The sequence below is a fragment of the Leptosomus discolor genome, chromosome 5, assembly GCF_034619465.1.
Source record: "Leptosomus discolor isolate bLepDis1 chromosome 5, bLepDis1.hap2, whole genome shotgun sequence".
Taxonomy (NCBI): Eukaryota; Metazoa; Chordata; class Aves; order Leptosomiformes; family Leptosomidae; genus Leptosomus; species Leptosomus discolor.
The window spans coordinates 71,683,290-71,971,647 of record NC_141395.1 but is presented as its reverse complement, the minus strand read 5'-3'; the positions used below and the strand labels follow the sequence as shown (position 1 = coordinate 71,971,647).

The 288,358-nt window shown below is 45.4% G+C and overlaps 1 protein-coding gene across 3 annotated transcripts; it reads left to right on the top strand.

The window, feature by feature from the left end:
• Positions 1 to 57,629: 57,629 nt before the first annotated feature.
• On the top strand, positions 57,630 to 257,163 carry ADGRB1 (adhesion G protein-coupled receptor B1). Of its 3 annotated transcripts, none has more exons than XM_086466227.1 (32): positions 57,630 to 58,377; positions 99,042 to 99,200; positions 107,329 to 107,436; positions 113,297 to 113,461; positions 114,996 to 115,160; positions 118,571 to 118,735; positions 121,057 to 121,221; positions 124,989 to 125,090; positions 126,613 to 126,719; positions 127,516 to 127,710; positions 128,751 to 128,819; positions 132,553 to 132,661; positions 133,557 to 133,700; positions 136,996 to 137,071; positions 141,020 to 141,122; positions 142,294 to 142,337; positions 171,442 to 171,583; positions 192,125 to 192,228; positions 193,393 to 193,488; positions 199,893 to 199,995; positions 203,995 to 204,145; positions 208,342 to 208,411; positions 215,665 to 215,731; positions 220,394 to 220,479; positions 225,881 to 225,979; positions 233,888 to 234,059; positions 235,222 to 235,317; positions 238,016 to 238,070; positions 242,162 to 242,841; positions 243,802 to 243,837; positions 245,260 to 245,364; positions 256,966 to 257,163. In XM_086466227.1, exons 1-32 carry the CDS (start codon positions 57,630 to 57,632, stop codon positions 257,161 to 257,163), a joined length of 4,884 nt encoding a protein of 1,627 aa, XP_086322353.1. The 3 variants fall into 3 exon arrangements, with proteins under 3 accessions (XP_086322353.1, XP_086322352.1, XP_086322354.1); XM_086466226.1 differs by having other exon boundaries at positions 114,996 to 115,168; positions 118,543 to 118,735; XM_086466228.1 differs by lacking the exon at positions 225,881 to 225,979 and having other exon boundaries at positions 114,996 to 115,168; positions 118,543 to 118,735.
• Positions 257,164 to 288,358: the final 31,195 nt, after the last annotated feature.

Sequence of the window (288,358 nt, the reverse complement as noted above, 5' to 3'; positions counted from 1 at the left end):
GTTTCTGGGTTAAGCACAGGAATCCTTGGGTGAGATTCAATGGCCTTGTTCTGCCTGAGGACAATATACACATGTGTGTTTGAATGAACATAAATGTCTTTTCTGGCATTATATCTACATATATATATGTATGTGTATATATAAATATATATATATATAAATACATATCAAACAAACCAAAATGCAAGATGTGCTATGAAGAATGACCTAGACTCAGCAGCATCCCAGTGCTTCCCTCAAGTCGAAGAAATGATCCTGAAAACCTCCTTGAGAATGGTGCTTTGTACAAGTTGATTTTTGCATCTGTTGCTATGTACCCAACACTGATTTGCTGGGCTGAGCTGCTGCCTCTGTGTGATGCTCCACTGCTTGCGAAAGGGTTTGGCTTTTTCCAGTTATACTCAACACTGATTTTGAAAGGGAGTTCCTATTAATATATCTTCTTACATATTCCTACCTATGATCTTTATAGCTAACTATATATATGAAACAGGGAACACCTCCAACAGGGAGTGGTATGTAAGGAGTCTTTTACTGCTAGGCAACGACTTCAAATCCAAGGCTGCAAATCATTACTCAGTCTATGACAGCTCTCTTAACCCCTGAGCTCTTCTGCTGAAACTAGGAAAAAAGAGGTATTTTGAAATGAAGGTGAATCTAACTTGTTCCAGAGACAAAGTTCAAATCTTTTCAGTGTGGATGCTCTCCAAACTGATAGGGGAAAAATAACAGACAAGTTAGTAGTCAGAATTACATCACAATAATAATAATAATAATAATAACAGCAACAACAGTGAACAACAGTTAGGTTAGTCACTTTTCTTCCTTTCTCTAAGTCCATTGGGAAAAGAATTTCAACTTCTGTGAACAAATTTGTTCGGTCATAACAGCTCATCTCACAACTGATTTTTAACCAGTCATTTTTGCCAGACTTGCTTTGACTGATATATATTAATGATCCATTCAGTTGAATTCTGTATTAAATGATATTTGATAAAATATGGATCATAAATCATGGTCATTTCACCCATAAAGTGATTTAAAGTGAATCTATATATAACATGTACAGGCAGTTTTCCAAGGTTTTTTTTAAAAAATGAGATAAGTTGGTTATATACTAACATTCCAGATACAGGTGTTGGGATTTTTGAAGTCTTATTTCAACCTTGGGTGCATGTGTGTGTTTGTCTTTCTCCAACTACTTGCTATATGCATATACAGACATTTACTTCTGTTCCTTTTGTGAGCAGCTGATCAGAACAGAAAGATAACAAGTATTGATAGCAAATAAGGTCATTTTTCACAATGTCCCAGACCCAATGGTCCTGGAGAAGCTCTCTCTGGAGAACTAAATCTTTAACTGCTGTCTTTGAGGGTCTTGCTCTTCCATCATGACCTCCTGAGCTGTTGAGAGGCTGAGATCCATCAGCCTCTATCCAAGTCCTTGTCACCAGACAGAGGCAAATGGACCTTTGTGAAATGAAATATTTGACATACAGCTCTTTTGATGACGAACATTTTTTCCAAATGTTCCACCAATCATCAAAGTATTCATGAGTAATCAACAATATAAGCTACCAGCAGCAAAGAAGGAAAACAAGAGACCGTATATTACTCTTACAGCTACAAATTTCTTGCCTGCTCCTCCTCCTAGCCCCAACCCAGGCTCACCATATTTATGAAATCTGGAGATTCTCCATCTGTAGGAAGAGACTGATAATAAAAACTATCAGATGGTGGTCAGAGGCGAATGGCTGGGATAATAAGGAATTTGGAAGATTTACAGAACCTGATGTTGAAGGCTGCATGAGAATCAATTTCTGAAAAAGGGATATGAAGAAAACTTCTTGGATTTAAAAAAAAAAAAAAAAAAAAAAAAAAAAGGTGTAGCAATGCACAAGATGCAGAGCTTGTGGAATGGCATCAACATTTGCCATGCAAATCGCTGCACTTTTGATTTTTCCTTACCTGAAAAGGGAGATTCTCTTTGACTACAGTGGCTTTTCCATTATGCTCAAAGATTAAGAATTAGACGCTTTTATCCTAAACAGCCTTATTGCTGTCCTAAACAGTCTTACTGCTAAAGTTGAATGTGTGAAGATTAAAAGCACTGCTTAAAGGTTACTTACGTTACTAATTACTGTTTGGCATTAATGGCCAATCATAGTGTGAAGAATGACTTTGTATCTTTTCCTCCCATGACCTGCACTAGACAGTCCCACTGGCTTCTTGCTTTTATAAAGGATGGTCCTACTATCCATCTTAAATAACTACTGTTCTAATTTCCCAGAGTTTCAACTAGAGAGGTTGAAGTTCTGTGTGATCCTTTTCTTCTCGGTGTGTATTTCTGATGCTTAACATTAGTCTGCTGGTTTGTGAAAACCAGACAAATACAAAAAAATCTTGTTAGATTTTGATCTTGTTCACTTGAATGATAAGGCACTGTCTCTTCCCTGCTCCCCTAAATAGAGATTTCCACACCCCACATATGCAAAATCACAAGAGTTCCATATAAAGCATCCGTGGTCAGGAAAAAATCCAAATGGAGAAGATTAATTACCTCATCTTTCATCAGATGATAATGTGCTCTTGCTCCAAGGCTTCCAACTCCCACACTTGTGAAAGGTGTCTTATAGCTAGCATCAAAGCTGAGCCAGGAAATTAAAGAACCAAATTTTCATCCATAAACGCTTTCCTTTTGCACAAGCCGAGACGCTCCATGGACTCAAGTTGTCTGGAAGGATAACTAAAGATTGTCACTAGCCAACTCCAGTTGTGTTTGTTTCTCTTTATGGACAGCTTTGACCTCTGTCTGAACGGCTGATGTGACTTGAGAATTTATAACAACTTACTGTCGTTCAATTTGCACAGCCCTTAGCACTTTTGCTTTCACCTAATCATTTCCATACAGGTGGCCAAAAGCAGCTAAAAGCCACAGCTGGAGTTCCAATATCCCCAATCGGCTGCTAATGTTGGTGGCCTCAGTTGGTTTAAGTGCTCAAGAAATCCTAGGAGAAGTATAGGCCGTATTTTGTCCTCCTGTTGTGTGAAGGTGGACTAATACAGTCTCTCCATGGAGTTACAGACTAATTGCCTCTTATCTATTCTTGCCTTGAATCTAGCTCCCCAGACACTCAATGGACATCCAAATTAAGCACTGGTAAGCACTTAGTCATAGGTCCTCCCCAAAAGTCTCATAAGCATGTGGATGCCTTGGTAATCCTGCAGCCTAGGTACCAAAGCCACCAAGGACTTCCTCAATATAGATACCATCAAGATTGTGTCACCAATTTGCCTACCAATAGGGACTCCTTGATCCACCTCTTTTCTTTAGGATGTACCAGGTCTCCTCTCTGCAGAGAGGGGATCCTTTTTAAGCTGATCTCTGAAAGCAGCTCCAAATATCTTGTGTCTGCTGCCACAGTAATTTCTGTGCTTTAAGGCCTCCAAGGGTGCTGAGGATCCTTCAAAAAGGAGATTGAAAGCAATTTCTTCAGTGTAGACCATTTGCAAGAAACAGGTGTCCTGGATGAAGAATGGAAAAAGGTGCCAGACTGGACGGAAAACAAGGGGTGACACAGACAAGAGATTTGATACTTCCCTCTTTGCCTACGACTCTCCCAAGGCTTCAGTCCCTCATGTAAATTGTGAGCAGAGAATGAGGAAAGAGATTTTTTAGGTCCCAGTGGTGACAAAGGGGAACAGACGCTCTTGAAGGTTGCCAGAATGCTGACATTTGATAAGCAGCAGTAACGGAAAATTACAGAACTTGACCTCCTCTGGCACAGCAGAGGACGTACCAGCACATAACCATCCCGGGGGAGAGGAGCTCTGACTGCACCTGCCTCCAAAGGGCAAGGAGAGGACAAATGCCATGGAGGGCTGAAATTCCTAATGTTGCCAGACAAGACAGAGTCCCGTTGTCCTCTCTTGGGGGTCGCCGGGATGCTCTGAACTGAAGTCTGAATAGTTTGTCCCTTCCAAGATAAATCCCCTTTTGTGATGACTGTCTGTTGTGGACCTTCCTGCCCAACACGTGCTTGCTAAGTGTCACTTATCTCCTTTTTTATTTATTTATTTTTTAATCCTCCTCAGTCATTTTAGAAAAAGTTGGGTGTTTAACCTAGCTCTACTTCATGCTCAGAGAAGAGGAGAATCAAAACTGACTGTCTCTCCTGTCCTAATGCGGGTGGTAGGGTTGTTCCAATGCTTTAAACAGTTGACGTGAAGAGAAAGACTACCTTGCTGCATTTAGGAGATTGTCTCATTCCTGAATAGCCATTCAGAAAGACCTTTCATTGCATAGCACCTCTATCCACTTTTATCACTGGTAATGTTTATTTTTTGCCTCTAAAACCACAGAACACATCCTCATGTTAGGATAATTTTAGATTTATGCAACGACTGTATGTGGTCATCGATTTAAATGAACCTCTGACCCACTCCTTTGCACTCTGACTGTGGACTCTTCTCTGATCTGGGCTTTTCATGGTGATTATGCTCATCAGTGGCCTTTCGTGACTCTGAAGACAAAAGATCTGTGATAACAAGCCCAGGAATACAGAAGAAAGCTGCTCTATTCCTCCTAAGCCCCAGGATCATTGTTGAGCTGAAGAAACAGTGCATTGCCTTCAGCTTGAGGAGGCTGAAATAGAGTATCAGTGGGATTAGAAGGGTTTAGGGGTATTAGAATAATTGGTGGTGCTAATTTCCCATGCTGGAGACTTCCAGCTGAGTCAAGATACTGCAAGATGCTGATTTCTGCAGAGAGATACACTTTAGAAAAAAGGAGAGGTAGCTGGATGATGCTCAGGAGGAGTAAAGAGATGCAGGAGTTAGAGTGGCAATGTGAAAAGACCCGGGTGCAGCAAGATCAGTAGCTTTGGTATTAGATGAAAAAAAATACCCTATAAAATACATGCATAAACTTTGGTGGAAAGTGGCAACCCAGGTTGGAGGAGGAGGGGAGAGATGAGCAAGGGACCGAAGTCTTCATTTGGAACTTGAATTGGAGAGGGAAAGAGGAGGTACCATGGCATTTTCTTGATAGCTGGGGAAATATAAATAAACTCCTTCCCTGTCTGGTCTGTGAGGAAGCTATGTAACCTGTTTAGACTATCTGATATCCCGTGTACCCTTTGATCTCAGCCATAGCCTGAGAACAGGATACACAAGTACCTGCCCATCTCTGTACTGGGGCCACTAGACACCAGAACCTGAAGAAAGCTGGGACTCTGAAGAGAAAACATGCCAGGACTGGGCAGCAAGAGTAAGGATGAAATGGTTGAGGAAGAGGGTTTCTGATGTCCAAGGATCTCTCCTTCATTAGGACGTTAAAGGAGCTATGCTGCTGACACTGAAAATTAAGGGAGGATTCAACGGCTTTTTAAGGATGGCTCGTTACCTGAATTGTTTAGATGGGATGAAATAAATCTTTGCCTGGGCTGGAAGCACGTATTAAATGGGACCTGCCATTCCTTTTCCACTGTTCCCAGCTCTTGGACTAATGCCTTCCCCTCCTGTTATGTGCAAAGATGACCCTGCACAAAAGGAAACTCCACTGGGTTCGCATCCATTCAGTCTCTGTGTGTCTAAGTTGTTTTCAGCCCACCCAGCTGGCAACAAAGCACCACACAGCTGCGAGCTCACCCCTACCCAGTCACCTGAGGGATGGAGAGGATAAAATGCAACCAAAGGCTTGAGGGTCAAGACAAAGGACAGGGAGGGCTCACTCACCATTTATGGTCACAGGCAGAAGGCAGACTCAACTTGGGGATAACAACATCACTTTAATGAACACCCACCACCATCAAAGATAATGAGAAATGCAGCCAGGTCTTATAAAGAACACACCTTCCCCCCTCCAACTCCTCCAGTCTTCCTGGGTTCAGCTCTGCTCCCTCTTCTACCCCAGCAGCGCAGGGGCAGAGAATGGGGGTCACAGTCCATCTGGCACAAGGGGTCTCCTCTGCTCCTTCCTCCTCAGGGAGAGGGGCCCTCGCAGCCCTCCCCTGCCCCACCGCGGGGTCCCTCTCACGGCAGACATTCCTCCACCCACCGCCCCAACGCGAGTCCTTCCCGCGGGGCCGCAGCTCCCCAGAACCCCCCAGCGCGGGTCCCTCCCGGGGCTGCCGCCCTCCCACCGACGGGCGGCTCCAGCGCGGGCTGCCTCGGAGCCACGGCTGCTTCGGGCCCGGGCCCTGCTCCTCCGGCCTGGGGCCCTCCGCGGGCTGCAGGGCGACCTCTGGGCCACCGCTGGGCTCCAGGGGCTGCAGGGGCTCAGCCGCCACCCCACCGTGGGCCGCATGGGAACCTCTGCTCCGGCACAGCTCCCCTTCTCCTTCCTCACTGACCGGGGTGTCCGCAGGGCTGTTTCTCTCACATCCCTCTCCTCTCCTTCTCTCACCAACAAAGAACTCCCTCAACAGGTTGTTTCACTCTTTAAATAAAGTAATTCACAGAGGTGTCATTGGCCTGGCCTTGGCCAGAGGCAGGTCCGAAATTGGAGTTGGGGGAGCTTCTCGAAGCCTCTTGCAGGAGCCACTTCTGTAGCCCCCTCTCTGCTACCAAAACCACATTAGACACCAAACCACCACAAAGTGATTGTTCAAAAACCCCCATTGTAGTTAAAAATGAATGAACTGGAGCTTTGGGTTGGGCTGCCAATTCTCAAAGTGATATCAGAAGGTTTCTCAGGTGCTTGCTTGGTCAGTCTTGCCCTTGTATGGAAGATCTCTATCCACCAAGTCAGGTTTTCCTGAATAGCGTTAAAAGGGGTCTGGTTTATGCAATCAAGACATTTTCAGACTAAAAAATTCATTGCTGTGGCCCATCCTTCAGATATTTAAACATCCTATTATTCGTTTTGCTCTCTTAATGTGGTGTGTTGTGATTTTGTAATTTGTAGGGGTTTTCTTCAAAGAAAACCTGGGGTTTTGAGGGCTTTCTGTAGTGGATAGAGCAAGCTTTTTGTGGACCCTCCTTAGCTGCATAATGGTAGTTATACGTGAGGCCATGAATTTTAACCTTCCAGTCCTTTCAGTGTGTTTTTGCTTTTAGCACTAAGGGCAGTAGAAGCTTCCTTGCTAGCCTTTGTCACTTGGTCCCCAGGAATGTTCCTTTGAGCTCCTCACATTTACTGCTTGAAGAGTTCAGCAAGTAGCTGGTTAAATCCTGCGGAGGTGTGGAAGATTGTCTTCAAGGAGAGCTGTGAACGCTGAAACTTTGTGAGCAAGACTCCTCTGCTTCCATCTTCAGGGAAGTGAGAAGTGATAGCATATGATTAACTTATGAAGTGCTTGCTGAGGCAACGTCATTAGTTCGAACAGGACCTTGTGAAAATGGGAACTGCCAGAACATGAATTTTTAACATCTGGGCTGCACTAAGATCTAAACGTGACGGAGACTAAACTTAGACCCTGAGCTCAGAGAGTGGTGCTGCTAATTGTGGCAGAAGCCAGAGATAGAGTTAGGGGGTAAGTAGTGGAGTATGCTTAAAAGGGCTCTTGTGTCAGGGGAAGCTCCACCAGTTTTGGGCAAGTGTCAGTACAAATCAGACTAGTTTTTAGGTGATGAGCACACCTTTGTCTCTGCCTGAGGTCTCCACCAAGCTAATCCTGTTTCTGCTTTTAAATGCTTCCTTTCCATCCATCACTGCATTCACCTTCACTCCTGATGGTCTGTCCTCACCCACTCTCAGGAGATTCTTTCTTCTCCCAGGACACTTCTTCCCATTCTGTGCTGACTACTGGTCCCTCCTCTTCACTGCTTTGCACATACACTCCCTCCCTGCCCTCGCCAGTAGGAAAACTCCTCTTCTCTGAAATCAGGAGCTGACACTGGAGGGAAACAGCACTGTGCAACTCAAGTGATGAGGGAGATGGCCAGCTAGAGGCTGCCATGGCAACAGCTGGATTTCCTTCATCCCCCCCCCCTGCTTCCCTCGAGGTTATACTAAAATGACAGAAAAAAGTAACAGCTAGGGGGGAATGAAAAGCCCTCTTCCCCAACAAAATTACCTGGCCTGTTTACACATTTCCCAATGCAAATCCCGGCCATCTCTGTTGCTGGTACAACAATCTTGTGACTGTTGCTTGTACACGGTAAGGGAAAAAAGGGTTGGTTTTCTTCCTCTTGGTGGGGAACACCTTTGAATTTCTTGCACTTTGTACTTCTTTTTCTGTGGTCTTTGAGCTGAGTGACAGAGCTGTGATCAAAGAATGCATTTGGAGATCACTATGCATTTTGGGGACTGTCACAGTTGTTCCATGCACAGAGGAGCACTTGGGAAGATCTGGGTTTTCAGGTGTGCATGTGTGAAGGGATGCCTCCAGGAGACATTTCAGCGGTGCTGCTTTTCCTGCAACAACTCAGAGGATGGGCAAGCCCAGTAGTTTGTCACAAGGACCGTTACACCAGTTGTTGGTGTCCTACACACATGCAAGTCTACTTGGAGTCAAGCAACACAGGTGAGATGTTGACTGACTGTATTTTTCAAACACAGGAAGAATCTGACTGATGTGCATCTTCCAATGGTCTGGTCCTTCATCTCTCCTCACCTTTTTTGAAAAAGATAAGGCTGATGTTCTTTTTTTCCTCTCTCCTCCCTTTGTGGCTCTTTGCATTGGGAAACACCAAAATCGCGTGGAACGTCAAGTAGAGAAGGAATTCCCCTAAATACACAGGAAATTCACTTCAACTGCAAATTGATATTTAATGTTGCATCAGAGAAAAGTGACTGTCTAGGGATGTTTGTGCAGTATGATCTTTCAATCTGTGCTGCCATATCACAGACCCTTTTATTCCCAGCATCCCCTGCCTGGCACAGCCCCTGTCAGTGTTGCACAGTGCTCCCAGGGTCTGTTCACCACCAAAGACGGTGAGCTGAATGCACTGTGGTCCTCCAAAGACCAGGCTGGACTCCTGCAAAACTCCAGGTGGGTTGGCATCCCGCCTCTGACAGTGGCCACAATTGGTGCCTTCACAGGCTGACAACGGGTTCCACCTCGATCTCTAAAAGTTATGCACTGAACTTAAGCATTGAAGTGTAAGGATGGATATGCCTTCTCTGTCTCTGTCAGCAGTGACAGTAAACTTGAAGTTTTTGATTCCTTCAGATGTCTCCAAGCCCTCTCCACACTGCTTTTAACATATATCCTCAGGGACTTTCCTTCAGACTGGAGACCTTGAAATTTCAGAGTAGCTCAGGTTTTAGAAGACTTCAAGCTTGATTTCTGAACGAAGCAGCTTCTAAGAGCTATCTTCGTAGCTGTAGCAGCAGAATAGCTCTGTCCTAGTCAATGAACCTACATCAATGAACATCAACTGGGAATATAACCAACAAACAGTCAGGCATATGATGCAGCCAAATAATTTCCTGCTAGTACCAAGATGCCCTCGTTCTTCTTGGGTGCCAGCCTGAGCAAGTTTTCAGGTGGATGATGCTGAGATATTTTCAATTTGCTACTTTAGCTGCTATATAGGACTGAGTCCTTTTCTTGGGAGAGAGAGGTTTGGCAGTCGTTGGTATCCAGTCAGGCAAGTGAGGAGTGGTAGACATATACAGGCACAGTATGCAGTTAATATGAGGCACAGAAGCTGAATTTCAGCTTATCTTAAGGATGTCAGATTGCTGAGCTCTGATGTCCTCACTTAGTTGCACGCTGTTTGTTTTTCTCTCCTCCCCTTCTTCTCAACAATTAACTTTGCAATTAGACCTAATTATATTCAGTAGCTATTGAATGTGTCCTCTATCCCAGTTGCTGCTGATGGAGAAATGAGGCAGTTGGGGTGAAAGATGCACAGTCAGCTCAGCAGACCGTTCAGCAGTGATTCACACATCCTCTGCATGGGTGAGAACAGGGATCTCTCCTAAATACATGGGTTTGTGATTTACTCCTCCTCTTGCTCCCCCAGGCATTCACCTTTCTGTCTCATTTTAAGAGTTAAGCAACTGCTGTTAAATGTCAGGAAAGCCTGGAAGGATATCTTGAGGGATGTGGTTTTTTTCCACCAAAGGTGGCAAGTCTCAGGACAGTATTATGCAACCAGAAAGTTGGGTTTTGAATGAATCCTAAACCCAAGGTATAGTCTTTGTTAGTAGAACATGATGTCCATCCTTTTCCAGTCTCTAGGGCACACAGAGATCACTTACAAAGCTGGCCGACCTCAAAGCCAAGTTTGTAAAAGGACTTTTGGTACCAAATGTCTTTTGTTGTTATTTGAGTCTGAAACGTCCAGAACTCCAGTAACCCTTAACGCTCTTGGAGTATCAGTGTTAGCATCACCGCCTTTCCTCTGTTCTAGGTAAATGGCAATGTGTAAAGAGTGTGTGTTTGTGTGTGCGTGTAGATATGTGTGCGTGTTGGCTGTTGTACAACATACAGTTTTATGCCATGGATCAGTAGCTGAGATATCAGGTGCTTCAACAGTCTCTTAGCAACTTATCTATTAACACAGTATATGAATGTTGGATTACTTTCATTCTCTTTTGGAAGATATGTGACAGTCTCCCTTCAGGGAGGGTGGGGTGAGAAGTAATATTTCCAATCTATTATGCAAAGTGGGAATTGCTTCACCTCTTGGAAAGCAAGCACTTCGGTTCAGCACAGCTCTGTGTGAAAGCTACTCTCAAGGGCAAGTGGTTTGTAAAATTTGGGTACAGAAAACCTTAGAAATAGAGGCTCAAGATCTTGCATGAAAATGACCTTTTGTTGATAGGAAGTTTTTTAATCCTGGAGGGCTATCTGGAGAAATAAATTTGGGACATTAACTTCTCCAAAATAATAATTTGGGACATCTTAGCTTCTCCAAAATAATAATGATCATTGGATAGCAGGAAGGAGGTTTTGCTACGAACTTCAGTCAGCTTCAGATCAGGTGTGCAAGATGCTTTGGTTTGATTATAACCGTAACCCACTGATTTTGAAGGAGAATGAAGCTATTTCTCTGATTTGCTGGATCAGAGTCTTTGCACCTGGAGGACTGTTACTCTTATAGCAAAAAGGCAAGTAATACTCCTTGCAGTGAGGCAGAGACCACATCTTCTCCCGGTAAATAATCTCCTAAAGTCAAGGCTGGAAAGTGAAGCAACAGTAAACTGAAGCAGCAACCCTGTAAGTGCCTGGCTGTACTTGTTCTGTGAATAGAAGGCATAATTATCTTGGGCTGCCAATTTAAATTAATTTTTAATCCATAATACTTCCCCCATCACTTTTTCTAGCTGGAACTTAACTAAACAATACATCGCTTGAGATAAAAGGGCAAAAGTACAAGCCTTTCGGTCAATTTTCTGGGAGTAGAGACATCAGTCAGATGCAGAACGTTGGCCAAGCGCTTCCTCGGGTACTTCATTCAGGGAACCTTGAGGGAAAGCTGAAACCCTCCATCTGCTTGGTGAGAAATCGTGCTCAGAAAGCTGAGGAGCCGGTTCTTTCCCAAAGAAGAAATCCCTTCTTGCTTCCAATTAGGCGGTCCATATACTGCATTGTCAGGAAGACATGTAATTGATGGACAACATAGAAATTCACATCCTGTTGCTCCCTCCTCATGCCCCACTGTGAGTGAAAACTTTATTCTTAACGAACACTTGCTTTTTTTTTACCCCTTTTCCTGAAGCTTATTTATTTATTTATTTATTCGTGTGCTTAGTAATTAAAATATTGTGACTGGACAAATAATTAAAAAAAAAAAAAATACCCCAAACTTAAACGTGATCAAAGGAAAAGAAAGGCTGGAATTGCCATAAATAACATAGTATTTCATGAATAATTCAAACCAGAATATACTTGTTATTGTAAGGAGTTATTGCAGCTAATTATAGTCTATTGCTATCGTTGTCTCCAAAGCTCTGGCATTGATCACTGCAGGACATGCCAAATATTTCACTAAAACAAAATATTGTGCTCAATACTTCTCTGTTGATAAGCAGGTCTTTCCCCAAGAGGGATCCCTGTTCTTCAGTGGCTTTTGTTCCTTGGTTGGTAAGAAATGGAAAAGACCTTTCACTTAACCGACTCGTTCATCTCTATTAATCCAATTCGTCCCTGCAGACTGTTCTCCCCTGGCCAACCTTGGTCTAACTGCCTTGGCAGAAAGGGCTCAGGCTTCCACCATTTCAAGAAAACAGGGAATAAGAGTTCCTTTTTTTTTAATATCCTGATTTTTTTTTTTTTTTTTTTAATCTGTCTGTCTCCTCTTTAGAAAAGACTTGCATCCTGGGATGGGAGGAAGATTTATACACATTGTAGGGTACTATCTATCAGGACGTGTGGCTTCCCTGTTGGGTTTCCTTTCAGATTTCCCCATGAGCTGCAAGATTGCTGGGTGTGTATGACTTTATGAGTTGTAGACTATTGGCAAGCGGCAGATGTTGACTAGACATGAGCTTGGAACTGGAGACGTTTAAGGAATGAGCTCCAGAAAATCAGAATATGCCAAAGAACCGCCTGTAAAAGAACTTTTAATGAGAATATTAATCATGAAATGCAGCAAAGAAAGTAAAATCATGTAATAGAAATATTTCATGAGAGAAATGCACAGGCAGTATTATTTCTATAAAAATGACAGACAGAGAGGAAAATTACTGATAACTTTAGCAGTTTGAAGAGGCTGAGGAAGGCTAACAGATGGCCAGCCTGGTAGGGGTAAATCTTTCCCAAGCTTCAGATATTAAGTTGCAAGGAAGTGAGGGTGTTATTTTACCTGCATGTGGGAACCTCAGCATGAACATGAGCTCGGTGCCAGCAAAACACTGCTCCAGGGAAGAAATTGCCTATTGTCCACTCGCTGACATAAGATTTACAGTATGTTGTATCACTGCAAATAGTTGTTGTCCTTGGTCAGACTAAATCTAACTTTCAGACTATTTTGAAGTATGAATCAATCTGATATTGCTGTGTGGTGCGGCTGACAGCTTTTTCCTTCGACGCTCGCCTGTGTCTCTGATTCCTTTTGCACTGATATCTCTTTTTTGGCTTAGCTTTGGCTAAAGGCCTGAATCTATAAGGCATAAAATTTATATTCCTAAAATCTACTGAGAAGCCGGCAAAAAAATCTATTATTATTATTATTATCATTATCATTACTGCCTCCAATATAACATCATTCTGTGTATGCATTTCCTATAAGATCTTTAGATAGACTTTTTACATGACTGTACAGTGGATGATATGGGCTTTCCCCGTCACTTAAACTCTTAGATAACCCTAAGAGGTCTAGTAAGGCGCAGAGAGTTTGTGGGTCTGCTCCAAACTCCTCTAAGTAGATGAAAAAGCCTTGGTGTATCTGCATTGCTCTGAAAGGGTGGTACTGGATCAGCATTAATATGATGTATTCCACATCTCACCTGCTTCCACCCTCCTGGGCACTTGTTTGAGTGCTGGCAGGAGACCCCCAAGCGATTCACTGATGTTTCTGCTGCATGTGAGTACACAGGTACCTGACGTTACCCAAAAGGTATATTTGGCTGAGTTTACGAGTTTCCAAGATGGCAGGCAGGCACATCTAGTCTTCAGGGCAAGTGGGAGCCATTCTTATTTGAGGGAACAGAAATGGCCTCTTTGCCTTCACTGACTTCACTCATCAGGCCCTTACTTGCATTAGTTGGGATGGGGGACATAGATAAGGGCAGCACATTATCTTCCTTCCAGATTTTAAGTCAAATTATTTCAGACTAAGAACTCTGTTTATTTCATATTGAATGCCTAGTTTAGTTGCTGGGAATAAAAAGGAAATAACCTCCAAAATGTTTTCCAGACGGTTACAGAGAAGATAGTCTGAACAGTGACTGGCTTTTTTGGGCAGAGAGAAGTCGCTGTATTGCAAGGAGAAGAAGAAAACTGCACATGCATTTTACATGAACAGGTTATTTGAGAAGACGACAGCTATAATGACAGAGAGATCATCTTGCTTGTGGCTGTTCAGAGTGGAGGTCAGACAGCTCTGAATTAGCAGAGTCATTAATATTCTACTACAACATAAGGCTGGAAGGGACCTTGTAGGTCACCAAGCCAACCATGTCATATAATCCTATTTGAGAAGATCAGGTGACATTGGAGGCTAAGTAGTGGAGAAAATGTTTGTGGAGACATAAAGTATGGCTCACTGAGCGAGTGGTTAACAGAGAGTAGGGGCGTGGGTTTTGTTAAGGAACTTGAAGGATTTACATACCTGACTGAGATAACTTGGAAATTTCCAGTATTTCTAAAGTGACTTCTGTATTCCTTGTTGTGTTTGGGGTGGAGAGGTCTGACTGTTCATTAAACACCTTGTGTTATCAAACTTCACAACATAGGGGGAAATACGTTCTTACGTGGATCAGTGCAAGCTGACAGGTGCAGAGCAAAGAAGGACTGATCCTGCCTGTTCTTCAGTGCCCTCAGTTCTTTCTGGAGAAGGCGACCATTTAGGGTTGTCTCTGGGTTGTGAAAGACACATAAACTTGACTGTTTCTGAAGCATGGATGCAGAAGCCAGCGTTATGGAGCAGGGAACTGAGGTGCCAGGTTTTCTTCCTGGGAATCCCACTTGATTCACGTCTTAGCTTTGCCTGAGTAGAATTTTAATTCATCTCTCCCTTTGTTCTCATCCATGTAACGTACTAAGATAATTACATTTTTATGTCTCACAGGGATGTTGTGAGGTTTCTCTAACATTTATCAAGTGTTTGAAGAAGATCTTATGAAGGTAGAGTGTAAGTAACAGCAATTGCTAACAGTCTTGACGAAGATCCTTCCTTCGAGCAATGTAGACAAATTCAAGCTGGAACTATGGCAAACATTTTTTTTTAACAGCAAAATTAATTAACTGCTACGGCAGCTTCCCAAGGGAAGTGGTAGATTTTCCATTGCTCAAAATCTGTAAGTCAAAGCTGCCTGTCTTTTTGAAAGGCAGGCTGTAGCTTAAATAAAAGTTATTTGATTCAGTGCAGAAATTACTGGATGATGAACGCGATAGATATGATAAACTTGTGGAGTTACAAAAGTATCGTCCCCATCTCTGAATGTTTTTGTCTAGGAAGGAGGGAATCCCCAGCAGATTTTTCTGCTAGTGACATATTCACCAGGTCCCCTCCCCAGCGCATGGCCCTTGTTTCTTCAACTAAGTTTCCAGTCACCTTGTGACACCAGCTCCTAAGTACTGTCATCTCATTTGGGAGCATAATGGCTACTCTGGGTGCCAGTCACTTCTGTCACATTCTTAGATCACAGATAGCTTTCAATGTTAGGGTTTTTTTGTTTTTTCTTTTACCTTTGGCTTAGTAGGGACTGTGTGTGTAAAAAGTTCTGTCTCATGCTAAAGACCAGCTAAGTGACCCTGCAGTCTAACATCGTCAGTGCTAGAAATACAAGGAAAGCTCACCTGTGAAGGTGTTTTATCTTTGTATTTACCTTCACTCTTTTTTCTCTTATTCCACATGTTGTTATGCCAACAGTGCACAATTCTGTTTTCTATTCATACACAGACCCCGGACACTAGATAAAGGATTGTTCTGGGAAATGAGGGTCTCCATTTCTCTCTGATCTCTGCCTTGGTGCATTGTCCTTCGTGTATTTATGAAGTTGGGAAGTGCACAGTTAAACCTGCTTTCACCTTCCGCATACCCTCAGCCTCCCTGTGATATCTGAGTGGGATTTTAGACAGACTTCTATCTCAGGGTTGCCACTTTGTGGCCAGTGGGCTAGATCTAGATTTGGGAAGAATGGTTTTGGCAACGGATAGTATCCAGCCATCAACTGTGCCTGAACATGGCCAGGTGCTTTGGACATGTCCAGCTGTAATACTAATGTTGAGGAAGGCAACGGGCCTGGTGACAAGGGTGCCTTGCTCCCATAAGTAACATCTGCCACATCTACTGCTTACACAACACTGTCTTCTCTGTTGAAGCTTAGACTGCCTTGTTGTGCCCCAAAACCAAATAAAGCTTTTTTTTCTAGAACACCTCAAATGGTCCTCAAAGATCAAATATGATTTCCTGCTTAAGTCAAATTTGCAAAAATAAATTGCTCTTACAAAGCTCTCTATTCAAGAGAAGCATTCAAATAACAGTCTGGTGGTTAATGTCTTCAAACGTGATGGATGAAGTTAAGTCTTAGGAGAGGAAACAAGGCATTGTGTAAAAAACAGGTTATCCTTACTACTGTTTTGAAGGGGTTAATAACATGAACTATGATGAAACAGTATTGAGAGGTGACCTTTGTGCTAGAAGGTGAGGAAAGAAAAGCATTTCATCAAAAAGATCACATCTGAAAAATTCATTTGACAATGATGATACAGTAACTGCTACTGTAAATACAATTTTGTCTATTTTTAAAGAATCATTTGGTTTCCAGACACACAATTCAACACTGCGCTAACTGGCAGCTTTGGTGTTTAAAAACGGATTGTGTCGAGACAAGGTAATACCCGGAGGCAAATGTGCTGTTAGGAAAGAGCTGTACAAGTTTATATTAAAGTCACAGAAGGCTTTTGTGACTGTCAGGAGGCAGACAAAGGGCAATCTTAGATCTCGCCAACTCATTTATTTGGTGTTTGCAGAAGTCATCTTCTGTCTTATGGCTACATGGACTAACTTTCAAAAACACAGGACCTTGGAGGAGGCCTTTATTTCCATTATGTTCAGGCAAGTCTTGGGGGTGTTTAGCATTCAAGAAATTGGACTAGTTTTAGGCTGGCATAGTTTTTGGCTGAAGAGATTTCCTAACATGTACCAAATAAAGGCGTTTTAAAGATGTTTTGTGCTCTGTTGTCTTCTCCTAGGACTTCCAACAACAAAAGATAGTTCCTTATTTTAAAATCCCATTTTTTTTGTTATGTGATGCCAGGTCTACACATGACTCTAGGGGTTCAGGTGCCTCTTGGACACTGCATAAGAGATGCCTACTTTTATGCATATAGCCCCCATGTTTTGGAAAACTGAAATCATATTTCATTCTTTCATGTACTGGTTGATTTTCCAAACACATCCAAATGAAGGGAGATCCTTGCTGCTGGACAGTACAGAAAATGGAGGACCCCCTAGGCTTCACTACACAAAACCATTTTAAAGCCAGAAGGGAACATGGTGATCTGCCATCTGTGTGGAGCAGAGCAGAGAGCTTCACTCAGCAGTTTCTGAAACAGTCCCCTAACTCAGACGGAGCAGAAGAATTAGATCTAGTCTCAGTTTAATATTTCCCAGTGACAGAGAAGCTGCTGCCCCTTCTGTGATTAGTTACCACAGTTTAGAAGACACACACACACACACACACACACAGAGGCACGCACAAAGACACTGAATTTCCATTCTAAATTCCTATTTGTGCCCCATATTTTGAGCTAACGCCAGGTTTTATCAATGTAGCACTGATGGAAAGGGTAGGTGAAAATTGAAGATCTTAGCTGGTAGACGTGCCAGCCAGGTTGGTAATGGGGCGGGCTACAACCTGGTTCCCGGTATCATTTGGACAAATCCCACATAAACCTTTCTGCTCTACCTGCAGGGATGCTGGAAATATCCATGTTCTCTCTTTTCTTTGCTATAGGCTTTTCTAATAGAGACAAAGCCACCTTCATTCCTTCTCTCCTTGGGTTCCTTCCAGCCATCTCCAGTTCCTCCTTCCACCATAGATCCACTATTCCTTGTCTTGGGCAGCAAAAAAGTGAGTTTCATTCAATTTTTGTGCCATTTTTTATGTCCACAAACAAAAGGGAAGAAAAAGGGGAGGTAATACCTGCCTCACTTGTGTGGTAGCCAGGACATATGTGTTGGTCAGCCTGTTTCATGGCCTCTAAGGCTATGAAGAAAAGACTTCAGGGAGATTTCTGAATGTATTGCAGTCATCTACAATCTCTGAAGAAGAGATTCAATGGTTTAGATGATCTTTACTGGACTTCTATGCCCTCAGTATTCCCTTTTTAGCTTAGCTTGTCCGCTCACTTATTTCTAGGGTGGTATATTTTGATAAACTCCTCAAGATTTCTGTGACCATTCTTTGCAACTGGTGTGGACTGGCTGTCAGCAGCCTGCCTTCTGCTAACTGCTTCCTCTGGGTTTTTTATCCCCTAAAAAGGGAAAATCCATCATCTGCTAGATGTGCCTCCTCCTGCTCATTTTGTTTAGACACCAGTCCCCAGTGCAATACACAATAGGACATATCATCTCCACATGGCGTTGCTGTCATGAAGAGGTAAGAACATCTGATCTCCATCCATTACAGCAAGGAGAAGTTTGTGCAGAATGCAGACTTGATTCTGGGAGATGGAAACCTTGTTAATTAAAATGCCTGTGACTCAAATCCCCTTAAGGTGAGAGAGCTGCGTTGTTTATTACCATTGCTGATAATGATACAATCAGCTGGTACCTTGTAGAGGCATAATGCATTTAATTTATCTTGACAAAGCCCTCACACTTTGCGTGCTTCCTCTGTGTCATATATATGACTCTAAGAGAATCATGAAATAAGGCTAGAGAATGGAGAGGAAAGGAAAAAAAAAAGACAGTGTTTCTATTTTTTCCCATCCTGTTAGACTAAAGCCATTCTTTATCATTCTCCAAATCTTGAACATGGTACTGGAAACTAATATGGAGCTCATAGGAGCAGAGGGACAGCCTAGAGGTAAATGGAGGTGGAGCCAAGCAGGAATAGTGGTGAGGCTGGGAAAATGTTAAGGTAAATGCTCCAGGATGGGTTTAAAAAGGGTGACTTGTGTCTTTACTTGTGACTTAAATGATCTGCTGAAAACCCTCTCTCCTTAATCACCTCTTGCATCATTGTAAGTATCTACTCTGCCCTACTTCCACCCTATTAACTGCAATGACTGCTGTAAAGCTGCTGTTCTCTTTATAGGGGATGGAGGAAAGGGCTGTAAAAGGAAGTACTTTAAAAAATATCATGGAAAGGCTTAAAAGCCGTGGCTAAAGCTGTGCCCTATTTAATTTGGTATTTTTACAAATACGTAGGGCCATCTTCATGTCTCATTTAGCACACCAAGCTCTCACTGAAATCGCAGTGCTAATGAGACACGAACCCTATTTTGCCTCTGCTTTGCCAAATGTGGCCACAGCTTTTGAAGGGCAGAAAACGCTCAGAGCTTTCTCATTCCAGTTTGGTAGGATAACCAGGAGGCGACACTTCTTTCAGACCTACTTAAGCACCTGCAAGATCTCACTAGAGCAGTAAGCATGTGCTTCAAAAGCTGCAGCGAATGCAAACTCAGCTTCAAGGTAATGGGCCTTTTCAGGCTGTGAGATACAAAATACTTCTGTTAGGACGGCATCTGTGAGTCAGGCTCCAGCGATGCTGATTCCACCTGGGAGTAGTTCCCACAAAGGCCAGCCAAGTCATTAACAGTCTATGACTAATTGCCTGTTGTAAGACAGGCATAAAGCAACTTCCCTTTGAGACGGAGCTCAGCTTGAGCCCTGTCACTGGTTTCTCATGGCGGTGCATTTAACCAGGATGTATTTGCTGGTTTGGCATTATCATTCATGGCAGTTCTGGTTACAGGATGGACCAGGAGAAGCTCTGCTTAAAAACCTTATCTTGCCAGGACCTCTGCCCCCGGTGAGCAAAGGTATTACATGAGATCCAGAAGTGAAACCTGCAATGGCAGCCTTTGCACATGCTTGCTGTTGCAGCTCTGCATGTGCAAGAATCTCATCAGCATCATCTCACCGTTGCTAGGAGATAGCATTGTCTTCGGCTGCGCCAAACCGTGACTCAGCAGGTTGTAGTAGCATGTTTTGTTGTTGCGAGAGAGGAGGCATCAACTCCGAGCTGTAGAGATGAATCTGAGGAGCAGAGTGAATGCCATATGAGGAAGAAAAGTCAAGCAGGAGAAACGCTCCGAGATTACGCTGAAGAGAAAGAGGGGATTTTTAGGAGTTAAGACTCACAATCTCAGGAGGATCTAAGAGTGTTTCTGCATTGCCACAGCACAGAATCGTAAGGGTAGCCCATTAAGTCCTGTACAGATTACCTTACACTTTGGGAGCATCTTGGACATATCAGCGTGGCTTAGCCAAGCAAATACAGACTGATGACAAGGCTAAACTATTTCTGGGCTTAGCCGGTTCCCTGCTATGAGTTGTGTGCATGGACATATTTGATGAACCTTCCACTGAAATTTAGTGGGGTTATTATTAACTTTGGTAATTAGGAGGGAAAACATGTATCTTATATTTAGTGTATTTTGTAGTGAAGAGCACCACAAGGCTGTGAATTTGTACGACAAAGGAGAAGAAGTAATCTCATCAAAATCCTAAAAAGCTAAGGTCTTAAATGAATATCTACTCATATTAAAAAAATAAAACAAAACAAAACAAAACAAAACACCATCAGATATCTGATTATCCTGGAGTTTTAGGCTCTGTTATTAACCTCTGGAATGCTAGACATGCAGTGCATGGGAGATTCACAAACTCTGAGTGACTCAGGCTTCAGGAAAATACTGCAGTACAAATAAATAGTAATAAACACAGTGATTATTTCACTGGCAGGAAGAGCAGATTCTAGAAGGGAAGAGAATTAATGTGTACTGACTTTTACCCTCACATGACAGTGTTTCTGACAGCAGGGCTTTCGTACACTGCCCAATAAGGAGCAGAAGCAGCAATCTGTGACTGCTCTGACCAATATCACTAACCAGCATGGTATCCCAAGCAGATTTTCTTCCTATTTGTAATGAACGTGACATTGAAAAAAAAAACCAAAACATTCACTAAGGAACAAATAATTGAGCGAAAATAACTAGTAAACATGCTGAAATCCTAATCTCTCAGTAGGGAAAAATACAAATTCTATTGGATCATTACCTGAAGTGGACTACTCACTAACTTCTACCTTGGGTCTCACATTTCAGTGTGGACAGGCAAAACACTGGAAAATGAACACTTGGGCCGTCTTTCCTGTCCTGGAAGGAGTAGAGAAAATAAGCTGTTGCTACAAATCTTGTCCTATCAGTCTCCTCTGGTTCATATGAATGCCTTGGTCTTATATGTAGAGCATCAACAGGAAACTCTTCACTAAAGCTTTGTCCAAAAATGTCTTGAGATCTTATTCCTGATAGGAGAGGGAGGCATGTTGTAGTGGATGTAATGTTACCATGATACCACTCTTTGTGACAGAGAAACAGAGCCCCTGAATCATGCTTGCTCTAGAGAGACGCATATCCCCTGCAGCAGCAAAGAAACCTCTGTAGAAGCCACTGCTGGTTTTGGACTGCTGCCTTATCTCCCTGCTGGTGATTTTCTCTCCTGGCCTTTTAAATTTTTGTCTTCTCTGTTCCTTTAGCTATGGGTTAGTTTCTGGATAACACTGACGCATACATGAATGTGGTCTTCCTGATGAATTTATGGGCAACAGTTTTTAGGATTTGGGTTATACTCGAAGTACTTTGCTGAGGAGGCTGTCAGAGTAGTATTAAGTATCAAGCAAATGACAGAGGTCTTTCTGTAACGATCCTGGTAGATTTCTCTGGGTTCACCATCTAGATGACTCAGAAGATACAAAGCAATCAAATCCTTTATCTACAGGATATATGTAAATATGCTCAGCTGTAACCCCTGTACCAGAAGAAGTGAATTAGACCTTTGAACTGTGAATGGAATAGAGAAGTGAAGAAGAACTAGGTCCAAGATCGACCACCTCGAAAGAGGAACAAGAAGCCAGAGCATCACAATAGCTCTGACTTCTACAAATTGCTGCTTTATACCTGATACTTTCCTCTTCTGCTGAAGACCTCCTTAAGGGGTGAAATGTCTAATGTGTCTACTGCAGGGCTTTGTTTAGGAAGAATCCTCCTCCCTCCCCAGCCTGCTGAATGACTCAATAATTACTTTAACTGATTCAACGTTCCCCCTCAACCTCCAACCGCCCCCCTCTCCACCATTCAACTTTAACACAAGACCACACTGTTTCTCGGTTTCCAATGCACCCGAAGCTATTCAGGCCACTTGTTCTTCGCTGAATGGAGCTGACAGAGCTGCTTTTGTACAGAGGCAATTTTGGATTTAATTGGAGGCCTACTGGGGGCATGGCTGGGGGGGTGGGGGAGGGAATGGGGTCACTGGGTCAATGTTTTGGAAAGATCAACCCAAAGGAGAGTCCAAGGAGAAAATGAATGTGGGTTAGATGTTTGGAAAGAGGTTTTGTGTGTGCCTGTGTATGTAAGGGCAGTGCTCCCCATCTTCCAGAAATGATCTTGATACCTTTCTGGCATCAGAAAGCAAACCAGGTCAGGCCCAGGGCAGATGGCTTTAATAGCCATTTTGAATCTGTAATGACAGATCCCAGGGTCCTTTCTGCAAGGATCACAGAATAATTCAAGCTGTGGTGAAGGAGGTCTGATGTTGGAAAGGTCACTTGCTGCAGTCCGTCCCCTCAGGTCAGGCATTCATCATGCACATTAAAGGAGCTTTACTAAATTCCCTTCTCCAGTTCTGCATCCCTCCCTGGAGATAAGTTCAGCTTCAGCCCTGTCTATACCACTTATGGGGCATGGTTCATGCCAACGCTGTGAATGCACCACGAGAAGGGAAGACCTTTTTTTAGTGAGGCTCATGGTAAGTCATGCCATGCTTTGAACAAACACGGTCTTGCTGTGTAATGGGACCACGGATCATAATCCGCATGAAAAATTGACATCAGTAAGCTAGCATAAAAGCAGTGTGACTCTTCTACTTCACTGCTCAGCTTCTTTTTGCACCTCCCCACTTTCTCACCTGACTGAAAAATATAAATTAAACTGGAAAGAATTGTATTGATTGTGCTGCAGAAAAGCCAATATAATCCTGGCAGAGCTAGACCACAGCCCAACAGAGACTCAGCGAAGATATTTGTGCAAGAAAGAAACCATTTTTTGTCTCAAAATCGAGATGGACATGGCCTGAGATACAATAGGTAAGACTGCTTTGAGTGGTTTAAAAAATTCCCCCTCCCCACTCCTACTGATCCTCCCGCTGTCCACATCACCCTGAGGTCACCTCCCCTCAACTGAGGGGTTACCAGTCCTGGTCCCTACGTCTCCTTTGCCTGGAAGCCAACAGAGCGATGGCTCTCAATTTGCCGACCTAGCTGACTTCATTTTTAAAATGACTGGAAGCACCAAGAGAGGTGGGACTATCTTCTCTTAAACAGCTCCAGATCAATGACAAGCGTGGAGCTGACAGTGCCCTTGTACAGCTCCGAGACAGACACCTGCTGAGAGCATGTGCTGGGGGGGTGGGTGATACATAATTTAGAAGTAATACAGCAATCGTGCTATTATCCTGAGGATGCACTTTAGAACCTGACATCTCCTGCTGGGGAGGGGCAGACTGACGCTACTGAAACAGCTTGACCAGGAGGAGCTCCTGGTTTTTGCGGAGGTGCAGAGGGGTGACCTCAGTTCAGTGAACAGAGACAGGGTGAAAAGCTGTTTAATCAAGGTTGCTACACTGCTGAGAATTACGTTTCCACCCGGCATCACAACTTCTCTCTGCTTCTTTCACTTACAGGCCTCCAGTTGCCTGTCCCTCTGGGATGCCTCTGCTGCCATTTCACATCATCTCTATGGGCTCCAGATCCCAGTTTCCTCTAGGGAAACAGGGAGAAGTGTTTAAAGATGCCAGAGACCTGTTGAGTTGCATTTTTATCATCAGTCCACCGGATCCAGCTCTGGCAGCACTAGTTAGATTGAAGTAACACAGAGTGCAAGTAGCCTTTGCTCTATTCCCCTCATCTACTTGAAAGCAGACAAGGCTGACATTTATAAGGTATTAGCAAGCTTGAGACTAGGATTAGATCCACTCTCAGGCTCATGTAAGTTATCATATTCCTCTCCTTGACAGCTACTTGGTCTCCGACTGTGTGTTTCTGGGATGGCAGCATGTGGGGATTGGTGGCCTTCCCGTGCAAGAAGTGATGGTGATTCGGAAAAGGCAGAGAACGTCTGGTCCCTTTCAGCTTGAGGGAAAACACATGGGGCTGTGTCTTAGTACATTCCTGTCCCCAGGGAATTTAAGGTTGCTGTCCAAACCCAAGGTGCTTCAGCCCAGGGTGCTTCAGTCTTTTAAGAACCACTCTGTGATGCTAGCTGAAAGAAAATGGGGTTGACCTGTGTCAGGCAGTTTTATCTCAGTACCTTTACTGGAGTGCCCTTTGGAACACCCTTTGGGCCTCTGCACACAGAGCTGGCAATAGGAAGAACTTGCTAGAGCAGGGATGTGAGTATGGCTGGAAACTCCTGCTAATTCACCATGAGTCAATCACAGCAAGACTATCTCGTGCTACTTCAGGCTGATGGTGCTGACTGTTAATAGCCAGGTACCAGCCACACTGCAAGTAAAAAGGGAAGAACTGAACATGCCTGGTCACGGCTAGATGCAGCAGAGGAGAACACAGAAGTCTGCTTACCTCTGTCCCCAGACCCAGCTGGCAGAGCAAACCTAAGCATAATGGTCCTGCAAGGCAGATCACAGCACACATCAGTGCAGCACCTCAGAGGAAGGCCAGCAGCATAACTCGTGCTAGGCAGCATCTCACAATGCAGAAGGCTCTTGCTGGCCTTCAGCTTTGGTGTAACGGGAGAGATATGCTGCTTGCCATCAACCTATGGGTCACACAGCACTGGATTCTGTTCCTGGGATGGGAGGCCATGGGTAGACACAGCAAGCAGTCTGCCCATACTCAAGTTAGTGCCAGATGGGCTTTTTGTGCTTCACAAAAATCAGTGGTTAACCAGTGCTGCCCATACTCGAAAAGCTCCTGTCCCCGGTGGCTTTGGATGGCGAGTAAGGGAAGAAAGACAGCTTGGCATTTTTTTCTCTAAAACCTTTCACCTGGGACTGTCTCTATAAACAAACAAGAGTTTGCTAGGTGTCTGCAGAGGAATGAAGAGTAGCAGTGCTGACCCAAAGCCCTCATTATATATTGAACCTCCTAAAATGGTTATGTTTAAGGAGAAAGCATTATGACATTAATAAATCAAATGAACAGCTGGATTTTCAAGGCTAGGATGTATCACCAGTGTGTATGTATTCACCAAGACTATAGACTGTCGCAGAAAGTATGATTAATGTACCTTTAGCACTGCAAAAGTGTTTACTGCTGTATATATACCTTCTAAGTACAAGTCCTGGTATACTGAGGCATGACCCCAGCGTCAACTAATATTGTCTCACTCAGATGCCAAGATCTAATGTCCAGGCGCAAGTGTGAACAATCACCACTGCTACAATTGCTATTTCCCAGCACTGCTCCATCAGTATTTAATCTGCTGCTTTAGAGAGCACCGTAGGGGATCCCCAGAAAGGAAAGCAGCTGCAGCCAAGTTCTGCTCCAAAAAGTATTTTCAACCGAGATGCCTATTAATCCAGGCAATAGACATTAAATGACGTAATAGTGAAGCTGGAGGGCTGATATGCCCTTATACTTAGGGCAGGAAAAATTTCTTTTTTTATGCCTAGGATAGTTGCTGTAAAAGAAAGCCCTACAGGAGTCTAAAATTTGTTCCAGGATTATTATTTTTTTCCCTCTTGAAGTGGCAGCTGTTGGCTTTTTTTTTTTTTTTTTTCCTAAACCAAGATAATGTATTTAATTTCTTTGGTTGTTGCTGTAATCTGTTAGGTATCCACAGATGACGGTCAAGTGAGTATTTTCAGTGCAAAAAGAGCGTGGAGCTGTGTGCCTGCATTCCCAGCCATTTCCATTCAGACTGTTTCACTCCTTGAACTTGCAAAGACAGACACATCCTTCAAAGAGGGGTTGGAGGGGTCTGCTAGGAAAATGGTTGTCTTAGACAGGAGGAAACTAAGCTTATTTTCAGGATCTCTGTGTGACCTTGAAAAACTTATCTCATGTCTCTGTGCCTGACGCCCTAGTCTAGAACATGAGTAAAATAGCACTGCCTTCTTTCATGAAGAGGTGGTGAATACTCATTTTTGACTTGCAAGAGCTTTCAGAGCTGAGGTTGACAGGTAAGAGGTAGTCACTCTTCTGAAGAAGAACAGCCAATGGGTCTTATAGGCCAGAGAAAGGCACGTCCTGCTTGATCATCTTGACTCCATCTCATAGGGCTTACCCTGTTATGAGAATAGTGTAGTGCAATGAAGATTAGACAAGATCAGTGTGACTACAGCAAGAAGTGTGAAAATGAGAACTAGCTCTCCTCTGAGCAATTCCCCATAGTTTTCTAAGCTACATCATCAATATGTCTTTATATATTGGGGTTTTCTTTTTGCAGCTCCTACTTTCCAGCAAGGGAAACTTGAGGTGAGATATTTGCTGTCTCCCACAATGATACTATTTAGAAACCCATTGGGTATGTGACACTGTTTTTTTCTGCCATTTTATTCTTCTCCTGTGTTTGAAGACTAAGTGAAGAGGCTAAGTGGGTGACCTGGGATGGTACCAGTATTTGAGGGTAATATCAGAAAGCTGTTCCCACCTTCATGTGTTGGCAGGGTGTACACTATGATGACATAACCTGTTCACCCATCTTAGAATTATAGAACCATAGAACAATTTGGGTTGGAAGGGATATTTAAAGGGCATCTGGTCCACCGCCCCTGCAATAAGCAGGGACATGTTTAGCTAGATCAGGTTGCTCAGAGCCCCATCCAGCCTGACCTTTTATGTTCCCAAGGATGAGCCATCTACCACCTCTCTGGGCAACCTGTTCCAGTTTTTCTGGAAAAAATATTTTCCTTATATCTAATCTAGATCTACCTTCTTTTAGTTTAAAACCTTACACCTCATCTTATTGCTACAGGCCCTACTAAAAATTCTGTCCCCATCTTTCTTATAAGCCCCCTTCAAATACTGAAAGGCTGCAATAAGTTCTTCTCGGAGCCTTCTTTTCTCCAGGCTGAACAACCCCAAATTTTTCAGCCTTTTTCCATAGCAGAGGTGCTCCAGCCCCATGATCATTTTTGTGGCCTCCTCTGGACCCACTCCAATAGGTCCATGTCTTTCTTGTACTGGGGATCCCAGAGCTGGGCACAGTGCTCCAGGGGGGGTTTCACCAGAGTAGAGGGGCAGAATCACCTCCCTTTATGTGCTCGCCACACTGCTTTTGATGTAGCCCAGGGTATGGTTGGCCTTCTGGACTGCAGCACACTCTGCCAGCTCATGTCCAGCTTTTCATCCACCAGTAACCCCAAGTCTTTCTCCGCAGGGCTGCTCTCAATCCCTTCATTCCCCACCCTGTATTGATACTGGGAGTTGCCCCAACCCAGGTTCAGGACCTTGCACTTGGCCTTATTAGAGGCATAATATTAGGCCTCAGTTTTTGCAAAGGCTGGGTTTCTGACCCCATTTTCTTCTAGGATCCCAGTCACTGGATGCTCTAACGCTGTTAAGATTAACACATTAATGTAATTGGCTTTTGGAAACAGAAGCAGCAGATGAGAAATATTTCCCTGTTTGACTCATTGCTCCTGCTGCAATCCAGATCATATTTGGCTTGGAAGGTTATTTTTGACTCTCTATAATGGACACTTCACACAGGAGATGGATTCAGTACTTTTTTAAAATAAGAAGAAAAATAGACAGCAATAAATTACCAGAAAGCTGAAGTAGTAAAATGTCTCATTGGACTGCCCGGTCTGCAACTTGTTTTTATCTCCTCAGAATGGAAGTACATAGTGTTGTCTCCTCTCCTTTGTCTCTACACTCCCTTCACTTTCCCTTTAGACATGTTGATTCTTCTGCCTTCAGAAAGAAATTGCTGATCCTTGAATTTGGTTTTGTTTGCCTTTTGTGACTGCATCATCTGACATTTTCTTTTCATCATGTGCCAATTTCTTTTATAAACTTGTTCTTTAATCACTGCTCAGACTTCTGATCACCTTTTACCTAGTCACTGTTTGTCTCCCTGTCCATCCAAAACCCACGGGCTTTAATAACAACACTGAATGACATGAATATTATTTGTAACGGTGTTTCTAAACCTGTGTTATGAATGAACGTAATGCAAAGAGACATGTTCATTCCCCACCTCGTTGAAGGAATTAAAATTGCAATTGTTCTGGACTAACACTGTTCATGACCATATCACCCAGCACAGTGGGTCTGGCCTATAAAGTAGTGGACCTCACTGCCATGAAGGATTTCAGTCTTAGGGATTTCTTCCACCTACCAGGCACCTATCCATGGGTGGCTGTTCCTTTTAATTTTTACTGTGTTTGAAGACCCTTTCTGTAATTTCTCTAAGTCAGCTCCTCCACCTCCTCACTAGTTTGGTCCTTTGAGGTTTTGGTCACTGCAGAGCAAACTCTGATGAATGTCTCTGTCTAACATGCCAGCCAGTCACATTCTGTATTGGTCAAATACCCAGTGACTATACACTGGTTATTTTCCAGTAAAATGCCAGTTGAAATTGCAGTATTATTTCTTTATGGAGTTGTTGTACATCTCAAATATCCAGAAGTCATATAGGGTAGTCATCGCTGTAACCCATCTGGAGAGGCAATGGAGAGGTATCTACCTTTCATCTGATGAATCATTGACTCTGTTTTCTAGATTACTACTGACTATTTGGGGAGCCTACAGACTTGCTTTTATGGAGCTACCTACCTTGAAAACAGATAAAGTTAGGAAATAGGGTGCCTCCTGCCTGTATCCATTAGTTTCAGATCCTGATACCGGGAAGCGAGGGCTGAGAAAGCACTGTAGCTCTATACATGCCCAGCTTTTGGTATAAGAAGACTCTAAATCATCAGTTTTCCAAGATATTAGCATTCATACCATTGTGCAGTATCACTAGCTGTGAGGTGAAAAGCAGAGATAAAGTTTCTGGCCCTTAGCCAAATTTTAGTCTAAGCTTTACTATGTACACCATACTTGGAAGGACGTAAGCAACTGAATATCTGCTGGTGAAGCTTGGAGCATCCTGATTCAACATACCTAAACAACCAAGAAAGGCCTGAAAGTCCTTTCCCAAATATGTCAGGAATCTTCTCAGAGTAGGCTAGTGGGATCACTGTGGATGAAGAAGTTGAAACCATGGCTCCATGCACACTTAATGTGTTGACTTACCATGTACCAACACGGGATGCTAATGCTGCTCCATGCCTCTGGTGTTCTTACACCAGAATGCTTTGGTGTTTTGGGGCTCACATGGCTCATGCAACACCATGAAATCAATAGATTTATGAGAAAGTGCTTTAGCATTTAATAATCCACTTTTCCCACAGCCAGTCCTGCTGCAGTTTAGCGCCATGAATGCTAATTAGGCCCCTGGCACATTTTCCAACTCTTTCCTCCTATAGACAGTATTCTCCCTTCCAAGGCCATGCAGAATGCTGCAGATCACAGCTCCTGTGTTGGATGAAATCTTAATGGCAGTAACCTTTGGCCTGCGAGATGAGGCAAGATAACTGCATTTCAAGTGCCTCATTGCTTTCCTGGAATTTCTTTGAGCATGTTTTTTTCCCAGGCTCTCCTCTCAGGGCACAGCTTTCAGCTGCCAGTTGTGTAAAAGAGTTTCGGTCCAAACTTCTGTGTTCTGGACCAAAGCTGAACACTCAACTTTTTATATTTTCCTTGGCTCAGCATTTGAGTCACCTTTCTGAGCTTGGTCCTTCATTGTGCTTGGATTAAGACAAGTGCTTATGACTAGTTAGTTAGTTGAAGTCAAGATGGAGTTGTGATTACTGCATATTTTATTAGCAAGAGATGTTATTGCAGATTTAACATTCATCTCTAGCATTTGTCAGCTCTTTTGTAAGGATCCTCTGATTTTATAAGTGTAGTTAATTGTCCATCTTGATGCACGGGGTGCAAGAAAGAACCCCAGAAGTTATCAAATGCACTCCCATCACTGAGGAAAGCTACGCAACAGTATAAATAAACCATAATACATGGGTTTGGGGGATGGGGTGTGGTCTAATGACTGAATGATAAAACTGGCCATCAGGGCCCCATGATTTTCCTTCTACCTCTGCTACCAACTAAACAATACAGACAAAAGCAAGTTACGTTGTTCCCTACATATAGTTTAATGTAAAATAAGGTTAATATTACTATCTCTTGCATGTGTTATACAGGTGTGTTGTGATAGAAGAGGCCTCCCTGTATATAATGACTCTTAAACTAGGCAGATGCAACCAGGAAACATCGTGACAATTTTTAAACAAATAATAACTGTTCACAGGGACAATTTCACAAGATAAGCAGTGTGTTCTATGCAGGCTTTCATATTGCTGTGATACTTCTCTCTTACACAATTAGTTTCATCTTTGGATAAAAAACCCCATACCAACAGAGAAATCCCCAATTTATGGGTGAGGAAGCTGAGGTAAAGTTGAAAAAAAGCTTTGAAATTAGACTCCACGCAAAAAACTGTCAGAATTATGAGGATAACTCAGGTGCCCTGGGGCTTAGTGTCCTAACAAGCTTTGCACCTCTTGATTTAATTTGTATTAGTTCTAAAAGACACACTATAACAGCTGAAAGCTTAGGAACAGTAAAATGTCTAAGGCCATCACCATTCAGGAGGTAAGAAAGAGAAGGGTTCAACTAGCCTTAAAATCCAGGACTGTGAATGGCTGATTCTTGTGAGTTTCTTGAGAGTAATGGGTCCTGTAGGAATAGCTCAGAGAGATAGGGACACAGCAGCAAACCATAGAGCACCTTATGGATGATAAAGTAAAATAATTCAAGGTTCATTATGAAAGGAACCTGTGTGGAAATAAGATCAGTTAAAAGCAGAATAAAAGAACAAAGGAATCAGCAAGTACCCAGAAGGGTCATGTAGGGCACAATCCCTTGATATGATTAAATAGATGAATAAGTGAATAAGTAATAATCTAATCATAGAGGGGGCCAGGCAAACTCAGCATTAAACTACTAGAGTAGGCAAGTTTTTCATTTGTGACCAAATGACCTCATATTTTTTCCATCTGCTTCTATTAAGCAAAGTCGTTTCTTCCATCAGTGCAGTGGTGAAAAATTTCTCCAACTGTTCCAGAGAGAGAGAAGTAAATGGTTCCTTCTGGAAAGAGAGAGCAAGAAATTAATGCCCTGACATGATCTTTCCTAAAATCAGGGAGAATTTTGCTATTAGTTTCAGAGGTCTGTTGGGGGAGGACTGAGTCCTGGACAGAACAGGACTGATCTATCACTGAAAGCAAGAGTCACTCTGCTGGTGAGTCACAGGGAAGAGTATCCAAAACTGATATTGGGGAGTATCTCCCGTCTCTGCAGAATAGACAGAGCCTCAACCACCTGTGCAAGAGGATGACCCATGTCTTACCGAACAGGGTCAGGCATTGGCTCATCTCGAGCCCATGTCAACGTTGTACCCACCTCAACTCTGTATCTATGTTCTCATCAGTAAAGTTGCCCTACTCCCTGCCTGAGTTGAGTGTTATGAGTCTGATTGTGTTAGCATTGGGGACCCTCTGGCAAGTGACTTATGTGACAGAGCAGGAGGGCACCATAGCATTGATATTGAGAGGGCAGATGACTGAGAAAGGTGGGACTTAGCAGACCCACTCAGCACTCACATCTGCTTAAAGCTGGTATGATTCTGCTAGTAACACTGCTCCCTCTCGCAGAGCTTTTCATGTGATACTTTAAAGCATTGCTTGAGACACTTTAAGGAAGACTTGGTACCCCATGGTGCATTTTTTAAGACAGAGCAGCCAAGGTGCAGAACTAAGTGACTTACCCGAGAGCACCCAGGAAGTCACAAACCTGGGAATCAAGAACAGGCTCTGATTTTCTTCCTCTCAACACAATTTCCCGTCTGTTAGCTTGTTTTGAAGAGAAATATCCATCCCATTCACATTTATTTGGCCACCCTGTTTCTTCTGGTAGAGATGAGACTAGACTCTGGCCCACTGGGTCTGCATGTGTCCAAAACAGAAAAGCTGATGGATACCTGTCCCCAGTTTGGTCGCACAGCATGGATCACAGCACTTACGCAGGTGTACACCAAAAGCTGTGGAAGTGGGGAACTCTGTTATGATTTCTTGAATCTCTTGAAGCTGAGAAGACTAATGGCAATCCTAGTACTGCTCATTGGTACTCGGAGCATTCAAAACGGGTCATTCTTGGGCAACAGCAAAAAGTTCATCCCAGGGTACAATTTTGTTCTATCAAAATATGTGTTGCAAAGACTGTGAATTGGTGAATTTGGTACCATGCTTGGCAGGAGGAAAGCACTACACAGAGGCAGCTCAGCCATTTGTTTATTCACAGAATAATTGGCTGTTAATAACCAGTTAATTAATAAAGATTAGATAGAGTGGGGCTGGGGGGGGGGAGAACTTGACATTAAAAAAAGTTTGGCAGCAGCAGCAGCTGCTGTGTTATAAATTCTGCAAATCAGTGGAAGAAGAGGAAATGGAGTCAGATTGGTGGGACAAAGGGGTAAGACAAATAGGGACAGCCTTAGCAGGACAGCTCAGTGTTTAAAAAAGGAAACAAGACAATACCCTCTTAGCAGCTCCAGCTGCTAAATAACATCACTTCCTCACCTTGCAGTTTGCAAGTGGAATGTGAATTGGACTTCCCATGCCCAGGGCTAATTCTGGGCAAGCTGATGCTCAGCTGAGTTGAGAGATGAAGTCAGCATGAACCAGTCGACAGTATGTGGAGGAGAGACTTTTCAGACTATTCATAATTACTTGAATTTTCTCTCCTAGAGTCGTCTCCACTATAGGATCACAAAGCATTACATAAACCACAGTTGGCTAAGTTTTTTGATGAATATTTTCTTTTCTTATTTTAAAGAGTGGGTAAGGGCTATTAGCTTTGTTCCACTGATGAGAAAACCAAGGCATAGAGAAGTCAATATACCTCTACCCACAAATCCCATTGAAAGCATCCCCTGACTGCTGAGAGCCATGCAACAACTTCTGGGAGACCTGCCAAGACAGCCAAGTGCCAGGATCAGTGACTCACATTGTCGTGGGGGGATGAGAGATGATTTACACCAGTGCAGTTCAAGCCGTCAGAGCTAGGTTGGGCTGGTGCCATCAATGCAGACTGCAGCAATGCACTGTATCCACTGCTGCCCCCAAAGACGGAGGCTGGTGGCAGAACCGGGCGTGAAATCAAAATCTTGAAACCACCAGCATGATCTACTCATAATGCCAAGGTGATGCAGCTTTCTGGTGAGCTAAATCACTTTTAGGAGATTGCTGTCATTCTCTTTTGACTGTTTGAAGGCTTACATTCTTGTACCACTCTTCCTGTCTCTGTGCCTCCAATAAGGTTACTGTTAAAACCAATAGTAAGTCTTGTGTAAGTCTTGGAGTTAAAGCCCTTCATACTTTTAGCAGACGGCTCACCTATAATCCTCAGCAAAATGCAGGTGTCTCGTCCCAGGACAAGAGGACATCAGCTGCAGTTGTTTTCATAGAGCCATAGAATCCTACAGAAGAAGACTTTGTTTTACCTCACTCCTACTCCACACACATGCACACACATGTTTTAACAGCCTTTTGACTCTGCCTCTGACCCCTAAACTATCACCTGATCATACGACCTCTTTCTCCCACCCAATTCCCTTTGTCCATGTTCCTATCTCCATTTTTTCCATACTGGGAAGGGGTTAGTATCCACTGTAGTATTTACCTCAGGAAAAAAGAAGCAGTAGGAAAAATATACTGTGACTAAGTGGCTGAATAGGTAAAGGGGATAGAGGAGCTCTGCTTCTTGGCTCCAGTAGTTCCCAGAGCTCAGGAATGGTATTTTGACAGTCTCTTTTGTCAGTGCAGACTGCAGCAGACTGGCAGAGTCTCCTCTAATGCCTCTGAATCAGCAGTTCTAGATTCTGAATAGGAGAGATGGGCCAAAAGCATGTGCTCTCCCTAAATAGTGTCTCCTATTGGCACAGCTGGAAACAGAGTGTTAGGCTTTTCTGGTAGGGCATTTTTCTTATGAGCTCTCTTACGAGCTGGTGAGTTCAAAGTTTAGATTAAGACACTACCGATGTTGAAGAATAAATTAAAAAAATATAGATATGTAGGATTTTTTTCAGGCTAGAGAAAAGTACAATAAAGGGAGACATGAGATCAGTTTGCCTGGTGTGGGTGTGCAGGAGGAATTGTGACAAGGGAAAGGAATAAGGTAGGTCTCTGAATCTACAGGACAAAAAAAAATCATTTGCTCAGACTGCGAGATGTCCAAATTAGACACGGCAGAGCTTTTCCTAGAGAGATGGGTAAAGATACACTGGGCTGTTAAGGCTGGGAGGCTTCCAAAAGCAAATTGGAAGGTCATTGCTCAGGGATGCTTTCTGCAAGGTGAAACACTTCTAGAGGTAGGAAGATGGAGTAGGTCCCTCCCTAACTTGCCTCAAATTCAGTGTTGTTCTTCGAGCCCTGGGTTGTTTAAGGACCTGGGAAATTTGTTGTAAATGCTCTAAAATAACATGTGACATTATTATGTTCCTAAAATAATATCCCTACTTTATACATGCTTCTTTCAGACAAGGCTTTTCGCTGTCACAGCAAAGAAACTCATTTTGGTCATTCAGTCAGCAGCACACCACACCTCAGTAAATGGGTTTCCACTTACACGTGCTTTTCCCCAGCACTGTACATTTTTTGGCAAGGGTTTTAAACAAGGATAAAGAAGAGTCCCCTTGAATAAGCTTCTGAAAAGCTGAGTCTAAGGCAAATCACATTACATGTTGGGTTCATTTATTTTCTAGGTAAAATGTTTCTTAGAGGGTTTGTTTTCTGGCATATGCATTTTTTTTTTAGAATAAACTCCAGGTGTTGATTGGTTATTGATTTCCAGGCAGCAAACAATTTCCTGAAATAGCTTCATGCTTGTCCTGGACCCTACAGAGGGAAGAAAAGACTCATAAAAGTGATTCTTTGGTGGGGGTTGTTGATACAGATCCTAATTGGTCTTCATCACCAGTTTTTCGACTGGTTTGTTAGATCATTAATTGCCCTTGGCTTTGATCTGGGCCATTAACTAACAAACTTGTCATTAGCTGTTGGAAAATGACCAGCTCTTTTTTAGGATTATTGCACTGAGCAATCGCTGCTATTAAATCCCAGAGGGTGTGAGGCAGGGCTCTCCAGAGCACTGTTTGCTTGGTTCATTGGTGTTGTATGAGCATCAAGCCAGGCTGTTTCTTTTGCAGGGATCAAGAGCTATCTAGGATGCTGGGGCATGATTTTTGTTCCTTCCTTGAATTGTCAAAGAGAGGTATTGTCTTACTGTATAAAAGGAAACTTTCTCTCTTTGATATCTTGTTAAAAATAATGAGTTAGTTTGAAATGATGTTGCTTCCTTGATATGTTAAGAGTTTTCCTGGTTTATACTAGCAGAAGATCTTTGCTTGGAAGCTTGTTTTTATGCCTGCAAAAGGTGTGGGACTGAAAGTTGTAGAGAACAAAATACACAGTACAAGCAAAAAGAAGCTGGATGCCATCCATCCTTCCTCAGCAGTGTCTCCCAGACCAGATCTCAGATGGCAGAGAAGTCTCTCAGTTTCGTTGAAGAGTATCATCAATGGAGTTGTTAGTACTTGTCTGCCTTAGAGTTTCTGAGGTATGAGCACCAACTGGGTCAGAAATTGAGGAAGGGCCACAAATCAAGGTGCCTTGAAAAGGAGATTTCCTTTTCTCATGACTGATCCAAACAGAAACATCCGTTTTTATCTCATTAGTCCAAAGAGGAATCAAGCCAGTCCTCTAGAAATGAAACTCCCCGTTTTTCATTCCAAATTCCCCCGAGCCAACTTCCCACCATGGCACTTCTCCAGGACACAGAGAAGTTGAGTTGTTTTAGCTCAACTTTCGCAGGAAAGAATATCTTGCCGTAAAAAGGTTCTCCCAGAAGAAAAACCTGCATCCTTCCAGCGCTGCAAAAGCAACTCCCTTCATTTTTTCTAAAACTGGGTTCTCAGTAAGAAGCTAGCCAACAAGCAAAAATAAACAGAATTCATGCAAGCTCCAGTATTAAACAAAAGTGCCAGCACTCTTTCATTTTACAAACACTATTGATGGCAAATTCAGTTCCAGCTCAAGATCTGGGAATTCAGTTCCACTATAATACTGGACCCACTGCTGCCCACCCCCTCTTTACCCCACACCCCGCCTTCTTTCCTCCACAGGAATTCAATCATGTCAACATCCTACTGCTGGCAAGGGAAACATGGAAAGGAAGAATACATCATTTTTAGAGTTTGTGTCTTCCATACAAATTGTGACCCTCCAAATCATGTTATTATGAAATCTGTAATAATAATAGTAAGAACAACTAGGAAGGGAGGGAGGACTCATGACTACATGCAGCAGACGCTGCAATACAATTCCTTTCTGCAGAGCGTCAGTTTTGCTAATGCATCCCAAAAAAAGCTTCATATCCAATTACAGGCTGTGCAAAGAAATGCAAGGAAACTCCCTGCAAGATAACTGCTTGGGGCTGCAATCTTTTCAGCGTTCATCAGCTAGGCAATGAGTCGAGGCTGATGGGTATTTCAGCTGGGAGTCCACTGAGGAAGGAAGAAAAGTGGGGCTGATGTTTGGGCAGGTGATGTTCTTTTTCTTCAAGTTAATATTCAGTGAGTTGTTCGTAGGTACACTGCCTTTTCCTCATTTCCTAGCATGCCTTGCTAGAGTATTTGCAGGTGTAACAGTAAAATACATGATCCTGACAGCTTAGTTCACTAAAGATGTGCTGGATATTTCAAAAGGCGAAGGATAGGTTGAGTGATGGGTAAGCACAATGATGGATGTTGTAGCCATTTGCAGTACCCTTGAGGTCTTAGAGGAAGTTTTTAACTGATTTATTGCCCCAGTTCTGAGATGAAAGTTGGATCCCTTTAAATAAGGAAGAACTTATCTCACAGTTCCCCACCAGACCACTTGAAAAAAACTCATTCCCTGTAGAGGGACTCCTCAGGGCCTTCAGGAAGGCTCATGGCATTGAGTTCTTAGTGATAACCTTGTGCTGACCGATAGGAAGTTCCACTGATATTTCCCAGTGGACCTATTGTCCATCCATTCTTCCAGTCCCTCTTCAAGTAGATTCAACTAAATGACTTCCCTCCTAGAGATGAAAGTTGCCTCCTGAATATTTCTCCAGTTTCTATCTGCAGTCCTGCCAAATCTCCTTCCTCCCACCAGCCAGTCATTGATTTCCTTTTCTGAAGATTGCTTTCAACATATACCATGACCTGACAGCACAAAGGAGTCTAAAGATTCCACAGCAAAGATCATCCTTCGTAGACCTTCTTTTACATAAACATAGTTTTGGGGCTGTTGACATGTAGGGTTCCCCCATCTTTAGCTACCGTGTCCCTCAAATGTGCTTTTTTTCTTGTCTGGAGATGGATCATTCAGTACCAATTTTAACCTAGAGTATTAAATGTGCTATTCCTTGTTACTGAGAGAATCCTCTGACAACAGCACGCAGTATATCTGTTTAACTGCATTTATCTGTATACACACATAGCTTTGTGCAGTCATGAAACCCAGAGTATTAAAGGATCCAGACTCTTCTTAGCTGATAATTTATTGAAGCAGCATCTTAGCATAATGCCTTGTACAGTTATTGGTTCTGGCAGGGTTTTCTTTGTAATAGCTTGATCTGCTTTCTATTGAGCAAGAACGGAATTGACTGTAGGACAGCGGTGTGTTTTCTAAAAGCACAGTCTCACACACCCAGTATCCCAGAGCACTCAATAAAGTAATGAGTTAGACTGGCAGCACAGTGGTTGTGGAAGGAAACAGAATTACCAGCTCAGCTAGTCTTATGCTTTACACATTTGGGAGTTTTGTTTTATTTTATTTTTTACACATGCCAGAGCTAGGCTTCTCTCTGTGCCTCTTTGTGATGAGGGGCCGTGTAAGCGTAGCCCTCTTTGACAAGGATTCCCATCTGAGATGGACAGGAGAATCCTGCCTGTGCTGCTTTCCCCACAGGGTGCTCATCAGCTTTCCTCCCTCCCCACTTTCCCTAGTGCTGCAATGCAGTGTCAGCGTTGGTTGCAAGCCCAAGCCCTAGCACAGAGTCTGACTCTGCCACAGTCTCCTGGCTCTGGGGAGAAGCATGAAAACACTTGGCCCCTCTCTTGTAGCTGCTGCAGTCTGTCTGCACAGTCTGGAAGAGAAGACAGAGATGGAACTGCAAGGCAGGTTAAGGACTCTTTTGCCTCTTGTGTCCATAGTGCTTCTGCTGGGCAAGTTGAGGAAGAGGAAAAGTCAAAGCAGCAGAAGTCAGGCTCCCTGTCAGTGTCTTCTATGGGGTTTGTTGGGAAAAAGAAAAAAAAAAGACCTAAAAAACAAAAACAAAACCAAAAAAACCCCACAAAACAACCCCAAAAAAACTCCAGTCCTTTTGCCCGACTTACTCCTTGTAGTCAAGAGGAACCGTATTTTCCTGGAGGATCTGGGCAAATCTGTGGTGCCTGCCACACCACCCTGAACTCTTGCTTTGATCTATGGCCTGAAATTATCTCATTTTTCAAAAAGACATCCAAGCAAGACACCAGGCTTGAATACCTCTGCAGTGGCAGGCATTGGACCGTGACTCTGAGCTCACCACCTATGCTACTGTGCTCGCTTCAGTTTTCTCTGTCGTGAAAATTCACAAACTATTCCCAACTCTGGAGACACAACTCAGTGGCTCCAGACTGGGAGAGACTGTCAGATGAGCAGTCCGTGATCTGCAGAGCGGTGTGGTTTACTACACAATTTGGCCAGAGCCTACTCTGCATTTATCAGACAGGGGAATCTCACCAGAGATCCTTCCTGAACTGGGGGACAAGTCTGGAGTCTTTGTCAAATGCTGATCCAGGCTCCCCAGCTCAGCCCCTCTCTGGATATCACCCTTCACCATGCAACACCGCTGTTCACTGGGACAGATGGGAAGTTTGAAGGATGAGTGTGACTTTGAGCACAAACGCTCCTTAACACCCGTGCTGGGTGAGACCAATGGTCTATGGAGATAGTGCCAACAGCAAGTGCCTATGAGAAGAATAAAGCAAAAAAAAAAAGTAAGTGTAAAGTAATCCCATCTTTGATGAGTACTTCCCTTTCAGCAATCACTAAATTAAGGATTATTATTTTTTTTCTGAGCTGGAAGCTGTGTCTGAACAAACATCTTGTGTAACCATGGATGGGTTGTGCCTCGTGAATCTGGATAATCCCTCCTGAAGCCCACCAGAACATTTGGCCTCCAGGGCATGCCATGGCAGTGAGTCCCAGTGTTTAACTGTTATGTGCTCCTCGGTCAGTACACGATGTGTCTCCAACCTACCTTCCAACCTCTTTTCTGGTGTTTTTTTGGGGGGTTGTCATAAAGGTCCGTGAAAACTTCATGGTCAACCTGATTTCAGCTGGGACTGGGTCATGCCCTCATGCAAGTAATGACCAGTTCATGAGAAATTGTACAAAATGTTTTCACCAGTAATCACTGGCCTACGCAGGAGATTGACTGGGAACAAAAATTCCATTATTTCATGTAAACTTTAAGACAAAAATGGAAAAATCAAAGGTAAAGGAGTTCTTTTGAACTGCTTGTTTCCATGGCTACTGTATCATCCAGAGTATCCAGAAGGCACACAGGATTTAATTCCTTTCCCAACTTTTTCATTGAGTTTGATTTTTTATTTTTTATTTTTTTTTAATTAATAGGAAATAAGAGGGTAAATGGAGGAAGAAGGATACTAATTGTTCATCCTAATGCTTTAAATTTAAAATTGTTCATCCCAATGCTTTAAACTCAAAAATGCTTTGAGGCTGATGATGAGATAGTTGTTGTCATCTGTGAGGTCTCTCAACACTTCTTTGTTTCTGAGACAAATAACACGACACTTCAGAGTTTCTGTGGAGCAACGTCTTCCATTATCACTGACTTCAGAGGGACCCAGGGCTGCATTGCATCTTGAATAAGGTGGGATCAGTATGAATTATCTCTCTCATGCTCTGTGTAGGCAGCAGTCCTGAACCAAGTGGGATTTTGGGGAAGCAATGAAGAATTATATACAAGAATATTGCTTTTCCACTCTAAACACTATAGCATCTTCAGAGAGGAAAGAGGTATCCTTAAAAGTTGACAGAAGATGCTAAACTGAGGGTAAGGACCTGTCTTTTGGCACCACATCCTTCCATTCAGGACTTTTTTCAGGTATTTTGAGTGCTAGTGATTTGGAGATATCAGAGACATGAAGAGTTCAGGAGGGCTACTCAGCAATGTTGCTCTTTGTAGTTAATTTTCCAAGACCAGGTTTAGGTTGAAATAATTGATCAATGATGAATCCTCTTCTCTTGGGAGGCTGTGGTATATTTCACAATAATACAATCTTTTAAAATTATGAGAACAATGTCTTACTAATCTGATTGTTATTGGCCAAGCCAAATGATAGAAAAAGTGTAATTACAGTAGAATTATATTGCAATTAAAATGTAATTACATTGTGGGGGTTTTTTTGCTCAATCAATAATTATTTCTGTTGATATAATAAGAACATTAACTGCATGAGTGAATGGTTTGTGTTAGCTCTCTGGTGCCCCTATGCTACCTGAATTGAATATACAGCATTGCAGTGACATTTACAGTATTTATTCTCAGCCACACCATGAACCATTCAGTCACTTATTTTGCAAGACACAAGGGGGTGTGTGCATGTATGTGTGCACATATGTGAAATACTAATACATGCAATACATCCTATAATTACCAATTATATTATTACATTATTGTAAAATTATCTTGTGATACTAATATATATTGTAATGGAGTATAATTATATTACATTTGTATTTGTGATATTAAAGTGTGTCAGAGAACATACTTATCATAATTACACTGCAATTGCTCTTTAACAAGAGTGGAATTACAGTCACCATATTATGAAATATGACAGTGTTATCTTTATACATTATTTGTATTAAAGTACAACTTAGAGGGCCTTTTAATTGGTATTTGCTTAAGAAGATAGTGATCTTCCACTGGTACTAGGGAACACAACTAGAGTGAGCTCTGGTAAAGGACTCTGGCTCAACAACAGGATTTTTGGCACATGGTCCCGGTGTGGGGTCTAGATCACTATTTTGGGGTCCCATTTCTGTCTTCCCATGAATTGTCCTTCCCTGAGAAGTGCTGCTGATGAATTTGTCCATGGAAACTTATGTCTCCTCCTAAAGACATGGGGACAGTAGTGCTTCACATATGTGCCCATGAAAGCTTGTCTGCTGGTGCAGGACTAACCAAGGCACTAAGATCTTTGGACCACAGTAGCTTGTCCAAAACTATACCCTGCTGCAGATGCCTGTTTCCTTCCATGGACAGCTCAAGGAAACTCGAGTGGCCAGCTCAGACTTGCATCTAAGGATGGTTCAAGGTAACCCTTTCTGAGTATCTTCCAGGTGGTCCTGCCTACATCTTAGACATCAAAACCCAGTGGTTAAAGCATTACACCACCAGACTGAAAATCCCTGATTTTCTCAAGTCTTGGGCAACTTGTGCACTTTTCCTTAAAAAAGCTTCAGATAAAATGCACAGTAGCTTTCTATACTGTAGTTCAACATACAAGTCATAGTGGCACAATCTATCTTCTCTTTCTGGCTCTGGGATCTTCCTGCACCCTCACCTGGCTCATTCCCTAGCCTAGAGTAGCTGGTTTGCAGCTGAGGTGAGGATGCTGAGCAGAGAGGTAGGGATGCAAGCCCACGTCTACTTCACCACACCTGCTGCTGCCGTGGTGATCCCTGGCAGGGAGAAGGTCATGACAGGCTGCAGATTCACCTCCCAGAGTGCATGCCAAAGCATTCCACTTTATATCAGATGTATCCATTAGTCCTTCATCTCAGGCAGGGGAGACTGAGCCGGAGATCCTAGTGTCCCAAACAAGGTTTGCTCTCCAAGATCTGGTCACTGCCCAATGGAGTCAAGACTCTTCGATCGATGCAACTCTTAAGCTCCCTTACGGAACCAATTCCAAAGAGGCTGAGATTGAAGCAGTCGTTCCTGGTCACCTTAGCAGGCAGGTTTGTGGATATGTGGTCTTCTCTCAGGTCAAAATGTAGGGGTCTCCTAATGAATATCCATTGCGATTATAATTTATTTATTTACTGAGTTAAAACCTCCGTTTCTTGAGGAATGTATGTACACTTACAGCTTCGTCTGCCAAAGGCAGAAACAAATAACCTGAACCAACATTTACTTTCTGCAGTATTTATGATTCACCAAAACAATTGCTCTTGGCAATTTTGCAAAGCAAGAACTTTATTTCAGTAAAAATTAGTTGGACAAATATACTGCGATGTAGGTTTGGGCAAGAAAGTGTCTGAGTGTGTGGGCTTCTTACAGGATATTCAAGGAGCTCCAAGCAGAGGAGGATGAATCAGAATGAATGAGCAAGAGAAAAATTAAGAAGATGCATAAAAGAGGTCTTTACAGCTGCATGAAAACAATATGTAGGCATTGAACTAAGGAATAAAGAGATGGATTCCTGGCCCCACTGACGTCAGTGAGGCTTCTTGGATTCAGTGAATAAGTTTGGGTCTATAATCAAAGATGCACGGTACTTATTTCCAAAGAAAATGGCTACAAACTGTACAAGTAGGTTACCACACCGCTTAAGTTCAATCTCTAACTCCACTGATTACCAGAGGCCTCCTGAGACATGATGGCCTCTAGATATTAACTCTGGAGTGGCCGAGCATCTTCATGTCATCCCCTTTCCTCTTTTTGCATCCTGCATCTATAGTTTTGCCAGTTACAGATCTTTAAAATTCAAGTATTATTTTTTTTCTTCTTCGTCTTCCCTGGTTTTTAATCAGCTTTTTGGGATTTTTTTATTCATACAGAAAATCCTCGTTATTTGTGTCACTTGCAAAGCACGTAGAATGCTGCAAAGTATGCTCCAGGGGGTCAGCTGTTCCCATGGGCATGGAGAGAGGGAAAAGATAAGTAAGGGACAGGGGTAGGCTGAGCTGGTGAGGTGAGTTCTCTATCCTGTCCTAAATATTCTAAGCGGTTCAGAGGTGTAGGGTATGTTCAGGGTTATGTACCTGAATAGCTAAACTCAAACTGCAAATACAGTGTAGAGAAACAATATGATGGGCAGGGGAGAGTTGATGTCTGTAGTTGTGTTTCAAGCACAGCTGATCTTCTCCTTGTAAAATCCCAATTCCCATTCATCCATCTCCCCTATAGTGATGCTAAATGCCTTTAGCCAGAGGGCTGGGGCAATTTTCCCATTTGTTTTTCTGGACTTTCATTTCATCCAGCTCCTTCCTAAGCCTGTAAGGTGAGGCAGCATTTCTGCCCGGTTGCTTTTTAATTGATATCCATTTCCAGTCAATCAGAAGTCCTAAATCACAATCTTAAGGGGTGCTGATGCTGTTTTACATGAGTTTGTGTGTCCTTACCCTTAGTGGTAACTCAAGAAGGAGGATAAGATGTACCTTACAGAGGAGAGCTGATCAATCATTCCAGTTTCCGCTAGGCAGAGATTGGCTTTGTATCATTTTGGTGGGAATGAAACCTACACTGCTATCACTGAAAATAAAAAAAAAAAAAAAGAAAAATATGGATCCTGCAATGACACAGTGACCCTCACGTTCCTGCCATTCATTTTTGGTCAATGGTAGAAATTGCTGTTGTTGAACTTTTTTACAAGGTTGCCGCGGTCTGTGGTTGTCCCTCCAAGCACAGGTGTCTTTCTCTTAAGCTGGATGTGCTGGGAAAGCTTCTTGAAGAGCTGGATTCAATCAAAGTTTGCAAGATCAGAGATGTTTCCAATAAAGTAGACAGGGTTCACATAACTCTATTTTCTTGCTGAGACTTTGTTCTGCTGTAAAATTTGCTGCTGACTTGTACTTTCATTACCTGAGTTATACAATATGCTTCAAGATACCCAGAGTGGCAAGGACCGTAGAAGAACAATGTAGCAGTATTAGCTGCTTGCCACAATCCATGTCTAGGATTCCTATGCTTTCCCTGCAGCAGGTGAAACGGCAAAGAAACAAATAAGAATTTCACCCAGTGCTGTTAGGAGTGAGGGGGCAGACAGCACCATTTTCACCACTGCCCCTCTGACTAGTGTGGACCTGAAACGGCACCATTTCTGCTCAAAATAGCATGCCACAGGCAGAGACATTTTGTTTTTGCTAAAAGCAAACAGAGTTGCTAAGAAACGAATATTGCAGAGATGGAAATCCACAAATGGTTTGACAGTTGCCAAACGGTGCACGCTGGATGGACTGGCTTGGCAAACGTGGCCATACGGATAGCAGAGAGGAGCCAGCCGATTCACTAGCTAAGCATCATCCTTCCAACAGGAAACCCATAAGTTGCTCCTTACATCTTGCCTCCATCACACATATTGCTGATGGGAGACTGACAAGCCAGGGGTATAAGAGGGCCAGGACACACAAAGACCAGAGGATTTGCAAAGCTGGGAGACTTAGTGGATAGCAGGCTCTGAAGGACATACACTCCAACATTCCTGTCTTTCAAAGTTGAGAGCAGCAAAGGAGGTTAGTGAGTGGTTACAGCCCTTGTTATCTTTGCTCCAGAAGGTCCAGTCATGGCAGGACTTTGTTTCTTGGATCTCCAAGGACAAATCATGAAGTTGCATGTGTGCCTCCATCAGTGAAGGCTGTCCTTTAGACTCTGGTCATGGTGCCCCATCATGATGAGGGTCAGCAACCCTGTTGGTACGAACTTTCCCAGGGTGTGGGAACATTTCCCTGTGGTTAAGTGGAGCCTCTGGAGACAGCGGTCACATGTGGCTATGCAGGAGTCAGGTTTTTACATCTACTCTACCCCACACGAGGCAGTCAAATTTTAGCTCCCTCAATTTCCTATGTTAGGAAAAGAGATCTTACATAACTTACCAGATGATAAATGACAGATGCACCATACCTATACCCTAAAGGTGGCTGCATTTCATCATGTTCGTGACTGTGTGTGTGGGGTTTCTCCTCGAACGGTGCTTAGAGAGCAGTACGGATGGAAAAGATTGCTGAAATACGAGACATGGAAGGGATTGCTGTCCCCTACTGGGGCATGGTGCATGTTTTAAAGCTTGAGAAACCAGAGATGATCACTACCTGCAACAGCTCAAGAGCCATCCCACTCTCCAGTGCATTGATGTTATTGTTAGGTATGCTATTCAGGAAGGTGGGCTTGGGGGAAAAAAATGAAATATTAAAATAGAAGATAGAAGCAAAGCAAACTAACACTGAGCCAATCCGATTAATAAAGGATGCCAGGAGTTAGTGTTAATTTGTGTCTGATTTAAAGTGCCTGGTGGGTGGAGAGAGAACAACCCACAAGAAGCAGCTGGGCTCCTTTTCCATCCCCCAACCCTGCTGTTGGTGCGGCGTGGTGGGGGAAAGAGGAACACACAATCAGGCGATTCATCCCCACGCTGTCGCACTTTGTAAAGGCAAAGGAGAAGAAGGGAAGGAGGGAGAGGGAGAGAGAAAAAGCAGCAATCCAGTTCTCGTGAAGAGCATCCACAGAAAACATCACGCTTCTGCTCACCTAACCAGGATCAACCCATCCCATCCATGTTTACCAGCCCTTTGTGAGATGCCAACGGGCAGCCCTGATGAAAAAAAGAAGGTACATTGATACCTTTCCTCATCTGGTGGTTAGTGTCAGGTGTACTGAGTGATGGGTGATCTGATCAGCCGTGGTGGGGCTGGCAGGGTTTACAGTCTTCTCTCCAGGCCAAAGTTCCCGATTTATGCGCAGAGCTGAGTAAAACAGAGACAAGCTCCCCCACTGATGTGGCTCCAACACAAAGGTCCACCTGAACCAAAAAAGGTGGAACTTGGGTTTGCCTCCCGTGGGGAGATCTCTACCACCCCTCCATTCTTCCATTGAAACCCAGGAGGATAAACCCCTCGCTGTTCATGTCCATTCACTCCCCTTGAGACTGTGTCTATCCTCGTAAACGAAAGAGGAATTAAATGCAGGCAGGAGCATTCTCCCGTCATCATCCACACCATTTAATTACTTCCATGCTCCTCAGTGTGGTTTTGGCCCAAGACTGTGCCAGGACACAGTCTGGTAGATGTCTGAGCCAAGGGACTCTCTCCCACAGGTCTGTAGGATGAGGCTAGCCCATTTCCCAGGGGAGGAGAGCTGAGGTGTGTGGTGACAAGCTCTGCCATGCTTGGCCCCAGAGCCAAAGAACACCTCCTGCTCTGTTTCCTTCAGTAGTATAGACATAGCCTGTGGAGACAGACAGCAAAAGGCCAAATTAGCATTTAGTTGGCATGTGAATTTCTGTTCTTTAAGAACAAAAGGAAGGCCATCTGCTCATTGTGTCTCGCAGGAGGTGGGGGCTTTAGTTTGCAACCAACATGTGCTGGATTTCAGCCTGCCACTCAATGTGGAGGTGCCACAAGCCCTTCAGGTATTGCCCTAGGAGACAGGGGACATCCACTATGCCCTACTCTGCTGGGTCAGCCTTCCCTCTGGGCAAAAAAAGGCAATGATCCTCCTCTCCTGGCACTTTCCTAGAAGGACTGCTCATCTCTCCTGCATTTCCTGACGTACTGATGCTGATTCCTGGGATGCACACGTGGGTTTGACATTGCAGGGCTGCTCTGGAATGCCTGGATCTGTGCATGCTGCTACTTTGTGATGAGGTTTCTCTGAACAGTGCTGGGCCAGAAGCAGGAGGAACAGTCTCAGAGTCTTTCTCTGGAACAAATGGGAAGCAGAAGAATTACCTGCATGTGGCTTTGTAGCTGAGGTCCCCTCCTAGGTCTCGGATAGAGACCTAAATCTAAGCCCTGCCTGTTGTCTGCAGACCTCCAGCTCCCCTCTAGTTCTTCACTCCAGTCCTGTCTACCTGTCCTGTGAGCCAGAAATGAAAACCCATACAAATGAAGGAGCATGTGAAAATCACAGATTCTGCTGTCATCCCTGTGATGAAGCATCACTCGAGTCCCTCTTAGAATAAATATAAACCATCCTCCTTTGATCCTTCATCTTCATCAAGGCTGCACACAGACATCTAACTAACCCCAGCCTCAAACCAGCGCATTCTCAGTGCTGCACAAATCACTTCATAACGTCCTCCATCATCTCCTGTGTTTAAACAAAGCCCAAGAAAATGAGAAGAGAGGAGTCCTTTGCTTCCCAATAACCCCCATGCTTGCCCCTCACCAGTAAGCCATCTTCCCTCCCATGCCACATTGCTCAAGGGTTCCTGGAGAGAAGACTGAAAAGGGGAGAAATGTACATCTGTCTCGTTTATGCAAATCCTGAACTGCTTGTCATGAAGCTGATAGATGAGATGCAAGGAATAATCCGGCTTGTTAGCGCCTATGCTATGATTGAATCCCTCTGCCAGCCTGTCTACATTTGACTGTCTTTGGATTTGTTCTAGGGGAGCCTAGAAGGGAGTCTATGCCCTGAGGATTCTTCAAGGAAAAGACAGATCTCCAGGAAGCAGAGCAGACAGGCACCCTTTGCTGTCCAGCATGGTTAGCTCAGGCATGGCACTGCATGGGTGTGGGCATGACACTCCAGAAAGATTTAGGTCAGGACAGATAAGCGTCCCAACAACTGCTCTCCTGAGCAGCGCAGTGGCACCATGCAGGACTCAACAGGAGGACATGGATCAGCCCAATCCATTCTGGCAGAGGAGTTCAGCAACATGGATGTGACTTGTGCCACTGTTTAGTTTCAGGCTCTGGCCATAGTTTGTTTAGCAGTACGGACATCTGTCTTTTGGCTTAGGGGTGGTTACTAATGTCGCTGCACCTCTCTATAATAAACATAAGAATGGTTATTTAGGGAAAGAACAAAGGTCATAGTATCACAGAATCATAGGGCAGTTTAGTTGAGAAGAGACCTTTAAAGATCATCTATTCCACTCCCCTGCTGCCATGGGAAGGGACGTCTCTCACGAGATCACGTTTCTCAAAGCCCCATCCAGCCTGACCTTGAACATTGTCATGGAGGGGGTATCCACAACTTCTCTGGGCAACCTGGTCCAGTGTCTCACCACCCTTATCACAAAAAATTTCTTCCTCACATCCAATCAAAACCTACCCCTCCTTCAGTTTAAAACTGTTACCCCTTGTCCAGTCACCACAGGCCTTGGTAAAAAGCATCTCTCCACCTTTCTTGTAAGGCCACCTTATGTATTTAAAGGCTGTAATAAAGTCTCCCTGAAGTCTTCTCTTCTCCAGGTTGAACAACCCCAACTCTGTCAGCCTTTCTTCATAGGAGAGGTGTTCCAGTCCGCTGATCATCCTTGTGGCCCTCTGGACCTGCTCCAACAGGTCCATATCTTTCTTGTGCTGGGGACTCCAGAGCTGAATACAGTGCTCCAGGGGGTCTCACCAGAGTGGAGCACAGGGGGAGAATCACCTCCCTCGACCTGTTGGCCAGTCTTCTTTTTATGCAGTCCGTGAAGTGCTTGGCTTTCTGGGATGTGAGGGCACATTGCCAGCTCGTGTCCAGCTTTTATCCACCAGTATCCTCAAGTCCTTCTCCACAGAGCTGCTCTCAATCCGTTCACCGGCCAGTCTGTACTGATATTGGGGGCTGCCCCAACCCAGGGCCATTTGAGTCCATCTGGATGAACAATGAAAGACTGAAAGAAAGGCACAGAAGGGTAGACACTTCTGAGACTGACAGTTGCATCTGGACCATCGTGTTTAATAAGAACTGATGGACTCATCCTCCACACATTCTCTAATCCGTTTTGGCACTCTTTTATACCTTTAGCCTCCACAGCATCCTGTGGCAATGAGTTCCCCAATTGAATTATGAGCTGTGTGAAAAAGTACTTCCTTTTGTTTGTGTTCAGCCTTTGGGGCCAGTAAAGATGGCTTTCTGCGTCATGAGGCTTAATTCACTGCTGCTCCCCTTGTCTCTTGAGGACCTTGGAGAGAAGGTGCTGTAGAAGGTGCTGTAGAAATGCACATATTTATCATTCTTTTGTTTTGTAAGCTCAGGTTACAGACTTGTGCTTTTTCAAGGTCATGTCTGGACCCAAAATCACTGAAACTTGGGGCTTTAAAGGATATTGGATATGTTCCTGATTCTCTCCACCTTCAGGGTCTATGCTCAACTCGGTAGAAAGGTCCCCCACCCTGCTCAAGCTCAGATATTTCTACCCTCTCCATGCCACTGGGAAGTTCCTGTTTTCCCACATTACTGTGGTATCAGAAGCCTTCAAAGTCTCTCATTTCAGATGGTGTAGAAGGATCTGGAGTCACTCCCATAGCTACCACAGTCCTGTAGTTCAAGTTCTCTTGTGCTATTCACTCTATGGAGAGTGAAAATAATACAAGGGATGGTCAGTTCTGGTTTTAATGAAAGGATCTCTTATTTCAGGGGTCTTTTGTAGCCACAGCCTGAATCTCCACTTTCCTCCTGCTGAGAGGTAGAGGAAAATCGCAAATCTGAGCAATATCATCTTACAGTCCTTCTGTGTGCAACTTAAAGACATCCTCTCTGGACATTGGAAACTGAAGTACTAGAATTATGAGCTGAATTCCTGTTGTCAGATGGAACGATCCAGTTTTAACTGTGCTGAGACTGCAGCATTCAAAAGCTGAGCACAGTGTAAAATTGGACCTTGATATAGTCTTTCCTTCTTTTTCCAGCTGCTGCCTAGGAAGTTTATACCCATCATTGGGTATTTGTCAGATGGGGAAACTGAGGCAGAGTCATTGAGAGAGAGCACAAAGCCATGGAAGGAGTCAGAAGAAGAAGAGCACAGGTTAAAAATTCCATACATCCAGGGCTGATCAAAGACCTCTGATTGCAGTCATCCCCCCCTGCTGATCACACCCAGCTGTGTAAGGAGCTAGAGGACAGTGAAGTAGAAAACTACTTTTCTGGTGCTGGGAGAAGCACTAGGACTTGAACTGGTGCACATCCTAATCTGGATCTGACTGCAAATACAGCTACTTGGTTGTTCACCTGCTTTCTCTCCTTTCCTTTGGCCAGCCCAGCTCCAGGCTGCCATGGGGCAGCCAAAGGACCAAATCCAGTTGGTATTCAGTCCCAGGGGGTCTGGACAGACCGGGCAGGAGCAGAGCTCTGGGTGCCTCGGTCAAGGCATCAGTTTTTCCTTTATCCTCTGTAGCCATCTCTGCACCAGTAACTCCAAAGGGCCAGGATATGGCCTGAAACACTGTCCCATCACTACCTACACGTCAGGACATTTCCCAGCAAGGTTTTGGCCCCGGCGAATAAGCAGCACCCCGGACCGTGCCTGGGAACAGTTCAGGAGAGAGCATTAGGCACTCTGGCAAGGCTGTTCTGCTTTGGGTGTAGGCAATTTAGCCACATGGACACAAATTATGTCAAGGCTCTTGGCCTCAGGGGCCAGAAAATGAGCCCTGGTACATATGATTTATGCGGCATGCGTAAGTGAGCAGCATCAGGACGTGTACTGAGCTCTGGCGTGTGCACGTACAAGCCCATGAATTGCAAAGCCCAGTTTTGGGTTTGCCAACCATTGCTCTGCCCATGCACTCGTACAAGTCTGAGCCTCACCATGCATACACAGCTCCCTCCCTAAACACCTCCTCTCCCCGGGGGCTCCCACTTAGCTCCTCAGCTAACACCAGTGCTTTTAACCTCCAGCCGAATTTCCAATCAATCACATCATGGTCCCCAGCATGAATGAGTGGTGATGGAAGCGGTCTGGCCCCTGCCTGCTTTCTGCCACTCATTGAGATGACCTTGCCCTCAGAGGCCCTCTTGTGTAACCCTCACACCCAGGAGCAGGGTGGGAAGAGACCCCAAAGAGTTTGCCATGGAGCACTAATAGGCAGAAATAAGGCAAGAGAGGAAGTGGGATTTTTCTAGGACTTGCTGGTGTAGAATCCAGGGTATTTCTGACAAAATAAATTACTCCTTGTGTGGTACCACTGGTGGGGATGAATGGGAGTTAGGGCAGTCAGTGGGTACAGGTGATGCTGGCATGGAGGAAAGGCTGATCTTACTGGGATCAAAAGAGTTGTGTATTCCCCTGTGGGTGAGGAAATGCCTGGCAACAGTGTGGAACAATGACCAGCCTAAACTAACAGCAGTCTGTACCTTACCACTATTAACTGGGGTTTAAGTCTGCTTTGCTAACGGCAAAATGGCAAAACTCAGGCAGAGAAAGATGTAACGTTATGATGACCTCCATCAGCTGCCTTCTGCCAAGAATCCCGTAAGCTACCTGATTTTGCTATGTAATGTTATCTAACCTATCACTATGTCATGCAGTCCTTGAGAAACTCGAAGTCCTGGTCAGGCCATACAAATAACATTGTACCTGCGTAGAGGAAAGCTGAGGACAAACACAGCTGCAACTCAAGCTGAGGTGATGTTTAAAAGACACCGAGTACACACACAGCATCTGTCTGAGGCTGTGTTGGACCCAAGAGAAGGTGCTGCAGAGCCCTGGGCTGACTTCCCTTGGGCAGCCATATCTGAGACCAGACGAAGCACATCCTTGTCTGCCCGTCTTTTCTCTACAGAAGTTTCGCTGGGTCCTGGATTTTAGTGTCCAGCCTTTCTGCTCAGCTGTCTCCTGACCCCATTCACTGAAAAAAAAGCATGCAGAGCCAGGAACTGAGCCTGACCTGCCTACACCCTTGCCTGAGTGTTTTAGCTCTGGGCCCATCTTCAGTTAGCGTGATCTGGAGCATAGACCCTAGTCTTTGAGGTTGTTAATCTCATCTCAGGATAAAAACCTAGTAGGTTGGACAGGAATCGCTATCTTCAACGTTTTGCTGGAGCTTTTCAGATCACAGAGCACTAGAGAAAAGCAGAGGATGCTTCTCACATCCCTCTTTTTGAGTGGGAAAACTGAAGCATGAATTGGCGGAGATCCTTAATAATTGACAGTGTGCACAAATTGTGGAGCCAGGATTAAAATCTGGCCCCTGACTCCCCCTGATAGTGTCTCCCCAACTGGCTGATGTTGAAGATGATCAGAGATGGGATGGTTCAACCGAGGCTCAGGGGCTTTGGAGTTTCTTCATTGTGGTTTAAAGCCTCTTAGGGCATCCCAGTATGATTCATTTCTGTATATCACCTCTCGGCCCTCTCTGTCCCCAAATACCATCTTCCAGCCTTTGAAAATCGAAATGGAACCAGGATTCTGTCCCCAGAAGACAATCCCCACCACAGGATCAAATATTTCCCACCCTATTCATGCTGTTTCTGCAGAATGTCACGTGTCTGCTGGAGTCTACCCATAAAGCAGGTGCCTTTCCAGGTTGAAGCTGAGAGAAATTTGGAATGAAGGGTGCTAGTGTATATAAATATGATTTATTAACACAGCAGGCAGGTGAGAGTCAAGCTTCCTCTGCACTGAGGAGACTGAGACGGACAGAGGCGGTGGGCAGTACATCAATGTCTATGGTAGTGGAGCAGATTCCAGGCCGTGAGGGGTCCATGCAGAAGTACATTTTTGGCAAGTGAAAGAGCAGGAGGAGAGCAGGGCTGGACTCTTGTCTAGCTGACCCTCATCTGCTTTCCTTTGCTTCCCAAAGGGGCTTTGTCTGAGTTCAGCTCTCAGCATTTCATCCAAAGGTGGATCTGGCCATGCCAGATCCTGACCTGGGGACCTCCAGCTGGAGCTGGTTTAACAGCCTTGCCAGGATATAGTCCATGTCTGAAATGCCTCTTCACAGAGTGGATGCGCACTGAAGTCAGGGTGAGACTTAAAAGATTTCCCAGTCCTGCAATACCCACCAAGTTATCCTTTTGCTCTTTCAGGTCCTAGTTTTCAACAGATTCTGTTTTGCCAGAAAATAAGCATGAACCTCTGTAGATAAACTCTTGCTGGAAAGGCCCAGAGTCAGGTAAATACTCATAGAAAACAGAAGAGAAGGAAAAGAGATCATTAAAAAACAATACTAAGGAAAAACCTCATTTTGAGCACTGATTTTATGGAAAAGGCACTGCTCCAGGACCTGTCCAAGCACCATTCCTCTCTAGGTGCTGAAGCTCCATTCCTCTCTAGGTGCTGACCAGGGCTAACACCTCTCCTTGCAGCCCAGCAGAGCCGCTGCAGCCAAATGACAGCCAGGTCCGAGCCCTTCTTGACTCCTCTGTGTGCTGTCAGTTCACAGATGTCACTGTGTTTTTTGAGGCATTTCCACTGTGCTTTGCTCACTCACCTCAGTAACAAAAAGAAAATTTCCAAGCAGTGGCAGCTTTTTTTTTTCCCTGCCAGCAGTTCCTTGTGAATAAGGACAGACCATACTCATTTTCCATGTTTTCTCAAAGTGGCAAGGGACTGAGCTTCTCAGGACCAGACGGTTTTCTGCCTCCAGCAAAAGGGATATTGTGTTTGATATCTGGAGAATTCTTACAGGGAAATGGGAAGCCCCAGGAAAGGAGGATTAGCTTGACGAGAGTGGTTTTCACCCTGCTGGGATGTCAGCCGTGTACCAAGGTCAGGAGAAGGAAAAGCAGAAGGAAGTAAATCTTGGATGATAGCACAGCTGAGGTGGTGGGCAGAGAGAGGGGAGTTGGGGCAGAGCTGATCTAGAAGGGGCAGATCAGGGTGTGGGTCTTGGGAGAGGTCCTACAGGCAGCAGTGGGGAAGGATGCCCTTTCTGCAGTCATTGCTTTGATTCCCGCCCCCCCCCCCCCCCCCCCCCCCCTTTATTTTTTTTTCCCGTGGAGCGTTTGTGTGTGTGTGCGTGTGTTTGTGTATATGTCTAAGAGTGCCCTCCATTGGCCAGACCCAGGCTGCTGCACCAAGAGTTCTGTGTCACCCGAACAGTCGAGGAAGGTGGTGGATGCACAACCGGGGAGGTTGTTTTTCCTGCGTGGGAGGACTCTGTGCGATGCACAGACTCTGCAAAGCAGGGCACGTTGCAGCGCTGCCTTGTGTTTCGTGGTCTTCTCCTGCTTGTGTGGGGCTGAACTTCCTATGCTGGGGCATGGCCACAAAGTCAGACACAGAAATACAGAGATATCCATCTGGAAGGTCTTGGTGGGACAGGGGGAATTGTCATGAGGGGCTATTCATGCAGAGGCTGAAGGCAGTTGTAGTCAGAGTCAGGAGACGCCCTGCTCCCTCCCTGCTCATACACATCCCATGCTGCCTGCATCCTTGGGATGGGTGGGAGGTGTGCTTGAGGCACACGGATGTGCGCAGAAAGCAAGCAGGGACATGAGGGTTGTAGAAAACCCAGATTGTCTTGGTTTATCAGTATTGCAGAAAGATAAGGTGCACCACCAAATGGCTGGCCATAGCTTGCAGGCTTCAAAATCCACTGGGACCAGTGCGAAATGGGTGTTTAAACCCTTTGGGCAGCCCAGGTGCCAGGTGTAACATGTGATTCAGTCCCTCCCCGGGTTTGTTTAGGCTGTGAAGGTCTGTCTTGGGTTGTGTTTCTGAACCGTGCCTGCTCCAGTGGGTGCCAGGGTGGGTGGCAAATACTCAGCAAGGAGGTAGAAAAATTTACCAAAGCTCTGGGTAGTAGTGTGAGGATGCAGGAGCCAGGCATGGAGATCTCCCATCACACAACATTACAGAAATAGCCAGGCTACCTAGACAGTAGCTGTGGCAACTACCATGAGAATATTGGCAGATTAGCCTGTGTGCTATAGGAACATGGTTTCCAACACTGGAATAATCTGTCTTTTCATGCATTTAATATCACCTCCTCAGCTGCAGGCTGCAACCTATCTTATACATCCCTCCCTGGGATTTTGCTGGATTGAAGTGTAGAGAATGGATCTCGTTGGTGAAACAGAGCAGCCAGTCAACTGCCCGTTGTATCTTACCTCCTCACCAGGTCCAAGACTTACTGAGCCAAAGATCCAGGTGTGGAGGTGGTTTTGTCTACTCACTTCTGCTCTAAGTAAAGTTTCCCACTTCAGCAAGGATTAGTTGAAGAACAAAAAATATGTTTATGTTCCTTATGGTGAAACCTTCCAGATGGGACTGCGTTCAGGGGAAATCAATTCTGAGACCTAACAACCGTAACACAGCGTCCCATTAACTGGTCTGTTTAGTTAAAGTTTGTTGGCTTTTACGGTGCTTTTTCCCAGAGAGGGGCGGTGAGGAGGGATGTGTTTTGTTCTCGCTGCATCCTCATTCAGTAACAGGTCTGTGGCCAGTGTGAGAAAAATTTAGTTTGTGGAGTGCAGGAGGCTCGGGCTGGATCCCACACCCTGAAATCACCGTTAGGGACCGGATCTCAGTGCAAGCCCTGTCTCCTAATCACCTCGTTGCTATGGAGGCACTGCTGGCTCCTGCTTCCAACTGGGAGAGGCAGGTTTCTTCACGATCTGGACCAGAGGTTAAGATGGTCCCTGGCTGGCTCCTCGGTGTGAAGGTCAGATAAACTTTGGTTTTCCAAAGGCTGCTTGGGCACTGCCCTACAGCGAGGGAGAGGTGAACCAGCAGCCTTTTTTCAGAGTCTCAGCTAAGCAAGCACCTTTCACTTACTAAAGCTGATATTTAAGGCATTCACAGTCATTTGCAGGCAACCCCTCCTGCTAATCAGAATGACCTCTCTGGAAATTCATAGGATGCTTGGTTGATGCCTGTGGTTTTCGGTGCAAGCAAGAGCTGCTTTGCATCCACTAAGCAGGCTTCAGTTCCTGAAATCCGGCCCCTGAGGCAGGCAGGAGTCTGGCACAGGGATATTTGCACTGCAGAGCTTTGCAGGCTGCAAACCGCTGTCAGGAGCGGGGACCTGACTTCTAAAAAATTTAAGTGCAAATGCATTTGGACTCCATGCTGATTAGTGTCAGGTCTAACAGACACTCAGGAATCTGCTGGCAGAGGCTGCAGTGATGTGAAGCTGGGATGAAACACAGTTTGCAAACAGCCGATCTGACTTTCGAGTTACCTAACCCTTTCCTCCCAAGAAAAAGAGGCTTTTGCAGAAGAGGGGTGATGCGAAGATAAAAATTTTATATAGAGCGAAGAGAGAAACCAAGAGATGAATGTGGAGTTACGTTTGGCTTCTTATCTCCTCCAAGATGCACAGAATGGTCTATGGGCTTCATTTCTTATTTTTCATTCTCTCCTGGGAAGCAGGACTAGGTTTAGCTGTGTGAACTGGAGATTTGCTGGGAATTTGTTTGGCTGCTGTGACCGCTTCCTCTGTTTGCGGTCTGGGAAGTCAGAGACTGGCAGTGGAGCGGGAGAGGGTACAAGCCTCACCCAAGGGGAACCTCCTGATTATCTCTACCTAAGGGGAACCAAGAGGGCAAAAGAGGGGGAAAAGAGGAGGGGAAAAGAAATGGCTGGAAAAGTGAGAAGGAAAAGGTGCCATGGCTGTATGCCTAGCAGTAGGAGAAGCCGTGCCCCACAAACTGAGCATCTGCCCCTCCTGCCTGTCAACTCTTGCATCTGTTAATAGGCCCCCTCCCCAAACACGGGGTTGCACGCTACATGGGGAGGGGGTACAAGATGAAGAAAGTCCTGCAACTGATGGCGTTTCTCCCTCTTTCTCCTCCCCTGGAAAGAGGGGAGATGGAGGGAAGGGAGCACAGGGGGGTCTTGATGGTGTAAGAAAGAGGGAGACTGACAAGAGTGTAGAGGGCGTAGGAGTCACTTTGACATGGAGGGATGTATAGGGGTCTGGTTAGTTGGGCTGAAGAGGGGATCTGGGCTATGAAGGATTGCAGGGGACAGCTCCCATAGGGCAATGCAGGATGGATGTTACTTTTGCTGAAGGGGCTTTGGGGGCTGAAGGAGGTCCTGGGGTTGGCAGGGAGGACTCTTATTCCCTGGAGATGCTTTATGCCCAGCTACAGTACCGCAGGCTTTGGGTTGTCCTGCACAGAGGGGTGAAAGATGAGGGGGCTGCCTGATGTGGGAAGACCTAAAATCTGCCTCTGTCATCCTTTTTTTCTCCTGTATTGAGTGCATGGCTCCTTCCAGCCCTGGACTCTTGTGTGGGCTCAGGGTTAGACCAGGGTTGGGGTATCAAACAACAACTCCCTTTCCCTGCACTGATTTGGTGGAAGAGGAGGGAGGAGCGAGAAAAGGAGAGACAGAAAGAAGCAAAAAAACAAGTGCTGGCAGGACAAAGAGAGGAGGCAGAGGCCAGCTGCCCATGCTGACCTCCAGCCCACCCTCCTCAGATACAGCCTGAAGTCTGTGTTGAAGCAGCCTCCTGCCTCCATTGGTTTGGAGAGGGGTGGAAACTCCCTAACACAGAGATCAGTGATGTTCGCTTTGGGGAGGTGGTTAGAAATCACTGCAAAGGCTCTGCTCAGCTCAGCAGAAGGGCACTGCATGGGCAGAGGGCTCTGGGGAAGAAGGGTCACAGCTATATTGTTCCCCACTGTGAGTCAGAGGCAGGCCTCTCCTGGGGGTTAGGACATTCTGGGGATGGGGACACCCCCAAACCTAGCATGGGGATGCTGATGTGGGGCTGCATCTTCCCCAAATGAGGTGTGCTGGGACTAGGGATGCTGTGTGGATTCTCAGCCTTGCAAAGGGTTAATAAAAAAAAACCAACAACCAAACAACAAACCACCATCAAAAAAAACCCAAATCCCAAATCTCTTCTCTTTCTCTCCCCTCCTCCTTCCCTTTCCTTTTTTTCCAGGTGTTGTTTATGGCCACAGGAGGGAGCTCAAATCCAGATATGGGAGGATTGGCTTGATTTCGGATCCAGAGCCTCTTAAACTCTCACTTTTCCTCTAAGCTGGTCCCTGTTATGTCCAGGATCTGGCGCCTGCTTGACATTTACTTTGAGTTCCAGAGGACCAGAGACCTAGGATGAGGAGCATTGGATCTGCCCTGAACCTGCTTTTGGTATCGCCACTCTACTTTGTGTGGACCGTGGTCGCTCTGGACCTGGCACAAACTCCCTGCACCACTTTGGTCCAGGGGAAATTCTTTGGGTATTTCTCCTCCTTTGCTGTCTTCCCGTTGAACTCCTCTCTCTGTTCTTGGATTATCCAGAACCCTGACCCTCGGAGGTACACTTTGTACATGAAGATCCTAAAACCTACTGGCGTATGTGACTACCAGCACATCCGCACCTACCAGTTCGACTCCTTCCTGGAGTCCACCCGCACCTACCTGGGCATGGAGAGCTTCGACGATGTGTTGAAGCTCTGCGATGGGTCCACCCGCTATGCCTTCCTCCAGTCCAACAAACAGTTCCTCCAGATGAAGCAGACCGCACCACCGGGGGTGGAGAGCTGGCCAGTGCGGTGGAAGCCCACAAAGGCTCAGGAGAGGGACTTCTCGGTGGAGTACCTCGTGGTGGGCAACAGGAACCCTAGCAAAGCTGCTTGTCAGATGCTCTGCAAGTGGCTGGATGCATGCTTGGCCATCAGCAGCAGCTCCCACCCATGCGGCATTATGCAGACCCCGTGCTCTTGCTCAGGAGGGGAGGTCCTAGATCAGGCCAGCGAGATCCTGGGGCTCACACGGAAGAAGGAAGATTGCTATAAGGATGGAATTTACTTGGAGAACTGCATGAGCAGCCCCAAGGACAGCAGCGGAGTGGAGTTCTTGGGTGAGTGGAGGGCGGCTGGGGACGTTTGGGAGGAAGGGCTGGCTGGGCTCTCCTCTCCTGGGTCTCACACTGTCCCCATCACCTCTGTGTCTGAGTCTGCGGATGCCTGGTACGAAAACCTTATTTCCTAATTGATAGGCAGGTCTGGTAACCCTCAGTGGCTCTTTATGAGCTTGTGACTGGAATTGCAAAGCAGCTTCCTCTAAATATACCCCCAATTGTTTCGTTCATTCCCGGGGCTTGAGCTTTGCTTGTTTTATACTTCTGCAGCCTCAGGACTGCGAAGGGGAGAGTCTTACCTGAGGGTGAGTAGTTTTCCAACATAATTACAGATGTCCTAGAAAAGGCAGGATCCAAGCTACCTCCTGAGGCAGGCTGCACTCAGCAGCCCTATCAACCATTTTAATTCATGGGAAAAACCTAATTCTTGGGTCTGGTTTGAGGGAACGGCAACAGAAGGCATGCTCATTTTGTTCTCAGTCTCATTTTCCTTCTGGAGGCTTTCAGAAAGAAAACTCACCATGCTGCTTCTGTGGGATTACTTGCTGCCTTTGCTGGGGCTCGTTCCTCAGATATTTTGTCAGTGTTTTGGTGATGATCTTGAGTATGGTATGGGCTGGAAAGGGACTAGGGAGGTGGAAGAGGCATGACAAAAAGGGCGATGCATAAGGGTGAGATGCTCCTGAGGTTTGATCTGGGCACTGGTCTGGGGAGGGAAATGCTCCTTCCAGAGATCCAACACGGTCTCTGCCAGCGCTATGGTGCCATGAAAAGCAGAAGGGAATCGAGGTGTCCGAAAGCGAATCCCTTATTTCAGCGCCTGTGTCAGATTCGCTCAGATGTGTTTATTCTCAGCTCCCATCCCACCTGCCAGCAGGCAGGTTATGTAAAGCAGAGGTGTGATGCTAAATGGGGCAGGAAGGAGGGGAGCCTCCCATTTGGCAAGGTTCAGACCCCCACCTCAGGGTCTCATCTTCTTCAGGTGCTGAACTGAAAGGTCCTCTGCCAGCAGGAGAAAGTTGGCATCCGTCTGGGTCTGGGTTTTGGGGCTCCTGCCTGGCTTTTACAGCCACCCTTGATCAGGGGGGAGTTTCTCAAGGCAGGGGGAAGGAGGCTAAATTTGCTTGCCGTAGGAAGGAGGTTACCAGGCACAGGTCCAAGCTGTGCAGTGTGATTTTATTTCAGGCTGCGGTTCGCCGTTAGCTGAGAGATTAGTATATGATCAGGTACTAGTGCTTTTGTCAGTGTATTTTGGGGGAGATTTTGTTTCTCACTGATCTGTGAATCAATACATGAAGGCACACGGACGAGCCATAAATCCTGCAAATTAGTTCTTCAGCCGTGCCTCCCTTTCCGGCTATGAGTACATAGCAATATTCGCTCCCCAGATTTCGGATTTCTTTGCAATGCCCTTTTCTCCTGTGTGAACAGCTTGCAAGGAGTACCGCGTTGGCTGCCTCCTCGGAGTGATGCGAGCTTCGTTAAGTCATGTGTCATGCCTTGCATTTGCTGATTGGATGATTTATGCATTCAACCCAAGCAGCGTGACCTTTTTCATTGCAACCAAAGGTGAAATTTGAAATAAGATTTTCAGCAAATCCTGAAGCATTCAAGCTTAATATTGGCTTTTGTAAAGATCTCTCATGGTCCAGCTTGAGTGCTTAAATGTTCCCAGAAAATAAATATGAAAGAGGCTCAAAGGTGGCTGAATCAAAATCCTTTTTGGGTGTCAAATATTTGTAAAGAGTGTAGATAATTTTTTGCTGGCTGCTCACATCTGCTCCATATTGAAGATACAGAATTATCATCTTCGCTGGTGGGATGCCATCTACATAGAAATGATGCTTGCAGTGTGCCCGGCCTCTCCATGTGCTGCTCTGTCTGTCACTGTGTCTGTTTTGATTTTTGCAAAGGCTTGATCAGGAAGATGGAGGCGAGATCCAATTTGGACAGAAAGCCAGCGATCCCTTAACAGCATTTTGTAGGTGGAATATTTTGATAGGGTTCCCAGTTTTCAAGTGCTGATGCTGGTTATTGCTGTCATTGTTGTCCTGATTGTATTTGTAGCATTTTTTTCCTGTACAAGCTTTTTTTTCCCCCCTTTTTTTTTTTTCCCCTGCTGCTTCCTGAGTCATTTGTTGTTTCTGGGCCTGTTTTGACATGTTCATCTTAGAACAAAGGTATATGCATATGTTGTACTGAACTAGTCTGATGACTTTCAAGGCACATAAGGAATGTCCAGATACCCAGATACCATCCTGAAATGTGGAGCCTGATGTGCTCCATGTTTCCTGATGTGCCTTTTCTGTACCTTGGGTATTTCCAAAACAAATGGATGGGTGCAAATCTACATGAAACACTGGAACTAGCTGTGCTTTGGCTCACAGAGTCTGTGGGTGAGCTCGTCTGTGGGTGAGCTCGTCTGTGGGTGAGATCGCTTTGAAAAGGTTCAGTTCCCACCCCTGGGCACTAGTATAAGGATGGAGAATACATGTATGTGGCTGTGCTGGACTAGATAGTGTCTGAAGACACTCAAGAGCAGGCTGAGAATAAAATCTGCTGAGCTGGACATTGGCTTTGGTGGCCGAAGAGGAGAGCTGGGAAATTAACTTCTGCTACTGTCCCAGACCACAGACCTCCTGGCCACGACTGAGAAGTGGGCACACTGACCCTGATGCTCCAGAGCTGCTAGGACACTCAAGAAACCTGACTGACAGCCTGATTTCACCTATGGCCAATGAGTTTGCACTTGATTCAGGTACATAGGGATGTTTGTGGTCATTTACAAGGGATTTCACAAAGTAACTCTGCCAAAACGACCCTGCCTTGTCTGCAGCATCTATTTTTCAGTGTCTAGAGGTAGGAGAGACCGCTCCAAATTTGCTTCCTGGGTTTAGTGAGACATCCTCTTTGCACTCGCTGTCCCATGCAGATGTTGCAGAGGTTGCAGTGCGTGGTGGTGGCAGGGGTGGGAAGAACTTATCAGGGTGCAGACATGGCAGGAGATATTTCAGTGTCTTGCTGCACATGGAGCTTGTCCTGGTGATCAGCAAGACACGCTTGGAAATTTATTGGCAGCACCAGCCCACCCCCAACATCTCCCGTCCTTGCTGCAGCTACCTCCAACTGCTACTCCAGGGAGGCTTGATCAGGGGATTTTTTTATAGGAGGCAACAATTCAACAGGGGAACATTTTTTGGCCAGCATCAGATCTCCCTTGGCTGACTCAGGCAACATGGGAAGAAGGCAGAGACTGGTTGTAGGTCCTGATGTTTAGAGGTGAACTGTTTTTTACGAATGCAAGTTGGAATGTCTGGAATAGGGTCCCACATGGTTTGGGGTAGAAGCCCAGGGGGCTGAAGATGGGGAAGCTTCCTGAAACACTAGGCATTGGGACTTCAGCATCTGAAAATCCTGGTCACCCTCCCAAATGTGAGCTGGCTTCACTGTAATGAGAGCTGGAGCTTTAAAAGGGACGCTGATGTGACACTGTAATGAGAGAAGGTTAAATGTGTGCTTAAGTGCTGTGCTGAGTTAGGCACTTAATGAATGTCTAATTAGTCTTGTCTCTGTGTAATATGTTCCTGGAAGGCCATTGCAGTGCTGTCACATTTTGGTGGCCCAAAGATATAACCAGCGTGCTCTGGTCCTTCTGCTCTTCATATCCCTATCTTGGAGGGATCCAAGATGCTGACTGGAAAACAGGGTTAAATGTGTGCCCCTGAAATACATTAATTGCTCCTTGGTAAAGTAGATGGCTTCGGGGCTGGAGGGAATTTTATGATGAATGAGTCTGACTGGTTTCATGTCTCGACCAAAGAATTTCACAAATTCATTCCAGTAAAGAACTTGAAACAGATTTAAATGGAGCTTCTTGGTTCTCAAAAAACTGGATCAAGATATTGCTGGTCTGAAGTGTTGGGAATTTTCCTGCCTTTTCTGTAAAACTTCTCCATTCTTTTCCTGTCCCCATTGCTCTGAACAAATGCAGACCCTCCTTCCTCATACACGCTCATCACTTCATTTCTGTTTTGTTAGTGGTGTTTCACCTTCTGGCCCTTGGCTGGTTTTCTACCTCTATCTGCTAGATTAAGAAGTCATCTAGTGTCCATTCTCTAGTGTTTGGAGAAGCATTTACAGACCCATGAACAAGTTACTTCTTAACCTCTGCTGCATTAAGTAGGCTGAACTCCATAAATCTCTTACAGGCCACATCCTCCAAACCTCGGTTGTTGACGGGAAGCTTCGCTTCATTCTCGGCCAGTTCTGCTGGCCAAAACACGGTGTCTCCTCAACAGGGCTGAGCTTCTGCCTGGACTTGTGTCTGAGTGACTGCTGAAGGGGTTCCGTGGTGTGGAAGAGGGGCAGATGCATAGGGGCAAATGAACCAGCTGCCATTCTCCCTGCTGCAGGAATCATATTGTGTGGCACAGCTCTCCTCCCATTGAACCTCACCCAGGGCAGAAATGACTTGATACGTTATTTCCGATGTTGGTGGGGAGTTTTAGTGACCATGAAAAGACAGAGACTGATAAAGAGCTGTGAGTAATTGCTTAGGGGCAGGCTCTCAAACCTCTCCTTCTTCAGCTCTTTACGATACAAGTTCTATTCCTTCAGCAAGAGTCCCCCAGGCCCAAACAACAGCTGAGCTTGCAGAGAAATGTGTTTGGCTTTGGATTTGCTTTGGTTTTGGGTTTGCCAACCAAATGGCAAAGGGAGTGGGATGGGTTCATTTTCGTTGCCTCTCCTTCCTCCTGGCATGGACCAGCTGAGTATGCTTGGGGAAGGTGTGCTGCTTTCCAGCTCCGTGCTTCTCCATCTGTGTTTGCCCCTGCTGTCTAGTCTGTTCATCCTTGAGAGCAGAGCTAGGATACAGTGAGAGATCACCAGCAAAACAGGGGGCAAGGAAGGGCTGGTTTCTGCTCTTCTTCCTGGGTTACCCTGCTAAAAGCATTGGGTATTTTACCTGACATCTCACCAGCTTAAGTCCAAACCTCAGCAGCTGTGAGCAAGAGCTGATTCTGCTTCACAGCTCCGGGAGGAGGAGGTTGAAAAAAGCCTGGCACCTGGCAAACAGGTCACCTTGTCTCCTGCAGTGAATCCCCACTGGACACATGTGGGCAGCTCCTGATGAGGCTGTCCCTCTTGCATGCAGTCAGTGGGGTGGTTTATGGATGAGGCAGGTGTGGGTAACTCCTTTCTGGGTCCTGAGAAGGGGGTTTCTGACTCAGTTTAAACACTTAGATCTCTGTGATCTCTACAAACCCTGCCTGCCTCACTACTTTCCTCTGGTGTCATTAAAGACTTTACAAATAGAACAGAGTAGAACAGAATATTTTCAGTTGGAAGGGACCTTCAGTGATCATCTCGTCCAACTGCCTGACCAATGCAGGGCTGACCAAAAGTTAAAGCATCTTATTAAGAGCATTGTCCAAATGCTTCTTAAACACTGACAGCCTGGGGGCATCAACCACCTCTATAGGAAGCCTGTTCAGGTGTTTGACCACCCTCTTGATATAGAAATGTTTTCTAATGTCCAGGCTAAACCCCCCCTGCTACAGCTTTGAACCATTCCCACTCATTGTATCACTGGATACCAGGGAGAATTAGGCCTAAGCGTAAGAGTACTGGGGTCCTCCCTGTAGCAGAGTGGAGATTTCCTGTGTCCATGATGCCGTTTCAGCACTAAGGTCACTCATGTATGCATCTGTATGGAGGTGTCCTATGTGGGAGATGGGGCAGGGAGAAAAACAGAGCGATCGGTTCCATTGTGAACCCAACAGCTTGTGGATATGAACACAATGCAGAAACATCAGCAATTACTGTCTGAATGCGCTATTGTTGTAGCAGCAAGACTAAAGGTGGAATTTACATCCGGTTACCCAGGGAGTTTCACAGGCAACTACTCCCATTATTGCTATGAGGGGACTTTTACGGGTAATTTAATGAGTGGCAGCCTGGTTAAAAGCTATGGTGTTTTTTGGTTTTTTTTTGTTTGTTTGTTTTTTGTTTTTTTTTTCTAATATGTTTTTAATTTGCCATTGTTTAACACCCTCATGTATTCAGGACCCATAGCAGCTGCCCCAAAATGTTTTATATGGGAATACAGGGTGAAATTTAGATGCAGGGAAACACAGACACCAGATTCAAAATCATCACATCTGCAGTGTAGTTTTACAACTGTAGCTGCTGAATATAAGCATAAGCATGCTGATGTCTCAGAAGGGAGGGTGCACAGAGATGGTCCTGGCCCTTTTCACCACCCACCCTGAACATCTGGTGTATTTAGGTGATGGGAGCAAGCTGAAAAATGAAAAACATTGTCTTTCCAAGGGGAACTGGATCCATGGTGATTTCAGGTGTCTGATGCCCCTTTGAGGTGCCTGACCTGTATGGGTTTCCTTGGCCCTGAGCTCTCTGATCTGGTGGATCCTGTCTCTTATGGTGGATCTAGCTCTGGGGTTTCTCCCAGGTTTCTTTGAAAGGGAGTTTTCTCTTCTTCAGTGCTGGTTTCCTCTATCCAGATGCAGCTCCCAAAGACTTTGGGTGAAGCCAGGACTTAGCTGAGATGAGGCTTAGCCCAGCTGCCTTGAAGATCTGATCAGACAACTGATCCAGGAGGAGAAAAGGGCTCCGATTTTTGCCTAACAGGCTGGGAACAGAGGCTTATCCGTGAGTACTCAGAGAGTGGACTTGAGTGCTCTAAGCCACAACAGTCTCTTTCCACCTTGGGTAGAGCAGTAGATTTCGCGCCTCTTCCAGAGCATCATTGTCACCTCCGCAACTCATCTCTTCTCCCATAGTTTCCTTTTCTCATTCTGATACTCAGTGAAATCTTGCAGAATCTATGGGTGCTGATTCTTTCTCCTGTGAGTCTGTCATCCCCCAAGGCAGTACTGAAGCAAGCTTGGGCTAAATAGGTTAGAAAACTGGTTTTGGGTTCTCAGCAGGTATTGTTTAGTGTGGTTCTGTGACACTTTAACCTGGGGATGATTCAGCAACTGTGTGTCCCTGGGGTGGCTCTGCCAATGTCACCTCCAGTTGTTGACTCTCCATGTAGTACACTTCTTGCACTCACTGCAGACAGCAATCTGATACTGATATCCTATATTTCAGCCTTCCAGCAGGGTAAGACAACCAGGCTAGGAAAGGACGTCCTTTAGCACATCATCAGAATCGCCAGTCTGTTGAGTTTAAATATATTTCTTTTTGTTTCCTGGCTCTAGTTTTGATAGAGCAATAATTGCCACACACCTCATTAAGCTGAATGCTCTCAATAGATCTTTAGTGGTCCATGCCATTAAACAAACAGTTACTGCCTTGGGATATTCCCAGAGTTTAGAAGCAGAAAGGAAGGGAAGGGACCTGGAGAGGTGGAAGCTGCAACTCCAGCCTCGTGAAGAAAGTGGGCTGCCCTGTCAGGGTGGCTGCTTTTTCCCATCATTTCTGGGGCAGTTTGAGCTGTGTTCTCTCTGCAATACATGGGCTTTGATCTGCACAAACACCAGCGGCAATGCAGAACAGGCATAAAGAGAGGCTGTAAGAGTTTGTGTGCATGGAGATGATATGGCAGCGGATATGTGTGTGCAAGAAGTCTGGTATGGTCCTAAAGTACAGGGACGAAATTACATTCAAATAGAAGGGAGTCTGATCCCCCACTGTATCCTACAGCAGAAGGAAAACTACTGGTGCAGGTCCCTGTCTTTGTCACTGTCCTGGTTTGGCTAGGATAGAACCATAGGTCAGCCATGCTGGGCAGGCTGTTAGCAGTTTTGAGTCAGCCAGAGCAGCTGCCCTGAGGTAGCTACAGGTGTAGCCCATCCCATAATGTCATGGTCAGTATAAAGTGGGAAAGTTTGCTGGGTAAGGGGAGCTCCTGTGGGGTTTTGGCTGGGGTGCTTTCTGCTTCTCCTCTGGCTTCTCCCTGCTTCTGAGGGCTGCTCTCCTGTTGGTTGTGATGGCTGCATGTTCATTTGGCTGAGTCTAACTTTGTGTACCTTTGTTGCTATTAGTGCTAGTTCATTAAATCTGTTTTCACTTTGACCTGTGGGTCTTCTCTCCTTTTCCTGACTCCCCTTGCTGGCTGGTGAGGGGTCTTCTGGTGAAAGAGCAACTGTTACAGTTTAGACCCAGATATGGGCTAAATGTATTTACCTTGTTGGAATAAAGAAGGGGATGCCCTGGTCTCTACCAGTCTGGATTTTGGTTCTTTGTTTGTTTTTTTTTTTGCTTGTTTGTTTTGTGTTCTTTTTTTTGTTTGTTTGTTTTCTTTGTAAGGAAGTTGATACTTCCCTGCTGTTTAGTTTGGAGGGCAGGGATTTAGGTATTTTTGTGTTGAAGGTGCCCAAACCAAAGGAAGACAGTGAAGTTCAGCATAAGGTACAGAAAGCAGGAGAAACAGCTAAGATCATGGGTGCTTTCTCTACTTGGTTTCACTGGTCCTGCTCCTGAATCTGAAGACTGAACGACTGAGATGCAGGTTATTGTCCCCTTGACTCTTGTTGAGAACCTGGAACTGATGGAGAAGAGGACCTACACAGAGTTTCTGCTTCAGGATTTACTGGAAGCTGGGATAGGACATGGGGTATGATGGCTTTACCTTGTCTCTCTGTGCATCGTACTCCCCAAGATTAAATCCAGCTGCATGAAGAGCATTATTCAATGATCTCTGAGCACTTCATATGCAGAACTATATGTGCTGTCCTATGTGCCTGCTGGATGAAATAGAGGTCTAGTTTTAGGGTGCCCCTACCCATAACTTGACTCTGTTAGCCATTTTCAAATAAACCTTCTGGTGTGAGCAAGACCATGAACAGAATCCCATTTCTACTAGTTCTATGGTCAGAAGCAGAGGGGTGGAAGAAAGGCATTGCAGGGCGTGTGCCATGGGGAAGATAGCAGTGCAGGTTCAGGTTGTCCATCAGAGACCGCCATAAGAGCTCAGCCTAGAGCCCATACGGGGAAGGAAGCTGCTTTGTTGTTGTATACAGAGTTTCTCGGCTTTAAAATTAGTGCCCTGTGGAGCAACCAGGAGATGCTGTGCATGTGTAGCTGCCCACAGGCGAAATAGACCTGGTGTAGAGAGCTGTCAAAGGAGAGACTGTCCAGTCCCCATGAAGAGCTCCAGTACCATGAGGACGGTACCAGTTTTGCTCTTGGTGCCTGTTAACCATGGATTGGGACTGAGCTCCTTAAAGTCAGTGGGTTAGTAATATCTACAGAGCTGGACTAAGCAGGCTTCTGCACCAGAAGTGGACATGTGCTTGAAGAGATGTTACTGGCCATGCCCGGCAGCAAAGCACCCAGCCAAGTGGGCCAGGGCTGCTATTCACAGCTGGGCTTGTTGAGAATTTTTCTGTTCTCTTTGCATGGGGTCAGTCAAAGGAACATCAATAAGAACTCAATTCTGACTACAAAACCCTCTTTTCCTCATCCCCTTCCTCCTTTTTTGTTGGTTTGGTGTTTGGGTTTTTTTTTTTTTTTATTATTTTAACGTTCTGAATTATAAAGTTTCCTGTTGTGCTGTAGACTTTTTGCTAAGCATCGGACAACACATATTTCAGGGAGCTCTGATGGGTTTGGAGTGACTAACTTGGGAGCAGCCTCATGAGGCTGCGCTTGACAGGTAAATATGTACTCTATCTGTGACCAAATTGTGAAGTCAGGTCGAGTGCCAGCATTGCCCTGCCCGGGGTGTTTCAGCCTGAAAGTGTTCGTGAAGTTTTCATTGTGAACTGAAAATGCAGCATCTAAACCTGGCTGACCACCTTCCCCACAGAAATGAGATGCTCAGCCTTGTTTGCCTCCCCAAACTCTCCTCTCCCATGTCTAGATTTTAAATTCTGTGGGTGCCTTCTTTAGTTGGCCTGCAATTTAGCTAGCTACTGTGCATTAAGGTCAGTCAAGATCAACGGGTGGTGATGTGACTTGAGATCAGTAACGTTTATAACAGGAAGGCAGATAGCAAGCGGCAGAGGAGCAGCTCAGGAAGATGGCTGGCTTGCCGGGGACTACTTGCTGAAGAAGAGAAGATGCAGGGACCAGAACAGTCCCCAGGTAACTGTAGAGAGGTATTTAAAGAGATTGCTTTTCATGCTTCTGTGCTTTTGGGCCACAGAGGAGCTCAGGAGGCCCCTTCAGGGAGCTCAGCCACCTGCCCCTGCCGATGCACTGCAGCTGAGGAACCGTCAAGGAGAATAACAGACCTTGGGGGAGAGCCGTGATGGATCCCACCAGCTGTCAGGGCAGGGATGGCTTTTTACACTCAGCAGCTCTTGCATGCAGTGTACCACTCTGCACAGTCCTTTCTCTGCTACCAGCCCTGGTGTCCTTGCCCCATGGGCAGCTCAGCAGTGTCATGTTTTGAGCCTATTGTTATTGGAGCTGGTGACATGTTCGATGGGAGTTTTGCCTTGGCAAAACTTGCTGCCTTTTGCTTGCTGCAAGGCAGAGGAAGAGTGGTTCAAAGCTTTACCGAGCCTTCAAGCGCAACTCACCTTCTCCGCTTCTGAGCCTGATGTATTGGCCCAAACTTACTGTAGGGAGGGTAAAGTGGCATGCTGTTCCTTCTACTCTTAAAAATAGGGCTTTGTGAATAGTGGAAAGGATGAAGCCTCACTCCCTACCATGTAAATTCCTGTATTCCCCTACTGTGACAATCCCACCTCCTCTTGTTGCTGCTCATATACAATCCTTCATGACCCTTAACTTCCACCAATGCCTCTGAACTTGTTCTTCTGCCAGCAGCCTCCTGGGTCCTCTACTCATTTTCTAGACAGGAGGTAACACATCTAGACCACTGCTGGCCTGGATGGTGTGCCAAACAAACCAGGTAACCTCTGTACTAGCTATTTTTTTTGGTGAGTAGGATCACTTAGGCTGACCTCATGCTCACCAGAAACCCTCATGGGCTGACCATCTTTGGGTTGAGACCAGCCTCAAACATCAGTGGCTGAAGGACTATAAATGCTGCAGACAAAAGTGGTCATCTCCTTGCTGTGCAATGCCAGAAGCAGCTGGTGTGTAGGTCAGCCCTGGGAAAACACCTGGGTCACACAGCAGGAGTAGTAGGTCTTGCTCTCTGGAGCAGGGGTGAGCAAGAGGCCTTGGGAGAAACGCCATACATAATGCTGGAGGCTTCAAAGGTTTGTGGAGGAGTATTTGTCTTGCACCTTTTCTCTGTGGTTCAGAAGAGAGCTCCTCTCAGTGAGCAATGGCTGGGGAAGGGCAGGCACTGTGTGCTCGGAGAAATGTTTTTCATACTTCAGCAGGAAAATAAAAGAAATTAAAAGGTGATAGGGGACAGCCAGAAGCAGCAGTTATAAAATATGAACCATGGAGCTGGGTTTCCTTTGCTTGATGGAGAGAGTGCATTAACAGTAGGAGAGGAGAGGGTGGAGGAGGCAGCAGTCAGCAAGCCTCTATCCCTCTTCAGGGGTGCAACCATGAGCCTGCAGCGTGCCCAGACCTGATAGTCTGTCCATGCGCTCGCTCAGCTGTGTCCCACTGACCTGGTGTGAGAGTTGCAGCCACACTCTCTGTCACCAGAAATGCAAAATCTCCCTCCACCTCCTGCTCTACCCGGTCTCGCAGCCAGCTGAAATGCACACAGCTCTCCGTGCGCAGGCAGTCCCGTCCAGAGATGCTTGGATAGACACACAGCTGTATTGGCATGCATCTCCACTCATGCACGTCCAGAGAGGCACGCACACGTCTACACGAGCTTGATTCGGTGCATGGATGTACCCACACAGGGATACATATGCACAGGATCATGAGGATATGCCCAGGTGCCCAAATGTGCATGTAGATGGACATAAGCCTGCACACAACAGTGTAAATCCACGCAGGGCAGTGGGATATACAAATGGTCATGATATATCTGCATGCATATGCAAACCTGACAATAAGCAGCAGTACACACATGTAAAGCTGAGCAGACAGATGTACATGCTCTGAGGTGGGTACACACTCATGCAAATGAGTTTGCACATGTACAGCTGCTGCACATCACCATCCCCACGCACCCCCACAGCCATGTGAATGCCAAGACACACGTATGAACATATCCAGGAGCTGAGACCCCCATGGGGAGCTCCATAGCCAGCCACACAGAGGGACGCAGAGCATGCCGCTTCCCATTCCAGAGAGGCTGCACGTCCACAGAGACCTGCAGCGTGTAAACTCACCTCAGGAACAGAAGGATGACTGGTGATTCATCTTTTCCATGTTTATTCCAAAACGCACCATGAGGCCTATCTGGAAAGTGAGTGCCTCATGGTGCCTTTCAGATGAAGCTGGTTTTGTTTATACTTGGGGGATCCTTCCCACGAAAAGTACAACTTCTGTTAATCCCCCAAGAGCCAAAGCAAGCTGATGGATTCCCCAGGGTGGCTCGATAGCTTGGTGGGAAAGGACAGCCTGCATGGCTTGGCCCACAGAAGGGACAAAGCAAGGACTTGTTTTGAGACTGCAGTCATCCAAAGCTGTCCCCAAGCCCATTCCTGGTGGTACACGCTTCCGTCTGCCCTGCTCTCCTATAGCAAAGCACTGCAGTGTGCAGCGGTCTTCTGCTCCTTAAAAGGCTCCTGATCTGCTTAAAGTCCAGCTTGAGTGCTGGGTTGAACTAGGGCACTCCTAGGGACCACCAGCTCTTCCTCAAAGCTCTTTCTCCACTGCCTGATGTGTGGCTTATCAACGGGAGAACTTGCAGCATCTATCCCTGCAGCATGCACACCGGTTTTGGGGGGAATTTTACTGGAGAGTTGTGGCTTTGGAGCCTGTTGCTGCTCCTCAACATCTCCACTCCTGCCTTCCCCACATCCAAGCTTGGATGTGGATAACTATGCACAAGCCCCGTGCAGCACATGTAGATTCATTCAGGTGTCTTCAGTTGCATGCTGGTTTGTACATGCAGACAAGTACCTCTGACTCCCATATGCCCCATTGCCCTCTCTGTCCTTCCATCTTGGGGGCTGTTTCTCATTACACCAAGACCCTTTGATATGTTTTTGAGGAGCAAAGTCGCTCTAAGGCAGGTGTTGGGATGCTGAGCTTCATCTTGCTGTCTGAGCCTTTCGCGGTGTCAGAGCAGCTCAGAGTAGCAGACGATTGTGGCTGTTTTTCTGTCACAGGACGGTCGCATTGAGGAAACCCCTTTTTCAAAAGGCAACACTGGCAAAAATGACAGATTGCAATCCTCACATTTAAATTAAAAGTCTACCTATTTGCCTTCACCGCTGCTCCTTCCCTCCATACCTTTCTCCACCCTGACCCTCTCCCTGCAAATGAACATCTAATGTGAGCTGGGGAAAATGCATTCATTCTGCAATTAAATAATTGAGTGCTCCTCTGGCAAAATGAGCTATCTCCTGCCTTTCTTGTGTTTTACCACTTTTTTTCCCCCCTTCTTTTCCACTCTTCTTTCTTCTTCCCTCTGGTGGGATAAGGCTGCCATTCTTGAAAGCCATTTTAAATATTCATGTTTTAATTAACGGACTTTATTGCATGAACTGTATATAAGATAATAGAAAGACTGCCTGAGGCACAACACATATTTTTTTGTTGGTTCTTGAAAGAGGACTAAGAAGTAAAAAGTCTAATATGTTTCCTCAACCAACATTTGAAAGATACACAGAAATTACAGCCATGGGTCATTTAGCCAGTGGGCACTCCATAACCCAAGTGCTCCTGAGTATCGCTTTGCAATGTGTTTCTCTAAGTGCAGAGCATGGTGTAAATCCATGGGCCTTTTGCAGGAACTGGTTCCTCTGGACGAGCACCAGGCTCTGCAATGGGCAGCGGAGGGCAGTGGTTTTCATCCAGAGGATGGGAGGCTGGAGATGGAAGCAGAGCTGCAGCGATCAAGGACACATCAGGGCTGTGAGTGTTTGGGGCTGAATGCAATCCTTTGCTGAACCTGGAAACTGAGTGTGTTGTTTTTAGCTTGAATGATGTTTTCGACAAAATAAAAAATAGAGGGGAGGTTTGGACCGGTCCCCTTCTCCAACATTTCCAGGTTGAAAAACCCAAATATTGACTGTACGTTTCTGCAATGGATTTTGCTTTTATTGAAGACAAACAAGGTGATAGAATGCATGAATTTATGAAACATCTGGTATTGTCAGTTCCGTACTTTTGCCAAAAAAAAAAAACAAAACAATGTTAGAAGAAACTTCATTCTATGTGGGTGTTTTCTTACGGTGTAATACACTGAAATTAATTTTATATTCTGAGTGTGTCATCTCTGCTGCATGATATGGGCCTCTGCACCCAGTTTAGCTGTGATCTGGTGCTGGAGGGGTCTGAAGGATGTTGGATCAGAACCTCATAGGGAGGCCTATGTTTTGCTCCTGCATTAGCTCATGACCTTGAAGAATCAAGGCATTTGTGCACATGATGCACTTAATCTTGTTTTTATCCTCCTATTCTTTTCTTTCTTTATTCTGACTCAGACCTTGAGAGCTGTTGGCACTTTCTTAGAAAACAGATGTACAGTGCCTAGCACCAGCTCTCCCTCAGTCACGATGATAGCTCTTAGTACGACTGAATATACATAATCATAATAGTTAATAAATACCCTAATGGTTGCTGTGGTTAAAGTTTGGTTGTAGAGTCACCACACTTTTAGCAAAAGTATAGTCTCCTACAGGGTGACATCTTTGCTTTGAGGCTGCTTGGCAGCTAGAAAGAGAGGGATTGTCCAGCACTAAAGGAGGCAGGTGAGTGATGCAGAGAAAATATCTTTAGTCGTCCAATGTAGGTTCTCAGTGCTTCAGTGACAAACTATATTGCGCCCTGAGGATGTCTCTATCTATCATACTGATTACTCCATTTGCTATCTGCCTAGTACTGAATTTTTTAATCCTAAATCAAGAAAGAGCCAGAGGTCACCATTAGCTGCCAGGGGGCAAAGATGGGGTCACTCTGATGAGTTGAGCTGAAGGGCTTTGAATCTACACCAGGATGAACAAGCACATAGGTAGGCTGGTCTTAATAATAGCTTGTCTGGTGGAGAAGTTGCCATTCTATCTTCTGAAGGTGCCATCACCTCTGGGATACTCCCTTTGTGTGGGTGAAAATGCCAGACTGTTCTTGCTCGTGTGCTGCCTGGTAATGGGTGGGGCATCTGCTGCTTCTGTTGGTGTGAGATACGGGTGAGCAAGTCAAGGTTGTTATCTGATAAAGGATCCAGACTCCTCTCTTGTGCTCCTCTCTTTAATAAAGTCTAAAGGCAGCAAAACAGATGGGGAGCCCAGTAAGAGGAGTAAGTCCAAAGTGAAAATTCTTGCTCAGTACTTGCAAAACTTTACTGACAGCACTGTGAGAGGACAGAAAGCCCAGATCTCTGCAGATCATGGAATGACAGGAATTCATTTACCAGCACATATGTCTTAGGATGTGCCATTGCATCACGGATCTTTAAGCTCAATTTGATCACACCCCCTCATTATTATATCCATGACATCCACTTCAGTAAATGGTTTTCTGATCTCTTTAAGCCATGAGCTCTGGCTTTCAGATCTGTTTTAAGCTGTCTGTTTGACTGTGAGAAGCGGAGGATCTCAGCTCTTTGTCTCCCATGTGCTGTGGTGACTAACTTCAGCTGTCCCCGGTGAAGACATTAACATCTCAGCAAATTACCCTGAGCTCTCTTCTTAGTCAACAAAAGGCTGCTTGGGGTGGAGGGTGGGTATGAGGGCAGGCTTCATCTTAGCCCAAAGTAGACACCAGAGGGAAGGAGTCAGGATCTTTAGCAAAGGGACTTGACAGTTGATTTGGAGGATGAGTGACGGTTATGGGTGTCATCTCAGCTCGAGTGCAGCCTCATCACTGGCTATAAATGAAGTGATTGTCTTTGGATTGAAATGTGGTACCAAGGTTCCTGGTAAAAGCCACCTGACTTTGCTGGCTCCTCTCTATCCCCTTTCCAGGAGAGGTTTTTTTTTTTCAGGATCTGTCTCTAAGGGTTGTGAAACAAGGGCACTGCAGGGAGAGTGTTTGTAAAGCCTATGCACCCCAGACTGTTCTTCCTGCTGAAGCTATCTCTTTCCCCAGCATTAAAACAAACAAAGAAATCTATCACAGGAATTAAAAAGGGGCTCCTAGTAAGCCTAAACCTTTGGGAGGTTTCCCATTTCATGATTGCTGAGATCTGACATTACACCATCCTCAGCAAATTTTCAGACCATCATTCTGCCTGCCCCATCTTCACCATCATCCCTAGTCCTTGCCTGGAGGTCGTCTTGCCCACCCTTTGATTGCTCCTTTCCTTTCAAGCATGACCCCTTATTAAAAGGATGCCATCAGAAGCAGTCCTTGCCCACCCCCTCACACGCCTATCTTAGTTTGAAGCTGAGCTTGGTGATGAGATCTGGCTCATGGGAGAACAGATGATATGTCCCTTAAGCTGAGGTTAATGAGATCCAGCCCTGAGAGAAGGTGAAGCTCGTGCTGACACACCTGGGTCTGTTCATGCTTGGTTTGGACCAGCGTTGGAAGTCCATTCAGCCTCACTGCACAGGATTTGCACACTGCAGGAATGGCTGGGACCAGCTCACACAACCCAGTCCACCAGCCCATATTATAAGCCTGCCTCTCTCATCCAGCCTTGTAGGTGGAAAGTCTAGATTATGAGATGTCGTGGTCTTCTACCCCTTCATTGGCTTTGGGCTGGGAGGAGTAGACATAACCCTGCAGTGCTTGTGTTTTGCAGAAGCCTGGAGCTGAGTGTGGTGTGGGCACATGCTCCTAACACCGTATGGTCTGCACCCCTCGCAGAGAGATTGCCTGGAGACCAAGGCTGAAGGTGGCCTGGTGGCAGCCTGAGTGTTTTGAGCCCCTTAGGTAGCGACTCCCGCTGCTGCTTGGCTTTTTGAGCCTCCCCTCCTCTATGCTCAAGCTTCTCCTTCCTTCCTCAGCAGCGATGGCACAGCTGCACGTGCGACCACCCGCAAAATTAGATGGGGACCTGTCCCAGCTCAAAAAGAAATTAAAAATTAAACCCACTTATTTTAACACATAAGCTGATTCGCTGTGTCGACCCACAGGTCATGCTGTCACGAGAGGGGTGATGTGGTGATGTGGGATGAACGGCCAGGGGTGTAAGTTAAATCCCCCGCAACAGCTATACACATGGAGCAGTATCCTTCGGTGCATTTCTGAGATCCAAGTGAGCCAAACTGGCCCTGAACTGGCCCTGAGAGGGGTGTTTTGACCTCCCCTCCTCTCCCTGAGCATGAGGAGTCTTGCTGTCTCCTCCATGTCAGCACGAGTGAGCAATAATTGCAATGGCTGGCGAGCGACTCTGCTAGCCAGTCCAGTTGAAAGCCAACTCCAGGAAAAAAAACAGGGCTGAGTTTTAATTTGGATCCACGAGGTGGCCAGAATCATGGCATAACCACCCAAATGTCAGAAAGGAGATACCTGCAAAGCCCCACCTCTTGGCTCTTCCCCTGCATCTGAGTCACCAGCGATCCCTTTTGTTTACATTTAGTGTAGATCGTGTTAATTGGCTCTTTAATTCCTTTCATTCTAATTAAATCTAAATGAAGAGTGGATCATTAAACAGGGAACCCTCTCTGAGCAAAGCAAGTTTCAGCTGGAGGAGGAAGCATAGGAAACAGGTTTTCCTCTGCCTTTTTTACTCCAGGTCTCTCCTGTCTCTTGTAGAGATGGTTTCAGTCCTAAAGGAGCTTCATTGTTCTTTTGCTGCTGAAGTCCTCCTCCTGTGGGTGTGCAAAGGATTTCCTGGTGACAGCAGGATGGGCCAAGGCCAGAAGCACTGGCTGTCTTCTGTTTGTTTTGCAAGCTACTGTATTTTCTAGCCCTTCTGCCTGAATCTTGCAAGATTGCCCTGCTTGGATGCAAAATCACCAGGAGGTTGTGAGCAACTTCATTGGGCGCCTTCTTGGACCTGGCAGCCCTACGTTATGCCAAGTCAGGTACGATGGTTCTTCAGGGTGCCCTTGCTGTCTGGTTTTGCCCTGGCAGCACCAGCCTGTCCAGGATGGAGGAGGGTTAAGCGTTGCCTTGCTGGAGCTTGTCGCTAATGTCTTGTGCTTGCGTGGCCGGATCTGTGGGCGACAGGAACAGATGGCATATGCTCCACTGAAAGCAAAGCTTTCCCTTCGCTCAGGGTGTAAAATGATGTTTTCTTTCCCACAGGCCTCAAATCTGTCCCTGGCGTGCTGCTCTTGGCCACCTTAGGACATTAAGGAGAGGTTTTGCTCCTGTGTGCTGATCAGTGCTGTGAAGGAGTGGCTGTGGGGGGGTGGATGGCATGAAGGTTTATTTAGGATGCTCTTCTGGAGTTCAGCAGGTATTCTGCATGAGCTTGAGTGGCTCCAAATCTGCTTGGACTTTAAGGAGATGAACTTGGCAGCTGACCTGCGACCAGCTGGAAGGTCTCCATCTCTTGGTGACCTGGGAGTAGCTGGGATTTGGAGGCCATTTAGAGATGGATCCCTGACTTTCTATCACTGTGAGGGCTCCAGAGGATGAGTGCAGGTCCCCAAAGCATGGAAACACGGGGAAAGGGCAGATGATGCATATGACAATGCTGCAGAGGCAGCCCGTGGTGGGCAGGGTGGGGTGGTCTGCAGTGGTTGCATTGATCCAGGGAGATAAAAAGGGTCTGGGGTGCTGGGCCAGAGGGTGAAAGCCAAGTCTGGGGCTGTGTGTTCATCTTTGGAGTCACCCCATAAAGCTTGAGAACAACAGAAAAGGACTAAAAGTCTACTTTGACCAGATTAGGTCAATGTGGTTGTGGGGTATCACCGCGAGAGACACTTCTGGCCTCCCAAATGCCACATCTCAGCCTAGGCCAGAGGTTGCCATGTGGGTAAATGTAGTCAGGTTGCACAAGGAATGAGTATGTCACATGGAATCAACACAGCAGAAAAAAATCCCGGACCCCTGAAATGACATCGAACCTATGCAGTGTCCCCTCCAGTTCTCAGCATCCTGAGAAACTACAACCCTTCTCCTGCAAACCCAGTCCTATGTCAAAGCACATAATGTTTCCTGGACCAGAGGGTGAGCTCAGGTCATGGGGAAGGGAGCGGCTGGTTGGATTTCTTTTCCTGCAGGAGACAGGGTGAATGGGAGCATGCGGCTTGTCCTCCCCTTTGCTTTCTTTTGCTGCATGCTGGCCCGAAGGGGTCTTTGCCTTTGTGTCCTCGTGCGGCCTGGTGGAATAATTATCAGGCGGGATGATGAGCCCAGGGACGATCTGAGGTGCTGTGCGGTGCTAGGGAGACATCTCCCTGCTTCCAACCTGGAGGGCAACTGGGGGGAAGCAGTTGACCTTTTTATCTGCTTGACTGTGCCATGCTCCTCCAAGCAGATGCTACTCTTGCTCAGGGAGACACAGGCGACTGGGAGGCAAGGGCTCGAGCCAGGGCTCTGCAAAGGCAGCGGCTCCAAGGCCACCACTGATGGTACCTGACACCCACCCCCTTGCAAAGGACTGCCTGAATTTCGTCCCCCCGCAGTGCCTCTCCCTGGCCCCCTGCATTCACAACGGGAGGAGAAGGGTACTTCAGATCTCTGCTCATGGATGCCCTGTGTCTCTTTGGGCAAGAACTGTAACCTCCCTGTGCCTCAGTTTCCCCACTTGAACAAAGGATTTCAACATCCTCAAGAATTTCTGGTGGAGGTTAGTAGGAAAAAGTGATTTTTTTCTTTCTCTTTCTCTCTCTCTTTCTTTTTTGATGCCTTTTTCTCTTTCCTCTCTTCCTTTTTTTTCTTTTTTTCCTTTGCAATTCCTTTCTATCCAGCCATGCCCACTCCCCTGCCCCCCTCAGGACTGGTGGAATTATCCTCTGAAGCTGCAGAGGACAAAAGGACCGGAGAAGAGGTCTGCTGCCCCACTGTCTCGGTGGGTGGCATGAGCCAGGCTTTTTACTGAGCCACTCTCAGGGCACAAGGAATCCAAGTGCAAGGATATAGATGCTCCTTTTCTTTCCAGAGTCTCAGATGGTTGACACAGGGATCTTTCATTCCCTTTTGAACCTTCCACTGGTTCCTAATTAGACATGGGACAATATTTTCACACAGTCAAAAATTTTCACTTAAAATTTCCTGCATTTTTATTTTTCTAAACCCACTAAAAATCTCCTCTGAACTCCCCCAGTAGTGACACACTCGCAGTTCTTGTCTTCCTCCTCCCCCCCAAAATGTGACTAGTGGGAATGTCCCACACAGAACATTGAGTTCTAACATTTCTCGCTTTCACTCATACAGCAAAACCCAGCTGCTTTCATGGAAAATTTGTCTTTGGGTCAGAAAGCAATTTACTCATTTTAATAAAAAGTTTTTTAAGCAACACTTACCATGCAATGCCCTGATGAAACCTCTTAGCTCTTGTCTGTACTGAAGCCTTGGCTCTGTTGGTCATCAGATGGCACTGGATTTTTCAGGGGTTTTCTTGTGATTTTTTTTTTGTTCTCGTTTTACTTTTCCTACTCTTGAGGACACTCCTAGCACAAAGGTGCTGGAAAAGCATCTTCAGACTGGAGATCTTGATTGCCTGGTGTATCAAAGTTAGGGGGCAAGGATTGCCAGAGCATGGCTTTCCCCACACCGCCGTGCAGTTGGCAGCTGGTGTGTTCCAAGACAGAATCAGCTGCATTTTGGTGCTGGGTAGAATAAGCTTTACAGTCCTTTTTTCAGCACAGCTGTGTTGTGTGGCTGTTCGGTGAGCCACGGATAGATGCAGTTTAGAAAAAAAAAAAAACAATTTTATTCATAACTTATGAAACTCCTCTTCATCTTGTAAGATCTTGGTAGCTCTCCCATGTGCAGATCTTTAATTCTCACCTACAGTATTGTTTCAGGATAGCTGGGGGTTTGGGAAAAAGTTTACTACTTCCACCTGAAAAGCACAGTCCAGATGGGGCCTGGGCTACCCTGGGTAGGGACTGTGGGTGTTTCAGGCTGTGTGAGTTGGAGGGCTTGCTAGACAGAGAGTGATTTATTCTTCCCACTTGTTCCCAAAATGTGTGATGTTCCTGTAAACTGATGCACACACAAATAGCTCTAATAACTGCTGAAAATGTGCACCACTGCTACAAACTCCTGTCATGACAACAGCATGCCTGATTTCCATGTTCTCTCCTCCTCCTCCAAAATCAGCTCCTGTGGTCCCCCAGACAGGGTGGAGATGCAAACATCTGACTGAACAAGTCTATCTCTAGTCTGAAATGTGCTGTAGCACTGGGACCAGCCTTTTTTATTTGATATATCAAGACTCAAGAATTGGAGCCACCTTGGGGCTGGTGAGTCCATCCCTAGGGCAGGAGCTACTCAACTCATCACTAATCCCTACCCTGTCCATCCCTAATCATCTGTTCTTCAAAAGTAGTGCCATTCCCATGTCTTGTGGGTGTTAGGGACTATCAAAAAAGGGTACAAAATACACTCACCTAACATCTGTTACTGTGCTGGCTCAGTCCTATACTACCAGCACTCTGAAGACTCACTTCTTTTGAAATTTGTTAAAAAAAAGGATTCAGGTTTAAAGGGATGTTGGTTTCTCCTAACTAGTTAACAACTATGTGCTCCCACAACAGCCCCATCGCTGCCCTGTTTTCTGCTTACGCCTGTCTCTAGAGGAACCAGAAGAAGGAACAGCCATGGCTCGGGCAAACCGGGGTACCTGCTGTGGAGTCACCACATCTCAAGTACACCTTTTTTCACAGCCTGCTTCACACTGAGAGCTTCTGAGAGGTGACACAGGAGGAGCCTACCTTCTTTTCCATTAAATCATTGCTGGAGACTGTCACTGCTCTGGCGTATTAGCTGCCGAACTTAACAAAGGAGTTATTTGCAAAACACATGTTGGGAAGAGATTAAACCTGACATCTCAGCTACAGAGCCTTCCCCAGGCGAGGAGAATATACAGAACTGAAATATGTTTTCCCTCTTCCCTGGCTACTGGAGGAAGGACCTTCCCCTGAGTTACCGTTTTTTAACCCACTTCTGCAGACACTCGCTAAACAATCTCTCTCGCTAGTTAGTAAGGTCCCTTGGTGTTCATCTTTCACGGTCAGGATTTGATCATCAGGTGGAGATTGGGAAGAAATATCCTGCCTGCTGGCAGCTCTGCCTGTTGGAAGAAGTCTTTCTGAGACTTGGTGTTACATCATCAAAGGAGGGAGAAGAATTGTGCTGGCTCAGTGCTTTCCCCGTGCTTCGTGCTTCGCAGGAAGGGGTTGCTAAAGATGATTCCTGATGAAGCACACACGTCTGGGGAGAGGAAAAGCCTTTTCTCCAACTGCTTTGTGCCTTTCCTGCTCCTACACAAAACTTCATTATGGGGAGCAGTGGACATAGCCCCAGATTAAGCCCAGGGTATGTGTTTGCTGCTAGCCCTATGGCTGTGGGTGAAGGTGCTTATGTGGAGATGTTGGTTGGATATTCAGGTTTTCTCCCTCTCTCCTTGTTTTGGCCTAACTTTGGTCTTTCAGCATCACTGGGCTATTTACCTTTGCGAGCACGTCTGGAAGGTCTGCCTAATTTTGGCTTCGAATCAGAGTCAGTATTTCAACACAGGAAAATATTAGAAAACACTAAGCAGTGGGTTTACCCAGACAAAATTAATCATCCTGCCCCAGCCATCTTGTCCCTTTCCTACCTACCCCAGGTCTCTTTTCCTTCTCACCCACCTCCTGAGTATGAATCTTTTTCCCTTCCCTCTCCTGCCAGCTGACTCCTTTCCCTTTCAAGTGAGCCCCAGCCCAACATCACCTGACTGTCCCTGTCACCCAGACATTTAGTATCCGGAACATCTGTCCCAAGACAGCAGAGAAAAAAGCCCCAAACATCTTGAACTGGAGTGAGTGTGCAGTGGCCCCATCTCCTCCATCTTTGGATAGGCTGGGCAGAGGAAGGGGGAATCTGAACAAAAGACTGCTTTGCTTTTAGTTTAGCCTATATATATATATATTAATTTTTTTCCTTGCAAAGATAAGCATGACTTCAAGGGGTAGAAGCTAGCATTATCAGAGGCAGTTAGGAGTGCAAGGCACCCAAGTTCCAACTCCTTCTGGTGCAGTTCCTTCAAAAACAGCACCAGTTGTACTTTTAGAAGGACATCATTAGACAAGTATTTCCCCTTCAGTCCCTGGCAAAAAGTCAACATTTACATTTAAATAGTACTCTTGCTACCAAACAGAAACATTTTACAGAATAGCTGCACAGAGACAAAGATTCCTTTAAGGGTGGGGTGGGGGGGGAACCTAGCCTCATTGAAAGCCCAGCCCATCTCCCATGTGCTGTCAGTAGAAGCGAGGTTATTTATGCATTCAAGAGTGTGCCCGCTGAGAGATAATCTAGTGCTCTCAGGAGCCCCTGCTTGCTGGAGGTGGAATTATAAGAATTAAAAACTACAAGCGTAAAACAAGGCCAGTCTAAAATGAAATATTACCCAGTGGGTGTAAATAATTCATGGGCAAAATAACCCTCTTGGGTCCCCATCGATCCATCTTACTACACAGATGCGAAGAGGAACAATCTGTTGAAGGGGTGTTTGAAAACCCCCAGGATGCTTTCAAGGGTCTGGGGTGGTTTCTGAGCGGCTGTGGTTCGTGTGGGCCATGAATGGCTGTGTGGGAAAGGATGAGTGATGATACAAAACAGAGTTTCCCCTGATAATGGAACCTTTCTCATAGCTGACTAAGGGAGAAGAAAACATCACTTGGTGTAAAAAAAAAAATAAAATCATGTTTTACTCCCATATTCCCAAGCAGAGTGCACCAGTAATTTAACCTGTATGTGCAGATATCCCTGAAGAACCCAGTGAGACATTCTTTAGGAAATATTTCCCTCTCAGCACAATCAAGTCCATTCCCAAAGGCAAAAGCTGGCTTTTTGGAGAGATTTTTGCCAAGTCTGCTGTGTGCAGGCTGGTGGTGTCTGAGGCTAGAGGTACTCATGTGGCTTCCTCCCGCGTGGACAAGGGGTGGGAAGGACCTGAAAACTCCGCATGAGCAACGTTTGGGAACATGATGGAAAAGGCAGGACGAAAGCTGGCCATACTGCAGCCAGTTTGCTTGTTGAGAGGAAATCTGCCTAACACTCACCTCTCTTCTGATACAAGTCCATACCTCAAAGAAGACCATACTGAGAGATTGGTCTAAAGTAGTTTTATCTGGGAGGGTTTGGCCATGTAGGAGGCAAAAAATGGAGGAGGAAAAATGTCTTCACAGTCAGTTGTGTTTTCCTGATGCATGCCTATATACAGATATTTAGGTGCAAAAGCATCTTTGGAGGCTGTGGAGTTAGTTAAGGTTGTAGGAAGCTAAGGGAGTCGGTATTGATCCTGTACATCTCTCTGTGATAAAGCTTGTTAGACAGTGGTTACCTCTGCCCACCCAGAGACGTACAGAGCCCCTGGAGCCACAGCCTTTCTGCCCCAGCAGACCCAGCACATGCTGATACAGTCTCCATGGTGGCTGAAGGAATGGATACATTTAAAAGAGCATTTGTGAAAGCTTTGCCTCGGCAGTTTGTCTCCAGGCCAGCCAGAATTCATATATACAGCTTAGTGTCCCAATGAGCTAATATATCCTGGCTTTCAGAAGGGCTCTTTGACTAGTAGGTGAGCCCAGCGTGCCAAGGTGGTACATCATGAATCTGTGGCACTAATTGTTGCAGAATACTGCCAGCACTGAAAAGTCCATGGATCCAGAAGTTAATTCAGCAGATTCATGGAGAAAAAAAATCCTTTTATGGTAAACAAAAAATAAAGCCACCACCTCTGAGCAGAAGATACAGCTAACAGCACAGCACATGTTCGGCTTGTCCATCAATGTGTCTATCATGGGTTGAAATGAGGCTGATTTGCCTACAGTGTTTTGTAGCAGAAGACTTAATCCTCTCTTGTATATGTATTGTATATATATTTATATATATTTGATTACTCCTCACGTCTTCCAGTGTGTGTCCCTGGTAGAGTTTTTAGTTATGCTGGAGTTTACATGCTATATCAGACTCTTTTGTTCTGGGGAGGATTTCGTTTTGGGTGATGTTTTTAATAGTATGTGCAGTTGTGCATAGATGCATGAGAAATGGTGACAAAAGAGGCCTGGTTGGGACACGGACATGAATTTTGGGATGCTTTATGGAAAAAATCCTGTGTTCCACAGACTCACCTATGGCAGGAAAATCTATCGTGTCTGTGTGTTTGTAAATATTGCCCTGTTTGGCTCCTATCCCATGCACATCTCCCAAAAAGTGGAGTCATCTTAGGGACATCTAACCACAGCAGGGATCTCCCATGCAAAAGGACCTGATCACTGGTCCTGCCTGGGCTTACCAGCTACTGGGCTTTCCCTGGTACACACTTGGTGTCCTCCAATAATTATTATTTTGGAGCTGATTGAGGGTATTTTCCCACTTTGCTTTGCAGGCAGTATAGATAGAGAAAGGCTGTCTTTACCTGCAGGTATAATTTCTCAGGTAATGCTGTGATACTGCTGCAATATGTCTCCCCTCTTCTTTGCCACGTTCAGCAATCCAGAAGTCACTGACCATCATGGACAAAAAGCAGCAGACGCTCTCCTGATTTCTCTGGCTCTGCAAAGCTGGTAAACTGGCATGAAAATAGTTTCCTGGAAGTCAGGGCTCAATTCTTGAGACAAGAAAATGTTAACAACTGTAGGAGGAAGAGAAAAGCCATGGGAAATAGTGTTTTGACACCTAAGGATGCTTAGAGAACATTGAAAAAGGCAATAGGAAGAAAAGTTCAGAGGGAAGCAAGAAAGAAAATAAGGCGGTGTTTGAAAGGAAGGGACACAACTCTGGCTACTGGGATTATTCATTCTCATAGGAAACATAAAAGAGCTAAACAAGGAAAATGCCATGCAGAGATCACACATTGTTTTTAAGGACAGGCCCCTAGACATGATCCCCGCTGGCTGAGCTGTAACCCAGCTCCCAATCAATCTCTTCTTCCTGAAATGTCACTAACCTGCACTTAAGTGCAATAAGACTTTGTAGACTAATTGAAATTCTGAGCCAGAGTCAGGAGACATTTGCTTCAAGTAGTGTTTTAATTGTCTGCTCCCTAGGCTGGTAACAGAATATTTTGCTCCTTGCATTATTCAAGGAGACACAAGAGCTCAACCTTTCCCTTTATGTTAGTGCCCCTCCTGCCTTGCGTTTATGTTCTGTTCTTTATTTGGCCTCCACTCACGCGTTACCTGCGTGCATCCTCATGTGCATCCTCGACCTCAGCCATCCCATCTGCTTCGATGCAGCATTTTGATTCAACCTATTATCTAGAAATAGGGGCTGGCTGAGAAGCATGGGGCTGAAACCAGACCCAGTGCTTCTGTAGCTGAGAGTAATTTTTTTTGTTAGATGTAAGGGGGACTCCTTTGTTCCATGCACAAGGAAACACCTTCACTTAAAGCCTTCCATGTGCAATATGCCATAACCAGGAGATTACAGTTTGGCAGAGGAAGAAGGAAGACTCAAACTGTCTGTGGTCTTTCCCTGTTTTCCCAAGAGCGCTGCACTGAAGCCATGTCTATGAACTTGACTGTGAAACAAGGTAGAAGTTGCTGCAGCACCCACAAGGCATTGGATAAGGCCAGACATTGTCAGGAAGAGGTAAAATGAGCCTTAGTGAGCATCCTGATCTTCCTGGGCCTGTTCCATTCTCACTGGCCTTGGGTACTCATGATCATTTCTCTGTGCTGGTCCTGGAGGCAGTTTGGAGGAGCTGGGTGATCCATTTCCCTGTGAGAACATGCCTGTCCTCCCCATGAGGTGTGAGGAACCTAAAAGGGCCTGACAAGGGCTCAGCTGCGCCATCATCTGTGTACCAGAAGCAAGCAGAAGATGAACCTGCCTCTCTGTCTTACCTGCTTATGTTGGCATGTACCATGCTTGTACAAGGAGGTGGGTTTTGTTATGGTCCCTTTCTGGCTGAGGACTGGAACTGAGGAGTCTGATGAGGTTTGGCTTGCACCAGGCTCAACAAAATACGCACAGGACTGCTTCCAGCTGGGATCTGTGTCTGTAGGTCATGGTCAAAAAGAGCAAAATTTTACATTCCTCCGCATTTTCAGCACCCTCTATGTCATATTCCCCATCATGATCAGACACCCTTGCTAGCTTAGAAAACAGAATCAGAGGGAAGATGACTCTTCTGAGATTATTCACCGGACTTCTAGCAAGCCTGACCAGAAGTCCTGAGTCCTGTGATGCTGCTGGTCCCTACGCCTTCAAAGGGCACAGCTCCCTGCAGACCTCAAATGTCCTGGTTTCAACCTTTTCTACAAGGACCACCTGGACAACTTGTCCTGAAAGAAGACTGCCAAATAGACAGTTGGATGGGGCTGTGAGTCAGCAGGCAAGACACCTATATAGAGCAAGTTCACCACCTGCCTGCAGCAGTCAAGCTTGTTCTTTCTCATTTTACTCAGTTTTGGGTTGTGGTTCCTGCTCATTTTAACCACTTATGGTTCTCTGCCATCTCTCAGTTCCACATACTATGAGAGAAAGGTTCCTCTGACTAAATGTCATCCTTGACATCTAAGGAGGTCATCTGGTCTCCTTCTACAGCCAACAGAGAGAAATGGACATTTCTGGGGTGAGATTCATCTCACTCTGAAGCAAGACAGTGAAATATATAGGCTACACTCTAAAAGCGCTTATTCTTCTCCTTTAATTACAAAGGGCTCAGAGGGACACATTTGTACCATAGACCTTTCAAACACGCTGAGATGTTGCCCACTCCGGCAATGCTTTGGAGGATTGTATGGGATCTTGCAGTGTACTCAGAATATAGATCAAGCTGCTTTGCTCTTCCTTCCCTTTAAATCTTGCTCTGCAGGGAGAAGTGGCCCTCTGGAGGACAGGAAATTGTCTTTTATATTTAATTGATTTGGAGTTCCTTAGAGCTCTGTTCACCCATCAATGCCCAAAAGGCCCTGTCCTCCAGGCCGCTGAGATGGAAGCATGAGTTGTGCCTGTTATTAAGAAGTTTTAGACTCAGTCTTCCTAATGAGATGAATTCACAGTCTTTTTTACTTCAATTTTTTGGGTGTACCTTCACCGAATTCTCTGTCTCATTTCCACACTCCCTTTTGAGAAGGATTGTGAAGGGAAAGGCTGAGGGTGAGGGAGAACAAGGGCTTGTAACAACACTGAATTCAACACACCTGGATAGACTCTTTTGAAAAGTGAAGCCCCTTCCTCCCGTCTTTCTTCACAATCCAGCTTTACTGGCATCATTTGCTATGCTGAGCCCTCACCTTGAAATGCACATGTGTGCTGTTAAATATCGCCCCCCCCACCAGTGGATACACATACAGGCCTAGCCTCCAAACTAGGACCCTTTATTTTCAAAGTCTAAAGTTAGACCACTTGAATACACCCCACTGTAAGTTTCTTGCAGCTTTGGTGGCCAGAGATAGACTGCTACTCACCTTCAGACTGCTTCAGCCCAGGAACACTTTATGGGAAGTGCAAGGAGCACTATGCCATGAAGAACTGGGTATACACAGATACTTACTGTCTACCAAGATGTACTATCCAGGATAGAGTGGGACTGAACAGCAGATTTCAGATTAGGCATGGATATGGGCTAGGTCCAGGTGTGCAGGGCTGAGATATTTGCTTTGAGGACAACTTCCACAGCTGGGAAGCTGCTGCTAACCCTTGTGTTTGGGTACTAACTAAAAATATCTCATAGATGTGTTGTGGTCTGCAACATCCATGGGTTGTGCTAGATCTACACTTGGTCTTACTAAACATCTCGGCCAGTAGATGTTGCTCTTGGCTCATACTGATGTGCTCAAAAAAGATGTATCCAACCTGAGACACTTGGGAAACCTCTCAATCCACGCAGCACAGATCTGTCCCTCACCCAGAATTCTGCTTTTGGCCATCACAGACTATCTTAGAGGAACACAGAGAACAATAAAATATAACACAACTCCTCAAGACAGCAGTCACTTGTAATTAGTAGACATAATTATTAGCTGTTGTTTGCTTTGTGCTAAGTGAGAACTGCTGGACAAGCAGTCAATATTTCTAGGGGAGGTGTTGGATTGCATTTATCAGAAAGATGGTGTGGACAGCTGCTGAGAGAGAAATTATGAGACCAAAACATGCTGAGAGAGGTTAGAGTCAAACGGGTATTGGTCTGGGTGCTGCAGGGACTGCAGCTTTCACCTGGAACTGAACGCCATGATCATTTTGTGCCGTGCAGAACAGGTACCACGTGCCATGTGCGTCTGATGGCTTCAGACAAAGTCATGGAGAGAGGAGTGGAGAGCACGACTGAACTCCTGGGCTTGCATTCATGTGGTTACCCAGATGGGATTTAGCCATGTTTCTAGTTTCACGGAGTGCTAGAGGAAAATGAATCATCTGGTGTATTGGCTCTCCATCCTGGATAGTCCTGGCAATCAACGATAACCCAAGCACTCCTGACTCCTCTGAGCATCAATGGTGACAAAAGGAAAAAAGGAGGCAGAGAAATCTTCTACCATCAGTCTCCATCCTCTGTTCTCATATGGATTGATTTCCACTCCATTTTGGGGAATGTGCTGGGGGAAAAACAATATCATTGGTCTGTTCAGAATCCCCCATTTGTGCAGGCAATTTTATAGGTGTTCGCCTGTGTTTTCTCATAGAAAAAATAGCTAATGCCCACCATGATTGACATTTAAGTACAGTCAATAGTCTGTAAAGTAGTCTGAATCTCTGTGTATCTGTTAATATAACTACTTCTCTTCCCTCTCCATGCACATTCACCTCTCTCGCTCTGTAGTACCCATCACAGCAGTATTTAGGCACTGTCTAATGCAAGCTCTTAGGATTAAGGACTGTCTGTGACTATTTTGCCTGTGGAGTGCCAATCCCAGGATGGCTCTCATCTTACTTGAGGCCTCTTAACACTGCTGGAATATAAATGACAAAGACGAATAACAGAAAAAGTCATTTACAAATGCCTGGGTAAATGCTGAGCCTTTGTGGCACCTCCTCATCATCTGTGCTGATAGAATCTCTCAACACTGCCTTTTTTTTCTCAAGCAGAACAACAGACCGAGCTAATTTCATGTCAGATTTTTCTGTAGAAAATAATGGTTTTAAGCAGGACAGACCTTGATCTTTGTTGGCTGAAGATGATGATGGCTCAGCAGACTGAGGGTTAGAAAATGCTCATGAAGAGGCTTCAGGTGTTCATTAGGGAGAAGACTTTCTTTTAGCAGTTGTAACAGGAGAAATCAGGGAAATCTCACCTGTAGCAAGGTAATGTGGCCACACGTGCCATTCTGCATCAATCCATTATGAAGAACAAGAGCTCCACTCTATTTAGTCTTCAGGGTAAAAAACACGGTATAAGACCACAAGTCTGCTGCCTGCAGGACCAGATGGAGTTGCATTTTCTTGTGCCACCCTGGGACTTAGAAGGGGCATGACAGGCAAGTGTGAGTAATCCCCTCTCACCATTGATAGAAAAGGTGATGACTTTGGGAACAGTTGTTTATGAATCAGGCTGAGAATTGCTTTAGTCATTATAATCTAGTGTCTCTAAGGGATCCGTGAGTGAATTGCTGGGCCTGCAGTCTGTTTTGTAGTGCCCCAACTTCAGATTGCCAGCAAGGATGCTAATGACTCAGTGCACTTACTGCACCTCAGCATCAATGTCAACAGATCAATATTAACCTCTTAATTATAACGTTGATCAAGGTTGATGATACTGATTTCTTGCCCTTGTTGCTAAGGTGTACTGGATACCATGTGGTCATTCTCCCAGATGCAGAACTGCTGCTGCTGGCTCCTTAAACTGTCATGAAGCAATCTAGTGGCAGCTTTTAGTTTCGGTGCCTCCAATGGTTTGAACATCAGATATTCTATGATTCTAAGATTCTATATCTCTGCCTTCTCCTTGGACTGAACGTGGTGGTCCCAGTTGCCCACAGGAGACACTGATGAAACCATTTTCACTGACTGCAGGTGTCTGCTATACAATAAAACCCTTCCACTTATCTCCAGCCGGGACTGCTAAGATGAATCTGCTCATACCTCAGATTTCTGTGTCCTACCTTAAACACTGGCACATTCAAAAAGATCCTCCATTTCCAAAATGTTCTAATTAATTTGAGCAACTAAAATCTCTCAATTAATGGTCTGAAGAGCATGGACTGAGAGCAAACAGAATGGTAATACTGACTGTTCAGCATCAAATAAATCAAACAGACCCTGCAAACACCAGTGAATGAAAGACATCATGTCTAACAACATTTGCGATGCCAAGGACCTGATCTCCTACCAGATGGCCCACTGTAACTGGTATCCCAGAGAAGAAAGAGATGTGTTTTGTGGAAAATGACTAGCAATGGTATATGTGGTGTTTCAGAGGCTCATAGCATGACTCAAATGGCCTTCAGAGATCTGTGTGGAGGTGAAAGCTTGCATTTCTCTGCAGCTCGCGATTGCATACAGAGAAAGATGTGGTCCTATTTGCTACACAGTGCCTTTAAATTGTGTGCACATCCTTTATTATTGCTAATATTTGCCAGTCATGTACAAATTCAGGGCAAACTCTGCCTAGGCCAAGTCTGCATTCAGTAGAAATTTCAGGGTTTCGATTTAATCTGAACTTTTCCATCCTACAGGTAATCAATGCCTTTAAAGATTTCCTCTTTTTTTAATGCCTTTGGGAACAGCATATCCAGGAGGGGAATCCCTTCCCAACACAGTGGGGTTTGGAGTGGAGAGCTTCTTCCCCTTCCCACCCTGGTCCAATCCAAAACCTCAAATCCCTGAAAAAGAGTAAGATGCTGCATCTCACTGCCTATTTTGTTGTTCTGTTTTGCTCCCTTGGGAGCAGAGGAGGGTAAGAGGCAGGTAGAAGTCTCCCTCATCTTCATGACCTGTCCTGGTGCAGTAACAGCATCACTTACTCTGGACACCTCAAGTGCAAACGTAGCTCTACATTATTTCCTCCCATTTCTGTCAAGGCTGGGACTGGGTTCTACCATGTTCAGACTGGTCCCGGGCATTAATCCATAATAATGGTTCATTCCTGATCCCAGTGGAATTGGGCAACCTAATAAAGGATCTCAGACGCTCGTCAGTACAGAGCAATTTCTGGTCCCAGGCAATCCAGTTCAAACAGCATCTCTCCCAAGGGCTGTTTTAACTGTCTTTGGACACTGCTGGGTGTCTTTTCTCAGCAAAATGACCTCCTGAGCTCCCTGGGTGTGCAGTCCTTATTGACCCCAGACTTTGGCTTGCAGATAAGCTCCTCTCTGATCTATGTCTTAACCCTTTAAACACACATCATCATTTAACTCCCCCAGATTTTTTCACTCGCCTTGCCCGAGTGGCATGGGACCAGACCATTCTGTCTGTCCCTCTCTTTACAAGGGGACTTAATAAGACAGAGACAGAAACTACTCACAGAGACAAGCCTAAAGCCTGCTCCCTTCTGCAATGAAAAACACTAAAAACATGTCAAAGGATGAGCTGGTAAAGGCAGCCTCTGCCCAGCAAGGCAGCCAGAATTAGCATCTTCCCACTGCAGGATGAGTGTAACCGACAGCTCTGCGAAGGAGAGGACACCGAAGGGAGAAATGCCTGCTGACAATTTGCTTGTTCGCCAGCCTTCCTCAGAGGTGCACACACACCAAGTGCTTTCATGTGGGTTTCAACCGCCTCTGTTCCCCTTCCAGGCAAAAATCCTTATTACTGACATCTTTGTGTGAAGAGGGTTTGGCTGTGCGTATCAAAACGTCATTAAATATTTGGTTTAATAACTGCCAAGGCGGCTGCCTCAGTATTGTGCTGGAGTTCACATTTCTGGCGCTGTCTTGGGAACAGTTAGGGGAGCCAGGAGTGCTGTGAGCCACAAATAGTGTCTGCAGAGCAGCGTCTCCTTGGCAAAATTGCTGTGAGCAGGGGACGCAGGAATCCTGGGTTGTCCTCCTGGGTAATTTACTCTATGTCCTCCTGTAAGATGCTTACCTTAAGAAAATTTAACTTCTGTCTGTGCTGTACAGCAGGTGCCCTGTGATACTGCGGGCAAGTCTCTTAGCTTTTCAGCCCCTCCCTGCTTCATCTTGCAGAGGCAATAATAGCACAGCCCTGCCTTGCAGGGCTCTTGCAAAAAGAAATACGTCGTAGCTCGTGGAGGGTTGAGAAACTGCGGTCTTGGGGACCATAGAAATCCTTCAGCTGGAAATACTGTTCAGGAAACAAGCTGAAATTGCACAGGGCTGGTGAAGCGCTGGGTGTTACAACATGTCACTACATTTATGGGTTTATGCAGTGTTCTGCAAGGACTTTATACCTTTTCAAAGGTGAAAACACCTTTGGCGAAACCGAGGCCCTTCAAGCCAGGGCAGATGGAACATGAAAGGAAATTTCACAAGTGCTCTTCCTTGATTTCCTTTTTGAACAAGCTTTTATGTAACAGATAGTGACACTCATATCAGGAAAGGTTTCAATCAACTTGGGCCACACAGTTAGATTTCAATGTCTTCATATATTTATCATCGCACAGAGGCACGCAAGTGTCTATGTTAATATGTCCCCTCTGTGCCTCACTCCGAGGTCTGCAACAACTTGAAGAAGCAAATAGTGTGTGAACTCAACTCTGATGTGATTTATATAGTATCAGAGAGGTTCAAGGCGGGAAAGCATTTCATTCCTCCCTGGTGGTGCATGCTGGATTTTTCTTCACAAGTCTGTTCTCTGATATTTTGCTTGCTCTGCTTTGAAATAAGTTAAGTGATTAGGCCTCTAAGGCTTTCTTAGGGGAAGACTTTTCCACAGTCTTATTTGATCTCCTGCTCCAGACTAAACATTCCCTTTCTCGTTTCCCTGCCCACCTCCCCCACTATTTCCACATAAATAATCTCTTTTTATCCCTAGTGTTTCATTTGCAGGGATTCATGTAATAAGCACAGCTTTATGCTGGGTTTCCTTGAAAGCTGAGCACTGTGGCCTCATTTCCATCCTCCTTAAGTGATTTGCAGAGCAGGAGGAGATGACTGAATCTGGTCCTAAGTGTTTGTCCAAATTGGGCCTCGTTGCCTTCATTTGAGGGGTCTTCTTAATGTTATGGAACTCAATGACAGCTTTGGCCACACGTCAGCTTTGAAAAATCACGTGGTTTATTTGGGTACCCAGAAGGGAGTGATCTGAGCCACTTTTTGAATGGTGTTGGGGAACGCTGGCTTGACCTTGAGTTGTCTGTGCTCTGAGCCCATCTCTGTGAGTCATAGTAATAAAGTTAAGGTAGGAAGAGGCCACACAGCTGGGAAAGCATCAGAAACCATCTTGTTGACAACATCAGGAGTCTTTCAGCCCAATATCCTCTCATTAGCAGTGGCTACCAAGGGAAAATGGCAGACCAAGGCAAGCATACAGCATCCTTCCAGCCTCCAGCAACTTGCAGACCAGCGACCTTCTGAGCAAGAGCTACTGGTTTTGTAGCCAACAACATTTGGTGGGTTTCATGCATTTCCCCAGCTACATTTTGTATTCATAGAAACTTTGGTACGTTTCCATGCTGTGACAAGCATTGCACAGTTTGACAGTACTTTGTGCCTGTGAATTATGTCCTTCATTGGTTTTGCACCTGCCTCCTGCTAGTTTTGCTGGACACCCCTCAGTTCCAATGTTGAAAAAGACAATGAACACCCATTCCCTGGTTACCGTTCCCTGGTCACTCACAAACTTTTATTGCATTTTCCCACCCCTACTCATCTCCTTTCCACAGAGGAGAGTCCTAACATACGGTTATGGCTGTTTGTTGTTAATATAGAATTTGTCAGAGGTAAACACATACAGCACAGAAAGGATGATCCTGGCTGGGCAGATCGATGCCCCTGTTTTGGGTCTCCATTATCCTACTTGCTGGCTAGTCTAGCTTGAAGTTTGTACATGAATCAGCCTTCCCTTCCCCCCACCCCTGAGAATCCCATAAAAAGTTTTGTGCAATCCCTAAACTCTCATCCCCAAATTCTCTTTTCTCTGTATGACAATAAGTCCTACAGCCCTTTAGGCAAGGGACCCTCTTGGTTGGCATGGCATTCCCAAGAGTGTCTTTCATGATGACTCACAATTGTGGGTTTCACACCAGGGACTGATCTGTCTCCTTAGAGAGTATCAAGGTCAGGTTGGACGGGGTTCTGAGCAACCTGATCAAGCTAAAGACGTCCTTGCTTACTGCAGGGTGGGGGTTGGACTAGATGACCTTTAAAGATCCCTTCCAACCCAAACTGTTCTATGAGTCTATGATCCTTGTGCATGATCCAGTTTCACTCATTAGGTTACCAAGATGCCTCTGTCTGTCATTTTCTTTGATCATCTCTGGGTCTTTGTGTTTAATTAAATTTGTCATTGGCCAGATAACCTAACAGAGCGCATGACACACAGTATGGACAGTGGGCAGAAGAAAGTACTTACCCCCAGCCTTTTCATTATGTTTCTCACCAGATCAATAATGGGGATGTCATGTTCATACATCGTTCATCGAAAGCTTTGGCATCTGAAAGAGGAAGGTTGTAGAGAAGAGCTGGAATGAATGATTTTGCTTTTTCGGGAACTTGAGGGGTTAATTTTGATATTAGTGTGCACAATCTGCAAAACAGCAAAGTGTTACAGGGGATTTACTTTTGAAAGGGCAGAGAATGAACCACTGGAGCAACTCACTTGTGCTGCCATAGGCTTTCATAGCATGGGGCACATGAGGAGGGGACAACTTCCTGAAAGATTTTTTTTTTCCTTTCTTCCACAGAAGTAGCAAACTGAATACATGGTTCTCCAGGGAAAGATCACTGTTTTGTGTAATAGAAGGCTGTCTTCAAAATAGTCCCTTCTGGACTTGCTCTTTCCCAGCACAGTAAGAAAGGAGAACGATAAAACCCTGTGGAGTGGCACTCTCGCTTTCCCCATTGTGTAACAAATTTAACTTTCAGATGGTATAAGACAATCTCACTCTTAATCTCTTTTCATCATCCTTCCCCCTATTTGCATAAGAAATAACATCTTTTTTCACTCATTTGCAAACTGCTGATGATTCTCAGGCCCTCAGATATTGTGATACAAGGTCCACTACAAATATTTCCAGAGGTAGCACACAGAGCTGTAGAGGCTTTATGTAGTCTCGGCATGTTTTTCAGACACAAGATGTCCTGGCCTGCCGTGTTCGAGAGAGCTGCCAACAAGAAGTGTCTGACGTAGTGTGCCAGCAAAGACCCTCTTGCTGTGCTCTATTGATTGTTTTGTGTTGATTCCTTAGTTTTTGCTGTTGTTGCTGTCATCTAATTTAAGGCATTGCTGTTAAATTAAAAGGCATGATTGACTGACTGGCGTCTAAGACACATCGCAGCTGTCAGCTGCAAAGATAAACTCCGGATCGGGATGCAAATCTTCCCAAAGATCAAGGGCGTTTGGACGAGGCGTCTAAGTGGAGCACTCTCAGTTAATTTGTGCCAGGAAAGACCTATTCTTTTGGCATCTCTGCTTAAGATTCAGAACAAGAAATGCCAAATATGAGCTTGCCAGTCAATTTTGACCATCTTGAAATTTTCTCCATTTAACTGTGGAGAATTAGAATGCATTGGGGCAGCCTAGCATAAGAAGTAATTTGTTTTAGTACATGATCACGATAAGAACCAACTGAGGAGGATCAAAAAGCCTTTTAGAAACTGGATTAAAGGCCTCCCAGAATGACAGTCTCCACGGCACTCAAACAGTCCCATGAGCAGCAGCCTCATGGGCAACAGTCACCTTTGCAAAACTCATGCTAGGAGCTAGGATCGTTCTCAAAAAAACCCAAAAAATGCAAACTAAACCTTGCTATGTGATTGAGGTGGTAGCTGCTGGTTGTGATGGGAATCTCTGGAGCTGGAGGTTCCAGCTACTCCAGTTAAAGGGAATAAAGAGCAACATGAGAAGGCTCTGCCATTCTGCAAGGCTGCAGCCGAGCAAAACTTTGCTTCTAAATGGGAATGGGTTGGGTATGTGACCTTCACAGGAGTCAATGCCTCTGAAAAGAAAAATCCTTCATAAAGCAGTTGCAGCAGAGTCATTATTTCTGGATTAAGGACAGATGGCAACTCAACCCTCATCGATCAGCAGGGTGCAGCAGTCAAAAGCTGATGAAACAGGACTCCAGGGGCAAAAGGGACTCTCTGCAAAGGGTCCCGTTAACTTCAGCGGGATTCTGCACTGTATTTCGCATTCCCGGCAGTATTCACTTCCCAGCACCAGAAAGGTCTCCTCCAACCCCATGCTTGTAATGTAAGAACAGGCAAAGCAGGGATTTGTGCAGCAGACAGGTGGGAACGAATGTTTCCTAGAAGGTGCGGAGTCCATGAGGGTTGTTGCAGCTCAGCAAGTCACTCCTGATGAACTGAGTGATGGAGCATGTGCGCAGCCACAGCAGTGATGAAATCCCACTCGTGTCTCTTCTGCAGCATCTGCACTGGGCTGAAAGCACCTGTGTGTTGCCACAGCTCAGCTGCTCCACAGCCATAGTAGCTCATTCACTTGTTACCCAGCCACCCTTTTCCACCAGCCAGATGCGTTCAAGTAATGGGCAGAAGAGCCAAGTGTTTTACTCATGGCATAGCACCTTTTTCCCCCCTCAAAGATGGGATGGGTATAACTTCATATAATAGGCCCTTAACTGGTTGTTTACAGCACCACTAAAAATGACAAATCACTTGAAACAGGGAATGACTAGACCCAGGAAGAGAAGGGAGATTTCAAAATGTTTATCTGACAACCGATAAACAGGATAAATAACATGCAGTATTTCATTTGTCAGGACCATGGGACAACCTAATGATAAAAAAGGACTACTCCATAAAGTGGGGAATACCTTTGTCTTGGCTATAAATGCCTGTGTTGATTTAATAAGTGCTTTGGTACTTCTCTAGCGTCTCTTTAGTACTCACAAATGGGATGGAAACTGAGGAATAAGAAGAGGAAGGAAGTTATCTGTGCTCATCCTCATAAAGAGATCTCATTTCAGTTAAGGTTTGAAATCATCATGGTTTTTATCTTATTTTGACTGGTTCTGTCATTGCTGAGGATAAGCAGAGTAAGAAGTCAAAGACTGGAACCTAGACTATCCCCCCACTGTTCCCTGTAGTAAGACCAGGCAGCATCTATTTCTATCTCTTTTAAGGGCGTTAAGGTCATCATAACAGACTATATCCTGAAACGCAGACCTGTTTGAATAACCCATCATCAAACTGGGGACACCATGACAGGCAATCAGCCTGGGTAACCAGTCTGTATTTTGCTTACAAACAGAATATAAAACAATCTTTTAAGACACTGGAGCAATTACGCATTTTGACTTCAAAAACATCCCAAGAAAATAAATCACAAGTCTAGCCAAGGCTTGTGTGGAGCTGCTTTCTTACTTCCCCAGCACCACTCTTTTAAAGAAAGACATCCTTAAAAGGGCAAGCAAAGAGTTGATTAGCTGCTAAATGTGTCTAGTTACAGATATCCTATCGATCAGCTCAGGCAAGGCATCAGGATACCTTCCATTATGCCAATAGCCTCGCTTGTGACTAAAACACAATCTGTCTCCCATCAGGAAACAGGAGAGATAAGCCTGTTTCCCCATGCTGTTTAGAAAAAGAACCAGCAGAGCAAGCGACTTTCAAGGTCAAGACAGTCTTCTTCAAGGTCAAATATTTATGGTGTTCCAATGACAACTCCATCCTCCACACAGCCACCCGGATCTCTGAGCACCTTGCTGGTACATTCACTAGCCTGCTTTTCCATCCTGCTCTATTTTCCCATGTTATTCTCATTATGAAGTATCTAAGCAGCTTCCATTGCATTCAGCAGCGTGAATGCTGCTGAGCATGTGTTTATTTTCACTCTGTCTTGGGAGCAAAAGCTAGAGCACAGCTAGGCTGGCAGTAGTAGAGTACGAACTCACAGCTTAAGGTGGATGAGTATCTGCCCATCCCTGTGCAAAGGGGTGCTAGTAATGTCCCTGTATTCTGAGCTGGCACCTAGCTGGGCTGTTTTAGGACCCTCATTTTTTTCAGACAGCGCTGGTGTCCTGCCGAGGGTGTGTAGGGAGCAGCAGAGCTCACAGCTCAGAGGACAGCTGTGATCTCTGTTGCCTCATAAATAGCAATACAGTGAGGCTGGATCAGGTGAAATGGATCATTTGCATCTCTGAAATCTCTGACTGTTCGGTGAGAAAAAGAAAAGGGTCTTTATTTCATTTTTATTTTAAAAAAGCAGCATCTGTCTTTCTCCCAGAATTTACTCTCTTCAAAAAACTACAGCTTTAGCTCATTATCTTTATCTTTGCCTGAGCATGGCACATAACTGAATTTCTTGAACCTGAAGCATCTCCAAGGGTAGCTGTGGGTAATGAGAGAATGCACAGCAGGAAAAGCAGCCATCTGGGAGTGGCCACCTCTGGAGTGAAGGACCACTTCTGTTCCTCCCCATGAGGTGGGCAAACGATGAAGCGGAAGCAGTCACCAGCTGTTAAGATGCAGAGGCCTATTACAGAGCAGATTTTAACTTGCTGCGTATGGCCGACGAAGAGTGAACTGACCACTGAGGGATATGACAGCTTATCTATCACTTGAAGGGCCTGGATGATCCCTTGCTGTCTTTTTACAACACAAACCCAGCCTTGCTGGGCCTTCTGCAGGCATCCTGCTGTAAGGCTTTGGACTATGGGAGAGAAGCCAGATTCAGACCGTCTTCATGATCCATCCTGCCATCAACGCTTATGGACATCCCACCAGGGCCAGTTGTTCTTGGCAGCAAGCTGGAAAGACGCAGGGTGGAGAAGGCTGCAGAGGTTCAGCATTTTCCTTCTGCGAGTGGCAGGATCATCCTCGTAGCAAGAGGTTTGTTGGCTCCATCAGCTTGCAGGGCTGTATCTGGTGGTACAAGGGCGAAAGCTGTGTGTTGCTGACATCAGCGCTGAGTATGGCTGGGAAAGGAAACCAAAAAAGCACCTTCTACTTGTGGTGCCCACAGATTGCTCCCTGTGGGTGCCGCAAGACTGCTGGAGGGGAAGGTCATTTCCCCACCAAAGCTGTCCTTGAGACCTGTGCCTCTCTGTCTGATGGTATCTGTAGTGTAGTGGAAAGGAGTGTCCTTTTGCAGAGGGAATGGGTTGTAGGACCCCTACCCATTCCCATGTCCCTTGTGGTGTCTGCACAGAGGCACGTGTGATTGCATGGGGGAATAGGGCGTAGAGGCAACCTCACCGATGCTGGATATGTATCTTGAAGTGGTTTTTTGCAAGTGTCTTCTGGGGTTAGGAGCCAACAGGCCACAAAATGGGCTGAAGGACTTCTCAAGGGTGGGGAACTCTCTGCTGCAGCAAGCTCAGGAGGAGCTGGACTAGTTAGAAATGTTTACAAGGTTTCCAGGAGGGCAAAGTCCCTGTTTACAGATGCAAAATAGTTGAGGATAAGTCAATGAAAAGGCAATACTTCTCCTTTCCCCTCCCATTTCTTGACTTTCATGGCTACCCTGTGGTGTCTAGTCCTGCCACATTCAAAGATATCCCAGTTTCAGGGCTTGGCAGTGGGTACATTGTAGGGTCTGCCAGGTGAGCGTTGCCTTGGCTTCCTGGGTGCTGGGCTCTCACCAAAGCTGACGGGGCTTTTCTGGATTTTGCCCAGGTGGTTGGAACCCGTGGTCAGCTTGGGGCGACTGCACCAAGGACTGCGGGGGAGGCCTGCAGACCCGCATGCGCACCTGCAAGCCCCTTCCCAACGAAGGTCTGGTCTGCGAGGGAGTCCTGGAGGAAGGACGGCTGTGCAATAGGAAGGCATGCAATAGTAAGTGGAGGCATGTTCCCTCGCACGCGCGCGAGCAGGTCGCTCTTCCCATGAGGAGCTTGGCCTCACGGCCATAAATAACAAAGGATGCCCTTAGAGGCACGGCGAAACCGTCGAATGGGTGTGTTGCTGGAGTGGCAAGCCCAGGAGAGCATGCGACTTCGGCTGTGCATGGCCCTGCCCTTCCTTGCCCGTCTCACGGTCGTGCATGACCACACGCACGTGCTGACATGCGCCTTCCAACACATACACCTGCAGGTCCAGACCTTTACCCCAAAGAATCTGGGTTGCTCTATAAGCAAGCTTACATCAGGTATTCATAAGCTGGTGATAAATCTGCCACAGATGGCAAAATATACACACTTAAAAGGCATTTCTTTGACAGCTGGAGACTTTCTCCCATATAAATAAGGCATGCAGCTAAGAGAGATGTTAATCTTGCTTCTTTTCCACTTAGTTCACCTTCCCAGTCAAGAGTGTTGCTGCCCCTTTCTTCTACAAAATGAAGCCTACGGTGCTAAGGTGTGAAGAAATATCTGGCCATTAGGCAGATGAAATGCAGGGCTCGAGCAAGGCAAAGACTTTGGCAGATGCTCCGCTCTCCTCCTGTAATGCAGCCTCTTTCCAGATCCTCTTCTTCAGAGAGCAGAGGACGGATTGTCAACACCAGTCAGCAGTCAGATATCAATGGGTTGAGCTGGTGAGCCTCTGGCACTTTCATCCCCAGTTCTTCTTTTGCATTAGCTGAGTTGAGAGGGGGATGAGGAGGAAAAAACAACAGCAGACGCAGCTCAGCCCAGCAAATGCAAGCGAATAGCTGATTATAATTGTTCACTACTTTTTGTTTCAAATTCATAGCAGAGAATGTTTGAATAACTCCTCCAACTAGCCAAATAACTAGGGAAAGTTCAGCGCTCTTCAAAGGCAGGGAAGTATCTCCTGATAAAGGGGAAGTTCAAATAGAGGGACATAAATATATTCCTCTAATAAGGGCTAAAATGATTTCATGCATTTTTTACCACTTCCATAAATTTAAATCATGTTGCAATTAGGCTTTTTTTTTGTTTGTTTTAAATGAAACGTTCTGGTACATTGAATTTCATCTCCTTGGCTCATGGTTGCTGATTTCCCTCTAAGGTTTGCCCACACTAGGGACATTTAATCTATGTGCCCCATGCTTGCTGGTGACTTTATAGTCATCATTCAGCTGTGGCTGGGGCAGTGAGGGTAAGAGTGCAAGGACCTGGAAGCTGAACCTGAGAGAAGGTCCACCTGTGGGACTTGGGTCTGAATGGAGCTGGAGAAAGGGCCACGCTGATCTTGGCGGACAATGCTGTGAAGAAGGCGGCGCAGATGGCATTGTGGGTGGGTGAGGGGCTTTGCAGGTGTGGCCATTCTTTGAACATGGGGGTACATGGGACACCAGGCAAAAAACCGTAGAGTGCCCCTTCTTTGCTGCACAAACAAGGGGGAGCCCAGCCCCCTGGATTCTGTTTGCCATGGGACTTGTTTGATTCCTTCACATCCCTCCTGAACTTGGGGACTTTCCAGGTCCAGCCTCACCAACACTAAGCAAGGGGCATAACATCTTCTCTTGATCTGCCCTAGGGGCAAAACTTTGCTCTTCTTCCTGATAGATGTCCTGAGGCTGCTGCAGCAAAGAGGGATGAAATGGGATGGTGGGCAATCGTGGAGCCTGGAAGTCTGGGTTGGGATTCCAGCTCCGCTCATTGCACAGAGCATAGCAGTGAAGGATGAATTGCTCTTTACTTATTATTTACTCACTCATCTTTTCCAGAACACAACATTCAGCAAAGCTAATCCTAAGTGCAGAAAAACCTGATTGTAACCCTAGGGGCTATGATTCAATAAATGATTTCACTTGTCTTCCTGTCCTCTTTCCATTACGTATCCAGTCAACTCCTGCTCCAAATTGCAGTGTGGTTAGTTCAGCTGAGCTTATTTGGGAAGAGAGGTTCTTGAGCTAAGTGGAAGGCCCTAGTTTGCAAAGAGAGCCTGGCCACAGAGTGGGGCAGCACAAATTGGCTTATCCCTTTGGAATAAGTAAGTTAATTCTGAATAATTTTCTCTAGGGCCTTTTTGCAGACAAAATGCAAAGCTGCTGAGCCCCATTGTGATGCTTCCACTCTGGCAAGATGGAAAGCATTTGAGGGAAGATGTGAACAATTAATCTTTCAAGAAGACTTGCCCATGCACATCTTGAGACCTGTGTCCTACCTGAAGATAAACCTGTATCTCTTCATATGTACAAAAGCTCTGTATTTGGCTCTGAACTTGCTCCTCAGCCAGTCTGTCCTGTGTTGCCTTTGCAGCCATGCCCAAGAGGGTGCACTTTTGACTCGAGAAGGGTTTTTCATTTTTTTGCACATATGCTTTCCTTCTCTTTACCGTGACCTGTACCAAAACCTGAGAGGATTTAATAAAAGAGGAACAGAAATCCTGTTTTGAATGTGTCATGGTTATTCTCATATTGACTTCTGCTCACAGATTTGTTAGGTATGAGTAGGACATTCATTCTTCCACTTGAACTGTTGTTTTCTGAAGTGTTCGTTATACATTGCAGTTAAATAGATTCTAATTCATTTTTTTAAATTTAAAAAAAAAAGTAAAGAAGAACTGGGCAGAAGAACATCTTTATTCTGAATTGTACAGCATTTCAGTAGCTTATAATAATACCTGACTAGCTCTCCAAATATTGTGGAGTAGCTGATGCCTTAATTTTCCAGTAGAAAACACATAGAAAAAAAATACTCTTTTCCTTGACCAAAGAGCCATCTATAATCCTGATAAAACAGCAAAACAAAACAGGGATGAGTGCTCTGATATTTTCCTCTTTGCTGTGAGGGTAAATTGAAACTTGTCCAAGGAAACTAATACCACCACTGAAAAGTAAAATCAGTTGCTGGCCAAGAGAGTTAGGTTAGACTAACACAGAAATCACCACCACCTTCAAAACAAGGGAAAACCCATCTGTTTTCTTTAGCTTCTTCTTCCTTCCTTCTGCCAAAATGGCTCATAAGGTGATGCGTGGTTAGCAAGAGTGTTTTAGCTGTTTATTTGGATCTCCAGAAGCAGGGAGAGGTCTTAGTCTGGTACCACATATGGGGCAGGATCTCAGTAGGAACAACTTCGGGTGCTGCCACCCAAGTACCCTGTAGCTGCTGAGATAAACATTGCAGAGGATCTGTGAGGGTTTCATTGGTTCTTTTATTTTGCCTGGCCATAGGATATAGCCTTTCTTGTCGCTCAGCTCCGCCCTCAGGTGGACTTTCTCCAGGTCCTGCCATTCTTCTTCTCCCAGAGCTGCCTCAGGTGAACTCTCAGCAGGTCTTAGTGTGCAGCACTGGGAATGGTGGTTCTCAGCCTTTCCAAGAGGTGTGACTTCTGGTAGCTTTGTCACCAACATATGGATATAGCCACGTGGTTCCCAAAGCTGAGTCTGAACATGTTGTCTACTCACTTGGGCCACCATCTCTGCTGTTTCATGTAACGGACTCTTTTGCTTGAATACTCACATCTGGCTAAATTTCCCTGGGGTTACGCACCCATGCCCAATGGCATGTGAGCCAGGTAAGTTATCTCCATGGGCAAAACTCAAGTCTGTAAAACACTGAAGAAAAACTGTAAGGAAGGCTCATCCCAGACTGGAAAGGAAACTTCACCTGGTAACAGCAGCTTGTCTTAGGCAGAGTCTTTTTTCATGGCAGCTGTTCAGCTCGAGAAACATCATCTGAAGGACAACACTCAGTGTTTGCTATAACTCTGATTTTTCTTTGCTAGAGGCAAAGGACCTGGTGATATCCTTCTCTCCGGCACAGACAGGGGAGATTTCCTCCATCTGTTGGATTTGGCCATGAGCTGCTGTTTTATAGTGGGAGGAAAAAAAGCCAACCCCAGTGTGGTGGCAAGCACTTGCAGAGGAGCTTTCCAGGTCCACCCCCTTTGGATGGAAGGGGACACCCGCTGTGCTCTGGTGGCCCCTCTTGGCTGTGCAGTGTTAAAAGCCGTGGTTGCTCACAACCTGGCATGCAGAGGGTCCTTGCAGGGAGGCTGGATGGGCAACGTGGTAGGACAACATCCAAACCAGAGGGGGGATGTCACGGGCCTGACCCTGGTGCTGGAATCTGGCAGTGCCAGAGAAATGCAAGAACAATCAGAGATGTAGGCGGCCTGCATTTATTCCTGGGGAATGAAAATCGGCAGAGGAGCCAGCTGAACTCCTGCCATCCCATCTGGCAGAGGCGATGCAAAACTATCTCTGACATTTATGAATATGCAGATTGGGCAGATACATCTCCCCCTAAGCTGGGAAAGGGGTGGCCGCAACCTGCCATCAGGTGCAGAAGCGTGACATCTGTGCAGTCCTGTCGATCCATGCTGGGTTTCCAGCATCAAGCAGGTTCATGACCTAGCCCTTCAGCTGTGTAACTGTTGGTGGTGTGAAGAAACGCATGTTCCATATGACATTCAAAAGGCTGAGCCTCCATCTGATTTTCATTAAAAATGTCCTTTCTGCTGCAACCACCAAGCTGAAATACCCTGTGCACCTGTAAGAGCATCTCCATTCCCCATAGGCCAGGCTAGAATTCACTGCAAGCTGGAAGAGCACCTTGTCCTGTACGTACCTCCTGCTGCTTGCAGAGACTTCACCCTGTCCCCCCTTTTAATGGTGGTTCAGGCATTTTGTATCTGGGAGTCACACATCTCACCCAGTGACATCTTCACAAGTCTCATGTTCAAACTGAAATGCTTTGGGCCACTTCCTTATCTGGTGTAACCACCATATATGCAGTGGCCTCCAAAATGATCCTCTTCTACATCTGCTGAGATCTTGGTTTTTTACGGGCTGTTAGTGATTATGTCCTTCTCAGTTTCACCCCTTTAGCAGCTTGCTAGATACCCAGATCTCCATAGCCAGCACCTTCTTCTCTAGTGTTACTGCACTGAGATACATTTACCCCATTTTAATGGGCGGTTTTAATCACCCCTTTCCGGGATGCTTTGCTGTGGTCCTTCCTTTCATTCCCACCACCCCAGCTTGCCTGAATGATTGCCATGATCCTGCTATTTTCCTTGCCTCTTCTGTTTGGGGGATGAGTATAGAGGGAAGAGTGTGTAGCTCTATTGAGACATGCTTGGATGTTAGAACTGTGGCCCACAAAACTGCAAAGTCTCTGCATTAATTATTTCGTTTCCCTTGGTTGTGTTCAAGGTGCTGTCTGACACATTGCATGTTCTCATTAGAAGTGCAGGTCATCTGCTTCCTGTTCCCACTACCGAAGGCGTTGCAAGATCATCCTCCCCATCCATATTTGAGCTATGTTCTTCCGAAATCTCACGTGCTTGCCCTCACTTGCAATTGAAACATCTCTGTGTTCCGTCCGTTATTCCTCTAGCCCTCATACAAGCCTCTCCAAGGTGTTGGGTATTTTAACAATGTACAGTCCTCACAGTGTTTTTACAGCTGGGATGTAAAAGAAGTCTAGGTCCTTCTTTGACCCTGGCATTACCCCTCTCCACTGACTACCTTGTGGGAAGTGGGCTGCTGAAATCCAGTCAGTTCCTCACTGCCTTTGTGGCCTCCACCCCGTAAAGTTCAGGTGCATAAAACCCACAGCAAAGCATCACTTGCACCAACTTTGCCTTGTGCATGAGGGACCTGGCTTCTCCCTGCTTTGTTCAGAACCACAGCTGATTCAAAGCAACTGTCCAGGTTAAATCTAAGCCGTGCTCTGTGTTAAATGGAGACAGACCTGCTTCTCTGCAACACCTTTTCTAAAGGGGGGACAGCCTGCCTGCTGCAGTGGAGTGACCCAAGTGTGGACGCAGTCTTTGCTGGGGAAGGCTTGGGGGAGTGCTGGAACGTTCAGGCATTCAGCCACTATATCAGAAGGCCTTTAATTAGGATGAGGAATAACAACACAGGCTTGTCATATCCCTCAGGGAACAAAGGAAATCATGCAGTTGCTTCGAGACCAGGATCAGTCATTAGGAGGTGAGAGGAGGTCCAGGGTTACATTTATCTTTCCTTCTTTCTGTCCTGCCTCTTATCTCTCTGTCCATCCATCCATCCATGCTCAATCCCAGGTTTTCCTTGTCACCTTCCTTGCTCTGGGCAGCTGACAAAGTCATCCAAGCTCCACATCTACCCAGCCCCTGTTTCTCCTCCCAGCCTAAACAAGTCTCTGGGAAGCCTATGGGACTTACTGCCAATGGAGATTTTGTGTGTTCTTGTGGTTTCTATGTTTTCATGAAGAGGACCTAGAGATGAAAATGCATAGGTATAGCCAGCAATGGGTGGTAGGAGTGGACCAGGGTTTCTGATGTGTCCCAAATATGGGATTAATTTAACTTGACTCCTAAGCAAACTCAAGACACTGAATATCAGAAAGCTAGTTAGAGGTTGGCTTTTTTTTTTTTTTTAATTGAATCTCACACAGGAAGGTCCCATGACTTTGTAGCTATTAAAAACATAGGATTTGGGGTCTTCCTATTCCAGTAAAGACCCAGACAAAAACAAAATATATGTGAATATCAGGATGTTTGTAGTCCTGGTGTCCGGCTATCAGTGTCTTTCCCTTGATGATGGCAGGTGGGTGACTGCCCCATCCCACCCCTCCAGCCAGCAGCCTGCAACCAGTTGGTGCTGGGAAGGTTTGGAAGAGTCAGCATGACCTGTTCCTAGGTTCCTTAAGTCCTGCTCTCGGGCAAGAATAGTGGGTAATTGTATAATTTCACAAACTAAATGGGCCTCTTCAATGAACCAAGCTGCTGAATCTAAAGCCTGGCTCCTGGCAGGAACTCTCTGAATCATTCCTCTCCCTCCTCTGCTTTCCCTTTTGGGATGTCAATAAAGACTCCTGCCATCACACTGAAGCTTCATTAACCTTTATTAATTTTCTCAGGGTTCCGGGATCAAATTTGTCACCATTTCAGCTCTTGGCAGTTTGTACTTCTTGAAAAGATGTCTGACTGTTTTACCTCCTTGGGGAAAAAGATCCTCTGTCTGGTACTTGCTGTTTGGAAACAAATTGGTTGCCAGATCACAGATTACTCAGGCTCAGCTCTGCTCTCTGTTATTCTGCATGACTCCAGTGGAGTCAGCTGAGCTCTCCTGATTTACAGCAGGCGGTACTGGTGGGTGGGATTTGGTTGCTATTGCTTGGTTGTTTCCCAGTTTACTAGGGAGGGCACGTGTCAGGGCTGCAACATGCCCAATAACACGGAGAATGGAAATTTTACTTTCCCCTGTAGTAAATTCAAGGCTGATCCACACAGGGTGCAAATATAAAGCTGACAGGAGTGTGGATTTGGAAGGAACAGGGGTGTTAGGTGTCAGCCAGGAATTAAATGCCTTTACTTTACAGTGGATGTGTTATTTACTTTCTGATCTCCACACCATCGCCTTCAGTGGGAGATTTTCAGTTAGGGCACTAGGGTCAGGAGCTTTACTCTTTCGCCTGAGTTTGAAAGGTGTCCAGCCATAGCTCTGTTGGTCCATAAGTCATTTTGTTGATACCAGACCTTCATCTCTCCTTGTTGCTGGTGGTAGGGTAAATTCTGCGAAGGAGGCATCTTTTTGAGCTATCCCTTTCCTTTTCACCTGCCCTCGCCTGCCTGCTCCACTCAGTATTTTCTGGTTATTCTGCAGAGCATTGCTAAGTAGATGTTGGTTGCAAGGCAGAGTTTTCCACCAAAAACCACTGCCAATCATCACCATAGATCTTGAGACACCGCTAGGGATGATGGCATTCATTGTTAGCACATCTGAAAAGGCTAAATCCTCCACAAGTACAGCAAAGAGTATAGACACCCTAGAAAATCATCGCCATTGATTAAAGAACAGACATAAGGGATCACATTCTGCATGGTCCCAAGTCTCACTGAGAAACAAGGGGTTGAACTGCCAGCCAGTCCGAATCTTGCAGGCTGGCTTGGTGCTAAAGCCTGGGGGACTGCTGGTGGCCAGGGGTGCTGGGGTTGGAAAGCAGATGGTCGTGTCAACCGAACGTTGCAGGTCGCTGTTGTTTATACATGTAACCTTTGTAGTGAAAGATCTTGCAGAGTGAACCAAGGTGTATTTACATGACCCATTACCTTGCCATAGCCAATGGACGCTATAATTCCAGAAGCCAATCGCTGAGGTCCACAGATAACAGAAAGCGAGAGGACACTGACGAACTGCAGCACTACGGGTACCCTGCACCTCAAATAGGTAAGCTCTGACCTACCACGTCAGCCCCTGGAGCTGGCATGCTGCCTGGTCACTGCACTTCCCGGCTGGGCTGGGCTGACTGCATTGACTCACTTTGCTGTTTCAATGACCCAGATAACCAACTCTTTTCCCCTCAGGTTAGTGTGGGCTTATCCAACAAGTCACACACTCAGCAAACGGTCATCACCCATTTTGTTCCCATCCCATTACCCTACAGGGGTTTGTGTTGTTGCCATTAGCCAGAGAAGGCACAAAGGGTTAGATTCAAAGCTCTAACAAGACCATGCATCTCACAGACCGCTTCTCATCACCCTGTCTACTCCTAAGTCACTGCTTTGTCTGAACTAGTTAAACAGCCATGGTTCGTTAAGCCAAAGCTGACCTTACTGTGATACAGCCTCTTTGCTGATGTCTATGTCGTGCCTGCCCATTGACCGTAGAAGGAGGTGTGCAGGGCATGATGAGGAGAGAGCAGGGCTGCTTTCCTCTGTCACTGGGTCTTTAGTGCTGTGCAAGGACTTGTATCTTGTAGGTTCTGCAGCAGGACCTTCCACTCTTCTGCAACAGAAGAGGAATAATATGTAGTAATATCAGAGAATGTGATCTGGGAAGATGCGAACGGATTGAACCTAGATCTATGCCAGGTCCAATCCAGAGAGGTTTTGTGTTTTTTCCTTCATGGCTGCCTTTCCCGGCAGGAGCTCAACATATCACGGGTCTTGAGCAAAGCAAGGTGGTGCTGAACCTGACTACAGGTTAAAATCATTGCCCCACAACCTTGCAAACGTTTTGTGCTCTTGAAAGGCTTCAGACAGGTGATTGGAAGAGACAGAGCTGTGAAATAGATTACGAGGGAAAGTGGGTCCTATTCTGGGGTAAATTAGCTGTGCTCCATCCAAGCCAGAGGGACTTTGCCAGTGTGCAGCAGTGAGCAGCATCAGGAAGGTGTGTGGTGTGAAGGCTCTGGGGGTGACTGGGCAACAGCTGGGGTGGTGGCTTTCCACACAAGGTAGGGGATGGTCTGAATTTTCTTGCTACCCTGCACTGAATGTTCTTCCTCCAGTGGGAGCAGCTCCACTGTCTGCAGGATCAGTGGCAGCTGGCAAGAATCTGCAGGAGGGGGAGGGCGTTTACACCTTTACAACCTGGTGAAGCTGAGCTCAATCTCTCAGTCACACATGTCCAAATGGGGAGGATGAGAAAGCACTCCAAGGCAGGTCCTGTGATGTCCCCTGTTGTTCCTACTTTGTCTGGTCCCAAGTGCTTCACCGGTGCTTTGCTCCAACCTGTAGCTCAGCCATCAGGTTTATAGCTTGGCATTTCTTCCTGCTGTGCAGCTGGATACTGCATCTGGGCTCGGTGACATCTCTGTTAACTCCCTGCCATTGTAGCCACTGCTGTAGCATGGCTGACTTGGGCTGTGGTATCCCTGAGTGCAGCATGGCCTGGGAGACCCTGACGGGACGCTCTGTGTTGCGCTGCCATGAGCTTGCCACGCTCCTGCTGCTGTCCCAGGAGCAGCAACTGCAGCCAGATTGTTCAAGGACATCAGGATGGAGGAGGTGTAAACACCAGGAAGAGGGCACAGCCCGGGATTTAGAGAGTCTTTAGCGATTTAGAGAGTCTTTAGCTGTGGACACCACGGCAAAGCACAAGTCTTCCCTAGCAATTAACAGAGTTTGTAGGGGTTAAGACGTTTCACATCCACTCAAGACCTAGAAAAATACAAAATACAAAAAAATAGCTGATGCCAGCTATAAGGACTAGGGATGAGGGGGTGGCCCTGCCCAGTTGAAGGCCAGTATTTTCTCCAGCCCCCTTGTCCAGGTCCTCTTGGCCTGTAGGCTCTGGCACCATGGTGCTCTCAGCTGCAGTGCCACCGGCTGCCCACACGTCTCTCCCAGCCGTAGCATAAGAGTGTAATCTAGCCCAGCAGGTCCCTGGCACGGGCCCTCCTGGCTCAGCCCACAGACTTCTTCCAGGTCTTTGCCAGCAGCAGGATGTGAGCAAAGAAGCAGCTCACATGTGGTGAGATGTCAGATTGACAAATGACGCCAAAAAAAAAAAAAAAAAAAGATATCCTGGCGGAGGGATGACAGCGATGTGCTGCTCCATTAGTGCCGAGGGAGGAAGTGTCATGGAGAAGCTGCAGGCACTGATGGGGACCCTGCAGCCAGCTGAGCTCTGTAAAGCCAGCTCAGTTACTCTCAGGGCTGTCCAGGCGCTGGAAAGGATCCTGGATTACAGTGCGACGTCCCTGTGGAGCGATGCCCAGCCTGTCTCCTTCTGTGGCGCCTGCTGGGCTCTCTGCAGCTGCAGAAGAGGTGTTGCAGCTGTCTCTGTGGGAGCAGAAAGCCCTGCAAAAGGCTGTCTTCCCACCTGAAGTGGGGTCTTCACCCCTGCAAACTCCTTTGGGACATTCCTGTTAATCCCCAAGCTAGCCTGGAACATCGCAGGACTAATCAAAGTTCAATCCTGCAGAGATATCTGTCTACAGGCACCGGTCATGACAGAGGGCAGTGCATGGCCCCTTGTCCTCTGAGGGGATGAAGAACAGTTTGGTGGAGTGCATCTCTGGCAGTTCTAATTGTAAGACAGTACTAAGCTGTACTAGGGGGCTTTCAAACCCGATGAATGTGGTAGACTTCTTGATATTACATCAAAAAAAACAATGCCAGGATCCACTTCTGGGATAAATGATCGGAAGATATTGGATCCGGTAATTTGTATGTGCTGCAGTCTGACTCACAGGGGTGCAGAAATTCTTCTTATCCACAGCTTTGGCAATGGGCGATATTCTGCTTCTCTTGGGTGGAGAATGAGAGTGCTTGTCCTGATGCCTCAGTGGCTCAGAACTGGGTCTCACATGGTTTGAAAATCAGTTGAATTTCTGCGAAGTTTGAGACTAGACTGGACATAGTGCCCCAATAGACTAGATACGTTGCTTGGTTCAAAAAGACGCCAAACCCAAATGATTAAGTAGCACTTGGAAAAATAAATGATATTATTGATTCAAATCCAAGGATTGGTGTAATGTGAGAGACGATAACTGAGGAGATTTAGCTCTAATCATAGATACAGCTACTTTGAAATGGCAAAGGCCAAAAATGATGAAGAGGAGGAAAGATGCAGAAGAGGTGGAATTTGGTACAGAGATGCCATTCATTCATCTAGTGACACAGCAAATCTTGTCTGAATACAGAAATTGCAAAAACGCAGCCAAGTCTGAGTGGGGAGGTGGTGGGGTGGTGGTTCTCCAAGCCATGACTTGCTGATGGAGGAGGCCACAATGTCTCTGCAAGCTTTGCTTGTGCCACCTCTGGTCTCTCAGAAAGACTTTTGAGCACAAACTGGCAGCGTTTAACCACCAAAAAATGCCAGCTCCCTGCCACTGAGGGACTCAATGATGCAGGGTGCAGCATTAGGGAGGCTGCTCAAGGTCGATGGAGGGTGTTCTCTGAACAATGCAAAGGTATCATCTGTTTGTGCCGCATTCAAGCAGGCTAGGTAGCAGCAATGGTTGGGATTTGTGGGCCAAAGAGGGATCTCCTGGAGTCTAGGCCACTCCAGATGACAAATGCTGAAATGATGATACCCAACAGGTAACTTGCTGGTGGTGAATTCAGAAAATCACAGTACTGTCTGTCTGACAGAGCCAGTCGAGTTCCTTATTAGAAAGGCAGCAAAATTATCACAGAAATGCAGATCTCTCTATACCAGCAGGTCTAATACTTGAGAAACAGGATAGGAGAGCAATGTTTTCTTGAAACCCCAAGGCCTCAAAACACAGACTGTCTCCTACACATCCTAGAGAAAGAACAATTGTCCATAACATTCACCTAACTGGAACCAGCTGAGTAGATTAATGAATCAAAAAGCAAAAGGAAAGGGAAACAGTATTGAGCAACTTTGGCTTAATGAACAAAAGCAGTTACATCTCATTATAATAGTTATAATGGCACAGATGGGGTAGAGAAAGACTTATTCTTACCTCCACGTCTTCCTAAGTCCAGCTAGTAAATGAAGGAAGGAAAGCCTGTCCATTTTACATCAAGAACAGGTCTTCCTCTACCCTTTCCCTCTTCAACAAGTCTGCACATATTGATTCACCAGCCTCCAATTAGCAGGTGTATTTTTAACTACCAACTGCCTGAACGACAGGAGACGTTCAAAGTAGATGTGCTGAAAAGCATGACACATAACAAGTAACATGGGTAACTACCAAAATTCCCAATAAGCAGATTGATGAGAGCCACAAATACTTGAAATCCTGCACAAAATTTCATTGCACGTAGAAAATTCCCCTTAAGACACCAGTAAATAAACATAGTACCTTGAGGAAAAAGTCAGACATGCTCAGCTTTAGGCAATATTGGGCAGTTCGGTGGTCTCCAACCCTTACAGTCCCCACCGCAGTTCCTGTACTGACACTGACTTTCATGTGGCTGGTTTATGACCCTCACTGCCCTACAAGCAGGCTGAGATCTCAAGCTGTAGCAGCCCACTACCAGAGTCTCCTTCATGCTCCATGTTGCAGCTGGTCAATCCAATACAACATCTACTGTCCAGTTTTCTTTGGGAATGGGGTGGTGGTGTGGGAAAACACATCCAAGCGCTGGGTGCAGCTCAGACTGTGCCTTGTTGTACGATCCTCGAAGTCACGTTTACCCGCTGCACCCAGTGCCATGATCCTTCTTATGTCATCCGTAGTCTGCCAGATGCATCTGGTTATGATGTGACATGGTGCAGTCTGATGCTCTGAAGAACTTGTTACTAGAAGGGTATGTCCCTCTATTATGCATCATCAAAGATGTGTTGGTGTTTATTTGTGCCATGTGCCTATGTACTATACATACCAAATGTTACGTTCTAGGTTTATCATGCGTTATTATTAGTAATCCATGAAAAATCTAAAAACCCAAACATTGCAGAGCTTAATTGAATGAAACAGAGCAAGCTTTTGTTTTCATCTGTGGGAGAAAGGCATTTTCTCAAGAAAAGAATAATGCCTGTGAAACTATATGGAAAACTGTCCTTTCCCTGCCCATGTCACAATTCTGGTAACTTATCTGGAGGCTGTGGCCTGGCTGAAACACCCCTGGCATGACCATCTGTCTGCAGAGATGTTAACGGCAGAGGGAATATATCTTACTCCTTTCCACTCCAGTCTCTTGTTCAATGGGGTGCTTTTATTTGCCTTCCCAATACTGCCCCATCAGGTAAGCAGTTGACAGGGACCGTGTGATGCCTGGGAACAGTCAGCCTTGTTCTGTGGCATGTGCTCAAAACAGATCTTCTCCACGAGCGAAGGAGATGACAAGAGAAAGCTCTGTGGGATTTCTTCAGCCAATGTCCTTCTCAGGCCCTGTCATCTTCTATTTTGTCTGCTCCTCCACTGCCAATCTGCATTGGTAGGGGCCGTGAGAAGGCAGGGAAAGGAGCTGAATCCTTACAACTGCTCAATTTATGGTCCCATTTAATATACCTGTCTAATCACTGTTACTTAAGTAGTAGATATTACACATCCCGGCTCACATGGTTCTACAGTGGCTACACCACCTCGTCGTCAGTGCTGAAGCCTGCCCTGCCCAGTGCCCTGATACTTCCACAGTGTCCTTCTCTTTTTTGTGTGTGTGCTACAGCTCTATGCGGTACCTCCCAGAAAAACTTTAGCCCATTGTCAACCCTCACGTTTTCTCCCCAGTCCCCTTGCACCCTTGCTGTCACACCACACATGTGGGACACACTGCACAGCTTCACAGGTCGCCAGCAACTGGTGAAGCGCAACCCAGAAAGCGCCGCCCAGGAGATCCAGGTACTAAGGATGCCACATCCTCACCTTCTGCTCCAACCCCAACAGGTGACCCTGCGGCGGAGGAGTGGTCCCCATGGAGCGTGTGTTCAACCACCTGCGGGGAGGGTTGGCAGACCAGGACGAGGTTCTGCGTGTCGTCTTCCTATAGCACTCAGTGCAGCGGCCCTCTCCGGGAGCAGAGACAGTGCAACAACTCTGCTGTGTGCCCAGGTGGGCTGAGTGTTCCACGTATGCACGGGCAGGAGGGGAAGGGAGATCTACAGAGGATTGACTGCCTATGATATCTCCACCATGATATCTTCTTGGAGGGAGATGCTTTTTGTTTCCTCTTCCTTCTCTTTTTATCCTAAGGCCTCATACAGAGACATTTGTTAGACCAAGTACCATTAGATGGGCACTTGTTTTGCATGGTATGGACAATTTAGTGCTATCTAAAGACAATGAACAAGCACATCCGAAAGGCATGTGCCCTTTGGGGTGTTTCCAAGCGTGAGGCAGACTGGGAAAGAGAAGCACCAGATGACACTTTCAGTTGCTCAGATGCCAACACTGGGGATAGCATTGCAAAACCAGCACTAAAAAACTCAGGCTGCTGGTATGTTTATGAATTGAGCCAGCCATCATCTCTGTTTTCATACTCCTTCTTCCACAATTTTGATGAAAAAGTACAGCCTGGGGAGCGTGAACACGATTTTGAAGAATTACGCTGTTAAACTAGGTGTAGTATTCATGACTCCCAGCTGGCAACATCATTGCTCAGAACCAATCCTACAATGGTGAAACCAACATTCTGTTTTCCTGGGCTCTTTCCTGCATCTCCTCCTCTAGTTCCCTCTTATCATGCAAGATGCCTGGTGACAATTGCAAAACGTTAGGTTTGAGCACCCTTTCCTGGTACTGGTGGATCTGTCAGTGTTAGCAACCAATGAAGGACTGCAAAAGTGCCTGTATTTTATTTTTTTTTTTTCCCAAGCATTATTGATTTTGTGTTAGCTTCTCTGGTAAAGCTGGAAGGGATGAAGTCCCTTAAGAGAGATCAATACATTCTTGTAGCATTTGGCCTCTAGAGATTGCAGTGACTAACCTTCCATAAATAAGATGGCCAGATTAGATTAGATTAGATTGGAGAAGATTAGATTAATATAGATTAGAAGGCTTTAGATGTCTAATTCCAGGAGTTACCAGTGATGGCCTGAGCACTATTGGAGCATGTTGCTCATCCCATTTTGTTCTTCCACGTCTCCCTAGCTTTGCCTCTGTGGTGTCACGGACGTATGATAGTCATTAGTAACCAGACTACAGCTCTTCTGAGAGTTAGAAAATGCTGTAGCCTTTGATGTTTCAGTGAGAAAACTTGTTGAAGGAGGGAAATAAGGGTAAGAAGTGACAAAATAATGGTGATGCTGGTGGTTTTTTTGTTCCTCTCTAGCTAATTGCATCTTTTGCCCGAAATACGCCCTTTTCTCTTCACTCAAAAGTCTGAAAAATTAGGATCAATTAGAAGTGGATTGTGATTTATTTCAAATAGGCTTGAAAGTAGCAGACACTCGGGGTCGATACCAAAGCATGGAAAAAGTACGTGATGTTCCTCTCACACATTTGTGGTTGGTTTGTTCTTGGCCTTCCCACACTCACTTCTCACATGCTGCTCGTTCTGGGTGGGAAGGTGTTGCGCTCTGTGGGCTCACTCACTTCTTCAGACCTCCCTTGGGAAGGAAACTTACTTCTTCTCCTTTGATTGCAGTGCACGGTACCTGGGACGAGTGGTCTCCATGGAGCTTGTGCTCTTCCACATGTGGGAGAGGGTACAGGGACCGGACCCGCACATGCAAGCCCCCACAATTTGGTGGGAACCCCTGCGAGGGGCCAGAGAAGCAAACCAAGTTCTGCAACATTGCACTTTGCCCAGGTAAGGCAGTTAGAGATTCAAAGCCTGCCCTCCAGCAGGTCTCCCCATCTCCGAAGAGGCCCATGCATGGCTCACCTAGTGGCTCTGTAGCTGCCTCAGGTGAATCAGCACCCAGTCTGCACTGTCCCAAAAAGCATCCTCTATAAGGAAAGGTCACATTGGAGAAGCAACCTAGAGGTGCTTTTTGGGGTTATTTAGCTAAGCATTGTCTTAGGTTCAGATTTGCTCTGCGTAGGAACCGTCAGAGGACACACTGGATCTGGACTGGTTCAGCTATCACTACTATTTCCAAGACCATCTTAAGCTTCTCACTTGTTATCTCAAGTGAATGGTTTAAAGTTATTTTGCCTCACTGGGCTTGTTATTGTGCTGGAATTAATTAACAGGTTTACATGCTAGTAATATACGTGCATTAATTCACTATATGTGCAGGTTTTCTCTGTACATGATCCTGATTTGGGTGAGATGGACTAAGAGACTCCTGAGAGCCTTCCGTGATGTATTTTAATACTTTTAAGTACCTTTTCCCTACCCCTAGATTTCACTTCCAAATGTGTCTCCCCAAATTTTGCTTTGAAACACCAGAAAGAAACCTCAAGATGAAATGCCTTTTAACACTGGAAATCCACTTGAGCTCCTGTGGCGTCCTTCCCTTGAAGGAGACAGGCTTCAGGTTTACCAGAGTCCCCATTAATTTAACTCGAGGTGTCCTGGTGAACATGATCTGTACATGAAGGAGCTCCCCAACACTCTCCCCCTCTCCCAGGGTAATGTCAACTGACATTTTTCCAGTTTAATGAGAATCATTATGAGACATTATTATGTCTCCAGAGGAGCAGAGGGATTGCGGGAGTGATGAGAACTTTGTGAAAACATTTGTGAGAAGCCTCCTGGCATTTCCCACCCAATTTTCGCACAAGTAACTATCCTTGGATTTCTGGCTACAGTCCAGAAGACTCTAATCAGAGTAAGACACCAAATTGACTCTGTCATAAAAAGACAAATTGAAGAAGTCAGACCTGGCATTGCTTGGGCAATAAAGCATATCCTGAGTTAACATTGATCCATAATTAATTTAAATACAAATAAATATGTGAATACACTGCAGCAAAAAAAAAAAAAAAAACAACAAAGTGGTGGAAAAGATAGGCAGCCCAACTGCAAGACTTCAGGTCTAATTAATGCCACAAAGGCAATCAGTGGCTTTGCGGTGCCAAATAAGTGCGGCGTTGGGGGACTCGTTGAAGCACAACAATGGGCACTGCTCAGCGCTTGACACGCCAGACAGTCGTATCGCTTATTACCGCAGCTCTCTGACGATTTATTACTATGACTGATAAAAGTGCTTTGCTGCAGGGACAACAGAGCTTTTGTTCCTCCGGAGAAGTAGATATCACAGGCTGAGCCCCAAGTCCTTCGGAGAGCAAGAGGGAAGGGGGAAGACAATGCCAGTCTCTGCGTAGACTACACCAGCCAGACTCCAATAAATGTTTTTGATAGACTCACGCTGTGGCGTGACAACGGCACTGAGCAGTCTTTGCCATGGCTGTGGTGGAAAACCCTCAGCATCTTGCCCAAGAGACATCTTTACATCAGCGCACGCAGCTGAAGGTGCAACACAGCCATCCCTGTTCCTCCATTTTTTTAAAAATCTTTGCAATTACCATCTATGAATAAATAATCTCTCATCTCAAAAGAAATTACCTGTTCCCTACCCCCCACTGAATGAGCAATTTATGAGCGTGGCGCTCTTTTATTTCCCCGCCTCCAAACTCTCGCACTTCCGCTAAGCTGCCAATCACCACGGCCACAGCAGCAGGCAGGGCTTTGGTAAATTCAACTTTTTTGGGAAAGGCAATTTTTTTGATAAATGCAACATTTATTTTGGTAAATGCGGTCTCACTTTTCCAACATATGGGAATGCTAATGAGGGACAGATACCGTCCGTTCATGGAAACAAGCAGCACTGTCTTCAGTCAGAAAAGCCACTGTGGGGTTTTGGGTCATTTCCAGAGAGGAATCACCTGTCAGCCACCACTTCTTGCATTTCCCCTCTTCGGGCTTGTTAGGCACTGCCATGATGCCTTGAATTTATGCACGATGAAACCATCAAGCTCGGATTGCTAAAAACAAGCACCTTTTGGAAGTACCTTTTCGCCTGCCTGATTTTTCACACATGAGCTTACGTGACCTCCTTTGAGTTAACAGTTGCTCATTTTGATTTTTTTTTTACTTTTTTTTTACATGCTTGCAAACAAAAAGCTGCCTAACTGCAACGGGAATAATTCAGGGCTGTTCAAGTCCTTGCAGATTACACAGGGGACCAGGTTGCATATATTTTTCGTGAACTGACAAACAAAGCCAAAGAAAATGAGATGAAATCTACAGCAATGTGATTTGAGCCAGAATTCAGACTTTTCAGGGATTCAGGTTGTTTTTCTGAGTGAGAGCTGGCAGCTAATGAGAGCTAAACAGAGCATGATGACCACAACTAATGAGAAAAAAGTGCTCCAGGAATAGCAGACTGGGTGATGGATCTGTTGATCAGGGACCAATTAGGGTGTAACTGCTACACTTGGGAATGCCTCACACTGCACCACTCTAATAAGATATATTCATGTTTCTCTTCAACCCCATCCCTATTATAACCTCTCTTGTCCCTCCCTCCTCTATTTAATTATCAAAGACACCGCTGTGTAGAGACATACCAAGCCTGTCAGTGTTAATTCAGCCGTGAGAGAGGCACATTGACCACACACGCGCACTCTGCTCGTGGTCTCCTGTTGGGGCACACCTTTGCTCCAAGCATTTTCTGGCTAGCAGCATGAATTCCTGTGAATAACGCTGTGACTCAAGCTTCTGCGTGTGCTTTAATGAAAAACAAAGCATTTGGGTGCTTGAGAAAGTTCTCTCCCTGGAGACTCATGCATTGCTTTGTTGAAAAACGGGTTCCCCCAAAAAGTGCTGATTGCCCAAAATGGGAAATGACATGGTAATTCCTTCAAAAATTTCAGTGAAAATATGATTCATGCTCTCTATTTTGATGTTATGTTGTGATCGGCAATATTATTAGTTTTGGCTTTTGTGTTGGAATGTGTATATTGATAATTTCAACTTTTATGGTGTTATGTAGAGTATGGACATAAAAATTGCAATGTTATGGCACTTGCATCCTGCTGGGCCATAACATACCAGTTGGAGGTTGCAGAGAGTCCCGACAAATTGCTATTGCCATAGTTGTCTGAACTTTTTCTTGATGATTTTTTCCCTCTCTCACACTTTGTGACTCTGGTTTGTCCTCCCCTGCCTTGGTCCCTTGAAGGCAAAGGCCAGGAGATTCTTCTACATGCCTCTTTCCAGTGGGAGCGATTTTCACATTCAGTTTTGTTATCTCTCTTTGGGCCACTCAGTGGACGGAAACTGGAATGAGTGGTCGAGCTGGAGCTCCTGCTCTGCCTCCTGCTCCAACGGCACCCAGCAGCGGACGAGGGAGTGCAATGGACCCTCCTACGGGGGAGCCGAATGCCAGGGACACTGGGTGGAGACCAGGGACTGCTTCCTACGCCAATGCCCAGGTCAGTGACTACTGACTTTTTGTTTCTCTTGGGTCATCTTTCTCTGCAGTCCCTGGCAGACTTTTATAATTTTTTTCTTTGGGGAAGAGTTGCACAGTTTTCACCACTAATGCAGGAGTAAAGAGGCTGTGGATCATACCAACAAATCATGCAAGCCAATATCCACACCTGACAAATGCTCCAGGATACCCCGGAGAGGTGAGTGATTATGCACAGGGAATGTGTCTTTCTGACCTTAGATACCAGCTTTCAGCACATGCTTAAAAAAAGCAACCCAAATATCAATGAAAGCCTTCCCTTGCCTCCACCATGCTTCAGCTTTCCTCCCTTTTTTCTTTTGTTTTGTTCCTCTTCTCCTACCAATTCACCACTCCTAGTTATAGTTGAAGCAAATAGGGAAGCAATCTCCATTGTATCACAGCTTTGACCCTTGTCTATGACAAGGTCCGGCATAACGAAGCCTTGGTTCATGACTGTCTAAGACTTGTTACTTACTTTACTTATTTAGTTGTGTCTTAAAATAATAATAACAATAATAACAAATAATAATAGTAAGAATTCATGCTGCCCCAGCTGTTTTAGTCAGTACCTTACATTTAGAATAATCACCTTGTCTTCATACCATGGACCATGGGCTCCAAGAGACCCATTTCATGCAGGAGAAGCAATGAAAATTGAAGCAGATACCAGAGCACACCTAACACCAGAAATCTACATTTCTCAGACTGGCACCAGCACTATAGAGTAGCAGTTTGCACCTTTTTTTTTTGCAGAAGTCTTGGGGGAGGCTGGTATGGAAAATATTCTGACCTGGAAAGAAGGTCTGAACAACTAGAAGCCTTCAGGATTGATCAGCAGTTAATTTTTCTTGCCATGCTTCTCCCTGCCTCTGCCTGGGTGCTCCATGTCTGTTAGACCATAGGACTGAGGAGTGGACCCCTGAGATGGAGAGAGTCTTTCTCCCCTTTCCAAGAGAACAGGGACAGCCACAAACACCTCAGCTCTTTAAGGCATTTCTCATACCTTGCTCAGGTGAGCAAGTCTTGTTCTCTCCAGTCCACAAGCATAGAAGCCAGTGGGTCTTCATCCTGGTATACCTGTTTCCTCAGGGAATCCCTGTCCTCTGTGGCAGCATCATTGCCTGCAGCAGAGCATAAGCAGTCTTTAACACAGGTATTGGACTTTCCTACCTGGTCTCTAGTAGGTTTTGGGGTTTAGGTATCTCAGTCTTTCTTTGAAACTTATGGAGATCTTCAAAGACAAAAGGAGCCTCACTCTTTTTTAGACAACCTTTTCCCACTGATTTCAGAGTTAGCTGTCAAAGCAGTGCTGGTCATGTATTCCTCTGCACACAGTGTCACCAAAGAAAGCACCAGAGGTGGGTGCTGTCCCTCTTTGATGATTTTCTTTTACTTGGAGAAGAAGAGAGATATCCTCCCTCTCCACCAAAAAGAGTTCTTCAACCCAAAATAATGTGTTAGCTCCTAATTAAAATCCAAATAGCAGTCAGCAGACTTAGGTCTTTGCTCTAGTTCTGTCACTGAGTTGTTGTTTCTCATCTGTGATGCAGCAGAGGAGAACATTTCCCTACCTCGCAGGCTTGTTGTGAGGAGTAATTAACATTTTCATAGTGCTTTGATAAATGCCATTGTTAATGTAAAAGAAGTAGCATTTTGATAAATGCTATTGTTAACGTAAAAGAAGTAACATTTCCACTGAATCTGTAAAGATGTTGGGAGAAGATGATGAAATGAGACAATATCCCACGCCTCTTTCCAAAGCACATGAGAAAACAGTGCAATGGAAAAGGCTGGAGGGAGGTTTATTTGGTGTTTTTTCATGGTTTCTCACCCAAGGGCTCTGCTGGGCTCTCTAAATCCCTGGGACAGACCTTCTCTGGGAAGGTCTATTTTCACACGTACATTGTACATCCCCACCAAACTGAAGCTATGGACTTGGCCTAGCAGATGTGTCTGCCAAGCAGGTTGAATCTCTGCCCATATGAAGAGTGTTCATGAGTGCAGCCCCAAATCCGAGCCCAAGGAAAGAGATAGGGCTGGTTTTACAGGGAGTGAGGATGCTGAGGAGGAACACAACACCACCTTTCAACTATTAAAGGTCTGCTGCAATGGGAAAGAGCACACAGTGATTTCATGTCTGTTTAAGATCAAAGAAAGATCCAAGGCTGGAGATCTTCCTTCCCACCGAGCCATGCTCTACTCACCCTAAGTTCCAGTGCTCACCTAGGGACCTTGCTTCCTTTTGTTGCAGATTATGTTTGGGATGTGACAGGCTGTTTCTCTCCCCTTTTTTGTCTCCAGTGAATGGGAAGTGGCAGGCCTGGGGAGTGTGGGGCAGCTGTACCACCACGTGCGGAGGTGGGACTCAGAGACGTGACCGTGTGTGCTATGGGCCCTTCTTCGGTGGAGAGACTTGCCAGGGCCCTAAGGAAGAGTATAAGCAGTGCAATGACAGAAAGTGTCCTGGTATGTACCCCAGACCCCTCACACTTTTCTTTGCATTGGGGGGACAGAGATTTTGGAGAGTTGAATGCAACAAGGAGCTGTAATCTAGTTGGATCCTGCCAACAACTGAAGTGCAAGATATGTCAAGGGCTTGATTTAATTCTTGCCCAAACCAGTGTAACCATGCTGATTTCAGCGAAAGTTTGGTAATTCCTGCTAGTCTAACCTTAACGTTTTTCATCTTTTCATTGCCATAGAGTCATAAGAGGAAATGACAGGCTGATAGCAAACTGGTATCAGACTTTTGAGTCCATGAAGTAGTTGAGTATTGAGGAGGCTGCAGTGGGTTTCCCACCCTTTACCTAGCCTTCAGGAGACCCACACAGTACTTAATTTTCAAAAAAAGACAGACATGTCTAGATCTGTCAGAGCCTTACCCTATCTCACCCTCCTCCAGGTACTGGCACGGGAGCAACATCCATTTAAGAAAAAGTGTGCAAAAACCTGAAGGACAAGTGAGCTGTAGGACAGGAGAAAACCTGTGGTATAATGTGAAAAATATGCAGGAGCAAGTACTTGCAAGTGGGAATGTTCCTGTCTGTCTCTCACACAGTATAAAGAGGCCAGCAAAAAGGCCTAAGCACCATTTTTATCTTCTTTCTCAGTCTCAGATGAAGTGCCTGCTGAAACTGCTGATGAGGAATCAATGGCCTATGTGATGTCAGCAGTCAGATTGCATCGATCGTAACAGGCCCTCATTTTTGACCGAAAGGGTAATTAATTGTCAGAGCAGCTCGGTGAGAGACAGGAGAGATTCTCATGACAGTATCCTGGCATTCCTAGTGAAAAGTCTCCCTAAAATATAGGCTGGAGCTTGGCACATAGGGAGCAGTTTGGGTTTGTGGGGGTGGATCTGCCACGTTGAGGACAACTGACCCTCAGATTCCCTTGCAAACTTCTGAAGATGAAGATAACAACCAAAGCACTTCAGTGCAGAAAGTTTCAGCCCATTTAGCTCAAAGATAACAGAGAAAGAGGCTGTGTGCCCAAGACAGTATATTCACTCTCTCCAGCAACGCTTTAATAAAAGACATCACCTCTCCTTACAAGCTGTGCCTCTCAATTAGCAGTGGTGTGTGAGAGTCTCTTCTAACTCAGCCACAAAGCTCTCCCTCACCATAGAAAATCTTAGCACCGGGTTGTCTGGTGGTGTCTACGGAGCGACGCAGATTTAGTTCAGCTTCAGTGTGTGCCAGCTGGGGCCCTGGCAGAACAAGCCAAATCTTTTCTTCTCTTTCTGCAGGGGCTGATGCCTGCACAGTGCTCAAAAGGAAAAGGCATGTCTCAGGGACCGAGCCCTGCTAGGGTTCAAAACCAGAAGGGTCTCACTGCAGTTGTTAATTTGCAAGGGAAGGAAAAGGTGGGGAACCATCAGAAGCTAAAAATAAACCCGCTCAATTTGTTCTTGTGAAAGTATCAAATGCCAGCATGATTTGATTTGAACAGAAGAATTGAGCTTAATTGGGTTAGTTATTAAAATCTCCCAGTGCAAATAGGTTACTCTGGTAAAAAGGATTTTGTTAGAAAGCAACATCAAAAAGAAAAAAAAAAAAAAAAAAGAAGAAAAAGAAGAGGATGAAATGATTCTCTCCTGGCCTGGGAATTGCTTCTGCACTCACTGGCAAGACAACGCCAGAGAATCAGCGTATTTCTAAAGAGCATCTCTGATCCACAGCATCCCTCAGTGGTCCCCAGGGAGACTGCAGGGATGATGAGACCGGGAAGGTTTGACAGGTCAGAGGAGGAGAAAGAGGAAGTCAGATGTGAACACACTCCCTCTCTGCTTTCTGATGTGCGCTGATGTTTTGTAGCCAAGGATGCCAGAAGATTCCCACCCCATGCCCCAAACCCTCCTTTGAACCCACATTTTGATGTAGACATCTGTGACCATGGCCACAGCACTGGTCCAGGAGGCCGGAGTTTTGCATTCAGCTCCCTGCTCTGCCACAGGCTCTCTGGGTGACTTAATCTTGCTGTCCTACAGCTCCATGTCAACAGGCTGGAAATAAAACTGCTTCTTTTCTGCCCATGTTCTGCCTTAGCTACAGAAGTCATAAGCTGTTGGCAGAGGGACTATTTCTGCATATGTGCAGAGCACAGCAGGGGTCCTGCTTGCCCTCCGGGATTTCACTACAATAGCGGTTACTCAACAGGGAATTTTAAAACAGAGGAAGAAGCATCTGTTTCCAAGCAGAGAGCGTAACTTGTTTATTACCAGTGTCTACTGGGAAGGAATCTGTCTTTGAACTGCAGCTGGGACTGGAGTCACACAGTCTTAGAGCTTGACTCCAGGAGCAGTGATGTGTAGGCAGCTTGTTGAGTCTCGTACAAGTCCTTCAAAGATACAGAACTTGCCATGCCCATAATCTTGGGCTTGAGCCTTCCCCACAGCCATGTTGGTGCTCTGGGTAGCTCCATAGCAGCAGTAGGGTATGTCCATTGCCAGGCATTTCCACCATGATGAAGGCCCTGGAACAGTCTATGTAAGCATGTCCATGGCATGGTCCCTTGTAGAAGGAAGCTTTCAGGGTCATTGCTGCCCCACAGCTCCCTTGGGAGCCACATGAAAACTTAAGGCCTTCCTCTTTTTTTATGGCAGATGAACATTTTCCCTACAACCTTGGCACCACTGGATCCTGGTATGGGCAGCACTTTCCTGCATGGAAAGGAAGCTCAGCAGGCAGCTGCCAAGCTCCACAGCTGGTTGGCTTTGTCTTTGTGGCTGCCTTTCCAGTTGCAGGCATGCACTCAGCTTCCTTTTTATTGGTACTTTTACATGCACGATAAATAAAAGCTGTAATCAAAAATCATTAAATCAAGTTTTTTCTCCTTCCCAACTTCAGGAGTGATAAATAGCTTTAACACCATCCTCATGGCTCCCTCTGTTTTACATACTGCAAGTAATGAGTTTCTCGGCACATAGCTCTCCTGTGGTGAACGCTTTTTCCCAGGTCCCACCAACTCTGGGGACAACTCAGCTCCACCCACAGACAGAAGCATCTGAAAACCTCCTTCCAAAGAGCTTTTTCTGTGATGTCTCAAAACACGTATCTGCAGTCTGCTGGACTCTGCAGCAGTGTATGGAAATGAGCTGCTGCTGCTGCAAATCCAGCCTGTTGGTGCTCAGATCTTCACCGTGTGTCCTTGCATAAGATGGCAGCAGACAGGGCCTGAACAAAGTCCACCCAGGAGATATGTCCATCTTGTTTTTTTTATCTACTCATTGTTCTTTCCTTCATTCCTACTCCAATTTATTTATTCTGAGCCTAATTTTAGACTGAAAGTGGTAACCCTGAAGGGTGAAAGAAGTAGGGTCTGGAGCTACAGAGCTCACCCACAAAAGGTGGACATTTGCCCTTTAAACAAGAAAAGAAAACTCTTTAGTAGGGTGTATCAACAACAGCTTTCTTGCAAAGAGCTGCCATAAGGCAAGGCAAGAGTGTTAGTGGACTTTCCCAGGTTGTTACATGCATATTAGTGAGCTAATCCTCAGGATGGACGGAGGCCCAGTTTTCAGACAGGCAGAGCAAACTCTGGAGAGGTTAAATGGCTTTGTCAAGGGCCATGCGCCAGCAGCTGCGGAGCTAGGAGTTCACCTCCAGCCCTCCTGGCTCACACCGCAATGCTGTTCCCTCCTGTCCACGCTTCCCTGTTCCCTCATTCCATTCCCGTTTCCACATCCCTCCTGAGGAGGAGGTTTTACCAATGGAGTTTTTCCTTTCTTGCAGAGCCCCATGAAATCTGTGATGAGGAAAGTCTTGGCTCTGTGGTTTGGAAAGAGACACCAGCTGGGGATGCTGCAGCTGTCCGGTGTCCTCGCAATGCCACTGGTAAGGATGACTGTGTGCCTTGGCCAGGGACCTGGCCCACCCTCAGGGTATCCTTCGTCCTTTGCCTCCTAGATGAGGACAACCTGATTTGGGAGGACAGGACAAGAAAATGGACTTCCTTCCTTTTACTCAGAGCTAAATTAACTCTCTCCGGATTTCTGTGGCCCTTCACGGTTTAACAACAACTTCTCAGTTTATACTGGAGAATCTGAGGTTTTCTCCCATCCCCTGACTGCTTAGTCCTTGGACAGCTTTGCAATTAAGGGTTGCTGTGGTGTGTTCACCCCATTATCTACAAATAACTCTGCAAAAGCAGGTAGGGCTTTATTATAGTCCTCTAGACTTGGGTGTTACATTTCTCTTCACTGCCCATAAAAGAAGCTATCTGAAAGTGGGAAATCTCACTTGCATTGCCCACTCACACTGAGGTTCTTTCCTTTCCTTCTTAAAAACCATAGGAACTCTCTAAACATACCTCAGGTGCTAGATTGATGATCTGATCGTGGTGCTGTGAAGCGATAGGATCTGAGCATCCAGGTGTTACCTGTTGTGACTGTGGCCATATGTTCCCCAAGGAGTGGAAAGCAATGCAGGGAAGACTCCAGGAGACATGCTGGTGGTGGAGCTTGTCCTCAACTGGATGTTCCTCACCTCCAGGAAGGAACAGTAATAGGGGCAGCAGTGTCAATAATGAATGTAAAAGTTTTGTTTTGTTTTGTTTGAGTGAGGTTGTCGGTTACAGACAAACCCTGCAGCTCTCTTTGTCTCATCCAGCCTGGGACAGTGGGTGTCATCGCAAATGCTAGCCTAGAAGAAGGGCTGTATCCATAGAAAGGTCACTGAATCATTTAGCAGTAGCAATGGGACTGTGGACCCAGCAAAGCCTACTCCTCAGAGATTCTCCAAACTACAACATAACTGCTCAAGGTGATCCCTCTCCCCTTCCTCCTTGCTGACGTGTAGGTTCCTCTGCATTACAAAGGTGTGTGATTACCACTGCAAATCTCACTGTAGACTGAAGCTGAGGAAAGGCCTGGGGGAGGCCTGCAAGCAGCTTTCAGAGGTTTTCAGCAGATGCAAAGATGGTGTTGGGTGTTTATTCTCTTTAAGGATGTGTAGGCAGCACAAGCTGCTGTGGCTTGTTTAGTTGCAAGTACCAGACCATGCCACCCGGGGAGGCTCGTGGGACTTCCCGAGCCAGGAAGAAAGCTGCCCTCCAGGGCAGAAGAAACCTTCCTTCACCTTTACTAGCCATGTCCAATTTGTTAGGTTTTTGTTTTCATTCCCAGTTCCTGTTGCTGTCCTGCCCCTCAATGAGAAAATGCAGGAGAAGAAAGAAATAAAAATAATCTCTCCTACATGCTTGCAGATGTTGTTCAGGCATCTGCAGATGCTCCTGATGACCTTTGTGCTGGTAGGTGTGCCAATGGATGCATTGACCGGTTTTCAGTGACCTCCGTGAAGGTGTTTGGCTTTTCATCCTGCTGTCCTCACGCCCATATTCGTTTCTTTCCTCTTCCAGGGCTGATCCTTCGAAGATGCATTTTAGATGAAGAAGGGATAGCGTACTGGGAGCCTCCAACATACATCAAGTGTGTTTCTATTGATTACAGGAACATACAGATGATGGTAAGGCAAACTGACCTCTCAGCTCAACAGGTTTGAGATCCCTCCAAAATGCTTGGTACACTGCTATAGTTACAAAAAAGAAGGAAAGCAGTGTTTCCATGTGAAAGGGAGATGCCAGCTCTGCCCTGCTTTTCCCTTACTGTTTTTGTCTTCTTAACTTGTGACGCACAGGCACTCTGTGGACAAGGGATGATTCCTTATTGAGTATTTTAATTTCTAACTTGGCAGAATCCAGGTCCTACTGGGTATTTCATATCACATCATTGGCAGGAATCACTGTGACCATATCATTTTTAAATAAGCCACTTATCTATCGTTAGTCTTATATTCATTGTTGTGATGAATTTCTGCTGATCTCCTGTGGCTTGCCTTGAAACGGCATTGCCTTTATGAGAACTGCCCTTTCCTGTTCAGGACACGCTATAGTCTGTCCTAAACTAAAATAGTTCCAAATTGGTTATAAGAAAACAAGGTTTTGGGGCAAAAGTCTTCTGTTAACAGGCCTTGCGTTACGAACAGAATAATGTCTGTGTAGTAGAATAATGTCTTCTGAACCTACACACAACCTTTCCTTTGTGGGTGTACAGAAAATGTCACTTCTGCTCTCCTAATGTTTAAAAAAAAAAACCAAAACCAACATCACAGGCTTTCAGGCCAGCAAAGATTGTCAGATTCATCTAATCTGCACCATGATTTACAATGAAGGTCAAAAACCTTCCCCCAGCAATTCCTTCACTGAACTCATTAACTTGACTTGGACTGTCCCTAAAGTGTTTGTCATATTTCTGCATCTCAGACCAGGGAACATCTTTCCAAAGCTCAGCGTGGGTTGATGGGAGATGGGCTGTCAGAAGTGCTCCAAAACCTTGTGGAAATCTCCCAGGATGGAACCAGCTACAGTGGGGACTTGCTGTCCACCATCGACGTACTCAGGAACATGACAGAGATCTTCCGCAGGGCTTATCACAGCCCAACTTCTGGGGATGTGCAGGTGAGCTGAGATGCATATCCTGGAGACCAAAGCTAGGTTATAGGTGTGTGTGCATGCACAAGTCTCAAGGTTTGATTATCTCCTTTGTAGCTGATACAATGCAGATGAAAAGCCAGACTATTTTCTGCCCAAATGAAGTGTCTTTGTGTGTTAACAAACTTTCCTTTCGAGATGGTTCTTCCTGGCTTATAAAGTAAGAACTTGAAAACCAAGGTCGTTCTGCACTATTTTGACCTGATAGCACTTTACTGTGGAGTCTAATTGATATGAGAACATTATTTGGAAGGGATTTCGGTCTAATGACTAGAGAGGTAAGATGATCCTGCGGTGTTGGGTACCTCGATGTTGATGTGGGAGGATGTCTTGATGGCTTCTCGTCCCAGGGTTTTACTTGTCAGCAGTTGCAGAGTGGCCACAAGATATACCCTTGGGATGAGTCATCATCCCATGAGTTGAAACGTTAAAGTGATCCTACAGGATCTGCAATGGGCGGTAAAACTAAAGAAAAAAATCAATGGTCTTGAAATATCTTACCTGCTTCCTTCTCATAGCATGTTGTGAAGATACATAGTACTCTCTTGATCAATCACTACTTCCCTTGCCTGGTCACAGACTAGAGAGGATCATAAGGTTTCCCTATGCTGGAAATAACAGAAATAGTAGAAAATAGCATAGGAAGAGATATTTACAAGGCAAGATTACCTATTTTTAACCAATTTCTGACAGACATCTATTTAATCTGTTCTTAAAAACCTTCAGTAATGGATACAAGACATATTCCCAGTCCAATGCCATTGCAGATATAGTAGTCAAAGTGTAGGGCTTGGGAAAAAGGCCTTACTACAACCTGTTTTGCCATTGACCTCCTTGGGGGCAGAGGCCTGTGAAAAGCTGTGGGACCCTTTGGGAATGGGACCATGAGAACCCTCTTGGAGCATGTCTGATTCTCACATGTTCCTTGTGCATCACTGTGTCCTTCTTAGCCTGGGCTACATTTGCTTAACCACAATTTTTTTTCCTCTGTTGTCTCCTTTCTCCAGAACTTTGTCCAGATCATCAGCAATCTCTTATCGGAGGAAAACCGGGACAAATGGGAGGAAGCTCAGCTGGTATGAATGTTCAGCACCTTCCCTGAAACAAAACAGAGTTTCAGCATAGGCTTAAGCCGTGACAAGGGGAATTTCCAAGTGTCTACATGACCTCCTAACTCTTCTTGCCCAAGATGTGTTGTGTGCACCATATATCTGACCAGCCACAGACCACAAAATATCTCCATCCACCAATGTTGTGTCCTTGGATAAATCCTTATGATGAAAGATGCAGACAACTCAGACACAGTCAGCTGTGGTCAGCTTCAGAGTTGACTGCCAATCAGCTGATTCATTCAACGTCGTTGAGCAAGCTTAGTGCCAGGCTGAGTCATATTTATGGAGTAACTCAGTGAGCCACAGGATGTCAGCTCTAAGCCAGAGTCTCTGCATGAAGAACAGTGAAAGACTGGTGGTGAATACCAAATTTTGGATAGCTCTCAGAGGTCAAGCTTGGTTTGGAGTTGAGAACCTTGCTGGCTTGCTATAATTCCACTCTTTCCTCTTGCCAAGATAAAGAAGTGGGAATACATGTGTTTGAGTTCCTGGCTAAAAGGATGCAGGACAGGCAGGATTTTCATAGTTCAGAGCTGGTTCTGCTCATCTGAGCTTCTGGTTCTGCTCAGCATGAGCTGAGCAAGGGTTTGGTTATACTCTGCTTTATTTCCCTCCTCTCAAGTTTGGGGATCCTGCTGAATAATTCTGCAGCTAAACTCCTATGTACTGAGGGAAGATATTTATTTTTCTATCTGTTTCTTATTTGGCCCTTGTCTCTTCTCCCCTAGTTGAACCCTTTGCTTGGGGTTGTGTCAGACCTGTTCCTTGTCCCTTTGCCAATCCTTTGGTGATGTTGTCATCTCACTGCAGCTTTTGGGGATTTCATGAATGAAACAGCTGCCTCAGACCAGCAGCCCTGGTGAATGGGCCCATGATAAAGCTCATTCCTTCCACATCCTCAATATTACACCTTGGAACACAAACACCAGCACAGCTTGCAAAATAACCTGGACAAGGAATATAAAAGTTATCCTCTGTGAGAGATCAGTCCTGTGGAAGGTACACAAAGGTATGGGCCAGAACATGACAGCTCCTTTTTAACCACCTGTTGCTGCTGCAAAATTCCTCAGAGAGGTCTGGAAATACCAAAGAATCAAGAAAAAAATCACCCAGCACAAAAAATAGCCCCAGAGTCCAGTTATATTTGCACCAACCAGGGAAGTCCTCTGGGAAAAACTCTTAACAGCAGGTGCTGGCACAATTGTTGGCAGTGCAGAACGTGAGACAGGGGCCTGAATAGCCTTCCTTTGTGCAACAGGAACTCCACCAAGAGCTGAGCAGCCTTCTGAACCTGTCCTTCTCCTCCTTTCTCCCTGAGATCTGGTGTTTCCTCATTGTTTTTGGAAGAGGATGTCATGGTCTAGCTCCAGGTGGGGTAGAGAACCATCTGGACATAGTCCTGGGCAACCGGCTCTAGATGGTCCAGCTTGAGCAGGCAGGTTGGACAAGACGAACTCCAAGTTCCCTTCCAAATGCAACCATTCTGTGACTCTGTGAGTCTGTGACCAAATATTCTGTTTCAAGCCTACAGGTGTGTGTACAAATTTCAGCACAGAGGAGAGGAGACTGTCAAGTTGTCATGACAACAGGGAAACCCTGTTGATGCCCTGAAAAACAGCTGCAGCTTTCTCTCTGTGCCAATTCATTCCCACCAGCTTTCCCTGTAAAATCTGCTCTTTGCACCTGTAGATAGATACAGCGCAGCCTCCTGCCAGCATCACCAAAGTGTCGGACCACCATGGGGAGAGTGTTTGCCTGGTGTATATTTTAGTGGGAACCAAGACAGCCCAAAACCATGACTTTAGGGCACAGAAATCTTCATTAAGTGAATGACAGCAGAGGTTTCAGCCATCTCTGTCCTTCTCCCTCAAAGCTGCTGGATGAAACTCATACCCTGAATTTCACAAGATTAACCAGTTCCTTTACAACAAGGTCTTCGGCTCCCAATTTGCTCATTAAAATAAACCCAGATCCATCGTAGTCTCACATCCCTGTGCCCTGTGGCCCGCCAGGCAGAGATGTCATTCAAGGAAAATAAAAAACCAAAACAACCCAGAAAATTATTCAGAAAAGTGCAACCATGTTTTTGAGGAGATTTTGTTGGCCATTATATGATGAAAGCCTGAAAGACAAAGGACGGTGTAGCCTGGAGTTAGTCTGACCTTGTGATTTCAATCTGTGATAGGATAAAGAAGTATACTGTTAAAAATAGCTTCCTCACTCACTTCTTCCCCTTATGTGTACACCTGCTGTACTGGCAGGACTTTTTGATCTGATCCTGATACAATTTTAGTCTTACGAAGCTTCCTTTGGATAGACAGAGAGAGAGTCATGCATGGCCACCCCTGTGCTCTTTCCCTGTACACTTGACAGCTCAGCCTTCCTTCTGCCTCCATCCCACCCCGCTGTCCTGCTTGTCCCCAGCTGTCCCTTCAGCTCTGATCAGCCACCTCAGGAGGTCTGGATTATGGTAAGGAACTGAAAATGCTGTGAAAGTGGTGGAAAAGGAAGCGACGTAAGGAGCTGAATTGCTAAGCCCTGTAGGCAAGTGCGCTTAGAGGAGCAGACAGGTAGTCAGCACAGGTCATTTCAAGTACATTATCTTTTATGAAATCTGTCACTGGAAAACTAGTTATTGTTTAACAGCCTCTTGTTAAACTGGCAAAATACAGGTGAAGAAGAGCTATTGCCAATATCTTTATCATCAGGGGAATATCAGGAAAGAAAAAAGAGACAGAGAAGCTCCAAGACAGCCCAGGGCCAAGGAGGAGCATCTGGGTTATTTGGAGAGTGAGAGCCTGCCAGCAGAACAGGAAAGCACAAAACCAGACTGTGATGTTTTTACTCCGAGATTTATGAGATCTGGTGCCTGGGATTCAGCATTAGACCATGGAGGTCGTTTGATGTGGCTGCTTTCAGTGGAGTGATAGCAAAATTAACTATCCTGGTGGAGGTGATGTTTTGTGGTCTCCCTCTCAGTAGGTAACATATATATATACCATCAGAAGTATCCCAAATGTGTTTCTTAGGCCAAGTAACACAATACCTGAGTGTCAGGAAAGTCTAAGGCTTGGGAAGGGCTCTTGGACTTTGACAAAGGGCAAAGCTTCAATACATCAACATGAACACATCTTCACTCTCTGGGATGATGTCTCTGGATGTGCAATTGCAAATGCCTCTGACTTGTTCAGAGCTAGGTTGGGCCAAACACTCCAGGCAATGGACTTGGAAAGAAAGTGGAGCTACTTTAGATCATGGTTGCTAAAGTCTGTCCCAGCATGTTTCTCTTCTTGCATTAACTGCAGAAACAGGACCATAATGAACATCAGCAGTATCTTATCTGCTGCCGATGGGGTTGTTGGAAGTAGAGGTAATCTTAGGGAAGAAAAGGAGAGGGATAGGTTATCTTCTGTTCCAGAGAGTCTCAGATATTTCACTTTACTTTGCTTTGAGATACTGCCCTCCACCTTAAGATTTGTCAGTCTGAAAGTCATATTATTGTTTTTTCTCTTTTCTTTTTATTTTTCTAGGTTTCCTTTTAGGATTTCTCAGTCCTCATTCTTCATAGCTCCATAATACTCCATTATATCCAGCTTATGCTTCCAGTACACGTGCGAGGACAGAAAACTGCCCTCAGAGAAACTCATGCTATGCTCTTTAGTATCTGTGCTACTAAGTGTTCTCCCTCTCTCTGCAGATAGGGCCAAACGCCAAGGAGTTGTTCAGGCTCATGGAGGATTTCATTGATGTCATCGGCTTTCGCATGAAAGATTTCCGGGATTCCTACCAAGTGACGGACAATCTGGGTGAGTGGATTTGCACTCCCCATGTTGGGTAGAGACCCCAGGAAGCTGTAATTACTGTGCAATATGTATAACCTGGGCTGTGGGGAGGGAGGGACAGGGGGCAGCAGGTGGTGGAACATTAAAAGGTCTGGGGAAAGACATGGATGATCATAAATATGGGGTGGCTTTTCTCCAAATGAGTTAGGACTTCAGCGTGTGAAGAGATGTCCATGGAGAGTTCTGAGAGATATCTACAGAACTGTGAATGGAGAACAGATGACAAACGGGGCAGAATCAGTTGCTTCCTTTTATTTTTTTTAACCCAAGAGCTGCATAGCAGCCAACTGAGTGATCAGGCAGCAAACAAACAGCAGGCAGTATTTGATTTATGCTGTATGCACAATCGCAGCATGGAACTTGTTGCCAGAGGATGTTGCAGAAGCCAAAAAGTACAGATGGGTTCATGATGGGATTAGGAAAATGCACAAAGGAAAGGTCCACTGGTGGCTGTTAAAGTTGATGATCTGGATACAGCCACTAGCTGGGGAAGTCCTGCTGATTGCTGGAAGCTGGGAGCACAGACCAAGAGATGTCTTGCTCTATTCTTTCTCATAGTTCTTAGCAGCTGTTGCTGGCCACTCCTGGAGACAAGACACTGGAGTAGAGTGACCTCTCTTCTGCCAGGTTTAGTGCAGGCAGGTCCTTTTCAACAAAGGCATGAACCCTAACAGTTAGTGTCATCTTCCTTCATGCATAGACATTACCTGAAGATAGCATTGCTCCCATAGCTATCACAATCCAGCCTCAGTCGTTCTGCTATCTGATTTCTTGCTATAGCCTCCAATGGGTTTTTCACCACATGTGCATTTATTGAGGCTGGTTTGGCTTACTGGTTTTATTTCTTGCTTCCTTCTAGTCCTCGGCATTCACAAACTGCCTGCTAATGCAGCAACTGACATCACCTTCCCCATGAAAGGCTGGAGGGGCATGGTGGACTGGGCCAAGAACTCAGAGGACAAGGTCACTGTCTCCAAGAGCATTCTGTCTTCAGGGCTGGCAGGTAGGCAGCACAGCCAGGGCACTCTAAAAGAAAATCTCTTCTTCATTTTCTAAGAAAGGTCCGTTCCATTTGAGTGGCCTTCAAATTCTCCTTCCAGCTCAGCTGGATTTGGTCACAAAACCTTGGTCACCAAACCATTGCTGAGTGGAAATAAAGCTTTCAACTATGGCCTGACTAAGAGTCAAACCTGAACTTGTTGTAAAAGTTTGGGGCAGGCTTAGTGCCTGGATGTGGCTGTACGTCTTCTTCTAAATAAGCCACATATTTAGAAAGCAGCAGGAGCTGGCACAAAAACTCAGGGCCACACTGCATTGATGATTGGCGCTTCCATGGCTTCTGAACCTGGGAAGAAATGGAAACATCCCTGTGCCTGCTGGGTTACTCTGTCATCAACGGGTGTGGGTGCTGAGCTGAGTCTGCAATCCTTTGCAGGCCATGTTGGGTGCTGAAATGAGTATTTCGTGCCTCTGTGCTGTCTCTGTGTGTACAATATAAGAATGGTTAACCAGTGCAAGAAAGGCAGGTGCAACAGGGACATGGTTCTGCCACCTATCACCATGGCCATGTAGTCAATCAATGCTGTAGATGCCCTCAAAGACTGGATCCAGACCTGATAGGGCCATCCAAGGGGAAGAAGCTGGGGGTCAGCATGTCAGGCTGAGCAACCAGTGGGTCTCGGTCTGCTGCGTAGACAAGCTTTTCTAGATTGTGGGTTTGTGGCAGTTGTGTGATATTTGCTGCCATCAGGCATTTATCACTGAGGTCACTGGGTCTGCAGCAGGGCATGGATATGAGCCACAGTGTGGAGATGGGAGTGCTGGGATCATCAGTCATCCTGTCCTTACTGGCAGATTTGAAAGGAAACCTGAAGGGTTCTGGGATGCTCTCCTGGAGCATCCAGCCTTTTCATTGATGCGAGTCCTAGGAACCAACACACTTAAGGTGCTCATCTTCTGGCAGAGAGACTTCGCATTTGGCAGGATTTAGCCCTGAGTTTTTAAAAGCAGGACCCTAAGTTAGGCCTATTGCTGGGAAACGGTGGGTTTTCCTTCTAGATGCCTTGGTGCTGTGTGTGGCCCTAGCAACTTTGAGAGAACAAGCTGCTGGCTTCTGCATCAGTACGTGCTGTCCTTCCTTGAGACAGAGGCTGGAGACTGCGAGTTGTTGCTGTCAAAGGAACTTTGTCCTTTTGTCATACCAGGACCTCTTGTCATGGGCTTCCCTACTGGGGATGGAAACAACGCAGCCATCATTTCTAGTTGGGGAATCTGAGACCAAGAACATTTAAGTGACATCCCCGAGGGTGAACAGTGAGTCAGTGGCAGAGCAAGGATCATGTCCAGCACTCCTTGTGTTTTGTTGTGCCTTGAAGACAGCATTATCTTCCTGGGAGAAGTTGGAGCATGTCGGGAGGGTTATTACAGCTTGTTTGAGGAGGCTGTGAAGCCTTCACCTTTGGAAACATTTAATCATTTGTCGAACAAACTGCTGGCACCAACTGTAGGCAAAGCTGATCCTGCTCTGGGGCTGAGGGCTGTCCTAGAGGCCTCTTCCACTTCGCCATAGTGCTGCTTTCCAGATTTCTGTAAAAGAATCCTCACACTGCTGCTGTAGGGCGCCCAAGCAGTAGTCACAGTGGAAACAAAAGGTGATACCAACCCTGAAGAACCAACTTCCCACCAGTCTTCACCTCCCCGTCATTTCCCCAGTACCACCCAAGGCTCTACCGCCTCTGTTTTACTCAGCATCCCGCGCTGGTGGTACATTTTTGAGGATTTACTCAGTGATTAACAGCGGCGATGCACCTCTGTTAGTTTTGATCCTCACCTTTCTTTGGCCCCAGGGAATATGGGCAACTACCCTGAGCGAAGTGATGGAGATAGGCAGCTCGGTGACACCAAAACCAGACCCCCTCACTGCTGGGAGCTGACTTTGCACAGCTGATTTCAGTGGGCCGACATTAATTCATGTACTTGGGTGATAGGCCTCTTGGGCTGCAGGCTATGCCAATGCTGCTGGCGAACCAACAGTGCTGGGGAGATGTTACGTGACCAAAATTCAAAGCTGTTCCAACTGGGTAGCACTTCAGGGGATTTCATTTTTTATACCAGGATCGATGGGCAGCTGCATTATTAAAGATCTGTCCCAGGCCAACAGAGACAAGCCTCCACCTCTGCTACAACCAGGATCCTTCGCCTTCTTGGGACGGTGCTGTGATAACCCAGCCTGTGGGGCTTAGGGTTTTGCTTGCTCGCAGTCTTGTAGGAGCACACATGGCTTCTGTAAATGCCCTACTGCATCTTTCTTTGAAGGCAGCAGGATCCTTGTTTGCACAGGGATTCACAGGATCAAGGCCAAAAGGCCGCGCTGGCTTTCCTAAAGAAGCAAGGCTTATGCAATGGCTCTGCAAGCCTGTATGTCAGTGTCTCCTAGTGATGTTTTCACCAGCTATCCCATCTAATTGGACAGAGAGGAAGATAGACATGCAGACTTGTGTCTGTCTTGCACTGATGGAGCAGGTGCAGTGTAAATTCCACCTCAGTACAAGACATCAGAGAAGACCCACCTCAGGGCACTTCCCCAGGCTTCCTCAGCATTGGTTTTCACCCAGCCACTTGCTTTTTCTCCCCCTGAAAATTTGGCCACAGGGCTGCCTCTGCCACTTGTGCTTTTTCTGGGGAAGTTCATATTTTTTGCAGCTGGGCACCGCGAGGCGGAGGAGGAGGAGAAGGAGGAGGAGGTCAAGTGATGTGCCCAGAGGTCACATAGATGATTCAGAAGCTCATCTGGGACCACGGACCCCGTGGCCTCCCGAGGCAGCGTGCGAGTTGTGGGGTCAGACCAGGCACAGTGGGACATCTCCCCTTCTTGGCTGCCCTTGTCGGCCCGAGTACAGCTCTTCTCTCTGATGGTTTGATAGCTATGGATGGGTCCAAATGCCTCTGGGTGGCTGCAAGAGACCTTTCCACCCTGCAGATTTGTCTGCTGTGGTGCTGTCAGAGGGATTAGTTCGATTTCTGAATGGGGGAGCATCAGGCCGGTCATTTGGGATGAGCGAGACTTGCATGAGGGCAGACGCCTGGGGTGCTGGGTCACCCCAAAGGCGCTGAGCCCTTCCTTGGGACCAATGGAGACCCGGTGTGGTGAGAGCAGGCACTGCATTGCACCATAGTGATGCTGGCATTGGCCATGCCCAACAGAGACCCCTCCATACGAGGCCTAATCCTGCACCTAGGTGTCCCGTGGGGATGGCTCAGTGCTGTTGTCTTCTTCCCTTTCCTTTGGTGTCTTGCAGAGACGGACGACTCCTCCATCTTCGTGGTGGGGACCGTGCTGTACCGGAATGTGGGCAACATCCTCTCCCTCCAGAGGTAAGAGGGGCTGCCTGGGGAGGGTGAGCAGGTAGGAAATCATCAGACTTTCCTGCAAATCCCCCTCCCTGGCTGCAGAACCCTGGTCTTCCAGGGAAAAAGCGAAGGTCACTGGGTGCCACGAGACAGACTTTGCCTCCTCAGTGCAAATATTTCAACCCTCACTGACTGATGCTGCATGTTCAGGTGGGAGCAGGCTCAGGCATCACAGATAGCACTTGCTGGAGGGGCAGGAAGGTTTTCTCCATCCGTGCTCAGTGCCATGCACCCCCAGACATAAGGGGAGGCACAGTGCTGTTGCCACATCACTGCCTGCCAGCTGACTGCAACTCTTTGCGCTCCAGGAATGGATTCTAACGTTGCCCTCCTCGTCAGGAGGGATTTTGGGGGGCTTAACAGATGGGGGGATGCTCAGTTGCCCCAATCCTCCCAAGCTACCAGGAGGAGCTACTAGCCACGCTGAGCCCTCCATGAGCATCACGGCAGGAGACAGGCTGGGGAGAAGAGAGGAGAGTAGCAGCACGCCTGGCTGCACACGTCTACCATGTTCCTGGCTCTGCAAACAGCCTCAGGCACTGAAGCTTTTGTGTTCAGCACTCTCTTTCCTTTTCTTCTCTCCCTTTCTCTCTTGCTATCTTGCTCTTGTTTTTTTGTTTTTTTTTTTTTCCGAGGCTGGTATTGAGGCAGTAAATTAAGCATCCTAAGGCACCTTCTAAATCTGTTCTGCACTGATTAACGTGAGCCCATTTACCATAAACACCAGGGCATCTCTCCTCACTGATAATCATTTAAATACCTACAGATTTAGCACTGGCAATGGCAAAAGAGCTCCAAGTGAGTGCAGAGAGGAATTAGCAAGCCAGTCAACTGTATTCTGTAATATCTTCCATTACTGCACTGGGAATTAGATCAGAAGGGCAATAAACATCATTGGCTCAAATGATCCAGTGGTATTTCAGCTTTCTCTGGCCAAGCAGTGAATGAGCTCTGATAACCAGCAGCTGCAGCAGCCACAGCCTCTGAACAGCATTCCCGCAGGAGATCTGATTTAAGACGTTCCTTAATTAAAGGACAGTCCCTCTTTAAAAAAATCCAGAGTCCTGAATCACCTGTGGAGAGTCCACAAAAAAAAAAAAAAAAAGAAATAAAAGAAGCAGCAGCGGAAAAGTATCTCTTCACCACTGTGCAGATGGACACAGCACTAAAAAAAAAAGTCTTTAAATAACTATATAGCTGTGTAGCTCCTGCCTGTGGGGTAAAAATATTTCTGACCACAAAGGAGAGCAGCTATTCCTGGGTACACACGAGCAATAAGGACCCAGATCCTGGGTTTGGCCACATCGATTCAACAACGCAGGGTGATTTTTCCTACAAGAAAAAGAATGTAGATTTAACTCAGCAAACAGCACCAGCTGAGCTGTTCCTAATTGTCCCAATTTACCACCCCCAGGCAGCAATTCCTTATCTGAGCCATGCATTTCTCTGTCCCCTCAGATCCAGAGAGCCCGTGGTTCTTGGCATCTGTGACAATTGAGATGGGATACACACGATATACTTGATTTTTCAAGCCGGGGAGGTGAGCAGCTCTCGGTCCCAGCTGGGCACAGCTGCGGAGGACACTGGCAGCAGTGGGAGAATCAACAGCCTGGCACTTGACAGCCCCGTGTTCCAAACAACATGTTTACAGCTGTTTGCACACTCTTTACGGCCACGCAGGAGCCCTCTGAGCTCATTTGACCTCCTGTCCAAGCCAGATCTTGATATGTTTTGTTTTTCTCCCAGAAGCCAGGTTGCGACATGCTTGCAGGGAAGAAGACTCATCTTCTTCCTGAAAGGCTCCCCATGATGCTCAGTCCTTAGCCTCCCCCAGCAACCTGCTCAGATGGTTAATTACCTTCTCTGATAGGAGACTGTCTCTTATTTTAAGGCTGAATCTGTCTGACTTTCACTTCCAGGCACTGGGCCTTCGGGTGGGCGACTGAAAAGTCTCCCACGTGCAATGAACTGTCAGACATGCCTTTCAACATAAATCTTTTGTCTGGTTTTCTAGCACCTGGATCAATTTTGTGTCTCTCCTTTGAACTCCCTGCACTGTTTTCCTATCTCAAAGTGGAACGGAACCCAACAGCACAGTGGCATGCCAACAAGGAGAGATGTGTAGAGAAGATGTCTGCTTCATCTTGTTCCTGCACAGGACCACTTCTGTTCTTTCTGTTACAGCTGTTCGCCCCCGAAGTCAATCCCCCCCGGGTACATTTTGGGTCACAGCTTCCCAGAGCACAGCCTGTAGCTCTGCACGCAGACTTTGCCCTCACCAAGCTCAGATGCACTTCCAGGCTCTTGGATGCACTGGGTTAACTTCTGGTTGGGCTGTGACTACTTGGCCATTAAGCGACATTCACAGTCTGCACACGGGTAACTTCTGCGTGCTAACAACTTGCCACTCCGAAAAATCAAATGTTTCTTCTGCTTTTCTATACCACATCAATTCTCACCTGGTCTGCAGCCTTCAAAGGGATGTTTCTGTGTCATCTAGGTTGCTCACGCAAATCTTTAACGGCACTGAACCAAGAACTGACCCTTATAGACACAGCTACTAATGAAGACATGCACTGGTGTTTACCTTTCAGCAGCTCCCATTTTTAGCTTATCTCTAGCTGCCTACATTTCAAAGCTTAGAGCTTATGTTTACTCTTCCTTTGTAGACTGGTATTTGTGCTTTATTGCTTCTTTCTCCTTTTTTCTTTTTTCTTTTTTTTTTTTTTAAGGAAAATACGTTTATTTGGGGTTTTTTTATCTTGCTAAAATAATGTTGTTGTTCCCACTGGTGTTGGTGGAAAAGAGGCTTTCTGAGCATTCACTTACACATCTGTGGATGATTCCAAGTATTTTTTTTTTAATTTTATTTTTTTAATCCAGTTGCTGTTAAGCAAGTGCAAATTTTTTCCGCGTAATTCTTTTGTAAAAGGAAGATAAGACCCGGAAAGAAAGGTGAATGATTTTCTCAATGCCTGTAAATTTGGTGGAGATTTGCATAGGGAAAGATTTCCCTTGACCATGGGTTGCAGAAGGGCTGGGAGCAGCCTGATGCTGGGCTACCACTCTACTTCCAATTCCTTCACGGTAAACTTAGAGGGGCAGAGTTTTCAACTGCTGGTTGTGGGGATCTTTTGCTTATCTAAACACCCAAGTCTTTTTCTGCTGCAGAAACACCGGGAACCCTGTGTGTTTAGACATTCAGTATCCAGGGAAGTACCTACAAAGGGTTTGGCTCTCCAGGGAGCAGGAGGTAGAGGAGATATCTCCTACTTTATCGCTTCTCCCGACAGCTGAATCTCCTAGAGCTGCCAGATTTATTAGAGTGTTTGTCTGGGCACAGACATTTAGACATCCACATGAAGGGTTTGGCTTCTTTCCATTTGCTTTTGATCTTCAGAGAATGGAGATACACACCAGTGCCTCTAGTACTGAACCAGACTGGGTCATGGGCTGCGCCATGGATATGCTGTTAAAGGCAACCATGTCCCTGCCTAACACTTACTGCAGGGCAGATTAAGCCAGCCTTTGAGAGGGAAAACAGAGAGGTTTTTTGAAAGCACATGAAATGAGCTCTGTTTCTTCATGTCAGGGACAGAAAATGGTCCAGGAACATTTTAATACTGAGATAGATACAGCCTTTAAGTCCGATGGTTTTAGGGATCTATGTGGTTCGTAAGTCTGATTCCTGGAGGAATAAACATAGAGTGGCTGTGAGCAGAGCTCGAAGTGCAAAGGATGGGGTCCATCAGCAGCAAGTGTCTTTGATGGTATTTTAAAGTAACGGGGCCAATTCCTTCTGCACTGTATACGCTAAACCTTATACCACCAGTGACAAGTGCACTGGAGTTCACTGCTCTGCACAAGTCCCTCAGTTCCCTTTAAAACATCTCTTTCCCCTCTTCTTTCCAGGAACAGCACTGTTCTGAACTCCAAAGTCCTCTCCGTGACTGTGAAGCCATTTCCTCGGTCTCTCCTCACCCCCTTGGAAATCGAATTCTCCCACCTGTACAATGTAAGTCTGCACCACCCCACACCGGCGTTTGCTTCTGTATAGCAGGAACATGTTTGTGCAAGGAACGACACAGTTTTACTGGACTCCTGAGATGTCTTTGCCTATGCACGACCCTTCCATCTCCCTTAACACAGGCTGCCCAGGCACTTGACCGCCACCCTGAGATTAGGCTGGTGGTGGTGTCCTGTTATTGCTCACCGCCAAGGATGCATTTCATGGGTCACCCTTGCAAGCCTTGCCTGCTCTCTGCTCCTTGCTCAGGTATCGCCAATGCAGGAGGAAGGTGACAGCACAGGGAACATGGGCACACTTGTCCCAAATACACACTATTGTGGGCATGATCATGGAAGAACTGTGCATACGTTAGAAAATGGCCTATAACAGGGATCTTCCTTGAGAAGGGAAAGAAGGAGGGGAAAGGTTCTTTCCGTTGATACTTGCCATGTTCTTTGCAGTCCTCAGATACAACCGGAGACATGAATGTTACTGTTATGATCAGTGCTTTAAAAGGCAGTCAAAGATCCCCTCCAGGCTCCCCTGCTCAACCCTAAACAGATATAAGTGAAGGACATTTTCATACCCCAAGGCCTGTTCTTGTTGTGGATTTCAGATGTCCTCCTGAGTCTCTACAATGTGAATATTAGATCCGTCATGTCTTGGCTTTGGTCTTTCCTGGAAGGGTTTTCCAAAGTGATCTAAGACAGCTGCAGCTGGCATCAGTTGCAAACCTCTTCCAGGGGGGTTTAATCCCACCTGATCAGCTCCTGCAGGGCTGCAGCTCTTCTGAGCACCGTGTTCCCACAAAAGCACATCCTGTGTTTGATCCACTTTCCAGAAGGGAGCAGTAAAAGGTTTCTGTGTGAAAGGAGGAAAAAGGAAGAGCATCAGTAGGTTGAGTCAGGAAGGATGCAGTCAAATCCTTCTACAGTGGTGTTGATGCAGAACAAACTGAGGCCCATTTTATTTTTGCCTTTCAAGCAAAGTGTGAAAGAAGCTATTCCAAGGACTGAGATCTGCAGCTGCCCATCTGGTGTATCACAGACACACACCATGCTTAGAGTAGTGGAAGCTCTTCTACAGCACCTGTGTATTTCATTCTAGTTGCTCCAAATACCCCGTAAACAGCATGGCACTGATTTACTTCATTCTTCCCTTTCTTCTCTCCTGGCAGGGAACCACCAACCAGACCTGCATCCTGTGGGATGAAACTGATGGGTGAGTTCTGTGGGTTTCTTTTTACTCTCATGGGCGCATTCGCTTTTTGGGTGAAACCATGACAATTTTAGAAGTGATGTGTCAGTCTGTCTCAGCCCTTTCTACTTAGTTTTTTCTTGTGTCCATCTTCACGGCTGGCAAAGTCCTTCGCCCTGGTGGGGTGTGCTTCTTCCTTCACATAGATGCATCACTTCTTAATGTGTTGTCTTTTAGTGTAAGATGAACGGGGTTTATATTTAAAGATCTGCAATGAGATGTTGTCAGTACAGTTCACGAAGGGCCCTGTTGCTGTCAGCATTGTATGCCTGTACCAGGGAAACATCTCTTACTGTCCAAGCAGAGATGTTTACGTGTGCTTCTGCTCACAGGAAGGAGTGTTTGTATTTTACTTCGATGCTTTGGACTCCAGCCTACATTTTGCAAAAGTGGCCTCTTATTTTGCCTTTTCAATTTTGGATTTTCCCACATGAGGAATACACAACCTGAGACCCAGGACTACGGAGTCATGCACAGATTGCCCTAAATTGAGCTTGACATGGCAGTCTTTGGCTCTCCTCAGTGCTCACCCCAAATCGTGCACCATAAGGAGAGTAATGCAAAATCAGAGCCCACTGTTGCAAACATGGCCCTCAGTGGTGAAGTAAGTGTTGTGCTGCTGTGGTGTAGTGAAATGATTTCCACCAGGATTCCTGCAACGACTGGTGCTGTTCAGGAGGTGTTGAGTGACGTGATTGTGGTCAGCAGGGAAAAAAGAAATCCCGAGTTACCCCGAAGAGTCAGGACAATGAATCTCATGCGGGAAGTAGTTGTCAGGGAGTGTGCATCTTAGAAAAAAAATAAAGTACGCTCTGAAAGTGTGGTCTTAAATACTGAGTGAGCTTGACAAGGATACAAAGTGTTTGATTTAATGGTGTTTTTACTTCACTGACTTTTGTATCTCAGTTTGAGGACCAACCTGACTTCTTTTCTGGTTACAGTCAATTTTTCTCCTTGAGATCTCATGCATTTGGCACATACCTCTGCATTTATTATTATTATTTATTATTATCTTCTGCAGCATCTGAAAAATGATTCTATTCTTCTCCTTTTATGCTCCATTAAGTACCATATACACACATAGGCGGGCAACATATTTGCAGTTAGCTTACTATTCTTGCTGGTCTGTGATTAATTTCGCATGTATGAGTGGATCCAAAACAAAGCTAAGAACCCAGAGGGACTCCTGGCTTGCAAAATCACACCCATGTTGTAGATCAGGGCAGAACTGGTCCCTCTGGGTTGCTGTGAAAGTTGCTCCAGCATTAGAAGATGGCTGGGATGCAAAAGCCCCTCACATGCTACGCTGACCTCACATGGCAGCATGGAGGTGAACCTTCAAGAAACTAGTAAAAGGGGATTTGATTATATTACCTATGTGCCAGAGAGCAGACTGAGTCTGTAGGTCAGCCTCGAATAGAGGGTTGTGTATAGGTGGGCAGACTCAGAAGGAAGCTTGGATAAGAGTTGACCTGCTCTGCTTAATCTGTTGTCTCTCCATGCTGGAATGGGATTAAAGCACTTGTATACAAATCCATTTTTTGGCAAGTAAAGGGAGAAGTTGGAACCAACGCCCCTTCTGCTTTGCACACCATCTCGTTCTTGGCTTTCTACGTCCTAGAGAAAGGGTTATATGCAGAAGAATGGAGGTGTTTCCCTGCCATGCTCAGAGCTGGATTTAGTTAGCTGTAGTCTGAGCAAGAAAAGAGCAAAATCCAGTTTGCACATGGTTGAGTCTGAAGGAGACTGATGGTGTTCAGGCTGGGAACTTATCTGTCAGAGCTGGCACTGAGAACTGCCTGATATGAGAAAGATGAAGGGTTGCCCAGCGTTGAACACGGCTTGAGAGGCTCGAATGCCACTACTGATCCGGAGGCAAAACAGTGCCCAGTTCAGTGTAGTCACCTCTGCCTTGTCCTGGCAGGTCTGGCTGCTCCACATACTTGCTCCCAAGGCTTGACAGCTTGTTCGTCTGCCTGTTGTCTCTCTGGGAGCGTGGTGTGTTAGGAATGCTTTCGGTCTTTAATTCTTGCATGTTCACGGCATCAAAGGATGGGCTCGTAGCTAAGAGTAGAGCAGGCAATTTCTTGGCACCGACGCTGTGGTTCAGTAGTCAAGGATGGTTTCCAAAACCCCAGCAGATTGGTTGCGCAAATGTTGCTTCTAAGACTCTGCTTTCTGTGTGTGTTGGGGTGTGTGTGTGCATGCCTGCAAGTGTTTTCAACCAACATTTGCAATCTCAAGCAGCTGAAAAGTCAAAAATGCTGATGTCAGCAGATTTTGCTGAGGGATGTTCCAAAGCTAGATCCGATCTGGTGAGTTCTGGCAACGGGAGCTGCCAAGCTGTTTGAGCAACATTTTAAAGCTGGTTTGCTACCACTACCGCCTCCTGGGAAAGTCTAATGAAAGGCAAAACTATGCAAACCCTATTCTCCAGGCCTGAATGCTCACCTCAGACTTGAATGGCACTCTGGAGCTGTCAAGGGTTTTGTATCACAGTTTCGGATAATTGTTTCCTGTTTGGAGCCAGGATTTTTAGGTTATACACCGGACCTGTTGTCTGGTATTTGGTAGAGAACATGACTGGTGACTGAGCCAGGAAACCCTAAGGTTCAGCTGCACTCATGTGGTTTCCCTCTTTGCTCCCATCTTCTCCTTCCTCTTTAAATGGAGGTTTCCCCACTGATAAGTATCCTAAGATGCTTGTGCAAGTGGGTGAATCTCAGGAAAACCCACTTCTCAGCTCTGACCCATTTAATGGCTTTACAGCTTCATCTCCCTGCCTGTTGTTCACCCTGCCATACTCCCCGTACAGCCCAAGGCCGCCTGCCGTGGTGTTGCTTGCTGAGAAGGCACTGCTGTCTCTTAAGCTTGCTCTTTTGCAGGCTCTCCATGCTGCTGCTCCAAGGCTGGCTGGCCAGGGGGACCTTCCCTATGTTCACAGTCATCCATCTGAGGCTGCGGATCTTGGGTATCCAAACTCCACCTGATTCCAGTGAACCAGCCTCTGGATTTAACCCCTTGCAGCTGATGTGACTGAACAGGTACAGAGGCAGGAAACTCAAAGCAATCCTCACATGAGAGCTCCTGACTGTTACTGCAGCCACCTGAGCTCTCAGTCCCATCTAAAACATGCCACAGCCCTTTAAAGGCCACTTAAAATCCATGGGCCGTGAAGGGTTGAACTGTAAAATTGCAATTAGAACTGACAATTATCATGTGGCCCTGTGCTTCCTCCAAGACAGTTGTTGAACAGCACTTAGGAAAAAAAAAAAAAAAAAGAAAGAAAGAACCCCCGAGTGTTCGTTCATTTGCATTTAGATAGATATTTAAGCTTGTAATATTAATAATGGATATTTGATTTATTAATCTCAGCCCCTTTGAGTGACTATTAGATTCGTGGGTGGCACTTCTCCATCTCTTTTCTCTTCCTCTTGCCCCCAACTCCTCATGTCATGAAATAAGAGGGGAGAAGATCAGGAACTAATTTCTGTTGTGTTGGGTGCTGCAAGTATGATTAATGAGCTTAACACTGGCTGGGTAAATTGAAAGTTGAAATCGGAGAATGATTTGGGATTCTCTGGCTCTCCTCCAAGGGTATACATCTGGAGTAATTATTAGCTGCTTAGCCCTGCTGAAGTTAAAGCCCAGGCAGGATCTGGTCTCCTACTCCCTTTTTCTCCTGCTGGGACAGGATGGAGGGAGTTGATAGATGCAGTCATCTTATGGGCTCCCATGTTCTCGTGCACAACCAGATTTGTATTGCTCCTCTGCCTTGCTCTGGTGCACAACAGGGCTGCCACGTGGCAAGGGGAAAGGGGAGACTGTTGCCAAAGTTTGTTGTTAGTGGTGGCAGCATTGCTTCACGGCTTCAGCAGAAGATTCAGGGCTAATTAGTTACAGAGCAGTCCAGCCACCCCGTGGGGCTGATGAGTCTGTGTACTAAGACCATCAAAGCTGGGGTTTGGCGTTCTTTGAGTGTGGGATCAGGTCAAATGATGGGGACTGTTGTGAGGCGAAAAGGAACAGTCGCGAGCCACCAGGTGTCTGGAGACAACATGAAATTAAGCTGACTGATTAACAAACCCACAGCCAGAGGTGAATGCTCATTCTCTCCTTCAGTATGCCCTGCCATGGTGGCAGCAGGGACCAAGCCAGACAGCTGGGTCTTATATTTCAGTTCATGGTACATTGGAGAACATCACGCCGTGCAGGTGTGAAATCCAGTCCTGTACATGCAGAGGGTGGGATCCAGCAGGTCTGCATTGCCACAAGACATCTCATTCCACAGGGAATGCTTGCTCTTAGAGCATCTGCCTGGTGTCGGCCACCAACTCTTCTCTGCTTCTTTTTGTCTCCAAGAGGAGCACAGTGATTAGCTAAGCATTATAATAACTGATCTTAAGAGGCCTTCCAAACCTTCAAAAATATTTGCATAAAAGCTTTTTGTTCTTGGAAAAGCAAGTGCCTTGGGAATCTGTGGTTTTAATTCAAGGACACTCTTATTCTTTCCCTTGGGAAAGATCATCTGTTCCAGTAATTAAAGCCTTTAACCTATCTAACATAGGAAATGCAGACCACACTGTTTAGGAAGGTGACCTGTGCGCAGCAAGGTTAGGCACAGAGAACAAGACGAACAGTGCCTCATCTGGCAGGCCAAGCTAAACCACATCTTCCTGGGTCTGGGCTGGACCTGATGCTCAGCCGAGGTCAGGCAGAAATCTCCCCCAAGGACTGACAACTGCACAGAGCAGTGTTTGATGATGCTGCCAAACAAAGCAGGCTATCAATCTGTCCCTGTTCAGAAACTTGCAGGATCCTAAATTATAGCTCACAGATGCTCAGGACAGTCCTGCTCATGGGCTCTTTTGAGACAGGCACCACTTGAAGTGTATGGTGTGTATTGGCCCTTCAAGGGGATAGTCAATAGAGCTGTGTGGAACCAAAGGCTGGCAGAGCTGAAGGTGATCACACAGAACTGCAATCCACAGGGAGAGCTCTGCACTGTCACAGTAAGCCTGTGGGGTTGGTTTGTTTGTTTTGTCTGGAACCACTCAGAGAAGCCCCAAAAACATCCTAGAAGGAGGTATTGCCTGTCAGGCACCCTAATTTTTCTGTAGGGTAATTAGGCTCTTTGGGGTGTTTAGCAGCCATCCCGTGAGTCTTGCAGTGCAGCTGTTTTGCCTGAAATTCTTATTTCAAGGGTGGAGTGTCCAGTGTCTAACCTACAGAGTCCCAAGCTGTCTGAATTCCTGACTGCACGTCCCACGTGATGACAGGAACGTCGTGCACTGATGTATGGTGCAAGGCAGCGTGAGGAGCAGGACACAGTGTAGGCTCCATGGGTTTCACCCTATTTGTTGAAAGCCTCTGATTCATTGGATAAAGAGAAAGGCAGAAAGTTTTCTTTTCTGCGCTCTCTGGGGCTTTAATGTGATCCCAGTCTTGGTGGTTACTCACTGGTTTCCTTTGGAGAGCATGCACAATAGGTCCTTTTCTCCCAGTACTCCCCACCACCAGAAAAGTATCACAGAAGAGGGTTCATATTGACAGCATCCCATGCACACTTTCTGCTCATCACATCAGTTGATCCATTTCCCAGCACCTGTCGTTTGAAGAGAAGCTTTCTAAAGTCAAGAAACAGCTTCCCTTTTCTACTGTCCATCACCTAGTGCATTAATGGCCCTGCCAGAGCTGTAGATCAAGCAGTAACACAGCTTGCCTGTGCTGACAAAGATAGATGAGTCCCCCCAGATACAGATAGAAAGGGAAGTCTGTTACAGCCCCAAAGCCCCATGAGAAATCAGTGCATTTCTCCCCTCTTTGGACCTATGCAAGACATATTTATTACATATTGTGTATTTCCTACTGGAACACTCCAGCTGGCTGTGGGGGAGCAACACTGCCAGTGACATGCCCTTCATGTGATCCCATGCACGTTGTCTGTGCTGGGGTTTGCCAGCACCCTTATTCCAGCTCTGTTGCCCTTAACTAACATCTTCAGTTTTAGCTCCAGCTGCAAAGCTGCCTTTCCCGAGCGCTCCTGTGGAGGTATTGAGGGGGTGTCTGTGAAAGAAGGCAGCGCTGTCCTTGCAAAGCCTGTCTACACAGGGGCACGCAGGGAGGTTAATCTGAATATTCCCATTAGTTCCCCTGTGTTAAACCCAGTTAAAAGTACCCCTTAATTCAGCCTGTCTGACTGCACTTGCAGCGTGCAACCAGGCAGACTGAATTATGGTCCCCTGAGCCCCTTTTCAGCCCTGGATGAGCGCAGACAAAACAGGGCTAATGCAGTGAAACCCCGTTACACCTCTAGAGCCTGAGGATTTAGCTTCCCTGCTCAACCTGGACTCTGGAGGCTGCTGGAAGCCCCAAGCAAAGCTGTTTCCAGGGAAGTATTTTCCCAGTCGTCTGCCTTACCCTGAGGCCACCTTTTCCTGGAAACACCTTGTCACCTGGACTTCCAAGTGTTGCAGGAAAGAGGTGGTCCTGTTAGCCCAAAGCAGCTGGCACAAGGTACCAGCAGACGACAGGGCTGTGCCCATCCCTATTTGGGAGAGGAGTCACAATTCTTGGGCCTTTGCTGAGCTGCTGCCCAGCAGTCAGCATTGTCTGTGGGACTGGAAAAATAGGAGCTGGCTTATTCTCCAGTGCCTTTCACAGCACAGGATGCAGGAGAAGCTGAGCAGCGTGATACAGTGCTGCTTCTGCCTGCCAGCAGAGCATGGTTTAATGGCTTTTGACAGAAGGGAAGGGAGGAGAGGAGAGAAGACTCAGAGCCTCTGAATCAAATGCTCCAGCTTTTCCCTTAGTTCTCTAGTAAAGGGGTCAGGAATATGGATGGAATAAATTAATTCTCTTTACAGAACTGACTGGCAGAAGCCAAATGCTGAGACCTGGAGGATGCTCCCACTGGGAAGCGGCGCTGGTTTCAGTGGTGTGATTCCCAACCTCAACTCAGTGCTGAGTGTGTGCTGTGAGACAGAGCACCAGGGGGGTTTGGAACGGCTTGTGTGTCCCCACATGTGTATGCTATGTGTTCGTCTAAAGGAACACGTGCAAAATATGTGCAAGGATACAAAAGGGTGAACGTGTGGGAACAAATGAGTGCTGGTGCCTGAGTGTGAGTAGGGACACATGTGAATGTGTTTCTGTGCACAATCAGGGCTTCAGGGTGGTGTTGGTGCATCACTGTGAATGAAACACACATGCGGTATGCGGGTATCTTCAAGTACAAGGCAATATTGGTATATATGGGTTTGTGTGAGGACAGCACAAAAGTACCTGTGCACACGTGTGAATGTACACAAGTACCCAGATCAGGCTGTCAACCCAAGCCATCCTTCACTTGTGCACCCTCTGTGTGTAAAATTCAGAGTAGAGTCACTGTACCTCCAGGTACTCCTTTGCTGGATCAATTTTATTCTCCATTTATAAGCACAAGAAAGCCTGTCTGGATCCAGAGCAGGACTTCCCAATAAACCTGCAGATCCTATCACCATTCTGAGGCTATCAGGTCTGTATCCTCTGGAGCATTGTTTGGCTTTGCTGGAAGCTGAAGGCTGCAGAGCAGCCTGTGCATGATGTGAGGAAGGAACGACCACAAGGATCTCAGGGCCAGGGTTGTGCAAAGCACAGACCATCAGCACTAGGTAGATGCTCAATCAGGTTATGTCCTATGTGTCTCTGTTAAGAACACAAGAAAAATTTTCCCTTTCAGGCTTCTTTGCTCAACTTCCTTGCAAGACTGAGGCAAGTTCAGATGAACTTCTTAAAATACCTCATTTGCTAATGAATCCATGAACTACACCAAGAACACAGCAGTATCCACCATAATCACAATAATTTTTGATTGCTAAAATTTGAAGGACTCGGGGTTTTTTTTAAATCTCTTGACAACTGTGTAAGAGTTTGTTCTTTATCTCCACTGACTGGGCTAAAGAAAACCCTCCTGACTTGGTATTCTTAGAGGGTCTTTTGCCTACTTTGTGAATCAGCCACAACAAGCCACCAGCACATATTCTATAGCCCAGGAAATGTATTGTCCCACAGTGGAGATCCTAACTTGGAGGGGGGACATGAAATATGGCCCCTTCCAGTCCCAGATACCTTGCAGAGCTCTCACTTCCATGATGGGATCCCATGGGAAATGGTTGGGGTGCAGAGACAGGTTTATGAGGCCATGTCATTGCTCCAGGGTGAGTGGGATTGATGGATGTAGGGGACAAGGGCTGAGAACTGGCACACTGTGGATAAGGATGGAGAGAGTTTGCTCCTATTTTTAAAAAGGAGAAAAGGACTTGTTTTCATTTTCTACCTGACTGCTCGTGCACTGCACTGGGAGAGGAAATGTTCTGCTAAAACATAGCAGTGAAAAGAGGACACAGTGCCTGGGATGTAGCCTTCATCTAATGATGAACTTTCTGTGTGTCTGGGCAAATCAGTGTAAGCTTTGTGCCTCAGTTTTCCCTGAGTCTACTGTGCTAATAACATCAGACAGCGTTCTAAATGTCATGAAATCTAGGAGCGAGGAGCTCCATTAAGTCATAGTAAGTTGCAAAAATAAGTAGTATTATTTATCATTGAGAACTGATTATCTAAACATGATCTTTATGATTGAACTGGTCACCCATGCAAGATGAGCTCACATCACGTCAGCTTTGCCCATGACGCCGCGGTCGTGTGAGCAGCAGCAAGTACCGCAAAGCGAATTTTAGTCTTCACGAAGCGGAATGGGACCAGGGAGGCTCAGGGCAATCGCTGCGAGACCGAGCACCCGGTGGCACAGAACAGCAGCCTGTGCATCCCACCGGCTGCCGGAGCTAATGGTGGCCCCTCAGCCGCGTGGCAAAGCGGATTAGCAAACGCACGCAGCATCCAGCCCGCTCTGACAGCCGGCTCGGTGCGGAACACGGCAGCTTCTCCCACCTCAGGGAGGGCTGATGTCTTGCAGCAGACCTGCAGCCCGAGTGGGAAGTGCAGGGCCAGACAGACCCAGAGGGCAGGCAGCGCTGAGCCCTCCTGGAAGGCAATGGGCAAAGCTCTCCTCCTGGAGAGGACAGGTCCTCTTTGCCCTGACCATTGAATTTTTTGGGATCAGTTTTAACCCTCAGTCTGAGGAACTGCAGAATGAAAAATAACTGCTGCGGCAAGGTCAGAAAGCCCTGTTACATGACATATAATGATTTTCAGACTTGTCAAGGCCCTTTCCAGGGGTTTGCAAATACTTTGATTCAATTGTAATAATGATCCTTTGGAAGACGCGTATTAATCTCCCAGAGCTGCCCTCTGCTTTAGGCCAGAGCTGCCTCTCAAGGTGGTGGAATGTACATGTGCCGTGTCGGTGGGCTGGTAAGTCAGGCAGGGGAGTTGCTGCCTGTCTCTGATGGAGAGCCAGGGAACAGATCCACCCTCTGCCAGAGCCTGGTGCCTTAGGGTCGCTCTAAGGCTGACTCGGTAAGAACCTAAATCTTCCTGGAGTGAATTCTGCAGGTTTGAGGACAGTCTTCTTGCTGTGGACAGAAATGCAGGTGGCAAAGCGGGTGGGAAGCACACCAGTTCCCATCAGCTTTTGGTGATGTACCCCATCTACCACCAGCTAGCCAAGGAGACAAAACCAGAAAGGGTCATAATTGCACTGTTGAGTTATGGGCTGTCCTCAAAAACCTAACTGCTGTCATTTGCAGGTGGGGAAGGAGAAACCGAGGGAGTAATTTATCCACTGTCACAAAGGAGGAGCAGAGCTGAGCCGCAACTCAGATCTCCTGTCCTCTCTTACAGCTGTGCTAGTGGCTCTGAATAAAAGTTAGCTATGTCCTGTATTGGGAGAGCAGGAGCCCAGAGGAGGCACGGATCCAGGAGAACATTACCCTTCTTTTAGCTGTGGATATTATTTATTTAATGGTGGCTTTAGTTCATCTGTCAAATCTTAAGGAATGCTAAGCATCCTTCAAACCTCAGCAAGGCTCCCGACAGCTTCAAGGGCACTCCACAGGATTTGACCCAGGGATTATCAATACATACCTGATTTTTTTTCCTGATTTCAACCTTAATCTGTGGGTGAGGCACCAGGGCTGCAAAGGGCTGTTTGCAGATCTTTCGGATGTCAGCTGGAGTATGTTTGTCTTTGACCTTCCATAGGGGCCCAAATGAAAGCTGCAGTAATGTATCACTGCTATGGGGAAGTTTGCTGTGTTGGGGCAGACACTTTCCAGTCCATGTGCCCCACGTGTCAGTCAAAATTGTGCTGGAGAGTTTGCCGACATTTAACAGCATGTGCCAAGGGCCTGTTTAGTTGCTGGCATGATGATCAATGCAGAGCACTGCGATGTAAATACCGAAAATCCAGGCAGATTCAAGAAGAAAGTGTCTCCAGAGCTGCTGCACAAGCGTCAATGCAAGGAGAGTGGAGGGAGTTCCCCGTGTCTAATATTACTGCAGGATCCAGGTCCTGGCTGGGAAAATCATCCTTCAGCTGCAAAGTGACCTGGAGGGAAGGGATTTGTGATGCCTAAGGTGTAATTTACACATGCCAGCACATGGGAAGCCACCGTGGATGCAGTGATAGGAAAGGCCATAGCATACATGGCAGCCCTAGCATCTTGGCAGTCATTAAAGAAGTTGCACCGATTAGTCCCAGCAGATAACCTGCTGTCCATCTGCAAGAGAAATAAGTTAGGGTGAGAAGGGGGATTAAATGTGCTTTGACTGAGACTCCTGTAGCAGGGCAGAGGAAGAAACAACCTGCAGCTCAGAACTGGCATTGGCCCAGCTTGAGGGAGCAGACACACAGGAGACCTCCATGCCCACACAAGGAATGGTATGGAGATGGTGAATAGGATAGGATAGGATAGAATAGAATAGAATAGAATAGAATAGAATAGAATAGAATAGAATAGAATAGCTTTCAGTTGAAAGGCACTTACAGCAATCATGTAGTCCAACTGCCCAACCACTTCAGAGCTGTCCAAAAGTTATTAAGGGCATTGTCAAAATGCCTCTTAAACACTGACAGGCTTGGGGCATTGATCACCTCTCTAAGAAGCCTGTTCCAGTGTTTGACCACTCTTTCTGTAAAGAAATGCTTCCTAATTCCAAGTCTGAAATGAAGGGGAGGTGCATCCCATCACAGTGTTCTCAGGAGTATTGTGTTTGTGGCACAAAAATACTTCTGGGTTTTTTCACTTAGCTATAAAAAGAAATCCCCACTTCCACCCCCGCTTCTTGGAGGCTGCTGCGTTTCTCTCCACTCAGGCATCAGCGTCTCAGAAGTATTGTTAGAAATGGCATCACAGCGTTGGGCATTTCCCCGCTTCCCAGTTCATTTCCACTCAATTCATTCAGTTTACAAGTGCAAAAGATGCTTTTGCTAATTGCCAGCTCTGCTGGCTCCTCCTGGGATCTGGAAAGCAGCTGAGATTGTCCTGCCTGTTACATCTTCAGCAGCAGTAAAGAGCTGTTGCCGCAGTCTGTGAAACAGGACTTACACGACTCCTATTACTGTTGTGCCTGAGTATTTCACAGCCTTCAATGTGCTGTTATTGCAACTAGAACTGAACAAAAACCTCCTTTTCTAGGTCACTTACAGTTCTGAAGTTTCTTTAACATTTGCCTTTACCCAGATTAATGTTTTAGGAAGTTTTGGTGAACAGAAAAGGCAGTGGAAAGCACTGCCGGTCAAATGACAAGTGTCACTTTGCTTTTGAGGCTTTCACAACTAAGATGGCTTCAAAACGCAGCAAAACTGACAGTAACTCTCAGAACATTTCTGCTGCTCTGAAGATGGAGCCATGCGGGGACCTGCTCTCAGGTCACCTGAACACAGGACTTGCACTTTTGTTCTCCTGGCCTCCCTCCCAGGAAAGCTATCAGTAGAGGTGACCAGGGAGCTCCCAGCTTGTGAGTCGTACTCCTTCACTCTGACATCGCTTGTCATCTCAGTAAAGAAAGAAAGATCAAGCAAGAGGACGGAGTGGGAGCTGTCACATCCATTGCACGTTTCCTGCTCAATCCTGTTACCCTTGGGCGAGTGAAGGCTGGGACCAGCAACTTCATCACTTTCGTCCTAACCTACCTGTCTACTCGCTGTTCAGTGTGTGTGGAAGACCTTGATTCACAAGCCAGCAATGTTGGCAGGGACATTTGGATGGGTTGAGTAGGATACAGCAAGCCTGTACCAGCACACACCTTAACGCTGTGGCTTCCAACCTTGGGGTTTTTTGCCTTCAGGACCCCTGAATGTCAAACCAAATGTCTGAATCAACTTCATCCCCTCTACACACATATGCACGCACTTGGACCCTCTTGGATCTCCAGGCCCTCTCTCTCCAGCTGATTTTCTTTCCCCAATGCAAACTGGTTCTCTTTCCTTCTCTGCAAAACCTCCACTGTTTATTCCTTAGAGAAAAGCTGAGAAACCTCTATTTCTACTGCCAATGCTTGTTTGCTTCTCTCCTCTGGACATTCCTGTCTCTACGCCTTCCTAGCTGGGGTGGAGAGAGCTGCAGAAGCAGGAATCCCCCTTACTCACACTCTGCAAGCCCAGGCTGTTCCTCTGCTATTAAGACTCCTGGCTCCAGGTGCCAGCTTGACTTTCGGAGACAACACTCTGGCAATGTGCAGCTCTGCTGAGCCAGAGGATAAAGGCTTCCTGCTGAGATTCCGCATTTCATCTGCGGTGGTGATACTAGCTGGCTTATTCCCACGTTCCTTCCCTCCCCTGGGCTTTGGGAAAGAGAGAACCAGGAGAGTATTTTGTTATTGGCTTAATACCTGAGGTCTCAGTGAGCCTCAGTGGGACTTCTGAGTTTCACAGCTTGGGAGAAGACCCAATCCTGCTCCCTCTGGGTTCTGTGGAAAGCTGAGTCTCACAAGTCGGTGCCTTTGAATAGCAGGAGCTGGTTCACATTCTGCAAGGACATTGTAGCATGGAACTGGAGCCCAGGTTATCTGCACCAGTCTGCAGGAGGTGCAGAAGCAGGGCTTTAGCGATCAGTCTGCCAAAGGAGAAGGCGATGATAGATGCTTTTGGCGCTGGCGTGCATGCATATTATTGTTGGGCAGATCGGGGCGGATGGATCAACAGGAAAGAAAGGACACTTCACACCTGGTACTGCACCTTCTGCTGTGTGATCAGTGGTTTCTGCAATAAAGGCCATTTCTGATGCTGCAAACCACAGGCAGGACAGCACAGATGTTTTTTGGTATAAATTGCTTTAGCCAGCACAGTCATCCTTTGTGCTGCCTTCTAATTGGCAGGTATTTAATTAGCTGAAGTGTATTTAAGCATCTTCCTACTAAGTGGGAAGTTAGAAGCTCCCTGTTGGGTGAATACCCTTTGAGTCCCTCCAAAGCCTGTCACTGCAACTCTGCTTAGCATCAGCACACAGAATACATCAGATGGTTTCGCGCAAGTTTGCACAGATGCTGCAACATCTGTGCCATTTGGAGGAATTGGTTGGCTGAGGATAGGGGTGCGGCGGGAGGTAAAGTCCGCTGGGTTTCTTGGGGAGCACGCTGTCCTTTGCGTCGCCCAGATGTACAGAGATAAGGCAGGGTGGCGAGGAGGGAGGAGAAAGCTTAATGAAGAAATGTTGCTGGAGGGAGAGAGTTTTCCACCAGCCTGTATCTCTGAAAGCCATTTTCATCAGCAGAAAGTGGCTTCAAAAGGTTTTGATAGCAATCCCTCTTTGCATGAGTTCCAGGGGCTAGCAGAGTGTTTAAGTTACCAGCGTAGCTTTGGTTAAACACGGCAGCAAATCTGGGAAATGACTCCCCTCCCCCCCCCCCCCCCCCCGTGACCTGCTTTCCTGAGAAAAGCACAAGCAGATCTGTGTCGCTCCGCTCAGCACCTGCTCCTTATTCCTGCTCTGGGTAAAACGGTGAGGTGCTACGTCTGTGGGTCAGGCACGGCTTTTCTCCCAGCCAGATCCATCGACAGGGGAAAGTAGGAATTACAGCAAACCTGACAACAGCCACGCTATCCACATAAAACCATTGGGCTTGCATGGTGGGGAAACCTTCCAGCAGAAAAAACCTCTGCCAACCTCGAAGGTCTGGAGCTTGATTTGTGTTTCAGCCTCCAGCCAGTCCAGTCAGGCTTTCAGTAGGCTGGAGAAGGGAAGTTTGCTCCACTGCTCTCTAGTTTCACTGCGATCCTGAGCTTTGCTGTCAGTGGCTTTCTGCATCCCTGCATCCCCGCTGCTGTCATGCATGTCAAATTGTGACAAGGTACCATTCCCAGCAGCGTGGCTCGGGGCTGAATCGATGAATCCAGCCGCCTCTCCTACTGCTCTGTTCCCAGCTGAGCAGCGCGGCCCCCGCTGGGGGATCTCTCCCTCTGATTGATCTGGGTCCTGCCCACCAGGGAGCTGTTTACATCGATCTCTGGTGAGAAACCATCTGATCAGCACCCAGGAGGGCTGGGAACAGGTTGTTCAAGGAGAGGGGGCAGCACAATCTTAAACATCAGCATTTATTTATTAGCACTTATTTAGCCACTAGTGCACCAGCCCCCTCACCGCATTAGCATCATCTTTATTTCCCAGAGGTTTCCTCCACTTCTGTTAATGTAAATCCAAGGCAAACCCTCTGCTAGATTCCTTTATACACCCCACGTAAGTCGAGTCAGAAATCACACTAGTCTCACCAGGGTGGGCTTTTGTGGCTTGCTTTCCATTTTATTTACCCTCTCCCACCCCAAACCTGTAACAAACTAGCATATAATGTGACAGGACATCTATAGTAGCTATAGGCACAGAATAACAATGAGGAGGCGGGGAGCAGCGATGCAGCATCCCTGAACCATGATCCAAATGACCTTCAGGAACGGGCGGATGTTTCTTTCCAAAATTTGAACTGGGAACAAGGGAGGCATTCCACGCATTCAAGGGGCTGTCAGCCCTGATTCTCTTGGCTGCTCCCCTTCCATGAAGTGCTCATTTTGTGGAGCGTAGAGGAAAAGGAGGTCAAAAGGAAAGGAAGGAGCAAAGGAAAGCACTGGCAGAGAAAAAAGTGCAGCTAACTGAACTCACACTGACTAAACCTTCTTGTCTACAGAGCAGCATTCCTGCATGCATCTGTGTGTGTGCCTGCCTCTGGCTGCTGTCCCCTGGCTCTCTGAACTCCTCATCACTCCCCAGGCCTGATTCAGAGCTCACTGATGTCCAGATGTAGGCTTGAAGTGGGTCTTGACTTTGATGTTGGCCTTTCCCTGAGGTTCTGCTCGCGGGACAACTGTGCCAGTAACAGCAAGGCTCAAAGCTCTCTCTGTCTGAGGAGCAGGGCTGGACAGGCTAACACAGCTAGAAGTAGCCTGCTGTACTTGTGGTCTGTACAGTCCTTAACAAGTCTGTATTGCCTGGGAGAACATCATTAATATGTTTAAAAGGCACAATAAAAATGCCTCAGGGTTTTAAAAAAATTGACTGCACGACCCCCATCCAGTTCCTCCGCTCCCCTCCCTGTTTCTACAGGGTCTGAGGTGCTCCGCTGCAAAATGTGAGTTGCTTGTGCTAAAAGGAGGTGGCAATGCATAAGCGACCTTTCTCCTGGCAGACTGGTGATGGGAAATGGTGCAAGCATGTAATGTGCCGTGGTGGACAAAGTATCTTCTGTGCCCAGTGGCTGAGCCGAAGGGTGACCTGCTTCGCCGGCTTGCGGTTTGATGGGGATGTTTGCTGAGCTCTCTTATCTTTCGGCTGCAAAGCAGCAGGTGTGAAAGGTGCACTTCCACTTTGAGCTCCCCCACCATTCCTTCGGAGTTATTTGGCAAGAAACAAATTAGGAAACGCTCAGTGAACACACAGCCCCAGAGGGCTCAGCAACTCCCCTGGTTTCAGAATAGTTTCAAAAGACCAAGATTTTGATTGTACAGTGCCAAGCCCTTCTCAAAGGACTTCTTGCACCCCTTCGCCTTTGCCTCAGCCAACGCAGGACTTTCCATTTTTCAGGGTGATTGCCTTTGCTCTGCTTTTAATGCCTCTTCTCAGCTGGAAACACCAGAGCGTGAAGCTATCCAGACTTCCCAGGTCCAGCTATATCTGTTACTGTGATCCAGTTGCATCTGTGAGGACTTTATTCTTAGGAGATTCGTGTGGGTTTTGCTAAGTGCATTGAAGTAATTTGTACCTTTAAAGGACTGTATCTCCCTCTTGGTTACGGTTAATCTTTAATCCAGCATCTTCATCTTTGCCTGCAGCACCTTAATTTGGCTTTTTGATTTAATTTCTTTTACCGTCTGCTACCTCCTCCTATTCCCAGCCCCTCTGTCATCTGCCTGATTTATTTTTCTTTGTCTCTTTATCCACTAGCCCTGCACTCAGCCATTAAAATTTTCTGATTTAGGTTTCTGAGAAACAGCATACCCTGGAGCTAGTGTTTTGGTGGTGAGAGATCCATCCTTCTTCCCAATCTGGCCCTGGGGCCTCTTGTACTCCTCAAGACAGGCTGGGACATCGGCAGCAGCGTGCGTATGCTGTTCTGCGAAGTGCTGCTTGTAGGTAGATAAGAGGCAGTCTCTATCATCTCCATCCCTGACTTTGCCATGAAAATTTGGGAAGAGCATCAAGATTGCTAGGGCCATTTCAGAAGGGATGGAGGTTGAAAATAGAAGAGCACAAGTGACAGAGGATCTGGACCAGAGGTGGGATTTGCAGGCTTTTGGTTCAGAGTTAATAATGTACTTTCATCTTCCTCTTTCCTGTCAGTCTCATGCACCAGAGCAGTATTCAAAATCCCCAGCTGGACAAGCCTGCTGCCCTGTCATTGCCAGGGTTTGGGATGAGCAGCCATGGGATGACAGATGTAGTCATCTCCCCATGCCGGCTAATCATCCTCCTGCTCCTCTGAGCTCTGGCTGAGGGCTTGGCGGGAAGCTCTGAGTCCTTTTAGGCTCTGTTGTGGTCATCTAAGAAGGTGGAAGTGCTGTACAATGAACAGGACATAGAATCATGGAATCGTTTAGGTTGGAAAAGACCATCAAGTCCAACCGTTAACCTAACACTGCCAAGCCCACCACTAAACCATGTCCCTAAGCACCACATCTACACATTTTTTGAACACCTCCAGGGATGCTGACTCGACCACCTCCCTGGGCAGCCTCTTCCAATGCTTGACGACCTTTTCCCGTGAAAAATGATGCTGCTATGTCTGAGGCAGCCTGACCATAACCTAAAGAGGATGTGAGGTATCTCTTACCAGTTTGTGTTTCTCCCTAAGTTTAAACTGAGTGCTTTTGTACATTCTTGACTAGCCAAAGGGAGTGTTTCCAGCTTGTTAACTGCTGGCTGCAATGTCTTACATTTATTTTGGCATCTGGTACACTCAGCAAAAGCATTTACTACCTTGTTTCCCCACGCTTCCCAAGCCTCCTTTCCCACAAGACCTGAGCATGGGACCATGATGTCCAGGCTCAGAAAGCAGTGTACTCTGCTAATGCACTCAGATCCTCTGAGGATTTTCCCTGAAATGTTTTCAGCACATATGACAAGGCTGCTGCTTATCACCTCTGTGTGCTGAGTATTGTTTTCTGTGTAACCAGGATACTTTCCCAGTTTCCCGGAAACGATGGTAGGATGACTGGCTGGTGTACAAGGCAGAGAAAGAGGATTGCCTGGACCACCTCTAGGTTAATGCCTGGCTTGGAGCCACATCCTTTCAAATGGAAAAGCAGAGTCCCATCTTTTGGAGCATGATCCAGTTTGAGTCTCCCTAGCATGAGAGGGACTAACTGCACAATCAGCTGCAAGTCTATGATGTGTCAGGCATCTCACGGTAATTGAGAAATTACAGTTGGAAAGCTGATATGGGAACTGAGAGCGCAAGGTGAACATTTTCGTGCCCAGCTGGAACATACACTCTTTCTGCACGTTTGCTAAAGCAGGTGATTTCAGGAGGGCCGTGCAGGGTGATACAAGTGGGTGACAGCCCATTCAGCACAGTCCTGGCTCCTGTTCTTGCTCTGCGAGACCTGCCAAAGCATTTCCATGCGAGCTTTCTAGTCAAGGACACTCGAGGAGATGCCCCTGGAGAGAACGGCCCTGCAAAGCCTGGATAAGCAGCTGTGAATGTCACAGAGGGGTGGGAAGGAGACAGATATATCACTCACCGATTTCACCTTGTCTTTTGTTGGAAAGGAGCCCTATATGATAATGAGACAAGCCATCTTACTGCTCATCTTTCCATTCTCCTGTTGTCCCAGTGGTACACTGCCCTCCACTCAGGAAAGTCGACTTCAGAAAGGCCCTACCTCTGTTGACAACACTTTCACAGTAGCTGCTGTTTTCACCTTTTTCTCAAGACAATCCTGATATCTAATGAACTATTTATTGCTCAGATATTCTGGTGTAGCAGGAAACCTCCAATGGGGTAATTTTGCCTGAAAATAGGATTAGGATTTATGGCCTGGATTTCTTACATTGAAGGGATTCCAGAAAGACTGTAGTGGTGCTTTTAGCTCTGGACAGCAATAGTGAGTTTAAGAACAGAGGCTAAAGTCTTGGACAGAGAAAACGTTGATCTATTGTGGAAAGTAGTCCAAGGTCATCATCTGCAGCCACTCACAGGTGAGCAGACCTGATGATACCAGTGTTTGCAGTGTAGCTAAATCTGAGAATCATTCTTCTTTGTTTTTCTTAAAGCCATGAAGTCATGGGATTACAGGCAGCTGTAGGCTTTTCTGTTTCACAGAGTTCTGTAGAGGAGCTTGAAAATGTCATTCTTTTAAAGGAGAAAAACCACAAGACAAAAAGACTTCAAATATGCTATTAAAAAAAAAAAAAAAAAAAAAAAAAAAGAAACCCTCATGACACTTCAAGCCGAATTCCTGATGTTGTGTGTAAGTTGAGCTGTGATACTATGGAAGAGATCAGATCTGTAATTATTAAGCAGCCACTAGAGCTGGGATCAGGAAGGAGTATTTCCCCAGGTTCGATGAGCAGGAGCTGTTGAACTGGTTTCCTCTGCAGCATGAATTTTGTGACACCTCACAGGGATTTTCACATTTGTTTCTGTTTTAAAGACCAAGGACACCAGCAGTGTCTTTGGTTTCTCCATTTCTTCTTTCTGTAGTCCATGGTGTCAGGTCTTCTGCATCAAAACTTTGACATCTGTGGCACATGAGGTTTGTTCAGTGGCTTACTGGGTAAGACACACAGGGCAGAGTGGTCCTTCTGGGGGTCCAGCCCAACGAAACACCTGTCCTCTGACTGCCTTTGGGATGGAAGTCTGGCGGGGAAGTACACGAAAATTTTAGTTGCGGGGTATGGACCCAGTGGCCAAGTTCTCCTCTCCCATCCCACCCTTCCTTTTGAGCTGTGGCAGGTCTTCGGAGACCAAAGCACAGTGCCAGATTCACCTGCAAGAGATGATGTCTGCATTTCAGGCCTTCTTCTGGAGCTGTGGAGCAGGGATGTAAAGGGAGAGAGTGCTTCATTAATTATCAGCCACATGCTCTGGATTTTAAACAGCAGAGTCCAAAGCCCAGGAGACTGACGATGTTGGGAAGTGCAGAGCTTCCTCTCTGGTGGGATGGCATGGCCTTCTGATGAGAGTCATTACAGCTCAGCGTCAGCTGCATTTATGGTGTCTGAAGAGATTATCTCCAGATAATCTTGTGGGTATTTAGCCAGCCATATGCTTTATTTCAATGGTAATATGTATTTCTTTGTGCGTTTTAACATTGTTTATGTTAATTAAGGCTTCAAACTGGATGCTGCATATGGGCTGCTTCATTTTTTTTTCCAGGGCTAATTTGTGGAGAGTAAGTAACCTTGTCCCTTGCAAAATGCTTCAATTCAGTTAGCCGTGATTATGAATTCACAGCTGGGAAAAGGCCTTGCTTTCAACCTCCTAATAACTTTGTCTTGCTGTCCCTCCCTCCCCTCCACACAAAAAGAGAAGGACCTAGAGAAAATCCCAAATATTCCTCTCTCCTCATAGGTCTTCCTTCAACCACCGTTGTCTTAATTGCGCTTGTGTCGATTCTGAAGTAAATCAACAGAGAACACCTGGAATTAGGGGCCTCTGAAAGAAAAATAAAATTAGTATTCCTGCTCTGATTCTATTTTCCTTGCACCTAGCAGCTGGATCAATAGTAGGCTTTTTTCCCCCCCTTTTTCCATTTTCATTGTTTTTTTCTAAAGAGCTAATTTAATAATAGTTGCTAATCTGATTATTGATTCTTTCCTACTGGCAGAAAATTGTTTTGTTCAGTGCCAGGTCTGTGCAGTCGGGGTAGAGGTGAGAAAAAGGGCATCAATACCAAACAAAACTCATACAAAGACAGAGCAGTCTCAGCATAAAGTTTTAGAGTGGCTCCAGAGATCTGGGTGGTTTTTTTTCTTCTTTCCTTGAAAAACCCAGTAGAGGATGTATGGATGCATTTATTGACTGGGAAGTAACATTGCTTCAGTTTCAGGAGTGACTGCTTGCTCCAAAGACTGGAGCTTTATGAGTGCCCTCTTACAGGATTGTACTGTTTGCATATCCTTTGTGTGCCTCAGTTTCCTTATCATAGAATCTTAAACATTTTGGGTTGGAAGGGACCGTTAAAGGTCATCTAGTCCAAGCCCCCTGCCATGAGCAGGGACATCTTCAACTCGATCAGGTTGCTCAGGGCCCCGCCCAACCTGACCTTCAATGTTTACAGGGATGGGGCATCTACCACCTCTCTGGGCAACCTGGGCCAGTGTCTCACCACCCTCAGCATAAACAATTTCTTCCTTATACCTGGTCTGAATATCCCCAACTTTAGTTTAAAACGATCACCCCTTCTCCTATTGCTACAGGCCCTACTGAAAGGTTCCTCCCCATCTTTCTTATCAGCCCCCTTTCAGTACAGGAAGGCTGCTCTGAGGTCTCCCTGGAGCCTTCTCTTCTCCAGGCTGAACAACCCCAACTCTCTCAGCCTGTCCTCACAGGGGAGGTGCTCCAGCCCTCTGACCATTCCCATGGCCTGTTCAGGACCTGCTTCAACAGCTCCATGTCTTTCCTGTGCTGTGGACCCCAGAGCTGGACACAGCACTCCAGGGGGGTCTCACCAGAGCAGGGTAGGATAGGAGAATCATGTCCCTCAACCTGCTGACCACACTTCTTTTGATGCAGTCCAGGACGCGATTGGCTTTCTGGGCTGTGAGCTAAATGAGGTCGATGACACTTGATTTCTTTGAAACGCGTGTACGGAAACTGCTGGACAATCAGTTATTGCATTGGAGCTTCAGTTTTCAGGTTGGGTTACATGGATGTCACCAAACTGGTGCTACACTTCAAATTTGGAGATGCAGAAGTGCATGATTTTTCTTGGATAGGTTTTGCTCCAGTAACCTAGGCCGACTTGCTGGATGTGTGAGATGTCTTACAGGACTTTCAGTAGCAGAACTGAGAGCTCAGCCTGGCTTTCAATCAGTGGGTTAATCACAGAAAGGCAAAATTATCTCTTGGATAACGGGATGACCCTTGTGAAACCGTGTTGAGGCTTTTATTCGGTTTGTAGGAAGCTAACCAAAACGTGGTTACTGCTTTGGCATTGACAGCGTCAGAAACTTCTCAAACAACTAGAGTGTTAAAGATTGATTTTAGCCCATATTTAGCTTGGTATTTCATTTATTCCAGTGTTTACCTATCTGGCACGAGATCTCTTGTGACTGTTTTAGCAGCCAATCAAAAATTTATATTTTTTTTAAATTGTCCTTTTGTTTTTTTCCAAAAGGTGCGAACCTTTCCATGTCCCTATTTCCAGGGAACCATCCACTTTTAAATCCAATCCTGAGGTCCTGCAGAGACAGTGACTCTGACACACTTGCAGAAAAACGATTGTACGTTTTTTTGTCCCGAGTTATTGTGCAGAGCTAAAGCGTTTGAAAGGCGCTCTGGGGCAGCCTTTGGCTGGAAATGAAAATTGCTTTTGGGAATCCCACAAAAAGGATTAACTTTGACTTCATCTGTGGTTCGTTCTCCAAATTAATAATCAATCTGCCAGCTGGACCTGTGCCAAGCACTTGCATGACCTGCCTGGTTAGCGAGGGGGGAACAGTCCACGTGAAACAAACAAGTACCAGAGAACCACAGCATCACTGAGGTTGGAAGAAACCTCTAGAGATAATTTGTATTATTTAAGTCTCAAATATATGCCCCATTTTTAAAACCTCATTCTGATCCATGCCTCTTCCCACCACAAAGGCTCTCCATTTGTGCAAATTCCTGTTCAGAACAGCATTTCTGCTTAAGAAAGTCTTTAAGCATGTGCTTAACTCCTGTTTAAATCTACAAGACAGCGCTTAATTGCTTTTTCCCATCAAGTGCTCAAATAATGTTCATAGTCATGTTGCAACATATGGTGAAACATTTTCTTGCGGAACATCGCTGGAATTACACTGGAGATAAATCTGACCACAGACATCAGGGACAGAACTGACTTGTCAGGTTTCCTGCTAACCCTTCCAGTACAATGTTTTTTACACCAGTCTGGTTTGGGGATTACTACAATTCCTCTTTGACTGGCTTGTAATCAGTCTGACTACACTGCTTTCTAATATTCTGCCCACGGTTTCCCTCTAGTAGAGTTCTTCTTTTTTCCCTCCCCTCTTGAGACCGCCTGCAAATAATTCTGCTTCCTTATTAGTGTACCTGGATTCAATATTTGTGAATAACTCAAATTCGGCTCTTTTTCTTTGCCTCTGAGCTGTGAGCATGGGTTTTTCATTACAAACCCAGTGTGCTCTTCTGCAGAATCAAAGGTTTTGCTGAGAAGATAAAGGCTCAGTACTGATCTACAGAGGAAACTGTGATTCACAAACGCACACACAAACACACACATGTACCTCTGTTTAGGGACCTCTTCATGAAAACATCATTTTCTTCTGCAGCTTTTAATCATGTCCATGATGAAAATATTTTGCATACAACTATGCAATATCCCCTTTTTGTAATATCCTTTTTTTTGTAACATGAACTGATCCTGGTGAAACAATCTTTATATTACAAAACTCAGCAATCAAATCATTTAGGATTTGAAGTCTGCCCTGAACTATGAGGTTTTTGGTAGTACTTGCTGGTGAACCTCTGTCTGGGCAGAACACCACCTGCATCCAACAAGACTGAAACTCCCTCAGATGTTATTCTCTGGACCATGGAGAGGTGCCATTAGGTATCTCTCTGTGGTACTGAATGTGCTATCTGCAGCAGATGTTACTGGACAGGCGCAAACATTCAGCAGCCATAAGTGGGACCACGTAAAATCACAAGACTGGCATTACTCACGAGATTTCACATCAATACATCTGTGATTTGGAAATTTTCCAGTTGCAATTGAATTATGCATTTTTAGGAGTTTCTCAGCAGCAACATAAACTAGAAATTATTTTTACAACAAAAAAAAAATACAGGTTTGGATTCACAAGCCAGGCTTGAATGAAGGTTCGTAGTATCATGTCCACGCTGGGAGTATGGGGATAGTGGCACCTTGCATGAGTGTCATGAGTGAAGCGAGGAGCTAACCTTCAGGTGATGTATCAGTTAGGCCTTGTGATGGTGCAATGCACAAGAAACCTTTTGCTCAGCACTCTGCATCAATCATAAAACCATAGAATGGTCTGGGTTGGAAGGGACCATTAAAGGCCATCTAGTCCAAGCCCCCTGCCGTGAGCAGGGACATCTTCAACTCGATCAGGTTGCTCAGGGCCCCGCCCAACCTGACCTTCAATGTTTACAGGGATGGGGCATCCACCACCTCTCTGGGCAACCTGGGCCAGTGTCTCACCACCCTCAGCATAAACAATTTCTTCCTTATACCTGGTCTGAATATACCCTCCTTTAGTTTAAAACCATCACCCCTTCTCCTATTGCTACAGGCCCTACTGAAAGGTTGCTCCCCATCTTTCTTATCAGCCCCCTTTCAGTACAGGAAGGCTGCTCTGAGGTCTCCCCGGAGCCTTCTCTTCTCCAGGCTGAACAACCCCAACTCTCTCAGCCTGTCCTCACAGGGGAGGTGCTCCAGCCCTCTGACCATTCCCGTGGCCTGTTCAGGACCTGCTTCAACAGCTCCATGTCTTTCCTGTGCTGTGGACCCCAGAGCTGGACACAGCGCTCCAGGGGGGTCTCACCAGAGTAGAGTAGAGGGGAGAATCACCTCCCTTGACCTGCTGGCTTAGCCTGTCTCTTGCCACGTGGTCACATGTGGACAGTGAAAAAAGGCTGGTAACTCTTCTGGCGTGTCCTCCCACCCGTTCCCCCAGCCCAGCTCCAAGGCACATCCCAAACGAGGGCAGAGGTGTTCATATCACAGGGACTGCAGGACAGAAAGAACAGGTAATTAAGCAGATTTGCAAAGAGGAAGGATGAAAGAATATTCTTCTGATGAGCTTAAAACCAGAGGAGTGGGCATGCTTTTTGGAGCACCTGGCATTTGAATATTCTGAGTAGTTCAATAACAGGTAATAATCAACTAATAATCACTGTTAGTAATGAGGGCCAGATTTCATTTTCTATTAAATGGCATAGTTGGATTTACTCTGAGGTGATTTACACCAAGTTTCTGACTCAGCACATCCCACAGCACCCATCCTTGATCTGATTTACAGCAGTTTTTAAAGTAGGAACTGAATGGCTTTGATCCAATTGATTTCTTTGAATCCAACGGGATAAATAAGCAGGCATCAAACCAGAGCTTATAAGAGCAAAGGCTGGTCATTATATTTTTCTTTCTTTTTGCCTAGAAACTGCTATGTGCTCTTTCTGTGTGTGCATCCAGAAATGGATATCAGATTGTGCCAAGTGTGGCTGTGGCTCTGGATAGACTTTATTCTGATATTGCATTTACTGCTGTAAGGTCAGCATTTCTGCCGTGAGAGTGTGAGACAAGGTGCAGCATCCACGGAGTGTTATTTGTTTTCTGATACCTTCCCTGGTGTTTCCTGTTTTGGTAGGCTTTCTCATTTCTTTTGCCTTTTTTTTTTTTTTCCCTTTTGGATGAGGTTACTTCTGTGGATGGATGGCCCAGATCTGTCCTAGTCTACTCTGAAAGCTAGTAAATGAGTAAAGCTGGGCTTCTGGGTTGAAAGGGTTGTGCAGGCAACTGTATTCACATATTTCAAGAGAGTTCAAATTGCTTGGGGGCAGGGGGGGGTGTAGGTGTGTGACAGCATACACATACTTGATGCTTTCAGAATGATAGCTTTAAGCACGTCTATTTGCTGTGTGAAAGCCTGCTTAAACAGAAAAAGTTAAGGATAGTTAGGAGCCCTTTTAAAAGCGTGTTTCTAGATATCCGCAAACCCATAAATGAAAAAGAAAACCAGAGCACTAAAAACCCCCCAACTAAACAAGACCAAACCAAACAAAAATCCAAACAAACCAAACCCATAACCCAAGCAAAGACAAATAAAGCAATAGCTACAAAACCCAATAAGAGTCTGTTTTAAAGGGAAAGTAAAAGCCATTGTAGAGATATGGACAAAGGATAAATTGATAGCGAGCAGTACAAATTAAAAGCTTGAGGAAGATAAAAGAAAAAAATGTAAGAATTTTATTGTTCAGGATGGTTAAAATTAATAAAAAAGAAAATTTAGAGTACACTAAAACCAAAATAAACCCTAATGGTATCGGTTTGTTACTGACTAGAAATGACAGATTTATTTATAATAATGCAGAAATTTCAATAAACGCCTGTATTCTGTAATTGGAAGACAGCCTGGTTACTTAATCCATATCCCAGGCTAATGAAACACTTTTCATTACACCAGCAGCTAGAAAACATGCTATACATCATCTAATAAAGTAAGAGGTGTTTAAAAGAATCAAGACAGAGGAATTTTGCGTGCAAGAGTTTTAAAAGAGCAGGCTAAAGCTAATTGGGGTTCATTGGTCTTTAGTACAAAGAGGGTGGAAGTGTTCCCAAAATCTGGAGAGAGGAGCATGTGTCTGTAAGCACAACAGCCTCACTCCAGAGCCGTCTGCCTCACATCTGTCTTAGGCACAATAACGCACCATCTGATACCGGATCCAAAAATTAGGGGATTGTGGGTAATATTATGATTATAATTGAATAATAGCATACTCATTAAAACAGAGAAATTAATAGCAATCAACTTACAGAAAATAGATCTTGTCAAGCTAAATTAATACTTTCTATGAGAACACATAACTGGTTGGTAGAGTCTGAGCATTTGTCATTATTTGTACACATCATAAATAAAGCATTTGTCTTGGTGACAGTGAATAAACAGAACGTCTGGTTGATGCAGTTCTTCAAAATATAGGCAGCACATATAGGGGAGAATACAGAATTTGTATTCCCTCTGAGATTGGCCTTGGATCTCTCAGTCCCTTCCGAGAAGAGTCTTGGTGAATCACAGAAGGTGCACGGAAGAGACCAAAGAACAATGCCTGGACCTGAGACTCTCCAGGAGATGTGACTTAGCTCAGTGTAGAGCACACGAAAAGATGACTACTCAGGGGAGACAGATTTATGTCCCATAAAGCAGGATGGACATGCAGTAGGGTCCAGACGTTTAGAAAGCCCTGGGTCGTTGCCAGAAGAAACTGCTCTGTGTGTAGCTGACAACTTCCACAGTAAAATTAGTTTGTGGTTTTGTTTTTTTTTTTTTAAACTATGAAAAGTCCTTCATTCCAAACCGGAGATAATTCAGGAAGGCTCAGTGTCACACATTAAACTGGATCCAAGTAGCTAATCACAACAGAATCAACAACATGTGTTACCCTGTTGGTACCCACCCCGTTCCCTCCACTTTCTTGCCCAGTGCTTAGGGAGGTGGAGGGAGGCTCCGTCTCGTTGTGTGAGGTACAGGTCAGTGTCTGTGTGGAGCCGGGACCTGCAAAAAAACTTCTCTGTAACTCAAGGCAGGTCCACTGGAGTCAGCAGTACGGAGAAGTCCAGGCCATCTGTGATACACCTAAGGCTGCTGAGCAGCTTGGCTCCATCTGGAGCTGCCTTGAGCTTGCTGCTGGCATTCTCGCCCAGGTCCCCTCCTCTGAGGATGGTCAGATATGAAGGGGGGACATGTTACACCCGTGTTTCTCCAGTGAAGGCGTATGGCCCTTTCGCTCTGCCTCCACATGGAGGACTCCTCTGTCCCAGGTTCCAGTGAAGCCCAGGTTATCCACACAGATCCTGACCTTCTCCCCATCCATTGCAGTTCTGCACTTACTCTCCCCATTCGCGCTCTACATGGCTGTGTTTTGGGAGAGTGGTCTGGACAAGACATGGAAGCAATGGGTGGAAAATGACAGTACTTTTGGGGAGATGATGAAACCATCCCACCTGAGGGATGAAGGCCGGCTTCACATGGAGTTTTTCCCATCTATGACCCCTTCCCCACTCTGCTGCTCTTCCTCAGCCTGAAAGGATGCCATGAGAAAGGAGGGACTTTGTCCCTTTGGTCTCTTGAGGTCCTTCTGGCCATGAGGCAGGGGTACTCCTGCTATGCCTGGAACACTGGGAGTGCAGAGGAGGGTCCTGTCGTGTCCTATGGAGACCCTGGCCTGGACAGCTGGGAGGGAGGGAAGAAGGGGAGGGTGGAGGGATAGCTGAGGGGGGGGGGGGGGGGGGGAATGATGGGGGGCTGGTGCCTGTGGAATAATTGAGGGGGGGCCATCGGGGGGATGGGCAAGGTGGGGGGGAGGGGTGGACTCAAGTATTTGGGTCATTGGTGTGGGGGAGGGGAGAGGTGCACTCCCTTGTGAGGAGGTCTATATGGGGGTGTGGGTGAGATGGAGGGGACACGTCTATATGGGATGTGGGGGTTATATGGGGTGTGGGGGTTATATGGAGTGAGGAATAGGGCGATGGGGAGAGCGAGGTGTGTATCATCAGGTCTGTGGGACAGGTCCATAGGGTTATGAATCCATATGTGGGATGTGTTGGACAGGGCTATAGGGACAGGGAGGTGTATTTGGATTGCACAGGACAGGGCTATAGGATCATTTATCCATATATGGGGCGTGTGTCACAGGGCTATGGGGTTATGCATCCACATAGTGGGTGTGTGGGGCAAGGCCATAAGGTTATACATCCATACATGGGATATGTGGGCTATAGGGTTAGAGAGGTGTATGTGGGGTGTGCTGGGCAGGGCTATAGGGTTATGTACCCATATATATGGTAGGTGGAACTGAGCTATAGAATCATGCATCCTTATATAAGGTGTAAGTCACAGGGCTATAGGGTTATGTACCCATATATAGGGTAGGTGGGACTGAGCTATAGAATAATGCATCCTTATACAGGGTGTAAATCACAGGGCTATGGGGTTATGCATCCACATAGTGGGTGTGTGGGACAAGGCCATAAGGTTATGCATCCGTATATGGGATATGAGGGCTATAGGGTTAGGGAGGTGGATGTGGGGTGTGCTAGGCAGGGCTATAGGGTTATGTACCTGTCCATAGGGTACATGGGACTGCACTATAGAATTATGCATCCTTATACAGGGTGTAAGTCACAGGGCTATGGGGTTATGCGTCCACATAGTGGGTGTGTGGGACAAGGCCATAAGGTTATGCATCTGTATACAGGATATGTGGGCTATAGGGTTAGGAAGGTGTATGTGGGGTGGGCTGGGCAGGGCTATAGGGTTATGCACCCATCTAGAATTATGCATCCTTGTATGGGGTGTAAATCACAGGGCTATAGGGTTATGCGTGTGGGACGAGGCTGCACGGCTATGCATGCATACAGGGGATACGTGGGCTACAAGGTTAGGGGGGTGTCTGTGGGGACGGTCAGACCGGGCAGCCCGGCGGGGTGGAGGGAGACGTTAACCCGGGTGGGAGGCGATGGAAGGGTCAGAGCAGGGCGGGAGACCCGGAGAAGGACCAGCGCTGGGAGCCGCACATCCGTGGGTGATGCTGGGCTTGGGGGGGGGGGGGGGGGGTGTTGTTGTTGGCTGGGGGGTGTGGAAGGAGGTTTGGCAGCGGGGGAAGCGGCGGGGGGGGGGGGGGGGTGCCGGGGTACCCCCCCCCTCCGAGGCGCCGTGCCCGCTCCCCGCCCGCCCTGACGGCCGCTCTCCCCTCTCTCCCCGCTCCACCGCCCCGTCCCCTCCCTCCCTCCCTCCAGCCGAGCCTCCGCCTCCGCTCCTCCGCCCGGCGCCTGGTCCTGGCGCGGCTGCCGAACGGTCCCGCTCGACGCCTCCCGGACCAAGTGCCTGTGTGACCGGCTCTCCGCCTTCGCCATCTTAGCCCAGCTCAGCCCCGACATGGTGAGTCCCGCCGGCGGCGCCGCGGAGGGAGGAGCGGAGGGGGGAGAGGGGAGGGGAAGGGGGGGGGATGTGTGTGTGGGGAGGGGACACACACACACACACACGGGACACGGGGGGAAATAAAGAGGGAGGGGAAAGGGGGGGGAGGGGGGGAGGACAAGAGAGGGATGGAGCGGAGCATCCTCGGCGCGAAGCTTTCGGGTCCCGCGTACCTGGGCGGAGGGGCGCTGGGGACGGACCCGAGCCGTCCTGCTGCAGTCCGGTGTCGCCGGGACCGTAGCGACACACCGTGAGGCTTCGCATCACCCTCCCTCCTTTCCCGACCGCCCTTCCTCTCCCCTTCCTCCCCGACCCTGACCGGTTTGGATTTTTTTTTTGGTTTTTTTTGGGGGTGGAGGGGGGACGGACGGGGCCGGGGGGACGGACAGGACCACACCGCTGCTGCGCTGCTTCTTCCCCCCCTTCCTCCCATCCCTCCATCCCTGCGCTGTGCGTTTGAACGGGAACGCGTGGGGGGGTTCACCAACCCCCGCCGGGCGTGTTCACACCCGTGGGCTCCCCACGCACGAAATCTTCGCACTTGTCTTTTTTTTTTTTCTTTTTTCTTTCTTTTTTTTTTTTTGGGGGGGGGGGGGGATCACCCCGCGCTCCCCCCCTTCCCCGCGGCTCCGCAGCTCGGTCATGTCCCCATCCCTGCTTCGGGGGTCCTTATCGCTACCCCACGCTTTTTTATTTTTAAGGGGGGGGGGGGGAGGTGTCCCCATTCTGGGGGACTGTGGAGGGAAAGAGTTGCGAAGTTTTGGCCGTTGTCGGTGACACGAAGCCGGCGGCGGCGTCCTCGGACGGAGCCTCTGGAAAAAAAAAAAAAAAAAAAAAAAGTGCGAGATTCCTAGAAATTATCGCCGGGCGGCTGCACCCTGAGTCAGAGAGCGGGGTGGGTGCCAGGGCACCAAAGGCGACACCGGGGTGGTCAAAAGGGGCTTCGCGGTCTCCTCTCTTCCACCTTATGCTTTTATTTTTTTTTTTTTTTTTTAAGTAGTTCTCCGTTTTTGGACAGTTCCCAGGTCCATAGAGCAACGCCCCCCCCACCTCCCCGCCTCCCCTCCACCTAGCTCTTCTCCATCTGCCCGGGCACTGGGAGTTATTGGGCCCTTGCAATTATTTACTAATTATGCCTTGCTTGTTAAATGTTGGCTTAATTCAGCGAAAGGGGAGGGGAGAGGAAGAAAGGAAGGGTGATGGTGGTAAAGGGAGGGGGGGATCACATTTTCCAAGATGAAGGTTTGGTTTATTATTAGAAACACTAATGTATTTGGTCCACTAGTTACCATGGAAACAACATCTGCACTGAAGTGGTTTTAAAGACACAGCGTTGGTTGTGTTTGCCCGGGCCCTGTGCAGGCCCAGCCACTACAGAGTTGTGAAATGGGCTCTGGGGTGTTGGGCAGAGCTGCTCTCGGGGTCCTCTGGAGAGAGGCACCAAGCTTCTGGTCTCGGTAGAGATGCACTGGTTGAAGGATGTTCAAAGGTAGGACCGGGACTGGGTTCCTGCTTGGAAAGGGCCTGGAAGGAGCTGGTTGCATTGATGCTGGCATCCCTGCGCCATTCTTTTTCCACGGGTTGTTGTTTCCTTGTCTTCTCACCGGGCAGGCTGGAGTCTGTGCAAAACCATGCGGGCAGGGAGGGAGCCTGCTGGGCTAGGGCTCTCCAGGAGTGGTACTCAGCCTTCTTGAGAGGGACAGGCTGAGCTCAGGTGAGCCTTCTCCTGCAGCTCTGTGTCCTTCTGCTCTGTACCTGCTCTGTGAGCCTGCAGGACCGTGCCCTGCCAGCAGCAAGGCTTCATCCTTCAGCCCAAGCTACAGCAGCTGAAGTGTCTGGCTCCGGAGGTTGTGATGACCACCACGATGATTGATGGGTGAGCCCTGTCCCACGTGGGAAGGACTCCGTGCTGGTGTTGCAAGCAACCCAGTCCTGACAAAGTTTAGTGTGGTTGTATGGTTGGAGGACATAAATCATGATTTCTGCTGCAAGAGCACTTCTAAGGCAAAGCCTGATAGGAAGCCAGCCCAGCTGAGCTGCTGGTGAAGGTCCTCTGCTGATCCTTCTTCTGGAAGTGGGCAGAGGACCAGTCAGTGTGCGAAGGGAGAAAGGAGTCTTTGGCTTGGCTAAAGCAGAAGTTTCTTTAACGGAGACTTTATGTTCACACAGTGCTTGGTAGTATTCAACTAAGCAGCTAGGGAAAAAAATGGTTAATTTGACATGGCTAGATACTGCTACTCCCTCAGCTCTAGGTGTTTGGAGTGTTATCTGGATAAGACAGGGTTGATGTAAGCCCTTTATCATCTGTGCGAGTGTTTTCGCATCTGAGAGTGGGCTTGGCTGCAGGAGGATGCAGCTTCCTTCCCCCCGGCATGTTTTATTATATCTGCAACTAACCTCTCAGCTGGTCCTTTGGGCTTTAGGCCTAAAATTGCCTCCTTCATCCTCTTTCCAACTCCGCTGGCTGCTGGTTGAGTTATATTTTCACAATTGATTTTTCCCAGCCCGGAGTCAACTCATGAGTATCAGGATGAATCCTTTGGCCATGCTGGGAGGAATGCTGGGGCCTGGCTACCTCTTGAGTCCCCTGATTAAGCAAAGCCCAGGGTTTGTTGATGCTGTGGAGCGCTGTTCATCCAGGTTCTTGTGGTATCACTCTCAGTTTCCTGACCGTGTCATTCTGAGCAAGCCCACGCTGCCTCGCTTCCCCAGAGGTGGCATCTCGTCACCATTGGTGTCTGCGGTGGTGACATTTATAGTGCAGTTTTTCATGTGCCTTTGGAGCTCTCAGGACAAGAAGCTCTGTTCGCCTGTGTCATTAATATTATTTATTGCTATAAATCTCCCTTCTGGAGTCTTTGGCCCTGGCAGTTTGAAATATTTGTAACCCTGGTATGGGCACAGCTTCTTTGCAGTGAAAAAGGACCACGAAAAGCTTGTGGGGGATGACTATTGCTGCCCAGGCGGCTGATTCAGACTTGCCAAGGACAGAATTTCCCCGGGCTAGGCCCTGTGAGTCGCTTATGTGGTGGGAGAAAGAAGCCATTTTCCTTGATTTCAATAAAGCTAGGGTCCAAAAGCGCTGTGTTTTGAGTTGGTTTTGGAGACAGGCATCCCTAAACCATGAAGGAGCTGTTCAGACCCAGCTCAAAAGCTGAAGTTCAAACTTGACTCTGTCTCTGCATCCAATTTCCCGTGGACTCTGCTATTTCGACTAGATGGAGGCAGCCTCTTGCACTGGTTTGGCATGGCTGCTGTTTGACCATCATCAAAGATTAAAACCTCATATATAAGGAACATAGACAAGATTCTGAGGCTGTCTTTTCATTTTATTTTTTTTTTTAGGGTGCCTAGCTTGGTGAGCTACACCTGCACAATCGCAATGCTAACAGAGAATACGGGCAAAAGGAAGCTGGAGAGCCACACGTTTGATCTATACCTTTGTAAACCATGGTCATGGTGATTAAGAGTCTTGTGGTGGTGGTTTTTCAACATTTCTTGGTAGTCTTGGCAATTTTTTTGAGGTGGGAAGGAAAGAGAGCGGGAGCCTGAGGATGCGCAGGACAGCCTTTCGCTCTTTGGTTGCCTTGTTTGAGTTTGGCTTGTGTTGTCTCTTCTGCTTATCAGCTCATGGTTGGCCTTTATAAAGTCAACACAGCTTTAAAGCTTGGTTCTGACAGCGCTTAGGACCATGGTAAGACTACGAGTATGCCTCTGCTCTCTCTCCCCCTCCTGACTAGCCTCATCTGCAGAGACAAGGCTGATCAGAATTAGGCCTCTGAGCTGTGCTCTCGTTTCTGGTGTTAGCGAAGGTTGAAAGGTGCTGGTGGCAAGAACTCATAGGGATGCTGAGTTGTTAAGTCCGTGCTGAATTTTTGGAACATCTCATCTCCACGGCAGTGTTTACTGACAGGCAAACTGTTAGCTGGAAGGGTTGTACAGCACCTGCGAATTTTTGTGGGGTGTATTTTAGCAGACCAAGCTACAGAGCTGACTTGGAAGTGTGCTGGCAGGGCAGGTGAGTGTATGCAGTGAGCATCCCTGACCGTATGATATCCCGGGATGTTGAAAGAGGCTTCGTTCATTGTTTTCTTCAGTTTGCATGAGGCAAAGGCACCTTTCATGGTGTGCTTCCTACCCAAAGGGACAGCAGCTTCTGAGCTCCCTTCCCAACTGAATTTTTTTCCCTGAAAACATCCCAACGTTGCATGTGCAGCAGAGGAGGAGAAATCCTTTTTACCTTGGGGAAATAACAAAGCATGGAAAGTAGATTTTCAGTGTATGTCTTGTCTGAGTAGGTGGTGGGAATGGAATCAGCACGTAGGTCTGGTGTGATCTTGCTGTATGTTGAAAATCTTCTGTCTGAAAAGATTGCTCTGTGCTATGGGAAGTCTGTGTACTTCATGGAGAGTGTGTAGACCCAAGGTGGGTTATTTAAGGTCTCAAAACTCTGTAAAGCCTCGCTTGCACAAGGAGCGGATCCCAGTTTTCCAGCAGCACGCTTTCCCCCTGGAAAAACGTTGATGTTAATGAATTAAAATATTTTGTAAGGGTATAGCAGTTCTGACAACATTTTGATGGAAAATTATAGCAGTGTTTCACTTAGGTAAGACCGGAGCACTTTATTTGGAGATGAATGTTTTAACATTTATATTCTACCATGGTTTATCACGTGAGATTTGGAGTCTAGATAAGGACAAAACCTTTTGCATACCTTGAGAACAGCCTTTTCTCACGTTTTCAGGTTTCATTAATAATGATGCTGCTTCTCCTGCAATGTTAACTCTTTGATTCAAAAGTTGGACTTTTCTGCAGAGGGCAATTTCTCAATTTTTCCCAGCTCGAAGTCTTAAGGCATCAAACTACTGCCAGTTTGCTCAGGGGTCTAGGGAAGAGTTTATTAGACTGGTGTGTTTAGGTGTATTGTCTAGGCTACAGTCAGAGCTGTTTCTGTGCCTGTAAGTGAGATTGATTGACCTTCAGCTAATCACTTCATTGTTTTCTGCTTCCCTTTCTCCAGCTGCAGCACCCTTGCAGGTGACATGCCACCCTGTATGCATCCACATTTGCACAGTGCCCCAAGCCTGAAGGGTGCTACAGAAAGCCCCAAGTGCTGTCATTTCCCTGACAGAGCATTAGGAGCCTCTGCTTGCTCGGTTAGCAAGAGCCGTGCCAGGGTGAACATTGCTGAGCTGCGAACATTTGGGCTGTTGAGGTCCAAATCCTCCGCCAGCCTCCCGCGCTTGTGCCGTTGGCACCTCTTCCTGCAATCAGCCCGTCTTCTCCGGGATGCTGCTGCGCGTAGAGGGTCTCTCAGGAGCTGATTGTGCCCCTTGCTGCAGAGCCCTTGAACTGGAAATATTTCCTAAGATTTCCTGGGGATTTGTGCTGTTACCGCCAGACTCTCCGCGGGTATGGAGAGGACAAAGTGGGAGTGACGAAGGGACACTCCAGCTGGACTCCTGCTCATCTCAGGAGAGCTTTGTGCTGAGACGAGGGAAGGTTGTGGTGTAAGTGCTGCTGGGGATTTCTGGGGTTTGCCCATCTCCTGCTCCACAGGAGGAGCAGCTGCTGTGTTTTCTCAGGGGTGCCTTTCCCTGAGGTCCGTGGCAGCCTGTAGGAACAGACTGTGATTCTGCAAATCACAAGCTTGCCTTTCCTTTGCTCAGCAGGGATGCTCTTTTCACTAAACCTGATGTAGTCCCCCCTGAGTTTCAGCAGGCGTTGATAGCATGGAGAAGATAGGGTATGAACCAGCTGGGCAGAGAGTTTTCCCCTCCTGCTCTTTCTCATAATACGATTAGGAAGTAGAGAGGATGTGTGGTGCCCTTAGATGACCAAATGGGCCAACCCACAGTCTAGCTCCCTCTTGAAAGAAATCATCTTTCAAATGTGGCCTCTTAGCAGAGGGAGGCTGAATTGTGATCCTACATCATCGCTTTGCTGGAAGACACCTGCTTTTAAACCTTTGCTTTGTCATCACTGACCTGAAGTCTGTCGGTACACGTTGCAGAGTGAATTTGGGCTAAGTCTCGTTTGAGTTTGGAGAGGACCCGGAGTCAATACATGGATGATTGATGCTGGGTTTTCAGAGGAGGGGGATGACTGATAGAGCTTGTGCTATGCTCCAGGTGCCAGGGAGCAGAGAAGCCCTGGGTTTGTCATTTTGGTGGCAGATGTGAATGGAGATTGCCATTGCTATGTGCCGTACACAGCTATCTAAGAAGATCCCGTCAGCATATAAGTGATTGGTGTTTGAACACATGTAGGTAAGGAATCAGAAACGAGGGTGATAGGAAATCCCTCTATCAGGAGAGACAACACTTGAATATATTAAAAGAAGACAGGTTGCACGCAAGGTAATAATAGGAGGGTTTGGCTCTGCATAATAAGCAGCCATCCAGCATCCCACCTCCTTCAGGGCTGTCTGTGGGTTCAGCTGTCTGTTGATCCAGCGGGGGGTTCGATAGATATTCACAGATGACAGCTTTGCTCTGCTGAGTTTCTGCTCCGCGCTCGTGGATTCGCTCAGGTCTTTCACTCGCAGACGGAACTCCGGGCGGTGGGATTGCAGCAGCGTGGGTCTGCGGCTCTTCCCCCGCCAGCCGGAGCCAGCGAGCTCCGCACAGCCCTGGCAGTCACTCTTCTGCAGGCAAATGCTGCATCACCCTGTGTCTCTTCGTCTGAAGGGGACGTGGGAGAGGAACATGATCAAGTGGTGGCTGGGAGCTTAAAACCGTTGTGGGATTCAGTGCTTCAGCGTGAGTAACACTGAGCCAAATTCACCCTTTGGTGTAAAAGCAAGAGCAGCAATGGCATTAACCAAGTGACCCCAGGAGCAGACCAGGGCTGAGGTTAGTCCCTTGTCTTCAGCTGCAATTAAAGACTCACTGTGTGTGCCTGGGATACTGCATGTCGAGGCGTTCCTGAGGGGTTCGGTGCTTATTTTGAGCTGCAGTGCTTAATGGCTTGTTGCCACGAAGGCAGCTTAGCAAGTGTGACAGCTGCCCTATTACCCAGGCACAGCTTACTGCTCTGTTAAAGGAGGCGTGGATTTAAGCCAGGACACCAGAGTCTTCCCAATTCCCACTTTCCCCCTTGCTAAGAACTCAGAAAGCAGCCCTCGGACTCAATGTGTGCAGATTCGAGCCATCAGAGGCCAGAAATGTGAACAAGGAGGGTGAGTGGCACCACTCCGGGATGTTCTGCTCTGTGTTCAGTACCGTGACTGGTACGGTACACAAGTGTGGGAGTGCGTGAGCACGTGCGTGGGAGAGGATGATGTGTCAGAGACATGTGGTGTGGTTCCTCCACAGTGATGGTGAGCGGAGGTGAGCTCTGTGAGATGGTTTGACTCTTTCCTCAAGGAGAAAAGACCGAGGGGAAAGAGGATAGCAGCCTTCAAATGGGTAGAAGGTAGCTGTGGAAAGGGAGTAATCTGCTTTCTGTGTCTGCTGGGGATTGGACTCAAACTGCAGCGTGAGAGATTTCACTTAAGCACAAGGGAAAACCTGGCTGCAGGGAGAGTCAAGCACCAAGAGCCTAGCCTCTGTCAGTGAAGTCTTTCTTGAACACGCTGGGGATGGTTTAGATGGCTTTGAGGAGGGCAAATGGGTGAGCTGAGCTTGTTGGGTCTTTTCCCACCTTCTTGCCTGTAATTCTGGGAGCTGGATTCCCTTTGTGCCTGATGCTTGCTGTGTAAAAGAGAGAAATGTGGCAGAGATGTGGCGTGTTGCTGGGAGGTGGAGGAGCAGAATGGAGGCAGAAAGGGAATCACTGGTAGATTAGGGCATGTATTTGGAAAAATCACAGAGTCTGTCCATGACTGGGGAGCCTACCTTGCCTGCTTTCTGTATCTAGCTGCAGCTGTCGATCCATGGCTATTTTATATTTATGATGAGTTATTTTGGACCACGGCGTCACCTGGGAAGCTTTGGCTGTGGAGCACAACTTCAGTCTGCTCGTTGCTGAAGAAGCCACAAAGCCACCTCGACTCAAAATAGGTGGAATAGAGCTGAAATTTCCAGCTGAACTACGAGGATGCTTAGATACAGGCGGGTGCGGGGGCACATGTAAACAGCGCGAGGGCATTAGTCATCGCGATCTGCAGTAAGTCGTGGCACATCTGCCGTTGTCAGGATTGTTTTGTAGGCATTGCACCAAGCAGGGTTTTACAGAGGAGCTTCAAAGCAAGTGCTTTCTAGGTGATTTTTGGGGAGCTTCTCCCAAGGCAGAGGACGGCGTGGGAGACATCAGAAAGGTGCTCATTTGAAAATGGTAAAAAGTGGGTGACGGAGGTTGGGTTTCATGGGCCCATCAGGGGTGGGAGTCAGCACATTAGTGCTAAATGAGATTATCTTCCTTTTCAAAGCACTTCAAGGATGAAGCACATTGTGTTTGAAGAGTCAGTTAAGTGTTGCTTGTCTGTCTGATATCATTCTGCACCAGTCTGCATAGCACTTTGGCCGGGAAAAGCCCTTTTTTAGGTAATTTTGTCAAGCTGCTTCACCACTGAGCCTTGTGCCCTGCCTAAAGGTTTAGGTTGCCCTTAAATTGGCATGTAGTAAGACATGGAAATTAAATCATTATTATTTTTATACAACAAATGTCTACTCATTTAAATCAAAATCAAATTGGTTTCTGGAGGCTTGTGTCCTTCATACTTTTGCTATCTATGAATAGCTGGGTGGACAAATCTGGTGGCAAGATTTTGGCAGTAATGGCAATCTTTAGGCAAAAATGGGCAATATGCATGGAAAACAAATGTCAGACTTGTAATTATGAGTATTTGATCTTGAAACTTCCCTCTAAATGTTAGGACTGCCTCATCAGGAAACTGGGATTATGTCCTGAGTGATAACAGTCAGTCAAAACTCAGTCTGCAGCTCAAGTGCTCACTAGCTACCTGCCCTACTAACCAGAAGGATATATAGAATATATTCAATAAATCTGTGAAAGCAGAATTACTCTGCTCTTTTCCCACAAGCAAGACAATATTTTCATTTTTCATGACAAATTGTTCTTTTTGCTCTTTTAAATATAGCAATCATGTCAGCCATTCCCCAGATGGGGAATACTCTACTACTGGGGCCAGTTTTGATCTTGTTTATATCAACTTGCTACGGTTGTAAATCCAGGGCCTATTACAGTTTTACTTCCCAGTCACTCAGATGTGAATGAGATGGGTGTCAGGGCCAGAAGCTGATTCCTCGAGTGCCGCTTTGAGATCACTGCTCCACATAGAGGGAGTTAGCACTGGTGACTCACCAGTAACCAGCTGTTTGTTGCACTGGGTGAGTGGTAACACGCTGGATCCCATGGGCTCTTCAGCTTGCAATGGGAATAAAGCTGTCGTTATCATCATAGCAGTGTAATGATCATCTGCTAAATGGCTGAAATCCCTTCACCTCCTATTCAGAGGTGAGCTCTAGCCAATGAGCCCCTGAAAGCCTCTGATGACTGATAATGAGCTGGAGACATCTTTTACTTCAAGGTTGTTAGTTCAACCCTAGTTTGGGTCAGGAGCCACGCAGGGATCTTCAGTGATGGAACAGTGAGAGATGGAAACTCTGTCTGGGTCCTATAGGAGAAGAGTCACATCTGCAAGTAGTACTTCAAGGGACTAAATGAAGGCAGGGTTTGAGAGACGTTTTAGGGATGCTTGTGCAGTCTTTGCACAAGTGCTCACAGCTTGTGCTTTGGATGAAGCTTTTTCTTAAGGACTGGTCTTCAACGGGTAAGGCTGCCAGAAGGCGAAAGGGAAGGCAGATGTTTGTTCTCCATGGTGGTAAGCAGTTGGGTGATGTGAGCATCTGTGGCAGGAGTCTTCCTCCAGACACCATGGCCTCAGGAGTTCCCTCCACTCCTCAGCTGGGTCTTTCTGAAGGGCAGGATGCACGGGCATGGGAAAGGCAGGTGTTGCCCATGTCATGGGGAGAGCTGCTGGTCTGGCATCACTCACCAGCATGACGTTGACAGAGTAAAACAAACAGCGGGCTGTTTTGGAATAATTTGGTGAAATGCTGTCGCCTGGCATGGAATCAAAACACTGCTTAAATCAGGGTAAACACAGTCTGGATTCCACCCTCATTTTCCATTCCCAGTCTGCCATGGAGTTATTTTATTTTAACTGTGTGTAAATCTTACCACATTTCCCTGCAAGGTGCTCAGCACTGCTTCTGCGAAGTTACTAGAAATGAGGCCACGCTTGTGAAACCAGAGCAAGGTGGGTAATGCAAGAACTGGCTTGCAAATCAGTTACAGACTTTGAACTTTGATTATCCTTTGTCTAGTACACAGAAGGGAAAATCCCAAACAGAAAGGAGCAGTAAAGAAGGCTTATTTTTAATGTTTTTAGAGCATATGTCCATACTGTAAAATAATGTTAGTAATAATAATAATAACAATAATAATAATAATAATAAATTCCTTGGCAAAGGCAGCTCTAGCACTGTCCTGTAATTATCCCTACTGTTTAATTGTTGTAATGTTCCCTGGCTGTGTCTTGGCTTGTGCCAATTAGCACTGACCCGCTGTGGTCCAGGGGACAGCATGGCTCATGAATGTTCCACTAGCCAGTGTGGACAAGACCCCTCTGTTTTGAACAGTGAGTTTGTATGAATATTATCTGTACTGTATTGGCATGACTGGCTGTGGATGAGGGGAAAGCAGTGGATGTTGTCTACCTTGACTTCAGCAAGGCTTCTGACACTGTCTCCCACCACATCCTCACAGGTAAGCTTAGGAAGTGTGGGATAGATGAGTGGACAGTGAGGTGGATTGAGAACTGGCTGAAGGACAGAGCTCAGAGGGTTGTGATCAGTGGTGCTGAGTCCAGTTGGAGGCCTATGATTAGTGGTGTTCCCCAGGGGTCAGTACTGGGTCCAGTCTTGTTCAATATATTCATCAACAACCTGGATGAAGGGACAGAGCACACCCTCAGTGAGTTTGCTGATGATACTAAACTGGGAGGAGTGGCTGACATGCCAGAAGGCTGTGCTGCCATTCAGCGAGGCCTGGACAGTCTGGAGAGCTGGGCAGAGAGGAACCTGGTGAGATTCAACAAGGGCAAGTGTAGGGTCCTGCACCTGGGGACGAATAACCCTATGAACCAGTACAGGCTGGAGGTCAACCTGCTGGAGAGCAGCTCTGCAGAGAAGGACCTGGGAGTTGTGTTAGACAACAAGTTGACCATGAGCCAGCAAGGTGTCCTTGTGGCCAAAGCCAATGTTATCCTGGGGTGCATTAAGAAGAGTGTGGCCAGCAGGTCAAGGGAGCTTCTCCTCCTGCTCTACTCTGCCCTGGTGAGGCTGCATTTGGAGCTCTGTGTCCAGTTCTGGGCCCCCCAGTTCAAGAGTGACAGGGAGCTACTGGAAAGAGTCCAGCGGAGGGCTACTAAGATGATGAGGGGACTGGAGCATCTCTCCTACGAGGAGCAGTGGAGAGACTTGGGGCTCTTTAGCCTGGAGAAGAGAAGACTGAGAGGGGACTTTGTCAGTGCTTATAAATATCTCAAGGGTGGGTATCAAGAGGATTGGGCCAGGCTTTTTTCAGTGATGCCCAGCAACAAGGACAAGAGGCAATGGGCATAAACTGGAGCACAAGAAGTTCTGCCTCAACATGAGGAAAAACTTCTTTTCTTTACTTTGAGGGTGGCAGAGCACTAGAACAGGCTGCCCAGAGAGGCTTTGTAGTCTCCTTCCCTGGAGATATTCAAAACCCACCTGGATGCAGTCCTGAGTAACCTGCTCTGGGTTTAGCAGATTGGACTAGATGATCTCCAGAGGTCCCTTCCAACTCCTACCATCCTGTGATTCTGTATCACTTCATCTCAGGGCAATGGCGTGGGTCTTGGACTGTGTTATTTTCTAGGACTGACATAGTGAGATAGAGGTTTGCTGCTTACTGCCATGCCTATGACAGTGGTACTACACAATCTGATTAATGTTCACTTCTGCCTCTGTTGTCTCAGAAGGAAAGAGCACGTACCCATAGAGGAATGGGCCATTGTGGTTATTACCAGCTTTATTGTGGAAAATGATTTTATTTTCCCTTCAAGATGCTTTAAATGAAAAGGTTGGAACAGAGCAAGTCTTGCCACATGCGTGAAAAGCAAAGATGTAAAAACCGGACGCTCCATCTGGCCAGCTCACAAACAGTTAAGCCAAAAACTCTCCCCTCCCCACCATACCTCCCCATGTTAATATTGCACAGCAGAGAATGAGATGCAGGTGCTTGATTGTTCTGACATAGCCCTAGGAACCCCCTAAGGCATTTACACGGTCAGAAATCTAAGTTGAATTAAGCTGTGGAAGAGAGATGGGGAGGGGGCAGTAATATTCCTTTCCATTTCCAAGGGCTCAAAATAGACCCCTGAGAAGTTAAGGCCAGTGTTTGCAATCTAAAGCAGATATTGGTTGAGAGGACTTTGAAAGGACTGGCTTAAATGATGGAACCAAGTGTACACAGTTGACCTGCGGGCAAGCTGGGAACAGACCCCGGCTCTCCTCAACTGTGGTCCCCTTGCTCAGCACACTGATTCCCAAACTGGAGCTCTCAGAGCGATGCAAAGCGGCTCATGGCTACTCATGAGAGCCCCATTAAACAGTGATTTCAGCAGCTTGGCCAAGTGAAGTGCAACAGGAAAGCGTCAGGGAGGGAATAAAGCATCATGTATTTTAAATAATGATGGTGAAAATGTTTCGGAATAGCTGACTGGGCAGGAGGAGAGTGATCCTTAGAGTTAATGTGAGCCTGATCCAGTCCTCCTTGACATCAGGACTGGAAACTGAGGCATTGAGAGTGCGGTCTGGTAGTTCAACGAGCGGCAGCTAGCTGACTGTGGCATTGATGGCTGGCAGGTAGATAATGCGTGCTGTTACCTCCTGTAATTCCCTGTCAGCCTGAAGGAAATTATCCTGACAGTTCCTATTAACAAGCGGCTGCGTGACCACTCCTCTGCCCTGAGAGCTTCATCAAGGCTGTTTACTGAACGCAGATTGCTGTGTTGTATCTTGAGAGCAGACTCAATACTGAATGAAGAGTTAGCAATTGTTAATAAATAGTAGCACGTTAAGATGTCTCTCTGGGTGATTTTTGTGTACTGTAATTACACGGAATTGCCTGTTATACTGGCCAAATTACATAAAAGGGGCCCTCAGCTCCACAAATGTGTTCCCGATAATGGGTGACTATTAGCTTTGACATGAGGAGCCTGTAGTTATGATACGAAGGAAGCAAAATGAGGTAGTAATTCCCTGAGTCTGTCTTGCAACGACATGGGCTGAGCTGGGGAGGATGTCGAGTTGTTCCAGAAAGAAGTTGTGAAAAGATTATTTATTAATGATGGCACTAAGTGATCTTCGTGCAGGGATCTCCAAGCCCTCCTCAGAGGTTAGAAGATGAATAAGAGAAGGCTGTGAGGAGACCTTATTGTGGCCTTTCAGTGTATAAAGTGTTAAAAGAAAGACAGTGAAAGACTTTTTACCAGGTTTTGTTCAGGATAGAGTTAAATTTCTCCATAGTAGCTTGTGAGGTGCTATGTTTTGGATTTGTGATGAAAACAGTGTTGATAACACAGTGATGTTTTAGCTGTTGCTGAACAGTGCTTACACAACATCAAGGCCTTTTCTGCTCCTCAGGCTACCTCACCAGCAAGAAGGCTGGGGGTACAGAAGAATCTGGGAGGGGACACAGCTGGGAAAGTGGACCCCAACTGACCAAAGGGATATTCTATACCATATGCCATCATGACCAGCAGTAAAACTGGGGAGTGGAGGTTGGCAGGGGCTGCTGTTTCTCGGGGACTGGCTGGGCATCATTTGGTTGGTGGTGAGCAATTGTTTTCTTTTGCATCACTTGTATTCTTTTGGTTTTGGGTTTTTTCCCCTCTCTCTTTGTTAGTTTTTCTCCTCCTTTTTTTTTTTAAAAAAAAAAAAATATTGAAGTGTCTTTATCTCAACCCATGAGTTTTTTCACTTTTACCCTCCCAATTCTCCACCCATCCTGTGAGCATCTGTGTGGTGCTTAGCTGTCTGGTGGGGTTAAACCATGACAGCAGGACCTGTAGTGACAGACAGTGGAACAGGTTGCCCAGAGAAGTTGCGGATGCCCCATCCCTAGAGGTGTTCAAAGTCAGGTTGAACAGGGCTTTGAGCAACCTGATCTAGTGAAAGATGTCGCCGCCCATGGCAGGGGAGGTTGGAACTAGATGGTCTTTGAAGATCCCTTCCACCCCGAACCATTCTATGATTCTTTGAAAAAAAACGTTTGGTACCTCCTCACTGCTCCTCTGCTTTGAGTTGAGTGAACCCTTTAGTTGCTCTGATAATGCTGACCCACCAAAAAAGCTCCTTTCAGCTGTTGCCCAACCCTGCCTTCACTGAATCTCTGCTACTGCCCATATTTTGGAGTCTATCAAAAAGAGGTTATGTCTTCCTCTCTTCCTGTCTTGCAATTAGTGGAAGAAATGTGTCTTCTGGGAGGTGAAAACAACCTTCCCTTGAGCAGCTCCAATTTTACCCTAGACCTCAGCAACAGGCATGTCCCAGCATGACCAGACAGCTGGACATCAGTGCTGCTTTCACTGAGCACTGCGTGATGGTCAGGAGAATGGTGGAGTGTGAACAGCACCTGCTTATTCGGTGGGTCTGCTCCTTGAGGGCCTCACATCTGCTCCTTGTGCAGGCAACAGCAAGGCTTTGCTCCTTTCGGCCCTGCAGAGTCCCCAGAGGTGGACACACACAACAGTGGCAGCATTGTCAGCTGAGTTGTGTCAAGAGCCTGGTTCTCAGCCAGGTCAAGGTGTCATAGCATCACTCATTACCAAAGTCCCTAAAAGATGCTGTATATTGGTGTGGATTGCTGCTGTTTGGGGTGGCTGCTATCCTTTTTGGCCAGTGGTTGTACTGGAGTACATGGCTGGTGCTTTACCACACCGCTGCAGCATGTATGTGTATATACAAAGGTCCTAAGCCTGAATGAGAAACCCAGAATCTAACTGAATGGGGATAAAAAAGAAATTCAGGATTTTTTTGGCAGATGACAGAAGCACATTCACCTCTTGGTCATTCACCCCTCATCAGTTGTTTTCTTACAGCACTATCATGCACCCCTTTGTTGAGAGAGCTGCTCACTTTTCCGAGTACTGCTAAAAGCATTATTTTCGAGTGATTTTAACAACTAGCTCTCTGCTTTGACAAGAGCTGTCCAACCAGAAACAAAATCAATACAATGTGGCTTAAAAAACTTCTCAAGAATCATGAAAAGCCTTTAGGCTAGTGGCATAGTAAAGTGGTTCCTGAGCAGTTCTTGGAGTAAGTCACACCCACCTGGTCCAGTTCTTTGACAGAAGAGTGGAGTGAGCCTCATTTCTTTGAGCTCATGACCTCTGAGGAGAGGTAGAGGGAGCTGGACTTGCTTGGTCTTGCGAAGATGAATGTAAGAGGCAATCTAATCACAACCTACTGGTATCAGAGGGGCAATTACAAAAATTATAAACCCAAACTTCTCCAGCTTGTGCTTGATGATTTAACAAGGGGAAAAGCCACAAACTGTGGCCTGGGAGGTTCACGTGTGACCTCAGGAAAAAACGTATCACCAGGAGAGTGGTGTGGCCCTGGAATGGACACCAGAGGGATGGAAGCTCTCCATCTTTGAGAACTTCCAAGACTTATCGAGACAAAACCACGGCCAACCTCACCTGATGGTAGAGGTAGTCTTGCTCCAAGCAGTAGATTGGATTAGAAAGCTCTAGATGTTCCTTGCAACCAGTACTTCTGTAATTCTCGGACTTCGTGAGTCTTTAATTTCAAATGTGCAGGAATTGAGACTCAAGGCAACTATTCTGAATAGCAAACATATTTCTAAAAACAAACAAAGCCCAGCACCCCAAACTCCAAAGTTGTATGCTTGTGTTTAATTTGAAAGCAGAATAAACCGTTTAATTTTTCGGTGACTTTATTAGTATGATGTTGTACCTATGAAGTCTTTGTTCATCCTTTCTCAGTACCAAGGGTGGAAAAAGCAGAAAGAACAGCTTGCTTATAAGGTCTCAGTAAAACTGCATGACATTAAGAAATACTTTGTTCTAATTGGAGCCTGTTTGACCCTGGAGCCAGAGCAGTGTAATGGAACAAGCACAACTCGAATGAAGTCGCTTTTCACAGTGTTCTGTGGAAAGCAAGAAAAGGAAAGAGAGAAATGCAGAGGATATAAAGGCGGGAGAGCCAGAGAGATGCATTAAGAGGAAGAAGAAAAGGCAGAATATGTCATGGAAAATGGCCAAAAGAAGGGAGGAAAGAAGACAAAGGAAAGAAAATATTAGGGAGAAAAGAAGAGAAGGAAATAGAAAAGAAGAAGAAGGAAGCAAAGTGAAATTGTAAAGAAAAGGAGGAGTGTCCTTCTGCCCTACTAGGCAGAGCAATGAGGTGGTAGGACAGCAAGCAGCCTCAGGCAGTAGCACTCGTTATTTCCATCCCGGCTGATGTCATTGATTGCTTCTCTCCTCCCTTGTCATGCTTGGTGACAGAATTGCAGGACTTGGGAGTCATAATGACCTGCTCCGTTCCTGCTTGGCTCAGGCACAAGTTTTCTTTCCAGCTCCAAACAGGCATGGCTTCATCTGTTTAAGGGTGCTTCTGGATTGCACCCATCAACAGACATGGGGAGGTGGTGAGGGACAGGCTATTTGGGACCACTCCGGTCCAAGCAGGTGGACACCTTGCTCCTAGCCTGTCTTTTGCAGACAACCAGTTTGTTCCTCAGCTGCAGTGCTGGGAAACTCCCATCGGACTGATTTCTTTCTTACCTTGAGAGTGCCTTGCTGTTTTTTTTTCTTGGTATCGCTATTTCCTTTTAAACCAACCTTGCTTTTCACCCCTCTTTCTCCTCCAAGGAAATTTCTCTTGCAAGGCTCAGATCCTACAGCATCCAACCACCTTCTGTCAGGGGGTTTAATTAGTCAGAGGAAATAAAACAAATGATGCTTCGTTTGCCAAAGGGAAGAAGTGGGGGAGGGGGAAAGGAAGATGGGGAGGACAGAGAAACCTTAGTAATGAAGAAAGCAGAATCTTAAGCTACATGGGCCTAGGCCTTTAGGGCTTATTATTCCCAAAGGACCGAGCTCCTGTTCTTGCAGCCGGTGTTTTTTATGGTTATCCACCCTCATGATGCCAACAGAAATCCCACCAGGGCTAGAGCAACTATCCCTTCTCTGTAGGGAGAAGGGATGAGCTTCATAGCATTTCTTCAGCAAAAGTCCTTCTGGTGGTCATGGATTTTGTGAAAGTTTGGCTGAAGCATAAAGAAGGAGGTGCAGATCAGGGTCCTTCCTGTGGGAAGGGCTGCAGATAGACAACTGCTATTACCCACAAGTCTGGCTTCCACTTGGCCAGTTGTCATTTGTGTAACACCTTCCCAATGAGCCAACGTCTGACCAAGGAATGGTCCAGTCCATGCAACCTGGTACTTATCTGATGGAGGATCTAGGAGAGAGTTATGGGTGGTGTGGGAAAGGGGATAGGGAAGGGAGTGAAAGCACCTGAGGTTACTGGGGCTGGAGGGATGTCAGAGAGGATGTGGAAGGGAGGGGAGTTAGGTTTACTGTGTTGGAGGTGTAGGGATGTAGTCTGCACATCTATTAAAGTCCAAACTCCATTTCTTCAGTTACTCTTGGATGGTTTAGGAATGAGTTATATGTCAGGCTTTTTTTACTTTAATGGAGCTCCTCCCTCCCCCACTTTTATCCAGCTACCCATGAAAAGTCAGTGAAATGAGACCTACTTAAATCAAATGTCACAATCGATGCTCATCGCAGGCCACCATTTGTGCGATGTGAACTCATATTGCCGTAAGGGGGGAGCAGGGAGAGAAAAAGGGTTGGGAGTAAGCTTGGAGGCGAGCGAGCAAGAAGCAATCCATGTCTGAGCAGTTTGTGTTTCACAGGGCATTCATCACAACCATGCATCTCTGGGGTGGGACAAGGCTGTTGTTCTGCAGGGGGGAAGCAAAGGTGGCAAACAGAGAAGTTGTGGCTTCATACTGGAGATTGCATCTCTCTCTCCTATACCCTACTCTAGTGCCTGACTAAATCAGAGGCTTCTGTTCCCAGAAGAAAGTCCCTTCCACATTTCAATTTATAAGGAACAGGATATGATATTTCAGCACTCATTGTGCCTGGAATATGTCCAATTTCAATTTTATTTGATGGAAGATGAATGAAAATATTGATATTTTCATTGAATTTTTTTTTATATTTACCTAGTTCCCAAAAAAGTGCTTCTAACCTTCCACAAATATTTGCCAGGAGTAAATGCTCAGGGTGGGAATACAGACATTTGAATTGATGTTAAAAACCACAATAATCCAAGTCTCTGTGGAAGTTCAGAGGAAGAATCCACATGTGAGCTGAAATGCTTTCCTTGAGCATTTTGGGAAGCTCTAGGTGGAGGGAAATGCAGGACCGTGCTGGATGGATTGACGAGGCTCAGCACCACCTTATTCTTGCGGTTCCTGCACAATTTCTGGTAGTTAAAAAGTCTAAGATATTGCCGGAAATCCAGTTCCATAATTTCAGCAACTTGGATTAGGATCATCAGCCAAACCCTTTGTACATACCTATGGTGTAGTTTTGGAGAGTCCTAAGCCTCCTGTTTCATAGGACAAACTCAAGGAAGCTATACAGGCATGCTGGGGTGGTGAGGTGTCATCACTAATGTGGTCAGTAGGGAGGGGACGTTACAGGGAGGCAGCACCACGCTGGCTTCCAGTCTGTAGCTGGTCTGCATCCAGTGAGATCCCTCAATCAACCTGTACTCCTTTGGGTATATATGCCACTTGGGCGTTCAAGTCATTGGATGTGTCACTAAGTTTTGTCTCAGGTCCCTTAAGCTCTTGTTCCAGCCTTCCCAATAGCTCCTGTGGGGTTCACTGCAGCAGTGTGGTGAAAGTTTTGTTCCTCATGATTTCTCCTCAATAAGATTCGAAATGTGAGAGATGCCCTTGGTCAAAATATGCAAGTAAGGAGGATCTTCTCAAGCCCTTCAGATTTCAGGGACAATTCAGCTCAGATCCTGATGTGTCAGGGTTGTTTGTCTCTTCTTGGTGGGCTCTATGGAGTAAAACAGTACTGACTGTGGGCCTCGAGTCAATGGACACATACTTGCTTTGCCCATGTGTTGAGCTGGCCAGACTCCATATAAGCATAGCACTGAGCCTTGCCTAATATATTTTGCTTTGCAGAAGGCTCAGTAGCTCGAAACAGAGCTGCAGTAGCTTCAGCTTCATGGCATCCCACTGCTTGGAGGTTCAGGTTGAGCAGCATCATGCCTGCCCACAAAATGGTGTAGACAAGTCCTTAGAGGACTGCTTGTTCTATTCCCAAATTCATACATAATTGCATTTTTTTTCCCTATGCTAAGCCCCTGCTATGTCAGAAACCATCTCATCTCCGTGGCTGTAGTGATAGGTGTTGGTACTGTGCCAATCTAATGACAACCTTGACTGTGCTCCCACACCTCTGCATGCTGCCCAATCACTCCAAATAGAGGGTTCTCATGAGTGTGCTGCACAGTGAGTCTCTGCTTCTCTGCCTTCACGCCAGCAGAGATCACTGATGTGGAAATGAGAAACATGCTGGAAAAAACAGCCTGCAGCAGAGAAAAATGAGTGGGATCCAGCTCCTCACTTTGAGCTGAGAACAGAAGGAGTTTAGTGATATTAGTCTGGCAGATGTTGGCTGGTTACACAGTTAGCCCCAGTGATGCAGAGAACTAGATTAGGAGAGGTTACAGCGTGTGTGTTTGTTCTTGGCGTTGCAAAAGCTGATCATCATCAGATCTTTGTGTTCAGATGGGAAAGGAGAACCATTCCACACTAGTTTTTCCAGTAAGGACCCCTGCATATGAAGAAATGCTTTGTGTAGTAGGGTAAGAGTAGTGAAATGATGGATGGTATGACTGGAGGCTGTGTCCCTGGGGAGGGTATACATCTTGGTTTTTCTTTGCTTGCTTCACCTCCTCCTTCTCCAGATAGATGTTTGTAGTTGGTGGAAGATTTTTACCACCTTTTCATCCTCCAGCCTTCATCACCGCCATTCCCAGAAGAGCTCACTTGTAATTGTTCTAGTATAGACACTGCCTTCTGCTGTTGCCTCATTAGTTATCTTTAAAGTTTCACACTGGATATGAAGGGCCTGATCCTCCTCTTGCAACCCATGCCTTTTACACACCTGCCTCGCCATGGGTGTCAGGGTTGTTACCCAGACTTAACACTGGTGTGTGTGGGAGCGGAATCAGTGCCAAAAAAAGGTTCGGGTCAACCAGAAATAGATCCTGGTCTGCATTCCTCTTTATTTGTATGTGCAGTGCGATGTGAAGGTCAGGTGAGTTGACACACAGGCAATTAAGAAGAAAGTTCTTGCCATGAAATTGATGAGATTGAGCCGGTAGTGTTTGCTGAGCTTTTTTTTTTTCGTTTTTTAATGTCTTACTTTCTCTCTTTCAGAACATGGAAAAGGTGCTGGTCCCTTCTGTCACGTTAATTGTAGGCTGTGGAGTATCTTCGCTGACACTTTTGCTGTTGATTATCATTTATGTCTCTGTTTGGAGGTATGGCTTTCATTCTGTTCTCTTCTTGTTGGGGGAAATAACTGTCTCTTGATCTACACGGATCCTGGAGGTTTCGTTCTCCTGTTTTGGGTGTCTGGTGCCTGAGGAAGAACTGTTTGGTAGCGAGTGGGTCCTGCAAAAAGTCATCATGGTGGCTTAGCTGGCATTATTCTTTCCTTTTAGTGCCAGAGGAATTAGTACAGTGAAATTAGTGCCATGACCCCATGTAGTCGCATTGTTCCATTTTCAAAAGCCACGTGCTGGTTTAGATGCCTTCAAATACCCCAGGAAACCTTGTTCGTGGAGAGGTGGACACTCACTGCCTCCTGGCAAGCAGATTGCTTCAACGTATTCCCAGTTGGGTCTTCGATAACATCAAAACATCCATGACCCGTTATGAAAACATCTGGCCTGAAGAACCGACAGCACTTTTCAGGAGCTTAAGGATGATAAACCACATAGTCTAAATAACTCTCCAACCTCTTAGCTGTGTTTTACCTTTTAGCTTCAGATGCATATGGGGTTCCTCAGTACATCCCGATGCAGAGAGCTCCTGTACAACCATAAGCAGGTCAGGTGTAACCTTAAATTGTATCATTTATAGAGTCTGAAGTGATCTGCTAGCAAAGTTTTGTTGAACAAAGGCCCACATTGGCCCTGTTAGATACATTTCAGTGGACCGTATAAGCTGGAGGACTCAAGGTGTGCAAGGGTTTCTCCCCCTATATTGCATTGAACAAGATCTGAGTTTATACTGCAAGACCCATGCCTTTCCTAAACCCATGGCAAACATGCCAAGAGCTTCATGACTTTAAGCTAAGTAAAACAAAGAATATCAGAACTAGGTGAATGACTGTCAAATTGAAATGGAGTGGCCGCAGAGGATATACTGTTTGGATATTATTGGTGACCCTTTTGTGAGAAGGGATCAGTCTGAGGCTCTTACTTTGTCAAGTGATTCTTCTTAGTAGGAAGGAAAGGGTAAATTCATTTCAGAGTTGCGAACTGAGATAACTTTCCCTACCCTTTGACAGAGGAAAAAAACAAGAGAGTAAAAAAATGAGCAAAAATGCATCTTTTGTTGATACTGTGACAGTGCATAGTGGCTGGTTAATGATGGCAAGTGCTACGAGCTGAAGACTGATCATAATAACGTTTATCTAGAACTCAGGTTTTTCCGTGCCTGGGGTATCATTGGATCTGCTCAAGTCCTTGTCCTCTCCTGCTTTTCCTCAGGCTGGGCAGCACTGGGCAGCGCTGGTAGGTGACTTACTGGTGTCACTGGTGTCAGGATCAAGTGGAAAGTTAGGATAGAAGAGTAAAGAGCAAGTGTTCGAGCCTCACCTTCTCTTTCCTATGAGAAACAAGTTCAGGATCTGAAACTCAAGTTCAGACATGAGGTTGAATCAGTTTGGAGCATGCCAGAGTCATTTGGAATAACATCATGCATTTTCTTCCAGGAGTGTCACCCTCAATATTTACTGTTATTGAGGACAGTAAAGTTAATTGCCTGCCCTGTTTAAAATACGCTCTTTCTAATTTCTCATGCCAGCCTTTGTGTTATGCCTATGCCCAAAATGATCAGCATGAATGGGGGGACATGTTTATGGGAGGCTTGAATGGGCACTTCTGAGCTAGCCAAGGATGGACATGCATTTCCAAGTGATCCTGAGACCAGCTATATCTTGATTAAAGGGCTCTCTATCCTAAGTCTCTTTGTGTAAATATTTGTAAAGCATGATCAAGTGATCTCTAGAATTTCTCTTTGGTGCGCTGAGTTTGTTTCATTTCTTCTCTGTAGATCATGTTTTCATGTTTTCTAAACTTCACAGCATTCCCGTGGCTGAGCCCTCAGCACTCTGTGTGTCCTTTTTATTTTAGGCATAGCTGCTGGACATGAATGTGCAGTCCTATTAATGGTCTCAGGAACATCATATTCAAGTCAACATTACCTCCTGGCTCCCACTTTGTTTTGCCGTAGTTGTTATCTAGTCTGATAGACAACAGATGGAGGAATGCTTGGAAGTGGGATCATCAGTATTATTCCAGCTGTTGCTGCTCAAATACAGGAGCAGTATCAAAGTGGTTCTTTTTCACTGTGTAAGGGAGAAACTCCTCATGCCCTAGCTGCCTGGTCTTCTGTGGAGAGCACTCACCAGAGCTCAGCTGTTTTGGGGAGCTTTGGCCAGGAAATTTCCCATTCAGACCTCTGGACAAAGGCATCTGGAGGATGCATACATAGACTCAGCTTGAGTCTGAAACACTTCTGATGAATAAGCTCACTGAGGCTGACAATCTGGAAACTTTCCCAGATTTTTGCCCAGTTAGGGTTTGTTTATACATGGGAAGCAGAAAGAAATGGCAGGGGAGAAAGAGGGAAAGGAACATGGTAAAAGAAAAAAGGGGGGCAGAGTAAAAGGGAGGTGATCCCAGCTTTAGGCTGCATATCAGAAAGGAAATTAATTTACCCTCCACTTCCCATTCAGAACCCCCAAATAATGGTTGCTTCTTAGTGGCACCTACTCAGCCATCGGCATGAACGGCCTGAGCTTTTTGATGCAAGCGATCGCTTCAGACAAAGCCAACTTGGCACGGTCTCGTTGAAAACTGGACGTTGTTTCTGTTTGACGGCTGTTGGTGGCCTGTTGGTGGACTCACTCCAGTTCCCAGTAGACAGATGGCTGAAAAAACTCTGCTGCAGATGGTGCATCTCTGGCCTTATTAGCAATCTTGACAGAGAGGTCAGTGACACAGTGGGCCGTAGAAGCGGAGTGACCTTGTTGTATCTCGGCAGTGGCTGTCCTGAGTCACAGCTGGAGACAAGATCTGTGTGTGGGCCATGTGCTGCTCCACCACCCATGTGGAAAAAGAGGGGGAGTTGAAAGGCAAAAGATCCCTCCTCTTGAAAACTGACATGAAAATCAAAAACTGGGCAGAAAAGGAACTATTGAAGGGTCAGAACAGGTGAAATGGCTTAGTACCGTGTTTCTCTAAGCTTTGGTCTGTACCACTCCTTCCAAGCAGCTCCTTGACACAGTGGTGTTCCATGAGTGCCCCAGTGTCTTTTCCATCCCTGAACTCATTGTGGTTCAGCAGCCTCTGGAGTCAGTGACCTTTCCATAGCATGGAGATCGATGGTTGCTATCGAATGGCTCTTCCACCAGCCCATCAGCATGTGGGGCACGGCAGAGCTTTTTCCCTGGCGGCGGCTGGGTGAATGCTGCATTGCTGGAAGATATCAGTGCGAACTTTCCTCACTCCCTGCTCATCGAAGCCTGAGGATTGATTTAGTGGTTGTCAATGAGCTCTCAAGGGGCTTTTAACGCTTGCTTTAAACCCAGGAGCTCTGCCATTGCCAGAGATGCTGAGGCACTCGATGGCGCTGGTGGGAGGTAGCAGGAATGAATAAGTGACTGCATGGAGAAGGATGTGTGTATGCACAGTGAGAAAACAAGAGTGACTCAGTGTTTGCGGAGAGGAGGAGAGTGTAATGGGGACAGACAGACAGACTGTGGGGTTTTCCCACCTTTTCCATCTGTCTCAGTTTGCACAGGGTTTCCCCACATCCCGCAGGACCCAGGCCGGAGCAGAAGTTCCCTAAATTTGCAGTGAGTTTCGCCCTGCTTTGAGGACCAAGTACAGCATATTTTGATAAGCAGGCAGAGTTCATATATCAGCCAAGGGAGAGGGAGACAGTACCCTGGAGCAGCTCTTCTTTTGCTGTACATCTCTCCTCTGGCAAAACCCATCAAGTTCTGTTTTTCCCCTCTCTGCTATGAGTTCCTGCCTTCTTTGACCAGAGGGTCTGGATAGTAATGGTGATTTCTTTCTGTGGAGCGTCCTGCGCTGGAGAAAAGGAAATGGAAGGAAGAAAGCGAGCATGGCAGGAGGCCATCTTAGCATAATGGAGAACTTCTGATTGAGCTTAAACATAACAGGGGAATGTTTAGTATCCAGGTTAGGCTACCAAGGAGAACTATGGAAGCATCACCCAGGAATGTCTGATTGAATTAGGAAGGTCAGACTTCAGCTGCATTTGAAACTAGTAAAGGGTGTGAAAGGCATTAAGAAGGGTTTCTGTAGGTACATCAGCACCAAAGGATTACCCAGGAAAGTGCTGGCTCAGTGTTGAATGGGGCAAGTAGCCTAACAGAGAAGGAAGTAGAAAAGATGAAGGTAGTCAGTGCCTTGATTGCCTTGTTCTGCTGGCAAGGTTTACTCCCAAGTTCTTGTTCCTACTGGCAGAATCTGGGGAAGAAAATACTACCCACTGCCAGGGAAGAGAGAGTTGAGGACCATTTGAGTAAGCTGGGCATTTGCAAGACGGTGAGACTGAATGGAATGCTTCGAAGATGTTGAGAGAGCTGGCTGATGTTACTGCAGAGCCACTCTCTATCATCTGGAGAGGTTCCTGGTGGCTGGAAGAAGGCAAATGTTACATCCATCTTTAAAAAGGGCGAGGAGGAGGATCCAGAGAACAACTGTCTGGTCAGCCTACCCACAGCTGCTGGGAACATTAAGGAGCAAGTAGTTACAAAGATTATTTCCAGGCAAAATGATGGACAAGAAGGCGATCGGGAATAGACAGCACATATTTTTGAGGGGAGATTGCACCTGACTGACCTGTTTCTCTTTTGTGATGAGTTGACTGGCTGCATGGACAGTGGAGAGAAATAAGTGTTGAGAATTTTAACATTACCAGGGCCTTTAACATAGTCTCCCATAGCATCTCTGTATCCAGACCAGGGAACTGTGCACTGGATTGGTGGCTTCTAAGGTGGCTTAATAGCTGGATGGAGTTTATGCAGGCTTAACAGGTAATGGTCAAAGGTTTGAAGCCTAATCAGGAGCTGGTTACTAACTGCATCTGACAAGGATTGATACCATGGCCAATATTGTTTAATGTCTTCTTTAACAATCTGGGCAATGGGGCAAAATTCACCTTCAGCAGGATGATGCCAAATTGTATGCTGGAGAGCAGCACTGCTGTTCAGAAGGAGCTCAGCACACTGGAAATACAGGCTGGAGACAACAGCCCATACAACAAAGTATGGTACAACAAAGACAAAGACACAGTCCTGCACCTGGGACAGAATAACCACATGGAGCAGGATGGGCTGGGGACTGACTGGCTTGGTGATGCCTCCACAGGGAAAGCTCTGCAGGTCCTAGTGGGCAACAATATGGAAGTGCACCCATGCAGTAATGAATGCCAACATTATATTTGGCTATATAGGCAAGGACATAGGCTGTAGTCAAGGGAACTGATTATTCCCCTCTTCTTGAGACTCTTGAGGCCACATCTGGAAAAAGTATGCCCAGTATTGGACTCCCCTGATACAAGAGATGTCAGCACATCGGAGCATGTCCAGTGGATGCTTAGGGACCCAGAGATCAAGATGTAAAAGGAGGCAAAGGCTTGCTTAGCTTGGAGAGGAGGAGGATATTAAGAAGGAACCATGGAGAAGTCAAACAACTTGCAGAGGTATACAGGGAAGAGTCTAGAAGCATCAGCTGCAGTGGGAAAAAATGTCTGGCTGAATATAATGAAAAAGAAACCTTCATTGTGAGAGCAATTAAGCATTGTAACGAGTCATCCAAGAGAAGTGGTAGCATTTCTGTTCTTGCTGATTTTCAAAATTTGATTGGAAAAGACCCTGTGAAACCTGATGATCTGACTTGGAAATTAGCCCTTTTTTTAGCAGAGGATTGGACTGGGAACTCGAGAGTATTTCCCCCCAACATAAATTATTCTGATTGAGTGGTTCTACACATTGCCAACCCACGTCTCATTCTTTGGAGGTTCAGGGATCTAGGGAACAGGATAGACGTTCAGTGCATGAAGGGAAACATGGAGAAAGTAGAAGATTGTTTAAGGGGGGAAAAAAGTCTAAAGATAGATGGATTATCTTCCCTTATATTCACATATTCAATTCGTTTCTTACCTTTTTTTGACCAGAGGAGACTTTCGAACTTCACGCTAATGCCAGTTGGATCATAGTGTTGCTACACAGATTTATTACATCTTGTTACCACCAGGACAGAATACAAATCTCCCTTTCTATCCCCTAGAAGCTGATGACTGAAGACTTGATGTTTTACTTCACACAGTTGAAGTGTAGATAGATTGATGGCTCGGTACCCTTCAGCCACAAGTGGAATAGGATCCAGGTGATGCACAGCATTGCATCGAGCCCAATGAAATGGGGAAATTTGGGATCAGATTGGCCATGAAAGGAACCAGAGCCTCATTTTGCAGGCAGTCAACACAGTTTCTAGCTGAGCTGGAAGTCTAAACTTTGTAGTCTGTTCTGGGGTTGGGTGAGTTTCAGGGAGAACTATCTATAAACCAGATTTCCAACAAACTTAGTTCAGGTTACTTTGCATTGGTGACTTTTTTGTATCCAGGAAAGATATCCTCAACGTTCATGTTTGTCCGAAGGTAAAACCGAAGGGAAGTTAAAATCAAAGTTTTTCAGCCTTCAGTAGGTCTGAAGCACAGATTTACCCTTGGCAGAACACACACATGCAGTAACTCGTCCTGCCTACCTAGTCAGAAACTAAAAACTCTGCAGCCAAAGCACGAACGAGTCGCTCTTGCTAAAATTAGTTAATGAAATTAAATTCCCAATATAAATAGTTGATGTGCTGGAATATAGGAAGTAATCCTGCATTAGCCTCCAGGGATGAGCTGGTTGATTAACAGATCTGTTTCTAATTTCTATAAGCATCAGCATCTACTCTTCACTCATCTTGTATTCAGGCAGAGCACTTGCTGAAGCACTGAGATTATTCACATGTATGAGTGTTGGTATGGTCAGGTCCGGAGTCAATCCTTGAGGACCTGCACTTTTGCAATTTCCTTTTAATTTTATTAGGTACATAAAAGTGCCTTCAAAGAAATTTTCCTCCGTAGCCAGTGATTTGAATGAATCGTCGTGCACATACCTCAGCAGCAAGTTGGTGCTGTGCTGCACACCGCTAATCAGAAATGACAAATAGCTCACTCCTGCAAGGTGCTGAAGGCAACAACATCCAAATTTGGATCCCTGATGTCCCAAACTCACAGCTCCAGTTACGGATTTGGCCTAGTTTTGAGAAGTGTTAAACCTCTCCATCTGGGGGAGGAAGGGAAAATAGCTACAAATACTTCAGGATGGGTTGTTAGGTTAAACAAAGGGGAATGCTGAATCACAAACACTTTGTTGTGAAGGTGCATGCATTCGTAATCTGCTTTCATTGCCAGCATGCCTGTGGCTCTTCTTATTTGGGAAACTTTCCATGTGTGCGTGTATGTTTTCTTTCAAGCTCCTTTTCAAGTCCCCTTTCAAGTAAGCAGAGCTGAAGAAGACTTGCAGCACTCTACTGTTTTAGGAGCGGCTCAGACTAGGGACCAGGCTGGCTCCTAGTTTGTTAAACTCCAGCATTGATGGGGGAGGATGGAGATATCTGTGGGCTGAGCACTACACCCAAGCTCTCCCCCTCCCTTTTCCGCTCGTTCTTGTCTGTTTAACATATAAGATCTGCAGGAAATGGGCAATCTCTTACCATGGCCTTCTGTAGAGCCTCACCCAGTGCAACCTGCCCCTGGTTGATGCTTTTCAGAGGTAATTTAATGAAGATGTAACAGGGTGGGTCTCCTTCCCCCTCTTCTCTTACTGCAGGTATATTCGCTCAGAGCGCTCCGTCATTCTTATCAACTTCTGCCTATCCATCATCTCCTCCAACGCTCTCATCCTGATCGGACAGACCCAGACCCGGAATAAGGTAGGAAATCAGTTGGGCTTTGTTTATTTGTTTGCTTTTTCCCCTGATTTAGCTCTGAAATGATCCATTCAGGCAGCACTTCCTCATTTTTCCTCCATCTGTTAATTAGCGACATGTCAAAGACATGACTAAATGGCAGATTTCAATTTTCTCTCTCGCTCTCTCTTTGATAATTTGTCAGCGTCCTCGGGGCTTTGATTAAAACCAATGTGATACTTTTTAATATCTGCCTGGAGTAGCTGGCACATGGCACAGCGAAGAAACATGCTTATTTGCAAGGCTTTAACCATTTTATTTTCCAAAAATTACAAAGAAAGACAGATTGAGAAAAGGCTTTAAAAAAAAAAACCAACCATCGTCTCAGATTTACATTTATTTCTCCAGCAACTTTTATACTCTGAGCTTAAAGCACTTGGCAGATGTTAACAAACACAGCAGCAAAAAAACACCTTTTTTGGGGGTAGGAAGCATTGCCAGACGTGCCGTGCATGTTGCAGAGCCGGGGGCCATGAGGGACTCGCTGCAGATCGCACTGTGACTCGCGCAGTAAAGGCAAGACAGAACGTGGATTTTCAAGCCATGTGCCCTGGTTGCACGTACATGCCTTCCCACGTTGCAGACCCAGCTGGAGAGGTGCTTGTTGCCTGTATGACTTCTCTCCAGCTAAAGTGCCTTCAGTTTCCTCGGTGTCTGACATAACAAATTGTTTCTCATCATTAGTATTTCCCTGTGTTCCCGTCTCCCCAAGTGCTTCAACCATCCTCACTCCGCTAAGCAGAAAAGTGAGGCAAGAAGCGTCCTCCACTACTCCTGCTGCCAAAGTCATGATCAGAAGTCAAAATTTAGTTTTTAATTAACAGTGACCAGTGACTGGCCAATTTTGTTGAGTGTCTACTTTGACAGCCAGAGCATGCTGTCACTTTTGGAAGCATTTCCGCAGAGAAGCCCCAGGGTTTAATGAGTCACAGACACTCATTTCTATGGAGGGCCCTTTGGGTTAGGGCTAGGTTATGTTTTAGGGAAAGCTTTGCAGCTGCTTGAGTCAGATGATGTGTAGAGAAGTGTGGAGAGATGCAGCCAGCCAGCTCTGCCTCTATTAAACCAGCACCCTTCAGAAATTAACTTTGCAAAGCAGAGCTTTCTTGCATGGCCAGCATGGTTTTCTCAGGTCAGGAGGTGGAAAAAGGGTGAGCTAAGCTCTCACTTTCCCTGGGTGTGTTGTCTGCAACACAAAGTGTGTGCTAGGAGCTACTTTCCATAGAACTGAGGGATGCTCAACATGGCAAACCATGGCTGGACCTCCTCTTTGGTTAGTCTTCTTCACGCCAGGACAGGAGGTGGATGTCTTCGCTGTCTCCCACCCCCTTCAGAGGACAGTTGTGAGCTCAGGTTCTCCCTCGTGCTTTTTCTCACATTACTCTGTGTTTTTACTGTCAGAGCTGTTAGTGGGGATTCAAAGCTCCCGGCTGCGATTGCATGAGGCACATTAGCTCTTTGCACATACATATGCATGAAACACCATAAATAGAAAGGTTATTCTTGGATTTCCACTCAGCCATCTAGTAAACAGTCTCTGGCAGGGAAGAAAGAAAGAAAACTATACAGAGAAGAGACGAAGGAGTGTAAATTAGGATTTTATTCACATTCAATTATTGATAATAGAGCGTCTTAAAATGTTGGTGATTGATTTATAATTGCAGTTACTCTGGGAGAATTTCTACAGTATTATTTTCCCTGGAAATGGCGAATTCTCCCTTGATTTCCATTCACGTAACCTCAAAGGCAAGATTCCATGCCTGGATTTGCTAAGCTTTTTGAAGATGAAAGGCCTGGGAAAAGGCTAAAAAATTACAGTCAGCAATACCGTGATACAAAAGAAATGAATGCTGCATGAACTGGCCGTATCTCAAAGGCATGGCTGCGTGCTGCAAGGAAACAGATTTCTCCTCTTAAAGGAAAACAAGGGCTAATGGCCTTGACAGACTGACAAGCTCTGCTAGATCTTTCTGCAGCAGCTTGGGTCACCATATCCCTGTGCTTAGGCCTTCATGGAGATTTTTTTTTTTTTTTCCTTACGAAGAAGGAAATATCTGCAGCAGAGGTAGCAGAAGCAAATATGTGCCTGCCCATTAGCTGGCTAAGTTCACAGCCTGGTTTCCATTGAGGCAATGGGTTTATACTGGCCCAGATGAGATGGGCATATTTCTGTTGGGCTGCCCTCCTTTCTTCTCCTTTCTGTCAAAACTACCTGATTGAGAAAAAATACCTGGAAAATGTATCTCTCTGGTGTAAAAACTGGAAAACAAAGTTTTTCTCTCCCCTTTACAGAATGCTGGCAAACTGGACAGAACCGTGGTGGTGTAAACCAAAATCAAAATGGTGAAATGAAGAGTGTCATATCTGATGTTAGCAAAAAAAAAAAAAAAAAAAAAAAAATCTAAAATAACAGTCTTTTAAAATGTATTCCAGAAAGCATCCTGCATTTGTAACTGTTTTATGAATAGCAACCACCTTTTTAGGATTCTTTTAAAATGTGAAAAATTACTTGAAATTATCATATTGAGCTGTGTTATTTGCACTGAACTGTCATCCAGAATCCATTTATAGGCAGAATAACAAGGGTTTTAGTGTTAAATACAAATATGGAGCAAAAAGACAGTTCCTGTCTCAGAGAACACAGTCTTACTTTTATTCACAACCTCTGATACTGTCAGTATGTACCAGTGTATGAATCGAGAGCAATCCCATAAAATCATGATAAAGGACACTCCGTGCATGAGAGCTCTGTGTTAAAAGATGCTGGTGGATGAAAAAAGAGGAAGGTTCATTGACCGTAAACCCAAAGTCCGTGTTTCCTAATATAACACAAAGCAGAGAAAATCTTCATTATAAGCCTTCCCCTCCCCCTGCCCTGAATGCCTTAAGCCATTTTTTTAATTCAGAGTCACTTTTAAAGTCTGTTTGCTCTCCCTTCTCCTTGGGAGCCACTGGAGTTTCTTTCCATCATTTTCTTCTTGAGTCCATTGATTCACAGTTTCCAGCTCGCAGATGGTGGAAATTAAGCACAGCTCTGGCAGAGTTAAACAGAGCGGCACCAATTTTCACCAGTGAAAGATTTGGCCTTGCTCAGTTAAAAACAAAGACGAGCTTGTCAGCTTTCCAGTCCATCTCCCTGGCACTACAGGATTGTTCTTCATAATGCATTTGCTAGTACTTTCCCCAGTTTAATTTTAAATGGCTTAAGCTCCCTGCGTTTCCCTTGAGAGATTTCCTCACCGAGCAGTAGAGCTCACCATTATGAAATTCCTTCTAATGTAGTTTCTTTTTTTTTTTTTTTTCTTTTTTTTTTTTTTTTCTTTTTTTTTTTCTTCCCCCTGTCTGCTAGTAGTTATATACTCTTGGACAACTACACACCACTCATGTTTGCAGTCCTTACCAGCCCCTGGCAGCCGTGGTTTCACCCGGCTCTCACGGCTTGACTCTTCCACTCAGCGATCCTTCCCTGGCAGGGATGCCGTCTAAATTGCCTTCCTCTGATTTCATTGCTCTGGCTCGGCTGCCAACAGCATGGTACTTTGCAAACCTTTTGAGCTGAGATTAGTGCACGGCTTACTGACTGCTCTGTCCTCTCCGAAAGGATCGTGCCAATGGTTTTGGTCATTTGGAATATAAATGTGTCTTGCTGAAGCCAAGAAAGCACCAGGATGGGACGTGGGCTCAGACTTCAGCAAATGTGATAACCACATGTTTATCTTAGAGCTCACACTTACGAGCAGATGATTTCCATACAGTACTTAAATTTGAAACTTTGGTCCTTTGCTAGGAAAAGCTTGTGGGGGAGACTGCCTCCTCCTAAAATGTGTTTTTCTGTCCTGATCTCCACGACCTTGCCTTCCAGAGCCTCGTTTGGAAGCACCTCCCTGCGCCTTCTGCTCTCCTACACGCTGTTCTCTCCGCCTGCTGCTCCTCTCACGTGTCCTCCTTTCCTCCTCTCTCCAGGTGATATGCACGCTGGTGGCGGCTTTCTTGCACTTCTTCTTCCTCTCCTCTTTCTGCTGGGTGCTGACTGAGGCTTGGCAGTCCTACATGGCCGTGACGGGCCGGTTACGGAACCGCATCATCCGCAAGCGCTTCTTGTGTCTCGGATGGGGTGAGGATCCTGGGTCTGTGGAGCAGCTTTCCTGGGGTGGGGGCAGTGGCAGTGCAGATGAAGAGGGTGAAGGGTCTGGGCTAAAAGAGGGACTGATGCTTTGCAGAAGTCTTGGCAGAGGGTGCTCGCAACCCTTTCGAGTGTGTCAAGAAGGGCTGAGTAGGTTAAAAATATTCTGAGCCAGGGCCATCAGTCCTGCCTGCTGCCCAGTGCACTCAAGGGTCACACAAAACAGATTTGAGTCGAGAGAGTATGACTTTTCAAAGGGTGCGCTGGGGGTGGTTTCTCTTGGGTTTGGGTCTCTTTCTTGCTTTCTCTCTCGCTGTCTCCTTCCATGTGCAACCCGGAGTGAAGCAAGCTCTGAAATCCCGTCTCCATGGCAGCAGGGCCTCTCGTAGACAAATAAACTATGAGGCTGGTGCAGATGCTTGTAACTAATTTTTCTCCATCTCCCTCTTCTGTATGTTTAATTTATTAGCCTTAAATGATGCATTCTGTAGTAGAAAACAAACACAAACCCATAACCTGGGCTTTCAAAGCAATAACAAGCGTGCGTTTGAAAGGAGCAACCGAACAAAAAGTTGCTCAAAAGTGAGCAGGCAAAGAAAAGAGAAAAGTAGAGAGAAAGCGTTCTGTGTCTGAGCTGTATTAATGTCTCGTTTTACTACTGAAGTCTAGCATTTCACCCCAGGCAGGATATTTCTGATGCTTGCGAAGCACCCTGATGTGATTTATTCTGGCACATCAAGGGCTGTCCTCGTTCCAGCACCTGCATCCCTTTAAATTTTCACTCCTAGCTTTTGCTTACAATATAAAATACATTGTGTTATTGAAATATAGTGTTTGTGTGTAGCAGGAGCACAGCCACATACGTGCAAAGCACAGGCTGCATACGCCTCTGTGTGTTCATGCATACGTTTGTACACAAACGCTCTGTGACTCAAGGAACTTCAAGGACATCAGGGATATCAAATGCAGCAGCCTAATAGCTTTTCTAGGTAATAAAAAGGGATTTTTCTGATTTGTAAAAGCTGGGACAGATGGGCGTGTTAGCCAAGGGAATTTTGGATGAGCAATATTTGTAGTCTGAGCAGCTTTAAAAAAAAAAAAAACCACCCTGAATGCATAGAAGCATAACTTGCACTGCTAGTAAAATGTAGTCATCTCTGAGTTAGGATGCACTGGCTGGTAAATGATGCATAGCAACCATTTTGGAACAGGTTAGGACAAGAAATGAAGAACAATCTCGCCGATTAAGGCAACAAGAGAATTTCTGATACTTAGCTAGACTTCAGCTGCAGAGCTGGGATTAATGGAATTTATAAGAGGAAAGAGGCCGCAACTCTGTTTCAAAGAGCATAATCTGAAATAATTAGCACAATTCACTTTGTCATGGGCTGATTCTCCCCCCTTTTCCCCCTTTGCATATTAGCATTTCTCTAAGCCCTTTTTCTAGACATCTTTGCCAAGTTCTCAGCTGCTATCAGCTGTAGCTCATTGAAGCTACAGTGGTTTTCATCAGCAATGAAGTTTATTCCCTGTTTTTCTGTTCTCTTGGGTACGCAACTTTGCCTTTCCACAAAAGAGTTTTTAGCAATGAGAATATTTCTATTATTATTATTTAGAACAGACAGACAAACTGTTCCCTAGAAACAATTCAGTCATTATATTTAGCCCCAGTAAAGAAGAAATAATTTAGTCAGTCTTTTTACGACCATGTCGTGGTTTCTACAACTGGGTTTTTAATGATGCCATGGCTCAGGCTCCGAAAGGGTCTTCAGTTGTTCATAACAGTTACATCCTTCGGTAGTTATTAGCAACCAACCTTGTCTATTGTGATGTGATGGACACGTGACCTGATTCTCCTCTGACCTGGCAGTACAAAACTCTTCGAAACAGATTTCTAATGCATTTATTTGGAATTGTGAATGTAAAATTCTCTTTCTGCCGAAAGCCCCCAAAACCTCGCCGACGACTACGTAGCATGAGTGACTGCTGAGAAGGTCCATACAAACCACACACAGTATATGGAGCAGACTGGTTGTGAATAACTTTCTTTCAAATAATCAAAAAATAAATGACAATTTTGATTTTGTTGTCTTCAATCTAATCACATCAGACTGTGATTAGACCATTAACAGCTCTCCCAAGGCGGAGGAGTACAGCACCCCTCATTACGATGCCTTTAGCTTAGCTACCATGGCATAGCCACTACCTTCAGTAAATGCTGCTTGTACTGATCCATTTTCAGCCCAAGCTGGGGCTCCTGCCCAGGCTTGGTACAAGCCAGCCCATGTAAGCTGACGAGTTCACAGCCTGAGTCTATATTTCTGCGTAATGATCACGTCTAAGAGAAGCTTAGAACAAGTTGCTGTTTTGGGCAGAATTTTAGCCAACGTTCCTCTTTCACAAGGCCTCTGGCATCAAGCTACACTCCTGAAACGTCCTTCCACATGTAGTTTCTTGGTGTGCTTGCCATGGGATGCCATATTGATGGCATGGTAGTGAATACAGCACCCAGGATATATCCAGATGATGTGTGAAGGAGATTGAGCAAGAGGAGCAATAGTCAAGTAAGGAAAAAAGAAAAGAAGGGAAAAAAAATAAAAAGAGACTTTTAAACCCCATTGCCTGTTGGTTTTGGACTGATCAAACGTGAGCTGTGCTTGGAAATCTTGTCTGGCAAGAGAAACACTTCCCATTATGATAACTCTCAAAGGCTGTATATTCCAGCCAACTTGGCCTTATACCTCCCAGCTGGCTGCAGACCTTCAGTATTAATCAATTTTGCGATGATTTGTGCTGCTGAGTTACCACCTTGCCAGAAAGGTTATTGTTTGGATGCTGTGTCTGCACATCCCTTCGATCTATAGTGTCTTCTGCAACCACCTGCCATGACCTCTACAGCACAAGAATTAGGGTCTTGTCAAGAAGCACTAATCCTAGCTGGCTACTGATCCTGCTAATTCTTAATGGGATTTGCCCATCTTTAGCGTTGAGACAGCTTAATTCGTCGTGTCACAAGGAGGAGGCCTATAAAAAGCCACATGAAGACCTCCATAGCTGAAGAACCAGATGTTACTAGCCGATATCCGGGCACTTGTTTAGGGAAAGGGGAGAGCTGAGCTGGGGCTAGCGAACCAGGAAAGTATCCAATCTCCTCCATAGATCCTTGAGCAGTTTATCATGGCAGGGATAAGAAGGATCAGAAGACTATTAGCAAGATGTAGTGTCTTTTCCTAGTTCTGATTGTGCTTCAGCGTTCAAGGACCCAACAATTCCAGAACTTTTAATGAGTTTCAGGCCAATAACCAGCAGGTTTTCTTTATACTTCTCTCTCTAATTTTATGGGAGCTTCTAGCAGTAAGAGCAAGGCTATAGCTTTACTGGCTTATGCACCTGAAATATCCTGTGCTGGCACCATTACCTCGTGGCACTCTGAGGGTAAATTGTGCTTTGGATGTTGTGGTGTCCCAGCCACGGAGTAACTTGCTCATCCTTTGCAACACTTGTAATGAAGCTTGTCTTCATGAGGACAGCTGGTTTCTCTTACTGTATTCCCCTCTTGGACACAATAAGGCAAGAGAAGCAGCATCCTGGTTTGCAGAGAGACCTGATGTTCTGATGCTCTTTTCCATTGTTGTCCAGAGGCACCAGCTCTATTAGGGAACGTGGCCCAGCACTTAGGGGACCTGTTTGGGATACAGGGAACTCAGCTTCCATTTCCTTTTCTGTCTCATTTGGGGCAAGATTTGAACCTGGGTTGTTCATCATACATTGTGTTAAGAGCAAACATAGCTCTTCATCTCTTCCTTTCTCGCTTCTTTGAGTTGAGTTGTGGTTGAATATTCTGTCTTCAGGAGATGCCTTTATATATTCCTGGCCAGCCTGTGTACCTAAGAATGAAATAAATATATTTTATGCATCTGTATGTACTGTCAGTCCCCACACAACTGCTGAGACCACAGCAGGATATGAGCTGATTACAGCTGATGACATTTACTTCATTAGCAGAGGTAACAAGAGTTCATGCTTTTGGCTCTGAAGGTCCTGGATTTAGTCTCTGCCAAAGACCCAGGCTGGGACAGATGGTGCTAGAGTAACACCGGGAAAAACAGGGTATATTATGCAGTTGAGTGGGAGAAGAGCCTCACATATGCTTAAATGACCAATTTTCTCTTGTTTCATTTCTGTAGGGCTCCCTGCCTTGGTGGTTGCCATTTCCGTGGGATTTACTAAAGCCAAGGGGTACGGCACCGTGAACTAGTGAGTAAAGGAGCTCCTCTTCCTTCTTTCTTTCTGTCCCACCCTCCATCATTTTTGTCAAAATCCAGTCACTGACCCTCAGGAACCAGTGCAGGAGCTAAATTCTTGTGTGCTGCCCATGGCAGAGGGAAGGAGAGGAAGGAGCCAGCCTGCCTCAAGCCATCAACTGGCTGAGGTGGATTGTACATTCATTAAAAAACAAGTTCATAGGGATTAGTGAGATTTAAGTGTTGCATATATGACATCACTTTGATCTAAGTACCTCCTACCTAGAGATTTTTTAAAATTTAGTTTTTAGGAGGAAATGTGGAATGTTTAAAGTTCAAGATGTTCAAAAATTAAAAATAGCTTTTATGTTTACCTATTTAATGGTTTGCTTGATTGGTCTCAATGGTTTTCAAAATAGCTTGGCTCAGTTTTAGACACCAGAATGAGCATGAGCTTTTCAAACCAAGGTTTTGAAAGCAATCTGAATTTGCCTGTTTTCTGCATTCCACAGGATTTGCCTTTAGGAAACTTTTATTTGCATGTAATGGGGGAAGGAAGGCAGGGTAGAAATAATGGAATAAAATTATGCAGAGGTAAAAAATACATTAAGGCAAGGCTGGAATCACTCAGAGCTGAGTGTTAGTACAACTTTAAAAAAAAAAAAAGAAAAAGAAAAAGAAAGTGTTATTTTTTCACTGTGTCATGAAAAAGATAGCTTAGAAATTTTATGCATAGTGGCAGCCAAAGGATAATATTTTATGTAGCAATAAATCCAGCCCTTCCCTACTGCAACCCATGATTATCCAGAGCCTTCCTGGCTGGTGGTTTGCATCCCATGTGAAAAGAATATTTAAGACAAAAGCTGGAGGTGTGGCCAACAACAGATGAGGGTTCAATAGGTCCACTGAGAAAATAACATGTGGAATCCCTGGTCCTTCTCAATTCCCACCATATTCTGCACATCCAAGACCAAATGGTTCGAGGTTTGCATTTTGATTGCAGGAGAGTATTAAAACAGCACAGCAGCATTCCCCGTTTGCTTTGCAGTCTAAATTACTGCAGCCCAAATCACTGTGCAACACAGAGGGCTCATGAAGGTGGGTTTGTCAAATGCAAATCCACAGATGGAATTCCTGAAGCCTGTGCTGGCATCAGGATGCATTTGCTGTGTCTTTCCTGACTTGCCTACCTCAGCTCAGGTGACTTGGCTTCAGTGTGTCCTGGTGGAGAGGGATCCAGTGCTTCATGTATGACTCAAGAGAGGACAGCACACAGCCTGGCTTTCAGAAGTGCCACTGAGATCCCAAACGCCCTTTAGCTTTTCTGTGGATCTGCTGTTCCTGACGCTTGACTCCATGCAAGTCTCTGAGAACAATTCGTAATGAACAAGCATCAGGGGAACGGGAGGGAGGTCCTAAATATTTCTGCTTCCTTTCCTGTTTATAGACTGGTGGGAATCGGTGCAAAAAGCTCAGTAGCTCCTTCCCATTGATGCTTGAGGGCCGCTACAGAGTTTTCTGGTCAACATTGACCACATAAAAGAGCCTGGGTGGGAAAGGGAGGAACGTGCAAAAAAGCACACCCTATTTCACTGCCCTGGACCACTGCATGATAATATCTCCCCACCCCAGAGCAAAGCCCTCAGCCAAAAGGGTGTCAACAAGTGACAAAACCTGCTGTCCTCCTGCTTCACTCTCAGATTGGCACACCGACGAGGTGGCCAACAAGCTGCCCTGACTTTCCATCATTCCCAGGGCATGCTTAACCATACCAGCTCTCCTCCTTTTGCTGCTAATCCTCTGACTCCTTTCATCCCTAAAGACTTTGTCACTCCTTGCATCTAAGGGCTGGATGCTGCCTGCCTCCCTGCCCGGCAGGCTGGCCGGCTGCCTGGGGGATGGCAGGGGATCTTATGTTCCCAGCAGGAGCTGCAGCCCAAGTGACACTGTTTCCTAGCTCTGTCCTCAGGGTGCTTGTCACCAAAATAGCAAGGGACGTTTGCACTCTGGCAAGTCCAGTTTGGTCCTCCTTTCGTCTCCCTTTCACACTGCAGCCCAGTACGTGGTAAAGCTGGTGAGTCCCAGCAAAGTTGTGAGAGGAGCAACAGTTCCTCTCAACGACAGAGAGCCCCTCAGACATTCCTAATGCTTCCATCTTGCTTTAATTCCTGCTGTTGGCTTTACCAAAAGCCAGAGCTAAACAGAGCTGACCTGTACTCATGCCCCAGGCAGCATGAATGTCCCCTCCATGCAGCAAGGGGCAGGTGAGTGCACTCTGCTGCACCAGGTGGATGGCATGGTGGGTTCATGAGCCATGATGCTGAGCACAAAATCGTGCTGAGCATCACTGTAGCGAGAGTTACATATGCATACTAGTGCATTTTAAAACATGTAACAAATATTTGTGTGGTCCAAGCTAGGCAGGGTGCCCCGACAGACTGCAGTGCGTTCACACTTATCCCTGTTTTCCTGCTCAAAAGGCATAAAAGCTCTCTGATGTTTATGTGTGGGGAGGCCCTTGGTTTAACCTCTCTTCTAGAGCAAAGTCAGCATTACATAGCACTCATTTCAGACCTGAACTCCAAAACTTGAGGTTATTCAGACCTAGATTTAACAGTCTAATGCTAAAGTCATATAAGCAGAATACAGACTTGAGTCAGAGCTTTTCCCAGGGCATTTATCGGTTTCTGGCCATTGCAGAAATCTGTGGAGTAGTTGCAAAGCTTGGAGCTAGAGCTCAGGAGTTATTTTAGCTTTGTGTCTAGTCAGTATAGGACACACACAGGGCATTTCAAATGGGCAGTGACAGACTTCCAAGGCACGATGTTTCCATCTTGCAGAGGGAAGGAAAGACCTTAGCCACAACACGTCCCCTCCCTGTGAAGCAGGGGACAAGAGCTGCTATGAGAAACCACAAGGGACTTCACGGTGTCTTTCAAAGCTTCTTCCAACCCTGTGATTTCTGGATCCTAAGAGCAGTGCATTAGCACCCTTTGGTTTTCTTATGGAGATGGGCATCAAGACAGAGCAGGGCTGAGATATTTAGTTGAGTGTTTGACGCTCAACATCAGGTTTTTTTCTCATCCCACTCGCAGTGGTAAAAAACCCCTGACATCCATCTATAGGAAGTGGTCATGAGAGCATTTTGGGGACAGCTGTGACGGTTGAAGGCATTGCAGCACTAATCTTGCTGTTACAGGCTTCCAGGGAAACACTGGGGGAAGGGACAGTGTGTGAGATACATAATGTGTCTCTGTGTCACAATGACCGAAACTGTTCATCTACAGGGTGTGCCAAGGTGGCCAACTGCAGTTGAGCAAGTTAAAGGAGGAACCTACAACAGGGTTGTCTACCTGGGCCCTAAGCAAGATTTCATCTAGCTTTATCCTGTCTTTTTTTTTGTACGTGGGATGAAACTATTCTGTAACAATAAAAGCACAACTAAGCAGCAGTATGGAGGCCTGTCCCATCCAGATGTGGTAGCAGTCGAGGGGGTCGGCCGTGTCTCCAAGCCGTAACACAGAGAGATCAGAGACGGTGCTACATGTGGGAATGTAGTAGAAGATATTTAATATTTACCCTTTAGCTGGCCAAACTGGGCCACCGAGTGGTAAGATGAGAAGGGAGAGACAGAGGTCCAAATTATAGATTGAATATGGGCTACAGGATTTGGACTGTGTCTCGTTGTGTTCTGAGTGGTGATTCCTCAGCAGCCTTTCACTCAGAGGCCTTTATTGCTCAGGACACTTATTCCAGAGAGCTATGAACCCTCCATCTACAGTGAGGAGAGGAGGGCACAAGGGGATTTTTCCTTTTTCTTATCTGAACAACGTTTGAAAGGCGATTTTGCAGTTGTTTGGAGAGCTGCTGGGGTAGGGTCCAGGCTGTACTTCCAGTCTCAAAGAAAGTCTTAGGGATAGTGGAGGTCTAAAGGACCTGCCACTGCTCACCTCCTTGTATTAGGCTGAATGCCTGAATACTAACTCTCCTTTTAGCTGATACTCCAGGGACTGACTCTGGACCTCTAAAGCTTGCCAAACTGCCTCCTAAAGCTTGAATGAGTAATTGAGGTTGTGCTGCTGGTAGCTGGGAACTCATATCCTTCCCCACAAGAGAGCCCACGAAATTTTTTCTGAGAGCAATGGCAGGACACAGCGAATTTCCAGGGGCCCTTGTGTGTTGTTGCATCAGGGCTTCTGTCACCTACATGTGTCTCAGCAGCTTCTATATATTAATCTCTAAATTAACACTGGTGAGACAGCCCTGACTTCCAGCTGTAGTCTTAGTTACACAAATATGTTGGCTGTTGCATTGGGGCTACTTAAGTTTGCACACGATCGAGGTGAGACCTGTTGCTGGCAGAGCTGTACAGTGCAGTCAAGAAGGTCTCGGTGGAAGTCAGCTCTTTGCAGGACCAAGACAAAAGCCATCCATCTCACGCCTTCGCTGTGGCAGATTCACAAAAGGATCAGATGTTTTTGCAAAGAGGTCTCTCACATCAAACACAAGAGCTGCTGTCAGTCGGGGAACTGCTGCTTAGAAATAGTCTGGAGCTGCTGAGCATTGTTAAACCATTCAGTTACTCCCTTCCAGTGGTAGTTTTATTTAACAGATCTGTGAAGAGTTCCCTTGGCAAGTACTGGGGAACCTCTTAGCGAAATGCAAATATTTCTGTGCCTTGTAGGCACAAGGCTAAAAGCATCTCCACTCGACTAATACATTGCTGGAGTTTGCTGTCGGTTCCCCTTCTTGGATATCACTTCACCCTTTCCCTCCCCTTGCTGTCAGCCACCACCTCTGACAGCCTTGGAAATGCTTCAATTAAGCACTGTGGCAGGGAGTTCAGGCAGTCAGAAGGGATAAAGACCAGTGCTTGGTGATGTGTGAACTCGCCTTCAGAAAGCCTGGTGCTCAGAGGGGAAGAGGGGCTGCCAGGGACCTGACAGGAACGAGAGCCCTCGTTGCACCCAGTCCTCATCGCTAATTGGAGTGCAGGCCTGTCAGCTCCTTTCTTTGGCTGAGCTGTCGGTTGGAAGAGACCCTAGGAAAAACGGCCTCAAAATTGGGCTAGAGTGTTGGAGGAAACGTTCTGGGCAAGGACTGGGATTTGGGAGCTCCTCTGATTGCCCCTGCCCTCTCCTTGCATTTAGGGACACCTCTAGTTATTGCAGCCCTCCAAAGCTTCATTCTTACTCCCCTCCCTCCCCAGCTGATTATTCAATTTATTATTACAGCTGCTCAGATAGTTTGTGAACAGAGCAACTTGCTATCAGGAAGAAATCAGAATTGATTAAATTAACACATTACAGGTTTAATTTAGAAATAAACAAGATGCAGGCCTCGGAGAAAACCAGAATGTCCTGCTTTCAATTTTCAATTTGAAATACCTTTTTTTTTTTTCTTTTCCCAAATGTTCTGTGTTTTGGGGCAAAAATAAATAACATTTTTTTTGCAAGTCAGAATCGATACAAAAGCATATGAGACCGATCAACAAAATTGAAATGTTTCCAGGAAGGCTTTGTTTCCTGGTAGACACTGAAAGGCAGCATGAGTTTGCTCCTGATGCAGAATGAAACAGTATTGCTGGGAGTACAGGCACGTAACTGAATTATTGCAGGGTTATCTAGGTTAAGAGCTTTGAAAAAGTCCTCACTCCATTGTGGTTGCCTGCTCTTAACCTGTGGTAAAGGCACGGTGGTTTACTGCTGAAACAGGATTATTTCATCGCACATTTTCTCCAGGGTACTGCGATGTCAAAGCATGCAAACTTTCTGTGGGGTTGCTGACACAGTGCAAATTTGCATCCTCTCTTGCCCTGAAGTACCTGGTTTATATGTCCGTGCTCTGAATTGCTGTATTCCCCACAAAATGGAAATTTCAGCTCCAGTGCTGCTGTAACTGTTCATGACGGTCCTAGAGTCACAGACTGGTTGAGGTGGGAAGGGATCTCTGTAGGCCATCTGGTCCAAATGCCCCACTGCTCAAGCAGGATCACCTAGAGTTGGCTGATCAGGATGGTGCCCAGACATCTTCTGAATGTCTCCAAGGATGAACTCCACAACCCCTCTGCTCATCCTTTGCCAGACTCGGTCAGTGTCACAGTGAAAAAGTGTTTCCTTCCTGACTTTACGGTCAATCTGAAAATCCCTGTTGGCTGTCCAGTCCCTGTGATGCTCAGCTCCAACGATGGGAGCAGGGTGAGATTTCCCCTGCCTTTCTTTGCTTCATTTTTTACACCAAGTTTGTCAGTATGGGGGTGTCAGTGTGCAGTGGGATCTGCATGTAAATGTGCGGTGCAGTGGAAGCTCTGTGGGGACCCCTGGAGCATATTCATGCTGTTTATATGACAGATGGGATTCATCTCCCCAGTAATGTCTCCATCTGGGTTAGGTGTTCTGCTTACTTGGATGGTGAAGATATGGTCAAGGCAGTCAATGGAGTTCAGGATGTGATTTATCTGATTGAATGTAGATGCATCATCCTGGACACTTTTGGTTGGATCTCTGCCGACTACAAATGTCATCAAGAGTGACTGGCTCTGCGGTAGGGACCAATAGGGCAGACATCAGCACTTAGTCAGAAGAGCCCCCTCAGTTTGTGTAGGCACCAGGCAGTTTAGGAGCCTAATTTCCACACGTGGTCAAGTAGAAAAAGGAGAAGTCCTTCTTAGGTTACATGGTGTGAAGGAGAAGAAACAATCTGGTTTCCAGAAGAGGCGCCACATACCTCACATTCAGCTCATTCCTTAAGAACATCCACTTAAGGAGTGCTGTGGATTCTCACCTCGCTGCTGTGTTGTAAAATTTCCCCATGGCAGCAAGCTCAAATGGAGGATCCAGAAGAAATGCACCGCACTCCTGGACCTGAGTCCCCGGCAGGCATAGTGGTTAGCAAATGAGCAAGGGACAATTTCCACTGTTTCTACTCTTTTGCCTGAGTGAGTAGGACAAGAGCATCGTCTTGCCAGCAAACTGATGCAACTGCTTCCAAGACCTGGTCTGAAACAGAGCATTATCATTATTTTTGCATGCATTCCTCCGTCGACAATCAACAGCCATTCTGCTGGCAGAGCCCCAGGCAAATAAGCCTTTATGTAAGTTCAGGAGAAGTGGGAAGCAAAACTTGCTTGCTGTAAAGTCTGAGACTTTTTTTGCTGTGGGGTATCACCTCCCAGGATGAACTCTGCAGGCAAAGAGAAGCAGCAAACATGCGCCTGTCAGTGATGCTAGCCACTGGGTAACTTGCTTTTCTCTCTTCATTTTCCAGCTGCTGGCTGTCGTTAGAGGGAGGTCTTCTCTATGCCTTCGTGGGACCTGCGGCTGCTGTTGTTTTGGTATTTAAGCTTGGCTGAAAGCTTTTTTTTTTTTTTCTTTTTTATCTTATAGCACTTTCCTCGTTCTTTCAATCCAAGAATGCCCCTCTCTGTTTCCACTCATGTTTTGAATAGCTTTCTCCTTCAGGAATGAAAAGCAAAGTGTTAGAAGCCAGCAGTCTGGGGTGGGTTTGATTCTGAAATATCATATGCCTCAGATCTCAGCCTTCCTCTCTTTCCTCTCTGAGGTCCTCTAGACATCTGATTGATGCTTTACCTTGGTTTTGCCCTATCTGGATGGAAGTGCAGGGTGATGGTGGAAAACTCTGACATTAACTCCTTTGGAAAGTGCAGTTACTGGTTGCTTTCAGACCGGGCTCTGCCTCCACAGCCAGCTTTATTTCTGGTCTGTCCCAGGTAGCCGGTGCATGTGAGCAGCTTCCATATTTGCAGGTGAAATGGAGGTCCTCAAGTCAGTGCCGAGGTGGTCCTTTGTGACCCTAAAAATGTCGCGTTTGCTTCTAGTTCAAAGGGATGGCATCGTTAAAGTGAACATTCCTAAACTCTGCCCCATCAGCTCATGCATGGTGGGGAGTCTGTCCTGCTGTCCCCTCACCCTTGGCTCCAACACAGCACCAAAGCCAGTCTTGGCCAGTTATTACCTGAGTTGAAGGTGTCACTCAGGAGATGACTTACCTTTCATCAAGCTTCCCTGCTGTTGAAGCCTCACTGGCCATGAGAAATCTTGACTGTCAGGGTTCAAAGAATTTCATAACTGCTGGTCCTCTAGGAAATCCCTCCTGCAGCAATTTCAGATGGGTTTAACACCACATTGGAGCCTCTCCGTGTCAGTGACAGTCTGCAGTTTCTCTCTAGCCCAGTATTTTATCCGGTGGAGGAGCTGTACATCCTCTAAGGCTCAACTGCCCTGGAGGGTCCCACAGGAGTGGGGTTGTTGACACTCACAATTTCTTTTCCAGATCAGGCTTTTGTTTCATGCAGTGCCTGGGGGGTTAACTGCCCTGCAGCAGGAGCAGGCTTGCAGGAGAATAGCTACACAAAAAGGTCTCCCTGCCTCTATTCTCACTGCTGTCATCACACATCAAACCACCTTGGTGCCACTGTTTTATCACAATGACAAAGAGACAAGCCTGCAGTTGCCCTTCCTCTAAAACAAAGCAAAGCTAGTATCAATTTAGGGTCTTTAGCATAGGGCTGCAACACAGATAGCAGGCAGCAAGGAGTGGGGATAAGCAGATGTTCATGCCAGTCAGTCATTAGATCTCTGTAGGCACGTGATAGTTGGATTTCCCTCAGTAATGTAGCTGATGGGGGTCAGGGTCTTCTTTATAGCCAGGATAATCGACAGGAGCATTAAGTGGCTTAGTGCTTTCACGGGAACTAGCTTTTTGCCCCGATAACTCTGGCTCAGTGGCTTGAATGTTCAATAGACAGCAGTGATTAGGAGGCAGGGAGCTTTGGTAGTGCCCAGAGAAGGGGGAGTCAATCTGCTGCCTCAAGCCATCTTGCTTTTGTTGTGCTAAAGCCAAGAGAAGCAATCTTTTGGCTTTCCTTAGCGTTTTTAAAGCATGAGAAAAACCACATGAGCCTGCTTCCATTTGGCATCTCAGTTTTCACTCACCATCGAAGCTGAAAATGGAGATGCCCTTACAGAGAGTTCAACACCTGCAAGTGGTTGTTCATACAGCTGAGCATAGGAAGTGGTGAATCATCTCTGGAGATGCCTGTCCCTATTCAGTACCTAGAGAGAGAGCCCACACGCCTAGTTTAGACCAACTAGTTGCTAGCCATTGCTGGCTAAAGTGAGAAGTGAATGCTGCCCAAGTTGGTATATATACTGAGGAGCTCGGGGAAGAAGAAGCATCAAAAGCCTTTTTATAAATGGGAACAAACAGATAAGTTCATTAAGTTGCCCAAATTCACGCTGTGACCTTTTAGCAGAGCCAGAAGTTGAACACACAGTTCTCAAGCGTGCACTGCCCACAGGACTGGACAGCTTTCTCTTCTCCATGTACTTCGTCCTGATTTCAGGTTGACCACATCAGTGATGGAGGGAGAGTCCACCTGGGTCAACATAAGGACAGTCAGGCTTTTGCAGGGCTGTACAGAGGATATGAAGCTGTGCTGCTTTCAGGACAGATTTGCTCCAGAGACAATACAGCTGCTGTTGTGCAGAGGTGTGCAGATCAAGGTAGGACTTGACTCTGTGCCCAAGCTCTTTCTCACCCAGAACTCTGATGGGTATGATACGTAGATGCCCAGGTGACTTTGCACATAGCTGCCAGCTACAGCTGAGCTTGTTACCTCTGCCTTAGTCCTGGCTAGGCTAGACTTGTGCTCACTCCTCCCAAGCCATTCAAGCATCCCTGCACTGCAGCTCTCCTACCAATGTGATTTTTCTATGACCTGTAGTAACCTTCTTCCTCCACACCCTCCCTTATTATTCTCCACATTGGAAAAAAGGCCTGTGGCTTGGAGAGTATTAAGATGGTTGCCCTGCAGCTTCAGCAATATTTGCAACTTGCAGCCAGTCTGCTAACACTGAACACCAGCAAAGGTTTGATCTTTAGTCTTAAAAATCCCACCAACCTGAAATGCAGAGCTGTTGCAAGTAGTTTTACTCGCCTAGCTCAGCTGAAGCAGCCGGGTGATGATTGCGTGTAGGTTGAAGGCAACAGGTTGCTGCAGGGAGAGACTCATGGCATGGTGAAGTCAGGAGAGAGAGTCATCAGTCATCAGGTTTGGGTTATCTCAAGGGCTAAATCTCAGACTTGTGTCTTTGCTGCTGGATAGCATCCCAGAGATAAGGCAGTAAAGCTACAGTGCATGTTATCCAAAGTGGCTGTGTTTAGAAGCGTGTCCATGTTATATCCCTGACTTTACAAAGGAACAGAGCCAGGATCAGAGCAAGATGTCGATCGTAATGATCAATGTACTGGATAAAATAGCTTTTATTTATTAAAACAATTGTTTGTCATCTCCCCTGCTATATGTGAATGAGAACACACACTGGGTTGTAGCCAGCCCCAGGAGCAATCCAGCCTGCCACACTTCAACCCCATCTTTTCTACTGCCTTGCTGCACCTTAAAGAAAAGTCTCTCTTGCACTGACCAGCCTCCAGCACAGTGAAGAAGGATCAGCAAACTGAAAGTGCTCTCCCTCTCTCCAAGCACATAACTAGAGTTTGATTTCCTGCTGATCCTTGGCTGAGTTACTGTGTCTGACTTGCCAGTGTTTTTTCTCTGAAACAATACCATGGTGAGCTCTAGAAATGGACACGCAGCTGTGGAGAGTAGTCCACTGACCCAGCAGCTGAGGCAAAAGAAAATAACTGCTATTTGTGAGATCTTCCATTTATTCCCAGCTGTGGACTCCGCATCAGTGAGCTGGGTCGTGTCCTGCTGAAACCAGCAATCCAAACTCAGAAAGGTTGGTCGTTTTTAAGGATGATTTAGCCAATTTAGTGGAGGTTTGGCTTGAGCAGACATCTCCTTTCCTTTGGGCTAGGTGTTGTACTAGGTGTCTCTTAGGATCACCTCTCAAGGGTCTATTAAACTCACCAAGGCTCTCAGCTATCGTGTAGTGTTGCACGTCTCTGAATTTGTCCTTAAATGTTCCCTTGCAAGCCCCATATGCAAAAGAGCATCTAGCACATTGTTCTATCAACATCAGATGTTTCACTGGCAGCAAAACCAGGAGAGTGTCACTTTTTTCCACCATCAGTGCTGTGCCTCCATGAAGAGGGTGGTGCTCGTGTCTCACTAATGTGTTCACATTCAAAGGTTGCTGAGGTTTGGATGAGGTTTGTAAAACAGATGCAGCTGGCAGCAGTGAATGCCGTCAGAAAGGCACAATGAGAAGTTTAGGATCGCTTTGAAAGACCTCAGCTCTGTACAGCCCGTATTTCACTATGGATATTTATACCCGATTGATACAGACATCCATGCTCTCACCTTAACAAAGTAGACCATTGGGCAGCATGCAGTTATCCTGCCCCTGGAATTTTTTTGGAAATGACTAGATAGCTAATCTACGTGCTGTGCCAGCTGCGGTATCTCCCAAGACATTCCACCATAGTAGCTGATGTTTCTACTTGATCCAGTGCTCCTCCACCTCTTATTTTGAGAGCAGTGGTGCTGGTTCACCAAGAAAGAAGAGTGACAAGCTGTCTACACTGCACCACCCAATCCTCTTAATGGTGCTGCCTTGGTAGTACAGACTCCAGAAGGCATTTCTGAAAGTAGCTGGTGTCAACCCACTGCTGTCCCCTGTATTTGCCAATTTGTATTTGTATTGCCCTGAAAAATTGTTCTTGTGCCTGGAGTTTGCCATGTTAGACCTCAAGCATGCATTGGGCTTCAAACAGCCCAGCAGGCGTCTGAGCATTTTACAGTCTTGTCCTGGTTCATGGAGACCTCTCTGATCTGCTGCCAGCTGCATACTGCTCTCCTGAACTCACGGATGCGTGGCCAGGGGAGGTGGGACAGGGTGGAGAGGGAACGGAAGGGGTGGTGGCCTGCAGAAGTGTGACTGTACTACCTGGCTTTGGGAGAAACGGGAAGGACTTAGCTTGCCAAATGTTGGGTTTTTTTCCTTCTATGCTACCAAGTTTGACCTGACCCACTTGAGAACAAAATTGTGTGTTGTTTCTCTTTTGACAGGTGAACATGGTTATTGGCATTCTGGTTTTTAACAAACTTGTATCCAAAGATGGAATAACAGATAAGAAACTGAAGGAACGGGCAGGGTATGCCTTATCAATACATCTAAGTAAAGAATGAAAAAAAAAAACCAAACAAACCACCCAAGCTTGTGATCAATAACCAGGCAAGGAATGCAAAGAGAGGTTGGAGAGTGCAAACAAAAATACAAAAGCAGATTTAAACAAAATGAAAGAAAAAACTCTGGTTGGTTTAATCTCTCTGCCTTGTCATTCAGTGCAGCAGAGACAAAAGATCCAAGAAGCAGTGCTGTGTTACTGGAGAGGAAGGTTAGAAGTTCATCTCTTTGTGAAAATGGCTTCAGCCCAGGCTGATGTACCCTCCTGAAGATAAAGGAGAGCAAAGTGAGTCTTCTCACTAACTTCTAGAGACAGCAGCTGGATCAGAGAGGGACTTACCCTTGCTGAGTGTGGCACATGGCATGGGCTGTGTAACAGAGAAGTCATGTCTAATGGCTGGCAGGTGGCTGAGGGACAGCAAAAGGATGTGATACTTTTAAGGAAAGCCTCTTTGGAGGTCTAGAAATGAACAGGTTAGTAGATGGATGGATGGATGTGTAAAGGGGAGGACTGGTAAGTAAAAATAATTATTCTGCAAGAAAAATATTCTGACACCACCTGAGATTCTTTATCTTCTTCACAGTCACCACCCCAGCCTCCATCCCTGAGGCCTGGGGTTTGTGTTACCCGGTTTTCTTTGTAGTATAAATTGAAGAGCTGACGCCACAGTCTTTATCACCCTGATGTCACTAAGGGTTGGCTGGGGTGGCACCTACAGGCCTCTCTGTTGGGTTACTTCCAAGCTCTGGTGACAACGGCTATTTCATCATTAGCTCGATCAGGATGAGACCCCCCCCTTCACCTTCATTTCTAGAAATGAGTCTGTAGCCTGCTCAGACTTTACCCCTGAGCTATGCCATGCTCCAAGCAAAGGACAGAAATGGCACACTGACACTCTCAGTCAAATCAAATGCACAGGTCAGCCTCGCTACTGATGTTAGTACATTATTTTCCACTGCCTTGGCTTGCTGTTGCAGTCACAGAAACTATCTCCTTACGTGCTGCTAGGAAAGACAGGGTCGTGTGCTCTCACTTGTTCATTGATGGCAGTTGATTTATCACTGCGGATAATGATCATGTTCTTGAAGGACGCAGTTGTTTACAAAGAGACAAGGAGAGCAAGAGGTGTTCTGTGCTTCTACACCAGGGCTACAGGCAGAGCGTAAATCTTTAGGAGGCTGGGGGAGAAGATACAAGATATACCCTGTCTATGGAAGTGGGCACCTGTCACCTTGTCTGCTGCACTCCTAGGCTTCACAGAGGGGATAAACTTCTTTATCCACTGTGGTTCTGCAAAAGCCTTAGGCCCTAAAATTGGGTCTCAGAGGGTAGAGGCAGAAAGTACAGACGAGGTTTGATATTCCTGCCGTTGCACTATTGAGTAGTTCTGGTGGAAGTGGTTTTTAATTGAGTGACGGCAGCAAAACTGAGGGTAGAAGCAAGCTCTTATCCAGCCAGGGGAGAAACACAGGAGCCTGTGAAGGTTCATGTTGTATCAGCAGTGTTGACATGGCCAAGCAGCGTGGTCCCTCGGCACAGCAAAGAGGGGAATCTCGATGCCTGAGCAGTGCCGTGGTCATGATGATAAGAGGACACTTAAGCACGTTTGGATGATCAGAGGTATCGGTTGCTGTTGGGTTGAACAGGTACTCGAAAGGGTGACCTTGGTGCATTCCTTAAAGTAGCTACTAACAAGCGAGTGCTTTATTCTGGGTGATGCCTTCTTCACACAGAGAGAACTCAAGAAAATACCCAAACTGCTGACTGAGTCAGCAAGATAGCAGATAGCAAGATAATTGCACTTGAAAGTCAGCACTGAAATAAATGGTTTATTGGATTAGCAAGGCAGCACGTTACTGTCTCTCAGTCTCTTTCCCTCTCTAATCTAAACTGCATAGAGAATGACCTAATTTAATACATAGTAGCTGGTTATTGATCACATTCACAGTTGAACTTTGAAACAAAACCTACAAAGCAAAAAAAAAAAAAAAGTGTCATTTTTCTGATGTTCTTTGTTTTTTTCTTTCTTTTCTCTTCCCCCCCCCCCCCCTCTTTCGTGTCTGTGTGTGTGTGTGCAGCACTTTTAAGCCTTCTCTGTGCTCAATGATTTTGTTCTCCTTTCGAAGTGCACCCGCTGAGAGTGAGGAAGCACTTTTGAGAGCTCTGGTGCCCCTTCCCTTTAGCTAGCCGCTTCTGGCCTGGGCTTGGGAACCGTGTTGGAAGGTAGATCTGAAGATAATCGGAATGAGTAATGGCCTTGGAGATGTTTGGATCTGACAAGATGTTATAAAGAAACGTTGTGTTTCCTTTAGCAGAGGCAAGAAGTATGGTTCAGTGTTGCAAAAGAAAAAAGGGAAAAGAACAAAAGAGGGGGAAAAAAAGTCCTGTTGAACATTAAGTGGAGCCCCGCACATGTACCACAGATCAGTTGGCATAAATAAATCACTGCTAACAGTTCCTGTGAAATTATACCTGAGACACGATAGGTTTTGCCCTATACTTAGCAGAGGAAATTGCTATGATTACTGTTGTCATGTCTGTCAGAAAACGTTGACTTTCTAATGGCAATGACTTTATAGCTACATCATAAAACCAGGCTGTAGAGAGTTGGGTGTGATTACCTGGAGAGCTGGAGAAATGCACACGACTGCCCCAACTCCTGTCCAGGCGCGGGAGAAAACCGTGCAAGTGTCTCCTGGCAGAACAGTCTCCGTTTGCGGTCAGCTGCACCCGCAGCGTTTGAGCTCTGGTGATGGGAGTGCTACTAAAAATGAATGTTTTCATGTCAGATGCAGGAGCCTTTAAGATGAATTTTAAATTTATTCAGCCAGTGTTTATTCCAGAAGCATTTGTGTGCTCACGCAGCCAGGGGAGAAGAATGAGACTATAGGGTATATTCACAATGGCTAATTTTAGCCTGCTGAGTTTAATCTCCCTAGGCTTCCTCTGTAACTATCGGAGAGAGATGGGAGCCTTGTTTAGTTGTTCCAACTTGCCCCTGAGAGGACCTCTACTTCTTTTATCTCTCTGTTGATTGTAGAGAGGACTTGAGAAAGTTTGCCCCAATACCTGGTGTGAAATATTCTCTGCGCGACTGTCCTGGCGGGGTGTAACAGAGCTGGATTGTCAATGCATAGAGAAGAAAATAATTGGAAAGATAATAACGACATTAAAATAGGAACAGACAGGGATTGCCCGTCATCTGGGAATGTTTCACGTTGGAAGCAGTGCTCCTGCTCCTTGGGCTGTGCATGCTGTAAAGCACCGTTCAATAAAAGGTAGCAAAGTCCAGGCTCCAATGAACACACCAGATGAGTCCATGAGCTGTTTGTGGATATTTAGGGAGCAGCAACAGCTAAATTAAATTAATGCATTATTCACTGTGATTATTTCATTAGCTATCCTTTCATACGTACAGACACCAATATAAACCTGCTATGGAAATTCAATATATTAACAACTTCATCCCCCAACAAGAACAAATTAGAATATAAATTTATCCACATCTGTGCCTACTGCTTACAACTTTCTACATAAATACACCCAACAGCACTTACAGTTTTGTGTTATAGTGGTCTTTTGGCCAGTTCTTTGTGATTCAGTGTCATTCATGTTTTTTCTGGTATAGTTTTCCATCAAATTCCTCAAATCAATCTGCTTTCTTTTTGCTGCCTATCTCTGCCTCTCTCTGTCTCTCTGCTTATCTGTTCTTTGTGGCTTATAGATCTGTGGATAAGCTGTCTTTTTTTAAGGGTCATGCACTTAATGCCTCTCAAGACCCACTTTAACTTTGGTTCAGCCATTGTCTTCACTGGATTTACACCATCCTTCCTGGAAGATATGTATCTATTGACACAGGAGCTAATTTTTTCTGTGTCTGAAGGCTGAAATTTTGTGTGGGATACCTTAGCCGTTACTCTGAAAGGGAGTAATGGCTTATGTCACTGTAATTAAAAGACCAATCAATAGCCACTTGAAAGTGGGCCTCTAGGACCACTGATAATGCTGTGTTGGTGTTCATGGGGATGTTCTTTTTGCAGCGAGACTGAACACAAAGCTGTGAAAGTTAAGAAACAATCTGTCAAGTTTCCTGATCTCTCTCCCAGGCAGGGTAGGCCTGTGAAACCCCTAGCAATTGGTACCTGCAAACATCACCCCTTACCAGCTGCTCTGCCATCACCCAAGAATGACAGACCTACTGTCCCTTGGCAGTGATGTTCATACCTTCTCTGATATCAGGCACTCCATGTAGGTCTGTGGGATGTTTCACAGACTCCTCCCCATTTCCTAAGCCAGATCTGGTGTGGATGTCTACCCATGCAAATGAGAGAGTGCACACAAACAAGTAAATTTTGCAAAGAAACAGGGCCAATGCCAAGCTAATGTGGCTTCTGAGCTCCTGAGTCAGAGCTGACTGGCCACTTAGGTGTGTTCACACACATCAGCTTCTAAAAATCATGAGGACATGCGCTTTAGCAAATCCCTGCAGCCTCTTGTACCAGCAGCCCACAATGGCCTGGTTCTGTGACTGATCCCATCCAGAAAAAGCGGGAGCGACTGATGTGAGTAAGTCTCAGTGTTCATCCCAAAGATGTTTTCAGCTCCAAAACAAGATCTGAGAGAAGAAATGTCTCAAAAGCAGTCAGTCTGGCTCCCTTCTGGGTAGGTTGCTGGTCTTACAAAACACCCAAGCTCATGCTTACCTTCCAGGACATAAACAGTATCACTTGCATGTCCTTCATCACAGATTAAGCTATAAAAGAGTGGCCTTTCTCCTGGTATTGTCAGCTGCCATGTGGGGATCCCCACCAAGGGGAGGATTAGCACACAAGGGCCAGTGGAGAAAATATAGGACTTATCCCTTGCATTGCTTTAGGAAAGAAGATAAGCAGACACAGTCCCCACAGCCCTACTTCTTGCCTTCTACTGCACAACCCTGCCACCTTTTTTGTTTTGGACCAAAAAGGCCAGGAGGGAAAAGAGCAATTTCTCAAAAACAAACCAAAAGAAGGAGGCGGAGACTGGGAAAGCAGTACTGATTTCTCTTCCATGGGTGCCAGAGAGAGACACCCTGAATATGGCAAAACATTCACCAACACAGTTCCACGCTCTCCAGCGGCACCAACACATCTCTGAATTGTACATTTTTCCCATTTCCCGCATCTGGAGTGGTACAGATGAGAGAGTTTTATTCCTGCCTGTCTTTCATTTCTCTTTTCACACTGGGTATGGTTGGTTGGTTCCCTTTCTTCTTTCTTCCTTTCTTTTGTTCTTTCTTTGTTTTGGCTTCTCTTTCCCTTTCCTTTCTACGTTTGTGTTCATAAGCAAAGTGTTTTGTTTTGTTTCAGTCTTTTGGTTTTAATTGCAGTCAGATGGCAGTGCCCCTTTACGGCATGACGCTCAAATGTTCCAAGTGTGGAGTAGTTTCTTCTGCTGAAGTTTCGGCCACAGCCACCAGTAACGCCATGTTAGTTCCTCTAATTTCAACTTCTTTTCTTTCTTTCTTTCCACTTTCTTTTTTCTTTTTTTTTTTTTTAATTTATTTTATTTCCCTCTTTCATTTCCCTGCACTCATCAGCCCTTGTTTGTTTTCTGTCCCCATGTTCCCACCCACCTCCCCACATCCCCAGCTTTCCCTGACCTCATTCTGTGGGCCATGAGTAGTGTAGGGCTCCTGCCACATCCCTGGAGCAAAAGCTGATGGGCTGGATCCAGAAAAGCGCTTTATAACATGCCTAGATTTAAGCATGTGAGCAGCCTATGGAAGACAAAGGCACTCTTCATTTCTTGGAAGCTGGGTATTATGCTTAATGTCCCCATTTAATTTAGTTCTTGGAGTTACAGACTTAAAGATGTGGTTCTCATTAATTCTGATGGTAGACAGGGGCCTCAAACTCCATCTTTGTGGAACACTTAAGCATGTGCTTGAGGTTTTTACTCCAGAGGCTGCAGAGCGTTGAGTATAATTTAAGTGAGTTGATGAATCACTTCTAAGTGTACTTTTTTCTCTTATAAAAGGCTAAAGTTAAGTTTAATACCTCGTAGGGCTGCAGTTCTGATTTGATAAGTGATGACTGCCTCTTTTGGACCCCTAAAAGCACTTGGATTTAGTTCTCAAAATCTTAAAGCATTTCATAGCTCTGAGTTACAAAAGTCAAATGGTGTTAAATCTTTTCTTAGATGATGCTGGAGTTAGTAAAAATAAAAACTAAAAAATCATGAAAATGCCAGAGCTTTGTTCTGCGGGAGAAATTGTTGCTAATTATATAGTTGGCTTTTTTCCCAAAGGTTAAGGTAAAAGGGAGAGTGATGGGGGAAGGTTTGTCTTTCTTCCTTCCCTTTTTGAAATTTTCTTATCAACATAATTCCCAAGTGATGCTATATTTTGGGTTTGATGTCTAAAGTAACATATGTAAAATGTGTGAAAGGAACAGTCTCAGATCTAGACATTTATTTTGAAAACTCCTACCTTTAATTATTCTAAACAAAAAGAGGCAGCTGAGTGCCGAATGTCAAATTGTAGAACTCTAAAAGAAAATCAAAATACAAGTTTTTCTCCTTTTATTTTTTTTTTCTGAAAACTGAGCCATTTATATAAAATCCAAAAGAGTTTAAGGAAAAAAGTACATTTCTGTAAAACAACTAATTGTCGTTAGAAAAAGAGAACATGCAGTCACCTCTGTTAAGAGCTAGCAGTTTCTATGAGATGCAAAACCTAAACAAAAGCTCATTTATTTCTCACTGCTGAAGTAATTTACTTACCTTTTGCAACAGTGCCCAGCTGAGCTGGTGAGATGGCATTGGTCCAGACACGTGTACCACAAGTCTGGAATTAGCAGGTCACTGCATTTTGGTTTCCTGCGACTGCAGAGGAATGCTAAACCAGCAGAACCTTTACTATTAATAAATTAGACCGTGAAATAGGAGAGGCTTTCAGTTCATAGTAAATTCATTTAAAAAGTAAAACAATCTGAAATCCTTCTCTCATACTGTCTGACAGTGATCTGCCTTAAATCACATATTCTGATTCATCTTAAATCAGAAGAACCCAGACCTCCTAATTATCCTGCTTTCCTAATTTATGTGATTTGGTAGAAATTGGAGGGCTCTTGTAAGAGGATATGTCTTTTGATTCCCAGCAGATAGAATACCTTAGATGATAAATTCCAGTACTGGTTTTGTTGTTTGTCCTGAAGGGTTCTCTGCTCTTGTCCTTGCAAAGGCACCACTCAGTAATACATGAATTAGTTTGCTCAGTCCTTATCTGCCCATCTATTGTCCACTTCATTCTGCAGCTGAACTCTTTCTGCTTTTCTTCCTCCAAATCTATGGTAAATGAGGTTGTCAATAAGGCAAAGCACTGATTATGCCTCATGCCTTGATTATGCTTCATGCCACTGCCACCATTCTGCTGGCCTTTATCCCAGACCTTGGACCAGCTTTGCCATTCAGTTTTGAAGTCTTGTGATGTAAATCAGATGCCATGGGGATTCATGGCTTGTCTCTGACCTGGAATTAACCATTGTTGTTTGTTAGAGAGCACATCACGGATGTTCTGCCTTGTTCCTGCTGGGGTTGCTCATGCCCTCTCCAGCTTACCTCCCGTAGGTTTGAGAGGCTTGTTTCTGGGATAGCATGGCTTGAAAGGATAGATTCTTTTGTCCATTTTTCTTTGCTTTTGAAATCATGGAAGTTTTGAGCAACTCTGTGGTAATATCTGTGCCTAAGAGAGAAGGGGATGTGTTACTGAGGGGAAATATGGTAAACCACTGATGGGAGAGCACGTAGTAATCATGACAGGAGTGAAAAAATATGCACTGGAAATTGTGCAATTTCTCAACTTGGGCAATGATAAAAAGGAAAGCTTTGGATGTCTGTAAGCTGTTAAGGGTTAGTTAGACTTGACAAGTGTGCGTTAAAAAAAAAAACTCTCCCCTTCAGGTTGTTCTGGAGAAGATGCTGGGCATATTTTGCCATTGGAAGACCTCTGTTCCCATATTTCCTTCCTTTTATTGCTGCATGTAGTATAGCCTCAGCCTGTGAAATACTGCCTTTTTATTAATTTTTCTTTGCTACGTGTGATTTTTTTTTATCTGAGACAGGGAAAAAGTATCTCAGGGGCATGACATTTCTTTGTACTTGCTGTGAATGAGAGGACATCCACTGTAGATACCAGGGACTGCTATTGGATGGATGGATGGACGGAAGGAAGGAAGGAAGGAAGGAAGGAAGGAAGGAAGGAAGGAAGGAAGGAAGGAAGGAATTCCTGCCAGGCAGTGCATTGCAAATATGGACTCTCAAGTTCTGACCATAGGGAAGAGACTGGCCCAAGACTGAGGCTGTGAAACAGTGTATTCTGCTTGCAGGCAACCCATGCAAGAGTCAGTGTCAGGGAGTCATCATGACCTTGCTCATGCATCACCCCTGTTACGTCATTAGAAGCTCATGTGTCAAATCTCCCATCCAAGGGATTTACTCTTTTTCTTGGCTCAAAGTCATTTCAGGAAATCTTAGATGTCAAATTTTCTGCCCGTATTGTAGTTCCAGGACTAATGTGACCCAACATTTCCATGCATGGCCGGTTTTATGAAGGAGACTGTTCCTCAGGAAAGTGTTGTTCTCATAGTTCAAGAGATTTGAAATTGTATCCTTACCTGGGGATAATACTTGGGCCCTGCAGGTCTTTGCTTGGACTGTCAAAGAACCACTTCCTTTGTTAGGGTGGAATAACGAAGCAGTCTGCCCGTAGCTACTTCATTACCTGCCTGACTCATTTAGAGGCATTTGATTTCCTGTTCCCCTAATTATACGCTTCAGATTGCAGCAACTGAGAGAAGAACCATCTTTTGGAGAAGACAGAAATAATATCTTGTGTTTCTGTGTTGCCTGGGCATAGAAAGAGCAGCACAGTGCCCCCTCATTTCTCGTCACAGATTTCCTATCTTGGTTATACGGGCATTGAGTTAAAGGGAGTTTCTCTGAAACTGTCCCTAAAATTGGGGCAACACTCTTGCTTTTAGGAGAAACACGCGTTAGAGGAGGGATAAAGCACGAGAGAATGAATAAGGTAAATCCTTGTACTGTGGTTTTCCTGTAGCAGAACTGCTGTGATGCACGAATAACACGCTCATCAGAACAGTGGAGCAGCAAGTGCCACTCTGTGCATCAAGTAAGGAGCCGTCCATTGTCTTAGATGTTGAGTCCACCAACCATCTCCCTTTTCAGAGCTCCTCTCCAGAAGCTGCTTTTTGAATTATAAAGTTATTTTTCCTTCTGCTGCTTCTTTAGCTTATGGTACTGTCTGCCCTGTCAGTGTTGAGTAATGAGAAGAATTGATCACTTACCTCTTTATAATAGCCCTTTACATCTTTGTTGGCATGTACTGTGTGTGTCCCTGCACTTGCCTTTTGTCAGGCTGCAGGCCTCTCAATCTTTCTTCATGCAGATCTTTGTTTCCAAAACCGTTTTTTTGCTCTTTCCACTGCTATCCTCTTAAGTGCCATCAGCTTATCCTCCTTCTTTCGCGAAGATGAAGACTCTCAAGGCTGCCAGCTAGCTAAAGAACAAAACCATGGCTAGATCTTGACATTTTTAACCAAAAGCCATCATCTGCTTGTTTCCAGAGCTGGGTCTGCTATGTGTTTTCACAAGGCTGAGTCTTTGCCATGCCAGATAAAACGGAGAACAGTGTTATTGTGGGGCCATGTTGTCACACATCATTGTGTGACAACTATATCTAGTTGCACTGTACTATGGCATTGCCATATCCCAAAGTAATGCCCTTCCTCTGCAAGGCAGTAGTAGGGTGGTGTGGTGGGAAGGAAGAATGTGCCACTACAACTGTGCTGCTGGGCAACGTAGTCATGGCATGGTCATCACAGAATAAACCAGCATTGTGCTTCCACAGTGGAGTGTAATGATCTTCCCTTGATATTGCTGTCACTCATCATGAGTGCTGTTATGTATGGGACAAATAAGAGGATCTGCCAGCTAGTTCCTTTGTCTCAAGCAGTAAAAATCCTGGATTCATTGATCATAGATAACCCATAACAAAGAGTCATTAGGTAATCAGAATGTCATTATGTAACAAATCATTTCATTTCACATCACACGGCACCATAACATGAAGTTTCTTAGGTCCTGTAAGTTATTCTGGAACCTTTTAAGGATGCACAGTACCTCCTAAAAAAGGGACAGATATAAAGGTGGCAGAAGTGTGAGTTCTGTTCTGAATTCAGCTCACAGCAGGTAGAATTAAGGGCAATGTCACAGGAAACCCACTTATTTTCCCCTGAGTTTTCTTCTGAAATTTCAGTCTTGATAAGATTTTATTTTAAATGGAACTTTTTTGAATTTAGTATTTCAAAAGCTAAGCAGAGCTCTGAAATTGAAATTAGAGTAAGTCACATTCCTATCACCTGTTGCCATCTGCTGCCTGTGAGTACAGATTATGCATTAAGTGTCAAGCAGCATTTCCATAACATTTTTAAGGGATGAATATTGTTGAGAAGGCATCTGCAAAGTGAATCACAGAGAGAGCAGAAAGGTCATACTCTTGGCTGGTGTAAGTCAGCACAACTCCATTGGGAAAATCCTGATTTACACCAGCTGAATATGTGGCGTAATACTCTTTTCATCATCTGAGTTGGAAGGGCAGAGATTTAAGTGGTGATTTTAAGTTGCTTATGTTGGGAGCAGCAGTGAAGGCCATGAGGATGTCTCGACTCAGAATGAAGTTGAATAGTTCACCCATATGGAGACTCACAGAGCAAGGGGCTGGGAAGGACTCACCAAGTCCAGCGTGAAGACAGCAGGAGCTCTGAGGAGGGCACACTGTAATCACGGATCATTGTATCTGTGCTTCGGATAGCAAATAGACTCAAGCAGTGCCTTGCTAAAGCAGAGTGCCTGCATATTATTTTTTTGAAGCAGGTTGTGAAGATAATGGATGGAAATCTAACCATTTGCTGAAGAGAAACGTAATTTACCTCCTCAGCAGCATCGCTTACAACCCGAAACCCCCATCTAAATCTTGGATTCAGATCCAACTCATGGTCAATCTGGTGTTGCGGTTCTTTTCAAGAACAGAAAACCCATCCAAATTTAGATGGCTGGTTCAGAGCCGTACTTGCAGGTCACATCCATTCTCAGGTGTGGTTGCCAGGTTTCTTGTTTGCAAATTGGTGGTAATAGCATACACATATGTGTGTATTAGGAGTATGCTGAGAGATGAAATAATTCTGGGAAGTAGAGCTGTCTAGTCCTCTCCTAGCAGCCTTTATTGATTTTGCTGGTTTCCAGCAATCACAACTGCAAGTTGCTACTGGAATGACTTCATCTACCAATCCATGCATCGAGCATGTTGTGCTTGCTGGTACTTGCATGGAAGACACATCTAGAGTGGCTTGTTATGGACCAAACCTTGTCTTTCCATTTGGCTTTTCTGCCTTTCTGATTTTTTTTTGCTGCACTTACTACTCAGCCAGTTTTAGCGATGCACCACTGAGAATGGTAGGGATGAGAGATTTCAGTATAATGAGGCAGATTTCAGAGAGCTGAGGGAGAAGTGGAACGAAAACTTCCATTTAGGAATTGTTTGGTTGAGGGCTGTCTGGCTGCTGCTTTTTTTTTTTTTTTTTTTTTTAAATAACGCTTTGAAATTATAGTTCATGTTGGACATTAAAGAACATTCAGTTTGTCATCCTGTATAAAATTACAAGGTATCAGATTATGTCATGGCCTTTACCTTACATGGAAGTCTTATAATGCTTGTTTTAATTGAAAAAAAAAAAAAAAGGATATTCCATTTCCATGCTCCTTTAGGTAAATTACACTGCTTAATAATACCACTGAGGAACACATCTGAGCCTGGACAGGTTGTAGAAATATTTGCAATCAGAGTATCGTTATGGCTATAAAAATAACCTGTCACTTCAGTATGTGGTCATTACAGCAGAACTGATGTAACAATCCTTGAAAAACTCTTAACTGGAGCCAGGGCGTTACATCCTGATGTCCATACCTCTGTCCAAGCTCCAGCTTTGTTCAGGTAGAACTCTCACTGGGGTCTGTGAGAGCGGTACCTGGATAACCAGCAAGTAAACATTATTAAAAACATGATCATATATCAGAAAATGGTAAGCAAGCCCCATGTAAGTACTTTAAAACGTGTGTCATGATATGTCCTGTAACTTATTGTGTTGCCTGTATTTGTTTGTTAGTATGTAGTTGAGGTTTTCTGCACAGAAAAATCTTGAAGTTGAGCTTGTTATTCGTCCTGTACATAGGTCTACTCTTACTTGCTAGATAAAAGCCCATAGAGAAATTCTCCTGGTACTCTTGATGCACCAGTGCTGCCAAATATACAACATGACTGACAGCTTAAAATCTCCCTAGTAAGCTGTTAAAATTGCTTGGGACCCTTTTTGGTCAGAGAGCTGAACGACTAAATAGTCCATGGGAACAGAGCTGCTATCCCATTTCTAGAGCCATCATTCATAGATAAAGTGGAGGTTCACGGGCAGTACTTGCATTACAGAAAACTGTTTTGTCCAGTTTCTGTCTTGTGAATTAAGAAGTGGCTTGAATCTTAAGTTATTTTAACCCAGAACGTCCAACCAAGAATAAACTTATTTACAATTATTGCTAAATACAGGAACAAGTGTAGTTTTTTTTTCAGAGCATTCAGCTGGGGAGACCACACAAGAAAGCAGAAAATTTTCTGTTCACAGAAGAATTGGGTCAGGTATCAGTTCTCCTGATGTTCGTTGATGTAGTGTTGTAGGAACCATCAGCTGTAGAGTAAGGGAGCAACAGCAAAATATCAGCCTCCACATCAGCTCTGTGCTTTTCTGTTTTAGTCACTTGAAACCATGACACATGTCCCCAGTGTTAGTGTCTTCCATGTGCTGTGGAAGTCCGAGTGTCTGTAACCCAAGTACCGACAGCCATCGTGACAAACCAGTCTCTGCTGCAACTGTTCCCCACCCCTTTGGCAACCTGCAGTGATTGTATTTTGTCTCCGCTCCTTGGGAAATGCCATTGTGGTGGACTAGTGACATAGAGTGGAAAGGGCATGAAAGGGGGAGTGAGGTATCTGCATCCTTCCTCCCCACCTCAAGTTTTATGCATGACTGCACCATTGAAAAGTAGTCCCTCCCCCGTAGAAACGTGTGTCACCTGTTTTGGTAGCGTGAGTGTGCAAAGCATCTTCCTGCTTCCCTGTGGCAGGGGCTCAGAAGACATCTAGCACAAGTATCCGTGTGTTGAAGAAGTCTTCTGAAGCCCCGTGGGATCAGGAGGCTGAATTAGCATCCCACGTGGGAGTGGAGGAGGCTGAACTGGAGCTGAATTCTCTTTTCCTCTCCCTTGACAGGGCATCCCTTTGGAGCTCCTGCGTGGTCCTGCCTCTCCTGGCTCTCACCTGGATGTCTGCAGTTCTGGCAATCACAGATCGGCGGTCAGCACTCTTCCAGATCCTTTTTGCCGTCTTTGACTCGTTGGAGGGCTTTGTCATCGTTATGGTCCATTGCATCCTAAGGCGGGAGGTGAGATGAATGAGTCATTTTTTTAATGTAACCAACATACTTCCCACGGAAAACCTCTGAAAAGTGTCCAGTCAACGTGGTAGCTTCTCTAATCCTGTGAGCTTTTGCCTTTGTGTAGGCAAAAATGACAGTACCAGGAGGAGGGAAGGAGGGATGAATCAATGGTTGTCATGCTGAGTGTACTGAGTGGAATTTAAGGGTCAGTCTGAGATTACCTAACATGTCAGGCTTTGCTTGTTTAACACCAAAATTAATATTTCCAGAATGTTTACATCCTACCTCCAAAAATAGAATATTAAGAAAAATAATTTCTTTCTTTGATTTTAAGAGGGGCAACTTGCACTGAGATTTACCGAGTGATTGTATGTTGGCATTAGGGCCAGTGTATTTGAGCTAGAAAGTAAAGCTAGTAATAATCAGGCAAGGAAATTGAGTAAATTCTCTCCAGCCTCCCTGTGGAGATTTAAAACGGTAAATTATATCAGGGAAGAAAAGGACGAATCTTATGTTTCTTTTATTCTTTTCATCCTACTGAGTGGATAGACTATTAATAACAGAGGCAGGAAGGGTTTTTTTTTTTTTTCAATATTCATTTTATCTTCTTACAGCTCCTTTAAATTATGTAAAACAGATTAATTTCTTATGTCAGGCCAATGAAATCAATGGAATTACACCACTGGCTTGGCTGCGACTCCTTCAACTAATTGCTTTATGAATATAGGCCTGCATTTGACTCCTGTTGCAGTCACTGGCACTTTTTTCTGTTGATTTCAGTGAGGTTTGGATCAAATATATATTGCAGCCAATATAGCATCATAACCAGACATCATAGAACCCAATATAATGATTTACACAATAGCATCCATTGTAAACATAGTGCAAGCTGCAAAATAGAAGACATTTTTATTCTTGACTATATAGATCAAGCAACTAGAAGGGACCAGCACAGTGACCCAGGATACTCATAAAACCTTTAAGTTGCTCTGATAATACATGTGACTTATAAAGCATTTGAAATGAATACGTGAGTGCTACTGAAGTAGGATCCATGTTCTTTTGATCTACCAAGGAGTTTTATTTATTTTTTTTTCTTCAACAGAACTTAACATGGTTTGGTATTCCTGTCTGCCTCTGACTTCCGCAAATCCATTTTCTCCTGCAGGTCCAGGATGCTGTGAAGTGCCGAGTAGTGGATCGTCAGGAAGAGGGCAATGGAGACTCAGGGGGGTCATTTCAGAACGGACATGCTCAGCTAATGGTAGGGAAAACTACCACCTGTTATTAAGTCTACTATTAAAGGACCTATGGGCATTTTTAACTGATAAACAAAGGGCTCTGTCCATCACAGATTTTGCAATCATCATTCTTTTGTCCTTTAAACCTGTGCTTGAACAAATGGAGCACTTAGCATAGGCTCTTTCACACAAATCCAGTTTCTTTTTGTTGTGATATTAAGGGGCTCAAATTTACGCACCAGGTTTTGCAGACGCCTTGGTGAGAGCCTTTCTTTCCCAGAAAACACAGAGCCAAAATATACCTCCTTGGTCTTCCAGACCTTTTCATCCCCATCATGCTGCCTTGTCCTAGCTGAAGCTAGGAGGCAGTAGTTCAATACTGTTTTAATCACAGCGTGTTGAGTCATTATTACAAAGACTCTGTCTCAAAGGGAATTGTTTCTCTCAAAAGCACATTTGTTTACTTTGCTTCACTGGGAATATAGTTTAAGCACTGTAAACCTTGATCCTGTTGTGCAAGTCCTTTGCAAACAGCTTAGATAAGGCCATAGAAGAATAAGCTATGGGGAATAGTCTTGCATCTGCTTCAGTGTTACGATGTAGATGATATACGAGGCATTTGATTTCTGAGGTTGGGGCAAGGGCATCAGAACAATCACAAGATTTGAACAAGTTCCAAAAACGTCTAGTTAATATTAGACCTATATCATAAGCCAATGGTGTTTTTTCCTGACACTCCTGTGCTAAGCTAAGCAGCTTATGCTTGGGTACAAGGTCTCCTTTCAAACAGCACAATCTTTAAGTCAAGACATCAAGAGATATATAATTCTACCACACCTCATAGGTATTTGTTAAAAACAGGTGCCTCATTTCTAATTTAAATGCATAGTCTTCTCGCTTTCAGACAGGGTCTTGCTATGCCTATTTACGTGTAATTAGAAAGCCCCTGGCGTGCCTAGCACTTTCGCTCCTTCAATAATAGAGACTATAATCATATCCAGTTTCAATCTTCTTTTCAATAAGTTAACACACTGAGCTTTTCTATTCTCCCTCTGTAAGACATTTGCCTTCAAATTATTTATATAATCCTTTTCCACATGCCCTTCAGACTTTCACCATCCTTTAAAAATGTGAATGCTGTAGTTGTTATTCTATTGTCACCATCCCAAGCACTATATTCTGAAGTTTCAGATTTTTGCCACTCTCTACATCTCCCTGTTTTCATTCGTTGTCAACCACCTTGCAAAATTCTATGTCAGCTTCAAGTTTTTTAGCAGTGAGATTACATTTACTTCTGCACTGTTGATGGATGTGTTGAGAAGTAGGGAGCTTACAATCAGTCTCTCCACATTCATACACAAAAAGCTCTGGAATCTAGATGTGAATGATGGCTTCTCACTGATATTTTTAGAGGGGTGCAATGTTATTTTATAGTGGCTGAGTTGTAAAATAACCAAAGAAATCAAAAGCTTTGCAGGATGGCATTTTTGCCATTACCTTTTCCAGTAATCTCCAACTCTGCCCAACAAGTGAAAAGAAGCTTAGCTGAGTAGAACTGTTTTCCACAAAATCATGTTGACTGGTATTAAATATCCACCTATCTTTTATTTATTTATCAGTAGAACTAGTACAGTCTGTTCAGTTACATTTTTCTGAAACTCCTATCATGAAAATGAGATTATATTTTTCTGTGTCAACCCACTTCCCCATTTAAACATTAGTTCAGTTTTATTTCTCTTCTGTTCTTTTCAGATTTTTTTGATATCCCAAATAATTTACTAAGAAATTTGCGTCAAGAAGGTTGAGATAATTCCTCAACCAACTCTTCAAAAACTCTTGGATCTCAATCTGCTATTATTAAAGTGTCTGTCCCAGGGGATGAGGATTTTTTTTCACAGTCTTCTTAGTATTAAACTGGAATGCATTTAGTCACATTAATACAGTTATATTAAGTGTCTTGTTTCTGAAATGGTACTAGAAATAATCAGTGAACTCTTCTACCTTTTGCTACTCTGTGGCCTTTCCATTATTCCATGAAAACTCATGGCCCACTGTGACTCAGTGTATCCAGCTCTTTGAAATGTTATCTGCTAAAAGCTTTAGAGAAAGGATTAGCTCATACTGGGAGAAAAAAAGGAGTTTCATTTGGCTGTACAGACCGCTTGAAAAAGTTATTCAGCCTTTGTGCCTGCAGGGACCATTGATTTTATACACTAAGGGTGTCAGAAGCAGAGACTTGTTTCCACTTAATATGACTTGGTGATAGATCACAAGAAAGCCCTGTGGGTGTGGAGGGTTCTCAGCAGCATCCCCAGACCTTTTTAATGAGAGGAGGGGAATCCACTTAGACTAAGTGTGGGATGATATCCCCAAGGCAGATCAGGCGAGGAATCTGTCCCCTGTTTTTTAGGAACATGCATAAATGTGTTCCAAGGAGATATTTTAATCTGGCAGCCCAGGAATCCGTGTATGGATGAGCAGATGAATCCAGGTGAAAAGCAGTGCTACAGCTTTACAGCTGCCTGAGGTTCAAAAGCTGCAGGTGGAAAAAAGTGGTCTGTTTGCCACGTTTCCAAGCCCAAGCAAAACGTCTCTCCTCCACTTTTCTGGCAAAGGTTCTTTCTGCCTCACTAATTAAAGTGTATCTTTGCATTTTCCACGTGGCTTGCTTTCCCCCACCACCTCCTTTTGACCACGTCCTCTGTGTTCTCTGTCTTTCAGACCGATTTTGAGAAGGACGTGGATATGGCTTGTAGATCAGGTGAGCACATCACAGGTGAGAATCAACAAGTGACCTGGTTTGGGGATTGAACTAGGCCATTTTTTTTTTCCTTTCTGTTTTATTTGTGTGTGTGTCTCAGTGGCTTGCATGTACTGGCGTGGGCTGCCCTTACTCTCAACCCTGGCCAAAAAAAAGCAACACCCCTAATTCTCCCCCATGCTTTGCGTCAGCTGTTTCCCTGTAGCTCTCTTGGCCTTTTAACTAAGGTTAAGCCTTGCCTCCGAGGTGTTACTTCTTACCTATGGCCCATGTAACATGGTGGCAGAGAAGAGCATCAAGAAAGAAGAGATTGGATCCATCTCTTCCTACTGTGGTTCTTCTTTGCTTTAGCAACCCCTGCCCAAGCGGCTCACACTGGTCACACCAACCTCAGACACCTCTGTGCTCAGGAGAGGTGTCTTTGAGAAGGTCTGGAACCTGAAGAGCCTTCCCACCACTCCACCTGGCTCCATGCACACTTCTAGTGCAGTTGTAAGCTGCCTGTACATGTGGAGGCGGGTCACGTCTCTCCTTCGCCTGCACCTTTCCGATGTGTGTTCAATCACACACATTTCATGTTGATCCTAAAGATCTGCATGAGTCAAGAGTCCCTTTCCCCAGTAACTTTTTCTCTCATTCCCCTGAGGATGTCTGTGCCGTCTGGATTCTCCTTTGCTACCTGTTTGTCTCTGCAGGTTTTTTTCCTCTCCCGGTCCTGGCATGCCTGACCATTTGACTGGGTTTTTTTCCCTTACCTTTTGTAGATATTTAGGCTTTTACCCTCCCAGATTTCTCCCCTCTCCCAAGCAAGAGAAATACCAGCTTGCTTGGTACTTGCATATGATTCATATCTTCCAAACCAGGATCTTCCATAAGCCAAGGACAGTGCATACTGGGTGTTCAGTTACCATCATGGGGAAGCTGTTCTTTTTCTCTCTCTCTTACTTTTCCTTTCCATTCCCTTTCTTTCTTTCTTTCTTTCTTTCTTTCTTTCTTTCTTTCTTTCTTTCTTTCTTTCTTTCTTTCTTTCTTTCTTTCTTTCTTTCTTTCTTTCTTTCTTTCTTTCTTTCTTTCTTTCTTTCTTTCTTTCTTTCTTTCTTTCTTTCTTTCTTTCTTTCTTTCTTTCTTTCTTTCTTTCTTTCTTTCTTTCTTTCTTTCTTTCTTTCTTTCTTTTCTTTCTTTCTTTCTTTCTATCTTTCTTTCTTTCTCTCTTTCTTTCTTTCTCTCTTTCTCTCTTTCTCTCTTTCTCTCTCTCTTTCTTTCTTTCTTTCTTTCTTTCTGTCTTTCTTTCTCTCTTTCTCTCTTTCTTTCTCTCTCTCCTTCTCTCTTTCTCTCTTTCTCTCTTTCTCTCCTTCTCTCCTTCTCTCCTTCTCTCTCTCTTTCTACACACATCTACCTGTCCCTTTCATTTATCTTTTTCTTTATCTAATCTATCCTTTATTTATCTGCTTCTAATGTATTTATCTGTAACTCATCTCTTTCTCTCTATCTTGCAATCACTTATTTATCTCTGTCCTCAGCTGTCTGTCTTGCTGTACCTGTTATTTGTGTCTATCTCTGTCGACATTTATCTCTGTCACTGTGTTTCTGTGTATTGTCTGTCACTGTCACTATCATTTATCTGTCTAATATCTATCTATATCTTATTTATCTTTTCCTGTCCTTCTCTCTGCCTCACTCCCTCTCTTTATGCTTATCACAGTCACAGTATATTTATCTCACTTATCCCTGTGATATCTTATTTCATGGTCTCTTTCAGTACATTTATCTCTTTTCAGGGTCTGTCCATTTTTTTCTTTCCGTTTCTCTGTCTCACACTCTCTGATCTAATTTCTAGCTGCCTCCCTCTTCTCATTTGTCTTCCTCCTTCCTTCTTGACACCAAAGATCTCAGTTCCAAAAAATCACGTGCGAAAAATGGGCACGTGAGACCAGGTCTGACTTGAACGCATGCTCAACATACATCCAGGGTGGGTGTTGGCACGCACAACCAGCTACACAGCCAGCAGCCCACCTTGTGCTGGAGACCAAGGTAGACCCTGGACTCCTGCAATAACGGAGCCTTTCTGGATCTGCTACTGAGTTTCTTGCTCCCAAATTGAGCTTCTTGGAAGAAAGGAAGGAGCTGACTGGCTTCAGGGCAGAAGACCCTGGATCAGCAGCTTGCTATCAGCCTAGACTTCCCTTCCTTTGCCAGCATCCCAGCTGTACAATTTGTTTGTTGATGTCTGCCTGAAGACATATTCCTCCTCTGATAAAGTGCTGTTAGTCTGCACCAGGCTAAGTAGTTAATAACAGTCCCCATTTCAGAGACCTTTCTATATGATGCATTGTCCTATGCATTCTGCTTATTGGATAATAAAAAATAGAAATCCGTCCATTGTTTTCTGGCTGTCACTTCTCCTGGAGGCACCAGCTCTTGTGTTATGATGGGTTGGAGATATGTCTGATACCGCTCATAACCTCCTCGCTTAGATTCACTGATAGGATTGGGTCCATGGCTCAGTGTCAAAAGCACACTCTGCTCCATGCTTGGAGACTGCCAAGTGCAAACCTCTCCAAACCTGCTTTCTGCAGCTGATGTGAGTGTGGAGAAGAGCCTGAATCAATAAACCTTACTGACACTGCCACGTGAAGGGTTTGACACTGGTAACATCTTCCTGCAGTGTATGCTGTGAATGCACTGTAATGCTCTGGTTTATCCTAGTGTGTCCTCTAGCAATGTCAAGGTGACCACAGCTGCCATTGGTACACCCAGTGTGTTTAGCTTTAAAAGCTTTTTAAAAGTCCTTTTACTCTACTTGGTGTCCTTGTCATCCTGCCCTGCCTGCTCTGTAGTCTTTGAGGGGAACTCTGCTCTTTCAGCACCCATCACTCCCAGTATGAGTTGGCAGAAAAATTAGTGTCCTCAGTCCCAAGGGGTGCCTGTGTCGTGTCCTGCCTCTGTCCTAGGTGGAGCAGCTGAATAGTATCAGGTTACCCCAAAGATCCTTGTCTCTGGTCCATTGAGAAAGAAGACGTAAAAGGACCTTCTCTTCTTTTTTTTTTTTTTTTTCCTTCTGAGATGGGTGAAAGGGGAACATGCATTTATTTCTCCTTTCCTGTGCTGAAATACTGGGTAAGTAGCCTTCAGTCCCGCACCACTTTGCCCCTGCCCCACAGTCTGTGATTTCCATCCCCTGGAGACATCAAGGCTGACGTCATTATCTTCCTAAGGTCTTTGTTGCAGCCTGAAACCAACTGAGCAATAAGTTCTTATGCCTAGAAAAGAAGCAGATGTTTTGTTGTGGACAGTGTGTGGGAACGAGTGTCTGTATGTCCTTTATATACCTCCTAATTGGCATGTTCACCTCATCCTCAATTTAAGGTTTTCCTCTCCTATTAAGGAATATTCATGGTAATCCTTTCTTTCCTCAAGGGAAATTGAAAAAGACTAAATAATTAGTTCTCACAAAAGCTTGCCATGATTACTAGTATGTAAGCTTTTTGGAGGGCAGTTAGAAATTCATAACAAAATGTGGTGTATTTTAAAATACTAAATTATTGACACTGAAACTAGGGAAAAGAGCAACCTGAAACAGTTCAGCAAGTTTAAAAAAAAAAAAAAAAAAAATTTGAAATCATTAATAATGCTCAGTTTCAGCAATTTTCTGAATCAAAATAATTTTTTACATGGAAGAAACCATTTACTTTAAAGAATTCTGCTCCTCCATAGGCTAGTAAGATGTGTGTATTTTATATATGTACATGTACTACATGTACTAAATATGTATACATGTATTTGCTTTTCAAGATACTGTTATTGATATGACAATGCGTGTTGGCCTGTTTGGAAGTTTTGGCCATGATTGGTTTGGAAAATTATCATCACAGAGAACAGTCTCAAAATTAGAAAGTTTTTTTATCTCTCTAGCTTTAGTTTTGCCTTCAGCATCCTGGATTTAAAACAAAACAAAACAAAAAACAGTGTAAAACACCTTTCTGCCACCATAGCCTCTTTCTGAGAGGTCCAAGGGAACATGCTAGCATGGTGTGGCTGTGATACGTGTATGGATGTGTTAACAAAAACCCAGGTGAGGTGCTAAGGATACTTATCTGTCTCCCTAGTGTTGAATAAAGACATCACCACCTGCAGGACCTCAACCATCACGGGAACACTGAAGCGTCCATCACTGCCGGATGAAGAGAAATTGAAACTCAATCACCAGAAAGGGTCATCAAACTTTAACAGTCTTCCAGCCAACGTCTCCAAGATGCATCTCCAGGGCTCACCACACTACTTGGGGGCCATCAACCTGAATGAGTTCAGCAATCACACACTTACTCTGAAGAAGGACAAGAACCAGCCTCCTAAGTCCATCTACATCTGTGATGGGGACATCTTCAAGAAGTTGGACTCAGAACTCTCCCGGGCGCAAGAGCAAACGCTGGACACCAGCTACGTCATTCTGCCTACCAACACGTCTACCTTACGGGCCAAACAACCCAAAGACGAGAGCAAATACAGCATCAATATTGACCAGATGCCCCAGACACGGCTCATCCACCTCAGTATGGCTACTGACCCGGGCTTTGTTGTGAAGAGTCCTCCACGGGAGCCTGTATCCATGACATGCAGTGAGGTTCAAGGTTCCCCCATGATACAACAACAGCAGCAGCTGGCTCCACAAAATATCTCCAACGAGTCACAGATTCCCAACAGCCTGTGTGACACAGGTGACTCAGGGAATTCGGGTGTGGTGTCCAAGAGTGAGACCGTCTCCACCCTCTCCATGAGCTCCTTGGAGGTGAGCATGTGAATCACTGTATTGTTCTCAGCCCAGAATGATACCCTGCCCTCAACACTGCCCACACCACGTGTTTCAAGAGAAGCACCTTAAGCCAACTGCAGCCCACCACGCAATTCCATTATGTTATCATGAAGGATCACTAACATGTGATACCATTTTGTAATGTAATGTTTAAAATCCCTGATGATTTCCACAGACATATTCCATTGCTGGATGAATGGTCTTTAGCCCTACAGGCAATGCAAAGTCCAATAAAAATGTTAGGTCATCAAAGACTGTTTGTTTTAATGCAAGGCACATGGCTTGCATTTCCTTTTCTCCCATCTTCTGCCTCTGTTCCCTGTTTTGATGACTTCAGACATGACGTAGATGAGAAAACCCTAGGTGTGAAATATCCCTAAGGCCTGTCCCACAGTGCTCTTATCATCAGAGGGATATGAGAGGTTTTCCAGCCCTCCCCTTCCAACCTGTGATAACTCTTTACATATTAGCAGTTCTCCCTAGACCTTAGATGTTACACTGGGGCCTGTCCCAGGGCATCTGGCCCTTTTCTTGCCTATTGTCAGAGAGCAGGTCTCGGCCATTGCTGTCCAAACTTCAGTCTCGGCTGACTGGTGCTCAAAAGCTCTGGTAGATCAGTTGGTTGATCTACTGCTCCCTCTCTGGTTCCCATTCTGTGAATGACCTGTAAGCTCATAACTAGGACAGAGTTTGAGTTGGCCGAACTCCCATGCTCAGCCCATGCTCAGCCCTCCTCAAGGCTCAGTATTTTTTTGGTAGATATCCCTCTAAATGGCTGTCACTTTCCACCATGAGAGAAACACGTTACATGTGTAGGAAGAAGGAAAAGGAGAAGGACTCTCCCTGTTCATAACCTACTGTGTGGTTGAATTTGTGCCCACTCACCAGCATCAACCCCTGACTAACCACCCATCTCATTTTCTTTTGAATACCCAGAGGCGGAAATCCCGGTACGCAGAGCTAGATTTTGAGGTGAGTACATCCCTTTCTGAATGTGCTTTTCTAGGGACAGGATGGGGAAAAGAAATGCTGCTTTCTTTTCTTTCTAGCACCTTTGCAGGAGTGCTGCCTTTGCCAAAGATCTTCTTCAAGGGTTTAAAACCAGTGGGTTGAAAGAGTTGTGCTGGGTGCCTAGTGAGGCTTACCCTGTGCAGCTAAACGAATGGGTGATTTACATTGGTACATGCTTAATTTATGGAGTAGTAGCTTCTGCATAAACATTTGTAAATCAAGATCTTACATCGGCTTGCCCAAGGCCTGTAACTTATCCTCTGTGAGCAAAACGCCTATGGAGATCTGATGGAGCAGCAGGTGACTGCACCACGTTCCTGTTTGGGAAGCACACATACATTTGGTTGGTGGCCTAAAATGCCTTGCCTTTTGCATGCAAGATCTGTTGCTTTACAGAAAGGAAGCTAATATGTCCCCACTGTCACAACCCTGGTCCTTCACACCTATTAATGACCCTCAGAATCAGCCTGGGTGGAAAAGGTCTATCCTGTATGTAGGGAAATGTCTGTCCTTACACCTGAGACAGAGAGTGGAAAGCTTTGAAAGAGCCAGTCCTCCACAGAGGGTCTGTGAGGCTACTGAGAGCTAGTGCAGCTATCCTGAGTCCAATCATAGCATCCTTCCTGGCAGAGCTTTCCTTTCAAACTGCTTGCTTATTCCGAAACAGAGTCATATTAAGGACCCACGAGGAATTGCTTCAGAGCTCCAGGTTGTGAGCTTGGTCTCAAATTGAGGCACGATGGCTACATCTAAGCTGATACGTCAAGTTGATTCCAAACCATTTGAGTCACCTTCTCCAGCACTTGGCAGAGCACAAGAAAGCCATATTCAACATGCTCTTACATGCAAAGGGAAGGCGTTATAGAAATTCTCCTTCTGGGCAGTAGAAAGTAGAAGTGAAACACAAAAGGGCCAAAATACAGAGAAAAGGAAATTGTGGAATAGTTTCTGAAGGAACTTCTTGTACCCAAACTCTACATATTTGAGTAAAGTCTTAACACATTTGCAAACGAGACATTCTGAGAACAGAGTAGGCATGGGGTCAGGCGTCACTTAAAGAAAGCCAGCAAAGCTTCCTAGGTCTACCTAGTAGAACATTGACAGTCAAGCACAAATTCTGCAGCATAAGCAGTTGGCAGTTGCAGGTTTAGAGTAAGCATAATGTCAAAAATCAGTCTTTTCCACTTTCTCCCACCATCTCAAAATAAAGGCAGTGCTGCAACGGGTCTTCAGTGAACTTTGAAAGTAGTTTAGGCATAGTTTAGGCATGCCAGATTGGGCCTGCAGGGAGACAGAGCTACATGATAATGTATTTGACTCTGGGGGGAAGATATGTACAGCTGAACAGGGTTTGCTGACCTGTGGCCTTTGTGTTTGCTTTAGAAAATCATGCACACAAGAAAACGTCACCAAGACATGTTCCAAGACCTGAACAGAAAACTTCAGCATGCAGAGAAGGAGAAGGAGTCTCCAACAACGGACAGCAAGGTTAGTCAGACACTTCCAGAACCATCATCTCCTAGAGCCCTCTAGGAGCTCTAGTGCCTCTAGAACCATCATCTCCCAGTGCCAGCAGAAGCACGGGAAGAAACAGGAAAGTTTAGGAGCTCTCATTGAATACTCTACCTTGAGTTTCTCTCCATGCATGTTGCAACAAAACACGTGCAGCACAAAAGACGTGGAGAGTCACAGAGGTACCACTAGGCTTATCTACAGAGTGATCAGCAGCCCAAGAGAATGTCTGTCCTCATCTCTGTTCATGGTGAATAGAGTCTGTGTTGTCTTTGTGTTTGTTCCCCACGTCTGTGTCTGTTCTTTACATTCCCTTTCATGTCATCTCCAAGTACCCCTCATAGCTAGGAACTGGAAACTAGAACACCCTTAAGGAAATCTAGGTGACAAGGGGAGAGAGCAGAAGGTGGGGACAGCAGGAATCATCTCCCTCACACAGGGACTGAGTTGGAAGCCAAGGCAGCAGTGGTGGGCATAGCTATTTAGGAAAGCCACAGGAATGGGATTTAAGCTGTGATGATGTGTGAAGGCAACACTTCTTGGGGACTGCATGCTAATTAAATGTAGCATAGGGGTATTTGTGGCAGGTGCTCACCATCTACGTGGCTTTCCTCAACAGGAGCAAATTTCCAGGGCAAGAAGAGACTTTGAGGGAGGCAGGCTGAGGGAAGTACCTTGCAGCCTTTCAGAGAGGCAGAGATTTGGTGCTAGAAACAGATATCAGGAGCCTGTGTAGTTAAGGGATGTGGATAACACAAATAAGGCAGTGCAGGTTGATGGCACCTCCTCCATGTCTCAGGCCATGAGGCCTGCTGGGCAAGGTTGCAAAGAAGTGTATCTGCTCCAGCAGAAAGGAAAAACGAGTGGCAGAACCAGATTGACAGTAAGAAAATAAATTTGGGTTGTGCCTGCACTCAGGAGAGAAGCAAGGTGAGCTATTTATAACATTCTCGGTCATTTGCAAGCAGAGTCGGATCCAGGATGCACAATCGCATGCAGCATGGCCAAGGCGGGACTGGTGGGGCTTATTGTGATGGGACTCACTTAGAGACAAGACCAGAGCTCAGAGGGTGATGGAACAAGAAGCTTAGTCTGGTTCTTTGTGGAAGCAGAGCACTATAGAACCTTTGGTCTGCATTTGGATCTCACAGCGCTGAGCTCTGGAGATGTGGTCTTAGCAAATCCTGCTTTTATTGTGTGTGGCAAGGTGTCATTTTGGTCAGTGTTACAGAATGAGTGGGATAGTGAATTTAGCAGGCAGGTTCAGATCAAAGAAGCCTGTGTTAGCCCAGAATCCCAATGCATTTTACTAAATGTCATCTCTTTCCTTTTTTTCTATTATTTAGGTATGACACAGCTGTAAAATCAAAAATGCTTAAATACCATGTAAAAGCTGATCCATGGTATGTTTGCAGGAGGGTTTTGTAGATTGAGATGTTTTTGAGCATTTCAGAGATGCTTCTGTGTAGAATTAAAGCTGCCAGTGTCAGCATCAAAGAGCTTTGAACTGCTGGCAAGAAGCTGTGAAGGTGGCCTTTGCATATTGACTGAATCTTTTTCAAGTTGTAATTTTCCCTTGGATGTAACCAGACAGGGGGAGCTTGCGAAGATCAGTATTGGCAAGTCAGTAGCGGGTATTGGTTTAAAAACATCCAACAGAGTACAAAGAAAAATAAACAGCTTTCTTCACCCCTTTTTCTACCATTTGCTGCTGAGGACCCGACTGGAAATCGTGCCCCAACTTCAGCTTGCCCTGAGAAGGCAAACTGCAGATACCAGGGATTAGAGTAACAACAAAATAAATTTTTCTCTTTTATATATGTTTAGGTTATAAAACGATGGAGTATTTCCTCTGGTGGAAGTGATAAAACTAACGTTAGCGTAAGTCTGGCTTTCATTTTTCATTGAAGAGCATTGTAGACCTGTCCCAAACCCTTCCATGACATATGAATCCAAACCCGTTTCTTCACCAGTAGGAAACTCCTTGCCTTGTGGGCATGAACAAAGTCATACGGATCCTGGAATGCCCTTGAACCCTTTCACACCTAGCATCATAGAGCAGAAGGGATGTTCACTGGGTCTAGTCCGTCTGCTTGCATTGCTGTATCTTCGATTTCCCTTTTAAATAACCAATCACAAAGTCAAGCCTCCAAGTCTCTCTCCAGTCCTGCCAGTTTCCCAGCCTCTCCTGGCAGCATGTCCCATTGTCCGTAGTCCTTTCCAAGATACAATACTTTTCCCAATCTTCTTGCACTTCCTCTCTCCTCCTTCAACTCCAAGGTCAGAAAGGTGCTGCTGAGACTTGAACTAAATGTCTGTATAGGACACCTCTTTTGGGAATTCCTAGAAATGGTGCTGGCTATTTTGAAGGATTGGTTTGGGTTTTGATTTTAATGAAATGCTAGTCCTCTCTGTACCTTAGTGCACTGTCCAAAACTGATTACCCTCTCACTCTAAATACATAGCTCCTCTCAGATGAACTACTGCATTGTCAGATTTGAAGGAAGCACCAACGGAAGAACAGAGGGAAGAAACAGACCTTCTGTCTCTTTAGGAAGAGGGGTTGAAAATTCAACCATCACATGTGTTTACTATTGAGAATTCCTCCAGCTTCAGTGGTAAAACATGTTTTTTAAGGTGTCTTCAGCAAAGACCTGAAGGTTTGTAGCAGCACATAAATTCCTCCTCTCTAAGTATTCTGACACATTTAAACTTTAGATAGGTATTACCGCAGTGTACACTTGGAAAATAAAGAAGACTGCCCTTTGCCCACTGTCCCAGAGTAGTTACTGGCAGAGCTGGAAATATAATCAGGGACTCCTGCATGTTTGAGCTGTTCAGCTTTCCTCCTTTACAAGGTCCATTTCTGAAAGGCATTACTGATGCAGGAATGGCCCAATCCCTGTCAAAGGCAGCCTTGACAAATGCTTCTGGGTTTGTCTCTCAGCCTTTGAAACATGTTTGGGGATGAATTCTGCTTTCCCCTCACCCAGTGGCCAAGGATTCCTTGCTCCCATTGGAAGCACGCCTAGATATTCCTGATTAAAATCACATTGTCCAGCACAATCCATGTTCTAAGCACAGAGGACCACAGATCCACCTGCATTCAAGGCTAAGCCTCCTCACCTCTGCAGCAGAGTAAAGAGGTCTCACTCATTTGTGGCTTTATGAACTAATCAGGAATGTAGACACTATTTTCCAAAGCTAACTTTCCAGTGGTAGGGAATTAAGATATTATCAGACTGACACACAGCAAGATCTGATGACTGCAAGTTGAAAAGTAATTTTTTAACACACTAATAGATCTCTGTATGACCTTACCGTGGGCTATGGTAAATTTTCTCTCTGTTGCAGTATTCAAGTTCAGATGAGGCAAGGAAGATGGAGATATTTATGAAAAGTCATCCCTTACTCAAGATGAAGTTACAGCATTGTAGGCAAGACTCCTTTGCTCCTGTTATGCTGCAAAGAGTATCTCGGGAACAGTTGGGTTTACTTCACTCGTCATCCTCCCAAATGACTTGCAGCTAGCCTATGTGTGCAGGTTGCACACTGTTGCCCCTTCCATTTTATCCCGGACCAAACTGGAAGCTGGTGTAGACCCTGAGCAGGACACTGAATGAGCTATGTTTGTGGAATACTTATCCCCTAGACGGCTTATTTGCAGTCAGGAAGCATGAAAGGAACCAAAGGCTTCAAGACAACCACAGTAGGATGTGCATCAAAAACCCCAGCCATCCATACCACAAATCCTAAGTGATTAAAGTTAAAAACTCTCTTGGTGCCTAGGATCCACCAAGCCTTCATTTTTAAGGTTACAGTAAGTAGCGAATGGCTTCCACCTAGATTGTACATATCTCTTCATAGCACCTTTAAGGCACATTTTGCTGCCCAAACTGATGCATATTGAAACATTAGGTTGGTACTGACTCAGACAGCAGTCCTCCTAATCACATCCATCACTTGGAGTTGTTCTTGTACCTGATTTCTGCAAAAAAAAAAAGAAACCTCCCATTGTGGGAAACCTTGCTGCGAGTTCGCTTCTTCATTTAAAAGTTTACCCTTTGCCTGGCAGACTGTAGGCTCCAACATGCAATTTTTTTCCCCGCTTCCTTCTAAATACACACATTTCCCACAGCCTAAATTCTTGCAGCTGAGAGCTCTTCACATTAAAGCAGGGTAGTGGTAATTTTCAAGCTACTTTGTACCACATGGGACATATTTTCCTGCGCAGATCTGTATTGTCAGGGTAAAGCATCTCCAACACTACTCCTCCCTGTGAGTTAATTGCTAAAGAAATTCCAGTGCTTGAGCTGGACATTGGGAGGGGTTCACATGCTCTGCAACAGCGTGGTGCAAAAGTGGAGGCTTTGCAGCCTCTAAAGGAAGCAAAGGCTTTGTTTCTGCTGTGCTTAGTGCCAGCTTTGAAAGCAGTGGAAGTGACACTCCCGCCTTCCCCCTCGGCAGGAGTCCTTTGATCCAGCTCCATTAGAGAAGTTTGAATCACATACATATTCCTCTCTTCTTGCCAGCATCTGGCTTTGCATTCGTTTTAAACAGCAGCTCTTTACTTGTGCCGAGGTCAGCGAAAGCCAAGCTGAACAGAGCTCTGCAAATTTCTCCCATTTGTTCATTCTTGCTTATTAACTACTTGCTATGTTCAGCTCTCTGCAGCTCGAATGGCTTTTGCTTTGGCTGGAGCCCTGTCCTGGAGCTCACATACAGGATCTAAACTCAGGTCTCAAATCCAGTCCCATCTTCTATTGGTCATGAAAAAGCACTTGCTCCAAAACCCGGTGGAAAAAGGTAGAAAGTTTTTTTCTGCCTTTCTATGACTTTTTCTTATTTCTTTCTAGACAATGTTTCTGTCTTGATTATTCACTTTCTCTTCTCAGGTTGAGATTTTTCTTAGCTTTGCTCCTCGGACATCTGCAGGATATACCAATTCCACCAGCACTTGCTTTGGCATCTCACAGGGTAGTGAGAAAAAAGGAATATTGATCAATATTGCAGCTTATTCCTAGTCTGGGTGGTGTGTCTCCCTGCTGTGCTCTGCTGCATGACAGAATTAGTCCCTTGCTTGCTGACTACCTGTCCTTTTGGTAGCTGAATGGGGAGCCTGCAGCTCCCTGGTGGCAAAATTTGATTCCTGTCCATGGGAACCTCTTTGCATGGGCTGAGGCTGCGGGGTAGAGGAGCTCAAGTGGAGGTGGTTGTGCCAAACTTGGGCTCATTCCTCACTGAGGAATTCAATTGGGAGGCTGTGCTCCTCCTGCTGTCAGCTGCGTGGCCCTCCATAAGGAAAGCTCCACTCATGGGTAAGGTGTCTCCTCTGCGCCACGTGTTTAATCCTCTCTGCACTTCTTAAAGGCTTTAGTAACTGGCAAATTTTAAAAGACCTATTGGGGTAACTTTTATTGGGAGGAATGCTACATAAAGTATAATAATTACTGCAATAAATTCTGTTATGAAAATGATGTCAAACCTTAATTTGTTCGGCCATGAACCATCTGTCAGCTACTGGGTTTTCAAATATACCATCAATCAGAACTTCATCTCCTCCTGTAGGTCATCTGGTACCTTGTGTCCCAAATATCAGGCATCAGTTACTCTGTATTGCTCAGAGAAGCTTCCTACCCCCTGTATCCTCTGTACCAGCAGTCAGTAGCTGCCATGCTCTTTGAAGCTCTCCAGCTATCAACTGCTCCAAAATCATGCAGTGGCCGCCAGCAGATTGAAGCCCCTGGATGTTTAGACTGGTTAAGAAAGGACTTGATAAAGAATCGTGCTTTGGGTGCTCTTGGTCCCCTCCTGGAGTGCCTAGGTGCCCCTGTGAGGCATGGGGCAACCTTGAATGATTTCAGCATTTTGGGGAACACTCAGTCCTCCATATCTGCCAAGTGGAGTGGACTCTTCGGTAGACTGTAAGCACTGTCCAGAAAGGGATGGTATGTTAACCAGCTGGGTTAATGGCAATAATAGCCTGGAGAATAGCCTGTTCCTCATGCTGATGGGACCACCAGCTTTCTCTGCAACCTTCAGGGAAGGGACTGTTTATGAGTCCGTGCAAAGAGCCCCTGAAGGTCTATGAAAGAGCTCCTTGATTCCGTGCCTGTCCACTTTCAGCTGTGCATGGCCTCTCCAGACTTTGGCTCACAGCGACCCCTACAGGTTCGAGCACCTGAACTTCAGAGGATACAGAAGCAGAAGACATATTTTTATAACTCAGCAAATGCTGGGTATTTCAATTTTCCTAACTGATTTCCATCAATGCAAGTTAAAACCACAATTTTTTTCTTTTTTTTTTAAAAAAAAAAAATACAAAATTCTGAACAAAAAGTCAGCTGCTTCCTTTTATTTTGCTTTTCTCCTAAATGAAAAAAAAAAAGAAAAGTGTGATTTCGTGGGTCAGTAGCATAAAATGAAGGAACTGCAGCTACTTATTTCAAACCAGGAAAGGAAAATTTATCATTCTGTAAAAAAAACAAGACATCGTTCCCATTTTCTGATCACTTTTCATCGACATTGATCCAAAGACAGATTAGCAGCGTGAGCCACATTTATCTTTCAGATTCCCTGCTATATGCTCTGAATAACTTCATTCTGGTCCTAGAGTCATCAATGTCATGGGGAGAGACCATTTGGGTCGTGAAATATCCTTCAAGTTGACACTAGAGGCAATGAAAACAGCATGGGAGCAGCTGGTTCTACGGGAGTTATCCCAGAGTGATCTGTAGAAAGCACTGAAATCCTTTTGAGGTTATTCAGGATAACTACGAAAATAGGATATTAAAAAAAAAAAACCCTAGACAAAAACACCAACAAAAACCAAAAAACAAAAAAACCCAACCAACCAACCAACCAAACCCACGAAACAAATACAAGGAGATGCAGCTTAGCAGCTTGCACATTCTGTTGGTTTTGATTGAAGTGTGAAATGAAAGCAGCCAGTCAGTCTCCCGTGCCCTATTTACACAATACACTGACGCCACTCCTACACGAAAGCCTTGCACTAGGATCAAGGAACTCTGGATGAAGCCAGCCTGGATGCTTGAAGGCAGCACAGAGTCACCACATGAAGCAGCCCGTGGTAGGGAGGTGCCTCGCTCCACCACCATCACCTTTCCATAGCCACCATGAGTCCAGCACAGGTGACTCCCTGCAGTCTGCCAGGACTAGCTTTAGACAGAGAGGGCTTTGAGGATTATCTCAGTGCACTTTGCTTCTCTTTGTTAGGGATTTTTTGGGGGGGGGGGGTGTTGGCACTGCATCTTAAATTCCTTTTGTCCCAAATCCTCTCCCTCTGCCTTAAAGACGTGCAGCCAAAATGAAAGCCACGACTGAAGGAAGGAGAGTTGGAATGCTACCAGGGTGATGAAGGCCTCCAGTTTGCCCTGTGCAGCAGGTTCTACCCCAGCCTTGGGTCTGGCCATCCCCTCCCTTCCCACCCCCCGACAGAGCAGTCTGGTCTGCCATCCTGGCACCAGGCAGGAACTGATAAACATTTCCCTTCCCTTTCCCTGATGGCCAGAAGCTCATGGGTTGTGTCAGGCCAGAGTAATTGCTCTGTCTCTGTGAGTTACTGGCAGAGCAGCCTCTGCTGCTTTCAGCTCCTGTCTCGGGCCATTCCTGGCTGTCTCCGAGGCGCCAGGCCCTGGGCCAGCACCGGCGCCTTTTACAGCCGAATTACACAACCCTCTCTCCAAGTTTTCTCTTCTTTTCTGTGCATAGTGAGGTTTTTCCCTCCTGTTTGCAAGGATTGCTAAGACCCCACAGTGGGGCTGGAGGAAAATGTCAGAGTTGAAGCATGAGCCCAGTTGCTATTTCAAGTGGCCAAGACCGATAAAAACCTTTTCCATATGGAGCAAAAGAAAAAGAGAGCTGTTCCCAGGAGCCTGCTACCAATTCCCAGGGTGCCTTTTGCCAAAAGGAGAAGATTTTCTCTTGTCTCCCAGCATTCTTGCCAAGGCTCAGCCTGGCTGATTGCATTTAACCTTCTCAGGGATCCAACTGCGCACTGAGTCGTTCTGCACCCGTGTTCAGATCACAGCCTGTGAACTGCTGGTGCACCATAGTGGACAGTTGGTGCATCCTACCCCTGAGATAGCACCTCCAATCACAACATCACTAGAGAAGGCTTTTTTTTTTTTTTTTCTGAGAAGTGGGAAACTAAAAGCAAACCTCCCTTCTCCATTTGCTGATTTCCTGAGGCTCCTTTTCATCTTCTAACTGTAAGTAGACATCTTTGGAGTCACTAAACCCACCACAGTCATAGCTAGATAACGCATCACACTGATAAGCTAAATAGAAACAACCATATGGGGTCAGATTCAAGGCCCCCTCTGCCTCCTCTCCATGGCAGAATAGAAAGCAGCTTGGAAAAATAAAAGAGCACGGCAAGCACGTGGTAATGCATCTTCAAAAAGATCCCCAAAACTCCAGTAATCTGTGCTCAGAGACCCCCTGAAGCAGAATGGTTTCACTTCACTTCATAGTACTGAATGAACGTTGCTTTTGTGAATGCTTCCACATGCTTCTTATAACTTTGGAAGCTTTCAGCATCCATAGAGCACTGTGGAAAAGTGTCTGTAATTCAGCGGGGCTCTGTGTGCAGGACCTGGGGTTCACTCTAGGCCAGGCACTTCTTGGTGCCTCATCATGCTCTGTAGTTCTTGTGTTGAAGGAGATGATCCCTACCATCAGTAGGCCTTTCCTACCACCAACAAGCCGCTAAGAGTTTCATAGACCTCTTTCACATGCATCCATAATCTCTTTTCAAGGCTGAAAGGTCCCAGTCTCTGTAATCTTTCCTCCTACAGAACATGCTCCATAATTTTGTTCATGGCTGTAAACTGGCCATCCTTATCACTTCTCCTATATCCTTCTATCAAGAAGCCCACAGAGTGCACAGAATATTCAAGATGCAGGTGCAGAGTGGAGTTATGCACTGGCATAGTGATGTTTTCTGTTTCATTCTCTCTTCCTTTCTTAATTTATCCAGTCTTAATGATTCACAACATTTAATGTCTGGTTTTTATCACCATTGAATAATTATTTCAATCCTTAGGTCTTGCTCCCCAGTGACAGGTCTGATCAGAGGCCGTTGTTGTAGATGTGAGCTCATAATTGTTTGGAGGGTTGTTTTTCCCCCCCTATTTCTGTTCCCTACATGGATTTGCACCTGCTCTCGCTCAGTAGCTCAAAAGCAGCCCATGACAAGAATGGCTCTGAGGTTTGCTGATCATGTTCAGTGTGCATGATCAGATCTGGGTGCATCCTCACAGCATGAGGGAGAGGCTGAAGGTCAGGAGTGTGGCAGACAGAGGGATGTTAAAACAGATATTGGCTGGGAATAAAGAACCTGATGCTGAAGGTGGCTGTAAATAATGCCATCAAAGAAGGGCTTTCATTGGAGGGAAAAAATGGAATTATTTATGAACTTCATGCATATCATCAGTTGTGCTGCCGCCTGTTAAATAATACAGCTGTGGACATCGGTAACTTTGAAAACTTGTGGTGTTAACAGCAATTGTGGGAGAAAACAGTGTTTTTCATTGAAAAGAGCTGGTCTGACCAAGCTTTTTTTGTCTTCACCTTTTGGGAAACTCTTAGTTTCATTCCATTTATTGCTCTATATGTGCTCTTGTCTTTATGCATACCTTCTGGCTGAATCTTTTCGTGGCAGACTAATGGCCTGCAAAAACACTGTAGGCAGAAGTTTCCCTTCAGGAAGTCTCAAACTTGTCTCATTAAGACACACAGAGAGATAAAAAGTTTTCCGATTTTTGCAGTCATTCTTAAATAAGATCCAAAATAGTCAATGGAATAAGTCAACAATTTTATCAGCTTTTCTGTCATACTAGTATTAAACAACATTGTGTTACATCATTAAGTAAACTAAGAGTAACACCAACAACACGTGAAAAGCTCTGTGTCATAGAGTTTGATGAAAACCTCAGCTGCAGGTTTCAAGAACTGAAGTGTTCTATGTTCTTTGAACAACACTTTTCCAAAATGTGATTTTTAACAAAACAATTCTCTTTCAAAGGACTTCTAAAAAATATTTTTTCTCCCTTTGAATTAAAGATAATTTCAGGATGTTTTCACTTCACATGGAGGAGACCAAGTTTACCTGGTTTATACATTTGCCACTCTCTAGCCACCAAATTACCTCACCCAGAGCCTTCTCCCTGTGAGCAGCTGCGGGGATGCAGGAGCAATTTCAAATATACCTTATTTTTATATGAAGGGTGAAACTTTGGAAAAGCAAAATTCATGACTCGGGTGATGAGATGAAAGCTGTCCCTATAGGGATAATGCTACAGCGCCTTTCCTATTGGCATTGCAGTATGGAGGTGGGATAAAAAACAGACTTCCGGAAGTAGTTTAGGAAAGGACAAAATCAGAAGCTAAGGCAGGTGGGTTAGCAGGTAGCAGATGGGTATTTAGGTGTCCTATGAGGCTACAGCAATCTCTGCAGCAGCCTGGAGTACAATCATGACACCACAGCCTACGTAAGCCTTCATCTCCCTTCAATCTGTACATTTTGGTGACAGCATCAGGCTGTGACACGTCCTGGGCTGCATGTTACCCGCATGTCTGTCTCCTCACCTTCTCCCTGGACTTCTTCTCTCGTTGTTGTCATCATCCACACAGCTGCCTTTCCTCCCACTCTTTCCGATAGCCACCACTTTCCTTTTGGCAGGTGGCTCAAAAGGGCTCTGTGCTCCTGTCACATGCAGGGAAGCCTTTTCTCACCCAGTGCTGGAGTGTTTTGTGGAGATAATTAACTATGAAAAGCATTACTCTTGGTGGGGAGGAGAAGCTTAGTGGAACAACTCATTTAAAATCGTTGCATGGACTCCCCTTCATAAGCACATTGAAGTGTACACCTGTTTTACAGAACCCCAGCTCTCCCCAGAGTCTTGTCTTGGAGCGTATCAGCAGAAACATGGAAAGATATTCTCTGGATTGATACCCATGGTGGGATGCTGGTGGGAGACTGGGCTAACGGCGGTCAATAAAGCCTCGAAGGCTTGGTGTAGAGTTGATGGAAATGCTTTCAGTTTCAGAGCTGACAATCCAGCCCATCAAACAGCAGGGGTTCTCTGGCAAAATAGTTAGCATGCTTTGCTGCAATTAAATAGCCTATAAATAGCTGCACTACATAAGGAATGTGTTCGCATCTATATAAAATGCTGTCGATGGATTTCAGGGGGGGGATTTTCTGTACAAGTAGAAAAAGGTCTTAAATTCTCAAAACCACGTTCAGTTTTTCAGTGGGAATGCAAGTGACAAAAACCTCAGCTGAAAGCTGACATATCTAGGCATTAGGTGACAGAAATAGCAGTGGGGGAAAAAAAAAAAAAAAAGTTTATATTTTCTTCCTGAAAATCAACAGTTTACACACCAAGTGCAATTTTCATTGAAACCTTGCTTTATTTTGGATCAAGAGTTTCACAGAAAAAATTGCCTTTGATATAAAAGAAGGAGGTGAAAAAATGGTACTTGTTGCATGGGTAATAACCTCTCTTCCTCTCTTTTTCTCTCCTTTCTTACACTTTCCTCCTGTTACAGCAAGAAAAACAGCAGACACCAAACAAGAGACCCTGGGAAGGAATCAGGAAAGTCCAGTCCCCACCATCATGGGTTAAAAAGGACATCGAACCTGTGGCACAGTCTCCCCTAGAACTAAAAACTGTAGAGTGGGAGAAAACAGGCGCCACCATCCCCCTGGTGGGACAAGACATTATTGACCTTCAGACAGAGGTCTGAGCCGAAAGGGAAGAAAGGGACTTTTTTTTTTCTGGAAAACAAATGAAACAAACAAAACAAAACCACGTTTTAAAGAAATGATTAAATTAAATCAGAACCGAGCGAGAGAAGTGTTTGGTTTCTTTTGAAACCTTTGGTAAGACGGAGTAACTTTTGTATTGTTCTCAGCAGAGAGGGGGAATATTACTTTATAGAGTATAGTAGCTGTAGGTTCAGGACAACATGAGCTTTCCCAGGTAGGACTGGAGAAAAAGTGAGCCTGGAAGAGACCGAGGAGGAGGAAGAAGGTGGGGAGGGGCTGCAGGGGACAAGCCCTGCCAAGATGCTTTCGGGCTGCTGCTGCCCGCCGGGAGCCTTCCTGCTCTGCCACGGGGAGGTGTGGAAGAACGCCCAGCAGCCACCGCGAAGAGCCAAGAAGATTGGGGTTGTTTGGGGACCACAAGAGGGGGACACCTGCGGCAGCCTCGCTGGGATGCGGTCTGGCTGTCGATCCCTGGGGGAAACAGCCTTGAGGGTCTGTGGCGCCCCTTGCCGATCCTCGTCCCCCGCCTCTCCCTCGCCAGCTCATCCAAGAAGGAAGGAGACGGGATGCACCAAGTGGTGGCCAAGAAGACATTCCCACTCCTGCGTGCCACGCCACGACCTGGCATCGTGGCACCCCCGCAGCGGGGCTCCACGGGGCCCAGAGGGGGAAGTGGTGGCATCATCCATGACCTAGGTGGAGAGGTAAGGTGGGGCTTCCTGCTCTCATCCCTCCACAGCAGAGCTTCTGCGCACCCTAAGGAGTGGGACAGGCACAGGTGGAAAGGACCACCTCCAAACCCTGCTCGCCCCGTCTCCAGGGAGAGGGTCGAAGGTGTTAGAAAAATAGACCAACAAGAAGAATGTAGGTCGTTTCATTGACTGTTAAATAGATAAACTCAGCATGGGCCTTGCAAAGGTCCTCTTGGCCTCATCCTTTTTTTTTTTTTCCTGTTATTTTTCCTTGCTTTCGGACTCAGATTTATTCCAAGCTGCCCCTCCCTGGAAGGCAGAGAGAGAAAGGGAAAGACAGATCTGCCAATGTACCTGGAGATATTTGGTATACAGAGATGTTGCCTTAGGACATTGAGACAAACTGACAACGTGAATAACGTCCACTTGGAAACAAACAAACAAACAAACAAAATAATCTATTTTTTTCCTTCTTCTTTTCTTTTCTTCAATAAAAAGAGAACTTGAAACCCGAGACCTTTCTTTTCTTTGGCTCTTGTCATTTCAAATGCCTTTCTGTGCTGTAGGACTGCGCAGGCATGGGGTGAGGATGCCACCTGCTGAAGGTGGAAGGCAAGTTGCTCCGTGGAAAGTTTGGGATGGTGGGAACACACAGCCCCTTCGCCGCTCACTTGCAATGTTTTGCTTAGTTTTATTCAGTTTGAGCTTTGATTATTTTCCCCTCACTGGCTCTTCTTCTCCTTCCCTGCTACCTGGAGCCAGCAAGCAGGTTTGTGGTCCCACAAGAAGGAAGAGGTGGAGCAGATCAGGAGAGCAGGACATTCCTCATCATAAAATACTGTCTTTTTATTTCACCATGGAAAAAAAAAAAAAAAGTTTTTTTCATTAAACATTTCTCAAGGCTATTTACAGAAAATAAGAGATTTACATTTCACCCCAAAAAGTGTTGTGCAATATTTTTTGTCATTAAAAAATACACCACTGACATTACATGCAGACTTCATTTTTCTTATCATTCTCAGCACTGTCTGTCTGAAGTTTGGAACAACTCTCCCAGCTTTCCAGATGTGCAGCAGCAAACCTCTGGTTGTGAGAGGCCAGATTGTGCCAGACAGCAGTAAAGCTTGATCAGGGTCTGAGTTATTACTGTGTGTTTTGGTCTCTTTTTTTTTAAAAAAAAAAAAAAAAAAAAAAACAACAAACCAAACCAAACCAAAATATTTTTAGGAAAAAGCTAGCAATGGATACAAGATGCAAAACAATCACTGACCCCAGTTGTGCTTCCCCCACTGAGAGGTGTTGCTTGACGTGCAGACATCTCTGCTTCAACTTTCCTTTGGGCCACCTGGGTAATCTTAAAGGACAGTGGCATTTACCTTGCCATTAACTGTATAATATGACGGATGGGAAGAAAAACTTTAAAAAAAAAAATAAATCCAAATAGGGAAAAAATAGGGAAACTGATTACTTATAAAAACTGTGATATTATTGTTCAATTTTAGATTATTCTATGAAACAGGAAAGCACAAAGGCCTCCCTCAGATGCCGGGTTGTATGATATTGTAATTATTATAATTACACATTATGAATTTTAGCATACAGATATCTTTCTACTGTGTTTTAATTCTTTTCTCTTTTTTTCTTTTTTCCCCCCTTCCCCTGCCCGACCAAGCCTGCCCTCGTCTCTCCAACTTTCCCCACGCACCCATTCACTCCAGCCGACTTGCAGGACATTAACGGTGTTATGTAATTACAGAGATAAATGTTTGTTTAATAACTGTTGATATTCGACTTTCTCTGCTCAGCTCCTCCGGTTAATTCTGTTTTCCCATGCCCTGCCCTGCCCCGTGCCATGCCTTTCCCCTCCTTCCTCTCTGTGTTCGTCAATTTTTTTTTTCTGTACAGTTTTCAGAGCACAAAATGAATGTGTCTTATTTCTAATAAAAGAGGTGTAAACTCTAGCCATGTCTGCTTTTTAAAAGCGCCCCTGCCCGCGCCCCACGTGTGGTTTGTATCGCGCTCGGGTGCTGGGAAACACCTCTCCTGGACCTGCCAGCGACCACCTTGGCTCTCTACTCTGGAAGAGCCACAGCCCAGAGCCAAACTTGCCCCCACGAGTGCATCTTTTTACTTTTAGATTTGTAGCTTCTTGACACCCCAAAAAATACCTCCCCTTTTGATGCACATTTCCAGGGCACGAGGAATTCCATTTCCTGTGCAGCGCAGCCTGCTTTTCCGCAGGTATCTCTAACCCAAACCTTGATGCCCCCCTTCTCATTATCACATGATGTGAGGAGCCAATATTTCACACAGATCTGGCAGCATTACTGGCATAATGATGCTGGGTTATACTTTCCAACGGGGCCAGGAAGACACTGATGCTACCCTGCCTGCATGCCTGCAAAGCCAACCTCAGCCTCACCTGGATTTCCCTGCCACCTCCTGCATTACCAGGCAGGCTGCGAGTAGAAACGTGGCTCAGCGCATGAGGGGGTTGAGGATATCACTCGTGAAAGATGACAAGAAATTAGTTGAGCTAGGGATTATTCACTTCCTTGGCGCTTACCCTTAAATGGCTGAAATCCTCCAGCAAGAAAATGTGTCCTTATATCCCTGACTCTGCCTCATCACCTGACTGACAGGTTTTAGGTTTATAGGCAGGACTGCAGGAGGCTTAGGGGCCTGTCAAATCGGATACAGGGTTGCTGCTGCTCTGCAGAGCCTTGATCCAAAGCCATCATGGCCTAGCAGGTCCCCAGATGTAATGACTTCTCTTGGCTGGCTGAAATGAATTGAATATCCTGAAACATCTGGAATGATCACAGAGGCATGGGGCTGCCCGGAGGCTCATAGCCTGGTCCTCCCATCCCTGAGCCATGATCCAACCCTTCATCAATCAGCAGTGCCTGATGGTGAGTCCCAGGGCTTCTCCATCCTTCCTACAGGGGTGTTCCTTACTCTACATCTCCCATACCATTATCCTATAGCATTATCAGGCAGAAGGGAAATACTAACCACTAGGCACCACATGAGGTGATGGCCTGGGAGGGCAGGAGAGCCGAAACCTCGGATCACAGACCTAGAGATGGGTCAGGAGGTCCTGCTGCTTCTCATCAAGGGGAGCTGGAAGGAGGGAGCTCATGTCTCCGCTGTGTTCATGGGGCTGTAAATAACAGCACTGTCAGAGGTGATGGCTGCAGGAGGTGAGCATACGTCCGGGTGGTTTCGGTTTGCACGGTGGTTATAATGTGGTGTGGCTGCAAGGGAGGGTCACAGGATAGTTCCTCTTGGAAAGGGTCTCATGAGGTCCCCCTGAACTGTATGCCATGACCCCACGATCCTGCCTCGCAGCCACCCCAGGCTATAGCCGTGGGGCAAATAGAGAACACCTGTACACACACCATGACCTCGCAAGGAGGAGGCACAGCCACGCTGCAGCCGTGGATAAATGGTACGTTGCACATGTAAGAAGTCATACTTCTTGACTGGGGAAACGTGGCTGTGCTGGAAAATGGAGACAAATCTGAAAATCGAGGAAAATGCAAAATATTTCCCCTAGGTGGCTGTGACGGATGCACTCAACCTCTTAACCAAACCAGCAGCCGTTTGCTACTGGTTCCAAAGGAGGTAAAGGCCTGAGCTGTAGCCAGGCCAAGGACTTCTCTAAGAAACCCACAAAGAAGCAGACTGGCACAGTGAGCATGGATGCATGTGAGCTTGCAACACCATCATGCGATTAACACATGAAGAGTGGGTGGCTTTTCCAAGACTCATTTATCAAGGAACAAAGCAAGCTGTGGGTACAAGGAGCCTCGTGCATACCTTTCGCATTTCTAGAGAGAGAGCAAAGTTAAATCCCAAAGTCCAAGTCATGTACACCATGTAGCTGCATGTCTGGAAGCATGAAATTCAGCATTGTGCTAAGTGGCAAGCATAGGGCAGGGGCAACCATCGCTAGATCGAGATGTGGTGTTATGTGGATGCCCAGAGGAGTGTGAGACAGGGCAGAGGCCTCGTGGTCCCAGTCCCTCATTCTCTTTGCCCTAAACAAAAGGAGCCACTACCTCCCCCCATGCAAGTGTGAATTAGTGGGCTTTGTGGCATTAACATAAGCCGTTCCCTTTGTCCTAAGCAAAAGGGAACCATTACCTCTACCCATGAACAGACGTTATGGCATTAACATAAGCAATTAAGATTGTCTATCGTCATCCCCACCCACACGTATACCCTGGTGTTGTAATGTAAAAATTCCAATATAAATATCCCCCCAATTTCTGCCCAAAAATCAGGACAGGATCAACTCGGAACCACACTTGGGACACCGTGTGGATAAGATTATTGACCTCAGCTAACGCTGAGAGATGTACTTTTCCTCCCTGGGTGTATTTCATATTTGCTCCTCAGGTGCATTTCTATGTTTTCCTGAGTGTATCCTTGGTTCTTGTTTGCCACAACTTTACTGTCTCCTGTCCCACTGTATCCCTGTTATACAGGCTTGTCTATTTGCCAAGTGGCCGGGCTTACAGTGGGCAAGTTGTTATTGTTGGTGGTGTGTATGTGTGCGAATGGTGTGTGTTGTTGTTGTTATATTAGTGATAAACTTTTTGTTATACCTGTATCTTTTAATTTATCACCAGCAACCCAAAAGAACCTGTAAATGTTGCTGTAAATAAACTATTACTATTTGTCTCCTGATTTATCTCTCTGTCGCATATTCGGTGCCGGCCACACAAGACCAGATTGACTTCCCCGTTTTTGCAACTGCATTGTACGCAATTTGGCTAAGAGCCAATCACTTTATTCCATAAATATGACAGCCTAACTGAGCCTTCTTTGAGCTCTCCTGGCTAAGCAGCCTGGCTGCATGGTGGTGATCTCCCCTTGAGCTGGGACTCCTCTCAAGGCTGATCCTTAAGGCAGAGAGACCTTTTACCAATGATGGATCTTTGGATGAGCTCATTTTGAGTTCTTCCTGAATTGCAACTGGACTGCACACCAGGTAACCACCCCCTTGAGACAACTCTTAAAAGTTTGAGATTCCTTACCTGAGATATAGAGACCCTTTCTTGCCCAAGGTGGAGAGAACCCTTGCTCATGACAGCTCCTCGGTAAGTGACTGATAACATGCTGAATTAACACCAATGGAATATTTCTAATCCATGTAGAAACTCAGTATTAATTATTATAAACTTTGTGTTGATAATTCCATTAGACATAAACCATCGTCCAAGTCTGAGACTTAAGATTGGACCTAGCTGCACCTAGGCTTCATGAGGAGTTTAGAAAGCAAAGGGGTCCACTCTGAACTTCATGACTCAAGTCTCTGGACTCTGTGCAAATCGTTCTAGCTCAATTCTAACTCGATTTTCCGTTGTATGTTTCCTCTGTGTGGTAAGTAATAGATTGAACCTTGCCATTGAAGTTTGTTAAGTTGCACTTTTACAACATCATACTAAATCCACTTTTGCTAATACCTTTGCCAGTGGTCCTTTTGGTGATTTAAATCACCCATTCGCAACAGGAAATGTAGGAAAAGGCCCATACAGAGCAGGACATCATTCCTGGAAGATCTGTGACCAGAGCAGAATGTTACTCTCTGCAGTCTGTCTGTTTTGTGGCTGAAGGGAGTGCTTGGGTTCACTGTGCTACTATCTGCAGTGTCCAGGATGAGGCAGAATGAATCTGGGCCTGAGGTGAATAACTGTTCCTAAGCTCCTGTTGTGACAAGATCTAAACAAAGAAAAAAAACAAGATGACTATTTGGGTTTTGTTATTCTTATTTTCCCCAACCCACTCCTCCCAGGAAGAGGTCAGTGCATCCCCAGAGAATTGTCTGCCTTGCAGCTTTTAAGCAAATAGAAAACACCTTCAAAGAAGCTTTCAACAGCCTTCTGAGTAAGAAGTCCTCAGGGGATCCATTTGGAGGACCTCTCCAGGTGCTTGCTCGCTCAGATCTATATTCGCTTATGATTTTCCAAAAAACGTTTTATGTATCTGAGGCTGAAAGCTTTTGCTAGCAAGCCCCTTGGGTAAACCAATTTCATACCAAGCCTTAGAGCTGACAGTGTGGAAGACAAGCAGAGTTCCTAAGCTGGGGCCATGCAGGTCTTCATGTTGGATGGTCAAAATCATTCCTTCCTGGCCTTAAAAACCTGAGAATCCTTTCGGGACACAGTGCTGAATAGTGCCAAAAGAGAAATTCACTGCTGATTGTATGCACATTATGTTTGAGTAATGAACATCACTCATTACACTGGCTCGTTAGCAAATTGAGTAGCTGTTATGGCTGTAATGCCAAAAAAGAGGCTCAGGGGAATGAGGTAGTCAGGTTGTCAGTCACTTCACTGATTATCTCAAGAGAAGACAATCTTGAAGCCTGCACTGCCTTCCTTCACCCTGTCAGCTCTCCGTGGAGCCCCACGTCATGGAGGTGGGCCTTGCTCATCTCCTCTTGTGTCTCAAAGACACTGTGGCTGTGGCATGTTATTGAGGAGCAACTTAGCTTCCGAAGAGAGCATGCAGCCACCATGACAGCCAAAAGAGCTGTGGCATCTTGAGAGACGAAGTCCCAAGGTCACAGCCCTGGATCGGGTCCCCACCAGCCAGCTGCTTCACAGCTGTTTGCTTCTTTGAAAAGCAACGTCTCTTGGCTCCTGTGGAGCTTGCAAGAGCCCATTTAACTTCTAAATTAGGAAAAAAGGACAGATGTTGCATTTGGGGGGTAAACAGAGGACAAGCAGGACTCTCAGCCTGTGGGGAGGTTTTGGGTGGTTTTGTTTGCTTTCTATCCTTGCAGATTTCATTTACGAAACAACCAAGCGCAAGTGCTGCTCTCAGTTGCTACACCCTGGTTTGTGCTAGATGACTCCAGGTCTACAGAGACACACCAGGGCTGAGTCTTCACCACCACCACTTTCCATTAACTTTTAAGTCCTTTAGGTAAAAGGCCAAATTTGAGGAAAAGTCAGTACCACAAAATTTTCTGCCATGTAAATACCTGCAGCTCCGTTAGCAGCAGCAGCTGGGCAGGTGTTAAACCCTTGTTCATTAGAGGAGGCTAAAATTTAAAGGCTTAGAGCATCATGCAGAAAACAGGACATCACCGAGGTATTGCTTCAGTGAATTAATCCAGATTTCTAAAGGAAAGCAAGTACCCGCCTGAATATCAAAATCAACATGTCCTGAACAGAGTCAGTAGTGATGGGCATTTTTCTGCTGTGGTTAGGAGTGCTTTAACATTTTCACATGCCCAAGGAGCGCTCAGTGTGTGTACACAACCCTGAGCTGAGAGCAACTACCACGTCCTACACGGTGCCTGTGGGGCAAAATATCATATGTGATGCAAACCAGCACTCTGACCCTAAATCCCTGACATATGCACATGCACACACACACTGACCTGTATGTATATATTCACACACACCTCCATGCGCACACCTGTTGCTCCGTACACACACAAGTAAGCAACCATAAAGGTACAAATCCGTCAGAATGCATTGAGACAGGTTAAATATAGCACATTTTTGTGTGTCAAACTGACCTGAAAAAGGCACTCAGACCACAGCTATGATTTATGCGAGAAATGCGCTCAGTGGACTCCAGAAAGAGAATGGGAATTAAGCACAATGCAGCAATTAATTAGCTGCAGTGGCATTTGTCTGACTGCACATCTGCAATGGCTTTTTGTTGGGCTGTGTTTGGTTGGGTTTTTTTGCTGTTGGTTTGGATTTGTGTGGGGTTTTTTTCTATTTATGGTGTGGAAACTGACTTTTTCAGCCAAGAAGACTGGTAATAAAGTCCAGCTCCAGCAAAAGAAAAGCAGAACAGAAGTACATTTCTCACCTGATCCTGCAGGACTGATTCATTTTTGCCTCCCATGGGTGACCAGTCACAAATGAACTATTTAATTCTAAACTTAGGAAGTTTTCCTCCTGCAAAGGTCAGTGCAGGCATGAAAACCACAGAGCTCAGGTCACGGAGGTGAAAAACAATCTTGGGCTCCTGTTTGGGGGTAGCAGCACAGGAGACAACATGGATTTGGGTATGGAGCAGATACAGAGGCTTCTGAGATGGAGACTCAGCTTCTAGTTTTGCCACAGGCTTCCCTTCATCACTTTTGCATAAATGCCTTAATTGTCCCATGTTTTGGCTTTCCCAATTTGTTGGGCACTGGTGGTGGTACCCAACGTGGCCACATTTCCCGGTGCATCCAGCAGGTTTTGCAAAGCGACCTGCTACTGTGGCTGGCACATAGCTGTGCTTTATGCGGTGCACAGCAGGACAGAGGGTTGTTTGGATTTTTTTCCTTTAATGGAAAATGTCAGTTTTAAAGCCATGGAAATTCAAAATTAAAATATGACACTTTGCAGTAGCATTTTGACAAGTGACCTCGCCAGCGGTGGAGCAATGACCAAAGAAAGTTATGCAAATATTGGGAGCAATTTGAAAGCAGAAAAGAAAGAAGGAGGCAAATTCTGCAGGAAGAAAGAGAAGTTCAGGGGAGTTTGTGTTCAGAGGAAATAATTAAATGAAAAGGCAAATTGTCATCTCCTAGTCTGTGTGAGCTGAGGGTTTTCAGGGAATGGACAATCAAAGGGTTGCTTAATGTATATCAGGAGTTTCTTGGCTTTGATCCATTGTTATCTGAAATAATTGGCAGCTTCTTTGCGTTAGCTCATGTTTGGACCTATTATTAATATTGTAAATCAAGCTTTGAGGCCTCAGCCAACATAGGCTTCCATCACTTGTGGGTGTTTTGCATTTACACGGGAAATAAGAGGCCGTGTCCTCTTCAAAGGGCTGGCAACCTGTTTGAAATATGGGAGGACAGAGGAAAGGTGGAGAAACTTGACTTGATCACAGAAAATCCAGCAGCAGAGGGAAGGGCTAAATGCTGACCGTCTGGTTCCTCCATAGATGTCCTTCAGGCCAAGCCATGGTACCATTCAAGGTATAAAATCCTCTCACTCAGTTTTGCTGAATTTTCTAGAAGAGGTCAACGACCTAGAAGGAATTGTGGAGTCCCAGTTGCTGCCCACGCTTTCTTCTGACCTGAGGTGGTGGAGGGTCAGCATTTCAGGGCTGATACCTATTGTTTGTTAATGAAAGAAAATTATTTAGAAGATTAGCCTCATTGGTGCTTTCAGTCCAGCTAGGCCAGGACAGTGCGAATCAACTTGGTTTATAAAAGGTCACCACCATTCAGTACCAGGCAGGTCTTTGGACACATTATAGGAATCAGTAAAGACAAAAGAAAATAGAGAATGAATCACACTGCATGGATAGTCCACCAAAGGGTGCTTTTCCATAGTAATTAATTATCTTCCTTAAATAAAACAGCTAATTTCCCTGAGATTAGATCTGCAATCAGAATAGTTTGTCTATTCTCAGCAAAGCATCTCGTAGACTATTGCACTGTGGCATTGGTGGAGAAAATGAGAGTTCATGTGAGTGGTGGATAAGCAAAGTGCTGGGGAATAAAACTATGATGGGAGTAGGGCACGAGTCAATAATCATGTTCTCATTTAAGTCAAAGACATTGTCTCATTTAATATATTTGTTTGACACTTTGGAACAAAAAAGTTAAGTGTTTGCCAATAAAAGATTTGGAGGCAAAACTTTGAGGGACATTATCAATACAGAGAAAGATTGAGACATCATCCAAGGAGAACTAGATGCCTGATGAAAGCAGGGAGAGGAACAGAATAATATTTCATAGTACAAAGCACACGGTCAAGCTAAATGCAGGGCTCATGCTGCAGACTGGGAGGCTCAGCAGATGGGAGCGACAAAGGAGAGAGGCTTGGATGCAGTCAGGACAGTCACCAATCAGATAAAAGTAAAATGCCAAGCTCAGGGGTACCAGGAAAGACCTTTCCAGTAGCGGTAAGGAAAAGGAGATGACAATTTGCAAGAACCTGGTGACATTCCTCTGGATCATCATGTGCATCCAGGCACCAAGGGATCCTGGGGCTGCCCGAGCTCCTGGTGCCTCCTTGGTGGTGAGATGAGTACAACCAGTCACACATGGTCAGAGAAGAGGGATTCAAACTGAGAAACGTTATTCAAAAGCTCAGAGGAACCAGGACCACATGGCCAGGCTGAGAAAGACTGACTCCTTTAGTCTATTTAAACCATCAAGAGGTTTGTGATTGTTGCTGATGACTGTTGAAGGGAGGGAAGGAACAGGAAAAGAGAAGCACTATTTAACCTAAAGGACATTGATGGCCTAAGAGTCCCTGATTATAAAGATGGAAATGGAAAAAACTCAGGGTGGAAGCTAGGATGTGGTTTCTAACTGGCAGTGTGGTAATTCCAACCTGGGAGGGAGATGAGGAGGTAGGAACATGGAGTTGGTTCAAGAGGGAGACACAACAGAGGAGAAGAATGTTAGAGAAGACCACATCTGGTGATCTGAGCTATAAGACAGGGCTTTCCTGCTGCTCCAGCACAAAAGCTGTGCCCCTCTGTGTCAAGTCCAGACATCAGTGGGGGTGAGCACGTCTTCTGGGCAGACACACATACACACAGACACAGCCAAATGCACAGCTCAGCAGACAGCAGTGCCTTTACCAGCACCCTATAAACACACATAACATTCACAAAAATGACGTAAGCATGGACAGCCCCATCCTCTTCCTCCTTCCCAGCCGACAAGGATTGAGGCTGTAGGGATATTCACTCTCAGCATGAGTCTCTCCAGCAACTGGGCTTAATCTCTTCAGCAGTTGGCCCTCAGGTCACAGTCATCCCCAGTGTCTGGCACCAAGACCCTTGAGCTCCTGACACTGGTGGTCCCAGTCTCACAGCTGGCCCCAGATCTCCTACCCTGCTCACAGGCAGCCCAGCTTGCAGCTCACTGCATTCACACACAGGCTCAAGATAGAAATAATAGAGCAAATCAGCACAGAAAATTGTTATGAATAACATCTACTAAGAAGACAGGGCATTATGGTGATCGGGTGCAGAGTTGGACCACAGCACCCTGACCTGCAGCCTGGGAGAGGTGGATGTCACTGTGTCGCCTTTCCCATTCATTAAGCATTTATTCTCCATTGCTGTTAATGTACGGTTTCTTAAAGTTACTGTTTTCGAAAGCGGAAAGTGATCAAAATTCACCCGAAGGACATCTTCAGAACTCATGGGTCCAGTCTAGTGGCTCAGCAGTGGGTTCCCTCTGTCCATACAGAGGTACCTGGGGTTCCCTTGGGGTGCCATAAAACACAAAAGCTGAGAAGAAGAGAGCATCCTGGGCAAAAATATATTGAAGGAAGGGCTTCCAAGAATAGATGGGGCTGCCTCTGAAAGTAAAAGTGCATGATTACTCTGTAACTTTCTTCCCTTTTTTTTTTTTTTTTTTGGTATTGATTGCTAGGAACTTGGCTAGGAGTCTTGGAGTAGTATTAATTACTCCAGGTAACAACCTTTGCATACTAAACTAGCCTGTTTTCACTGGCTTGTGGAAATACGGTGATTGTGAAAGATTGCCAAGAGGATGGATTTTTTATTCAAAGTAACTGAGCATGTGTGTCCACTGCAGAATATCTAGTGGTGCAGTAAGAGACCCACACTCATATCCCTTTCTGCTTAGCTTAATTCCTAATTTCAGTGGGTGCCTGGAGCAGCACTGTGCAGTGAGAGGGGATTCTCTCAAAGGGAACGGAAAGGATCAAAAGATCCCATTTCAACCAGGTGGTGAGCACAATCCTAACTTTTGTTAAGAAAACGGACTTCTTCCAAAGCTTTCAAGACATCTTTCCTTTCGGAGACGAGGATGTTTTTTTTCCTTTGTTCCCTTGGGAGTTCTCCAGCAGGAAACTGGAAACAACCCAGGATCATAACAGTTCCATTTGATTTCCAACCTGTCCTCTGAATATGGGCAGGTTCCTCCCAGACTTGCCCTGGTCAGGTACTTGTAGGCTCTTTCAACAGTGGAAAAGGGATCTAAGAAACAAGAAGTGCTGTTTCCTTGTCCCAGCTTGTCCTTCCAAGAAGAGCTAGGAAGAAGAAAATCAGGGAAGACTGAAGGAAAAAAAGGCGAGACTTTTGGGTTTTTTACCTTTCCCAGGCTTGACTAATTATAAAACTCTTTAGAAAGGCTCCTGCTGAGCAGGTGAGGGGCTGAGATGAAACAGCAACTTAATCCACGGGGATGAACTCCATCAATGATCCAATTATTTAGGGTTTGATGTCTTTTGTGTCTCGGAGTCGGCAATTCCCAGCCCTGTGTACAGAGATGGACAACATTTCGCGCCAGTGAATTTAGGATGGGAGGAGGCATTGGAGAAGGCTGCCTTGATTTACAAACGAAAGCGATTAGCATATAAATTGGTACTATAGGTTAGTGAGCAGTGTAGCCTTGCCGAGTTGAATGAATCAGCAGGGCTGAGACTGTGAGAAGGAGGCAAATTAAAGTCTCTGCTCGTACAGCTCACTTTGGAATGCCTACAAGAGAAAATGAAAGTCGTTTTTTGTGTCGACTTTATTTATCTTTGATTATTTTTCACTTACTGCTGCTTTAATTTCTCCCATCTTCTTTCTTCTTCTCTCTCCCTTCTCTCCCTTTCTCAGTCACTCGCTCTCTGATGGGGTCTTACACATCTGTCCAGCACTGCAGATCCTCATTATTTCTCATGTAACATTGATTAACAAAGCCAGCGCGTGTCTTCCTTCTTTTTCCTGAATGTTTTATCTTTGTGTCCTATCCTCTTTTATCCTTTTTTCTTGACCTCTCATCTTTTCTTATTGTGTCTTTTATTTGTTTTCATGATGCAGCTCTCACTGCCTCTTCCTTTTACTCTTTCTCGTGAGAAAACAAGCAAAACTCCAGGTGTAAAATGACAGTAACAGCTGAGGTGAATGGTTTCACCTGCGCTGTTTCAGTCACATCCTTCTCTCTGTGCTTGGAAATGTCTCTAAGCTCTTAACCTCTTTTGGTTTTGAGCTCTAGTGGATAAATGCAGTAGAAGTCAAGTACTCAGGTACTCTGGTGCTGGGGCAGTGTGTTACTTGGACAGAAAGACAGACATGGTAGCTATCCCAAATTGCAGGATGCAGTGGTGGTGGGCCATTGCTTTTCCTATTGTCCAGCTGCCTGTAAATAAGGCACCAGAACACAAAGCTGGTGCAGTCAGAAAACCACTTTCTCTTGGTCCCATGCTGCTCCAGGTTTTCTTTCTTTTCACCCTTTACTTCATTTCTCACTCCGTACTCACTCTCCCTTGAAACAAGCTCTTCTTCTAACAGTGCCTTTCTTTCACTCAGCAAAGGAGGATGAGAAAAATCCTCCCTAGTAGGTGGTCTGGGTGGGAAGGAAAACCCCTTTATCCTGACCTTGGCTCTGGTTCTTGTTTCTAGCTGCTTTCTGCAGGGATCTATCCCTCTACCCAAGTGGACATCAGGGAGGTAGGGACATTCCTACATGATCAAGCACTTTTGTGAGCAGTACCAGTCATATCACATTCAAAACTGGCTGCGCACATTGTCCTTTCTCATCTTCCTAAGTCACAGCTCAAAACAGCTTTTGTGTATTGAGTGCAGCAAGAGTGTAATCTTCCACAGATTGCCCGCCTTAAATGGTGTTATTGGCTACCAGCAGTTTTCTAAGCAGAATTTCAGATTCTTAAACATGGAGGTGGGAGAGGACATCTGGAGGTCTCTGATCTAACCTACCTGCCTTTTCTGGGGAGACTGTAGTGTCCATTATGGGACTCAGTTCTACAAGCTGTCTCACCATCTCTCTGTTATTTGAGGGATGCTGTTATTGCACAGCAGAGGGGACCACGCAGCAGAGCTCTGTCTCTTCTGTTTGTTTGCTAGTCATTTGTGCACAAGCATGGGAAGCGGATCCTTCTCTGACCTGGGACCTTTCTCTCACCCATCACCTTACCCTAGGTACTTACTACCCTGATCTACAACTCCTTCAATCAGCTGCCATCTGTTACCACTGTCCCCTGAAATATTTAGTTTAAAGTCCTTCTTTACACATTTACAAGATTATTGTCAAAGACGCTCTTACATCGCTTTGTTAAATCAGTCCTGCCTCCTATTTGTGGTTCTGGTTCCTGAAAGAGGGACCACTTCTCTTAAAACCCAGGTGGTGTCCACTTGGGTTTTATCAGCAAAAGGATCAGGCCCTTTTTTTTTAGGAACCAGCCTATCAATTAGGGAAAACACCAAGAAGCTGTTGACTGCAGTGGCCTCAAGAAGCTACCACAGCAACTAGTTTTCTAGCTCACTAAAAGGTACATGCAATGCAAATGTCCCAGAGCTTGCTCACAACTCTGTTCTGGCTTAATTGAAATGATGTAATTTTGGTTGTGCCTTAAAAAGTACAAATATAGTGGTTAATGCACGTAAGCCCTCAGCCATGCTTGGGTTTTGTAAGATGAGTTTGGCTTTGGGCTCCATACACTGCCCTAGAAGATGTGCCTTGCTCCAGGAGTTTTGTTTTTATACACACTGATCAACGATGAACTTAGGTGAAGAAACAAACAGCTCCCCCTGCACTCGTGTACATTCATATTTAGTCACTGTGGGCAGTAGCATAGAGCAGGGAGCATGTCTCCAGGCTGGCTTATGGGCCACAAGAGCACGTTCCTTCTCTCCTAGCTCTCTTCTGAGGAAGGTGATTTAAAAAGAAAAATTGGTTTAATAAAGAGCATCTCACTGTGTGATGTACCAGCCCTGGGGTAGCAGTACATTTATCTGCACACATTATGGGTTTAATTTGGTCCACGCAAAACTTAGAGAAAACCAATTAAAAAAGATCTTACTAAATAACTCCTCATCAGAAAAGATGGAGTTCAGTTGAGTAGCTGGAAGATAAACAGACCTCCTGGGCTGTATCAGATGGGGGGTCGACAGGAGCTCTGCGCCAACTCCCTCTGTGGTTTTTCCTTGCTATGCTGTGCATGTACGTACGATGGAGAGGACAACACCCATATGTGATGTGAGAATGGGGGAATCCATTAAAGAGGGCTGAATGGGAAGGCGCTGCAGAGAAACAAGGAATGAAACTGCCCATGCAATGCTGAATTACAGCCGTCCTTGCTTAAAGCATTACCTGCACAACATGAGTACAAGCTTTAAACAGGACATTTTTTCCTTATCAGAGCAGACAGGATTTTTTTATACCTCCACGTGAAGATGAAACAAATTAATCGGTTTCTCTTTTCATTAATTTTTCACGTATGAAGTCCCTGGTATAATTACTGACCCTGATCAACTGAGTTGTAAATATTGATGTGAAAGTAAAACCGGCAGAAATACTTCCTCTGAGCATCCAAAGACAAGTGAGTTGTAAATACAAATGAAAGCAGTTGGCATCTTCCAGAGCAATGGAAAGCCTCTTGGTTGGATTTAGAGATCAGAGCCCAGGTGGTGGAACAGAATACTGGGCCAGCACAGAGGTCATTGGAGCAGGACTTTTGAACAACTTGCCCTTTTGCTGTGATTCTGTGATCTCAGCCCCAAGGCTTTGGGCAGGTCACTTGTTACGGGATTCAGCACAAACACTGGCACCTAAGCAGGTGACTCTAAGCTCCCTTGGTAGCCCATGGAGAAATAATGAACCTTAGCAATGGAGTTTGGAGCATCCTAACGTAAACACTCAAAATATGTCACTTGAATCACCTACCGCATGCACCTTTTTCTCTTTGTGCACTCTAAAAGGGGTGACCAGGTTGTAAGGAGACAAACTGCAGTTCCTTAAACGTGGATGAAATTAATCAAACTCTCCCTTTTTCTTATAAAAGAAATGGTTTTTAGGGTTGGCCTTTGGTTTCTCCATGATCAACTCAATTTGTGCTTTCCAGTAACTATGTATTGGTCAGGTTGGTTCAGAAGAGTGCAAATGACTGAAGAAGAAACAAGGTGCTGGAGAAAAGAGAGTTTTTGCCTTGGAATGTCCAACTCTTCTAGAAAAAATGGTCTGATTAGAAATTACCAAAGACTTTTCCCTCAAGGAGTCACTATTTGCTCTTATTAAGGAACAGATTTACAAGATAATGCACAGTAGCACTGATTCCTGCCAATGCTCCAGATGTAATGTTACTCGGATGGATTTTTCAAAGCAGAGGAAAGAAAAAAAACAGACTCCTTGTAGCAGTCTGCTCAGTTTGATTTTCTGTTGCAATTGGACTGGCTCTGTCTTGCAGCTTCAGTCAGTAGGTACTTGAAAATGGTGTGTCCAGAAAGAGAGGCAATGGAGAAGAATCTAATCACATGATAGCTTTTACCCATTCCCTTGTTGGTTTTTTTTTGTTTTTTTTTTTTTTTTTTTTTTCTTTTAATTAAGATTTTAAAAAGCAGAAATATTCATGACGACCTTTTGAAGACTGAGCAAGATGCACTAATCAGATGGCTGGCGCTATTCTCTCTCTGTGCTTCTTATCAAATATATGGTTTCCACGCATGCTTTCCAGCAAAACAAGGGCACTTCAGCTGGCTCAGATGCTTCCAGAGGGATCTACCATACTTTCATGCTTAAAACCAGTATTAGCAAGAAACTAACTGACAATGTCACGGCATTTCTGTAGCGACAAATATGATCTGTGTTTGGTTTGTTTCCTCTCTGGTAAATCCAAGCTCAGGATCCTCGGTTGCATAGGTCATGTTTATGCAGCAGATGTATTGCTTCACATGCATGTGGAAACCTAACTAGGAATCTTGTGTTTCAGGTCACAAACACTGTGTTCCATCTACATGGAAGAGTTGCATTTTACATTGGATTCTGAGATAAATGTTCCCTTAAATTGGAAGAAATTTCTTCTGCCAGATCTTGCCCATAGCTTGATCCTTATTTCAAGGTATAAAGATATGTGTTTTCAGCACTGGAGTTTAGTGTTAGGTCAGGCAAATGGAAAAAGTTGTTTATTCATCCTGCATGTCCCACTCCAGTGCATGGGGATACAATTTCTTTCTCAGCTGCTTTTTGAAATCTTGTTGAGCCCCATGAGAAGTTATAGTGTGTCTTCTGGATGAAGAGAGACCTAGGTACACTCCAGTTACCAATACAAATGGTAGTTAAACATCAGGTCGTATTGTTCCTTATCAATTTTTATGTTAGCAAAATGCTTCTATGGCTTCCCTGTAATTTAGCACTCACATGCCTGCCCCCTTTTCCCAGCTTCCCATCACTCCCCAAAGAAATTACAGTAGCACATCAAGATTCAGAAGAAAAATCCTAATTTTCTGAATTCCAGTATAGATGTTCTCAATAAAAACTAAATCTGACAAAAAACTTTTTCTTTTTTCTTGTTTCTCTCTCTTTTTTTTTTCCTAATTCCCTTTGTCCTACAAGGGCACCATTTCTTTCAGAATGCGTTAAGATTTACCGCCTCATTCTCTAGCAGTTTATTGCTGGGTTACTCGTGAGAGAAGATTGCTTTAACAAGTGGTTACTAGTAAAGAGCTCTGCAGATGGTGTGGCAAGAAAGAGCATTAAAAGAAACTCCCCTAAATCCCAAGAAAACTTTATTGTGCATGTAAATAATAATAAAAAAAAAAAAGTTGCATTAGAATCATTATATAGAGTGAGGGGGCGATATGTAATGTAGCAAGTTCTAGCTGCTTTCATAAGTTGGAGAAACTGATTTTTATTATCTCTTTCTCAGTTGAAAACATTTTTCATACAGAAGACGATAATTCCCTTCCTGGTAAGGTTAGGAAGGTAGTTCATATACCTGGGTATGAGCTCAAAAGAGTTCTTTCTTATTTATCATGTCTTCTGCCTCCTTAAACTAAGACTCAAACTGGTCTCATGTAAGAGATCCGTAAGATCTTGCAATGGATCAACCTGTGTTTGCCTACAAAGGTGATGTTTTGACAGTGCTCTGGGGAGTTCAGGCTATTTTTATTTAGGGTTTTTCAGTTAGCAAGACGATTATAGAAACATAGAATGGTTTGGGATGGAAGGGACCTCAAAGATCATCTAGTTCTGACCCCCCTGCCATGGCAGGGACACCTCCTACTAGACCAGGTTGCTCAAGGCTCCATCCAACCTGGCCTTGAACACTTCCAGGGATGCAACATCCACAACTTCCTTAGGCAACCTGTTCCAGGGTCTCACCACCCTCAGGGTGAAGAACTTCTTCCTTCTATCTAGTCTAAACCTGCCTCTCCCAATTTCCAACCATTACCCTTTGTGGCAAGGTCTTTGCAACAGAGCTTTCAGTACATCTGGTTAAACTCTTCCTGGCTGTATCTGAACCGATGATGTGGGCTTCTTTTCTGTTGGGTTTATTTTGGAAGAGTTGGAGTTTTCTTTTTTTAATTTAAAAAAATCAAGACCTCTAAAGGGACCAAAATTGTTCTCTAAATTGAGTTGAATTAAGTCATTCCTTTCAACCCATAAATGAAGTTATGCACTTTGTGGTATAAATTTGAAATTGAAACATTTTGGAAATATTGGCCTAATTCCTGTGGAAGAAGAATACTTCACATCCTCCTTTCTAAAATAAATGTTTTTTAGGGTTGGCCTTTATCTGCAAAAGATTTTGTGGAATACTTTAGTAATGTGAAAGTGAAGCAAACCAGTCAATTAAAAGTGAAGAAAAACTGAAAGTAAATCCCAAACTGAACCAACTCAACTCTCAGTTTTGTACTAATCTAGCTGAAACACACCCACTTCTTTTTTTTTTGATTCAGACACTGAACTCTGAGTGTATAACTGAAAGTTTTTACTTCCTAGGAAGACTACAACTGGGAGAGAGTGGATGCTTAGTAAACACCAATATGAAGGCATATCTGTTAATGCTCTATATTTAGGGATCTCGCATCGTAACAATCTTGAAAGGAGTGCCCTATATGTCTCTTTAAGTGCCACCCCATCCTGCAGCAGAGATGAGTCTTATATGAAGAGCTTAGGCTTATGTTGATGAAAAACTTGGCCCGTGTTAGTTTGGGTTATCTGCTCGGTTGTGTCCCCTCCAGCATACTGTGTGGTCCCCAATCTGTTCACGGGGAGCGCAGAGTGAGTAGCAGAGAAGGTTTGATGCTGTGCAAACACTATTCAGCAAAAACTAGAACATTAGGGTGTTGTCAGTACTGTTTCAGTCAAAAATGTAAAATGCAGCACCATATGAGCTGCTATGGAGAAAATTAACTTTATCCCAGACAGTCCCAGTATGTTGACTAAAGGGGATTTTCATGCCAAGTTGTCCCATGCAAGGCCTGCTTGGATGCGGTGACTAGAGCAATCCTGTGACAGATTGCAGAAACTCATCAGTGGGGGCCTCTGGAATGGCCAATTCCAAAGAGTTTGAGTTGTTCACATGGTATTTTTGAACAATTATTTATTGCTTAAATAGGTGGCTAACAGGGTTCTTTCTTATTTTACATGTTGCAGAAGTCTCTGCCACCTTCATGATTGACTGGACTCCATCACCAACCAATCAAATGCAGACATGGGAGGGGAAACGAGGAGCGAGCTGCTGGAAAAGTTACTTGAAGAATCAAAACCACATCAGGTAGGAGATATTATGCCCTAATTTGCACAAAAGTCTAGTCAATGCATAGAGAAATACCTGACAGTGGAAGAAAGGCCCAGCAGATGTTCAGCAAGGTCTTGTGCTATTGTGAGTCAATGAAATTAAATTACTGACTTGTAGTTTAAAAAAGTGCATGTGTTGCTATCAATAAACAAAGAGCTGGATACATGTTTTGGTGTCAAAAGTCAGTATCTCATTCTCTTAGCAGAAAGGAGAACATTGTTTGCAGTGGTAGACAAAATCTTTTATAATCAAAAGGGAAACAGTAGTCTGATATCTCAAGTTACTCTGGCTTGCTAAAACTCCGTTTTGAACTCTTAGGAAAACACATATATCTAAAAAATCAAAGGTCAAACAGGTCTTTTAGGATTTTAGTACTGAAGGTTGTCCTACATTTGAAACAATGAATACAAGAGTGATTTCAACATGACTTAGAAGAAGGTTTGAAGGGAAGGAAAAATAAAGGCACAAGTGAAATGGAGAAATAGGAGGAAGGAAATCCATTTACACCCATCAGGATCTATAAATCTGCACTGGTCGGAGTGTAGCTGAATACATCTTTGATCTGCCCAGGGGAGCCTATTTTTCAATCATAGAATCATAGAATACCAGGTTGGAAGGGACCTCAAGGATCGTCTGGTCCGAGGTTCCTTGGCAAAAGGACGGTCTAGATGAGATGGCCCAGCACCCTGTCCAGCTGAATCTTAAGCGTCCAGTGTTGGGGAATCCACCACTTCCCTGGGGAGACTATTCCAATGGCTGATTGTTCTAATTGTAAAAAATTTCCTCTTGTGTTCAAAAAAAATCTCCCCAGGAGTGACTTGTAACCATTACCCCTCAACTTTTCCATGTGACTCCTTGCAAAAGGGTGTCTCCATTTTCTTCTAGCCACCCTTTACATGCTGGAACACGGTGATAAGGTTTCCTCTAAGCCTTCTTTTCTCAAGGCTGAACAAACCCAGTTCTTCCAGCCTTTCCTCATATGGTAGGCTTCCCGGTCCTTGGACCATCTTTGTGGCCCTTCTCTGGACCCTCTCCAGCCTGTCCCCAGTGGGGATCAAAACAGAACACAGTATTCCAAGTGTGGCCTGAGAAGAGCTGGGTAGAGTGGGATAATGACTTCATCTCTGCTGGTGATGCCCTTGTTGATACAACCCGGCATCCTGTTGCTTTCTTTGCCACACCAGCACAGTTGTCTCATATGAAGCTTGTGGTCCACCAGGACCCCAAGGTTCCTTTCCGCCGAGCTGCTTTTCAGCCAGGTAGATTCCAGCCTGTGCTGCACTCCTGAGTTCCATTTTCCCCAGTGCAAGACCTTACAGTTGTCCTTGTTGAACTTCATAAAGTTCCTGTTAGCTCATTTTCCAGCCTATTCAGGTCTTCCCGCGGGGTGGTTCTCACTTCCGAACTGTCCACGTCCCCACACCATTGGGTATCATCAAGCTTTTCTGTAGACCTCACCACACAACCAGCTCAGAAAGTCTAAAAGGTGTTCTAAACAGATCCCAGTGAGATGGGACTAGGCTTTCCTCTTGCATTAGTGCAACCCAGGTGGGACAGGTTGGCTGATAAAACAATAACCTGTAGCTATGGTAGCTCATATAAATTGGGCCCACACATTAAAATATCTGCCCTGCTGAGCTCAATAGAAGCAATATGTGTTGCTACTTGTTTGTACCAAGAGATGCAATTAAGATGCATCTCAGGTATTGGCTTGACTTGTCTATTCTTATCCTTCTTCCATTATTTACAACTCTATAGCCCTTGCAGAAAATTCTGCTACATTATGATTCACATCCCATCGCAAAGGCAGGTTTTCACCCCACCCTTTGTAAATCAGGCTTGCACTGGCTCTATGTGAAATGTATTATATATCATGCTCATTAACACAGCATATGAACATATGGCTGAGAAGATAAGACACTTCAAGAAGAGGAGAAATGCTGAGATGGCAGGCTGCCTTCCGTAGAAAGGAAATGTCAGTAAAACTTCAGCACAATGAGATTCTTCAATCATCTTCCCCAATAACCCATTCCACTTGCTAACTATCCCTCTGAGTCTCTCTTCCTCTGTCTTGTGTATGGCATTTTTGAAAAGCAAAAGCAAATTATAAATTCACACGAAGGTTACTGAGCCATTCAGTAGAGTCCAGGAAAGCTTGAAAATTTTCTTTTATTCATCTTGCATTAAATATAGGCTCTACAAACATCACCAATAGGGATGATACTCTGATTTTACCAGTCACAAATCAATGAATTATTGTATCTCCTTTAACACATAGTATCTCCGTCTTCCATAAGTTTTCAGATGCAGAAGAGGCAATACTTAATTCCTTCATCCGAAAATGAATACTGGCATTACTTCCGTGGGTTCAGAAATATGTTCTTAAAAAGTTGCACTTTTCATTTCAGCGAGAAATATGATCTTTATCTTCCGCCAGGCTATTTCAGGCACAAAACCAGCAGTTCTGCCTTTTAGAGCTCGGGTTAGTGCTGCATTCACATCATTTGAGGTGATTGATTTTTCTGTCTATAATTTCCTGGCACATGTTGTGCTGCATCTTTATAATAATATTTGTTGGTGAATGCTTGTTATCACCGGGAGCTAAGGAACTGGAGCAGAGTTTAATGTGCCACTTATCATTTTCAAAGTGCTATTATTGCATTTCTATCAGTGTCTTCATATGAGGCTGTAGCATCAAAGCAGCAGTGGCACTTTGCAGTAGACAGCACTGATTGCGAGGGGATGTGTGTTTCCATCCCATCCCATGCTGGATAGCTTCCAAATTATATTTACCAAATCTTCTGTATTGGATTGGGGTTTCCCAACGATACTGGTAAATGAGAATAGTCCCTTGGTAGACGAGAATAGGGTCTGAGGTACTGGGTTATCAAATGTGTGAGTGCTCCTCTTGCATTTCCTTGATAAGTTTGCTGCTTAAACTAGTGACAATTTCCTGGGGTTTATGCATGAGCAAAGAGCCTCAAGGGTGTTTGAGGTTTCAATAGAGGCGAATAGCAGAGAGAACTGAAAAAGCAGGATAATAATTTTCTAATTTTTCCCTGTATGAAACGGAAAGATATTTAGCATTTGAAACAGACTCTCAGTCCTAAATTTTCTTCATTTTACAAAAAGGAAAAAAGCTTCATCGAAACTTTTCCACAGTTCAAAGCACTGAGTGATTTGAAACATTTCCTTTGGATTTGACGATTTTTTTTTGGTTTCGCTCCAAACAGCAACAAAACTATTCTTTTTAAGAAAGTACCAGTGAAGCCACAAACAATTTTTCATGCTGTGGTCTAGCAGACACATGCACATGCTACCTCCCTGCTGGGACAGTCCGTGCTCACCAGCAGTTCAGACGCACGGTCTTAAAATGAATCTCAATGTCAGAGATGCCTCTTTCACCCTTCAAGTCTCTTCGAACGCTATTTGTTCCCTCTAGGAATTAATTATTAGGGGAAAATGTTGAAGGTGCCTGAAGTTGCACGAACACCCAATGAGATACCTGAGAGATACATGAGCACTTGAGGCATCTTGCATACTGCAATGTCCATTCGTGTGTTGACAAAGGCGACAAGTGCCTTAAGACAGTCCCTTTGTCAGAGCACAGATGTTTCATCCCTAGGATCCTGTCCCACTCTATAAGCAAAGGTTATTGCTCAGGAAGACTAGTGCTAATTAACCACCTACAAACCCAAGGCATCAAACAGCACCTTCTGTAGCCTCTGTGCCAGTCCTGCCCTGAGCTTAGCAGGGAGTGGAGGTGCACAGCTGAGCACAGGTTTTGGAAGGTCAAAGAGAGGGGACTCACTTGAGTGGGAAGAAGAGTGGGTTTGCTCACAACTTGAAGTAGTCTGTGCAAACTCAGTTAGATGAAAATCAGTAGCACAATCCCTACTAGTGTCAAGGATTCAGGCTTTCCCCGCTGGAGTCTGTCCTGGGCTCTGGAAAACCCCTCTGGAATGGTCTGGGGTGAAATGCCAAATCTATCTGCATTAAAATCTCTGCCTCTTTCTTTTCCATTTTATTTTGGAACGGGAGATGGGAACTTTTCTCTGTTGCTGTCCCAACATGCACTGCAGGAGTAACAAAGTGCATGAGCGACAACCTATCCCTGAATATCTTCACGTCTGCCACTAAGGCGTGGATAAAAAGAACTAAATAGGAGTGTAGATTAGTAAAGCGTCTTATTTTCTTTGGCTAGAACATGCTGCAGATTTGCAAATTATCATTAAAAATATCTAATCTTTGCGTATCATACCCAGATACACAGCATTGCTGAAGATGAGAGTGGTTGTTGAACAAATGATCAGTTCAGACATCAACACATGAGAAGCGCACTATTTTAAAAGTGATATCTCCTGTTCTTTAGTGGATGAGGAATATATTTAAATGAGTCATTTCCTAAGGAATTCCTATTAAAATATGGATATGTGGATTTACCTCATCCATCAGTAAGAGCAAGACCTGTATTTAGGTCACTTCAGCAAAGGTTAAATTCACCTTTGCTAGTATGAGTTAAGCTATCTCAGCAGCTGCTCTTCAGGACTGTTAAGGAATATTCACATGGAAGATGTAAGAGCCTGAATGTCTCTTTGGATGGCCAGGTGTGCTCTGTAGAAGCAGATGGCATCACTACATAAATTAGAAAATCAAGGAAGAAAGGTCTACTTGGTCCTTCAGAATGGCCCAGGGAAGGCTGTTTGCCTTGGCCAGAATATGTCCTTTGGGTCAGATGAAGACTTCAGGCTACTTCTCCCACCTCTCCAGTGACTTCTCCACTCCTCAGGTAAAGGAATTCTTTTTTTCTCACTTAAGAACGCTGAAATGCATGAGTTACTCCTGGAAAGGACAGGAAGATTTTGAGATAGGCTATTAACATGCTTCACAGCGTGGGAAAACAATTTCACGTTCAGTTGTAATTTAGAGCTACTCTAAGATAACTCTATACTTTCCTCATCTGCATGCTCCTACCCTTTGCAACAGCCACCTCTGAGCTAAAATTGACACCTCTCTCCATACCTGTGGGAAACCAAAAGGAACTGTGAGATGCACGACAAAAAAGGCAAACTGTGGCTGCATACTAGGAAAAGTGTGCTCCTATGTTATGATGTGAAAACAATACTCCAGCAAGCTGTTATTTCATTGTGACTGAGTAAGGGAAGAGTGCTGCCTGCTAAATCAACTTTACTGCAAAGCCCTTTGGGAAGAAATTCTACACGAAAGTACAAGCTGCTTCACTAATAAACACTGAGCAGACTTTAGTACACCCAGTTATAGCTAAAATTTCAAAAGATGAGCTATCCCATTAAATTTCTTTATCCTGAAACTCTCAAAACACTGGCCTTGCGTATATTCCTCAGCTCTGATTCTCATAGTCATGATGGCACAGCACAGTGAGCAAGCTGGGACAGAAATTAAAAGAAAAATGCAGGGAAACAGTGAAAAGGAAGGAATCTCCAAAGGGATATAAAAATATAAATAACAAATGTCATCTAAAATGTCCTCTTGGGCCGAGTCTTTTGCACAAAGGGAAGCTGTGTCATACAGGAAGATATTGGAATAATCCTCTGGGAACCAGTGAATTTAAACCAATGGCCTTTGATGCCACATACTTGGCTCTAATTCGTAGTACTTAGGGATTTCTGTTTCCATATCCCTCCATTATTTTGCTAGCTGCTGAAACAAGGTGAGAAGAGAAAGCTTTCAGTTGCCTTTGAATAAGCAGCTGTTAAAAGCAGGGACAATCTCAGAGATTCAATTGGCCTTTAAATTAATGGCCTTCCGTAGAACTAAAAGAAGAGAGACCATTTCCAAGCAGTGGCATGCCATATGCAAAAACCTGAAATAACCTTTGAGGCAGCCGTGAAAGTGGAGAGGAGAATTTTGTTAGGAGCTCAAAACTGGGGTCAATTTGAGAAGTTCTGGTTCAGAAAGCATCCCACTGGACAAAACATCTCTGTGGATTTGGTCTGTGCTAACCTGTAAGACAAGGTGCAGTAGGGTGATGCTGTCCTTCAGTTGAGATATTCAACTTCATTCAAATTAGGCTGGGAGCAGTGTTTTCATCAGTTCTCAAGCCATATAATGCCTCCTTCAGTGTACCCTGTCACCAGTAAGAGAGAGAGATCTATAGAGGAGTGTTTTTGATCAGAAACCCTGTTAACCATTGAAATGATGACCACGACCTCTGGTAATTCTGCCTGGAGGGATCCCACACTGATGCAAAACCCCAAGGCAAGCTGGTAAATGCAGAATCTGACCATCTGCAGAAAGCGCCGAAAAATATTCTTTGAGAAAGAAAAGAAAGGTCTTCACTTCTCAGTGTCTCCCTTTGAACTAAAAGGTCTACATATTCTTAAAAATATGTACTTTATGGAGAGTGTTTATCCCTACTAGGTGGATTGATCAGCTGCTTCACGAAGTCCCTCATAGTCTTTGGTGCCTTTTTGGATTTTTCATGGAACTTAAGACATGATAGATTTCTTGATATATTAAATGCCATTACACAGACAAGGATAATTCACGTTATCCCTACAGTTATGCAGCATGCAGCAACATCATGATTCGTGAGATGTGGGTGCTATAGTTCATAGCTCACAGCTCACAGGTATCCTTTTCATAGCTTGGTTCAATAAGCTGATGTTCATATAGAAAATCAGTCTATCCATATTCATCCCAAGAGAAGACACTCTGCACCTGCAGATATTTTTTCTGCCTCAAAAACCTCACGACACAAGCAAACGCCTTAAATTGTTCCTTTTCCCCTCTTATTCTGAACAAGACAGACGCTGTGCATTTTGCCCTTTTGTTTTAAAAAGTCCTCAGCAACGGTGCCCGTTTTGCCCACGGTAGCTCAAAGTTTACCTGAAGAAATCGACAGGTCTGATGAAAGACTGTAGACCAACCTTGCAAAGGTGCACCCCAACTCTATAACTCTTTGTCACAAAAGTAAATGAAAAAATAGCATTTCCTCTGCCTGACCCCAGCCTTTGTGCTGCCTCAGAAAGTGTAGGATCTGTAGGAGGAGCAAGTAAAGCAGAAGACAAGCAACATGGTTGTGATGCATTTGGAAGACAAAGGTGCTTTCTGGAGAACTTGCTTCTGAAGGCATCCTACTCCACCTACATATGCAGTACAGATTTTGGACATCGATGTACCAGAGCTGGTCGTTGCAGCACCCATGAATGCTAACATCTGTAGATACCATCAAATAAATTTGTTGAAGAAAGCCTTTGGAATCGTGGGAATATTTGCTATCCTGAATCCTCTACTGCTGGATCTGCTCAGTCATGCAAGAATTTTGGCTGCTGTAATGGGCTTAATATGCTCAGCAGTTCCTCATTTAAAAAGCTCCGGGTTTTGTTCCTATAGCATTGGCTTCAATGTTTATAAAGTGAATGATAGATCCAGCTTCAAGAATAACTGTGATTTATGACAGTAACACTGCAATATCCAGGACAGGGGTTCTGCTTGGCCTCCCTAAATTTCCTCTCCATCCTGTCAGACAGGGCAACAAAGGAGAAGAGGACTATGGCCCTGTTAGATGTCACTGCAGCTGTGTTCTCCAGCAGTTACTTCTGGAGCTTAAGTACTACAGCTTCTCCCATAAATAAAAGAATAATATTCTGGCAACTTAATTTCGCTAAACTTTTGACCCTCAGCTGTGGAAAAGATCTTTAATATGAGGCTGTGGAGGGATTACACGATTGCTGTATTGAAGATCTGTAAGAGAACAGTTAATCCCTGCCTCTGCATGGAAACACTGTGATTTAAAGACACCAAGAGGTTGGGGTCAGCTGGTTTTCCCAGCATGAGGAGTGACAAAATTCTTGTGCTATTCTTTGGCCTCTTGTCTGATAGTGTGTCCCACTGTTGTGACTTCTCATTTTAACCAGGCATAACAAATAGCTTTATGCTGATATTTTTCCTGGTATCTGATTATCCAGAAAACAAATGTTTCTCCACGGTCACATTTCCCCACAAATATTTCCATCAGACTTTTCAGAAGGCAGAAGACGACAGCCAAAGGAGTTTGTCCAACACTTGCATGGTTCTTTTAAGGTAGCATTGTCTCTGGTGATATGTTTTAGAAGGGGTCCTGGGTCAGGGGAATGGCTGAGACCTTCAGGGACGTCATTTCAGTTTCCAGGCTTGCTGTAGCCAACAGTTTTCAGTGGGCAACAGGGACATTTCTACATTTCATTAGCTCTTTGTCTTGCCACCAGTAATGAGAAGTGTCAAATTATTTCTTCATGGTGAGGGCTGAATTTGAAAGCTGGTCTAAGCCTACTGCAAGCCCTGACCACGCACTTTTAGGTCAGGTTGTAGATGAGGCTACATCATCATCAGCTGCTGATGGAACCAACTGTAATACATTTGGTGATCCTAGGGTACATGCTGCACGAACAAGACCTTGAGTCCTGAAAGGGGTCATATTCAGTGTATCCAATAGTATACTTCAATTTCAAGATCACAGTTCCTGGGCCTCACAGAAATAATTTCAATAATTGTGGTTTGTATGGTAGACAGGTCTGGATTTTGGAGCAGATTCGGACAGAGCTTTAGTATGCATCTTCTATGTAAAGATCCTGCTGCTGTTTTGGGCGAGGCTTCTGTGAAGTTTTTACGGTCAGCCTTAGCAATGAATTGTCCCCAAACCTTCAAGACTTTCCTTATTATAGCTCTTTCCATATGCATACTGCTACTGTCCTCCATTATTACTTCTGTGCACCCTATGATGCCAAGGTTCATCAGTTACCACAGAGATGTGCTTTAGGTACCCTAAAAAATGAGAGACATCTCTTGCCCTGGAGACCTTCCACCAGCCAAAAGGCTGAGACAGAATATTCTCTCTGAGCATAAAGTTTTACTACTGCTTGTGTCTTTAAAGAATAAAAGACTGAGGGATTCACAGGTATTACGGGGACAAAAAGAGCAATCAATGTGAGTAGTCCATTTATTTGGTTACATTAGGTGTGATGAAACACAATCACGTCTTTGTCTTTCTTTTTGGTGTTGTTTTTTTTTTTCACATGTGGGATGAAAGGTGAAATTGCAGGTACTGCTATAGCATGAGTTCCACAGCTTTATTGTGGAGCAGAGATGTCAGAATTAGGGGGAATAAAAAGGAATAGAAACTGCAAGTACAATTTCTGTACTTTTAAGACCAGAAATCTGCTGTTATTATCTTTGTATTACCTGACCAGGCTCAAAGCTCTGGAGTTGGTCTGGGAAAGTGGTCAGTGTGAAACGTTTTTCTGACACACTTCTGGTTTGTACTGCCATACTCTGACTTCATTTAGCATCTGTATTTGAACATGTACCTTAACCTCTTAAAGTCTACTTTCTTATGAGTAAATCACTAAGCTAAGTTTACAGAAGAGACCAGAGAACGTCATCAGAGTCTCCAGAGAAAGCTGCAGGACTGTCACGCTGCTCCTTGCATTTTTTATTTTTGCTTAAATATTTATTTTTGTGAAAGCTTGTTATTTATCTCCTGAGTCTTTGTGTACACTTACATATACACATGCACATGCATACTTTGTCTTATTTAACTGCTTGTTTACTAGTTCATTTATTCCATATTTATCTTTTTACTGCATGTGATTATGCAAAAAACCGAACAGGGCTGTGTTTCCAGGTTCAATCTCTATACTTAAATCTAACTCTGCTTCTATCTTTGCATGTTGTAAGATCTGCCCTTGTGTGCTCGAGTTGCTATGAAAGGTCAGTGCTGTCAGTAAACACCATTGGCAGAAGGGCTTGAGAAGGGTAAGATGACAGGCAGGTGGTATAGGAAGAATGTGAATAAAAAAAGCTACCTCTTAGCAGAACAGGAAATCAAATAGTCCTCTAGGTAAGGCTGCATTTGTTGTCATCTACGTGCTTCTGTACAATGTACATCTCCATGCACCATTTGCTGAGATCATCTTCACCATACGGCTTAGGAAAGCAGACTGTGACTCCACTCAGTGGAGCTTTATTCCTTGCTCTTAATTTATAACATCCTCTACTTTTCAGTCCTAGGACTAACAGAAATCTCTTGCCTTTGCACTGCTCTATCAACAAAGTTTCCCTGGATATTTTAGCCCTGCTTATGCCATGTAGACCCACGGTATGTTGGCTGTTTGGATAAGAACATGCAGAGTTTTAATATTTGAACCTGGGTCCCTGGCAGAAAAAGAACTAATTCATTAACTAGAAGCTTTCATTCTGGTTAAACAGTCTTTCTAGACAATCCATAGCAGAATGAAAGCAACAAAATTGCATACTGTTGAAAGACAGACCCTTTGTATTACACCTAACTCACCCTATCTGCAGAATTCGACTTCTGTGACTGCAACTTGCCCAGTCCCTGGCCACAAGCAGGTGTTTTATAACTGAACTGACCAAACTACTCTGTGCTGTGACTCCTCCTCGTCTGATGAGGATTTATGAATCACAGCGGAACAGCTGCCTGCTGATAACAAAGCAGCACATTCAGTTCCCAAGTTATTATGCTATTGTTTCAAAGGAGCTGCCAGAGGGTTCGTCAGCCTAGATCCAATTAAGATTGGGGTCAGCCTGTTTACCCATGGCATGATAAATGTCCTGCTGTGCTTATAGCACCATCTCCCTGAAGATTGTCAGGATACACATTCCTGAGTGGACTTCATTCACATCTGATGTTCATTTGCTCGTCATTAGATTTTGCCCTCAAAGGGCTTTCTTTTTGGGCATGCCTTCATTAGAAAAAAATGGGAAGGTTTGAATTACAGTGGAGAATGGGTGCTTTGGTAGACTGGATTGTGAAACTCATCTGGTCTCAGTCTCTACCAGTTGCTCACCTGATGGTTCTTTGGGTTAGAAGGTGACAAGGGTTTCTGCTGAAAACAAGACTCTTAGGGCTCCACCTGAGGCTCATTCGTTGTGTTTGGAAGTAGCAATACCTCTGCCTCTCCAAAGTGCTCTGCAACAACAGCGTTTTGCATCTTTCTTTGTGACCA

What these genes read in the sequence shown, in the direction of transcription:
- ADGRB1 (XM_086466226.1), top strand. Translation starts at nt 57,630, where the DNA reads ATGAGGAGCATTGGATCTGCCCTGAACCTGCTTTTGGTATCGCCACTC. An exon ending in CTTCCTACGCCAATGCCCAG is followed by an intron (nt 118,736 to 121,056) that starts GTCAGTGACTAC and finishes TTTTGTCTCCAG; the next exon opens with TGAATGGGAAGTGGCAGGCC. An exon ending in CTGCGGCTGCTGTTGTTTTG is followed by an intron (nt 215,732 to 220,393) that starts GTATTTAAGCTT and finishes CTCTTTTGACAG; the next exon opens with GTGAACATGGTTATTGGCAT.